This window comes from Apodemus sylvaticus, chromosome 3, assembly GCF_947179515.1.
Source record: "Apodemus sylvaticus chromosome 3, mApoSyl1.1, whole genome shotgun sequence".
NCBI classification, from domain to species: Eukaryota; Metazoa; Chordata; class Mammalia; order Rodentia; family Muridae; genus Apodemus; species Apodemus sylvaticus.
Genome location: NC_067474.1, coordinates 95,053,408 through 95,341,765, shown reverse-complemented (window position 1 = coordinate 95,341,765; position 288,358 = coordinate 95,053,408). Strand labels below are relative to the sequence as shown.

The 288,358-nt window shown below is 41.6% G+C and overlaps 1 protein-coding gene across 5 annotated transcripts; it reads left to right on the top strand.

Annotated features, from left to right (window-relative positions):
• Positions 1–46,051: 46,051 nt before the first annotated feature.
• Positions 46,052–258,348, top strand: Nfib (nuclear factor I B). 5 transcript variants are annotated; one of them, XM_052176682.1, is made up of 12 exons: positions 46,052–46,762; positions 52,557–53,088; positions 168,190–168,243; positions 191,596–191,664; positions 197,678–197,798; positions 200,831–200,949; positions 219,288–219,422; positions 221,773–221,957; positions 225,884–226,022; positions 229,062–229,144; positions 238,448–238,536; positions 251,750–258,348. In XM_052176682.1, the coding sequence occupies exons 1-12, from the start codon at positions 46,733–46,735 to the stop codon at positions 251,877–251,879; spliced, it is 1,686 nt and encodes a 561-aa protein (XP_052032642.1). In that variant the 5' UTR covers positions 46,052–46,732; the 3' UTR covers positions 251,880–258,348. The 5 variants fall into 5 exon arrangements, with proteins under 5 accessions (XP_052032642.1, XP_052032641.1, XP_052032643.1 ...); XM_052176681.1 differs by having other exon boundaries at positions 225,884–226,049; XM_052176683.1 differs by lacking the exon at positions 238,448–238,536 and having other exon boundaries at positions 46,054–46,762; positions 225,884–226,049; positions 251,750–251,856.
• Positions 258,349–288,358: the final 30,010 nt, after the last annotated feature.

Below are 288,358 nucleotides of genomic sequence, written 5' to 3'. Positions count from 1 at the left end.
TTCCAAGCAACTTAAGAGAACACAAATGTATTCTTTACTCTTTCTGGATACCATGGGTCTGAAATCAGTGTCTGTGGAGCCACATTGCCTCTAGGCACCAAAGGGAAGATTCTGTTTCTGCCAATGGCAGCTTCTGGTGACTCTGGGAATGTTTTCAGTTTGTGGCAACCCCATTCTCACTTCATTCAGCCTCTGTGGTCACACTGCCCCTCACCTCCTCTGTGGTCACACTGCCCCTCACCTCCTCTGTGGTCACACTGCCCCTCACCTCCTCTGTGGTCACACTGCCCCTCACCTCCTCTGTGGTCACACTGCCCCTCACCTCCTCTGTGGTCACACTGCCTTTCACCTCCTCTGTGGTCACACTGCCCCTCACCTCCTCTGCAGGTGTGTTTCACATTGCTTTCTCCTTATCTGATATCACAGGTTATCTCATCAAAATTATTAATGTAATTACAGCAACAAAGGGCTTTTTCTCAAATGAGGCTATAGTCACAAGTTCTAGGAAATGGGATATAGACATATCTTTAGGGGCCCTCCTGCCACAGCTGACCAATGCTGGGCAACGTCCTCCTTGGGAAAGAGGAAACCTGCTCAGTAGCACTAACCCCATTCTGTCAGTACTGCCCTATGATGAACGCCAGGCTACTGAGGGGAAGTCACTCGCTGATCATGGAATTGAGATGCCAACAGTGTGTCACTATACAGTCTTTCCACGAATAGATGCTCCGTGCCCTTAAGACTCCGGGTGATGATATAATGAACTGAAACGATGGGGAGGGGAGGAGGCAGGAGCATTGCTCCTTTTGAGGCCTTTAGGCTGGTTTCATTTTATGTGCTTTAAATTGTTCCAGAGATTGGATGTAACAAACAGGCTCAGGAGTTCTCTTTCTGTTTGGACCCAGTTGGTTCATACGGGTCAACATGAGCTGGCATCCGTTAGCATCCCATTTGACAGGATGTGCCAAGTGATGAAGCCCGAGTCGCCATGTCTAGGGTAGGCAGCCTGACAGCAGTAAGCCAGCATGTAAACTGAAAATGGAGTTATCGCTTCTTTCAGGGAAAGTTGGATTGTTAGTACCTGAAAAGGTGGGTAAGAGAACCCCAATATATCAATTTCAGAATCATTTAAATATAAGTGTATCTTAGGTATGTAAAGATTTGCTTATATTTAACTATGTGCATATGTGTATGTCTGTGTATGGGTATGTGCACATATATAAGTGCAGGTACCTGTGAAGGCCAGGAAAAGGTATGGGTCCCCTTGAGCTGGAGTTACAGGTGATGGTGAGCATTCAACCTGGAGGCTGAGAACTGAACTCAGACCCTGTGATGGCTAGTTTGTGTCACCTTGATGCAAGCTAGAGTTATCTGAAAGGAGGAAACTTCAATAGAGAAAAATGCCCCTATAAGATCAGCCTGTAAAACATTTTCTTATTTAGTGATTGATGGGGAGGGACCAGCCCATTGTGGGTGGTGCCATCCCTGGCTCCTTGTTTCTATAAGAAAGGAGGTGGAGCATGCCACGAGAAGCAAGCCAGTCAGCAGCACCCCTCTATGGCCTCTGCATCAGCTCCTGCCTCCAGGTTCCAGCCCTGCCTGAGATCCTGTCGTGAATTTCCTCAGTGATGGACTGTGATGTGGAAATATAAGCCAAGCAAACCCTTTCACTCCCAACTTGCTTTTGGTTATGGAGTTTCATCATAGCACTAGAAACCCTAAGACAAGTTGGTACCAGGATATCAAACTGGGCTATTGCTGTGACAAAACTGTGTTGTGTTAGGGAGGGTTGTGGAAAGACTTTAGGACTTTGGGCTAGAAAACCACTGAGTGTTGAGAACTCAATGAGCGGTTGTGCGGGTGCTTGGAAGATTGAGAACAGTGCAGACAATGGGGCCCTAGCTTGTGACATTTCAGAGGGGGTGCGAAGATTCTACAGAGCCTTGGGATTAAGAATCTGTGGTTCTTAACTGGAATACCCAAAACATAATCCACACATCAAATGAGGTACAAGAAGAAAGGAGGAGTGGCCCCTTGTTCTGGAAAGACTCAGTGAAGCAGTATTCGGCAAAACCAGAACAGGGAAGTGGGAAGGGGTGGGTGGGAGGACAGGGGGAGAGAAGGGGGCTTATGGGACTTTCGGGGAGTGGGGGGCTAGAAAAGGGGAAATCATTTGAAATGTAAATAAAAAATTATATCGAATAAAAAAAAAAAGAATCTGTGGTTCCGATTAGCGGAAGAATTGGCTGTGATTAACAAAAGACCAGAACCAATGAAGTAAAACCATTGCTTTACTGGGACAACAGAAGCTGATCAACTGGAGCTAAGAAATTAACCTTGATTAAGGTGATTAAGAAGAGACCAGGATCATTGAGGTGAATGAAATCTGGGAAGTATTTCCTCAGAGTCTACACAAAGAAGTGGTGTTCCAGAGTTGGCCAAATTTGTACTTTATGCTGATAGCTGAACTTGGTGGTGTAAGAGTTGCCCAGGTGGTACTGGTTTTTGAAGGCATGAGAAACAGCTGAGATTTGGCACTGTGAGAAGCCGGCATAGGCCGTTGGAGATGGTGCAGCCTAAGTAGCAGTTGAAACCCCACAATTGAAGGGGACATGGAGAAAAGCTGAGGTTTGGCACCATGAAGTGCAGCCCAGCTGAAGCAGAAGACTGCAAGGACCTTGGGACGAGCACCAAGAACAGCGGCAGCTGCAGAGGAATGGAGCCAGCAGGAGCCTAGAAGACAAGCTGTGTGTGCTGCAGAGGGCAGAGCCAGAGAAGTGGTACAAACCCTTGGGAGGAGCCCAGAAGACTGAGTGAATCCCAGACATTGGTCATTAAGTTATTTATACTGTTGGAGTTTGTTTGGCTTTGTTCCGATAGTGACTGCCCTGCTTCTTCCCTCTTGAAGGGAGAAACTATTTCATTTACTTTGGATTCCACAGGAGCCCACAGTTGAAAGACTTTGAATTTTGTGAGACTTTGGACTTTTAGAGACTGGCTATTTCAAAGAGATCGATTTTTTTTTTTAAAGACTGTGGAACTTTAAAATTTTGGAATGCTTGTATTGTAATGTTTATATTAACGCGTAAACTTGCGGAAGCACAAGAAAGGAAAGGTTATGTGTCAGTGGTGATGTGCTTAGGTGTCAAGCTGACAAAGGGTCAGTTGTGCTGGTGAGTTTTATTTCAACTTGAGGCAAGCTAGAGTTATCTGAAAAGAGAGAACCTCAATTGATAAAATGCCTTCATATGGTCAGGCTGTAGGGTATCTTCTTACTTGGTGATTGATGGGGGAGGGCCTGGTACCAATACTGGGCTGGTCCTGGGTTCTATAAGAAAGCAGGTTGGGTAAGCCAGTAAAGAACATTCCTCTGTGGTCTCTGCACCAGCTCCTGCCTCCAGGTTCCTGCCCTGCTTGAGATCCTGTCCTGATTTCCTTCAGTGATGCAGTACAATGTGGACGTATAAGCCACGTGAACCCTTTCTTCCTCAACCTGTCTTTGCTCATGATGTTAGATCAGAACAATTAAAAGCCCTAACCTTGAAAGGCCCATTGCAGTGCAATGCTCTTATCCACAATGGGATATCTCTCCAGATCCCATTTAAATATATTTTAATCATTTTGTAGCAATAAAAATCCTTTATGTTTAGAGGAGACATAAGTTTGGAGTATGTGCATTGCAGGAAGCCATTAATGTTCAGGTCGGAACCTCTCCAGGAAACCCACTGATTTTTTGTTTTTTGGTTGGTTTGTTGTTGTTGTTTACATTCTCATTTCTACTTGTAGGATCTGCTTTTAATTCTGGAAGCATTTTCAGAAGGCAATTAGATTCAAAGAAAGAAAGACAGGCCAGGTCTTTAAGTATCTCTTAGAAATACTCATGGCTTTATTGAGATATAATGAATGTACCATGTGATTCACCCATTCAAAAGTAAAATTCAGTGGTTTTTAAGTGCAGTTGTCAAATGGAACAAGCATCACTTCAGTTAATTCAAGAACATTTTTTATCACCACTCAAGTAAATTCTGTTCCACTCTGCTGTCTCCAAAAGTCCAGTTCATCTCTCCAATTCCAGGTAACCAGTATTGTGCTTTCTCTCTAAAATGGCATGCATTTTATATGAAGAAATATGGAGTATATGCCTTTCCTTGTGCATGGCTTCATTACGTAGGAAGATGTTTAAAGAATCATCCGTCATATCTATCATCTCAAACCTTTCTACCGATGACTAGTATCCAGTTATGTAGCTAAGCCACATTACACTTATCCATTCCTCAGTAAGCATTTGAACTCTTTCCCCTTCGTGTCTGTACTGAAAATGCTGCTGTGAATAGCTCCGCTCCTTCTGCATCTCTATGTCTGAGCTGGGGCTTGGACCTTGGACTATGCGAATTGCTATGCAAGCACTCCATGACTGAGCTATATCCCCAGCTCTGATCAAATCAGGAACACTTTTATACACACTTCAGGTGGGCATGATTTTCCATTTGTCTTAATGCAATGGTTTCTAAATGAAAAGCTGTAACTGCATTTCTTATTTTCCTTATGGTTAAGGGAAAGAATTTTAGAACTGAAATCAGAAATGCCAAGTATACAGTTTCAAGCCTCTTAAATGTGGAATCACCCATTTTCCTAAATTCTACTGTTTCCTAGGAATAGGGGAGAGGCTATCTCTTGGGGTAAAAACGGGAGCAGGATAACCTATGGATCAGGATCAAGTGCATGAAATTTTCTTTGCTGCACCAAGTGCAGGCCTTGCCTGCCACAGGATCACAACTCTTAGCCCATCACGATATTGCTTTAAGGGTGCTTTACACACAAACTAGAGTGAACCATGAACCAGTTACACAGTTTGGGAAATTCACAGGGAAGAAGCGGGGAAAGCAGCTTCTGAGACGCAGGCCAGTGAGAGCCTCGTGCTATCCCTGGAGTAACTTGGAAACATCTGTCCTGGGCCTGCAAAGAAAAAGAGAGCTCTATATTAATATATAGTGACCTTCTTCCAAGGAATGCAGAGAGTCTCAAACAAGTTTTCATTTATTCCCTGGAGGGAACAGGCATAAAACATGCATAAGAAATACCTCCTTTTGAAATTTACATTCTCCGGTTAGTGCTGGGCAGAAAGACTAGCAAAGCGGCCCTCCAGACCAAACATTCCACTGCATTATTGTCAGTGTGCTTTATAAATCAGTGCATATCCAGAAAAGCAGAGGCCTCCCCCATGGCCCCGTGACCCGCTCTCACTGATAACTGCATTTTTTTTCAATGGGATCTAAACCGTTTTCTTCCGGACTCTAACCTCCTGCTCTGACATGCTCCAGGAAACGGAAAGATATCGTACTGTTCATCTACAGTACGTGACTGAGGCTGCACGTTTCCACACACAGGTGGTCCTGGACATATCATGCCCTCCAGCTTACCCCTCCCAACTCATCCCAACTGAAAACCAGTGAGGAACCCAGGAACAGTTCAGCATAGAGGAGCAGAGGGGTTTTGTTGTTTGTTTTTTGTTTTTTTAAATCTCAGTTTTATTTCTGATATTGTGATAAAGAATCATATAGCATACGGGGAAAGGGATTTATTCAACCTGTAATTCAGGGTTACAGTCAATCGTTGTAGGGACATCAAGATAGGAACCTGAAACAGCTGGTTACAGCACAGCCACAGTCATGAATGCACACTTGTTTCTTGGCTTGCTTACACTCAGCTGGCTTTCCCAGCTTACAATTCAGAGCCTCTGCTGTGGCAATGGTTGGACCCACAGTGGGCTTGGTCTTCCCACATTGGTAAGCTTAATTAAGACAATCCTCTATAAATTTGTACTAACCCAGTGTACACTTCAATCCCCTATTGAAACTGTGTTCCTGTGTGATTGTAATTTATGCCAAATTGACAATTAGAGCTAATCATAACACTTAACCCTTTGTCAGCTTGACACACAAACATATCAGTTTTAAGCCACAATGTTCCACTCATACCCAAAGTCTCACTGAGGGTCTGAGGGAAAAGTTCAATTGGTAAAGTACCTGAAACCATGGGAACTTAATTCAGAATCCCGGTACTTATATAAAAGTCTCCTGTGCTGTGTTTGTAATCCTAGTGCCAGGGGTAGGGCAGAGACAGGAGGATCCCCAGAATTCACTGGGCAGTCATCATAGACCATTGAGGAGCTCCCTGTTCAGTATGAGACACTGTCTCAAGAAATAAAATGAAGAGAGATTGAGGAAGATGCCTGACCTCTGGCCTGCACATACACATGAGTGTGCACACAAGCGTGGATATGCATACCCTACACACAGAGATTAAAAATTAATTCAATTAAAAAAAATAAAAAGATACTAGTGACGTTCTTAGAGCTGAACTCTAAAACAAGCAAGCAAACAAACAAAAAAAACAAAACAACAACAACACCAACTCCAGCCTGAGCCACGTTAGTTCATCTAAGAGAATCGTATCTGTGGCTTTCCTTCCTTCTCTGGCAAAAGTCTGGGTTCTATAAATTCTTTCTCAGTGATTATCAGGGGTGGAAAATCTTAATGCAATTAGAACAGAAAATTCAATGCAATATCCCAAGGTCACTGGAGCCCCAGCCACACTTGATTGGGGCTCCCGTAGTTTCAATACACACATCACTTACACTTCACGTCACTGTTGTCACTAGACTTGTTCCATGATGTCCAGAGGCCTAGTCATATATGAAAAGCCTAGATCCCTGTTGGAAATTAAGAATTTGAGGATGGAGAAAACAGACTATTGGGACAAACACGGACCGCTTCTAAGTAATGGATCTTGTGTGGTTGCTTACATTGCATACCTATAAAGCCAGCCCTCCTGCCAACATTTAAAGGTAAAAGACTCTCACTGAAAAATCTGTTGACACGGGATCTGTGTCTCCTAGTGGCTGCACATAACTGGCTCCTGCCAAACATTCGTTTGATGGAACTGCCATAATCGATGGCCCAAATCCAGTGGTTTAAGCAAAGGCACTCGATCACCTCTCAGTCTGAATCTCAAATTGGAGACCAAGGTTATCAGCAGGGCTGATTCTGAGGACCTTCCCTTGGTTCGTATCTGGTCTCTTGCCCTTGCATCCCGTCTCCTTGTCCTTGTGTCTTTATATGGTCTAGCTCTATACAGGTTTCTGTCAACCTCTTATCTGGTCCACATCAGTCTCCCTAGATTAAGGCTCGCCTCACCGAGACATAATTATGTCTCTAAAGAACCTGTCTCGTGGGGCTGATGTCATGGCTCAGCAGGTAAAGGTGCTTGCTGCCAAGACTGACCATCGAAATGCAATCCCTGGAACCCAAAAACTCCTAAAAGTTGTCCTCTGACCTCTATCAAGTACACACACACAACAGATAAACAAGTAATAAATGAATGGTGTTTTTAAAAAATGAACCTATCTCCAAATACAACCACATTCTGAGGTACAGGGAATTAGAACTATAACCTGTGAATTTTGGAAGCATGCATTTCAAGCCCATAACATAGTTGTTTCCTTTATTGGGGTTCAAAATGCTCCTAGTCACTGCCATTAGCCATCTGGTAAACCCTTCTCACCCAGGGTCTTCCCTTTGAGAGGCAGGGGTCAGTTACCACAAACCCTCTCCTCTGCATCTGTGTGCTGTCCTTTCTCCTGGCTTAGCTCTCTCAGAGGGAGAGCAGCTCCTCCAGACACTATCTCATACAGGACAACAGCCGCCTGCTTTGTGGTCATAGCTCCAGAACTAAGGTTGCTGCTCAAGCATTCTTTACGGGCCAATCATGAGGTCCCTGGTAGTGACGATGATAACAAACTGTGCCCATTGCACAGAGATAACAGTTGAAAGGCAGGGCAGAAGGAAGAAGCCGCCTCGAGGCATAACTGACTGTTCACATCAGAGACGAGACATACAGGTTTGAGGAGTGGAAAACTCAGTGGCGCCATAATTCTTCCCTGGGGCTGATCACCTGACTAGATGAGGAATAGCTGTAAATTTTGATGGCAACTCAGTCTGGTCTTCATACCTATTTGCAGAAAAATGTTAGCCAGATTATAGCTGAAAACCCTGCTAATTCTGGGGAAGTTTTTGGTCTAGTGCCTAGAACAATTAAAGCATGTATTCACACCTACCGCATACGACACTGAGCAGAATTGCCAGCACCACACTTGGTACTTTATTTTTAAAAGAAATAGCAGCGACTGAGCTGTGCTCACTCTCCAGCTTCCTAGCTGGGTTTTTACTTGAGACTGGAGGGTGAGGGGCTTCTGAGCTGAAAAGAGATACATTTTTTTGTGCTTTTAAAAAAATCTTTGCTCAGAATCAGGAAACTTCGGATGCTGAAATGGGCCTGCACCTGCGAAGAATTTAGCAAATTCCATTTGCAAGGCTCTGAGCAAAGACGGCTCAGTGCATCACTTACACTGAGCTTAAGGGAGTCCTTAAAACATCTTATTCAAAACTATCTGCTTTTAAGAGAAGGAACAAGGGTTTCTGAAATTCCAAATGGCTCCCCTCAAACCAGAACATTACCCACAAGGCAGAGTTGTTGTTTGCAGACCAACCAAAAGGGATTGCTTTTAAGCAAGCTTTGTCCTGCTAGCCTAAATTTTATGCAAAGAAAACCAAATAAAACAAAGTAATTTTATGCAAAGAAAACCAAATAAAACAAAGTACCCCGAGTGCGGCACACAGCTGTCTCTAAAGCAGACTCTTTACTTAGACTACAGAATGAGAAAGTAAAGGCAAATTCTACTCCAACATTCTTAGCAAACAGAAGAAACTTTTCTGTGGTTGGTTTAGGAAGCTCCTGGCTGCAGGTCTCCACACAGCTCTCTGGAATCCGATATGAGTCTGACACCAGGGGGCGCAGTATCCTTTGTCCTGGTATCCTTCAGAGCCCAGAGACAGGCTCTGACGCCTTGCTGGGTTGAAGAAACTTGATTTTCCTCTATTTACACAGTTTCTTCTTGGAACCAGCTGACTCCCCAGGCTCCTTCACCTCTTCTCCTTCCTTCCTGGAGGCCACCAGATTCTCCAGACAGTCTTGTGTGTGTGCTGCAGGCTTTAGCAGGAAGAGCTAGCAGCCCTTTCCCATGGCTGTGCCTTGCTAAGCCCACCCAGTGGCTTATCATTTCTTCTCATCATGCGCCTAAAGAAAGCATCAAAAACAAAGTTTTTTTTTTTAAATCAAGACAGAATGAGCACCATGTGAGAAAAAGCACATATTCATTCTTTCCATTCACAAAGAAACGTAATAAATGGAAATAATTGTTTCTGGGAAGCTGTTACACACTTACAGGTATGTGTCCCCAACAGTCTGTGACTAGCTTTTGGTAGTATATACTTACCAAAGGGACAGGCCTAAGCATCTTTGGGCACACACCGTTGCTACACTCTCAGTCACCCACTCGATACAATGTACCTCTATATCTCTCTGTCCTAACCAACTTGTCTCTGGCAGAAAGAAGTCTACTTCACACTCTAAAGTCTTTCCGTATGAAAGACCCAGGACTCCTGTTCCCACAGATAAATGAGGCTCCCCTTTCACTTTGTAACCATCAATCACCAAAGCACACCCTTTTGTAAAGTCCCCAAATTTTGTTGTATGTGCTGGCTCAACCTTTAATCTCAGCACGCAGGAGGCAGAGACAAGCAGATCTCTGTGAATCTGAGACCAGTCTGCTCTAAATAGCCAGTTCTAAGAGAGAGAGAGACCACCCCCCTTCATCTCAAGGAAAAAAAATCCCCAATTCTCCATTGTTCTAACTGCATAAAGATATCTTAGAAAAGCAGCAATTACATTTATAGAAAGATGATTTAAATTTACACAGTTCTTTTTCTTGTCTCTTATTGAAGTCTCCCAACAACTCTAACGGACAGTCAGGGAAATCCATAGCTTACTAGGCATTCCCCAGCCCTGGCCTACCCCAGGATGGAAGCAACTTTAGGGTCTTAGTCATGAAACTTGGAGAATAGTTTGTACAATTACACAAAGGCCAGTCCTAGGAAGAATACAATCCTTACAGATAATTATTAATATGGTCTCAGTTTCTGAAGAAATGTAGCAATTTTGGCTCCTGTATAGGACAGAAAGAAAAAAAAAGAAAAAAAAGAAAAATTGATATCTACTCTAGTCTTGTAACTTTTTTGGAATCCATGTTTCACTTACTCACGTATTTTGCCTACATTCTTATTAGTTTACAGAGAGCAGTGGGAAGGGCTAGCCTGGAGACAGGTGGCCATGTTGCCTTAGCTTGAGAGCCTTCCTTTTCCCACTCATAAAAAGATGATAGCATTTGTCAGGTACATACTCAGCCACAGAAATGAAAACTATAAATAGAATTTTGAGAGAAAGGATGAAGTTGAAGGCTTTCACTTTCAGTTTATGTTCTTTTACATTACTTGAATTTTTATTTATGCCTGTCTTCCTATTATGTTTTTCACACTTTGCTGGGGCTAATGAGTCTTGTCAGAGCTGCTAAGAGGATGGCTTATTTGCTTGTCTGGATGGCATGTGCTCTGGTGCACAATTGACACTCCCTGAACAGTAGCCCATTGTCAGCTTTTGCACCTCCTTCAGACTGAGCAAGTGGACCCCAAACTCAAGATGTCCTGAGGCTGCTGCAGCCCCTGCTCTCAGCCCGCCCCCCCCCATCCTTAGGTCATCCTTCTCCTGTGCCTCAGTTTCTTCAAAATGACAATGCAGAGCCCAGTTGATTTGAAAAGCTGTGCAGGAAGCCAAGATGATCTGTTCAGTACCCAAAACTTCCTGAGATGCTGTCTACAGTTTAGTCACACTCTGCAGGAGGAGGTCTCTCAAGTTTGGGCTTAGCAGATAGAATGCTTCCTAGGAGAAAGTGCAGCTTAGGCTATCAGAGGGTCAATCAGAGACAAGTGAACAATGCAGGACAAGCCCAGAAAGCCAGGAAACAGAAAACTTTGGAGCCTTGTTTAGGGTCATCATCTCTGATGGCAGGTGGGAAAGGGCTTCAGATGTTTCATGGGTGCAACTGTCAACACAACCATCTCCAGAGAAGAGGATTGCCCTCAGTTGGAACAGAAGGGGTATAACTGACCGTTCCATCATCCAGAGAAAAGTGACAGCCAGCACCTCAATTCCCTAGGATGAATTCTGTCTTAGGGTCCAGGACTGAACCCAGACCTTCCCTAATCAAACGCCCGCCTCCTCCCCCAGCTTTGAACAAAACAAAAGAAACATATTGCTCACAAGGGTTGAGCTAAATGCCTCTCAGATTTCTTCCAATGGTTCCCTTTATCTGCACAAGCACAGAGGGGGGGGGATAGGTGGGACATAGGAGGGGAAGGGGAAACCAGACTCTTCCCTTGCTTCCCTTTAACAACTGGCCTTCAAGGACCCATCTGCATGCACACTCTACATGGTCTCTAAAATAAAACAGAGGTCTGCTGATATGTTCCCTGCCCTGCTCTAAAACGGAGAATTTCCAGGTCTCTGCCTTTGGGCTTTGGGGGGCTGGAGGCAGGTAGCCTGATTGCTGGGAAGGTTGTGACTTTCTTTTTGCCTGCCCAGGGTCGGCTGTCTTCCTCCTATTTAAAGCAGCACCGCCTGTCAGGGCAGCTTGGTGCCAATATTTGTGGGCAGATTTTCTGACACTGTGTGTGTGTGTGTGTGGGGGGGGGTGTTCACAGCAGATGGGATGCCCTTTCCCAAGGCCATTGGGCAGAGTAGAAATCAGTTTCACCTACACCCAAAAGGAAGCCTTAATCCCTAGTTGCAGTCTGCATCCCCAAAATACAATCTCTCTCTCTCTCTCTCTCTCTCTCTCTCTCTCTCTCTCTCTCTCTCTCTGTGTGTGTGTGTGTGTGAAGGAGAGAGAGTTCCCTGTCTTTAAATTATGTGGGCAACGCCTGTTAAAATTGCACCTCCCCCTAAAGTCCCCACTGCTTGCAATTGTTAGGGCATCTAGAGTAACGGTAGCACAGTATACTGACACCTGGAAGACCCTTTTAGCCACACCTCGAGATAGGGAGGCAATTCACACCAAGGAGTAGGCAGGTAGCAGCAGCTCCTGATGATCTCCAAAAGAAAAAGGCCAATAAATAAACACCGCTCCAACCAGCACATTCTGACAACGCCTGTTAAATGTAATTCTGTACTTTTACAGAACTGCCAGTGGTTTTACGTTACAAGTCTCTTTCAAAGGCATCCCGAACGAAAGTCTGACCACTTGTTAAAACGTCTCCGTGCTTGGTTTTCTACATGGTTCTTTTCTGCACCCACTTTGTATCTTTAGTAAACAGCATTGTTCATTATCCTTGGGTCTGTGAGCCACCACCACCCCACCCCCCATTGAACTGAAATAAAGCAGGGGCTTCGGAGCGAAGCGCTGAAAATTATTCCAGGCTTCTCGGCTGAAGAGGGTCTCCCGGCAGTCCAGAGACCCGCTTGGAAAGAGCCCACCCGCAAGTGTGCGCTGGGAAAGTTTGTAAGTTTTTGCAAACGCAGCCGAGAGGTCGGGGCAGCCCAAAGCTCTGGCGACCTGGCATAGAAAGATCTAAACAGAGAAGGGAAGTGTCAGGAAAAACGGGGAGACAAGCTACTTGCGGGAAGATCAAGCGAATATTGCCAGGATGATTAACTGCGGGTGGGAACCTGCGGCTCGCAAAAGAGATCGGAGACATCTTCTTGTTCCTTGTCTCAATCTCCTCCACCATTCCTGTGCGATGAAGTCTCACTAATAATTTCTCTCCGTTCCACGTAGCCCTATGGTCTTCACTGTAAAAAGGAGTGCTCTCAACAATTTAAGGCTTATCCACTTTCTTCCCCCCTGTTTCCTAATCTCTATTCCCATTTCGTTTGCAGCCAAATAAATGGTGACCGTGAGGAATAAAAACGCATAGCCTTAGAAAACTAAATGCGTGCGTTCCACAAGTTGCTTATCTCCTCTGATCCTCCGATGAGACCCTTGGTACGACTCTTCAAAATATTGGTGCTCCTCAAGCCCAGTGGGGTTCGCTGCCAGAGGGGAAAAAAAGACACACACACACACACACACACACACACACACACCAAAACCAAACAATTAGGAACCCGCCTCAGAAGCTCTCCATAGATAAGCCTGAGCCGATGCCTGCAGCAGCTTCGCTGCAATTTGACTGCCTCGGAAGCCTGAAAACTGTGCGCCAGAGCCGGGCTGCGCCCAGCACTTTCCAAGTGAAACTTCAGTCCCAATGGTCTTTCCCACAGGTTCTAGGACACATAAGCCTGCCCGTTCCCAGCTTCTAAAATTCCTCCCCCATGGCTCAGCAGATCCTGGTAAGCTGAGCGCTCTTCTGCGGCTGGATTAAGAATGAGTGTCGGTCTGCTCCTTGAGGCAGTGACTTTCTTCCAGCAAAGTGGCCTAGAAGCTGCGGGCAGCCCCCAGGCTGTGGCAGGAGAGCATCCGTCGCCTGCTCCTTGGAGAAGTCGAGAATCTCCGCGCAGGGACAAACATTAAAGGTTGGAGTGTACCGTGGGGGGCGGGAGCATAGAAAGCTGCCCCCAGCTCTTTGTTTTTGAGAGTCCCCGACGCGCTCTGGTCTCAAGAATCCTGCGCACTGCTTCATAGTGAATCATAGAGAATCGTGCCGAGATTCGGTTGCACGGGGCTGTCTTAAGTTTTTGCAGACCGAGGCCGAGGAGCTAGTGCAGTTTCCCGGGCATCGCCAGACTCTGCTGCTGCCGCCGCTCTTCTGCCCTTCGGCCTGATGTCCCTTCTCTGAACACCCCCCTGAACAGTTCCACCTCTCGCCCAAACTGGGTAAGGAGAGGAGGATCGGATTTATAGGCTGCAGTGTGCCCCAACAGGTAGTTTCACCTGGCCTTGTTTAAATATCAAAGTCTGGGCCTTGCGTGGGCAGTCGCGAAATTGGCCCACGACATAGACTTTTATTCGGGGAACAAAAAACGGCGATGTACGAGTCACTTAAAATAATCATGTTTTCTCTTCATTCTTCAACTTATCCCCAAACAACGAGAGCTGATCCGTTAGGAACGAGGCTCAGTGAGCCTAAATAACCGGCTTCCAACTGCAAGCCCACAGGCGATTCGATTTACCTCCCACCCCCAGAGTTACTAAAGAACCCTACTCAGCTTTAGAGAGATGGACTCCTTTGGGAAGATCCTTACTCAAAACGCCCTAGCCTTGAGCAAGGAGGGTGCGCGGCTCTCCCTTGGAACGTAATTGCATTCTGCCTTCTGGTTGTGCGCTGAGCAGTGAGGGAAAGCGATAAGCCAGAGCGAGCGTGGAACCCGCGAGCCTCGCGTGCACTGCGATTCACGACTCCTTCCGGAAACTCAGGGAGAAGTTGGTGGCCCGCTTGCACAATCTGAGGCCAGCGTAGCCCTCTTCCTCCTGGGAGTGCTAGCCGAAATCCTTCCCCTGGGGCCATGGGTGCACGTGGTGCGCAATGACCCAACGCAAAGTCAGGAAATCACTACCAGAGGCCCAAAGATTCCCGCGTGCGCCACCCTCGCGGAGTGGAGGAGACCGGGGTACTGGGCCCCTCAGAAGGAACAATCTAAACTGTCTTGGGAGACGAGACAGGCTTTCCCAGCTCCTTCTCTGAGTCCCTGCTTTGTCGTGCCTTTTGCCATCTGTGCCAGGAATCCAGGTCTTGCTCTACCTCTCTCTTAAGGAACCTGCTCAGGCTCCCCACTGTCCCCAGTTGTGAGCGAATGTGACCTTGGACTCTCTGATTTTTAAGGATTGCAAAGTCTGGTCCTGTTTCCAGTGTTCCAAAGATCTTTCCCTCTCTCCTTCCCAGCTTCGCATCTTACCTAAGGACTGTGGCTAATTCAAAGCCTCTGTCACTGGTCAAGTTACCCAAACTTGCAGTTTTCTGGTGCTTTGATCCCTTAAAGTTTGCCTCAGAGAGCTCTGACAGGGAGGGTAAAGTAGCCACCCTTTCTCCCTTCCCGTGATCTCCCACCCACTAGCCGCTGTCACCTTTCCCCAGTCCACACCTTACCAGCAGATGAGCAGGAGCCCCCAAAGGCACACACTCGCTGGCTCTGGCTGTCCAGAAAGTTCTTCACACTCCCCTCTGTGAGGCCCTCACAGGTCTGCCCTCTCCACCCCCATCTCACTTGTAGGGGGGGACCCTTGGATTTGCAGTTTGGGTTTCAGATTTATTTTGCCTTGCTTTAATTTTTGTTTAAGGTTCCACCCTGCTGAGCCTGGAGCAGGCTTTCCAGTTTTCCAGTTAGGAGCTTGGATGATAGATCCACCCTCTAGCAGGGCATGTTGTCCCTCTGTGAAGGCCTGGGGAATCACTGACTAGTTCCCTGGCCTAGCTTCACCTTTCTGGGGTACCCCACTTTTTTACACACACACACATACTGCGGAGCTGTGCACGAGGCAGATATGGGTGTTTGGGAGGCAGAAGTAGCATTGTAGAGCACACCATGTTATATCACTGTCTGGAGCCCTTGGCACAAGGGAGAACCTGAGGTGACCAGGTTCCCTTGGGGTTGCCCAACCCAGCTAGCTGAACCTACATAAGTGACTTTGAACACAGACAAGACCTCAACTCGCTTGATTGGTGCCTTAACGTGTTATTTTGTCTAGGATTGGTGAAGTTTGATATTTGAGGGGTCCATATTTACTACCCGGAGGCTTCAACTTCCAAGCCAAGAAGCCCAGGGGAAAGTACCAGAGAAACTAGATCTCTTGTGCGCTTCAGGGACGCCAGTGGGAAACGGAGTGAAATGCGCCCAAGTGCGCATGGCTGCCTGCTCCTGGGTCCGAGGGCCTGGGCCGGCTTTCTAAACACCAGGCCTTTATCGGGAGTGAAATGGATCTTGGTCACGGTCCCCACTTAGCCTTGATTCTCCCGCGTAGCAGGCAGACTCCTGTCCTCAGTCACAGAAGACGCCTGGCCAGACTGGGGACAAGGGGATTGCTGGGTGAACCAGTGTCTGGGGTATCAGAATCAGTTTTCTATTTTTGTTCAGGGGTAGATGGCTGCCTGTCAACTATGTGACAGTGAGTTTGAAACTGCAAGAGAACCAGTCGTCCCTATTCCTACCTCCACTTTGCAGGCTCTTTCTAACGCAGCACCCAGAGCTAAGGGCCTCCAGCTGGGTTCCAAACTGCGAACTCAGCACAAACCTGATTCAAAGGCAGACTGCCGGGAACTTATGTCACGCCCCTCCTTTAGCAGGCGAGAGCCCCATCACTGTAAGTCCAAGGGAGGACTGTTGGTCAACTTTGTAGCCAAAACCCTTTTAGAGAGAGCTCCATTCTAGGTCACACGGTGGAGTGGGTTTCTGGACCCACAAATAAATAAATAAATAAATAAATAAATAAATAAATAAATAAATAAATAAACAGGTAACTTCTACTCTAGCTTTAAAATAAGCCTTTCCCAGGGAGGGCATACAAAGGGAAAAATTAAGGTACCTGTGCTATCCTCAACTTTGAAGGGTCCATAGCCCTTGTCTTTTAAGTCCCTAACTCTTCCAGGATGGGATGAGGGAACCCCTGACGCCTGCAGAGCCAAGCTCTGCCTCCAGTGCCAGTCCACGAGTCAGAAGTCAGCCCTTCTAGGGAGATGTTAAGGCAGGTAAAGGAAAGAAAGATTGATTAGAATTTTTTTTTAAAAAACTGACTGGACCTCTCAAGGGAGAACCAGAGAGGAAGACCCAGAGAAGAGAGGGGCAGAGACTTCGTCATCTTTTGCAGGCCCTATCTCCTCTACACTCAAACCTGTTTGAATTATTGCCAGACAAGGCAGGGGACTGCAGTTCTTCCTAAGGGAGAGTCGGACATGAGGGACGTCTGCTTCTCCTGCGTCTCTATTAAGGGCGTCCCTCCACTGACTGGTTCCTTTGCCTTTCAGTGGGCTGCCTCTGGCCTGTGTGTTGATGGTTAGAACCACCAGGCCAGAGGGAGACTCAAGGCAGACTTTTAGGGTGAGTCTAGGCACCCCAGGGGTGGTCTGCTTAACATCTGGGGACAGGGAAGAGGAAGTTGGGCAGAGATGCCCAGCAACCTCTCCCTTCAAAGCCCCTGCTCTGCCCAGGGGGCCTCTAACCCTCAGGCCTGGATCAGGAGGGAAAGGGAGCAAGGGTTGGTCGCTGTGGTTTCTCCTTTTATGCTTGTGTGGAGGGCGCTCCTATTTTTGTCTCCCCTTCTCCTCCTGATGTCCTGGCAACCATAGAGGGGAAGGCTGAGTGGGGACCAAGAAATTAACCAGCTTATTCTTATTAATCAGGCATAAAACGGCACAAACACTGACTCTCCAGTAAAAATAGGATCAAAAAGAAAAATAAGAAGGAAGGAAGGAAGGAAGGAAGGAAGGAAGGAAGGAAGGAAGGTAGGAAGGAAGGAAGGAAGGAAGGCAGGCTAGAACAGTGATCTGGGTAGGAACTGGTTGGGACTGAGAAGAGAGTGACTCGGGTGCACTTGCTGATCCTGTCCCTTTAAGAAACATCCCTAAAGGTTTTCCAGCAGCCCAGTGTCTGGGAAAGAAGCAAACTAACTGCCTGGAACAAAAGAGACAAAAGGCCAAACAACAAAACAAACAAACAACCCCCTCCCCCCTCTGAGACAACAATGGCCTAGACACACAGCAAGTGCAGTTAAGGCCCAGCCGGCTGCTCCTGTCCACCTGCCAAGTCTCCCCATTCGGCTGGAAAGCGTCTCTCTTACCCCACTCCCACCCCGCCACCCGCTCCCAAATCCTTTTCTCTCTTTCTCTGTGTGACTCTGTGTCTCTCTTGGGGTCTGGCTGTGTGTGTGTGTGTGTGTGTGTGTGTGTGTGTGTGTGTGTGTGTGATATTTTTCTTTCACTCAGACACCTCTCCCCCCCTCTCTCTCACCCCCCCCCACACACCCTTGGCACTTATTTATCTATTTCCTAGAGCATCTCAGCAGCTCCATCTTAAGCGTCCAACTCCCCAGAACCTGTGCCTCGCCGGGCACCCTTTGTGCTGCCTCTGCCACGGTCTGCCGGGAGGACCAAGTCCATTTGCACTTGAATTTCACCCTTCCCTCCTGTTCGGCTCCTTGGCCCTTTCTGTAAGGCCCTGGCATGCTCCCTCCCAAGCAGCCCTTTCTTCGGTGCTTGGCACCGCTTGGGACTCTCACGCGCGCCCCGCCTACTTTCTCTCTCATCTCCGCTCTCTTCCCTTCTCCCCTGCAGCAGCCCCCTCCCCTGTGCCCCCAAATCCAGCCCTTTTCTTTTTCTTTCCTCCTCCCCTTCAGACTTTCATAAAATACTGTAAACAACGTTGCCTGGGGATTGCTTTTCTTTGTAGGGTGAATAGAAAGCTTTGGAGAGGGAGACACGGAAAGGGAGAGTGGACAGAGGCAAGTACGGTGGGCAGAGGCCGTGGTGTGGAACCAACTCCCAGCCAACAGCCTCGGCCCCTTTCAGACTTTCTTTCTAACAACCCCTTCTGCGCCAGCACCCCTCCTGAGGCATCTGGGTCTGCTCAGGAAGCCTGGCCCAGGCCTGAATCCCGTCTTCAATGGGGAGCAGGGGTGAATCCAGGCACCCACACCCACAGGAAGGGTTGCTATTGGTTGGTTAGTCACAGGCCTGCCACCCACAGCCCCTCACAGGCATGGGTGGTAAGGGATTCCCTGGCAATGGCAGCTTGGTTTTCAGTCCCTTTTTAGAGAGTACTTTAGAACAGAGACTGTCAAAAGAATGCCTCCCCAAAGAGAAGTACACGTCTGAGAGATTGCTGGTCTTATGGAGAGAGAGTGGATATGTGTATGGGTGGGGGGGCGACTTGACTGTGGGAAGATGTGCAAGGCAGAACTTAAGAGCTTCCACAGTCAGGAAGAACATGGCCAGGAAAGTGGAGGCTCTACCCCATACCACACATGCACTGTGAGGTCAGGGCACAGATCCAAGAACAACGGTTTCCCCTGGCCTCACTCCGCTCCTTTCCTTGTCTTTTTAGTGATACACAGACAAGAACATAGATGGGACCCTCCTAGAGGGAGAGAAATCATTGAGTCTTACATGAGTATTAAAAACAGAAGCAGCAGAACATACTCTTGCTGTTTGGTTGCTTGGTGACGAGGACAGTATGAAGAAACACTGATGCTATCAAGAAGGAAGGGCTGGGCTAGCCTAAGCTCAGTGGCAGGGCTCTGACAGAACCTGGGTAGAGCCCTGGCACTAACATGATTGTTTGAAAATGTATGCATGTGTGTGCAGATATATTTATGTAAATGTACGTGTATTTATTTGATGGGTTTTTTTTTTTTATTGTCAGAAGAGAAGGAAGGGGTAACTGGCAGCAACTGGGTCAGTTAAGTGTAGGAAGGCTGATGGCCCCCACCCCCACCCCAGGGTGATTTTCTAAAGATGAGCGGCTTTTCATACATGAAACCATCACACATAAGCCTGGCATGTGCTTTGGCCTCAGGAACAAGTCTTCCTTTCCTCCTTCTCTCCATTCCTTCCCCTCTCCTTTCTCCCTTTGCTGGCTCCCCCCGACCCCCCAGCTGTCTAATCAAAGGGGAAGTCTCCCAAATTGCCTGATTTTCATGTCCTAAGGGAAACCTCACTGCTGTCTGACTCAGTGTCTGAACCCTGTGGGCCGCACAGCAGACTACTCTGTCTGGGCCCAAATGCCATCTGAGGTCATGTGTTCCTACCCAGAATCATTAGACTGTGTTCTCTCCTCTCAAGCGTCTTTCTTTTCTAAAGTTAAGAGGAGACCCTTATCCAGTACTCTCCGTGTTTGCTTCTACCGTCTGCTCTTGGAAGCATGCAAAACAGAGCCCAGTGGTCAGAAAGCCAAGGGACAGAAGAGCAGAGAGGAGTGTGTTCTAATGAACTCTTGTGCTGGCCCAGAACAGTCCCAATTGGGAATACTGTTTTCTTGGTATTTTGACCTTGTGTCAAAATGACTGATTCCTCCCCCTCCCTCCCTGGAAGTCACTTCCTAGCCAGCAATGATTCTGGAGCTGCTCTGGGCTCCACACACCAGTGCATCTGGAAGCACTCACGGGCAGAGGCCTTCTGGCTGACTGTGGCAGGGAGTCCTCCTCAAACCTGGGAGCCACGGGGGGGGGGGGGGGGGGGGGGATGGGGGGGGGGGGGTGGGAGCCTCTCAGTTCCAGGCTGGAAGAAGAATCACACTGAAAAAGTTCCCACCTCCCACTTCCTTTCTCCTCGGTCTTATTGTGTGCTCTGCTGATCCTCCATGTCCACACTTCCTGGCTTCCTGTGTGGATTTCCTGTTTTATCCCAACCTCAGCAGTCATGAAGAGGCACGGGATGACAGAGATGCTGGCTGAGTGGACAGTCCTTTCCCAAAGCTCCCAGCCTCGTGCTCTCACTTCTCTGTCCTCAGATTCTCAGCGACTTAGGGTGCAGCTGGGAGAACTTGCCGCTGCTTTTCCCCGGTTGGGCATTCTGACATGCGTGTACTATCTATCTGTAAACTACAAGTACACCTGTCCATTCTTCCTGAAAGTCCTTCCACATGCAGACTTCAGCTGCCTCACGCCAAGTCTCTCTGAGCTGTCAGCAACCTGAACACTCAAGCAAGCATGGGCTTTTCAGCTCCTGAGTTCCTCAGATGTGACTGTGAGTAGTCGCTTAGTCCTCTAGGACTCTTTGTCTGAGAGAGATGGAAAAGACCACAGACTGTGACATTGGATGCTAAGAGCTTCTGAAGCCTCCTCAAACCCACCACTTACTCTTTTGGGCTTCTGTTTAAGAAGAAACCTGAGATTCTTCTTATTTTCTTGTTGACCTATGTTCTTTATCTACTATATGGTTTTGTGTTATATGGTGGCAGGAAGGCATTTGCCACTTCAGTGAGTCCAGTGGGTTAAGAACCTCCCCAAGCAATTAGTAAGCTTGTAACTATCTGTAACTCTTCCTAGGGAATACGACATCCTCTTCTGGTCTCCAAGAACACTGCTCACACACAGTATACATACACACATGCAGGCAAAATACTAATATATATAAAAATAATAAATAAATCTTACAAACAAAACAGAACAGTGCCTGGTCTTCTCTTCAATGCAATTACATCAGAATTTCTAGGAATGTGGTTATATATACATATATATTTCTCTAAACTTTTTGAGGGTTAGATGTACTGATTTATGGGCCAGGAAACCAATATGTTATAGTGCACAATGATCTTTCCTTTATGAAGTACGTGATGAGTTCATTCCTACCATAGAACATGGTTCTCTGGAGACAGAAAAATTCAGCTTGTAGATTCTGCACTGCTTGTGTGTGAGACCTAGAGGTCAACGTTAACCTGCAAATGTAAGAACGCAACCTCTGTGAAGTATGTGGGGTATGGGTCTGAAACCTGAGCCCAGAGTTCCAATTCAGGTGCCATATCTAACTTGAGTTGTGACCTTGGACAAATCACTTGACATTTTGGGTCTCAGATTTTTTTTCCCAGTGTAAAAAGAAATGTCTGTTGTGAGGCCTCTGTAATCTGTCCTGCTGCGCTTCAGTCTTAGCTCAATTTGCTAAATTCTTGGAAACTGAGAAGCTTAGCTAGGCAATTACCAAATATTTCTGGAGGCTGGCTCACTTATTCGTGCACAGTACTGACATCTACTCTTCGGCTGCTCTACCAAATCCCTTTCCCAGACCCTAAGTGATGATTTTTAAATAATGCTGGGCTCCCTTAGTTCTCTCTCCCAGTCCCTTGCAAATGAGCAGATGAAGAGAATGGAGGGGTGGTAATGTCTATGAGCAGTGGGTAATGACTAACAGAAGTTTATCCAGTTGGATAAGTGTCTAGTGGATTGCTGCTGGGGTCAGTGTTCGTTCTGGTCTTAATTAACATCTTCATTAATAGTGTGGGAGAGGGAATAAACAATAGCTAATGATATTTGCAGATGGTAGTAAATTCAGAGGTGTTGCATCTACCAGTGAGAGCGGCAAGAGCCATGGGGATATCAGAGATGTGAACAAGAAGCAATTATAATGATGTTTATTCTGGAAAAAGCAGAGTGAAATGTTTATAGGGGAAAATGACAGGGGACACTGGGAACCGCCAGAAGAAACAACCATCTCTACCATTTGTAACTTGGTGTGAATTTGGCAAATGAGGCCGTTAATAGTCTTAGAACTTCTGTTGCACAGGCTGGCATGGTCCTGAAAAACAGTAAGAGCCACAAGAACAATAGCAGTAACTGCATCCAACATTTTAATCTGGATGTGGTAACACAAGCCTATAATCTCAGCACCAGCGAGATGGAGGTAGGAGGATCAGGAGTTCAAGACCAGGCTTGGTAACATAGTGAGTTTAAGGCTAGCCGCTGGAACTATGGGAGGCTCTGGCTTCACAAACAACCCCTGGGACAGACAGACAAAGAGACACCCAATGTGTACAGACAGGATCGGAAATCCTGTACAGAAGTGAGCCTTAGGCCTATCCCACGTAGCTTGGGTCTCTGTAGGTTGGCCATTTTGGATTTCTAGATCTGAACACACTCATTCGTGAGGAAATGAGTTCCTTGTCTTGTGGACAAAATCCTCTCGCCAGTGAAGTTCTCCATCACCAACAGGCTTAATAACTTTTTCTCCCTTCAGGCAATTGCTCAGAATGAGGTGACCCATGAGGATAGAGAGAAATTGTTGCAGAAGTTCAGAAAGAATGAAAGCAGGTTGGGGAGGGAATGAAGGAAGGAGGAGGATGGAAAGGAAGAAAGGAAAGAGAAAAGCAAACTCCTGCTCACGTGTGCTTTCCACAGGTACAAGCAACAGGGTGCTTGGATGCTCTCCACAGCTTCCTTGTGCACACAGTTCTTGGTTACTGACAGTCGCTCCCACCTCTCTTAGGGAGCTCAGAGGAGCCAGAGAGCTTTGGCCACTGGCTGTGAACACAGGGAGGCCATGGGCTGGGTAGAAATTCAAATGCCCTTTGGTTCATTCTTCCATCCACATCCCTTTCAATCACAAATCTATGTTTCCGTTTCTCTCAACTCACCCCTGCCTAGAATAATGGCAGCACAGAACCACACAGAGAGAGCCAGAAGGTAAAAGTGTAAAGAAGAGAAAGGGCCCTGGAGAGTAGAGGACAAAGGGAAAGTGGCCAAAATAGACATCCTTCACCCCGTCCAAATGATTGAATTATTTATAATTACATTTTGAAATTAAGAAAAATAGACTTTCCAAACAAGAAAGGCTTCAACACAATGGAACCTAAAATAATGTGAATCTGACCTTGAGGGAATTTGGCAGAGAGTACTGGTGTCTGAGACAAAAGTAAAGTGAAAAGAAAAACAGTTCAATGTAGAAAAGCCAAGACCATTCTAGAGAAATGCGAAGCCCAGGGCCGATGAATGCTGAAGGTCTTCCCAGTCGGAACAGAGGAGTCTTAGAGCATCAGAGACATGTGCCTTGTCGTGGGCCGCCATACTCCAGTGAGGCTGCATAGGCCAATATAGATTTAGAAACTAGAAACTTATAAGGAATGAACATTTCTGGACACAAACATAAATTGAATAATTCAAAGAATCAATTCAGAGAAAACACCAAAGTCATTAAGAATCAACATTGCCTTGGCAGGAAGGCTTTCCCTGTCGCCTCCTTCTGGAGACCAGCACAAGGGATCCTCTTAGGGTCACCTCCTGGCTTTTCCTCTTTGTTTGTGGTTTCAAAGTTTCTGTCTCTTTTTTGACTGTAGACGAATAAAATCACGCTGCATGCTTCCTTTCATGGCTCGCGTCTCCCAGCCATATGTTGTGTGTAAGTAAACTCTGCCATATTTATCCATTGTACCATTGAGGGAATTTTGATTTTCTCTTATGGAACATTTATGAAAAATTCTGCTATAAACTTCTTGCACATGTTACCTGCTGCACATGGTGTCCCTGGGCCAGGGAACGTGAATTTGCATCTACAGTTTTAACAGAACCTACTGGTTAGATGGTTCAAGACCTTATAAAGCTTTGTAAATTTTATTTAGTGTTAAATGTTTGAGAATAAAACAAAAATAAAAGGTTAGCAATATTATGTGATATACTAACACTATATAAAATTCAGTTATCCATGTCCAGAAATAAAATTGTACTGAGACATAGCGACACTGTCCCTGGCTTCTTCTCTATAGCACTGGCAGAGTAGTAGACGTGCCTTAGACGTCGTGGCCAACAAAGCTTGCGCTATATACGTTTGTAAAGTACTTTAACATGAAAACTCAGGGCTCCTTTAAAAAAAAAGCTAAAACCTCTTAAGAATTTCAATACGATGCGAGTGGAAGAGTCAACCAACATGAGCCCCGTACACACATTCACCTAACAGACTGTCCAAGTGTGACTACACAGCCAAGCCACGTAGGACCGTTCAAACAAGGCTCTCTGCAGCTAATGTAGACCCAACATAGATGCGACCAGGGCTCTATGGATGAGCCTGCGCATGCCCACAAGGCTGGCTCTGCTTAAACCACTGGCCCTTCACAGCAAAGACTGATTGATCCCTGCTCATGAAATCTGAAGCATCTTAGTTTATCAGTGCGTAGTGGTACCTGCCACATACCAGGTACAGTGCTTAGTAACTTCTGTCACTGCTGTGAATACTCAGCTCCTTTCCCTCCACCTCTGCTTTCCTGACCCCCACAAGTCCAATTGACACTGTTTGGCTGACACTGCTTACTCTCAACATCGCCTTGGGGTATCAGGTATTTAAAAGCCATTGAGTAACAAAAACTATGCAGTCCTCTAGCCAAAGGAGCTAAAATATACAAGTGTTCTTTCTGGATCTGAGTTGTAGAGTATCTATCTGCCCAAGTGGATTCCAGATTTCTTGTAGAAAATTCATCAAAGTGGGGCTGGACAGATGGCTCAGTGGTTAAGAAAACTGACTGCTCTTCCAGAGGTTCTGGGTTCAAATCCCAACAACCACACAGTGGCTCACAACCATCTGTGATGGGATCTGATGCCCTCATCTGGTGTGTCTGAAGACAGCTACAGTGTGGACTCATATATATATGTTAAATAAATAATATTTTAAAAAGAGAAAAGAAAATTCATCAAAAACAAACAACAAAACCCATCAGAACAGTTCACTGAAAGACAGAAATATGGAGAGTAAATGTAGGGCAAGATAGCTCAGGAGGAAGGACGCGTGCCACCAGGCAGACAAGATAAGTTCCGTCTTCTGGAACCACATGAGTGGATAGGAAGAACCAAGTCCCCAAAGCCATCTCTTGCCAGTGGTTCAGATGAATACAAACACTGGGCCCATGTGCACACAGGCACCCGAACTTGGATGAATACATAAGGACTGTGAGTGGAGAAAAATGTCTTTTCAAAGATGGTGCCCAACTGGGAAGCCACATGAATACTTGCATATATCAAGTCAGATCTTGCACTGGATACAAAATTTTACCCGAAATCTAGATTTCAATGTAAAAATATTAAATTATAAAAATTCTAAAAGAAAATTTATGGAGAAAATTTGTGGTGTTGTTAGATTAGGCAAATTGCCTTAGATTGAAACCAAAAGCACAATCCATAATTTTGACTTCATCAAATTTCTTAAAAATCTGCTCTACAAAAGGCAATCTTAAGAGACTGAAAACAAAAGCCACAGACTCAGAAAATATTGAAAATCAGATATGTGGCAAAGGCTTTGCAGGCACAGGATAAAATAGTGAAATTCAGCAGTGAGAACACACACACAAAGAACATAGATGGATGGATGCCTCAGCCAGGATGTTATAGAGACACAAAGATGTACACAACACCATGTCCACACTGTTTGCCAAGAAGATAATGGGACACACTGCATACTCACTGTAATAGCTATCGGGGAGAGAGAGAGAGAGAGAGAGAGAGAGAGACAGAGACAGAGAGAGAGAGACAGAGACAGAGAGACAGAGAGAGACAGAGAGACAGAGACAGACAGAGAGAGACGGAGAGACAGAGAGACAGAGACAGAAGTGGAAGAAAAGGAGCAAGGGTTTTGAGCACAAGTGTTGGTGAGTATGTATAGAAACACAGGAACTTCACTCACAGCTGGCCAAAGTGCAGCGCAGCCATTCACAAAGAGAAAACACCATGACATTTCAGACAAAAAGAGACCAGTCCTATGCCCAGGTATTCCCAAAAGAACTGAGAGCATAAATTTGGATAGAGACACAGACTGCCATTTTATGATATTCAAAAAGTGGACACAATCTGGTGACCGTTCACCAGATGATCTATTTTTCATTACACAGTGCAAAGCCACAGAATAATAAATATTACTGATGCACACAATATGTTGATACATAAACAGGAAACAAGGAACAAAAACCAAACAATAAACAAATTAAAACTCAAGAGTACATGCTGTGTGATTCATTTATCCAAACTATTATAACTTAAAAAACAAAACAAACCAAAAACCAGGGGCTGGAGAGATGGCTCCATGGTTAAGAGCACTGGCTGATCTTCTAGAGGACGTGAGTTCAATTCCCAGCACCCACATGGTGGCTGACAGCCATCGGTAATGGGATCTGATTCTCTCATCTGCATGAAGCCAGAGCACTCATGCATTGCAGGGACAGAGGCTCCATGGGAGGAATGGTAGGTAACTGATGGAAAACTTACCAAACCATTTAGGTTCATGCAGCTTAGTGTGAGCTCCTCACACCATTGCAGTATACTTTTTCTAAGAAAATGCAAACTGTGACATTGAAAGTGTGAGATTCAACCTACCCGAGATTCAATTAGCTTGTGTCTTCACTACACAGAATAGCTACAAGTCAATAAGAAAGAGACAGAAGAACCAACTGACCAGGGCAAACTATTTAAGTGATATAATCAAGAGGTCATCTAAATGGGCAAAAAAGCAGATTAAATACTAACTGAACCTCTTTAGTCATCTGAAACTGAAAGTTCACAATGCACTGCCAGCTTATTCTATACCAGGTTTTTTGGTTTGTTTTTTTGTTTGTTTTTTGTTTTGTCTTGTCTTAATTTTTAAATGTGTTAGTGAAAAATGGAAAAAAATTCGAACTCGTAGGCTGCTGCTAGGAGTGTGAGACCAGGCATTTTGTAAATCTATTCAGCATTATCTCTAGCAAAGCTTACTGGCAAACTCCAAATCCAGAAATTCCGCACATAGGTTTATGCCCTAAGAGAACACACATGCTCGTACATTAGAACACATCCAGGACAAGGTTCACATCATTGTTATTGATATTGGCCCCATATTGGAAATGATCCAGAGGCTGTCGAGTATAAAACAAATTGTGTATACATACACAATAGAATTTCACATACAATGTTGCAGGGTGGGGAGGGGATTTGTTATCAGCAACAGCAGGAGGGAGTCTCACATAAAATGCTGAATGCAGTAATTCAGACATAAAGGGAGCCATTGCATGCTTTCCCTTATATGTAATTTTGAAAGCAGGGGATGTATGTTTGCATTATTAGAAATAAGGAAAAAGTTGAGTGTAGCAATTGTCAGAGAACAGGAAGTGGTTTCTGGATCACCAGTAATCTTCTATTTTGTTCGTTCCTTTTCTCCTTTTCTAGGATCCCTGATGAGGTCTGCTATGTAGCCCAGGCTAGCTTGTGCCACTTACTCAGTGTTTTCTTTCTTAGCGTGGATAATGAGAACTGGATAGGCCCTGTCCCCAGCAATGCTCTCACAGCTCACACTGTGCACATCAAACAGGACAGGACTCCTCCGAGCTATATACTGTTTTCTTGCACGACTGCTTAACAGTCTAGTATTTACCCCCTGACATATTCAGTCCATCCATCCATCCATCCATCCATCATGGTTTAGGCAATTGAACCTAGGGATCAGTACTTGCTAGGCAAGTACTCTAGTGCTTAATTATATTTCCAGCCCACTTTGAACTCTTTCTATAGAAATTGGATCTATGTTCTTCATGGTGGCTTTAATCTTATTCTGTAATGCAGACAAGCCTTGTGTTTGCAATTCTCCTGTCTCAGCCTCCTGAATTGGAATTGCTGGGATTGCAGGCCTGCTATAGTCCTAGTTCTCCCCGCCTCCACCTCCTGTGTGTGTGTGTGTGTGTGTTCATGTGTGTACATGTGCTCTTGAACACGTGTGTGTCCCAGAGGACAACTCTGGGTGGCACTCATTACCATTTACCTGCCCCACCCCTCTTTAGAAAGTATCTCTCATTGACTTGGAGCTTACCACATTGGAGAGAGTGGCCAACAGGCGGCTGTCTAACTCTACCTCTCCAGAATTGGAATTACAAGCAGCAGGCACAGGGCCTAGCTTGTTCATCTTAATGTGGGTTCTGGAGATTGAACTTACAAGGCAAGCACTTGATGGACTGAACTATCTTCCCAGCCCCACTGTCTTGATACTGAGTTACAGAATGAGAGACAAGGGTAGTCACCCAGGTCTTACTCTTTAGGGGTCCAAAGACTTTGACCAAGCCTGTCTCCTTGTTTCTCTGTCTCTCTCTGTCTGTCTCTTTCTTTGTCTGTCTCTGTCTGTTTCTGTCTCTGTCTCTGTCTCTCTCTCTCTCTCTCTGTGTGTGTGTGTGTGTGTGTGTCTAGTCCTGATCTGCTAACCATCTATTTGACCAGGTTATACAAGGCTGCTCACAACCCTCCTTCACAGTCAGGGACTTGTAAGTCCTAAAGGAAAAGGAGATTTCAAAGCTTACCAAAGCTGCTGTGGTGGATGGTTGGTGGGTGGAAGGGGGCAGGTTACATGGTGGTGAAGAAGGGTTTCACTGTGGTAAGAGCCGACATTCTAGGACTATACAGTGTTGGTTCATCTCTTGCAGACACACAAGCTGTTGGCTGAGGAGTCTACTTTTCTTTATCACAGTTTTCTCATAGGCGCAATGGAGCCAACACTGGTAACTGGATTTCCAGGAGAATTAGATGCAGAGGGCTCTGAGCTCTGAGGTGAGAGGGGCACTCTTCAAAGTGCCGCTGGAAGAGCTCTTCCAGTCCGCTGCTCTAGCTTCCCCATCCACATCCTTCCTTATGACCTTTGATCCACTCTGGTTTGGAAGACCTGCACAGTCCTATGTCCCTTCTTTTGCTAAACATCTTTTTGCCAGGTTTACTGAATTTTCAGGTCTTGTTCCTGTCCCAGAACAAGTGCACCCGCTCCATATTTCTATTGGCTATATCTGTATATCTGTATTCTCCTCCCCATCCCCCCCCATCCCAGGCCTCTTCATGCTATGCAAGGGTATCGTGTTTGTTTTATTTTTTTGTCCATAGAATGTCTTCCAGCTATAGCAAGTACTCCTTTGTTCCTTAGAAACATCTTTTGCAATCCATGTCCAGTATTGTGTCAGTACTTCTGAGATTGTCGCAGTTCTTATCATATGGCCCCACCATTTTATGTTGTCACTAGCCTCAGCATTTGGATATTGTTCTTGTTTGCAGTCCGCCATTTGGTCCGTGAACACAAAGCTTGATGTGGGGCAGACACACTAAACCGGTTTACAAAGGGTGCTTGCTCAAGACGCTGCTAACCATCTTACCTTCACAAAGGTGCCCTGGGAGTGATATGAAAAGTCTGCCCACTGATTGGCTTCTGACCACAGCACGGCCTCCTTCAGACCCAGGCCTGTGTGATCAGGGCACTAATGAGACCCCGTTTACTAGTACTGCAGATGAAAACTCTTTGATAGGCCCAGTGGACCTGCAGGCCCCTATCTTGCAGTCCATGGTCTGGTTATTTTCATAGTCTTCCAGCTCTTGTTTATCAACTCTCTCACAGTGGAAAGGTGGGGACAGGTGGGCTCAGAGAATATTTATTTCAATAATAAAATATAAAGATATTCTTCTAAAAGGATCTTACAAATTTTGACAAACGAAAAAAACTTAATGGGTTTGTGATGGCTTGGGGAAGCCACCACACTAATGAAAACATTCTTTTGTTGTGTTCTGTTTGAGGATCAGCAATTATGGCAAAGAACTATGACAAACCTTCCTCAGAATCACACAGCTTCGGTAGCTAAGACAGGATCTGAACCCCCAAATGCCAGGGCCTCTGGCCTCTGAGTCAAAGTTGAAAGCCTTATTCTCTTACTTCAAACCATACTAGAGAACGAAATAAAAACCTTGTTACATTGTATCATGTTGTTTTAGAGCCAAACAGGTTTACCCAGCCAGCTAAATTCCTTAAACATGCCTTTAATCCTAGCACTTGAGAGGCAGAGGCAGGCAGATTTCTGAGCTCGAGGCCAGCCTGGTCTACAGAGTTCCAGGACAGCCAGGACAATACAGAGAAATTCTGTCTCGAAAAACAAAACAAAAACAAAACAACAAAAAGAAAACAAAACAAAAAGTTCCATAAACACCACAGGCTAATGAACGAATCATGTCTATATCCAAAACCGGAATCCACATTCAAAGAAGGAAGATCTACCCCATTGATAATAATGTTTGGAAGAATGTGCCTGGGGTCCTAAAGACAATTTCAAAAGAAGAGTGATAAGTTCTCTTCAAGGCATGTGCCCAGCTTCTGAAGGCACCACAGATCCTGGCCACCTCCTCCTCCCCCGAGCCCCCACCCCCGTGGTGACCGCCTTGCAGGCTGCCCCTTCCATGGGGGGCTGTTTCATTTCATCAGACCAGGCTGATAAAAGTGACCTGCAGTGGGCTAGCTAACTTCTTCAAGCCTCAGGCTGCTCACCTTTGAAAGAGCTGAAATAATCAACACATACCCAGCACAGAGCGGGGGTGGGGTGAGACCTGAGAAGATGGTTATTACTATCAATTGCCATAATGCTCCTTTCAACTCAAGACTGCGGAAACCATTACCCTAGGGTGCCCTTGCTTGCTGAAGGTGCTGCTGCTGTTGGCTAAAGGGACCAGGGAGGAGGAAAAAAAATCAGTTTGTAAGTATTACTTAAAATGCTCCCATGGGCTGGAGAGATGGCTCAGTGGTTAAGAGCACTGACTGTACTTCTGACAGTCCTGAGTTCAAATCCCAGCAACCACATGGTGGCTCACAACCATCCATAATGAGATCCAACGTCCTCTTCTGGTGTGTCTGAAGACAGCTATAATGTACTTACATATAATAAATAAATAAATTAAAAAAATGCTCCCTAATGCCTGCAGTGGTGGCACACGCCTTTAATTCCAGCACTTTGGAGGCAGAGGCAGGTAGATATCTGAGTTCAAGGCCAACCTGGTTTACAGAGTGAGTTTCAGAAAAGCCAGGGCTATACAGAGAAACTCTGTCTTTAAAAAAAAAAAAATGCTCTCTAATAAGCCTGCCTATTCGGTCCACAGAGAGAGGGTGCAGAGGGTCTGATCTGGCTGTGGTATACAGTGTTCAGGCTGCAGATGCAAGGGCCACTGAGATGGCTCTGCCAAGAGCCTGATGGGCCATGGAGCTGCCTTGTACAGGCCAAGAAGGTAACCATAGCCCCAGGACATCCATAATATATGAGCTTCTCAATTATTGATAGTCGGCTCCTGCTGCTGCATGTGTACCCTCAGGTCTCCTGAAGGACACTGGAGACCAACACATAGAAAGCGGGCCTCCCTTCTGAACAACCCTACAAGCAAAAGCAGACCATAGGATGCTTTAATTGTGGTTGCAAGGTGGTGGTGACCGTCACCAATGCTGAGTTTTCTTTATACATTTACTAAACTATTGATGACCGATTTGAAAAAAAAAAACAAACTGTAAAATTCTTCAAATCTTAAGTCCATTTTAACAAATTCTTGATTGTACTATGTATCCTGGTTTAGAGCTCAGAAAACCCCTCTGTGGAGGGATAGGCTTTTTATATTTTCTTGGATAGGACTTGTCTATAAGAATGTTCTCCTATTAGTCTCTTTAAGACAGATGACAGAATTGTTATTAGGTATTTAATCCTTTCCTTAGGTGCTTCCTGGATCACTTAGAAGATGTAGATCATTCCTATTAAGTTCTTCAAGTGTTAGTAAAAGGCCCTACTGAATGCAGGCCACCTTCTTTGGGGACATGTGTCTATGAATATTTACTATTAAGTATGACTAGGAGCTAGTCATGACACCCTTGGGCACTTACTGTAAAGTAGCTTGTGGCCAGAATCATTCTGGTGGGGCTGCACATTAGTACTTAGGACCCACGTGCCACAACCTGGACTGCATCCTAAAAATGAGCAGCTGCTCAAGGTAAGCGGCTCTCTTCTGCACTGCCGGCACTGTTATTCACCAGCTTCGCAGCCACGAGCTAGGCAGGTAGCTCTTGGATTGTCATCTACAGGAGGAAAGGGAGACACTGTAATTGAACTAGGAGAACGGGAACTAAAGAGAACAAGTCTGGTCACTGAACCAGCAGACATTCTGACATGGACTTTTGGTTCGGGGCAGTACTAGTATTCATCACCCCCCTTTCAAGGGTATTAGTATGTTAAGAGTTTTATGTAAAATCTCCAGGCTTTATTTTAAAGCTCAACAATTAATTTCTAACAACAACACCCCCATACACACCCACCGTGGGGGAGTTAGTGGTTCTGTTTCTTTTTTCTTTTCTTTTTTCTTTTTTTTTTTTAAGATTTATTTATTTATTATATGTAAGTACACTGTAGCTTTCTTCAGACACACCAGAAGAGGGAGTCAGATCTTGTTACAGATGGTTGTGAGCCACCTTGTGGTTGCTAGGATTTGAACTCAGGACCTTCGGAAGAGCAGTTGGTGCTCTTAACTGCTGAGCCATCTCTCCAGCCCTGGTGATTCTGTTTCCTATTCTCTTATTCAGAAGTCTCAAAACTTCTTGCCAGCTTCTGTGTGTTATTTTTTTGTAAGCATTCACTAGTCTCAACAATGCAAACAGAGGCTGAATGGAAAAGTTACAAAATTCTGTCCATCTTAGGTTTGTAAATAGCAAATACTATCCATAAAAGTACCTGTTGGTAATATGCCCAAATGAAACAGTTTTTATGTTATAAGATTGTAATTGTATGCTTTTTTTTTTTAAATCTTGTTGATGAAAAGTGCCTCTATTCTTGTTTTTAAAATACTAATTTTTTTTTTAAACTATAGAATAGAGTTTATTCAGGGCATGGGGAGGGGAGTTAAGAGGGTAGTGGAGATAGAGAAAGGCAGAGAAAAAGAGAGGAGAGAGAGAGAGAGAGAGACAGAGAGACAGAGAGAGAGAGTAGAGGGCAACCATGAGCATGTGGATAGAGAGGGAGGGGGGATGGGAGAGAAGGGGGAGGGGCGAGAGGACAGAGGAGGAGCAGGAAGGGAAGAGTAAGAGCAAGAGGGAGAGGAGGGGGTAAGCAGTCCAAAATACTGTTGTTGTTGTTGTTGTTGTTGTTTAACACAATGGTAAAAGAAAAAGAAGGGTAATGCAGAGTGGGATTCGAAAGACTGAAGGAGAACAGGCAGGTGTTTTTATAGCTTGGATTTCTCCCTGACTGTATTTCTTGTGGATCATCATGAAACCCTTAGTCAGAGGAAGCAGTCACCCCTAGTCACACAGTTGAGCCTGTGTGCTGACGTTTACCACTTCCCACTGCTCCTCTCTGCCCGTTCTCTCCCACTGTAAAAAACAAACAAACAAATAACAAAACAAACCATTTTTCACAACATGTAGTCTAGTGGTATCAAAAACTTCCCAATGCTATCGGTTTGGCTTCTGAATATATTAGAAAAGGATTTGGTTTTGTTTCCCTGGGCCAGGGAAGGGGGTGGAGGTAGGAAGAGCAGCTGACTTATTGTCCCTAATTAAAATTGTCTTTGATTTTTATTAAGACTGCTTTCATTCTACAAGCCCACACCAACCGCCTGCAAAGGGAGCAGAAAACCATGGGTTATCCTTTAACAATTCCATGTGAAGGTTTTCAGAAGACCCCATGTGGACATGATTGTTTTCTAAACAAATTTGGAAGAGAATATTCACACAAAGTCCTTTGTATCACAAATGGAGAGACACTCCAAAGCATGCCTTTCCACTTGCACCAGTGCTTAGCAAGGACCAGGACCGGCGGGCTGACCGGCTGGCTCTAACAGGAAGGTCATGCCTGCAGAAAGATTGGCACTCCTTCCTGTGCTTACTGGTCTTCATCTACCCTTTCTGAACTATGGGATCAAGACACAAAGTGTGATTATTGATATAACTAAGCAATGGGCAATTTGAAAGACCAACATGCTCTAGAAATGACACTAGGAATCTGTGACATTGGGGATAACTGACTACAAGATTTAGATGAAAGGGACTTAAGCTGACTTAACTGTAAGTGGCTCACTGTGCAAAAAAAAAAAAAAAAAAAAAAAAAAAAAAAAAAAAAAAAAAAAAAAAAACCAAAACAAAACAAAACAAAAAACAAAAAACCAGGATAGTTCTTTGCTGGGCTCACACTGAAAGATAATGGAATGTCTAGTATTTCTTCTTGGTATCCTGATGCTTAACTCCATTTGGATTGCCAGACAATTCCTTTTTTTTTAATGAAAAAATCCGACCAAAAATACCTTAGTAATTTAGTTGTCTCAGAAACTTTACATATGGCATAAAATATCCTGAACAATTTTTATTTTGAGAAAGTGTTTGGTTTTTCTTTACTCAATTTGATCATTATTACAGTGAAACTGATTCAAATCTATTCCCTCTTCTTATGGGCATTTTGATGGTTAAAATTCTACTTATATAAAAGCATAAGCAAGAGATGAAGATTTAATTGCATATGCTTTGTGTTTAGAAGGAAACCTTAAAAACACAAATAGGCTAAGAAATTATTGATACTTTAGAGAATTCTTAACAATCACCATACTTTTTTTTTTGAAGCTAGAAGACATTGATTTTCCACTGTTGAATATGAAAACAGATTTTTCACATATTGAGTCATAATTTATAGGCCTTTTTTTTTTTTTAAGCTGCCTTAACCTGCTCTTGAAGTGTGTGGAACGAGTCCTAGTTGGTCTCTGTTTAGCCTGTGAAATTTAACAAGGCCATTGCCTGGGGTTGGTAAGGACGGCTGTGAACCATTCCACCATCTCAGTTTTTGATGACACCACAAACCACTTGAGATTTATTGTGTTAGCAGATGTCATGAGAGCTATGGGTGCACAGGTGCAGCATGCAGTTAGTGGAAGAAAGAATATTGCATGTAGATATTTATTTTTGTGCCCACACTCTCCGTGGCTACAAAATGACTGTGTGTCCCGGGTATTGTGGAATTTCAACTTCACTTCAAGTGCCTCCATGGAAATCTCTTGAAGATCTTTGCAGATATAATTCTAAATGTCGAGTAATTATTCTTGTGTGAAAGACACTGTTTTAAAACCAGTGCCTTTAGAAGAGGCATAGTGGGTTATAGCTAAAGGTTGCCATAAGCAATGAAAAATAAAATGTAAATAGGGATTTTGACTTAGGCATGCTTGGCTTTTTTCCTCTCACGGGGCAGTATGCGCCATAGGCATTCTTTTCTCCTTGATAAGACCTGGACAGACAGCTCCTGCATACTCCAGCTCCAACAAAATGCTCAAATCTGGTACTTTGTAAATGGCCAGGTCTAAGTCTCTCTAAATAATTTGAAATAACAAAGAATTAATTGAAACTATTGCCTATAGGCCATAACAAATACATTGTATATTTTTAGGATTTTTACATAAATTCCAAATAGTTATCCACTTATTTATAAAATTATGTTGTTCAATGTAAGCATTAAATATTGAACTAACTTTATTACATGCATTAAATTTCAATAATTTCTGGTGAAACAGAATACTAAATATAATATAATACATTAGTATGTTCCCTTCTCTAATATAAAGTAGTGAAAATATGCTTCCTATATTTTTGGGGAAATAGAGAAGACAAGATAAACACCTCTGGAGCAATGACTGAAAATTACTGGTTTAAATGGGGCAGAGGAATTACTTCAATTATGACATAAAGCTCTGTAATAATGCATGGCTTTGGGAAATAATTAGCAATTATTTTCAGGGATAAACACACAGATGTTGCTAGCACATTAAAAACTTCTTAGTTTGAAGAAAACATACAGAAACTGCATTACCAGTTATTTGACTTTAGGAAGAACCAGAAAAATCTAGAGTGAGAACTTGCTAGAAGAGTCCAATAAGTTCTATGGAATAATTGTCTGCAATTTTAGTGAGATGGTCCCTATGTCCAAAATGATCAAGAAGCATTGGCTACTGGACAGTGTTTTTTTTTTTTTAAAAGAAAAAAAACTAGTTATAATTTCTGCAGAAATGAATATAAGAAGATATAAAATCTTAATTGTATTCTTGGAAAGGTTTTCAGTCAAGATCATCAAAAGAACCATGTACATTAAAGCATTCCTAATTTTCTCTTCTGATATTTGTTGCCAAATATAAAATCCAGAAAATCAGCAATGTAGATCAAAAGATGGTTATCACTTGCCATTTGAAGGATCGACAATATATTGAGGTGAATAAAAATCCGTAAGACAGATTTCTGTAGACACACTTGAAAATTTATCTCCTGATTTTACAATCTTGGGGGTCATCTCACGATGCTGTGTGCATATTTGACAGGCAGAGGGGTGATCAGCGCAGAAACAAGTATTCTTATAATAGTCAAATGTGGAAAGAAAGGATGACATGCCGACAGAAGAAGATGATCTACAAAAGTCCGAACATGACATGCAAGGGTACATTTTATCACTAAAGAATACACTTAGGAAGAAATCTACTGACAGGTGACACCAGCTCTGGATCCTACTGTGTCATAATGAGAGCAACTCTCACCCTTCATTTGTTTCCTTTTTTTTTTTTTTTTTTTTTTGTTAAGGTATTTCCGAAACAAAACTGGATGCTACATTGTTTCTTCTTTGCCAGAGTTAGATGCTGAAATACCTCCTGTGACACACGTGGAAGAGGGATTGTAACACCTCCTGTCTAAAACACTGTCTTCCCTGCTTTCTATACTTTTGCATTTAGTTCTCTATATTTCACATTGTATATTTGATCTGCAATGCTTCATGGACCAGTCTGTGTTCCACGGACCAGACCTCTGACCATAAAACTACCATCAGTTAATCCTAGAATGCTCGCTTAAGTTGACTGCCTGTGTACAGTAAATTATGGCCAGGCTGCTAGGTGGTTACAATCACTTAGCACAGAGTAAGACCTTGAAAGGAAAAATTTCCCTCCGAAGTTTGAGCTGATTGTGTTGGTGATGATACACATGTATCCTGTCTGTCCTCTTTGCTACTTGTCCATCTCTCTTCCTAAAAACTATGTAGCTATAAAAACATTTACATCACTGTGTTGGTGTTTGAGGAGGGGACATTGGGAACTATTAAGCTTGCAGCTAACAGCCCATTTAATTGAGTAACATCCTTTTTTTGGATCAATAATCTTAGTATTGAAAATTGGTATGTGTATCATACATGAACAAACTCCATCCGTATATGCTTATATGTGTATGGGAAGGGGACTTTTTTTGTAATGAGGCCAAATGTCTTCTTAATTTACAGTTGTATATTGTAGGAACTGCAAACCTTAGCTGTTTAAGTTCATTAGAACTTTGAAGTGAACATAATTGGGATCGGAATACCGACATGTTCACATTTAGAGATAAAGAACAATTCATTGGGAGTGTTTTTAGTCTCACTAGTAATCATATAATTGAACAGGGTTTTCAGAGGCTATTTGACGCTTTTGTTGCCAGTTGAGCAATTACATAATTATGATCCCTGTAATAAAGTCTCCAAACACATGTGAGTGAGTAACTAAGTGCATTTAGGGCAAATGTTATATTTTTACCTTTTAAGTCATACATTTTTAAACAAAATTTTATACCAACTTTGCTTGATCATACAAGTACAGAAGCATACTTAAGATGAGAATTATTGGATTACTTTAAATCCAGGCATTCCTTGCTCCATATATTTAACTTTCAAAACTATGAATTAAAACAGGCTTATTTGTCAACGTTAACGCACTATCCGATGTCCTCTAGATACAGGGAGTGGGGGTGAAGTTGGCGTTCTCTGCTTTCTCTCCCACTTACTACTGCCCATGTCTGCCAATTTCTCACACTCTAAGCACACCCAAGTCCGAGCGCTTGAAAGCAAAGGCCATGGAGCGAGGGGCCTCTTGGTCCCTGTCTGCACTGAAACCAGCGAGGCCCGGGCAGCAGCAGCGCCAGCCACGTGGCGGGAAACCACAAGGAATCACAGCCAGTGCCGGCCGGGTACTGCCCTCCGCTCCACTAACCAGTGGCGCCACGCCCACCGCGGCACAGGCCCCGCCCCCGTGGCTCCACCCCTTGTGCGCCTTCCCGCCGACGGGCGGAAGAGAAGAGAGGCTTCCCGCGCCCTGGTCGGCAGGGCGGGGCTTGGCTGCGGGGCGGGAGGCCAGGCAGCGCGACCAGGCCAATCCCAGCACGGCGGGGCCCGCGCGAGGCTGTGCGCCCTGGAGCACGCACGCACGCACGTACGCGCTTGCGCGCGTACACATACACACACACACACACACACACACACACACACACACACACACACACACACACACACACACACACACACACACACACAGCACACACAGCACACACACACACCACACACACCACACACACACACCACACACACCACACACACCACACACACACACACACACACACACACTGCACTGCGTGGGAGTTGGCCGAGAGTCTTCCGCCCAGGCGAGCAACGGGAGCTGCGTTTCGCCTGCTTCCAGACTTTCCTCTACCTGCTTTTCTTCTTGGGCCAGGAAGTGTGGCTGTGCAGAATAATTTTAAACAATATCAGACTACGTTGGGATTGCTTAAAAAGAAACAAAAAAACCAAAAAACTACACCCCGCCCTCAAAACAAAAAGCCTCTAAACACAAAAAGAGACAAAAAAAAAAAAACAAAACCCACGCATTCCTATCTGAGACAAGCAAAGTCAGCGGCCCAGGGTTCTGCTTTTTTTTTTTTTTTTTTTTTTTTTTTTAGTGCAGTGCGATGGTATGCGGCTTTCAAATGATCGGTCTTGTTTGCATTTCAGGTTCAGGTTCGTCCTTTGCAACCTCCCGCCTAACCCCACGCACACAATTTTTTTCCTGTCCATGTGTGCGAATCGACTCTTACTAGTTTTCTCAAGGCCATATTTTTCTTTTAAAGACTGAACGATGGTGTTGAATTTTCAGAACATACAATTTTCCAAGCGTTGGCAACTTTAGCACACTTATGGCGGGAATCAGCAAATTATCCTAAATCCAAACGGTGTGTGGAATCCGGCAAACCAACCCCCTTCCCAGCCATCCAGTTCTGGCTCTACTTTCTCCTCTTCTCCCTTTACTGTTGGGGCGGAGGGGGGAGGGGGGGTGATAGATAGTACTTAGCTGCCCATATAGTCCATTTCTTTCTTATTTTAATTTTTTTTAAATGAAAGCACTTTACTTCACCCTGGGATACTGTTTGTTTTATATTCTTATTTAAAATGCAGTTTCAAATGCAAAAGTTTTACTTAGCTCCTATTGGTGTGTTAAGAGTTTTTTAAACTGGTGTCCTTCTAAAGTTTAGCTCACTTGCCCACACCCCATTCCAGTAAGGAATTAGTAGCCCTTCTCCCTCCAGCAACCCCAACTCTAAAAAAAAAAATAAATAAATAAAAATAAAAAGGATTATGATGGATTTCTTCCTGCTCCTGCTAATGCGTCTTTTTCCCACCGCACTGGTTTCTGCCCTAGCCTAAGATCCCCCTCTGCCTAAATCTGTGTGTGCCTGTCAGTGGGTCTGCCTTCTCTTGTCCTCTTCCACAGTGAGTCTGGGACACATTTTAATGCACAATATCCCATCCATTAAGTTGTGGTTGAATGCGGAGTGTGTGAAGACTTGGCAGCTTTCAGGTTGAAGGGGGCGGGGAACCAGTTTCGACTTTGACACAAGATGCCGAGGTGGCGTGATCTGAATTATTATTAGGGCTGTGAACGTGGCCATCTTCCCCTCCTGGTTGGAAGAACTGCTGTTGAACCTGAGACAGGACAGACAAGATCTCCAGGTTTTCCTTACCCCTCAAGTACGGTAGCTGGCAGGGAAAAGGCGCCAAAATACACAAGATTAACTGACTTTCTTTGAACGGGTCTTATAGCACCCTTTTGTAACTATAACTTCCAACGGGAGTGGGGGGGGGGCGTTAACTTTTGAACCCACATTCGAACAGACATTTAAATCAGCCCTAAAGTGGAAGAAGTCCAGAAAGTTATACACGCATGCTTCTGCGGTTAGAAAGAATGCACGTGTAAACGAGCAGGGTGCATGTGTGCACATGAGGAGGGGCTGCAGATTTAATCAAAATCAGAATGAGTGACTTCCCGGTGCATTCACTGTACTGGGGAGCCTGTTGTGAGGCTAAAAGGCTGACCTTTGGGCAGCTTAAGTAAAAACTGCAAAGGGTTGTGAAACGCAAAAACGTTGTGGTTTCTAGTTTTACATTTGAGGCTTAATGTTTTTATTTAATGGTATGAGGGATGGAGAGAGCGCCAGCGCTGAAAAGTCCCTATTAAATCATATGTGGTCAAAGGTCAGACACTCCAACTCACTGATACAATATACTGGAGATTCCTGTCTAGTGATGAGGAGCACAGGGGAAAAAAAAAAACACTTGGGCAATAAAAGTATTAGAATGGTAATTATCGTCCGTGGTCAGGGCTGCATTCTTCCGCACTGGGCAAAGGTTTTTACTGGCCCTGATGAATTTTAAAGCCGAGTATTGTTGAAAGCTATTTTAACAGGAAATTGATTAGCTGAGTGTTTCATACAATAAATGGTGACAGATTCATTGTTTGATGTGCAGAATAAATTCCTTTTATTTTTCAGACAGCACAGGCATCCGTTTAGTCTTAATATGGTTAGACTGAACACCAGCATCTGTAACTTTGTTGACTTGTGTGGCATCACAGAGCCTGACAAGTATTCATTGCTTTGAAATTTACTAGCTTGCTGTTTTCCTAAATGGTTCAGATATGTTCAGAGATTTGGTTGGTTTGTTTGTTTTGTTTCTGAATATATACTTTGTTTAGGGCCACTTGTTTATGTTCTCTTTTTACTTCTTGCATTTTCATATGAAAAGTTATGTGGAAAAATTCCCTTATTGAGCATTATTTTGATTTTGAAATAAAACAGCAGGTTTTCAAAGGAGAATTAGAGAAAGGGATACAGAGGTTTAAAATGCTCTGTGGCCACCTCTAATGCCACATAATGTATAAAGACTACTTGGGTGTTTTAGACAGACCTTTCTGAATGTCTGTGTCTTTACAGGTCACAGCATGTATGTAGACGAGATGCAAGTTTACTCATCCAGGCAAAAGGATGCACAGTCTTATTTTAAAGATAATCTATTTTGAAAAGGTCGAGATTGCAGCATCAGCAGAGAAGACACCACTGTGTATGTAACCTCTGTGCTCTGCCAGAGCCAGGAAACTGTGACAGAAAATTTTGAAACTTCAAAATAAATCAGACAAAAGTTTCAGGCCAGCTGCTGACTCTGTAGCCAGGGACCAAATGATTTCAAACTTGGGAATCTCTTGTTGTCCTGGATTCATCTCTGTCGGAGAAATTGTGACCAGTGACCCTTCGTGGAGGCCTTTGGACTGGTCCTTGTTCACATTCACAGTTGTAGCCTGCAACTGTGTCCCGGATGCAGACACGCTTAGTGGGATTTCTTTTTAATAGTTAAGTACAGGCGTTTCGGCAGAGGCTTTATTAACAGCGTCATTTTTTCTCGTTTAGTTTTGTCCTCGGGGGAGACCAAACAGCTCCCAAAGGAGGGGAGAAAAGTCCAAGGTTATTTATTCATTTCAGTTGAAAAGCGAAGGACTGGCGGTAGGTGGGGAAACAACTAGCCAGTTGTGAATTCTCCAGTGGGGAAAAATTGCTCCCCTAATTTGACAGTAGTAGTTTAAGGGCTTAGAGAGCTGGGCGTGACTCTGCGGTTCCTATCTTGCACAGGCAGTCTTAGCACTTGCTGGCTGTTTATATATGCATTTTTGGGGGGAAGGGTTTTGGTTTTGTGACTAGTGGATATAAATCTGTTTTACAGGCCATACCTGGAGGAAAGAAAGGTCCCTGGGTATGACACAGGGGACACCTGCAGTTCTGCAAGCTTGCTTCCTGGGGTCAGAAGGTCACCTGTCTCTTTTGTATTTAGTTTTTAAACATTGATACTGGCCATGCAGCTAAGGGATTGTTGAATCTCTCTGCAAATCACACGCAAGAGATAAAAAATAAAAGTGGTGTACATTGGAAGTGACAGCTTTGTTAAGCTGGAAGAAGCCTTACTTGAATTTGCGCAGGCTTTACAATCTGTTTCTGCAGTTTCTTTAAAAAGAAGAAAGATTAAAGAACATAACAAAACACAACAAGTCAGTATCAGGAGATACTTGAGATATCAAACTCCTCTCTAGAAATCAAAGACTCAGACTCAGTGGCAATGTGTATTTTAAAAAATATACGGTTAGGTTTTAAAACCCATTAGAAGACCTGACTTTTCTTTTAGGATTCAATAAACTTTCTGTCAGAAAAGACAATTTCCCCTAGTGTGGCAGCATAGTCCAAGGAGACCATTAGGAATATGGCAACAGCTCTCCCTGTGTTGAGAGAGCACTTCACACAGGTTTTGAGATTGATGTATAGGTGGCCTTTCATGGCCCCAATGCAAGAAAGGGAGAACAGAGGGTTTAGGGAGGTAAGGACCAAAATCTGTTCTTTTGGCCCATTTTGACAGCACCAGAAACTTTACTGCAGAAAGACTTGAAACCTACTTTTTAATACATAGATACTTTTTAAGCTATCCTTTCTATCCTTCTACTTGGATTTAAAAAAGATGGGTGTTTCTCAAAGCAAAGGTGACTGACAAGTGCTGAGGGAAGCCAGAGAAAGCAGAGGTCCCAGGAGGTCAGACTTCCCAGGGGCATTCTCTTAGGGTTCTTCCTGGGAAGGCCTACAGTGATCTGAACGCTGGGCAGCAGCAAAGCTTGAGGCCCACAGAGTGTCAGCCTTCCTGACTGACTCCAAGGTCTGAAAGTCAAAGCCTTGCACACCCTGCTCCCCCAAGCCCTTCTTTCCCGGATATCTATTGTTCAGTCTTAGCTCCTCTTTGGTTTTCCTCACCACACTGTTACTGCTTCTTCCGTTTCTTTCTTTCTTTCTTTTTTTTTCTTGGAAACAAATCAAAACCCCAAACTACAAAGCATCCCCTGTGGCCATCAGCATGTACCAGAGCCATCATCAGCACTGTACAAACACAGACAAGGGACACCTGAGAGGGAGGCAGGCCTCTCAGGGATGGGCCTGGGAGGCCTGCAATCTTGGGCTCTCTGGGTTCTTACCTGTGTCTGGCGCTGCTTCTCTGCCCTGGCGTTCTGCAGCTTTTGTGAATTCTTCTGTATAATGGTGTCATTTTTTTCTTTTTTTAAGCTTGTGAGAAACTTTTGGATGCAACCTAGTCTTAGTGGTAAAGGGAATAGGTTCTGTTGGGAAAGAAGACCTAATAAAGGGAGAAAAGGTAGCGATGTCTGGAGACACTTGCCCAGGGCTCGGCTCTGGGCCTCTTTTGCCAGGGGACAGCGGCTGTTTCTGGGCTCTGGCTGAAAAAGAGTGCTCTCTGGGTGCCAGGATTTCGCTGGGGGTGGTGTAGTGAGGAGGGAGGGAGGGAGGAAGGGAGGGAAGCAGAGACATGGGCGCTGGATTTTTAAAGAGACCCCGAAATAATGGCTTCTGTAAGAGTCCAGGCATTCAAAGAGGTGTGTTCAAGGACATGAGTGCATTCGTGCCAAGGGGAATGTCTTTTATGGTAAATTAACTCCAGTTAAATTGAATATTTGTTCAAAGGGAAACTCCAGTAGTTAAAGCGGGTATTATCTATCAGTGGAGCGTCCCCGCCCCCTCCCACAGATTCTGGTGAGGGCGAGAAAAGGGATGCAGCTCTGTACAAAGTGATGCTTTGGGATTGTTCGCCTTTTTTTTTTTTTCTTCTTTCCTTCCCGTCTCTCTTTTAAAAGTTAAGATGGGGTTGCCTAAAATTTATGAGAGAAGTGAGTATTTATTTGGATTAACCCCGACTGTCACCTCCTTTCATCTATAAAGACTGTCAACTTTATCCCAGCTTTTCAAGAAGAAGAAATGACCGGTACAAAGGAAATTAACGTTGTCAGAACGCTAACTAGAGGATTTGCCTAGCGGGGGCGCGGAGGCCGCTCCCCGTGGCGCGTGCCCTAAAGGGTTAACTCGCCCTGGTTCTCACAGTTTCCCCGACTTTACCTGTCCTCCTAGACCCGCCGCCCTCCCCGCCTCCCCACCCCCTGTGCCTTTCTTCGCCGGGCTCTTGGTTTACAGGGGCTGCAGCTGGTAGACTTGGCAAGCTCGCCTCATTAAGAGCGCTTTTTGAAAACGGACTGTGTTTGAGCATTTCCCTAATGAGGACAGGACGGGGTTAAAAAGTGACCATTTCACGGTTGACTTGAACCTGCCTACTTTTCTTGATGTGTCCTTGTGAAATGCTTGATGTGGGTAACTTCCACTTGGGGAAGGAAAAAAGTCACTGGTTCTTTCAGGTCCGCCGGGGGAGGGCACGGTGGTCAGGAGTGCGAGGACTGGAGAAAGTTGAGGGGGGAAAGTCCGGGGCGCAGGGTGCGAGCGGGAGGCCGCGGGGGGCCTGGAAACGCTCGGCAGCCCCAAGCTAGGGCGACAGGGAGCCCCGGGCGCTCACTTTTCTTTCTCCATTGTCTGGGCAGCCTTTGATTCCTCCATTTCCCCACCCACCCCTAGCGGAAACCCGGAATTTGGGGGGCGGTGTGTGTAGGAGAGAGTGCCCGCGCGAATGGGGGTGCGGGCCGGCCGCCCTCTCGGTCCCGGGAATCAAGTTCATTGACTCGGCGGGGGGCGGGGCGGGGCGCCGGCGGGCGGGAGCAGCCGGGGAGCCCCGCAGCCGCACACGCACCCCGCGCGCTCCCGCCCCGCAGCCTCGGGCGCGCCGCGGCCCCGCCCTGTCCGCACCCCCGCGGGAAGGGAGCCGCTTTCCGCCGGCGCCCCGGGCCCTAGGGGGTGGGGATTGGGACGCGGCCAGCGCGGCAGGAGGAGGAGGAGGAGGAGAGGAGGAGGAGGAGAGGAGGGGCGAGCGGTGGTGGTGGCGCGGCCTTCCCGCTCCGAGCGCGGCCACGTGCACCGGGCGCCAGGGGAGGGCGGGCGGCCGCGGCGAGGCTCGGGGGACCCCGGGGACCCAGCGCCCCTCTCCGCTCGCCAGTGCGAGCTCCGGGCTGGGCTGCCCGCCGCGCCCCCCCCCGGCTCCGCGCCGGTTCGCTCCAACTCCAGAAGGCCAAGTTCACTCTGGTCCCCGCCTCCGCCCTCTCTCTCCCTCCGGCCGCCTGGGGTGCTAGAGTCGGCGCCCTAGCCCCGGCTCCGGGCGGCCTGGGTGTGAGGGAATTTTCCATTCGTTTCTTTCTTGGGCCCAGGCCGGTTCAGGGCTTCCCCCCTTTAGGATGTTCTCGTGGCTTGAGCGTCTGTAGCTAGCAGTGAAATAACCTCTCCCTGGGCGGGTTTTCGGGGGGTGCACGAAGAGTGGCAGAGAGAAGAGCTATTTTTGAAAAAAAAAAAAAAAGTCCCAGTACGGTGGTGGCACCGGTCTGATACCTTTAACGAATGAGGGGGAGAGACGCGAGGGCTGGGGGAGGCGCGCGGGAGGAGGAGGAAGGTGGGGGGCGGGGGGTGTGGAGAGGCTGGTGCAAAAGGAACGCGCGTTTGCAGGAGGAGGAGGAGTAAAGCGGTGATTGTGTAATTAAATAATAAAACAATCCTTAAGTCTGATTTGGAGAGAGCTCGAGCGGGGTCCAGAGGGTGGAACCGGTGAATCTTTCAACTTGCAAGTTTTTCAAGGAAAGAAAGCGAGAGAGGGAGGGGGAAAGCGCCCAGAACAGAAAAGAGGAGTTTGCAGCCAAGCGGGATCTATCGTTTGGGATTTTTTCAGGAGGTCCTTCCGATCCCTTCCGTGGGCTGTGGGCAGCGGCACCGGCAGCGGAGTCCACGCTCGGCGGGTCAGACGCGGGGCGAGGCGGGCGGGCGGCGGTGCGGCGGTGCAGGAGCGCAGCAAAGGCTTTTCCGCCCGGGAGCTCCGCGCCTGCGTCCCCTCCCTCACCCCGGCCTCTCCCTGCTCCCCCCTCCCCACCCCCACCCGGCCCTCTCCGGCGCGCGCCCCGCCACCCGCGCGCACTCGCTTGCGCTCCCCCTCGCGCACACACATGGTCGGCTCGCGGCAAAGTTTCGCCTGCGATCGCCACTCCCGGATCCTGCTGCAGTGTTGGCGGCGGTAACCTTGAACTTTCCCAGCGCGGTGACACATTCTCCTCGCTTTCCCCACCGCCCGGCCTCCTGCGCCCCCCTCCCCGCCTTTTTTTTTTTAAAAAAGCATTTCACCACTCACTACCACCCCAATCCAACCCACACCGAACCCTCGCACCCCAAGCCCCCAACAACAACAACAACAACAACAACAACAACAACAGCAACTGCAAAACAGAAAACAAATCCCTTAAACCGGGCGACCAGCAGCCTGCACCGGCGGCGGCGGCCTCGGAGAGCTCGGCCGGCGCGCGCGAACCGCAAGAGGGTTAAAAGTGTAGATTGGATTTCACCCCGGGAAATCTAGCTCGCCGAGTGAACTTGAATCTTTGGCTATTTAAGGAGGACTGGGTTTGTTGCGAAGTTGCGGTGATCCGGCGCAGAGCCCCGTTCTGATTGATCGCATCGCTGGGCTCAGATGACTGTAAAATGAATAGATGAAATCCTTGCTTCTCGAAGATTTTCTTGGGCATCTCCGGGAAAGTGCGTTTTAAGGCGAAGTCATGATGTATTCTCCCATCTGTCTCACTCAGGTACTTATCTCGGTCGCTTTCTCGAGCTTTCTCTGGCCCCAGACGTCTTTGTTGTGTCTTCTTGCTCTAGTGCTGCAGACCCTCAAAGGCTTTGCCTAACCTTGGCACACCCTGGTCTTCCCCGACAAGTAGTGCTGGAGTTGCGGTAGGCTGTGCGGGCGGCGTGGGACCACGGCTGCCGTGTGCGCCCATCCCAGCGCCCAAGCGGGGAGAGCCGGCACCGGGCGGGAGAGGCTGCTAGGGTGGGCCGGGCCGAGACCTGTGGCCATGAGCCCCTGTCCGCCCCCCCAGAGCCTGCGGCGACGGCGGCGGCGGTGGTGGCCGCGGCGGCACCCTCACTCCCCGGCCGGTGTGTGTAGGGCGGACTCCGGCTTGGGAGCGGCTGTAGAGGGACTCTTGGGCAAGGGGCTGAGAACTAGGCTTGAGCGCCTTTGGACTCAGCTGCCCGCAGTGGGCGGGTGACGCCGCCGGTCTAGGTGGTGGTCCAAAGGACCTATTACTTTGCGTATTTGGGGACCCAAGGTCCTGTCCTACAGTGACCCACACTTTGGGTTTTTAGAGACCTCACTTCAGAGGCGATCTTTATCCTGACCGGAGTTGAGTTGTTTGTGGTGAATTATTAGGATTTTTAGGACACTTTTGTTTTAAAAGTGAGACTTGTTCAGTTGATGATATTTGAACATTGCTCGCAAGGCATAAAGTAGTGGCAGAAAAGTGAGGTCATTTTTTTTTAAACTTGGAAATTTGCCCTAAGGAACAATGAATGTTAGGAGGTAAAACGCTGTCTTTATACCTAGAAACCCAGACCAGTTTCTGTCCCTTCAATCAGATTGTAAAATGAAAAAGTGATCAGATCCCAGCGACTTACCTGGGCGCGCTTTCATCTTTCCATGGATGCCGGACGAACTCACCAACCTATGATAGCTTAAACAGCTTAGTCCAGAACTGTTAATTTACAGCAGTTAATTCAGCCTTGAAAGTTATGCGACAGTTTACTCCCAACTTTAAATAGTATGAATCTAGACTAGTCATTGAAAATTTTCATCGACATTGTCATAAAAGCGAAACAGAATTGTCTAGTTTTGGTTGTCTTAAAGTTTTTAAAAACTAATATTATGACGATGCATTTTTATAATGAACAAATAATTAAGATTTCGATTGTATGACAATTAGAAACCATTGTGATTCAAAAGGACTGCGGCATTCATAAATTGTGAATGAAGATGAAAACAACGATAAGGGGCATTCGGTGATTGGACACAGCCCTGTAGCTTTTTGGCTGACACATTTTTTATTGTTTATATTTTGTTTGGCATCTGAGTATGATTAACTTAGATATGGCTATTTTAAGCAAGTAGACGTGCACTTTAAATTTAACAAAACTGGAAAAATGGGTTGTTTGAGTTATTTGTATTTTAGAAGCTGGGAATGACAGTAACCCAGGGATAGGAAAGCCTGAGCTCAGGTACAACACAACACCCTAGTGGTAAAAGTTTCTTTTATTTATTCATCTGCAGGCTCTTCTTTTTTCTTTTTTTCTTTCTTTCCATCTCTTTCTGGAAAACCATGAGCATTTCTATTCTTCCTACATTGTGATTAAAGGAAGCAGACTGAAGTAAGCTATTCCTTCACCAGACATGGCCTAGCTTGTTCTTACCTGAGAAGGACTGGACAATCGGCGTGCAACTCCATATTTGTATTTCCAGCACTTGTTTTGGGGGGAACTGCTAACAATTGCATTGCATTTTTTGTCTCTCCTAAATAAGCATTAGAAAGTCACCAGCTCCATCTTAATTTGTGAATGTTGGAACTACTATTGCAGAATCCTGACACATGGGATGTTAGGGCCCTGCACAATCACCCAGCTATCACGTTGCTATTCACGGACACATACTTACCAACAGTAATTCAGAATGATGACTACATAGTCTTTGTTATTTTAGCAGTATAAATCTGGGTTGATGTATTAGCACTGTTTTGGAACTTAAGGCCTCTCAGAGAAGGAGCTTCAGTTTTAGAATTCTCAATTACAGTCACTTTATTACTTTGTAGGTAACTTAAAGAATTGCATAAGTGAACAAATATTAAAGTGTTACTTTTGTATCAGACGAGTAGTTTAGTTTTATGTCGCAGGAGCATGATAGCTGCCTCACAACCTGCTTTGAGACATATAGATACAAAGTAAACTTCATTGTTAATTTGTTAGAAACTTTAAGAAGTACCTCAGGTTTTACATGAACGCATTTAGGTTTTTTAAAATCCTAATTTAAATGATGCTACCATTAAACATATTTAGCAAAATGGCTTGATGTAGTATCATCATAAATCAGTATTTGTAGGTCAGTATGAATAAAATGAAAATTAAGGAACGTCTCTGTTTTGATATTTCATTTTCTCTGCACACAAGCATCTGGTGCAACCCTCAGTTTGCATGATGATGCTTTTCTTTCATTGCCATTCAACTTCTTTCAGCATTTTTTCAGGGTTTATTGTTACATAGCGATGAGGCTGCAGGAGCACACACTATTTACTCTCCCATCACTACGGTGGGCCAGTTTTCCAACCCTTTCATGGAAACTATTGTTTCCGTGAAGTAGAATGAATAAGTCTAGTTAAGCAATATATTTTTATGTTTATATCTGGAACTTTAACTTGTCTATTTATTCCATCAATTTACTTCAACACGGGAAAGTTTTATAAGAAAAAAGACTCTCACTGGACATCCATGTGTTTTAAGGAAAATTCTGAGTCAACTTGTCCATATATCTTAGTGTAGGGACTTTAAATGTTAAATCACCTCCATGATTTGATTTTAAAAGCAATTTTGATAATTTCTTGTGATTGTGATAGTCCATTAGTTAGGATATTCGAATGCCTTAATCCTGTTTGTTTTTTCCATGTGGGGACAGCCACTTTCCCGATACATGCCACTTAAAATTATTAAGAATATATTATGATGCAGCTCTAGAAAGCAGTCACACATAGGCAATGACATTTAGACATGAGATCCAAAAGTATATATGAACATTGCCTATCTGCACTCATTATCATTTTGGGATGGCATGTTTTCTTCTGAAGTAAATGTTCAACTTAAAGTTGAATCTACATGATAAGGAAGCTCCAAAAGATATTAAGGCAAATTGGTGGGCTGAGAAAGTTTGCCACTTCTGTTTATCAATAAAAGAAGTTAATATTTTAAAACAATACTTGCCGTCAGTAACAGCAAACCCAAGACAACAGTAAAACAGTATTATTTTTTTTCCAAGCCGGCTATGAGTTTCCAAATTCAACTTACAAATTGGCATCCTTGTGGTGTGATACAGTTGTTTAGAATTTAAAATTTGTTATATGTTAGATGATGTTGTTTATTGTCGAGCGTCAAATCTCAAAACTACTTAATCAGAAGTTACGTTTGATGTGCATATAAGAAAATGAAATGTCACTGAACATAGTATTTAGGCATCTAAGTACTTCAGTGTTCCTGGATTGCTTAATAGCCATTAAATAATGGTGCATTTTACGCAGCGTGGTGAGGGTAAAAGGGGCAGGGCAAAGTACTCTCCTCCACTTCTCATTTACAGAAGCGTAGATGCATGTTTTTAAATCGTATCAGTAAATCACAGTAAAAGTCAGATCATAGGAAGTGAGTCCAGAAAGCCCATTTCAGCCCACATTTCCTTGAGCAGACAGCCTTCCCTTTTGCATATATTTTGAAGGGAGGGGATGAACAAAGTTTTTACAGTTACAGTGGGAGCTCAGAGCATGGCATCAGAAAGTGTACGGGGCTGGGATGTCTTCTCATGGGCTGTGGTTGCTGCGAGCAGGGCTGCCTTCCCACACAAAGAGCAGATTGTGGTTTAACTCTTTCCACGGTCCCCTTTAATGTGCCCACATAGTAACTGAATTGTTCAAATCTCTGCTGGAAAGTACTGATCGGTTTAATTTCCTCCATGGCATTTGGCTATGCCTCATGCTGCGATGTCATCAGCTACATTCTGTATTATAAAAATTTGACTCATTCTTAGTCGGCAATATGTCAGAATACTCGATAACTGCATTATTGATTAGGGGAGAAATATACCTGTTCTGGGTCTGAACCGCAGACTGCTAATATGTTGTAGTCTTCTGCACTCAAACCTTGAATTTTATCTTACAAAGGCTTCCATGGAGATCAGAATTCTGGGGCGGCTTCTTTGTTGGGATGTCATTAGTTTACTTTGAACACCTTTATCTTATGAAATTAGCCACTTTGTGAGACTCTTCACTCCACATGCTTCAGAGTAACTAACCCAAGCAAGTAAATTCTGGCTTGGGATATGACCTATTAGAGAAACTTATTTTGTGGTTTGGATGACAGAACAGTCAACATGACCAGAAAAAATGGTTGTGATGGAGTTCTCCTGTGCCTCAGTGCATGGCTTGTTGCAGTCACATAGTGTACATGTGTGGGATGCTGTTCTTTCTCTCTGAACAGCAATAGGTCTGAGCTTAGATGGCCGGCTTTACCTAAGTCAGGAAGTAGTGAAACACTGACTCCATTTGGAAGTAACCTGAAATATTTGTAGGTAGAGATGATCTGCATACAATGCCTGACAGCCCCATCCCTTTAAAAGGCTCAGATAAAACAGACAGAAAAAAAAAATGCTGGGCCTCAAGGTAAATCACTTTCTTCACAGTCATATAGTTGGGAGCTTACGGTCTCCCAAGCACATGTATGTGTGAATCCATGGCCCTGCCCCGTGTTCCGTCTGTGCAGCACATGAACTGTAGGGATTCCACAAAAGCAGTGACCGGCTAGGGTGCATTCCTGGTGTCACTGTGCCACAGCATTCAGAGAAACAAAGAGTAGAAAGTTGGTGCCAAGTTGCGAATTTTCATTGTTCGCCTCAGATTGATTTTTAAGGGCTTTGAATAATTGCCATACTCGTGTGATCGGTTAACAAATTAACTGACTCCGTGGGGCTTCAGAGTGAGTCTGTTGGAGAAACCCGTCATGCTGGAAGCTAAGGTTGGAGGTGCAGGGAGAGAATGCACTGTTCGGAGTACGGAAACCTTGTGTTCAGAACACTGATAGCCAAGCTGTGTCCTTTGCCCACTTTCCCTCGCTGCATACTGGTTTCTCTCGTGACCACTCTTGGAATGGTGCTGTTTCAGTGTTGGAATGTTGGACGTTTGATAAGAAAATGGATCAAGTTTAATGGCGCATGCTCTTTGTGCCCCCAGCAGCCTCTTGCTGAGAGCATACTCTGAAGCGGGAACTGTGGCATTACAGTGGGCATCTGCTGCTTTGTGTTTCTGTACCACAGAGAAGAGAAATGAACTGTGCCATCGCTCCTGCCTTCTGAGAAGCTCTGCTCCGATTTAACAAAACAAAAACAAAAACAAACCACTGTGCTCCTTGTGAAATGGTACTACATAGCTATTTGGTCAATCAAATATTTAGATATTAAATTTGGTGCCATGCGCCTTATTTTAAAGGATGTAGATGCGAGGCAGTGAGATGGGAACAAGGGGCATAGGACCGGAGCAGAACTACAAAATAAAACCTTATTTTCTCTGCAGGAGAGAGAAGCAGTTTATGAATTTTGGTGGAGAGAGGGTATACTTTATTTTTTTCTTGATCTGCTCTTTTGTTCATTTTAAATGTGAAAATAATGTTATTTTTTTTTGAAAGTAAGTTTTTGTGCTGAGTTGGGAGATTGTGTCTTTTGTTTTTTGTTTTTGTTTTTTTTCTGTTTTTTTTATCACTGGAAATTAGACTGACTGTCCAGTTCTTCTTCCCCATCTTCTGCAGGATGAATTCCACCCATTCATCGAGGCGCTTCTTCCACACGTCCGTGCCATCGCCTACACTTGGTTCAACCTGCAGGCTCGAAAACGCAAGTACTTTAAAAAGCATGAGAAGCGAATGTCGAAGGATGAAGAAAGGGCAGTCAAAGATGAGTTGCTCAGTGAAAAGCCTGAGATCAAACAGAAGTGGGCATCCAGGCTTCTGGCCAAGCTGCGTAAAGATATCCGCCAGGAGTACCGGGAGGACTTTGTGCTTACCGTGACTGGCAAGAAGCACCCGTGCTGTGTCTTATCCAATCCAGACCAGAAGGGTAAGATTAGGAGGATCGACTGCCTGCGACAGGCAGACAAAGTCTGGCGTCTGGATCTAGTCATGGTGATCCTGTTCAAAGGCATCCCTTTGGAGAGTACCGATGGAGAGCGACTGATGAAGTCCCCGCACTGCACGAACCCAGCACTTTGTGTCCAGCCACACCATATCACAGTATCAGTTAAGGAGCTTGACTTGTTTTTGGCATACTACGTGCAGGAGCAAGGTAGGAGCAGATTGTTCTTTCTTCTAGCATGGTAAACACGGCACATACACCTCCAGATACGGGGATCTCTGGCTTGGACCAGAGCGTCCTGGAGGCCTCCAGATGTCCTCTGCCCCCTCTGGGAGCCTTGGTGTGCCCAGTTGTACTCTATGTCCATGGTCATGTGGGAGCTATGATGATGGACATGGAGCCTCCCTACCTGGAAGGGCTTCCTTCTGCGTTTGAAGGACGACCGAAAGGACAGTCAGACACGGGGTAGTCTAAGAAACACAGTTGACTACACCCTGCTTTCTGTGCTGGGTTGCTTTCCACCACCATCTGAAAACATCTGATGGCAGTCAAAGCACGGTTTAATAATCTCTGTACCAGTCTCTTACCTAACGAGGCAGATGAACTTTGTTCAGGAGTCTGGCGGTGGCTGTACCAAAAAAAAAAAAAAAAAAAAAATCAAATTAGCTTTTACTATTACAAAATATCTAAGCTGGTCATTATCGAAATACATATCTGGCAGAGAGGTCTAGATTCATGTAGTTTCCATATTTCTAGCAGCACGTCCTTTCGATTGTGCCGTGTGCACTGTAGATTTAAAGGGACACAGCTCTAGTTTGAATAATTTATAATACTTTCCCAGAGTGACCAGGGAACACTTTCTATTATTAGTTGGCTTGAATGCAAATTCATAAAGCTTCCCAAAGAAGAAGAAGTCACAGCTTTCTTCACAGAGCATCACAGAGCAAACCAGAAAGTGGACTGGTTACACTGGTTTAAAATAAATCTCAAAAGAATGTAGAGGCATCGTGCCGGCCCGTGTTTACAGTCCTCGATAAAGGGTGCTGTAAATGTCACCTGGATGGTGCGGGATAGGTGGGGTGGGGGTGGGGGGGTGCCAGGGAGCTTTGGGTTAATGAACTATGTGTCTTCGTTGTTGCTGTTTTTATTTAAGAAGGTGAGACTTTTGACTTTGTTTTCTTCAAATCAGCGTGTCAGGATACAGTCCACCACATAGGAAAGCCTCATACGGAAAGTGGCCTGGACTTTGGGCTGCCACAGATGGTGGGTCACTTCTGAACTTGGCCTGGTGGGAGGGGAGATGGCCTGTAGATAGCCAGGTGGCAGACAGTTATCCAATGCCCATTATATAAATATGGGGTTTAATAAATTGAGGTACGTTATTGTCATCCAGAAAAGTGAGATGAGGAAACTTATCTTATGACTCAGACCTCGGTGTAGAACTTACTGTGTGCCCTTGGCCTTGATTTTCTCTTGAATTAGTTCTGGAGAAATACTGAGTGTCATCTCCAGTTCCTTACTTTGATTTTAAATAACAATGTTGGATATCATCATTTGGAAGTGTTGTCTCTTAACAAACAGAAACACCACATCTGTTATTTCCCTGTGTTTAGGACTAAAATTCAAGTAATGATGAGTGGGAAAATATATATTTTCATCCTTAATGTCCTAAAATAAAAACTTATTAACACATTGACAATTTGATTGACAGCTGTCTCAGAGGCGGCATTTTAAGGTGGGCTACGTGCATGTGTTGGATTGACTACGTGTTGTAAGTGTTGTAAAAGTCTCTGGTTAGAAGGAAAAGTTTTGCAAAGTGGGTCAAACAACTCTTTAGTCGGGAAGGAAGATCTGTGCAATGTTCCCCCTTTAACTCTTGATGGTTAGGCACTAAGTGGACAGAGATGCCAATTTATCCCAGGGCAGGCAGCCAGATTTCTTAGTTTTGTTGGGCTGACAATAGACACTATCCTTTGGATTTAGGAAGATAGATTGAAAAAATAAAAAATAAAAAATATAACACACACACACACATATATATATATATTGCATGACACTAGTGGTCACGATAATCATGATGCTTTGAGTCAAATCTTAGTGACTGTGTTTTCAGATAAAATATTGATACAATATGAAAAAACGTTTTGGTATTCTCCCTGTACTCTGCCACCTGCCCTCCCATCATCTGGCCACTTCTTACAAGAGTCACAGCCCAGCGCTTTCCTGTTTTCTCTTTTTCAAGATTTATATCTTTTATTTGTGAACTGTGAGTTGACTGTCATTTTGCACAGTAGCTGAGTAAAGAGAGAAGATTCTCAAAGATAAGTCTACAAACACCCTGGGTGCTTCGTCTCACATTACAACTTTTTTATTTCTCCTCTAAGTACATGAAATCATACTTACTGTACTTTAGAAATTAGATAAAGAAAAGAGGAAAACATGAAGGAAGAATTAACACAGAAAAGAAAATTTATATCAGAATGAGCAACAAAATGACGTCCCCTTATCCTTCCTATCCCCTTATAAGGGACTGGGAGAAAAACAGGAGGAAGAACAGAGAGAATGCCAAAGATGGTTGCCACTGGCACCAGGATTGGCATCAGACCCTCTTTGTTTAGCTCAGGATGCCTGTGATTTGTTAGCTGGCATCCGCATTACAGTGTGGAGTGATGTTACAATATATTGACAATTTCCAGATCTAGAAATGTCAATAGTCCTCTTGGCTATTTGCAGGTCACATGCTTCGTCTCTAATGGAAGACGAAACAGAGACGGACTGATAATAAACTTCCATTGTCGACCAACTTCCCGTTGCTTCTCTTTCTCCCTCCTCTCTTGGTTCGACCCACACGTATCCTTTCTCCTTCCCCAGCAACATCATCTTTTCTGAAATGTGGAAAGAGTTACTGAGGCTTTGACACGAACTGTAATGCTACATCTGCATCTGATATAGTTTTTGGGAGAGATTTATATAATTTGAAATCATTTTTGATATGTAGTTTATCAGGTTTTTGTATAACAGGGCAACATTTTGTTCAAAGCTCAATGTCTTTGTTACTCAGCGTCTTCCCTTTCATATAGCCTGGTTGACCGCAATTCAGTCCATTTTATTCTTTTATTCACATTAGTGAAGGGTCATATGAAATATAGTTACTTATGAAATTATATGCCTTCGTTTTACCTAACATTTGTTGACTGATTTGGGGAGTAGCTGTGTTTAAGGCCATAAGAAATCATTTGATGCTATTGGCTCAGAGGGCTGCAAGTCGGCTGTTCCGTTGCTACAAGAACCGCCATTTTGTTTGTGAAGTGCCAGGCGAGGGGGAAAAAAAGGCAGACACTGTGTTTGATGCCAATAATGGTTGCCAGTGGCACCGAGGTTGGCATCAGACCCTCTTTGTCTAGCTGCTGAATGCCTTTGATTCGTTGGTTGGCATCCGCATTGCAGTGGGCACACTGGAAAGTTTTTGACAATCCCTGAATGAAAGCTTCGTGCTCCTCTGCTGCAGCAGAGCTTGGCTAATAGAAAACCCTTCCCTTTTCTCCCTCCAAAGGCTTAAAAAAAAGATTGTGACAAATTAAGGAAAAAATCATTCTAAAATGGGCTTCATATCCCCGAAGATATTAAAATGTCCAATGATGGTTGGGCAGGTGGTACCTAGTCCCCAGATTGTCTTTGTTATTGCATTCATCCAAACAAAGCAAAGAAAACAAAATGAAAACCAGCAAGCCTTGTGCAGTCCACCTTCCCAGGACGTATCGTCCTATAAAGTACAGGGGATGCTGTGTCAAGTGTGGGGACATGCTCAGTGTAGTGATGCAAAAGTACACCCATTATAACTGACTCTTGCTTTCAGTTACATGCCTATTTATTTCTTATTCAATTAATAATTCTCTCAGTTTTTAAACCTCCTCATTTTTTAGTAGTTTATTGGGAGGCCCTCACTTCCCCCTCTAGTTAACAATGTGTACAATGAACATGTGAAAAGCAGAAAACCTAATAAGGGAAGTACATGCTAAAGTCTGATATAAATAAATCACTCCTGACCTCTTCAATGCTGCAACAAGATATTGCAAACATTCTTCGTACACAATTCCACAAACTGGGGGAGTGTGAGGCTCGAGGTGGGCGGGGGAGGGGGGAACAGGCAACAACTGTAAAGCTAAAATAATTTCGGTTCAACTTTCCTAGATAGTTAACATTAATATTGCTTCCCTGTTAACCACTATTATCTCATTAATTAATAAGAAGGATTAGCGTTCTACCCAAAGGGCTACACATACACAGAAGGAAGTGTGGCTTATGGGAGGCCTTGAGTCGCCAGACTGTGTCCAGTCTGGAGCCAGAAGACGCAGGGTTGCTGGTGGGGTGGGGGGCGTGTAAAGGGCTGCTGGGAAAAACAAGGACTGGGTTTTTTCTGAGCCAGAGATGGTTTTTAAAGAAACGAGAGGTCACAACACAAAGCTTAAAGACCTCTAGAGATAGTGTCTGCTGTTATGAATTAGCAGATGGGAGTTTAAAGCAAGTCAGCTTCAGTGAGTTTTGGCCCCTACTTTCCACTCTTATTAGATATGTTTTTGGAGTATGGCTGGGTTCCACAGGGTAGCTCACTTCCATCCTGAACAAGGAGCTTCCTTCGGTCTTGGGGCTCCTTAGCGTTAATCGTGATCCATCGTCACAGGGCAGCTTTCTTTTTTTTCTTTTTCTTTCTTTCTTTTTTTTTTTTTTTAGCTTGATTGTTAAGCTATGTCATAGTTGAGGCGTATTCTGAAGTAGTGAAACATGGGACTTGCTCAGAAGGGAAGTTGTAATCATTATTGTCTTTGAAACAGAACCCTTCCTGCTTGTCACATGGTATTAGTGAGGACGAACATGTAGAGAGTGATTTTCCTCCTTCAGCTACTGCAGCTTAGAATCCTTCTGGGTAACAATTATTTCTTTATGAAAAGCTTAAATAGATAATTGTTTGCAAGTTGACAGCACATTTTAACATTTTAATAATTTTCACTTCATTTGCAGGTATTTCCCATTGTGGGAGAAAATAAGCTTTCATAACTTGTTTAAGTGAGGCAGCTCTGCGCGGTGATTTGGTGGGCTTGCATTGTGACACCAGAGAGCATGAATTTGTGTGTAGCATAAATACTTTGGATGTGTATTTGATTTAGGGAAATGCTGTTTTAAGTTTTCCCATCCTGGTACCCTGTCCTTGACTGAACTCCTGAACCCTGGTATGCATTTGTTTTCATTCTTTTTCATACACAATTCACAAGATAAAGGAGGGCTCTTGTTGGTATGTTTTGCCCCTAGGCTTAATGAGACCTTTGTTAGAACATATATTGTAAAATGAGATACTTAGCAATTTTCCCACTGATAAGGACAAAACAGAGTCCATGGGGCCAGAAGTTCACCCTCTGTGCCATGGTGCCCCTGCCCCAAGATAGCTTTGCTAGACAACTCAAGAGTTAAATCCTGAGGCCCTGGCTGCCAGCTGGAAAGGTTGGCATCTGTGTCCTGATATGGCGAGGCAAGCTTCTGCATTGCTGTTAATATGGTCTTGCTTTTCAACGGCAGAGGGAAGAGAACACAGGAGCGACAAGAGATGGTGATAGGAACATCATTTGTTACAATTAGTGTTTTCAAGTATTCAAATAAATGATGCAAGGCAGGATTTTCTGAAGGCAGGAAAGGGTGGTAAGGCATCCTATGGAGGCATAAGCTTTAGACTTGGTTTCCTACCCTGTCCTCTCTCCCTTTTAGAGAACAGAATGTTTTGAAGTGAAAAAAATATGTGTATAGATTTTTGAGTGTTTGGAGTCACACACTTTGTACTCTGTGTCTCCCTCGAGTGAGAATCAAAATTGTGTTCATTGCACAGGAATGATAGTAATCTGGGGGCACTGAAGCCCGTAGTGTCAGGGAGGGTGGTTGGGTATTATACAGGCTAGCACCCTGCTCAGCACAGTGACATATGGCCTGGAGACCTCCGGTGTGCATAAGCGCATCCAAATGCAGAAGTATAGGTTTATGAAGGATTCAGTAGGATTTTAAAGTGTAAGTGGCTTTTTCTACCCTAAATTTGGAATTTGAGTACAAATTGCCAAAAGGAAATAAAAGATTTAATATCCATCGACTTTCCTTCGTTTTAATATGGTATTCCAGTTTGAATAAACAATCTAAGATAGTCAACTTAGTAGGGTCTTTATTCTCATGAGCCTTGATTCTGCTAAGTTAACACGAAAAAGTCTGTTTGTTGTGTGGCATTTCTGCTGTCTCTGCTGAACAGTTAGAATGCAGCACCTCAAGATGAAGGTGTTCATGGCTGAGTCTGAATTCTCTGCAGTTGCTAGTAGCTGAGATGCCTTAGTTTTCGTTTTTTGTTATCACAGTGACCTCAGGACAACTAAACTTACCTTCAAAGTAGTAGTTCCTGCCATATCTGGAGGAGGCTTCTGAGGAGTGGAGGCGGCACGCACGCCTCCCACTGGAAGTGATCAGCACTAACTAGCTGCACATGATATGTCTCCCACTGGAAGTGATCAGCACTAACTAGCTGCACATGATATGTCTCCCACTGGAAGTGATCAGCACTAACTAGCTGCACATGATGCACAGAACAAGGCCGGGCTCCTTTCGGAAAGTAGCTTCGATAAAGTTTCTTCTAGTTTATGAAAGAATAGCATTTTATAGTGCAGCGGTAATGGGAATTGAACTCATGACCCTGTGGGAGTTTTGTCAGCACACACACTGTGGCAGAGTAGCTAGCAGAACTTTCAAAGTAAGCTGTTCAGTCTCTTCTCTTCCATCCTTCCAAGGGAGAACCCAAGGCCCCATGGTTATGTGGTTGAAAACTCACGTCGGCCCAGTGGCTTGTCTCACACCGAGCACGGTGAGGAGTGGTACTTCCTCTGCTGCTGGGCCCACTTTTCTGTGGCAGTGTGGTACATTGTCTCATTTCAAAGTAACTTCTTAGGTTCTTGAACTCTAATTAAGTGCTGTGGTTAATTTAACAGAATTTGGTCGTTAGGATTTGGCTTAGAGAACATCGAATCATCAAATTGTAGGGGAGCTTGTGAGAACTGAGTGTGTTCAGCAAGGAGTGAGTTTGTGGGATTAGCTTGTATTAACTGAAAGTTACAGGATGCGAGGCTAATAACACCTGAGTGGTTGGGCTTGTTGGCTGTTACATTATTCAGATAAATGGCTACCAATTAACCAGGGAGGTGGAGAGACCTTGAGGCTGAATTAAGGGCTACACATTAAAAAAATAAAATTCTTATAATTTAAGTAAAACAGTAGTCTATTGGGGGGGGGGAGTGCAGCCAGCCATTCCTGTGTACCAATACATTGTTTATAATAAAACACTTAGACACATAGTCTTTCTGTTGGTGATGATAGTTGAAGCAGGACACTGTTGATGAATCACAGACAAATTAAAGAACCTTGAATAAAGACTGTATAATTGGGAATATGAAGTGATGGATGAAGTAATTTTATGAGCTGAAAAGTTGCCTGGAGGTTGTGTATTTTCAGAATCCCATTTTAAGGCACTTCAGAGCATGCATTAAGTTACTGATACAGCACAATCAGAAAACAGAATTTGTTCGGACAAGTACAAAGTGAAATAGGAACTGCCTTTGAAAAAAATCCGTAAACGCTAAATTCATGCAGTTTTAAAGTTACAGTTACCTTCAAGTATTTCTCAAAGTACGGAATTGAATAAGTACTAAGCACTGTTTTTTTTTTTAATACACAGAAAAATTTGATATTATATAAATCAAATATATCTTCCATAAAACTGGAAAAAGTATTTAACAGGTATTAATTACTATTAAGCAATATATACTCTGATACAGAAGGAAAATAGTTTTTTTTTTGAAAAGCTTGATTTTGTACGTTTATATTGGAAAAATGCAGACAAACATGGAATAGTTTTAACAGTAATGGCTTGAGAGTAGGGAAAATAAAATCTGACCAGAAATAGAGATGTTACTGAAGTTACTTGAAATGTATTTGGTAATTCATGTAAGTTGTAGACTCTACTTGTGTTTGTGTGAATGCCGGTGTGAAGGCTGGACCCATCTATTAGTGAATTGTAAAGTGTGAACAATGTTCTTGCTTAGGACAACTTGTATTTTATTATTCTGACATCTGCAGTTTCTGGATGGATTAGCCTAAATTTGCTATGCTATGTTAAAAGCCTTGTTTTATGAGGTTGGTCTCAGCTTCTGGCCTCGGTGTCAGGAACCCTGCTACGGGATGCAACTTGCCTTGTTAGGTTTAATTGACCAAAGCTGATGTGTTAAAACAATTCATTTGGGCTGTAACTTATGCCCTGGCTAAGTTGCTACCTGAATCCCTTGACCTTGACTTGTCTGGGTCATGAAATGGCTGTGAGCTGTTTGACCTTTGCATTGTGCCGCCATGTCACTGTTTCCTCTTATTCTTTTATGGTAATAGCTGACAAACAGGCCCCAGCCCATACTTTACACACCAGTGGATTCAAGGCGTCCCTCCTCAGTAGCTACATCTTCTGTTTGACATGGTCTGGCTGCAAAAGTGACTTTCCTTTGTTTGCTGACAGTGATGGGGACAAATTTGCTGCTTTGCTGGCTATGGGAGGTGGGGGATTGTGCAGCCTTGCTGGTTATGGAGGTGGGGGATTGTGTTCTGGAATCTGGAGGGATTTGAATCAATTCTTTGTGGGTTTCCAACTTGTGTGTTTTGTGTTGAATTGTCACAGTGTCCTTCCCCCATTCCTCTGAGGCTTACTTCTTAGTCCATTCCATTTATGGTTTCCTTAATTATTATTTTTCAACACTTTTAGCTGTTACAATAAAAGCATTTTATTGTCATTGTATAGGTTAAAGTGACAGATCTAGTTATGCACGTGGTTACTCGGTCCCTAATCTCAGGACAACTAGCTTAAACTTGGCATTATCGTTATTGTCCACTCTGGAAAGATTAGAAATGAGCGCTTTAAACTGGGTATACTGTCTTCCGCAATAGGTTACAGTTTTAAGGGAAACCTTTTCTTATTGAGGTAAATGGTTAAATTTCATGACGTAGTAGTGATCCATAGAAGTAAATAGGATGTTTTATTTCAGTGGGGACTTTTGGCAGTATATAAGGTTAATTGTTTATCTTAATGAGTATAAAATTGTTTTGCTGTTCCTCATAAAAACCCCATGTTCAAAAATGGCCAATTTTACCTTGGTTCCCTTCAAGGCAGTGAAATAATTTTATTTTAAAAATATTGGAAATGTCTTCTGAAACGTTAAAACACAGATATTTTTATCCTACTAATCTTTTCGTTGCCAAATATGACATTATAGTTCGTGATTTTTCCTATATTTGCCAGATTAAATGTTTAAAATGCAAACTGTTACATTTTATTTTTAAATTATTAGAGGAAAGAAGGAAGTTTAAGTTAAGAGCGTGCAGTTTTCTCCTGTGCTGCACACTGTTTGAACCAACAGATGAGACCCAGTGTGGCACTGAGGCCCTGGGAAAAACACTAGCATTGAGGGTTCTTGTTCATTTTTTTTTTCAACAAATAGCAGGTGAGAAACTTTCTTTAAAAAAAATTCTTTGAGTGATTGTATTAAACTGTCTTCTTGTAGGGATGCTCAGACATCAAGGAATTTGAATGGTTTTAAACTTTAACCCTGTTGATAATACATCTTAGGGTTCAGAGGGCAAGGACCTCCTCACCTGATCAGCAGCCCCAGAGTTCTTCTCTTTATAGAAACCTGTCAGAGCAGGAATGAGCCCACAGGCCTTTCTGATCACTCATGGGCCTCCCACAGGTAATGCTAACCTGGAGTGGCTCACTGAGCCCGTGGGTCACATGCCAGTGGAGTTGAGGGGTGAAGGATTTCAAAAAAAACATCCGTGATGTTCTTCCACACATATTCCTCAGTTCTTTAAAGATTGCTAAAGTGACCTCAGCTGTTGAGTTGCAGAGATTCAGTTTCTGGTCCATGGATAATTAGTGGGTACTGGGGTATGCACATGAGTGCTTTTGGTTTCAAGAAGAGAAGTTAGAGGAAAAGAAAGAAAGGGCTGGCACAGATTGAGATGGTGGATGATTTGTGGATTAAGGAGGGAGTAATCTTTCAATTACTCATATTTGTGGATTAGTGATTAAGCTATAGATGAAAATATGTCATTCTTTGAATTTTGGATTTCTTTGCAGTTCATCAGATCTTCTCCCCTGTGCTTTCTTAGGATTTGTAAAGAAGGACTCCTGTAATGAAGTAGCAGACTGGCTGGCTTACAGACTATCAACTACTTCTTCCTTACAGTTCTGGAGGGGGTTAGTCCACGGTCAGAGTCCAGGGAGGGCTTCCCTGGGCATCTCACCTTCTGGGATCTGATCTTCTCCTCCAGAGTCTTGTTAGAAAACCCACTGGAATTTCTCTTCAAGCCACTAATTTTATTTGAGAGGGGTCTACCCTCCTGAATTAATTTGGTACCAAATGTGTTTCTTAATACCATCATCTTCAGAGTTAGGGTTTAAACAGGAATTTTGGTGGCACACAAACTGTTGTGGTTTGTTTTCTGTTGCTGTAGTAACGAAATCCCATGAATAAAACAACCTGGGGAGGAAAGGGTTTATCTCACCTTCTGCTTTCAGGTAACATTTCACCACTGAAGATAGTCAAGGCCTGTCAGGAACTAAAGCAGGTAGGAATGGAGGGACGCCACTGCTAACTGGCTGGCGTCTTTCCTGACCTCTGCTCAGTTAGCTTTCTTATATAGCCCAGTCCCGCGTGTGTAGGGATGGTGCTGCCCAGAGTGGACTGTGCACTGTAATCTCATAACAGTCAAGAAAATGCTTCACAGACATGCACGGACTGATGTGATAGAGATTGTCTCCGATTGAGGTTCCCTCTTCCCAGGTGACTCTGTCAAGGTGACACAAACTAAGCTGTATACAAACATTTAGTCTCTTAAACAAAGGAAATGCCCATGATTGACACAGTTCTTCTCTTGCCTTTATGAGCTTTGTAACTTTGGTCAAGTCCTTTACCCTACATGCACTTTGATTTTTCTCTTTTATAAAATAGGATTTCTAGTGACTACTTTAGGATTTGTGAAATCATGTAAGTAAAGTGCTCATTTAATAGTAGCCATTATTAGTATATATGAAGGAATATAGCATAGAATATAGCATAGTCTATAGACTACCTGAGTATAGAGGGAAGGAATGGGTGAATGTTTAAACAAGTACTCATCACTTGGAGATAGTAGCCATCTTCAGCAATAATTAAACATCCTAAGGGTGGGGGGAGCAATATTCCAGCAATACTAGCAAGATTCTTGCTAGTAAGAACTTTGAAGGTAGTCATATACAATTAGTTATTCCTTTATGGTTTTGAAGTACACTTAAATTACTGTATCATTCAGGAATTCTCAGATTTTCTAGAGTTTCCTTGATGCATCTAGGAATATTTTAGGGAAAGGAGTAAAATCATTTTCTTTGTGACTTTTGGAATCAAAAGCTTGACACTTGTTTGAGAAAGAGTGTCCTGGTCAATACTTGGAGTGAACTTGTTACCCTGCTGTGGAACATGGAAGTTTCCTGTGTATCAAGATGAAGTCACCCACATTTGGAAGAGCTTCGTTTACATTTTAGATTGGATTGGACTGAAGTGCGGATGTGACAAGGTTGGATGGCTGGTTAAAACCATAGAACTGCTGGTCTTGAGACTCTCAGTCTGAAAGGTCGCGTGACCCTTGGTTGGGTCAGAGCCTCAGAGAGAGTTTAATTGGTTACATTGTTTTGATTTCACTGCCATCTGACTCTTCAAGTCAGCCTGTCCTACCCCTCCTTTTTGTGGCTTTCCGAAAATTAAGTGACCTCTAGAGGGAAGAAGTTAGTATTTATTGCTTAGAGCGATTTCACTTTTACTAAGAACAACTGGAAGGAAGTCAAGGGAGAAATGGTTAAAACCTTGGCTTCTCCCTGCCATGAGGTAATTTGGGATCAGTGTTTGACTTCAGTGACTCTGGTTGGTTGGCTCCCCATGGGCCTAGAGCTAAGTTGGTGTGCCAGCTTCCTGGGCACCTGGGTGGCCCTGCTCTCTGGCCAGTGGACTGTTCCCCTCACTCACTTTGCACAGCAGTTTGGAAACTGTAGAGATTAAGAGGGCATCTTAAATTATATGTTACGCTGATGCTGTGTGCAGAAGAAATACATTCCTTTCATGAAGGGCTTGGTGATAGTATTTGTCATAGACCTAAAGGATCTAGTCAGGGGTCAGAAGGAGAAGTTGTTGCACATTTGTCTAGTAGTTAAAGGGTAACTAGGGTGTGCACATCAGAACATTGATCAGCTTGGTTAGATTCTGGTACAGAAGTGCTAACCATCTGAGGTGTGCCTTTTCTTCTTGAGAAGATACTGGCATTCAGTTGCTGTTCACAGGATACACAGAAATCTATAAAAGTGAGTTCCTAGAACACAGTGTATCCTCAAGTTTTCAGCACTCAAACTGGATTGCTGCTGATAACACTTGTAACATTTGTTACTGCATCTTCCCAGTGCTCTTGAAGAGCTTTGTGTACACTTCTGATGGAAGTTAATGTGATGCTACAATGAGAACATCCACATGGATCTTAAACACTGACTGTGTTTTGTAGTCTCAGGGATGCTGCAATGTCTCTTTTATTCCTGCTGCATCAAGCATTATATTTCAGGGTATGACCTGTAGTTATCATGTGCAATTTCGGTTCCATTTACAGTCTCCAAATAAGGGAAAAGCAGCTTATAGTAATATGAGGATCACTGGTCTTACAATAATTAAATAGACTTGTTATACGGCATTAATCCCGTTTGGAACAGTTGGGATGACTTCTCAGTACTAACAAACACAGCATTAGGGCTCACAGTTAATCTGCTTTTTGTATCCAACATTCGTATAATATAAAACATGTGTATGGAGAAACATATTTCAGATTTAAGATGAGTTCATGGGAGGACAAAATGAAATTGTATTAGACTCGAGCAATATAAACAGAGTTCCAAATACTGATAAAATCTGGAATTCATTTAGAATGAGAGTAGGTAGAAAAATATTTTTAGCAACTTGCAAGTTTTCCTCTTTGGTGAATACTGTGTTTGTATTTTTAGAATTGGATTTTTTTTTTCTTTTGCTAAGATCCATCTCTTGTAGATGTATGAGACATGCATGCAATATGAATAGAGACCTTTATGCATATTAACCCTTATAACTTGTGGTCATGGTATCTGTCATTGGTACAACCTCTGGTCAGTCCTAGGTAGCATGAAGCAGACTTAGTTTTAAAGTCTGGTCTGATCTGCTTCTGTAGTTCATGGGAATGGCCTATGCTGGTGAAAGACTCCTCTTTCATTCATTGTTCAGAAAGCATCATTATGGTTTTGTTGGAAGGGCTCCTGTGTTTGGATTATGTTTATGTCTCCTGTGGTACAAGCCCTATGAAGCAGGGCTTTCTCCTCAGCGGTGTAGGCGTCTTTACTGTTGTTGAGTGTTTCACACTTGGGATGTGAATTCATCTTTGGTGCTCCAGTTTCAGGAAACGTATCTCAGGAAGGATGAAGTATTGGTCCATTGTAGGACAGATTGCATCGCTTGTGCAGAGGAGTGTGGAAAGCCTGTGATTACTGAGTGGTGTGCAGCCATTTTCTGTCACGTGCCTGGGACCAGCTACCACATTGTCAGGGAAAAACACGATGCAGCAACAGTATTAGATCATGCAAATGAGACTACTGAATAGTAATAGTTATGGGCAATATTTTGGAAAACACTGATTAGTGACAGTTTTATTACAGCAAATGTATGTATCAAGTCCCCAGATTTCATTGTAACGCACTGAAAACAGATGTCAAAGTGTCCCAAACAGAATTTCATGGTTAATCTACATATTGCATGGAAAGTACAAACAGACCATTTAGAATTCTGTTATTTAATCCTTTTAGAAGGAACGAAAATATACAATTTAGATTTTTCTCCCTTCTTTCTTTTAATTTCAGTTTTTCCCAGGGACTGAGGATAAATTATTTTTCTGTTTGTTATTTTTAAAGATGCATACAGGAGGGGATATGTTTGCATATGGATGCAATTTTACTTAGTGGACTTTAAACTGTAACTTTCTGAGCATAAGGTCTTTGTACTATAGAAAGGAAAAATTAGGTGCTAAATTATTTAGTGACCTGGCAGTGGAATTACTTTCTTGTATTTCTGTTTACTGGCAGATTTCACTCTGGGCCGCACAATGATACAGCTGAAGTGACAGAGAAAGCAGTTAGGGACTCTACTTCTGTCATGTCTCTGGGGGAACTTTGTCTCTCAGTGACTCAGTTTCTAGAGGGCTTCTACAAGACCTCTTAGCTCTGGCATCTTAGGAATTTGGCCTCTGGTTAGCTTGGCCAAGGGGCAGGGCAGTCTCCACCATGATAACCACGAGCTCTTAAAGAGCTGATACCCTTGCTAAATTGGAGTTTTAATATGTTTTATTTATTATTGAGTATTGTGTGACATTTCCATGAGGTTAGTTCTAAGTCCAATAATCAGATGGTTTGTCAGTCTATACTTAAAGATGAAAAAGGTTACTCTTAAAGAAAGTAGCCTTTATTTGGTAGGATTTTCGTGCAGAGGGGCAGGGTGGGAGGGGGGTCTCAAGAGATTGCAGTTCAGATTATTGTGCCTAAGAGACCCAAGCCTCTTTGGTTGTTTATGTTAGTGTGACTACTACAGAGGCAGAATAAGCATATCTAATATGAAGTATGAGTTTATGAAAACACCAGCCACAGTTTTTAAAAGAAACAGACAAAAGTCACAACACATCTCGTGTTCTCATTTTCACTTTCTTGAAATCAATTGACTCAAGGGTCTTCTGTTTTCTCTCTGTCTCTTAGTAGGAAGTGCTGTAAGGAAGTCAGGTTGCGGTCCTGTTTTTCAGGAGAAGCTGCCTTTCCCTTCTCAGTAGTTGGCAAACCCTCCCTTAAAGTTACAGACACTAGCTAATATCATGGATATGCTAACAGTCGGGAAACAGAAAAGAATCTACTAAAAACATTGTTAAGGTTAAGCTTCTCAAGAAATGACTTGATGTATTTGCATAAATGTTTGAAATTGGTTTGAAAATGTTTGGAATTGAAAAATAAAATTAAATCGAGAGTTTCATATTTTAAGAAAAACTAGGAGCTGTCTTGAGGAAGCTGGTTTACAGGTCTGGACCCCTGTAGCTTTCAGATTAGCTTGATAATTACTATCTCCGTTTCCCTCTGGGCCATGTACATCTTTTATCTCAGTTATGTTTTTTAAAAAGTTTAGAACAAACACCATATAACTGCGCTTATCTAAGGGTTCGTCTAAGGCTTCTGTCTCTGTTCAGTTTTTAGAAAACAAAACACAAGGGTCAATGTTAAAGGACCCTTTGAAGGATATTTGAAGGTCAGAGTCTTTTTTAGTCTGGGGAAGGTGGATCTGGAGTTCACGTTCCATATGCATCCTGTCCCCTGGAGCGTGGTGAACACTGGATTGAAGAGGAGGCAGGCCTTGCTGAGAAAAGTTAGAGACATGTTAAATACACATTGTTTCAGAAAGCTCGTTTCTAGTTTGATGGCTGTGAAACAAGTTTTCAGGTATATTTCTCAGGCACAGTAATAGATGGAAGAACCGCATGAATAAACTTGGATAAAAGTGAAAGGCAAAGCCATGGCAGTGATGTGGGAGTGTCCCAGGAAGAAATGGCATTTACTTAATGAGCATTGCATGCACGTTTAGACTGTATATAGACTAACAGGAGAATTAGATGTGGTTACCGAGTTGGTACAAGGGAAAGCCTTCAAACTGGGTAAATTGTATATTGGGATTTGATTTCTTTATTTTCTTATATCTATTGATGGGTCAGTCTTTCAAAATGTGACTCTACCATATATATGCTTTAAGTTTCAAGGATGAGCAAAACAAAACCATATGGTGTGTCCATGTCAGTCACTGGGCATATTCTAGAGCGTGCCACAGGTTTGAATGATGGTTCTAATGTTCACCATGTGGTTGGGCCAATTAGTTTCATTTGCTAAGCTTTGGTTTCCTGAGCTCCGGAGCGGTATGCACGTCCACCCGGCAGTTCTGAGATCAAATCAGAAAATGCTTGTAAAGTGCTTAGCACCAGGCCTTTCACACTGCAGGTGCTTGGTAAAGCATTTCCCACCAGCTGGGTGCAGTGCATGGCCCTTCAGACCCAGCACTCAGGAGGCTGAGACAGGTTGAGCTCTGCCAGTTCTAGCCAGCTAGGGCTACGTAGTGAAACTACCTTAAAAGACAAGCGACTCATCCCAACTCTAAAATCATTATGAATATACTGTGATATTAACCAGCTCATGCAATGTTGACACATAGTAGATCTTCAGTATTTATTCTTTAGGAGAGTGCTCCCTACTCTGAAATTCTGGGGACCCTAGAAGATGAAGTGTCCCTTTCTTGGGGGAGGACTATTAATTTGAGGACAGTTAATAAGGTGAGAAGAAAGAAAAAAAACCCTCTGAAGTTTGCAGTTTTTCTAAGATTGTAATTATGGCGAGAATTCAGATATTATGGTTGCTATGTGATTTTGAAGACTTCTTCATCCCTACTGTGAGAAACTACAGAAGGTTACTGTCCTCACGCCAGCATTTGTAGGTAACTTAAAAGCATAGCCTTCCCTAGGTGCATATAGATATGCTGGATACCAGTAAAATTCCTTATTAGAATAGAATATACATTGCTATTGTTCATTATCTTTAAGCCCTTAAAATCACTGACATAAAGTAATTGTGTCACAAAAGTGAACACACTCATAACCATCAGTTAACAGTAAGTGCTCAGGACAGTGCAATTTATTTACATCAGAAACAAGACTTCATATGTTCATGGACTTTAATAATGATATGAACATATATGATACTTATATATCTATTTATAATATGTGCATTACCTTTCTATCTTATTAGTTTTCCTCATAATTCCCCAAATCAGCTGAGAAGAAATATTTCAATATTATGTATAAGGTTATTCTCTGGAGAAGAGTTTGATTGTTTTGTCTTTTTTAAAAAATGTTAAAAATTATTTCACTGATTATATAATTTTAAGTGCCTGAAATATTGTGGTACTAGAATCTTTTCCTTGATATTCACTTCATAGAACTCTTACCTTGAATACATTTAATGGTTGTTAGCTTTTCTAAAGTGTGTACTATGTGTTATACATAAGTATGCTTTATGCTGTTGAATATGATTTTTTTACATATAGAGTCAATGAGGTAAGCATTTATGAAATTATTATGATGCATCATTATATATATATATGTGTGTGTGTGTGTATACATATACACACACACACACACACACACACACATATAAAACATCTGGTGTAAATATACAAAGTGGTAGAGAGTGCACTCACAGAAGAGAAATATTGTACCTGTTGTAGTTTTAGTATTTTAAGGACGATGACTTTGCTAGTAGAAGAGAAACTATCACGGTCACTTGTACTGTTGATGAGCAGCAGAAAGCTAATGGCGGTGGAACAGGCACAGCTACCTAACCGTCTCCCCCTCTCCTAAATATAGCCGGCAGTGCTGAGCTTGCCGGGAGGAGACCCTGTGGGACTGTAATGGAAAGGTCATAGAGGAGGTGAGTCTTCAGCAGTGTTTTCTCAGGGGCTCTGTGACAAAAACAAAACAAAAGGGAAGATTGCTTGGAGTCTACCTGTGTGGACTGTATTTGCTAATGCTGTAGTCTGCATCGAGTACATATGCATTGGACTGATTGGATCTTTTGCTAAGGAATTGTTAAAAGAATTTAATATGATGTTTTAACTCAGAAGCTACAATGCACAGGAATACATGCCCTTGATTAATTAATTTCACTTTTTTGGTTGCCATAAAGTACCATTAAATTCTAATTCTGAAATCATTCTTAAACACCTTGCCTCTTAGAATTCAGTGAGTGTTTTTAAATATTTTTTTTAGTTTTTTAAAATTCATCATAATGTTTTAATTGCTTATAATCCTTAATGGAAAATGTCAGTCTGGAAAATATCAATAATTTATTTAAACAGATTTTACGATTGACAGCATAATTCTATAAGCAATATAGGCAGATTAGTCTGCAAACATGTTTCTAAAATTCACTTTTAAAGTTAGTTGAATTCAGTGTTTGGTCATCATTATACCTTAAAAGTCAAGTTTGGATCTCCAAATGAGTAGAGAAAGTAAGAGTTTTGGTCTGGTGAGCTGTGTCTTGTTGTCAGCTAAAGTGTGGTATGCTATAAATCCATACTTTGGTTGCTAGAGGCAGCAGTCTGTTATAGTGCCGTGCCCTAAACAAAATGAAGCACCTTCCTTTATTGAGTTTTTCTAATACAATTTGTTTCCTGCAAATGATCCTACTCCAGAATATAGTGTTTCTTCATAGGTAATTACACACACACACACACACACACACACACACACACAATAAAAAGGATGCAGGAAATCATGGCAGGCCTGTGACTATAGCCTGCTTTCAGTTCATATTCACAAAAGGTAAGACCTAAAGATAGAACAGGGGCAGGCCTGGCAGTCCATGCCTTTTAAATCTCAGCACTCAGGATGCACAGGCAGGCATGTCTCTGAGTTCAAGGCCAGCCTGGTGGTCATCGAAGTGAGTTCCAGGACAACAGTAGCTACATAGTGAGAGACCTCCCCCCCCCCCGCCCCCCCAAAAAAACCCATAAGGTGTCATTGCCCTGTTGGCCTGTGTTTCCTAGAGGGTGCTGCTCATGTTTTTTTTTTTTTTTATATAAATAATGTTTCTTATGAGTGTTTGCATGTGGTATGTGACAGTGTATGTGCTTAGTGCCTGAAGAAGCCAGAAGAGGGCGCTGGATGCTGAAGAACTGGAATTACAGCACATTGTAAGGCTCTGTGTGAGAGATGGGAACCCAACCCAGGGCCTCTGCAGGAGCAGCCAGGGCTTTCCAGGCCCCAGATGGCTCATTTTTGTATTTTTTTATTCTGTGTAAGAATGGCTCTCTCTCTCTCTCTCTCTCTCTCTCTCTCTCTCTCTCTCTCTTTGTGTGTGTGTGTGTGTGCACATAAACACATGTGCATAGACACATACATTTATGTATGTCATAGGTTTTGTTGATTATGTAGTTGGATGTTGACTCATACATATAACAGTATTATGAGCATTGCATTATGAAAGTCAGTCTAACTCAGTAACAACAAGCTACTTTGCCATTCCAGTTACTCACTGAGTAGCCCAGACTGTGTATCAGGCACTGTGTCAGGTGCTGGCATCACAAAGTGGGAAAGACAGATATTTACAGTAGTGAAAGACACCTTAAAAATTATCCATACTTTTCTTAAATGAAAAGCACTGCAGTTAAGTTGGTAGAAAATTCTTTTGTCATCGGAGTAATGATATCGATTATACAAATACAATCTCAAGGGAATTGATGGTTCCCTTGACAGTCCTCGAGGAAACGAGAATGGATTGTTAGGATGAGCAAGTGTGAATGTTTTGGCCTGATGACTAGACCTGTCCTTGTAGGGCACATGCAGTAATAAAACACCTGCTTCTGGCACCTGGCAGCAGGAAGCGCTTCTCACCTGGAATTGGCCGAGCTAGTCAGAATACTTGCTGTGCCCATCCCGGGAGCATGGTGGGCTTTAGGTGATATTAGCACTGCAATGCAGAAGTGTAGACCAAGAAGTGCCAGGAGGCCATGGTGGGGGGGGGGTGAGGTGGGGGGGGGCAGAGCATAGATGATGCTACTGACAATGGCCTTAAATGGATAGGCAGTAAAAATGAGTGTGAATTCAGGAGCCAGCCAGTCATTTCTCCGGCTGAATAGATAGCATCAGCCCCATGGTGGGCCACAGAGGAAGAAGGGACCCGGAATCCACTGAGCTGGAATTTGCCAGACACAGCCATGGGAATAAGCACCAAGTTGAGAATCCTCAATATTGGGCAGAAAATAATCCCATTCTTACGCGGTATGAGTCCTAGCAAGTGTTTTAAAGTCCCAGGAACTTCATTTGTTACGCAAAGTAGAAGTAATACTAACCTCAGAAGTTGTTGAAGTGCTGAGGACTTTAATGACCTTCTGACTGAACACCTAACTGACATACAATAGCATCCTTAAGGTGGTCAGAGTCCTGGGCTGAGGTGGCTTTCTGCATTTGGCCATTGCTGTATAGTGCATATGTGCAGACATTTAGTGTGCATGTAACATGTACTAATCATCATGAGTCACCTGGGGCGCTCACTAATTTTATTTTAAAATGACACAGGCAGTCCTCTCCCATGTTGGCTTCCCAACTACTGGGATTACAGGCATGAGCCACCAACCCAAGCAGTACTTAATACTCAAAAACTATATAAGGTAGCTACTTTTCTATCATGACAATTTCATTATGACAATTCCGCAGTTGATCTAGTTAAAAAAGAGGCTGGCTTCGAACCCATATAGTTTCTCTCCAGAGCTCCATTTTACCCATCCTCCTAGGCAGGGAGGATTCCTCTGACCATGTAGGGTACAGAGGACAAATACAAATGTTTGTGTATTAAGCAACACGCTCTATGTAAAAAGCCACACACTCACTTAGCTTATTCATGTATCTCAGAAAAGACTGACGTGCTCATTTGTCTTACGTTTGGCTTGTAAATGGTTCAGGTCGTATTTGCTGATTCTGGTATACGGTACTGCGGTCTCCCATCTGACACACAGCTCTGCAGTTTCTCGTCTTTTTCTCTCCTGCTGTTTTCCTTCATCATTTGTCGTTTTTCTCTGTCATGCTTCTTGTGTGAGATCCTGGATTTGTATATGTTCATTGTATAAGACACAAAGGATGCATTAGGAAAATGAAGCATCCTTAGAGGTAGGGTTAAGTACTACACAGTGATGCAAGGCCTGAAGCATGAGCCCCCCCCTCCCCCCCCCAGGTGCCTGTGCTTTAGGAGAAGGCCCTCCCTGGCCATCCAAGTGAAGCAGTTCAGTGTTTCCATCCCACTTGAGAACACTTGTTGGGCGTCCTTTTGTAATACTATGTAGTCCTATGAGGTCTTTTTATACAAAAGTTTCCTGAAGGAAAAAAGAGATACATTTGCTACAAAATCTCCCTGCTGGATTTTTCTTTTCTAAGCAGAATCAATACTTCATTATGGCTATTGATTGTTCTGAGTACTTGGTTTATAGAAGATTTAGACAAGACTTTATGAGGTTTGTGCATACCCTAAGATTTTATTTCTAAATGTTTTATTCTCTTGTTTTTGGCTTAAGGAATTATTATTAGAAAGCTAATGTGATAGAAGACTCCAGAAAAGGCCCTACCTCAAAAAGTTGGGGCTGTCTACTGAGTTTTATTATTATGGAAGTAAGATCAGTAATCACAAAACAGCTATAGCACTTGGGAAATGTCCCGTGTGCCTTGAATTAATTACTGTGACCTTTACAGTCCCTCAAAGACCCAGGTATTACTGTCATTAACAGGGAGAAGTTGAGGTTAACTGTTTATTACATGTCTGATCACACAGCTAGTGACAGAGCCAAGATCCATGTCTGTCCCATCCTAACTAATTTCAGGATCATGAACTGTTTCATTTAGAAGATGTAGTTCACTAGGCTGATGTTCAGTGATAAAGCAAATGCTTAGCGTGTCCAAGGCCCTGGGTTTGAGACCCACCACCAAACAGAAGGTGAGGATGAGGGTGAGGAAGATATTGATGATAGGTTGACTGGTACTTCAACCTTCCCCAACAAGCACTGGGTTTTTTTTTGTTGTTGTTGTTTGTTTTTTTTTCTGTATCACCAAGGGATGCAAGTTTTACTTTATAATTATATGTCTGTGAAGCAGTTAAATGATTGCCATCAAACCTCAGGGTGACTGTGCCTTCAGGGAGAAAAAATTGTAGGATTTTTTTTCCTTCACTGCCCACAGTAAATATTTCTTCCAGCTTCTTGCCTGTCTTACGTATATGTTCGTCTCCAGAAACTGCAGCTTTCTTTCTTGGTCAGCAGCAAAAACAAAGCCCTCTCTCGGTGTTTAAATGTGTTAGTGTTAAGTATTTGCAAACATGAGTATAGGTTTTTCTGTCTCTATTCAGCTTCCTGTCAGAGACGTCTGTGAGACCAGTGAGGGCTCAGGCTGGACATTGTTAGTGCTGCCCTCGGCTTGAATGAGGCGTCCATTGTCCCAAAGGACAGTGCAGCCCTTAGCTGGGAACACATGGACAGGAGGACAGGATGCTCTATTCCCGAGCTAGTTACACAGAAGCTGTCCTGCCCAGGCTGGAATGTGGCTGTTAAAACAGCGGGACTTTGATCCTGAAAATGGTGTAGGTACAGACTCTAGGGCACTGTTGTGTTGGGTCATAGCTGGAAAATTTTGAGGGTTTTTTTTTTTTTTTCCAATTTTTGTAAGTTCCTTAAGTCTCTTTCTAGTGAGTGATATTATTATTAAATATATGAGTATTTTGTCAAAAAAACCCAACAACCATAAAACAAACAACCAAAAAATATTTAAAGGGGGCTAATGACTGAGATCCCGGGCTAATGACTGAGATCCCTCAGTCAGAAATGACACGGAACCTAGCTATGCCATTTAGAGAATGTGAGGTGAACTCTAACGTGAGACTTGGTGTTTATATAGTTATTAACTTAGTCCTTTAGCCATGTAGGAGTTCTGTTGCCAGACTAGCTGTAAGATGACTGTAACTGTATCAACAGCTACAACCTCTCATGCACCAGAAGCAACAAGTGTCCTAGGGGTCCCTGTGAGAGCGTTTCTCTCGTAACCTTCTGAACACCTTCAGGTGGAAGCCACCCCGGTTACCATCACCTCTCGGTAGACAGTGCTTTGCTCCCACACAGACTTTGTCTTCCTCAGCTTTACTTAGGAGTGTGTGAGTAAGGGGCTGGGAACCCAGGCATTCAGGCAGTGTGTGCAAACAACTCACCTGGCTAGCTGAGGTTTGGGACAAGTCCGTGTGCTTTTAGGAAGCTGCTTCTTGATCTGTAAAAGGGTCAAATACTTCTTTCCTTCCTTGTCAAGGAAGAAAACCGGGTGGCTGGGGATGTATCACAGTGAGAGTGCTTGCTTAGCTTGCACAGGGCCCTGGGGTCCATTCTCAGCACAGGCATATAAACAGGATTATTTACTCAGCTCGATAACCCCACACTTGGGAGGTAGAGAGCAGAGGATCAGGAGTTCAAGTTCAACCTCCACTCCAGAACTAACTCCAGGCCAGCCTAGGATACATGAGACCCTGCCTTAAAATACGCACACAGACACCTCAGTGTATGCCTTTAAGAACTGCACACACAGGTGTCCCTTAGTGGCAATGCACATGCTTAAGGTCATGCTGGTAGACTTCTGTAAAAAAATCACATTAAGAAGAAAAATGTTGTGCCTTTTACATGTAAATTAAATGTAACATTAAAAAGTTACATTGTTTCTAGGTTTTTGTGTGTTGCCACATATGTATTTTGTGAAAATCACATATATACTGTTGCTGATTACACAAATCCTGTAGTACTTTAGAAAGTCATTGAATTCGGTGCCATACTTTCTGCCTTAAAGAATATTTATTGGCTCTTGAATTGCCTTTGCTTCCACTATTATGGAAAAAGTGGATGTAATACTTCTGTGCATGATTACTGTGAAGGTATGATTAAGGGACTACTGAAAAATTTTATCAGTGTAAATATGGTTTAAATATCTAGAACTTAATATTATAACTTTAAAAGGCACAATCTAACACCATACAGTAACAAGTTTTTGTACTGAAACCAATTTTCTCATTTTCCTTTTTCCTCTGTGTAAATCTACAAAACCAAATTTTTAAGAGCGAAGAGTTGCCACAAAGTTTTTCTTCAAAGATTTACATTTGTTTTTTAGAAAAAGCATATTGATTTTCTTGTTTAAAAAGAGAACAGATATTTGCCCCATCTGGTGTATATTTTACATTCCTTTAGGTGTTTGCAAGTGCGTGATGTAGTAGGTCTTTCATTCTGTAACCCCATTTTCCTAAAGAAGACAGGTGTACACGCACGTGCGCACGCATGTACCTACACACACACACACACACACACACACACATACACGCACGCACGCACGCACGCACGCACGCGTGCGCGCCTCTGCCTGGGAAGAAAGAAGCTCAAGGATTACAAGGGAATAGTCAAGGTCAGAAGTGACCTGACATGCCCTCCAGCACGCTGTTTATAATTGCTGTGGTTCGTTCTTCGTCTCACTGTTTTTACCTATAATGTCAAAACACAATTATATGGAGTTGGTATGTTCACTAATAGCAGTTTATCTCTGCATGGTTTATAGACAGAGTCAGAAGCCAACGACTATAATTACATCCATGTTTCTAACTTAGCAGTGAGCTAGAAAAGTGTGGTTGAAGAACACAGTGGCTGTAGCTCCGCCAGTAGGAATTACAGGGGAAACTCACTGCTCTGCATTCTTTTGGTTTTACAATAATTGTTACTTAAATTTTGTTTTCTGGATTTTACCACTGTCTGTTGTGTTTATATGACCACATAAAGGGTGGTTGAGTTCCGTGTCTCTGCGCTCTATTCTTCTTGCCTTCGTCCATGACTGACTGGCTATTCTCTGGCTTCCTTCTGACTCAGCAGACAGTCCATTACAGTTAATAGTCCTCAGAAGCAGTCTGATATTCATGCTCTATGGAACCCATAAGACTTCTACTATTTGCATTATATGTTTAATTGGATAATTATGGGAACCATGTTGAACTGTTAACAACTGTCAAGCCTTTGATTAATCTTTTCAGTGTTCATTGGCATGGTTCAAGTTAGCAACCACAACACAGATTGTGTGTGTGTGTGTGTGTGTGTGTGTGTGTGTGTGTGAGATGCTCTTGTTTCTGTTTTCATGATTATTCTAGAGAGTTAAAAATATGATTTTTTTAAAAGAAAAATATAAATTCCCATTTTGAGTTATGTTATAAAAAAGTGACATAATTAGTGCGTTGTCACGCTTTGTTTGCTTATGAAGTATTACTACAGCTTAACAGTTCTAGAGGAAAATGTAAGAAAGCTTTATTTTTAATGATCCCGGTGATAATAATGTGTGAACAGAGCCCAATCCCTCTCTGAAGATGTTCAGTGTCAGGTGGTTTTTAGCCTTCCTGGACCTTGTACACATCTTCAGCTTTCCGTTGAGAAGCTCTTTCTCTACAAGAGAAGTGCGCCCTGTGTTCCCTGAAGCCTACCCGGCTGCTGCCTGGGCCCCCTCTCCTAGTGTTGTCCTGCGAAGGGTTAGGCTTCTGTGTGCTGATGCAACATGACACCAGCTAGTGATTTGCTCCACCCTTCTAAGTCATGTCATAAATTCGGTACTTATGACAGAATCCAACCGTATGGGAAACTGCTGCATCTAGCTTGGAAAGAAACAATGTGTGAGTTGGGAATACAGGGGGGCGAGTAGTGATGCGGGTAGTTACTGTTTTGCTGATAGTATTTCAATAGAGTTCAAGGAAGCAGTGGGTATAGATGCAGTAGAGAGAGAGAGAGAGAAAGAGAGAGAGAGAGAGAGAGAGAGAGAGAGAGAGAGAGAGAAAGAGAGAGCGTATAACTGTATTGGTCTTACACCATTTCTGTGAAAGACAGTTTCAGTGTTGCCAATATTTAATATGTGAGGACACCAACGTACAAAAAAAGATGGTGTTCACAATCCCACACCAGCACGTGGTCAGAGCCATGCTTTGGACACACACTTTGTGAGGCTGTTATGTCCGGGCAGCTCCTGAGCTGGCTTGGTGAGACAATCCAGGCTAGACTAACAGCCTCAGTAGACTTTATGCTAGGCAGGCTCCTGGCCTAGATTCTTTCTTCTCCCTAGAAAATAGCGTCTACCTGTCAGTTCCAGGGTTTGTCATCCTGAAGTGCCATCTTGCATTATGCTTGTAGGCCTGGAGGCTTGGAATAAGTGTTTCAGATGCTCCCAGAGCAAATGTCTACTTGTGTTGAAAGCATACTTTGATGATTTGATCGAATGTACAAAGGATGAGGGGGAAAGGGGTTGTTTTCGATGAAAAACAAAACACAATACAACAACAAGCCCAGAAGCTGTCTAAGTCCTACTCGTCTTCTCTTGAGTTTGCCATTATGAAGCTGTTTGTTCCAGTTGGAGCTTTGGGGATACTGGACCTCCCAGTGAGGTTCAGGATGGCCTCTTCAGCCAGCTCATAGTAGGGCAGCAAACTGAGAGTGTAAAAGGTGTGTGTGTAAGAATCAAATTCAGACCAGTAGTGCATGCTGTGGACAAACATACCCACCCTGGGAATTTTAGTACATGCAACGAGAAGCTAATTTCCTTTTCTTTTCCTTCTTTCCTTCCTTCCTTCCTTCTTTCCCTCCTTCCTTCTTTCCTTCTTTCCTTCTTTCCTTCCTTCCTTCCTTCCCTCCTTCCCTCCTTCCTTCCTTCCCTCTCCTCTTCCTCCCCCTTTTTCTTTTTTATTTATTCATTTATTTATTTTTGGCTAAAGGAACTCTACCTTCCGAACTACTTCTATGCAAAGCATTCTTATCAGTATTGCCTTGATTTGAGGCAAGATTTCATAAACTCTTGGTCTTAGGCAGTTAAGCAATGTGTTTATGTGATAGGAGGGTAATGCGGCTTCAAGAATGTGTAGTTAACTGAAAGTGGGATTTCTAGGTTTCAGGATGACACAGTTTAAAAGTGATGATGAGAAGTAGACATGTTATTATTGAAGAGGTAAGGTTTATGAGATCTGGCACCCAGTGTTTCCCATTATCTGCTTCTAGCTCACCCCATGTAAAATGGAAGTAGTAGAGATTTTCCTGAAGAAATATCTCTATGATATGTATAAATGGTTTCTGTGGACTAGAAAAGTTCATGTTTTTTCCTCTCTCCCTCCTTCCTTACTTCCCCTTCTCCCTCATCAGCTCTGTCCCTTCTTCTGTATGTGTGCATATATGCTTATAGTTATATTTTTCTTCACCCTCACACACCAAACTGAAAAAAATTACTGAGGATAGGAAATATGCTTTATTCTTAACACTTGTTTAAAGCATAGTTCTACTAAGATATTGATCCATTTTGGATGATTTTGCTCATCTTCAGTGTTTTAGCGAAGACCTTCTGAACTGAGGTAACACGTTTCCAGCAGTGTGCTTGTGGTTTATAAGCAGAGCGGTTGCTGCTCCTGGAGCCCGTGAGCTGCAGGCAAGATGGCTGCCCCACATTCTGACTGGAGCATTGCCTCTCACCGGCAGCTCTTCACTCTCCGGAGAGTCACAGAGGAAATCAAGTTCCAAATGCCTCCCCTTAGCAGCTGGCGAAACTGCATATTAATAATGTTCCTTGTGAGTGTCTGATCTAGGCCCCCACGTGCCTTTTCCCATGCTTTGCGCACTAACCCGGAAAGCAAACGTTCTAGATTGAACCCACCCGGGACTCAGCCCTTTCTCCTGGGCCTTGAGATGGCCTGAGGACACGCCCTGACCTTCCTCTTGTAGAGTGTTGCTTGTTGATTCATACTTACATTTCAGGCCACTGGACTAGCCAACTTTGGGGATTTGAAGTTAGACTCTGATTGGATGTTTGCATCTTGTTAACGGGGCTGTGACACAAGAATCTGTGTGAACTCATTTTTCTATAGCTTCACATAGGGGATTCTTAACAACAGACCACCATCAGAGTCCTTTTTATCTCCTGGATCCCCTGAACCTTTGTGTTGAGTACCAGGAATAATATTACCAACCACATAAGGAAATGTCAAAAAGCACAAGCCAATTGACCTTCTCTTGGCTTTCTCTGGGTGACCAAGAGAGGGACTGGCTATTGTGATCAATGTATTGATTATGATTGATTCACTCCTCTTTAGCATTGCTTTTAGCAGCAAAATTCCTGGCCACGAGGAATTGCCCCTCATGGAGTAAAGCGAGAGTAGAGTGCAGGCACAGGAATTCCTCTGTGGTCACTTTGTCACACAGAAGTGCGCTTTTGTGCATAACAGTTTAAAAACAGAACTCTCAAGTGACATTTTTTACCTCTCGAGGTAATTTTTACCATTGTTTTTAGTCAGAAGAGGGAGGGCACACTGGATGTACCAGCTCTGGGAAGGTCAGAGAAGCAGGCTTACAGCTTTAGAACGGCAGAGCACAAAAGTTCATGCTCTAGTTGAAGTGCACTTGACATCTGAACTCCTGGTCTAAACCTTGTGCTCCCCATCTATCTGCAGAGGACATCTGAGATTTCTTTGGTTTCTAATATATGGCAAGTGAACAAGAATGGATGACAAAGGGATATAAAGACAGAGCTCAAACAAGGTGTTGTTAATTCTTTCTTTCACCTATGATAACTAATGGAAAGCTTAAATTACTAAATTCAGAGGAGTCCGTTGTTGCTACTTGCCAAATTGTACATGCTTGTGCGTCTGTCTAATCCATATTGGAAAGCCACAAACAGAAGCACATAATTTGGCAAAACACCAAAAGCATGCCTCAGCACACGTCTGAAGATTCTTCCAAATGACTTAATGATTCAAGAATGTGTGTGTGTGTTTGTGTGGTACACGCTGTATGTTCTGAATATTATAGAGATGCCTAGAATAAATTATTCTAGCAAACTATGTGTATTATACATATCTTGGGGGTTGGAGAACTTCCCTCTAAAATTCTGAATTGTAAAAAGCAAAAGAAAGCAGAATGGCAGGTTTGTTTTTTTTTAACACACACACACACAGAGACACATACACATAGACACACACACATAGTCACACACACACACACACACTTTTCTTAAATAGCAACTCAGAGTAAGCAAAACTTCATAACACCATGAAGAAAACACTTAAGCTGACAAATTGCTCCCTTCTACAGTTTGCAAAACCTTTTGCTTTTGCTTGCTTGTAGGCTTAAGGCTGAAATGAGTGGGCCATGCCTATAATGTCAGCATAGGAGGAGACTAGGGCAGGAGGATGTTAGCCTAGGCTACCTGGTGAGACCCTGTCTCAAACCTGAATAAGTACCCCCAATGTTCTTTTTTGCCCATGTAAAGATTGTGGTTTAATATTCATTTCCCACTTTACAACTGGGAAAGAGGGCTGCGTCAATGATTAAATACCTCACCCAGTAGAGTCTGGAGATGAAGGTTGGTAATATCTTCTTTTTGGTCTGGAGAGGTGGCTTAGTGGTTGACAGCACTGGCTGCACTTCCAGAGGACTGCGTTTAGTTCTCAGTACCCACAGGGTATCTCACAACCACCTCTAATTCCAGTTCCAGGAATCTGACTTCCTTTTCTGGGCCTCTGGGGCCATCAGACATACATGTGGTACACAGACATATGAGCAGGGAAAACATGTACATAATAAAATTAAACAATAGCGTGTCCTTTTGTCTGTGGTCTTGTTTTTCAGGACATTCGCAAATTCAGAGAAAATGCTTGGCTGTCTTGCTGCTGCCTCCTAATCTGACACTGAGTATAGCTGTCATAGAACATTTTTGCTGGATTAGAAAAATGAGAGCTGCACTGTCGGAGCCTTTGCTATTAGCATCTCCCATAGAGAACACTTTAGTAGGGCGTGTCTTGAGCCACGTTTAACAGACTCTTCATTTTTAGTGATGAGTAAAATATTTTTGTTCTTTTTTATATTAATTAATTAATTAATTAATGTTATTTTGAGTTTTTGAGACAGCGTTTCTCTGTGTCACCCTGACTGTCCTGGTCACTCCATAGACCAGCCTGGAATCCAGAGATTAATCTGCCTCTGCCTCCTGAGTGTTGTAATTTAAGGCATGCACCACCATTGCTTTCCCCCTCCATAGTTTTAAGAGAGATTGTGTGTGTGTGTGTGTGTGTGTCTGTATGTGTCTGTGTGTGTCTGTGTGTGTCTGTGTATGTACTGGCAAGATTTTGAACATCACCTGCTTTTAGGTTTTTGGCATATGAGGATTAGAGAAATGAAGTTTACTGAATTTACAAAAGTAAAACAAAAATAGAGACAGGTAAGGGTAGGCGATAAGAAAGTGGTTGCCTGATTTATTTGCTTTTAACAGTTCTTCAAAGCTGCCTGGGAATGTGGCATTTCCCTCTTCTGCTGCAGCAGATGTTCAGTCCTTGGTCTGCAATGGAGGATTGAGTCGCCCTGTCTCTTAGGTCAATACACATAACTGAAATTTAGAGACTGAGGACTTCACAGACATTATTCTTCAACGTCATGCTGGTGAATGGGATGGCTCAGGAGGTGCTAATGAGCCTTCCTGCCCCTGCAGATCTTCCCAGTCATGCAGCACAAACTTCTTCATTGTTTTTCTGCAACTCCAAAGACACATCCTTATCATTTCTCTTATTACAACTTTGAGATTGACAGTTGCAAAACCTCCAGAACCATTATGAATTCAAGTGTGTTCTCTTATTAGAGTAAGTGAACGTTGGCTGAAGAAGTTGATGTCAGATAAACGGAAAGTAGTGAGCTCTGGAGTACTCGGTTAAGTCTGAGACATAGGCAGAGCTGCTGGTCTGGTAACTGAGGGGCCCTGCTGAACGCTTAGGCCCCGGGAAATGGTTCTTCTTGGAAGGATCAACAACAGGGCCACACCATCCAATCCTAGGCCACTGAACCAGTCTTCGATGACATTTTACTCAAGGTTTTTTTTTTTTCCTTAAATCAAAGGTCCTGTCAGACTTACTCTCCAGGAAGAGTTGATTTCCTCATGAGACAATGATCGAGAAAACAATACTCTATTTATCTCTTACCTGAATAATGTTTTCAAAAAGTTCACTGCATTCATTTGACTTTCTCATAAAATCAGTTCCTTGAGGTAGGAAGCAGGCATGGCTTCCTCCTTGTGTGTTTGCAAGGTTGTTTATTATCCCTGTAGATGCTGTCAGACCTGTGTAGACCCACCTTTACTAACAGGTAGGACTTCCCTCTTTAATCTATGAATTTAGAGTTAATTCCTATGTCTCCTGGTATATATTTCTCAAGAGTTGTGTGATCCTCTCAGCATGCTGGAGATGCGTTTCTTTTTTAAGCTCAGGCCTAAATTTTTAGTAGAGCCAGCAACAGTGGTGGATAATCCAGGAGAGAGAGTGAAGGGCGCTCCTACCTTCCCTCTGAAGAACAGTTCTTCCTTGAACTGCAGCTGTTAGGAAAACAAAAGTGCTCAGACCAGCACAGAAGTAAATTTACTTATTTAGGGCTAAGGAGCTAGGGCTGGCTCCCAGAAGGTACCCTTTCTGGCAGTAGGTGAGCTTGGATGTTGACCTCTTAAGCCACTGAGAGATTCTGAAAAATTACAGAAGACTGTTCTTAATATAACATGGTATCTTTGTGTGTGTGCATGTGCGCGGGCACACATATATGTGCATGTATATTCATGTGCATATTTGTGTGTGTGTGTAAATGATGCCAGAGAGAGAAGGAGAGAATGAGATTGCATAGGAAGAACTATCAGTAAAAATAAGTTTTGAAAAAGAATGTTTGTAATTGCCATTCCTATCCTTCCTGTAAATGAAGAGATATGCAGGAGTGTCGGACATTTGGACATACCAAGTCAGCCTTGCAGACTTGTGACCGTGCACACGAGATCCTTCCTAATATACTTTGTAGATATTGTTGCCCACTGACTGCATCTTGCACCAGGGCTTTATCTGTCTCTGGGCTTCAGAGGAGAGAACAGAGGCTGCTTCCAGAGTTTGGTGCTGGTGCAAGCCATTCTGCTGTGCTGTGGTGAATTGGGTCAGGCACCAAGTCCTGGCGCTCTGCCTCCGGGGAGGGGACTTTTCCTTTGCAGCTCAGATTCAGGAAACATGACCATTTGTATTTTCAAGACCACATACCGCTGTGCAGGGAGTGGTGGAGATGGGTGCTGTGACCGAGGGAGAACCCCTGGGAGCTGCTGGGTCTCAGCTACCTGTTCTGGCATGCTTTTAGAATTTCAGCCTGACACTAACATTGATACGGGCTTAGGGGCATTTGCACAGAATTCTTTCTTTCCCTTTTAGGATTGGACAGACCTCTTGTTCATTATACTTAATCAGCACAGCCATGTTCTGTGTGTGAATGTGTCTGAGGAAACACACAAGAGTCTGTTGCCAGATACTTCGGTTGTGTTTCCTAGGGATACCCAGTATAGTAAGAGAATTTAATAATTGTACAAACCAATTGTTAAAAGGCAGCTCGAAAGTTATTTTCAGACGGAGAATATTTTCAGTCCTTAACTCTTCAAGGCTGCTAGGCACCCTGGACCGGCCTTCCTGTCTTACAGAATTCAGGCCCATTCAGGTTTCACTCTGTGCGGTTCCTACAGGAACAGTGTTGCTAAGGGGGAAATTACAAGGTTTATGTTTGAGAAGAGTACCCTGCCATGCAGCACAGTTGGAAGTGGAGCCTGTTTTCTCAGACAGGGTGAGGCCTCTGAACGCTGACTGCTGGCTGCTTCCTGATCTCGTCCCTGGCCAGGGCTGGCACCCCTGCTTTTCTTGATTTAGAACTGACACTCTCAGTGTAACCGTAATTCATTTTTCGTCCAGGCTGACTAAATCTTCCAGGTTGGCAAAGTGGAGTGTCAGGATTCCCATTGTTATGTTTATTCTGGATTTATATCTTCTGTTGTGGTTTATTTACATAAATCAACTCTCAGAGCTGGACTCTAACACAAGTCTTTTGCTGAAAGGAAATACTAACTGTTTTGTTTCCTGAGATTTGCTTTCATTTTATATAAAAAGCTCAAAGGAGGTAGAAACATTGCATGTTGTTGAACATTAAACTGAACTATTCTGGATTTTGTTTTTTATAACAGGTTTAATATCTGTCTGTCTCTGTCTGCCTCTCTGTCTCTCTCTGTCTCTGTGTCTCTGTCTCTCTCTCCCTCTCTCTCCCTCCCTCTCTCTCTCTCTCTCTCTCTCTCTCAAGAGCTGGCTGCTGCTGCCGCTGCAGCCTATGGATGTTGGGAGGTAAAGTGGAGAGGGCAGAGGGTAATGCTATTAGCACAGTGGCCACATGCTTTTCCAGAATGGTTCCTGTTTTCTGTGACAAAGGAACCAGAAGAGCTGTCTCTGTTATAAAGATGTTGGACAAGGAGGCCGAGGCCTTCAGAGTAGAGGCGCAAACACTTTCAACAGGATCGTGTTAAAATTAAAACTGCTTGTGATTCATGCTAATATTTTGCAGATGGGATTTCCTTTAAAATTGACAGCCCAGAAAAATTTTTAGTAGTCATCCTTCTATTGATTAATTCATGTTTAGTTTTCGTCAACATATTAGAGTGACACACGTGTTTCTAAATCATGGCATGAAGCAGATCTAGTGGGGGCTACCCTATCTAGAGATAATGTGCTCTAGGTGTAGGTTTCTTCAGCACGAGGAGGAGAATGAGATGTTAGAAGCTATTGTAGGTTCAGAGTTTACATTGACAGCCTGCTGGCTCCTAGTACGTTATCTGAACAGTGCTGATCCTGAGCTGCACTGGGAGATAACAGACTTTCATATGCTTATTTTTTATGGCCACTGATTGGTATTTGCCTTTCAGCTCTTTTTGTTTACTCAGGTTTAAGAAATGCAAGAACTTAATTGCTAGTTTTTATTTTTATATTTAATGTGTTCTCTTACTGTGTTAGTATCGCACCTAAACTGTATATTTATTGTAAGTGTCCCTAAAGGGTACACTTTGACCCTGGGTGACATTAGAGAATGACATGGGCCACATTCATTATGAACAGTATATTTTTCTCTGCAGCTTGGCTCTGGAGAACATTTTGGTTTGTCTAACAAAATTCTTACTGAGTTTTAAAGTGTACCCCTGAGGTTCCCTGTGCCCTGATTTATCTCATTTTGTTCCATGGAACAGCGGTGTGGCCGTGAGGCCAGGCATGAGTCCCCTTTCATTGGCATCCCTCTGAACGGCACAAGAGCCTTATTCCAGGCTCTGAGAGGTGGAAGTAGATCTTGTCCAGCTGAATCTTTTGGTCTGATTTTTTTTCCTGGTCCTAATACATGTTTATTCCTACATGTGACAGATCCGCAGTCGTGTTTTCTTTCTGAGTTATAATGACTCAGATGTCATAATTAATGTGATGAGCAGGTGGGGGTTATTAGCCCTGTGCTTCACTTGCTAATAGCTCCACAGTTTTTCTAAAGTACTCTTTCAACTAAGGAGGCATTTCTTCACATAGAATAAACAGTACAGCACAAAAGCCTCAGTTAGATAACTATCCGTGGGCTTGAAAAGCTGCCAAGCAGATGTTGTTATTGGAGCTGGCCCAGGCGAGATTGGGCCAGGCAGATGCTCATGGGGAGGGGAGTGGGGGGAGCAAAGGGGGAGGAGAAACAAGGGAGTGGAGGTTGCAGGGAGGAGTGGGGTGGTTCTCTAGGACCCTGACATGCCCTTGCCAGGTTGACAGATGCGAGGTGTCTTTGTGTCATATGTGTCACCTCCATACTTGTGACCTTTTGGAATACACAAATGAGGGTGGGATGGACAAGGGGACCCTCTGCAACTATACACATGGGAGCATTCATCCAGCAGTCGGAGACTCCTGGTTTGCATTAGGGCGGCTGCGTGCAATTTCTGAAGGGCCTATGGAGACTTTGCTTCATACCTATCCACGTATGTAATGGATGTGACATTTACCAGAGCACACAGGTTTCTCCTTTATTGCTCTAAATTAGGTTGTGCAAACTTAAGACAAAATGCTGTTCTGTTCCCCATCACCCCTTTCTATAATTTTTCTTTGCACATTCCCCACGCTGTATTAAAATGTTGCAAAGTAACCACTTACTTTTCAGAGTTAAAATGAGTCTCGAGGTCTGTCAGATTTGTAGAAGGTAAATGTGTGGAAAATTTGTATCTATGTTGATCTTGTTTTGGTTCTCTGCTGTGTGTGTGTGTGTGTGTGTGTGTGTGTTCAAAAGCTTTTTAAAACTCATCCCTCACTCCCCTTCACTAGATTAAATTCTGTAATCTCATTTTTCTTTGAGCTGATCTCAAGCCAATGGTCTGGGGATTTTATAGCCAAGGGATAATTTTTGATAATGGGCTATTAAAACACTTGCATGCCTACCCTGTCTTTCAAATTAGTGTGTGCAGATCGTCTTTCTGGTGCGGGGGGGAAGTCCTTCCCTTGGCAATAAGGGACTGATTATGCTGTAAGCGGCGTAAAAGCTTCCTGGAAGGTTTGTCCCAAGTGCACAGGTACATTCGAAATGACAAAGAGCTGCTCAGGGTTTCTCTTCTTCTCATTGGTGGGAAAGCCGTGTTTTCTCTTATCCAGATGGCTGTCTAGTAGTGTGCTTACTGACGAAAGTGCAGTGTCTTAAGACAGCGATGTGAGGTCATGTGGTTTTTTTTTTTTGTTTGTTTGTTTTGTTTTTTGTTTTTGCTGTTGTTGATGGTGTGCATATTAATGGGTTAAAATGAATTAATCACAGGATAGAGGTCAGGCAGCACCTGTATAAATAATGAGCTTGCCCTTCAAAATATGTAAAGTAAAGTTAATCAAATATGTGTAGCTCACCACATATTTTTGTTCTGTTCACTTAAGCTTCCTTTTCCTTCTCTAAGTTGTTTTTGTTGTTGTGCTTTATATCTATAATTAAAGAATTAAAGGAAAACCTACAGGTCCTTGTCTGTATTTGGTTTGAGTGTGACTAGGATTTTGCTAGCATAACAGTAAGGCCAATATCTTTTAGTTAAAGAATGTATCTGGTTCTATGTATTATTTTAACATTACATTTTTGTGTTTGAGTTGTTTTTTTAAAGGGGGAATACACCATGGTATGTATGTGTGTGTGTGGGGGGTGGGGTCGGAGGACAACTTGTGGTTGACTCTTTCCTTCTACCACATGGGATCAAATTCAGATCATTAGGCATGGGGTAGGATACCTTTACCTGTTGAGAGAGACAGTCTACTGGCCCTGATTCTGTGTCTTAGTATTTTTTTTTTTTACACAAAGGTTTTACTTACAAGCATATTTAAAGTAGCATGACAACACTGATCACGAAACTCATGTTATGTCAGGAGAGTTGGCACGAGAGCTTTTCTTTTTGAATTGTAAAGTTAGGTTTCAGACATGTCGTTAGTTCTCAGAACACTGCTATCATGCGTGCAGATGGTAAGAACATGCATGTCTCAATGCATGTTTTCTCTCAGTCTGTGTATTTGTTGCTCCATAGCCTGACAGATATATCTGCTGAATGCCCTCTTTATTCTTGGTAGTACTTTAGGAAAGGTTTCTAATCCAGCAACTGAATCTTGCAGAGGAGCAGTTCTGAAAGCAGTAAGGGGTGGGTCCGATGAGAGCCCAGATCCTCAGGCTTAAGGATGCCTCCAGGTAGGACAATTCACTACAATACCCAATGTTTCATATTACAAGCAGCCTCCAGAAAATTCCTGTTGTTTTTTGTCATCTAATGCTGATTAAAATTGTTTTGAAGTATCCATGGACTGAGTGTAGTATGCGGGACATCAGCTCTGAGAGTGCACATTCTGTCAGTAGACAGCACATGCCAACACTTTTCAGAGCAAACATCTTTCTACGTGAGTCATCATTTGAAAATACTGGATCACAGGTTTTTAAATAACAGCTGTAGGTAGCAATCACTAATATATTAAGGTACAGACTATTAATAATCTGTATAGTATATGATTTTACTCTACCTTGGTTTTTATTTTTAATGATTTATTTTTGTCTTCTGCTCATTGGCGGTTTACCTGCATGTGTGTCTGTAGGAGGATGTAGAGACCTTGGAACTGGAAGGAACTGAACTTGAGTTCTCAGGAAGAGCAGCCAGTGCTCTTCATGCCTGAGCCCTCTCTCCAGCCTCTAGCTTGGTCTTCAACCTTAGTGCCTCTTTATTATTTATAGTTTATCAATTCTCAGCTTTTTAATTCAGCATTTGCTTAGCACCCTCCGCACACCTAGGACTGCACTAAAGGTTGGAGAAGTGTAAAGAAGGATAAAGTGTTGGGCCCTGTCCTCAAGTAGTTTATAATCTAATTTAGCAATAAAAACATGGGTATAAAACTAGCCATCTAACTCCGACCGAGCAGGTGGCAGACGGGATCACTCAAGTGGAGAGCAGGCTCTACCGGAACGTGGAGGAAGCAGTTCAGTTGGCCACAAGAATCTAACAGAGGTTCTTAACTAGAGGATAGGGCGTGTAAGAGGTGACGAACCTGTGAGGCCCCAAGATTTTACAGGCTAAGGCAAACAAGGAGGTAAGTCACTAGGAGGAGTGTCCCGCACCAAGGCATGAGTCCTGAGTGGTTGTAGAGTTCTTTTTTGGAGGAAAGTTGTCCAAGGCCATGCTGAAAGATTGGGGTTGCTGAGGGCTTCAACCTCTATCGAGTAGTTTTTAGAAGGTGGCTTATATATTCTCTAGTAGACAAGGCTGAGTGCAAATTGAGGATAGATTAAAGAAGGAGAAATTTGAGTCCCTAAGATTTTTTTTATTGTTATTTTTTTTATTCGATATAATTTATTTACATTTCAAATGATTTCCCCTTTTCTAGCCCCCCCACTCCCCGAAAGTCCCGTAAGCCCCCTTCTCTTCCCCTGACCTCCCTCCCACCCCTTCCCAGTTCCCCGTTCTGGTTTTGCCAAATACTGTTTCACTGAGTCTTTCCAGAACCAGAGTCCCTAAGATTTTAAACCAGGCTCTCTCATTTTCATACAAATTCTGTCATAGCTTTATCTTCTCTTTTTATAAGTATAGGATACGTGTTTATTCATTCCTTTCTTAAGGACATTTTAATGAGTAGCTCTTACATGCTAATGATGTTTCCAAATGTGTTCTCAGTACTGTACATGACAGATACCTTGTCTGCTTTAGGGGCACTTAGCTGTCTACTGGGGCAGGAAAATGAACCAAATCAGCCATTTCCAAAAAAAGAGCAATTTTAATTTGGTGCCTGCAGCAAGTGAACAGTGATGTGGATTGAGTTGGAGCTGAAGTTGGGGAACTTTCATGAGCCAGGGTCCCGGGCAAAGGCTCTGGAGAAGTGACGGTGTCACCGTGAGAAGTAACCAAGTATCATAATGCTCTGGACATTTGTGACACAGTGTGAATATTGCTTTCCCTGATGGTCCTGTAAAGCATTTGCATGTAAGAGGACCATGCAGGACAAGTTCCCCCTTGCTTACCTATGCATAGCTATGGAGGAGAAGCCCTTCCCATGACCCCTGGAGGCTGCCCTTGGTGAGTTGTTCTGTTCCTGTGGGCAGGCTTAACTTTAGAGGGCCTATCTAAGAGACATGCTACTTGTAAAAGATTCATACTAGAAGACCTTGCTTATGTTTACAGAATCCCCTACTTGCCATTGCGTTCTTTTAGTATCCCTATTCAACTCCCTGCAATCAATTTCTCTGAAGCAAAGCTTCCAGGAAACAGATTTGCCATTTCTGATAAGTTGGCATGCTTCTCTTCTACCATTGATTCCCATAATGAGAACAGTGCAATCAATGTTGTTTTCTTCTTTTGCCTATGTGCTAGGAAGCTCAGAGCTGAAAATTTATGTTCAGTTATCTGCATTCCTGTCTATTCCATCAACAGAGTTTTCTCTGTCTCTCTGCCTTTATTACTCATAATTTTATTTCATTTTATATTAGTGGATACTTGCAGTCTTTGGTTAGATGCAACATCAAGTTGCTACTTTGCGGAATCACCAACCAATCTGGTTTGATTCTCAGGGTCTGCCTGAGAGCCAAAGTCCCAGGAATGAACAGATTCTGGTGATACTTAGGAAACAGGACTTGGTGATGAGTGGACAGGAGGTCAGAAGACAAAAGTGACAGTAGCCACAGCATTGGATGGACACTGATGAGGAAATGCCAGGGGAGGAGTAGATGTGAGGGAAAGATTATGACTAGTTTTAGGAGGATCATAGACCACCCTACTGCAGTAGCTAAAGAGTCACCTAACAAAACAAAACCGAACAGAAGAGAACAGATCAGAACAGAGGTCAAGGGAGATATTATGACTATGACTGCAGAGCTAGATGTTATGGAAGACTTGGAGGTGGACCTGAGGGGAGAGTGTGGGCCCTCATCAGAAGGTATGCTTAGTGACTGTGGGAGACCGACCCACTCCTTACCCACTGGACGATGGCTCTGATTCGTCCTCAGGGTCCAGCGGAGACATTTGTGTCTCAGTAAGCTATTTCTCCCACTCTGGCTAGGCTGGTTGCTCCTCCTTCAGGCTCTGGCAGAACGCTGTGTTCTCTCCATCATTGACTTCTCACAGAATGGTAAGAATGACCATTCCTAACTGAGCCTCCTTTTTGTCCTGAGCAAGGCCTTGTAGCAGAATGAAGTGTCTGCAGCTTCTAGATCAGTGCTGAGCACTGAGCTCGGTTCATGCTTGTTACATGAGTAAATAAACTATGACCCAGGCCAGAAGCAAGAGGAGTCTATACCAGAGATGTCAGATGCATGTTTACCTTTATAAAAAGAGGTGTTTAACCCACAGATGTCCATGGTCTTCAACTTGAGGTTGGTGACTTAAATGTTAACAAAGATTTCCTCACAGCTTGAGAGAATTGAAGCCTTCGAGATGTCTACCTTGTTCTTGGCTTATTATAGGAGGCACACTCCTCCCAGTATCTCCAAGCGGTGAGGAGGTGGATGTGGCAAGGAAGCTCTTAGGTATCCCTAGGGAAACACTAGACCTGAGGTATGGCTTTACTCTTGTGACCCACATCACCTCCAGAAAGGCCGTGTTTCGGAATACAAAAGCCTTTGTTCTCCCTGCACTGGGGCTGGCTTCAACATGTCAATTTGAAGAGGACACAAATGTTTACTGCATGATAGAGATCTTCATAGATCACCATGATCCACAGTCTGTAGTGGGAGGTATCCACCTTTGTCCTGAATCTCAGTGCTGGGGTCATTGTATGGCGCAGGCACACCTCACCTGAATCGACAGCCTCTATCTAATCTGAGGACTCATTGAGTTGTTTTCTCCACAAACTTGCAGGGACTCTCATGTTGCCTGGCTGCCTACTTTTAAGGTGTTATTGATCATAACTGGATATGCTCAGGCTGTGGCCTTGAAAGGAATTTCCTAAATAGAAGGATTCCATGCCCAGAAACTTGTCATGTTAGGGACAAGAATGGTGGAACCTGGCTTTTTAAAAAGTTGATGAGCACTGTCTCTTGTTTGGCCTTTCGAGGAGCAGTCTGGCCCCGGCCAGTCCCTACAGGAGGGGGTTTGCCTTTCCTTCCAGCTTTCTAAGAGTCTGAACATTCTCTAGTTGGAATTTTAAAAAGTCATATCTTTCAGAATGTTTGAAATCGTTTTCTATTCTACATCGTAGAATTATGGTCCGTTGAAAATAAGAACAGATCCAAGAAAACGCATGTGGTTCACAGGAGTAGGAGGAGCCCAGCAGAGCCCTACAGGAGGGGGAGGGGCCCAGCAGGCCCTACAGAAGGGGGAGGAGCCCAGCAGAGCCCTACAGAAGGGGGAGGAGCCCAGTAGAACCCTACAGGAGGGGGAGGGGCCCAGCAGGCCCTACAGGAGGGAGAGGGGCCCAGCAGAGCCCTACAGAAGGGGGAGGAGCCCAGCAGAGCCCTACAGGAGGGGGAGGGGCCCAGCAGAGCCCTGAAGAATTAGTGCAAATGGCTCTTGTCCTGTGTCCCAGGCATACCTCAGGGACGTGTACACTCATCTCCGATGGATGCTTCTCAGTGTCCTCAAGAAACCACAGAAATGTTCTTTTTACCCTCCATGCGCTCAGTACGCAGGTAGCGTGTGTTCCTCCGGGGTGTATTCTTCTGCCCTGTCTTCCTTTAGTCTCTTTCTGCCTAGAACACTGTTTATTGATGTATCCTTGTGAGTTAAAACCACAAATGGCCCTAATGGAGAAATTGCCTTCCTTAGATCTAAGAATCGCTGTCGGTTAGGCTGGAAAAATAAGCCAGGGAGGTACAGGGCCACCTATCCTAGGAGCAGAGAAGAGAGAAAAACAACGTTGGACTTTCTGAAACTTAACGTATATCTGGTGTTCGTAAGAATATGAATTTGCTGCTTTTTGTTGTTGTTGTTGTTGTTAATTTTAAGTGGCCATTTCTTTATTTCTAGAATGTTCAGTGGAAATTGGTTTCCCTAAGGCCGGAAGTCTAGGCTAGAAGCAAAACCTTTGAAGTTTGTCTCCTTTCTTCCTTTGTACATCAGAATAAATCAAAACAAAACTCTAATCCCATTATTACATTTGACAACCATGGAAGGTTTCTACACCGTGTCAGTAAAATCAGTTTTTCTCACTCGAGCTGGGAGTTTTTAAGGCCGCTTTAAATTTGGGAGTTTTTAAGGCCGCTTTAAATTTTTCCTGCCTGTTTTAAGATGCACACACTGGCTAGTAGCAGGTTGTGCAGCAGGCCTGACAAAAGTTAAGTCACTGCCCAAACCCCGAGGGCCAACTTGTAGAAGACACCACACACCTGTAGATGGTACCTGCAGACACCACACACCTTGAACAGCGCGCACTGCAGAAAGACTGCAGACACCGCTCGCGCCCCACCGACTTGGCACAGGGTGGACACCTCACACCGCAGACACTGCAGGCCCCACAGACACCCCACATGGTGGATACTGTACACCATGGATAGCACTCACACCTCACACCGTGGATACCGCACACCACGGACAGACACCGCACACTACAGCGCCTCATCTATCTGGGGTTCACTTTTCCTTCTGTTCGGGAACTTTCCTGTTATGAACGTGACTTTTGGTGTTCGCGGTTGTCTTCTGTAATGGGGCGTTTACAGTTGCTTTCCTTTAGGGAGTAGTATTCTATTTCCCCGGCTCATAGTTTTGAATCAATTTATGTTAGAATATTTTTAGCATAGTCTCTTTTCCATAGACAGATACGTAGAGAGGCACTGGTTCTGAAAAATAAAAGTAAATTTTATTTTGTTAGACAAAGGAAAGAGAAGGCTGGACGTGGAAAACTTTGGAGGACTTCTCTGCTTCCTCGGCCTTTTCTTCATGGAATGGAGACAGCCACTCTTCAGTCTGCATCGAAACAACACCCTGTTCAACAGAGTTTGCTTTAGAGGCTGTTCAAATAACAAAATCGTGTTACAGGTTACAACAAAAGTCTACAAGAGCCTTCTCACTACTAGCCCTTTCCTTCTGAGGGGACGTGAGCCAGATGTTTAAACAATATGGCAGGATATGTGAATACCGCAGGACTTGGAGACCTTGGGAAAGAAATCATGTCTGCACCCCTAGTGTTTCACAGTTTCAGACCCCTGACCTAGAAACAGTTTAAACAGATGTTTAGTTCAAGGGATTTATGTCATTGGTGAGTTCTTTTATTTTATTTTTTTTATTTTATTTTTGTCTTTGGAAATGGCTGGCTTGAAAAAACGACACCCGTCTTTTTTCTTTTCTCTAACTAGAAAGTGAACATTTAATATTTCAAAGCATCTAGTTTCGTGCTAAAACTCTTACGGCGTGCTGCAGGATCGAAACAGTGGAGCGGCCTCCTCTCATTACTGTTAAGGCATATGATGCCCGTCGCCTCTGTCTCTCCTCTCAGGTGGTTAAACTCAGACTGGCAACATTAACAGGGTTCCCTAAAGAAGACAAGACTGTATAATCCCCGGAGAGCAGGAGCCAGCCGACGCTGTGCAGTGCTCTTCTTCTTCGCGTCTGAGTCCAGTCCTGTTTCCTCCCCTCTGGTTACGTTTCTTCCTCTAGGTCATTTCCTCCAACCCGAACCCTGGGGTGAGGAGTCTAGTCCACCGTGTGGATCGTCTCAGCAAAACTGCCCTTATGGAAGTGTCTGCTTCATATCTGAGATGTTTTTGTGTGCGATTGCTGTGCTTTGACTTGCACAAGGAGAAAGAAAGCAGTTTTTTACTGGAGGCAAAACAGCCACCTGTGAAAACTAATTGCGTAGGTAGAGGCTTGATGGTATCTCTGGGAGCGATCCAGCAGGAAGAAAGTAAATGTTCTCAATCTACGAGGAAATCACCTGTATGCCAAACTGACCCTCTTCATCAAAGCCACGACTGAAATATCCCATCAAGCATGTGGCTCATATTTAGGTGGTGACACGGGGTGGGGAGCCAGGGGGCGGAGCCATGGAGAAGTCAGGTGCAGTCTGTTTTCCTGAACAGCGCTGGCTGATCAGTTTTTAAAAAAGTCAATATGGCGGACTCTTCACTGCCCCTACAATATGGCGGACTCTTCACTGCCCCTACAATATGGCGGACTCTTCACTGCCTCGTTAGGGGCTGAATATCGTGCCGTAGGGTGAGATGGCACCATTTTGAGTTCCTTGTTTCTCTCCTCTTCCCCACTGAAGATTTCTTTTTCCTTCTCTAGTGCTGCTGGTCTTCGGTCCCCTAATTTATTCCTTGATCCCACCATTCTCTTATACCAGTTGTTTGCAACAAAAAGGACAGAACTAGCTTCAGTGCTGAGGCAGGCACATAGTGCCGCCATCTGTGGAGCCCTGTGTCTGGATGATTGTCACATAGTTAGAAAGCAGATCCATCAATGGCAGGCAGGCACGCCGCCCCATCCAGTAGACTGATCTGACTGTTCACTTGGCAGGATCTGATCTGTCTTGAAAGGTTCTACATTCTGTTGTCCTAAGTGTGTGATGGCTGTGGTCTTGGCATGAGGCATGCTGGACAAACATGCCAGCATGTTTTCTTCGTTTTTCAGCCACAGAGGGCTGACAGCACGGATCTGATCGCGACTTCTATATGGCCTCCCTCTATGGGAAACCAACAGTAGAAAGAACAGATAATTTTCTATTATATACAGCACTACAAAGCTTAGAGAGGTTTTAAGGAAGAGTTAGATGATCCTTAGAGGAGCCCAATTAAAAAAAAAATCTTTAGAAGGAGACAAAGAGGTTTTCCAAAAGCTATGTAAACTAAATAAAGACATGAATTAAAATGATATTAACATGATTTTTAAAAAAATAAACAATTTTACTTGGAAGGCTTAGGGCTTATTTTTTACAGTTCTTGGTGATAGTTTGCTCAAGTGGGGTCTCCGTGCATTTGTTTAAATGCTGAGCTGTCCCTGGGAACACAGGCTAAGGGAACCAGAGGGCTTTCAGGAACCTCAGTGACTAGAAAGAGGCTGCATCTCAAGTCCTAGGGACTCCTTCCTCAGTGCCTCTGGCTCCTCCTAACCCATTCTTCCACGTAGTATCTTGTTGGTTCTGGCCAGAGCCAGTACTTCCCTCCTGCATCTGTTACCTAGAAAGTCTTCTTCCAGCCACCACCAACCAGAGCGTCTTCAGAAGTCAGTCCCCTAGTAATGAAACCCATCTGCAGGCTGTATTAGAAACCCACTTTTAAACACAGCCCCAGTCAAACAGGATATCTGATTCTTACCAATGCCTTTCTTGAGAGAAGGTCCCTCCACCTTTTCTGAACCCATTGGTTCCTTGCTTATAAGGACAGTTTTAATCCTACAGAACCCTCGGTCACGGTCAAGTGTACTTCACTTTCACTATGCCTAGGAATTCAGGGCATTTGATATGTAATAGATCCTGAACGTTCATCAGATTGCCAAGGGAGCAGCATGCATTTCTAAATTTACAGGTAGCCCTTGAGAATGTGATGTCCTTCTCATAGTCTTATCATTTACTTAGTCCTTTTCAGGGAGAGAGGGGGAGGGAAAAGGACAGAGGGAGAGAGAGATGGACAGACATGCAGAGAGAGAGAGAGAGAGAGAGAGAGAGAGAGAGAGAGAGAGAGAGAGAGAGAAGAGAATGTGTGTATCTGTGAATGTGGAGGCCAGAGGTAAGTGCTGGGCCTCTCCACCTTATTATTTTGAGCCAGGACCTTTTCACCTTCCTGGAGTTCACCAACTGCGGTAGACTGGTGGTCTCCCAAACTCTTTCTTCAGAGCTCCCGAACTCTACAGAGCTGCCTATCTGTGCATCTACCTCCCTCCTGCCTGTCCACGGTGCCTGGATCAGAGTTCAAGGAGTCACGTATATAAAAATACTTTGTTGACTGATACATCTCTGCAGCCTTCCCTCCTCATTTTTTATTAAAACAAAGAATAATGTGCAATGAAATAAAACATGGAGGCTGTCGTTGTTTCTGGCTTTCTGTGTGGCAGTGAGTGGGGAGGGAACCAAATGCTCTCTGAGACTGAGGTGTTGCCAGGGTTCCTATGCCTACATAGTCTAGTCATGTGTGCTGAGTCAAAGCTATTGCAAATTCTATGTATTTTGATGGATAGCCCCTTTCTCTCTTACCTGACTCTAGGGAGATACTGATCTCCTACGTAGACCTCCAAAAGAAGGCAGTCTTCAAAGAAGAGGTAGTGACTAGAGCAGTGGACTATGGGTATTAGGTGGAGATCTCAGTTTCTAATCCACTGTGTGTGTGTGTGTGTGTATGCACTCGTGCACATGTGTACATGTGTGTGACAATGTGTGTGTTCACTTTATTTTTATAATGTTTTTAAGTAACAAGGTTTCAAAGGGAAGGGCATCCTCACTATCCTGATCCATGAAGCAGCAGTAGAGAACGTGCCTCATAGTTCACAAATAAGAACACAGTAGAAAAGCCAAGGGTTGAAATTGTGTGACCTTCCCCCCAGTAGTTTTCCCAGTTCGTATTGAACCTCCAGCAAAGTCCTGTTTGTGTTTGTTTCTGTTGTAAGATGTCCAGGAGACACTGAAAAGGCAGGCTGCTGGCAACAACAGCATGGGCTACGAATCTGAGGGTTGCAAGACACATCCTCAATGCCTCTGTCCAGGAAGTTTATGAGCTCCTTCGTGCCTTTGTGCTCTTCGTGCCTTTGTGCTCTGTGACAGTAGTCCTGGCCATGTGCAGAAGGGCTCTCAGATACTTAGACCACACAGGCCTGCCTACCTGCAACAATCCATAACTGGAAGGGTTGAGTTTTCATTCTAACCCTGAGAGCATTGCTTCTTCACTTTTAAGCACCGTGTCCAACAGCCTGTTGGTTAAATTGTATGGTAGAATAGGTTTCCCTGTTAGAGCAGTAGGAGATTGCTGTAGATCCAAATGGACGGATGCTCACAGTCATGGTACCCTTGCTCCCTCAGAACTCACATCTTAAATGAGTCATCTAAGAGTTCTCTTACATTTACTGTGTCCATAAAAGAGCACTCAGGATGCTTGACAACAACAATAGCTACAGCCTCTGGAAACATAAATGATGTGTGTGGGTGGGGAGAAAGTCTCCTCTGTTCAGACAGTTTAGTAAATTGCATTATTTAAGCAAAACCTAATTATGGGAGAGGCTGATATAATGGTCTAAGAAAACTGTGGTTTTCTTAGAATGACATCTTTATCACCGGAATGAGGCACTCTTCCCATTTGTGTTCAATTCAAAGACAAACTATAGTAGGTTTGTTGTTTACCTTTTCCCTGGAATTAGCTGTTGTTAGAGGATTCCTGAGGTTTTTCCTCCTTGTCCATTCTACACTGTTGAACTCGGCACTAGGGATGCTGGTGGCAGACGCTGGGAATTCCGTCTGATTCCTAGCTTGTGTGCTATCCCTCTGCAGCTGTGCAGCAGCTGGAACAAGGCCCAGCTGTACCGTGTTCTAGAATGCCACTCATTTTTGTATGTGCTTTCTGTTATTTAATGTTTGTAGTAACTTCGTACCTGTCCCCATTTTAAAAGTGATGGGCCCATGTTAAACACTTTCCAAGGGCCAAACAATTTGCAGGTGTCAAATTTGGACTTGGAACGGAAGTGGTCTGACACTAGAGCTGTTGGTTCCAAATCACTAGTCAATACTGCTTGATCTCTAAAGTCATGTGGGTCCTTCCTTCGGGATCTCCTTCCACATCAAGGCAGCTTGACTTTCAGCTACACCCTGTCCCAGGGAGGGTAGAGTATAGTCTCATTAGAAGTGCACAGCAGAGCCAATCCAGATAAAGTCATGGACCTGAGTAGTTCCTGAAGACAGGGTTTGGGAGATAGATGGCTTGAGGATGTTGCAGTGGGCAGGTTTTACAGACTGCCTCCGGAAGTGGTGCCGTGTTGGAGCACTCCTGGCTCCCTCCTCCTCTCTCCTGCTTGGTCTCGTCTCTTAGGTCCATCTTAAGAACTTAAGGTGATTAAGTATCTGTACTTCTTATCATTCTCTAACTGCCCAACAAGCTAGTTTTTCTGAAACACCCTCACCATATGATATATTCACTTTCCTTCTGGTAGTTAGTGGTTTAGAGGCAGAAATAGGAGTAGTGTATTTTAGCTTTTCTTCTTTCTATATGTCAGTTCTTGCCACTGAGTTTTCTGCTGTCGCTTTCACATATATGCGACAAGGAAAATGATTGTATAGACTGAAGGTAACAGATTTTACATTTTTAAAGGGAAAAAAACCTTATCTAGTGAAAATGTCTTGGGAAACAGTATACGTCTAAATGTTCAGAGTGAGTGAGAAATGATTAATACATTTTTTCTTTTGATCACACTTTTCCACCTTGAAACTACAGTTCAAGATGGAATGAAAGCCCCAAATTGAGATTTTTTTAAATAAAAAAATAAAATTAAGAAGTACTTTGCTTCCAAATCCAGCTATGCTGGAGTTTCAATGAGTGCTTGTGCTGATTTTGTACATGAATATTGTAAGGGCATGACCTGTGGGGAAAGGAGTCGAGAGTGAATTGTTTCGGGAAAATGTTTTTGCACGAAGTGTTTGATTTTTATCTTTACAGCAGCCTGCACAGGCAGGGACTGTTGTTGCCTTCAGCTTACGGAAGAAATAACGGGTCTCCTGGTCACAGAAGTTATGTGTACCACACATAAGCTAGGCACTTGGAATCTAGAATGTAAGTATTTTTCTATAACACCTTAGCATAACTAGGCAGGAAAAAGTAAGTTGTCCCTGGAATCTGATGCTAGTTTCCGGGATAGAGTTGAGTTAACTATTTTATAAAGTCATTCTGAATGTACTTGGACCATCATTTATATGTAAGATTCCCAGAACCAGGTAGGAGTTCCTCAGCACATAGTAGGACTGCTCAGTGAGCTAGACTGTTCACAAGAAATTAATAACAACTGTAAAAGTCTAAAACTTTCAACATCCCAGCTGTCCTAGTGAGAAAAGCTAACCTTGATTTTTGTTGTTTTTTAAAAGGCTATGTAAGGGGGCTAAGCTGTCACCACTTAGTAAGCACTCTGTATAAACGGAACCATGTGTAACTGTAAATATTAGTGACGTCACATCTGAGGCTGAGCAGACTGCCTGGCTATCAGCATGCCCAGGACCTTTATTTTATACTTAGTTAATATGTCACCGATCACACTTCTTTTTAATGAGGACGGCAAAACAAGGTGACATCAGATGCTCAATGTTCCTAGAATGTGTTACAATAGAGAATTGGAGTCTATTGAGATGGGTCTGTCTTTATTAAAGAAATACCATCAATTTGCGGGAGGCAACATGCTCAGCAAAGTTCACATTTCCTCTAGTTTCTCAACAAAAAGTTTTCAAGTTTTGGCTCCCCAGATTCTGCTAAGTTTAGTTTGGAATTTGGAGGCATTGGAAATACTTTCTTTTATAAACTAATGCTTTGAGGCCCCTCACTTAAATACGTTTTGTCTAAAGTACACTAAAGAGTAAAAAAGAAAAAGAAAAAAGATTGTTATTGTTTGTCCCTCTAGCTCCTGTTTGCTAGCATGCAAATATATTCTATGTATTTGTAGAATGCATATATATAACTATATTCCACACTTATAAATACATATACATATACAGACACGTACACATATACATTTATTTGTACATACAGAATCCTAAGCAAACTGTATTAAAACAAAACTTTGTTCAAATGAAGGAGGCCAGTTATTCTTTGGTGAGACATTGCTAAGCATCTTGTAATAACATAATTTATCTCAGGATGCTATATATTCTTGCAAATGCTAATATAGCAGATAAGGCTTTGCATTGGTGGAGGGGCTTTTGAGTGCCTGTAGAGAAACCGTGCATGGGGGGAGGCACGACAAAATAAATTGGCCTCATCAGTTCACGTCAAATCAGCAAAGGATCACAGAGTGGGAACACTCCAAGAGGCTTGCTGGATAAACTCAGTGAGTCATGCAGGGCCCTTTAAGAAGAGGGCAAGCATTACATTTTGAGGTACTGTGGAGGGTACTGTAGGGGCTTATGCCTGGTTTGGGGGAGAAGTGTCTTAAACTGACCTTAAGAGATGTGCCATTTATGAGAGATGTATTAGCCCAGGGAAATAGCATAAGCAAGCATCAAAGGGCAAGAAAGTCCACGCTCCCCAGTGGGGCTGGAAGAAAGCATAGATGTGGAGGTGAACACTTAATGAAAGAACTTAGAAAAATAAACTAATGTTACCTTGCAGAGGGCCTTGCATGCTGCTGTGAGCAATCTTTATTCCTTCATGAATTCTGTGAGGATACTGAGGGGAGTTCCCTGGCTCTTGGATTATCTCTCAACTTAGCTTCTGTGTTATTCCTCGCCATCGGTGCATCAACATTTCCTGTCTGCTCTGTTGTTGAGCTTCTTACCCTAGTCAGAAATGAACCTCCACATTTTCCCTCTGCATGTTTCCAGCATTTCTTGAAACAATCATGTTGAGAACTGTCAAATTATCCAGCTATTATCTAATTGGTGACAGTGGTTTAGTCCCTTTGCACCAAAGGACTGGCATCCTGCAAGCTTCTTTCAGACATTTGGTAGAGCATCACAGATGTTACGCTAGAGGTAAGATGCGGTGTATCTACAATGGAAAGAAGAGGCCGGGACAAAAGATAAGTTGAATAGTCAAAGATGAGTTATCACCATCAGGAAGAGCAAACTATAGCACCTGATTAGACTGAATAACGGTGATGACATTGGCTTTGTAGTTGTTGTGAATCTGTTTAAACTTTTTCATAAGTGTAATGAATGAAAATTATGAAGCATTGATTAAAAAAAAATACAGCTTTCTCTCGATGTGCTTTTCTGGAAACTCACCTTACTTTCCTGTCTACTTTGTGCTTGGTTGGTTCTCTCCTCCTTCCAGAACCACCCCTCCCCCTCTCTGGCCCCTTCTTCCTCTCCAGTGTTTTTTCACTTTACAAATTTCTTGACTGATTGACTTCTTATACCAGTTTGCCTGAATTTAATGCAGGGGACAGTCACTCAGAAGTGCAATCCGTTTTGGCAAGCAGGTAAACAGGCAGGACCTTTGTGGTAGGAGAGAACCGACTCCCCAAATTGTCTCCTGACCTCCACTTCTCCACAGCTCACATAATAATTTAAAAAACACACACACAAAAAACAAAAACAAAAACAAAAAACAACCCCAACAACATGTAACTAAAAATTAGAAAAAAATTGGAAACAGTTGAGAGCAATGCTGAGGCCTTCTAGATCATTGAGCGTGAGCTCAGGATGTGTACGGTGTGGAGCTCCAGCGATGTCAGCCTCGTGCAGTCTCCAGTGTTTTATGTTTCTCCTAGGAGAAGAAAGATTACAAAGTAGGTCATATTTTTAATTCTCTGTATTGTGTGTTAGGGAGTGAAATAGTTTCACTCACTAAGAGATAAGGATTACTAGTTTTAAAAACCACAGTTTTAAAAACAAGAGTGTATACACCCTTGTAAATCATGTAGCAACTGAAAAAACATACTGATAAATGTAAAAATGAACTGATATCTTACTACCATGCAAAGAATGTGGGCCTATGTTGATGAAGGTGACTGAATCTCACAGAATTCATGTAGGTTTCTGTTAATTCTCCAGTAATGCAACAGAAAGTCCAGGCCTGCTTCTATTTGGTTTCTTACCTAGCTGGGTATTTGCAAAGGTTGGACCTGTGTGTTTTGCTCTCTAGCTATGTTTTTTATACCCTGCCCAGTGTAGCCCCTTGTCTTCTGGACAGACTTTGTGTGCTGGATGCATGGGCAGGATTTGGGTCTGTGGAACAGACACACAGGCATTAGCTGAGCTCTCCCTGGAGTCCGTGGACCCTTGGGTCCTGGAAAGAGTGGTGCCCTGGTGTGTCTGTGATCTCTACTAGTGAAGTGCTGCACAGCTCACTGGTAGCACTCCCAGCAGCCTGACTGACTGGTTATTCTGGTCAGGAGAAAATAGCACTGACATCACGTGATCCTGGCAAAGTAAACCACATTGGAACTTAGCCTTTGAATACCCAAGGGGCTGGCAGCAATCTCAGGGGTTGGCTGGGAGCCCCATTGAGTTCACTAGTAATCAGTTGACTGCTGAGCTGGACAAGCTGCCCCAGTTTTTCTGACAAGCTCTGTCTAAAAGAATGATGGGCAGTCTGCCATTAGGATTTTTTAGCAGAGTTGCTAATGATTAACTCTTTAGCTACGATACATACATCATGTCTTTCGTTATGTGTTGGCATGCAATTAGATAAAACTTTGGAGGCAAGATTCTAATTCCTCATGCAACTGCTATAGCAGGAATTCCTCTCTTGCACAACATACACCCAACGGCGAGGAAAAACACTGTAGAGCCCTTTATATGCATATTTCAAAGGAATGCCAGTAGACTGGTTTTCCTTGAAGTTTCTAATTTGTTGCTTTTAAACAAAATGCTATAATCTTTAATCATCTTCAACGTCAGGTGCTATACATCAGGCATACCTAGGGAATGAATATCACCTACAAGAAAACTTTGAAAAACTGGGCATTTAGTATTTATTCATGATTTTATAAACACATTCATATTCTCTCCTCCAAATCCTGTGATAAGTATTATATCTCAGCAAAGAAGTATTTATAATTAGTTACCATAAGTCCAGAGAAGCAGATTCTTCTTGATCATACAGAATTCCCAGTGGATTAATCAGCTTTTTACTAGAGAAAAGATGATTTCTTTGTAACCATTATTCTGGTCTCTACATGCTTCAGATAAAGTCCTCTTCCCATTGCACATTTTACATGTTGTAATTCCGTGAGCATGGCAGGTTCACTCTTGTTTTTTGTAGGAAGTGTTTTCTAAGGCATACTTTCTTTTCAACAGAAGCTCTTGCAGGTGACTGGTACCACTTTCCTAGGAGCAGGTAGATCACAGGAGACACGCTGCCTCACTAGTGGATTTCAGAGTCAGTTTACCAGAACATTGCAAAGCCAAACAGTGCCTTAATAATGTCGGGTACTAACACAGACTGACACCTGCAGAGTTTCTTCACTGAGCTAACATTTTTGAAGCATATAACAATTCCCTGGAAAAATGCTGCCTTTGGCTTATTCTAACTCCCCTCATTTCCCTCTGCATATTTCAGGGGCTGCTTAGCAATTGAAAGCTATGTTTTTTGCTGGCGTTGGGTTATTTGTTAATTCTACGTGTCAGAGATTGAAGAATAGCAGAGAGAACTGAGAAGGGAAGTTTCCCTTGGATGTGATTTAATGGCTGGCTGATCCTTGGGCACTGAACACTGTAAGGCTAGTGCTTCTTAGGTTCTCATTTTATGCTCGCCCTGTGGTTACCTTCCCCGTGAGCAGACCCACTCTTTGTACTGTGGGTCAAGCTTCATGGTTATAAATTATCAGCTGAACAACCTGAGAGGTTACATGTTCTCTTTCCCAGTAGTTCTAGTCAAGTTTTCTAGGGTGCCTGACATTGGCTATCTCTGAACCAGTCTCTAAATGATGGGTTTTTCATTGGCAGCAGCTTGTCTCCTGTTCTTAGCATAGAAGACAAACCCAGGGCATGTAAACTAGGTGCTTGAAGTGAGTCAACAAATATAGCTCCCTAGAGGGAAATTATTACTTTTTATTGCAACAAAGTAGTGGACGTTATCCAAACAACACCTTGACAGACAAACCAACTAACCAGATCCACTAAGATAAAAAGATTACAGTTTATCAAGATTCTGCTTTTAACTTTGGCAGCAGTGAAATTGTTAACGAGATGACATTCAGGCACACAGAGTACCTACTAATTACTGAGTTTTGACAGTATGACAAGCCGTGGGACACGTATGTCCCTATTTTATTTTGGACCTTCACAGTAGTCCTATGAGATAAGCATTTAAATCCTACTTTTATGGAATAGGAGGCTGGCGTCTGGTGAGATGGAATCACTTCTTTGCAGTCACTAAGGAGTGGAGACAGTCACTATATACTTTTGGCCACCTTGTCTTAGAGTTGATACCTGTGCCATGGCAGTCAGCCCTCTGGGCCCAAGGCATGGCAGAGATGCCTAGATGTCTGGCATGCTTTTCTGGGGACAGTGGTTTAGGCTCTCCTCTCCTCTCCTCTCCTCTCCTCTCCTCTCCTCTCCTCTCCTCTCCTCTCCTCTCCTCTCCTCTCCTCTCCTCTTCCTTCTCTTTCCCCTCTCCTCTCCTGTCCTCTCCTCTCCTCTTCCTTCTCTTTCCCCTCTTCTCTCTCTCCCTCTCTCCTCTCCCTCTCTCTCACCCTCTTTCTTTTTTTTCTTTTCAATTTCCCTAGAAGTCTGTGAAAAGCTAGGACTTCAACATCATGTTCTATTAGTAAGTTGTTGGTGATACTATTTCCAGGAAGACATTAACAAATTGCTGCATATCTCAAATAGAAAACCAAGAGCAGACCAACGTGAATACCACCAAAGTTCCATTTGGTGATCCACTGAGTTTTATTGGGTGTGCTTACAGGAGTGTGTGTGAGGTATTACTTGGGGGAGCAGAAATGACTCAAAGACACTGACAATCACCAAAGCTAGCACCACCTTGGGTGCTTTCTTACAAAAACTGAAACCAAGTAGTTTGGCAGGTTGGAAAATGTCTTTCAGGCAGTCTAGGTAGTCTGAGCCTCTGCTAGACAGCTAGGCTGGACTCTGCCTTTCTAGGCAGTTTGGCTTGACTGAGCATTGTGGTCATTGTATTGTCTCATTCTTCTTCTCTTCCTTCTCCCTCTCCTTCCTTCAAGAGTGAAAGTACATTCTGAGAGTCTCTTTCATCAGTACTTATGACTTATGAGCCCAATGAATTTGATATGTTTTAGGGCTTTCCTGAAACTACAGAGTTGTTTGTTTTCTATGTCCTAATGATGCAGAATAGAGTATTTCACCTTTCTGTAGAACACCCTGTGTTTTAATGAGCTGCCCTCTAAGATGGAAGTTTTATCTTAGAGGAAATTGCAACACAACAGTGGTGTCACCAACGTTACCCACCTTATTGGATGGCTGATGGTAAGACTCTGAACTTTAGCCAGATCAGTCTGAAAAAATGGTGGCCATTCTGTTAGGAATCTGGGAGATTTGTGCCGTATGTGGATAAAGTTACATGTATTTAGCATTGTACCATAGATTTTATTGAGTAGCTTACCAGTTAATCCTATATTATTAAAATACTTTTGACAAGGCTATAAGATCTAGTTTACTGGGCTGCCATGCCATAGTCACATACCATAGGCTGCTGCGTGACTTAAGCAACAGAAATTTATATTCTTTAACTTTTGAGGGTTGCAAGTCTAAGAGCAGGATGTCGCCATAGCTGGGCTCTTATGAAAGCATTCTTCTGGGTTGCGGATGGCCATCTTTTTTCTGTGTGTTTCTATAGAGAGAATTGTCCATCAATTCTTGTAAGGACACTGATATTCGCAGCCTGGGCATTTTACTAAATGCTTTCCAGCATGCCTCATTTGTTTCAAGCACTAAGCCACTAGCATTGTTTAGACACTACACATTCAAACTAGAGCAGTTTTTGTTTGTTTTGTCTGGTTTTTCTTTTTCCAAGAAATGGTTTCTCTATGTAGCCCTCACTGTTCTGGATCTTACTCTATAGCCAAGACAGGTCCTGAACTTAGAGATCCTGTCTCTGCCCTCTCCCAAGTGTTAGAATTAAAGGCATGTATTGTCACCACCAGGCAAAACCCAGAGGAATTACGTAATGTGATCAAGACCAAAGAGCCGCCATGTATCAGAAGTAGACATGATTTTGAATACCACATGCATATGCTACACATGACATGGCAGATATGAGCACTGATTGTATTATTCAGGTGAGGAAAGTGCAGATAGAGGTTAGAAGCTCAAGTGAGGAGCCGTGCAGGTCTCTTGGGGAAAATTTCAGTAAGGTTGAACATTGATGTCACAGAGTAAATGATTTCCCAGATGAGAGGCAGAAGAGCACTCTGATGGCTGGAAGACTGTTTCATATGAAGGTGTGGTGGCCTGTGGACCTGCTGTAGGGGTGTGGAGAACAGTAAGAGTGGACTCCAAGCTCACGGAGCCAGAGTTCAAAATCCAAGCGCCTGGCCAATGCCCAGTATTCAGATTTTATTCTAGAGCTGAAGGCCTTCAGGAGAAGGACAAGTGTCATAATTAGGTCTAGGTTTTGGACAAACAAATTTTAAAAATTCACATGCTGATTAGCAAGCTTGAGTTGGAAGTCCAGGAAATGTTGCCACGCTCCTTAGGATGCCTTGCCCCCTTTTTGCAACCCCAAACTCCTCCCCCCTCAGCTGAAGTGATATCCGCAGCACAGTCATTCCTGGCCTATCCAGATGGAATGATGACTCCCTCCTCTGTCCTGCTCTGTGATTTATGTGTGGCTCTTATAGCTTATATCACAGCGCAGGGTAATGATGTGTTTACATGCCTCTCCCACAGCTTGACTTGAAGGACCTTGTGAGAAGGGAGTATGTTTTTGCTGGTTTGTTTCACTGCTGTTTTGCTTGCACAGTGTATGGTCTTTGGCACATCACAGGGGTTCCTGTTGGTTGGATATAACACATTGAACTAAGGCTACTACAAACACGAGTAGAAAAACAAGAACACAGACTAGAAATAAGTGGGTGTGGTATGGGGGTAGAGATGAGGAATCAGGGGTGTTTCTGAGGTTTTTAACATAATCATCTGCGGGAATTGTTAATTTCCCAGAGAGTGAAGGAGAACCACTGAATCGGGAGCTACAGTTTCTAATTTTGTTGGGTAGGGACATTTTGGTGCGATCTAGCACACAAATAAAAGTACACATCTGAATTTAGCTTTGTTGGGTCCCAAGCCTTTGAAGAAAAAGTCTGATGCAGATTTGAGTGGCTGGGAATATCAAGGACACAGCTTTTGGGGGATGCTGTCCTCTAAGGAACTGGTAGAAAAACTGGACTCAAAAGAGAATAATTCAAAGCCTCTGGTAAGTAGGAATGGAAGCAGGAGTGGGCCGAGCAGGTAGGCATATCTTGGCGTCCTAGGCAGCAACTTTTATCATGGGGATGGAGAGAGAGAGAGAGAGAGAGAGAGAGAGAGAGAGAGAGAGAGAGAGAGAGAGAGAGAGAGAGAGAGCGCTCCTGGATCTGTAGTCACAGGCAGTTGTGACCATCAGGTGCTGTGACCTGAACTTAGTTCCTCTATAAGAGCACCCTGTGCGCTTACCCACCCAGCCACCTCTCTGGCCCCACAACAGTACTTTGTAATAACAAATCAGTAGCAGTGAGAATAGCCGCATGGAGTGTTTTCTCCGTCCACATTACCCGTGAGGCAGTTTGCTAAGCGTTTTTCCAGCATGTGTCACTTGTTTCAGACTTTCAGCCTTCTTTAAGCACTCTGTAAATTCAAACTCAGAGAAGTAAAGTAATTTGTCTAAGACCAAACAGCCAACAGGCATTAGAGGTGGACATGCTTTGTGAATGTCGCATGAATAAGCTGCAAGAATACTGAATAGATAGAAATTTTGTGGTTTATTAATTGATGGAGACAGTGAGTTTTCAAATCACCTGAAATATAGTTCGTTTTTTTCACATGGAGGAAAGAATATGTGGTTGAATTACAGTCTTTTGAGTTTCTCTCATGTAAATGACCTAATTCAATATATATATTGGTGGCTGTAATATATCTGATTAGTCTAATATATATTTTAACTGTATTTTATATAGTAAGGCCAATTTTTGCTGGTATTTTCTTTACAAACTTCTTATATATATATTGTACAACCTGAAATTTTGTGCAATGGAATTATTTAACAAGATCCTGAGTACTTTAAGGAATTATTTTGGTTAGTGCTTTCACACAGCGTTGTGTACTTAAGAGATACACAAAAGCAATTTTTTGGAAATATTTGCTCATAATCGCTGCACCAGTATGTATGTACTTTCACATATAATTCAGGAAAGACAAATTATGGCATATGATAGGATAGGGTTACGGCATAGAAGTACTGGTCTGTGTACTCTACTTCAGTGTACTGTGGAGTCTCTAGAGACCACTGTACAGTAATTTCCACAGAATCAGACAGTTTAATTTTGCCAAGAGAGTTCTTCCAAAGCACCGCCCTGTGCTTTTTAGGGGCGGTGTCATTTCACCGAGTCCTCTGTAGAGAGCCCCCTCTGCAGTGAGCACTGCCTGCAGCCTTTACTCACCCTCCCCATCTCCCTCCTCCCCCAGGCTTCCCTAGTCCTCCCATGGATAGACCGCTCTGTCTTTTAAAATACTGAGGGGAAGCCAAGACTGGAAATGGACCGGCCCTCTTTGGTATTGTTCTTAAGCCTGATTTGGTAAATCTAAGTATAGATGATTTTCTGGCGGGATATACATATTCAGTTCTCAAGTTTATCTTTCTGCATTTAAAAACAACAGTGACAAAAACCTAAACAACCACAAATCCCAAGCACTCCCAAATATGCCCTTATTAGATTCTAGGGTCTGGAGAGTGGGACATTGGGTAGAGGAGGGTGACTGGGCAGCCATGACTGACTACAGCGTTCTTCCCACCTGATGGTTCCCTCCCATTGCTTCTGCATAAATACTACTTTTTGAAAATATAAGTTCCACATCCTCAAATAACTGAATGTTTTCTTCCATTTATATGTTAAAGTGAAAATTTAAAAGTTTTTTGTTTGTTTGGTTTTTTTTTTTGTTGTTGTTGTTGTTGTTGTTGTTGTTTTATTTTTTGAGACAGGGTTTCTCCTTGTAGCCCTGGTGTCCTGGAACTCTCTGTAGACCAGGATGGGCCTAGAACTAACAGATATCCACCCGCCTCTGTCTCTGATGTGTTGGGGTTAAAGGCATGTGCTACCAGAGCCTGGCTAAATAACAGTGTTTTAACAGGTATTTCCATCAAGTGATTTGTTCTCACAGGGTCTGTGTCTGTAAGGAGGAAAAGAATGAGGTCTAAGTTTTTATACTATAGTCTGATGACTAAAATATCCACAGTCGTGGATAAATCAGCTCTGTCTTTACATAACCATTGGATTCCTTTCAAGGTACTGTCTCCTAACCAACATACTGTACAAATAACTTCAGTTTAATATAGCCTATATCTTGATGTGTTTAGATTTGGTAAACGCTCCTATCTTTCAAACATGCATCATTTATTTAAAATGCATAGGCATATGTTCGGAACAAAGTTATTTTCGGTGCATATATATTCATTAGCCTCTGTGTGAAAGTGCACTTCAAGTAACAACCATTTCAATGTTTATTTTTCCTTTAAAACTTTCCTTCTCCTCCATCTTGCTTTAATTGGACTCTGGGCTTGAATGAACTCTAAAGTCATTCCCATGGAGTGAGAGCGCATGTAAAAGTGCTTGACTGATATAAAATAATTTCTTTGTTGGTCATATACCCATGCATGATAAGATATGCATAAGAAGAAATCTGGTAGAGAAGTATAAATAATACTTATCTTTAAGCCAGCATCTGTCATCTGCTTCAGCAGACAGTACTTGCTTTCTTCCTAGCACAAAAAGGGATGGGAGATTGATGAAGCAGCTTTGTTTGTGCTCTGCGATGCTTAATCAATTTTTATTAAATTCTAAATTAAAACTTGGCTTTTGCTCCAGTGACATCTCTGATGTATACGACAAGGAGAAGGATCATGAGGCCCCAGAAAGGTTAAGCAGGGTGGTCCAAAGCCCTAGTCTGCTGCGTCTTCCCGGACCTCATGCGTAACTCTGGCCAAGTTCTTGGAGGGATATAGGAAAATCAGGAGTGCAGCTTCTGCTTTGGACTCCTCAATTGCCTTCAGCTTGTGGGTATTTGTAGTATGTTTTTAATACTCTCATGCATGTCTCCGTATCTAGGAAGAGGATATATCAGTTCTGGCAATATACAGATAATGTGCTCATTTTGCATTCCAAACACTCTGATAAATTAGGACTCGCCTGTTATAATTGCAGAGAATTTGAATTTTTTAATCTTCATAGAGTTTTTCCATATTCAAGGCCTGATACTGATATGAACATTATAGCTTTTTTTTTTTTTCCTGCCTGGATTTCCTGATAAGCTCTGTATTTGGAACTTTCTAGTTTTTTTTCCTAAAAATTCTCCTTTAAGTTCCAGCATGCGGTAGGAAGTCCAGTCAAAGAAGTCAGTTTTAAAGTGACCATCTTATTTGGTCAAAGTATGAACCAAGTTCGCAACCAAGTTTGACCTTGCTTAGCTTCTGAGATCAGAGGAGATTGGGTACCTTCAGGATTCTAATGTATATGAAGAACGGAGTCATGGACGCCAAGAACAGGATTTTTTTTTTCCTTCAGGAAACAAGTTTAAAAATTCCAGTTGTGATTTTTTTTTCCCTTTCAGATTCTGCATCCATAAGGAGAGGAAGAATGGGATTTAATTTAAATTTTATTTCTCTGCTGAATACTGATATTTTTGTTTTTGAATTTGGTTTCTCTTACATCTGGTACACAGCAGACTAACCTGTACATATTATTCCTTTGGAAGCATATGTTTATGGGCTCTGTTCCAAGAGGAGCTTCTGTATCGAAGTGGAAGGTTTCTTGAAGAGTCAAGAGAAAGAGAGGGGGAACTATGAAATTTGTTGTTAATTATTGTTTATGTTCTGGGAAATATGGCAAGCTGTAAACTTACGATGAAAAGATCTGTGTTTTTGAATTCTGTAATATGCTCCTTAGGAGGCACGTGATTGCAGGAGAACCTGGAAGCCAATCTTCCCAGGCCCAGTGAGAATCAATAATTCATGCATCTGGTCCCTGCCCATCGCTCATGTCCTTCACCACATTTATAATTCCGGTTGCACGCCATCATATCTTAGATACCAGTGCCACATGGACACAGAAACGCTGATATTTAGAAACCGTATTTATCTACCTATTACCCAAGGCTCAAGATGCATTCCTCACTTGTCTCATTTTTAGTACCAGCCTGGTACTGTACACACATGTAGACAGAAGTGCAGGCACAGTGTTCATAGATCATCAGCTCAGCTCTGAAAACAGAACGGGCAGGAAGCGGCCATTGTATCTGGCCCTCATGTGCTAGAAGTGTGAGTTGGTCTCTGTGTGTACCACCCACATGTGCTTCTTTCTCTGCCGTTGAAAGCCTTTGGACTGGTCCCCAGCCTTGAGCATCCCTAGTGGAAGGCGTCCCTGCTCAACTTGATGCATAGAGAGACTTTGAGGATAAAGTAGAGTTTGTCCTTTACTTCAGAACTGTATCTCACTCTGCCCTGACTACTTGCATGCAGACTGTGGAGTGAGGGGAACGCTCTGTCTGCCTTCTGTGTTTTTGAGGGGTAATTTTGAGTAGATGAACTGAGGCTTGGGAGGGATTGCCAAATGAGGTGGTGATGATGGCTAAAGAGCCTGGGATGTAGGGAGTGCTTTCTGGCAGAAGGACAACACAGACGGTATCATGGTTTTGACCAGGGTACTTTAGACAGGCTGCCAAGTGTTTGTGACTTTGAGATAGGACTGTTACTATACTTTGCTTTTAACTTTCCTTTTGCATACAGTGTATCGTTCTTGTTTTATAAACTGTGTTGCATACTTTTGTCTCTCTATAAACAAGTGAAGCTGTTGAGTTTTTGGACAAAGTTTGAGGCAGTCTTGTGTTGCTTCTTTGCTTTATGCTCCGAGTGGAGAGCGGAACAGTGAGATCTTTTTTCGCACCATTTATAATGCGATGCACATTTTGAAGGCAATTTAAATTCTTTTGGCTCCCCGGCCATATGCTTCAAAATGGAAGCATTCTACATGTCTGAATAGAGAACTAGGTAGGAGAGTGTCTCACACGCATGAACAGCAAAGTCTGCAGCGGGTTATTGTCCTTAGTGGGAGGGGGTTTCGGTCTCTTAGAAATCTCCAAGTGTTAGCCCCAGCTTTGTTGAAGGAAATTTAAAATATTTCCAAGGCTACATGCAATCATTTATATCCGGAATTTGTGAGTGTGATGAGGCTTTATAACTTGTCCAGCATATCTGTCAATATGGAGAGTCATAAACTTGTAAGTCTAGTTTGTGATGGAAAGACAAAAGCTAATAGTAGTGAGAACTGCATTCCTGTTCTATAGTTGCTGCGTTCCTCTGTCCCCTTTAAAGATCATATTCTTCTTCATTCCTGCCACCGAGCAGTGTCTCACAGTTTATTTCTAGACTGGAGAAGTGAAATATAATACTCTCGCGGCACATAAACTTCTTTACTCTGTCTCTCTAGAGAATATTTTTCATTGTTTTCACAATCCATTCTGCCCCGGTAGAAAACACCAGATTTCTCCAATATTTGGAAGAGTTTATACTTTCTTAAATAGAAATGTCCATTTGTTAAACTTCTTTTCTCATAACCACATGGATGTGTCGTGGCCTGCATCACTGACCACATGGATGCCATCATAGAAGTAACTTAGCAGATGCATGGACGGACAAGCGTATGCACCTTTTTGGGGGTTTGGGGAACCGGTGGGCTGGTTTCTTATTATATATCTTAGGGTGACTGCAAACTTAGGATACTCCTGCCTGATCCTCCCCAGGGCTGGGATTGCAGGTGTGGAGCTCACGCTTAGCATTTCTATGTCTGACGTTAGGACACAGGATCCTTCCTTGACTTTCCTTCGGTTTCTATCCTAGTTAACCTTAGGCTTCTAATGTTAGATCACATAGAAAAGGCGATTGTCTCTTTAACTTTCACCAGAAATGGGGAGAGGCTACACTGACCACCTACGAGTTGTACCTTTTTCTGATAACAGTCGTTTATAGGTCCATCGACCTGTAGCTGTTGATTTAGAATGGCAGCACTCTTGATGTGTGCGTAGTTGCTTGCGCGTGTGTGTGTGTGTGCGCGCGCGCGCACACACACACACACACACACAGACACACAGACATTGGTTTCTCCTCTTGCTCACTGTACTCCGTAGATATGGGAACCTTTTGTAAAAAGATATTTCTGTCCATTCTGTAAATAAAGTTTTTTTAAAGATAAATTAGTGTTCTTCTCTGTAGCACTCTGACAACAACTCGTTAAATGATTGTTCTCAATATTTTGCATTTTAGGGAGATTTCTTATGATGCCTGTTAATGGGGTGTGTTCTTTAGTGTCCCTGAACAATCAGTGCTAACATCCTTTCTTATTAAAAGCTGTGCTGTTTAACTCGACAACTTCACAGTACTTATCCCTTCATGTACTTTCACCGCTGACTGACCTTAGGTTGTTTGGGAAACAAGGGCATTAGGGACTGAGGATTATGATCCAATAGTGTGAGGGAAAGAAAAGAAACCAGGAACTGAATTTCGTTTACTTTTGAGAAGTTCATGGGTTGCTATTTCAGTTGGGTGAAACTGTGTTACTGTTTATCTATGCTTTCTTCCCCCTGTGGCAAGAGACGTGGTGAATAGACACTCACTCCCAAAGACACCAAGTTCCAAAGCACTGACTCATGAGTCCACAATGAAATACGAGGATGCAGCCATTTCCTACCTTTGTTTGAGAGCAAATGGATTGGACCAGGCGGATGTGGGCCTAGGCTGCAGGGCTCTGCAGAAGGAAGTGCGTTGGGAGGTCCTTTGGTACTAGAAGCTCTGTAACAACCCCTTGTATTGCCCTGCATCATGGAGCAGTGCAGTGTGAAAGTGTCCTATCGAGCGTACGGATCTAGTTCCCGGGCCCCTTCTTGTGCACTTAGGGCTCCTGTGAGGCAGTGGAAGCAGACGGAAGCTTTCATTGCTTCTAAGGCAGAGGATTTTGAGTGCTTGTTAGATAATGTAGTAAGCACACTCACTCCCCATTTCTTGCTGGCAAACTCCTCTGTGTGGTTGCAGCTTCTTCACAGAACCGTGCCTTGAAGGCGCCATGCAGCTCCCTCCCTTCTTCCCTCTTGCCACAGTTTGCCTAAGCTCTGCATTACAGCGTGGCCTACTTTCTTACGTCATACTGACACTGGCCATGCCACCACCCTCCAGTGTAGGTGAGCCTCTGGCATTTGTGTTCTGGGAGCTCTCTTTCCTTGGAGAGTTGCAGATTCTGCTTGCTTCAAGTCGCCTGTGCCTACAGAGACCTTCTCTTACCTCTTGGTCATTCCCCTCCCACCTCCTAAACTGGTTGTCCTGGAACTGCCTGTCATGTTATACAAACTTCTTTCTTCATTTACTCTTCCTTAGGCTTGCTAGACTGTTAGCTTTATGAGGGTCTAGGACTTGAATCATTTCATGTTCTTTTTGCCCTGGGGCCTCAAATATAGTAGAATTCATATCTGCCTGCTTAGCCCTTGAGGAAACCAGGAGATATGAATAAGTGAGGAAGAGCCCTGGGGGCCATCAGCAGAGGTGCTCGCTTCTTCTGTTGGCTCTTCCAGACCTTGCTGAACTTCTGGATAACTTAGTTTTCCCATCTTATGTGTGGAAACAATGATTTACACATTCAGAAGCATTCTGGGGGGTCTAGTTATGAGGAGTAATTCTGTATGGTGAAAACACAAAATAGTAATTTAATGTCCTGAGAAACAGTACTGGGGTAATGGAAAGATGGTGTATGCGGTGGATGGTGTATCTCTCTGGGCCCATGGCTTTTCTTGTGTGCTCTGTTCCCGGGCATATTTTCAGTGACAATGCTTGGAAGGGTTTAACAAGAGAGGAGTACAAGACAGCTAAGCATGTGTAGCACTGAGAATAGAACTTGGAGGTTGGGGTATGCACAGTAAGTCAGAAAACAGACAAATGAGAGATGGCTTTGAACAGAGTGTTGGAAGCTGTATGTTGTCACAATAATCACTGTCTTTTCTCAGACATGATAGTCTGGAAAGAATTTGCTTCTGTCTATGTGGTTCATAGCTTACAGAGTGGTTGTATGAGTTAGTGGCCCTACTCTTGGTCTGCCTAGTAAGTCTGTGCCAAGAGGATAACATAGGCGAAAGTGTATTCTTAACTAATGCTGGTGTTTGCCAGTATGAAGGTATATAGGATAGGATATAAGGGGAGAGAGAGAGAGAGAGACGAGACAGAGACAGAGAGACAGAGAGACACACAGAGAGAGAGACAGAGAGAGACAGAGACAGAGACAGAGATGGGGGAAGAAGGAGAAGGAGAAGAGAAGAGGAGAAAAGAGAGAAGAGAAATTCTGGATCTTCTCCAGGAAGGGGCTAGGAGAGAACTCGAGGACAAACGTTCCTACTTGGAACACACACCAAATACTGGATATATTTTTTTTTAAGAGAAGCCAAAATTAAACACAGTAGAGCTTACTGTTTGCTAATCAGCATGTGTTTACTTTCTCTTCCAAAATTGAAGTTGCCAACCAATACATTTCCTACCCAGTGCTATGAATCTGTCCAAATAAACATGGGAAGTAGCGAAACAATGACACCGTACGGAAAAACGTCTCCTCGTTCATTAAATAGGATGCAAAATGCCCTGGGATTTAATCCTAGCAGCAAAGTGAAGCAGGCTTGGTTCCTGTGGGGCTGTGGGTGGCTCCCCTCTCCAGTCAGCATGGATGGACGGGATGGTAAGGGAACACACAATTCTACCTGCTGTCCTAAGCCTAAATGAAAATGGCTTGTTTCAGACCAGCGGCACTCATGTTTCCACTGCTTCAGAATGTTTGGTTGTAGTGTAATCTTCTGATAACAAACCTTAAGCAACAGTCAGTTTTAATTTCTGTCCTAGAGATCACTGACAGAGGTTTCAGGATGACATGAAGAGCGGATTTCTCTGGAGGACAGAAAGAAGCTGTGAGAGGAAGCTTCTGTGTTGTGGTCAGTTTTGAAGAGTACAGTAGGAAACAAAATCCATGATCACCATTATAGAAAATCAATCATTATAGTAAACCATCAATTCATAAGACCGACAGTTTGCTTAGGCTGTTAGGAGATCGCTCTATATAGAAAGATCATGTCTAGTCCACACATGTGAGTTTCTACCAGAAACATTGTTACAGGAATACAGATGGAGGCATAGTTATTACTGGGTTTTCATTATCATTATAATAGAATCGTGTTTTCAAGTGTTTATCAAAGTCTTAGGATTGCAGTTCAGGTTCCCATTTTCTGTGAATTATTCTCCCTTTAGGAAATACGCTATCAATCAGTTATTCTTTATTATGAACTTAAATAAAATGCACTTAGCTTTTGTCTGGATAAAGCAGACTCCAGTGGCTAGAAACTATCATCACAGTGCATCACAAAAACAAACAACACCCACAGACTTGGGGAAGGGGCCTTTGGGCTTCAGAGGCTTGGGAGTTTGGGGGAGGGAGCAGGACAGGGTATTGAGAGTGGACTGAGGGAGCAAAGGGGAGGGTTGAGAGTACCCAGGATAACTTATCTACATGTCTGACATTTTCAAAGAACAAATTTAATAGAAGTTATTTTAGAAAAAAAATCCAAACCAACACACAGACAAATACTCTAAAATAAGACAACAGCATCAGTAGAAATGTCTGAGTTCTGCTCCAGCCCTGGAGATTGAGTGGTGGTATGCACTAAGGCCAGGCCCCCTTCTGGTCCTGCCTGTACGCTTCCTCTTCATAGTAAAGCCCCTGTCCCTTGTCCTTTCCTTTCAGGCCCAAGTGATACTTCTGAGTACCATCACAACAAAAGGTGGCTGGAGCATCATCAACCAGCCACTAAAGTTAGAGCCTTCCCGCCTGCACAAGTACTGGTATATCATGTATTTTAAAACAAAATAAAAGTTAATGATCTGAATAAATGTACATCTTATATTAATTAGGTAATTGGTGTATAATAAGAAGAAAAGCTTCTATAAAGCCAACATTAGAGTAAGTAGGAGCCCAACATAGTGTATTTTAGGATGAGACAGCCATGGACAAAAGCTATATGAACTTGCTTGTTGTCTTTGCAATCTAGTCAGATTATTTATTGAAAAGGAGTCCTAACCCTTCAGCACTAAGGTCTGAATTAGGTCCTTCAGGAGAAGGACCAGTGTAGCCGTAGGAGAAACCCTAAGCGTCGTGCACGGTCTACGATGAGCTGCCTCTCCAGCTGTGAATAGCATCCTTCCAACTGCAGGGAATAAAATACAGAGTTGATGGTTTCTTAAAAAACAGTGTTTTAGCTTCTTTCACCAGTCAACATGAATCTCAACCAACTAGTCAGTATAAGGAAGGCACCTGTTCTGGGTAACTCTTCCCTCTAACAGTCACATATATTAGGAAGCACATCTAGATTTATAGACCTGTACATTTCCTGGTATTAGGGAATACATAGGATGAGGATTATCTGTGTGTCCTTTAGATTGAAGGAGAAACTGAGAGATTCCAGGAAGGTGCTGGAGTTTAGCCAGGAACCTCGCTCTATAGGAAGTGGGAAAGCAGTGGAGGCTGCCGCAGACCCCAGCTCCCTGAACTTGTATTTCAAGCAGATGCAGTTAGGAGCAGTCCACGGCATCTGGGGAAAGCAGCAGAGGGAGAATGTAGTGATTTATTGGCCAAGAGGAAGAAGCCCTGTATGGAACTATGAAATCTCAAAAATGGAAGCTAGGCACAGGAAGGGCAGAGCTGTGTTCCAGGAAAGCATCTAGCATGTCTCTGAGAGAACACAGGAACTAAAAACTTACCGTAGGTAAAGGCAGAGTCCCACTGGGAAAGAAGCTTCCGGAGTTCCTCGGGAGCAATGGGGCAGTTAACGTCATGTGCTCCTGTTGCCAACTCGTAAACTATGTTTGATTAAAAACCCTATTAGCTTATTTTTTTACTTTTTATATAGGGTGTTTTACTTGCATGTATGTCTACACCACATGTCCCTGGTCCTGTGGTCAGAAGAGGATCCCCTGGGACTGTGGTTGTGAGCTGGCACTTGGGAACTAGGAATAGAACCCAGGTCTTCTAAGCACCTGAACCATTTCTCCAGTTTCTATGTGATTTCTTTTTAATATTGTTTCTAGTTGTATGACAGTCTCTGTGATGTCCCACTGGAGCCAAATGGTCATTTTCTGCAGCACACATATTTTATTAAGTCCTTGCCATCTATAAGTCCCTAGCTTCTGAATTCATAAATATAAAGACGGATGTATTTGAACTCTGAGAATAGTGAAAGATTTAAGGACTAGAAATTAAATTGCTGAAATTAAGTTAAGACATCCAAGTGTTCATTATCCAATTTTTTTTAAACTCACATTGTTTGATCCAGTGATTTATTATTTATTATTTTTAATTTTAATTTTTTGAGACAGGGTTTCCCTTTGTACTCTCTCTGTAGCCCAGGCTAACCCTGAACTCTGGCATGTGACATCACAATATCATTTTCAAATGTATTTAAAAATATTTAATGTACACTTAAATGCAAATATTTTAGTTAATATCTCATGAATTGATGTGGTCAAGAAATGTTATTTTAGCTCAGTTTGCTTAAATTAAAATAGTAATTTCAGATGCGGAAATACATTTTTAAGAAATTTAAGCAAATTAACTGTGGGTCTTCTTTCCCCAGTCCTTTTCTTCCTTGGGCCATTACCCCAGGAGGATGCCCCTCTGTAGCCCTTCTGTTACACTCTGCCTCCAGCCTTCTTGCATGTATTTGTGGTCTGAGTTTGATGCAGAGGATGCTAATTTCTGCCATTCACCCTGAGCGTGGTCCGTTGTCACTTCAACCCCAGGATCACTTCTCCTGAGTATGACCGTTCACTCCCCAAAGACTTCTCTGGTGGACTTTCCAAGTCACAAGAGGTGTCCTAAGCATCTTTCCCTTGGTACCTCACACAGCCTTAGAGCACCAACTCACAGATGCTGTATGTCAGATGATGTCACAGAGAAGGCTTCAGGCGTAATATGCAAATAAGTGTGGTGATGACCCAAGTGCCCCAGGCACATTCCTTCATATGGAATCTATAGACTAGAAGTGGCTGCAGCCCCTAAGCGCTCGATATTATACACACACACACACACACACACACACACACACACACACACATACACAATAGACCATGGGCTGTGAGGATGGCTTAGTGGGTAGGAGCACTTACTGTGAAACGGAGAGGACAGAGTCAACTTCCTCCCGCTCACATAAAACATCAGGCACTGCCATATGCCCAGTGCAGGGAAGCGGAGACAGGTGGACCCCAGGAGCTGGCTGCTCAGCCAGGCTGGCTGGACTAAGAAAACTTCAGGTTTAGAGAGCGACTGTCTCAAAAATCAAGGGATAGAAGGAGACGCCTGTCTGCTTCCCGTAGCCTACGCATGCGTGTGCGTGGGTGCATGTATCCACACACTATGTGCATGCCTCCCACCCCACCCCCATACAACAACAGCAGCAGCTAGGCAGTGATCCGCAGACTCTACCATAGCTTTCCGTTATAAATTGCCAAATTTTTTTTCCCCTTGAAAATATTTTGGTTTACTTCTGAGAAATTCCTCCTTACCTGAAAATGTTAGTTCCCAGTTACTCCAGAAAGGGTAAAGATGATGGTTTGCTTTTGTTTTCATTTGGAAATAGATTAGTTTAAGTTGCTTTTGTGTGAATTTCACATATTTGGTGGGATTTCTGCCTTTGCATATAAAATTCACATCAATGAAATGGGCTGAAGAACAGTAGCATACCCTGCTCTTGAGCAATGCCCTGACCTGCACTTCTCTTCTTTACCCTGGTTTTCTTTCCAAGTGATGACGGTTTCCGAGGCAGAGTTCCCTCCTAACCTGTTCTACTGAGATGCCTGCTCAGTGGGGAGAGAGCAGGAGGCCTTGGTCTCTGCGTCAGGAAGTCCTACAAAGAGGCCAGGGGCACCTCACTTCTATGATCATAGGTCTCAGTAGTTGCAGGTGAGACCATGGAAGCAAACAAATTGAACTAATGTTTGAGTAAAGTGAAATAAATAGTTCAACTCATTTTAGGACTTTGTCACAATTTAGGAGTCTCTGTCACTTTAAGATGCAGAGACCCATTTTTGTTTATTTGTTTAGTTACAGCTTACAAGGCAGTGCCCATCTTAGAAAGCAATTGGTTCCTGGAGCTTGATCCTTTGTTCTCTAAATCATTCTTTTAAAGCATGTGTATGTGTATGTGGCAGTGTGTAGGTTTACGTATGTGAGTGCAGGTGTCTGTAGAGGACAGGCATGTCAGATCCCCCTAGAGCTCCCTGATGTGGGTGGTAGGCTCAGGTGCTCTGTCTGTACATGCTCCCTGCTATATCCAGACATGCTAAGCCATTTCTCCAGCCCCTACATCTTTTACTTTGTTTTTTTTTTTTATTTGTTTTGGTGTTGGAGTTTGAACCAAGGATCTCACAAATACCCAAGGTATGCCCTGCCACCAAAGCTACACTGGCAGAGACAAAACTTTTAAATGGGCCTCCAGATGTTTTTCTTCACATCTGCCAATCTTTCCTATCTGGGCAAAGTCTGCGATGTCGAGTAAGTGCAGTGGCTTTTATGTAGTGTTAGCTTGTTTGCAGTTTCTTGAGCATAGGTAAAACACTGGTGTCACCTGCCATCTTTGCTGGTGGCAAATGATTCTGTGTATTCTGGAGCAAAAAGACAGCAGCCCATGCTGCTTTGTGTTAAGTGAAAATTCCCAGAGTGACAGGGTCGTAATCCCAAAGTAGGTATTTTCTGGAGTCTCATTATTGTCCACAAGTGGCTTTTGGATAAGCGAATGCAGCCGGGCAGAAACAGCACAAACACAATTGACTTGCCCGCCTTGGCTTGGGGCTTTTCCTTCTTATCATCCCCGAGGCCACTCCATCCTCATCTTGCCAGAGATCCTTGCCCCTTCCGGCTCTGCACCCATAGCTAATTAGAAATGAAAAGAGAAGAGCAAATGGCTGGAATCAACCCCTAGCGCTGCATCCTGACCAGAGGCTGGCTCTGCCTCCGGACCTTTCCGCTCTGTTGTTGTTGGCGAAGACCTTGTTTCTTCCTCAGGTCTTTCAGCCACAGCGTGGCCTTTCACAACCTATAAGTCCTGTAATACTATATTTCGTGAAGAAAGGAAAAATGAGATTTTCTCCCCTCCTAGCCTTTGTTAACCCATTCTTGTTTTGGGCTCCAACAAAAAGGGTTTTTGTTAACTGGAGCTTAAAATCGGCCAGCTCGCAAAGTATTCTCCCTTTTTATGCAAGGAGGATTAGCTTGGCATGTTATGCAGTTCCCTTGTATGAGCCATTCCCGTGTCCTGTCATGAGGTATATAATTACTACACTTCACCATCAGCGATCATTCTTCAGTTAAGACCTGTTTTAAACCTCCCATTAATATAAATCATACCGGGAAGGTAGAAAATACACCTTCAAAAGGGACTAAGTGTTAGGGAGTTCATCTGTTCTTTTCACAATAGACCCAGAGTAAACAATTTTTACTTAGTGCTTTTCTTCTCTAAGCCATCAAAATAGCTTATGATAAAAGATCAGGTACCTGGATTGCACAAATGCACAGTGGTTGATTCACAGGGTCAGACTTCCTGCCCGACTCGACTCAGTCTGTGTCCCTTGAACAGTGAAGTGTATGTATAACCCTCTACTCTTTCCAAGTTGGCCTTCTGACAACCCTCTCTGTCTCTCTCTCAGGTTTATATACATAAATTCAGTAGCAAATTGTTTCTATTGGTGGGCTTTCATTGAAGCACCTCATCCTGATCAGCTAATAGTCTCAACTCAAACTTACTGTTGGCTTTTCAAATTCAGGGGATTTTCAGACAGACTACACTGTTGCTCCTGGGACCTGTGAGAGCCCATAGGAAAGACATCTTCTGGACGCTCCGTTTCTGTTGCCTCCTTATTTTGCATGTCTACCATACTCTTTGAATTTTAGTAGCACTTATTCATTTCATTGAGCAATTATTTATTAATGCCATTTGGAAAGACTCAGCAAGGTTAGACCAACCTGTCTTCCCTGATGCACTTAAACTCTGAAGACACAATACACGTCTTCTCTCTCATGCATCATCTCAGGATATAGTTGACATACAGTTGGTGATGCGTGAATGAAGGCGTGTCCACCAGTTTCTTCCAGTTGTGAATTCTTTTATGTTACCTTCTTAAACTGTCTTAGAAATAACTGAGATTCATTCAGTCCCATCAGCCTTTCCTCCAAAAAGAAGTGAGTTACTAAACGTGGTTGATTTTATTTATATTTATCTTCCTCCAGGTGTAGTGAATGCAGGAGCGGACTGGTGGTGGCTTAGGGAGGGGTCGGTGGTGTAAGGGAGTCCTGGGCTGAGGTCTGGAGCTGGGAGGGTGGAGACTCAGGACATGGAGAGGAATGCAGATGAAGAGAGGAGAAATTCAAAGTGAGGCCTGCCTCACTTCAATAGTTTAGGAAAGCTGGGAACATCCTTTCTTCTTGCCCAACTTGAGAAAAAATGTTTCATATGCCGCTTTTAAGAAAACATGCAATTTTAAGTTTATTTGTTGAGAATGTCATACATGTATGCAGTGTATTTTGAATATCTATATCTTCTGCTCCTGCAGTTTATCCCCCAAAACATCTCCCTCCCAATCAACCTTACCCCTCCCATCACCATCTCCTCCTCTTCTGCTCTGTTCATTGAATCCAATTAGCGCTGCCTTTATCAGGTGGACATAGACCACTCACTGATCAAAAATTAGATCACCTAATTTTTCTTTTAGGATAGGAGCAACCTAGTACTCCTATCCTAAAAGAAAAATTACTCTCCTTCTCCACCATCAACTTCCTAGCTAAGGGTAGGATCTTGTCAGATCCCCCCACCCCCATCATGCTAGAATTTGGAGTAGCTTGGTCTTGCTCAGATGTCATTGAAGTAATAAGCTGCTGCGACATCATGGTTGCAACCAGCCATGTCATGCCCAAAGGTCCTAGCACTCTCTGTCTTCGGGCTCTGGCAGTCTTTAGTTCCCTCTTCTGGGATGTTCCCTCGGTTGGTGGGGAAAGGGTTCTATAGATAGATGATTTGTGGCTGAGCACCCAGGGTAACATATTTTGAACATTTCAACCAGTTATGAATCTCTGCTTTCACTGACGCCCACTGGAAAAGTGGAGAGCAGCTAATTCTATGGGAGAAATCACAAGTATTTCCAAGGCAGTTTGGCAACATGACCATCTAGTGCGACAACAGCAGTAGATTCCAGGAGCTTGTGTATGTGATCTCAATGAAGGTCCCACTGCAGCTTCCCTTCATGCTGTAGAACCAGGTGTGATGATCTCAGAACTACAGCCTTTGGCGCTCCGTTGGAGGCTGAAGAGTGCATGAACGTACCCTGTAAATGCTTGGTCTCACGTTTGCTCCAGTTCTTCTTAAGCCTCACTTTTTTAGAGTCAGAATTCCTGTTCTCACTACTCATATGATAGATGAGTTGCAGTCAGGGTTGAATTGTGCCTTGGTGGGATGATATGAAAACCAGACTACTCTGTCTGCTGTTGTTTCAGGAGGAGAATTTGTTGTGGTTTGGGCTGTTGACTGACCTATAGTTTGAAGCACTGTTGATTAGTGCATTGAGGATTCCTTATATAAGAATACAGAAATGATAACAAAATTAATTTTATATATTCCCATATGGCACTAAATGGTATCTTTTTTTTTTAAATCTTTCTCTGTGTTCTGTTCCCCAAAGTTCTCCAAGGCATTTTTATGAGTAGGTGGTACATACAATAATAATCGTTATAAAGTTATCACTGAAAGAAACTTTTAAAAGGAAAGAGTAAAAGAATTTCTAACATTTGAAAAATCTTCATTTTATCTACCAAGAAGATACATTATCCTGGCTTACATTTCAGTTTATGTGGAAGAGAAATTACATTCTTAATGAAATCCAATAAAATTAAATGTCGATATAGAGAGGCAAGATGGGCTGAAAGAGCGGAACTGTAAGATCCTTTTGTTATATGGTGGTAAAGTTTGCCTGGAAAGCAAACTTCCATGAGAGTAGTTTCCAAAACAAACATACTCTAATTTGAAAGCAATTTGAATTAATATATCTCAAAGAAATTGAAGGAGGAATGAAACGCTTACCCTTGGCCACAAAACCTGAGTGTGGCTCTTGCGTGTGGGTTCAAGTAGGACATTGGATGGTTAAGATGTGGAAACAGAATCATAAAGTTCATCTTGATCATTTGAAGGCTTTGATGGAGGTGTTCTCTTCTTACATGATTGCTGTTAAAGTCAGCTTCAACACAGCACATTTAGAGTGTCTCTGATACTATGTGTTTATAAATAAGATAGGGAAAATAAAGGTGGATGGGTTACCTGGTGAAATGGAGAGTAAATTAATCATTCTCACCGAAATAAAGAAGCATTTTACATATTCAAAAAGTATTGTGTCAAGGATGGAGAGCACATAATGGTAATAGGTCTACTTACTACATGCAAAGCTCTGGGTTCAGTTGTTAGCACACTGCCCTGAAAACCCCAAAGTTTCATGAGAAAGAAGATTTGTGGGAAAATGCATATGGTCAATTTAAATTCCTTCCATGGGAGCATCCTGATGATGTGAAAACTCAAGAATCTGAGTGAGTGGGGCCTTGGGCTCACGCTCCTGTCCTTCAGTTTCAGCACTGAGTTGGCCAAGTTCTTGGTCAGCCTCTTTCCTCATCGCTTCCATGGTTTGCAGCAAGAATTAAAGCCAACTTTTGTGAAACTTTTTGTAAAATGCTTACTTATAATTAAGATCTTCAGATGGTGCTCTTGACCAACCATTACATGCCACCGGAGGAGCAGTTATCAAAGCACAGATGCAGAACTCTGGTTAATTTCCCTTCACCCATCATATATTTTGGTTCAGGGAAAATAGTTCATAAAATATTCCAAATCAGCTCTTTTTTTAATAGTACATTAACATTATATTTCCAAATTTATAAAAGTATTCTCTTTTTTTTATTTAGACGTTAAAGTAGAAGTTTCCAATTCTTTGCTAAATTTTAAAATTCAAAAAATTTCCTAACTCCTTCAGAAATTGGTTGATATTAGCTAAAAACTCGCCGTGAGAACACAAACTCAGGCTCTGGCTTCAAGGATGTCACAGTCCTATAAAATTCACACCGGAGAGACGAGAATCCACCTAGACCATGGTAGGTGGCAGAAATCTTTGAAGGGGTGAGCTAACCTTGAAAATGGTAAGTTTCTGGGCACATTTGGGAAAGATTCCGCTCTTCTAACCGTGTCCTGAATCTATGACAATACTATTTGAAATCTGAACAAAAGAATCAGTTATAATTTCTAATGTTTGATAATATTTTAAAATTATTTGAATAGCCCTATTGCTCGTTTCTAAGTCTTTTTGGATATATTGTCTAATATTCATCTAAAAATATAATAAGCAATTATCTGATCCATTCTAAGTATTTGCTCATAGAAATGAAGGTCATCTTACATGTGTTGTAAGGACTGGTAGGTTTATATATTCATTGTTTTTTTTTTTTTTTTACAATGGTTCTATTTTATACATATTAGCTAAAATTGTTCTTCAGATATCATTTATTAGCTTATTAAAAGAAAGATGATTCATCTCTTAGTGAATTAATATTTTAGCTTTTTAAAAACAAAGCCAAATTATCATTAAATGATTATAGAAAAGTAATAGGCCCTTTAAAATGTATTATATGTACCTCTTCAATTAATTATTTTGTTGATGCTATAATAAACAACAATAGGTAATTTAAGTCAAGTAATGGAGTCTTTAAAGTCTAAAGTCTAATTTTAAAAGTGTTTTAAATCATATTTTAATGATTTTATTGAACTTTAATTACACTGAATATAATGTGTATTTCCAGAGAATGACCAAATATTTTATTTTATTAGTATAAGAGAAAAAATAAATAAATAGTAAGACTCGTATGGTGTTACATGCCTTTAATCCTGTCACTCTGGAGTCAGAGGCAGGTTTATCTCTGTGGGTTCCAGGCCAGTCTGTACTACACCTTAAACTTCAGGCCAGCCAGCATAACACAGGAAGGTCCTGTCTCTTCTCCCTCCTCCCTCCATCTCCACCACCACCACCACCACCACCAACAACAACAAACACCATCACCACACATCAATAAAGCATTAGTAAATAGTAAGCATTCACGTTAGACCCCCTAAAGACTTTGTTTGACATTTCTGAATATATTTTTTGGTTCTATATATGTAGAATTCCAGCAAAGTCCAGAGTGAGTATTTGGCAGAGCATTTAAGTCACAGACCAACTTAGCATGGCTGTTAACCTTTTGTTATTTTCATTCCAGACTATACTGTTACAGGCAGTGAAGGTCTTTCAATGTTGTTTCCACAAAATGGGATTTTTCTCATAAATCTAAACCTATGAGCCCACAGATACCCCAGCAACCACCCATCACTCTGTTTCTGCCCATGCTCAGTTGTTCCTCTCAAATATCTCATAAAGTCTCCTGTTCTTTTGGAGTGGGAATACAGTGGCTGTAAGGGTGAACTTAGTGACAATCACTGGACTCTTAAGAGTGTCTTGCTTATTTAATTAATTACTTATTTATCTGTCTACTTAAGAGGGCTTTTTTTTTAAAAGATAAAAGAGCTCCATATAGATATAAATCAAATGTACTCCAGAGCAAGGTTGTCCTTCATCTTTAAAAAAATGTTTCCAATTCTCATTTACATATGTAATCTAAAAGCGTTAAACATATTGATAACAGGGTAGAATTTTATTGTGGGGGTGGTGGTCATTGGGAAGGGCTAGAAACTCAAAAGGCTGGGCATGTGGGTTAGTGGTAGAATACTTGCCTAATGTGTGAGTCCCTGGGTTTAATCCCAGCTAATACACACACACACACACACACACACACACACACACACACACACGCACGCACACGCACACGCGCACACGCACACGCACACACATAGAGACATACTGCTGCTGAAGAATTAAAATTACATAAGACAAACTTAAGCCCAGAGGATAGATATGTAGCATAGGGAGCAAGAGAGTAAATTTGTTTTCATAAATAAAAACAGTGCTTTAAAAGCAAACCTTATGCAATTGAATAATTGTTTAATGTTCTTCAAGACGTTGCCTACCTGTTTTAGAGGTAAGAGTAATGTGGCAGCGGTCAATACCAATCATTGAGGACTAGAACATCGAGAGTATTGAATTGTGATCATTTATATACTTTTGGGGGGGGGGTGTAGACAATTTCAATTCAGATACCCTCTTTGCTTCTTAGCTATCTGCTTAGAGATAAAATTACATTGTCTATAATTAGAGAACTAAAGCTTCTTCCTGCAGCTATGAAGTAAGGACTAAACATTAACAATGACAACAATGAGCAGGGGTCTTCAACAGACGAAGCTGTGGTTTCCTGGTAGTCTACTGGTTATTTTCTACCTTATTTATGCCTCTGTGGAAGGCTTTCTGTGTAGACCATATTTCAAGAACTATTAATTGTTCCAGGAAATTTAATAGTGAATGAGATTAGAGGGAATGTGTTGAGGAAGAACATTTTTCTTTTTTTCTGTTTCTCTGAGTTCATTTCATTCAATATTATTTAGGTTATTTGTAGGCAAGTGGAGATAAGTAGACACCCCTTTTGCAGAGAGACACATTTTTAGAACACACCTGTCCGAGGCCTTCCAGACTGAGTGTGCTGAGGAGGCTTCAGAGATGCAGGCTTAGGAAGATCCAGAGGATCTGGACCTGGTGGAGTCTTAGTACCATTTTGCATTTCTTTGTGAGGTTGAGATTTGGTGGGCTCAGAGGAACAGAGCTAGGGCTGTTCCTCTCTTCTTCCTCTTTTCCCCCTCCTTTCTTTCAACTCGATGTGTCAGAGTTTTATCTCTTGATGTACCAGTCCTATTGAAATATGCAATAAAGAAAGTAATTAAGAAATAAAGGAAGTCACATGGTCATTAAATAATTAGTGGTTGTCACACGTGTATACTGTAAAAAATTTTAAACATTCAGGACTCATAACTTTTTAAGCACTGTTCTATTTAAATGTTGTATATGGGGAATATGGATGGGAACCAGACTTGCTGAAGTTGTTACAAACAGGTACAATTCAGCAAAACAGCACACCAAAGGAGTTGATTAGCACCGGTCATCGAAATTGGAGTCTTACAGTCATTTGCCAGAGGAAGAGTGCTATCAAAGAGTGGACCCTCTTGGTGAATGAGGGCAGTAAGTAGTCCCCAGCCACTCATTCTGCTTCAGAAGACAGACTGGATTTCCTCATGATGGACTAAGACTTTTTTATCCTGTTGTCTCTGCTCTCTGCGGTTCTCTTAGCTTTGTAATTCAATGTTTAGAGTGGTGACATTGTAGAGAGACCACAGAAAGGAGGAGTGGAACTTTGCAATGTACAAAGATAGAGAAAAAGTGGGATTTGAGCTGGTCCACAGAAAAAGTTTCTGTATTCCATGTGTGGGGAAGGCAGGCCTGGTAGGGACAGTAGTGGGGCCAAGACGCAGGGCACCAGCTCATATTTAGCTAGAGTTGCTGGGGTTGGTATTAGAATGGTTGAGGACATGGATATCACGTGATGCATCAACATATTCTGTACGTCAAGACATTTCAGGCTATATCATCAAATGCCCGCAAGTTTATTATTGCCTTAACAAAGTCCCTGTTCTCTGCCCTCTTTATTCCAAGATTAAAATCAGTGTTTGACCTGGGGTGAGTTCTCATCAGGAGACTGGGGCAAGGGTGGAAGGAGACTGTTTTAAAGGTCCTTGGTGTTGTTGGTTGAGTGTAACATTTGTGCTAGCTGTTTTAGGCTGCACCCAGTCTTTACGTGTTACCTGAATTCCTTACCATCCTTTAGCCAGTGAGGGCCCTCTTCATGCTTTAAAACTTTCTAGCTTGTGTTCTGAAATTAGCTGGAGAAGAGTTTCCTTTTAAAGAGTTCATTTGATTAGGTCAGGACCACACCCTCAAGTATGTCATCAAATCTAATCAAGGGCTTACATTCTACGGAGTTTATCTTCCTGTGGGGATTCTGTAGGATTGTCGCCCAGAGCAGGAAGTTGCTGTGATCCCCTTAGAGACCTGCCTTCGATAGCAGGCAGTGGGCTATCATGGGTGTCTAAACAAGGGCATCTCATGCTCCAAGTAGTGTCTTAGAATATGGAATGTAGGAAGCTCTTTGGAAAAATAGGGATTGGACATAGATAACAAAGAAGGAAGTCTTTGAAATATCAAACTTTCTGAAAGAATTAGTGGGCTGGTAATGGTGCTTCAGGGATCAACCGGACATGACGGCAGCTGCATTCCCAAACCAGGAGTTAATTTCTCTGTGGGTTTTTAGAGGGAGAGGTAATTGTCAGGATACTAAGCAGGTAGCTTTCTTAAACAGGGAACTTTTATCTATATGTGCTTCCATTTCTTTTTCTTTTCTTTTTTTTTTTTTTGATTTAGTTTTTAAAAGGAAATTCATAGCTTTTATAACATTTATTCTAAAAAGAAACCAAAGGACCACTGGAATTTTCTGATAAGTTCATTTCAGAAGTGAGAAAATTCTGAGCTTAAAGGAGGAGAGGGACCTGATCACTGAGCACCTTTACCAATTGCATGTAGGGCAGTGGCTGGTCTAGTACGAGAGGAGGGCATTAGAGCTGTACCAGAGGGAGCTTGTTCAGCAACATCATGGATCCTAGCAGCTTATTGGGATTTACCAGGAATTGCCAAGGAGGAGGCTGTTCTTAAGCCTGACTGACTGTTAAGGGAAGTCATGGAGAGTGAGACCCACCGACTCCAGGCCAGCTCTGCAGGGTTGGGGCAGGCAGTGCATTTGGAGGCTTATGTAATTGAGATGTATGACTTTGGGGAACGTATTTTGTCTTTTTAGCCCTGACTTCAAAATGAGGCTATTATGCCCATATAAACACATGATAACAGACTTATACATCGAAACGGTACTGGCGATCGTATATGATTCCACCTAGTCCAGAGAATGGTCTTGGACTCTGGGTGTGAGAAAACATGCTTAGCCTAGTAGCTGCCGTGAGATCAGTACCTGCCGTGTTACTGATACTGCAGGTTAGTAACTGTGATGTTGTGACTATTATTCTGAGTCTGGAATTTAGGAAGCTCAAGTTTTCAAACGATTAGAATCCTTTCATGTGGAGATACAGGACCGTCACCATGGTAAAAGAAGGGGATTGGATTTTAAATGAAATGTGAGAATGTCTAACAGAAGCTGGGGTCCAGAGGGAAGGAACTCCTGGTATGTCAACATTTGGCTTGATCTGGAAATATGCTGCTTAATAAGTCTAGATTGAAGTCCTAGAGAAGCTCACAGACTTGAAGGTAGGAAGGAGATGGTCAGGCAGACAGAGTAACAGCAGTTCAATTAGGAGAGGCAGGGGGATAGGCTTCTTTCTGTGTGTATAGTTTTCACCACAAGAAGAGTAGGACCCTTGAGTCGCAGAAACTCTTTGTATTGTGTTCATTTCTACTGATGAGAAGATCAAGAAGAGAGGAAGGAAGTTTCACTGTAACTTCATTGGAAGAATGATGAGATGTTTTTAGGAAAGAGTGAAAAGCTGGGGAAGGGCATGAAGAGGAGGAGGAGGAGGACGCCTAGGAAGTGGTATTGTTGGTGAGGTAGAGGGGTTTGGGTGTTAGAAGCACTGACCAGGAGCTGGCAGGGGGCCACCATTGACTACAGAGCCATTGTTGTTCTGAGAGACAATAGAAAGAGCTTGGTTCCCAAGCAAAGCTCTTGGTTTCCCTTGGGGGTCTGGTCCCCTGTGGTGTAGGGAGGTCTTGCTTAATGCTGTTTGAGGGATGCCATATCTTTCATCTGGTGAAATAGCATTATAGATGGTGTTCAAAGCATCTCTAGAAGCCAGGGAACCTCAGTGTTTTAAGACACTGTAGAGATGTTTTTGTCTTGCTTCTGGTGCACATTCTAACTAAAAACCAGTGCTCTCTTTCTTGTGGCTCACTTTGTGCTGGATCTGCATCACAGTTGTTATTCGTAAAAATAAACTCTACAAGTGTCTAGTGATCCTTGCTGAAGAGAAGGTGCTTCATTTTTGCCTTTGTTCTACCTGTAAGGAAGGCAAGCCCTCCAGTCATAGCTAGGAGACAGTGCTTTAGCTATTCAGTAAAGAGAATATGGAGGGAGCCAAGTGGTCCTTGCAGGACACAGGTCTGCTGCTTGGATGCTCTCCTGAGCTTGAGGATGGAGAAGAGTCCTTGGTGTAGTTCTTCCTCTCACAGAGAAGGACTCCATTTCTCAGGTGCCTAGGCACTGCCTCCAGAGTCATTGCGTGGCTTCTGATGGAAGAGGACTAGTGATAGGTTTTTGAACACCGTGCTCATTCCACTGTGTAAAAAAGAACTTGCAGTATTTTGAACTCCTTTCTCAGTTTTCTACTTTCTTTCTTCTTTCCTCCATCCCCTTTTCCTCCCTTCTGCCATTAAGCAAGACCTCCTGCATGTTGAGGAAACATACAAGCTACTGCTACTTACTCTGTAACATCCCTAGACCCTTATTTCTTTACTCATAAACTAGAGTGTCATATTCTCAGTGTTTTCCCCTGACTCCCTCCCTGGAGTGCTGGTAGACAGTTAGAGTCCCCTCTAGCTTCACGTCCTATTTAGTAAAACGTCTAGGAAAAATACCTCTTTATAATATGTATAAACCAAAAATAACATGAATGAGCAAACTCATGCCTTGAATAAGTTCTATGGCAACAAGTAGAGAGTTGTTTGTGATTTTGAGTGGATGTGTCTGTAAACTAAAATAGTAAGTGTGATCTTTAGGCTTGCAGTTTTGATACCATAGCCTAAATTATATCTTATCTGGAAGAGTGTTTTTAAGTCAAAAAATTAAATATCTTGTCACAAGATGAATGGCTATATTAATATTCTTCTGAAGACCATACAGCAATGCTGGTTTTAGCTATGTGCCTTGTCTTAGAGATTTACTGCTGTGAACAGACACCATAAAGCAACTCTTATAAGAACAGCATTTAGTTGGGACTAGCTTGCAGATTCAGAGGTCATCAAGGCAGGAACATGGAAGCATTGAGATAGGCATCGTGTGAAACTGAGAGTTCTACAAAAAGACTGACTTCCAGGTAGCTAGAATGAGGGTCTTAAAGCCAAGCCCATAGTGACACACCTACTCCAACAAGGCCACACCTCCACATAGTGCCACTCCCTGGGCCAAGCATATTCAAACCATGACATGCCTGCATAATAAACACAATTTACTATCTAGAAATTGTTACTTAGTTGGGTCTTAGGTTGGTTGGTTTTGTTGGAAATGTTGATAGTCTTAAGTATACAGAATCAAAACAACAAATCAGTCCTTAGGCATGGTAGAAAGCAATAGTCAGAAATTGTGTCATGTTCTACAGGATTCAACATTTAGGAGAGGGAAGGGGGTAACACCTCCAAAGTTTCTACCAACTTGAGCAGTGAGAGTGTGTGTGTGTGTGTGTGTGTGTGAGAGAGAGAGAGAGAGAGAGAGAGAGAGAGAGAGAGAGAGAGAGAAGAGAAGCCATCCCTTCATGAAGAAGGAGCACTTAACAAATGTTTTTGTGGTAGGAGAGTAAAGTCAATGCTTTTCAGTTGAAGCCACTGGGAAAGTGAGAAGATGGCTTAGGTCCTTAGAGGGCAGGGTATGCTACTTCACTAACACTCTACAGTGCCTCCATGAGCAAATGAGGGTGGCTTATTGTCACATTGAGTTCCTGTGGAAAAGAAGCAGTGTATTTCACATGCTAAAGACCCAACTAAACCTGGGCAGTATGTATAGCCTCTTTTGGTCCTCAGTAAGGTTTCCAGTAAAGCAGACCAATCACATATCAGAAATGAAGGGGAACTATGGACTAGCCTTATGGTGCCCATGGTCATCGCCCATGGTCATCGGTATCCCAGCTGGCCAGGACCTCAGCTAAGCGTTCCCTAAGAGTCCCTTACAGTTTTCCCAGGTCCTTCAGAGTCCCATTCTTATGTCTGGAAAATCTTCACAAGCTGCACTGAAACCTTGCTGGCTTGGACACAGTGGCAGATGGTGGCATCTGGGTTTCATCAGCTGCTGCTTGAGGAGCCTGAGCAGAGCTCTGAAGACAGGCTAGCTTTGAGGTTATTCAAAGTCAGATTCTTGAAAGGATCCTGGACATAAAGCAACCAAGCTTTTATAGAATGTTATCATTTCTATTTCTTATCTGACCTGCATAGCATACTGTGAAGAGGTCTGCCCCCATTTGGACAAATGCCCTTTTCCTTTGGGAACATGTCTGCCTTTTCAGGGCAGCTCAGATGCTCACACCTCATTATTCTTATTGACTTCCTGAGTAGGGAGATCCTTGCCTCTTTCTGAAAGTGCCCCTAGATCTTGGCGATGCACAGACTGTCAGCAAACATGGAAGAAAGGGACCCTGAGGTATTAGAGCATCTCTCTAACCAAGTACTTAGATGTAAAAGCTGGATCTGCATACACACTTGCTTACTTTAATTTTTCTCTTCACCTAGAGGGACGCGTGTCTTTTTTTGTCTCAGTGGCATGTATGTTTTAGTAAATGTTCTCTAATATTTCAGAGACAGAAGCAGGATAAACTGATAAATAATAAATATTGATACAGTTATATACTATTTCAAGTGATCAAATCAGCAGATGACATTTCAGACCAAGATTTTATGGCCCTTTCAGAATAGCGTGAGCTTAGAGCATAGGTAGCATGTATTTTGCAGCAGTATTTACTAATTTGTGAATCTTGTATCTTATTTTGGTTGTTCATGTCCATATCAAAAATAATTTGCACAGCATCTAATTTAGATCCTATGTATTTTAAATAGAAAACAGTTTGAGTTGAACTTAATAATATGTAAAATGCGTAACCTAAGATAAGTTTGTTGCCTGGAAACTCTGTAAATTAATACTAATGTTTCTTCAAGCATCAGTTGGAGATTAAACAAAACAGCCAATTTATTGCAAATAATATACTTTGTACTTACCATAGTTATGTATTCTAATATTACTGAAATCACAGACATACTTCCCCATCCGGGAAGCTTCCTCCCTTTCTTGTTGACTTTTATGCTTTGCAAATGACTACTAATTTGAAGTTATTTATGTATTTTACCATTCATTTAAACTTGCTAAATGGAAAAAGCAAAGTTGTTGACCCCCAGCTATGACTTTCCCAGGTAAAGTTTAATGCCTCATCTTTATAAGACAAAATCTCAATGCTAAGCATTATTTTTTTTTAACTAACTTTGAATTCTACTGCATTCACTACAACGTAAATGCACCAGCTTTATCACCATTGCTAAGGATGATGGCAGCATTCATAGTTACTACGTGGCTCCCGCACGCAGAGTACTGACTGTGCTATGAACAGGAGGGTAGGGGGGACTTGAAACATCTCAGTTCTAGGACAGAATCCTTGAAAGAAATTATGAGGTCTTGGGTTATTGATTTAAGTTATAAAGCAAGCAAATGGACAAGTCTGTTGAAAATTCTTTTTTAAATTATACTTTTCTAAGGGTCTTGAGAGATGGCTTGGTGGTTAAAAGCTTTTATCATGCTTCCAGAGAACTGAATTTGATTCCCAGTACCCACATCCATGGCACACAACTCCAGCTCCAGGGAATCTGATGCCCCTGGCCACTTTGCATCTGCGTTCACATGCACAGACCCACACTTGTCATATATACACATGTAATTTAAAAAAAGAGAAAGATATTTAAGCAACTATGCTTTGATAATAAGAGTAATTCTTGCTTTTTAAAACACATATGCAGCAGCACATGGGAAATCATAGATGACACTGGCATGTGAACTCATTCTCATTCTTTTCATTGCTCAGAAAAAAAAAACTACTTGATGCTAACAAATGGTGCATCTTTGCCTAGCTTCTTGAGAACGAGCTTTGTAGGTAATCTATCAATTCATGAAGTAACAGGTTTATTGTTCCTTAGGATTCTTTACCCCACCTTGTGTTGAGGATCTGACTGAGGCCCTTCTGCCTTGGACCACTGAGGTACATCTTCAGAATGGGACAATAAAATCTTTCATACATCTGATCTGTTTAGTGAATATTTCACCACTGAATAGGCAAACCGTTCCTTATTTAGTTAACCTTAGTCAATCATATATTTTTAAAATGACTTTCAGCTAGTATATGTACAAGTTCACCCAGTCAGATATCAAAGCTATCATTTTTCATGATTCATTTAAACTAGTAAGAAGATAAAAGAAATTATACTTATTATATATTTCAACCTCCTCATTCCATTTACGCTCACAGCTTTTACTCAGTTTTCGTTGTTTTTACAAATGTACTACCTAGTCTACTGGAAACTGGCGTGAAGCTTGGTGTCTGTGGAGATTAAGTGAAAACTGTGGTGGCCATTTCTCTTTTCTCTTGCTCTGCTTATTGCCTTGTTAATGACCTTGGCACAAGATCACATTTATCCAACTATGTACCTTGAGAAATTAACAGTAATTCATTAACTGAAAACAATTGCTACATACACAGAGAAATGTCCTTCCCACCCTTCCTTCTTATGTGTGCCCTTTTTATTCTTATGTTTAATCTATTTTTATCTTCCTGTTTCTGTCTCATTGCTGGAATTGAACCCAGGTCCTTAAGCATGCCAGGCAGGCATTCCACCCTGAGCCCTTGTGTTCACACTATCTTAATGAACATACACTCATACATGTGGATGCATGCAAACATATTATATGTCAGTAGGATCTGTTTAAGTTGGTTGTGTAGGGTGACTCTCTTAGTTTGTTCCTCATCCCTGTGTGTGCTGCACTAGGATAAGCAACTTCTATTCTGCTTCTTATGTAGAGGGATTGGTGAGGAGCAAGGCTGTGGTCTGCTTGAGGCAGGGAGGGTGTGGCCTGAGAGAGGAGGGTGGAGGCTCTGTTGGAATCATCTGAGAGCTGGTGCATAGTCTGATGGTGGCACCGGGCTATTAAAGGATAGGAGAAAAGACCTGAGTTGATCCTGCCGTGCTGAAGTGCATTTACCACTTCAAGTTCTGAGAACAGACGGAAGTAAGAACAGCTACAACTCCTAGAAATGTTAGGACAAAGGGAACCATGTTTTCTCACCAGAGAGTACCGTGTGTGTGTGTGTGTGTGTGTGTGTGTGTGTGTGTGTGTGTGTGTATGTGTGTGTGTGTGTGTGTGTGTGGTGTCTGCTGAGTGAAGGCTTCCTGCAGATGGTCCTTGAAGTGAATTTGGGCAGAGACCTGGATGCCCATGTGCTGTTGTTATACATTAAGTGCTTTGAATCTCATATTAAGGTTTGAAGACCTTAACTTTCAGGAAATTGGTGTAGTCACACTTGCCCCGTCTGATGTGTTTCCCACATTACCATGTAGCTGTGCTCTCTGAGCGTGGTCTTTGGGCTGGTAGCATTGGCATCATGTGAACTCCTTTGAAATACAGAGACAAGGGCCCTGCTCTGACTCCATCAGACCCTGACAATGGTCCAGAAACTGCTGGAATAAGTTCTGAACACGATTCTTTGGTATGTTAAAGCTGAGGAACCTCTGATGTGGATGATAGACCAACATGACTATTGTAACTTCCCTATTTGACCTAAGATGGAGGACCTTGGTAAGCAAGCCATCATTTCCTGAGGCTTACCTTAAAGAACAGACTCCCCACTGTGACTTTCTGCTATGGAGATTCCCAGGTAGTGAGAGGTCTGCTGTGGTATTTTAAAAAGACAGGGCAATATGTTCTGTCTCCCTTCAAAAGCAACGCTTAAAAAGCACAAAGGGTCTTAGGCGACTCTCACGGAGGTGGCTGGTGGAATTTTCAGTTCTTTCTCACACTTCTCCAAGTGCTTTTGTGTTTATGTGTCTGGAGCTGGAATGGGGAAGAAGGAAGTAGACTTTATCTAACTTGAGCTAATTATTCTCTAGGCATGAGGTCACCAGACCATGACCTTGGGTAAAACATTGCATCTCTTTGTGCCTCTATTTCTTATCTAAGAAATGGGGATAATGATGCCTCCCTCACAGGGTGACGAGAATAAGGTGGCTCATATAAAAGGGTTTTGGGACTGTGAAGTGTACTGGGCATAGTGGAATTATTTTATTATAATTTTTAAAGCATGTATTATATGAAGTTATACCAGTCTTTTTTAACAATATGTTTTCCCCCCCAGAGGAGTTACCAACTATTTGATGTGGTACAACTAAATTATTTACATTATTGCTAAATTGGAAATGTATTTGAATTACATGGAAAAGTTTGAAATACTCAATCTTGTATTTGGGCTGAATCTAGTTAGTTAATTGGCTTTTGAACTTGTCAAGTCATTTTAAGAATAAACCCATTATGAGGCAGAGCATTGTATTTTAATTTTTTTCCTTTTTATCCATTGAGATATGATTCAATTTAATAATGAATATGTATATATATAATCATATCTACCTTTCACACCAGGAACAAAGTATATGAATAATTTCTAACCAACATTAATTAAGTTGCTGAATGGGCTATGGTAGCTCATCAAGCCTTGAAGTGAATTAGAGTATTTTTGTTTTTATTGTTCAGAGAGAAATATATTGGTTCTTAGCATCAGTCTTTCAGTTTGCCCCTTCAAGCAGTTCATGGACAGTCCTCAGAGCTGTAGGCCCAGGTCTCTTGGCATTCGTTCATTTGGACTTGTTTGTGTTCATTATGAAGGAATGCCTGGTCACCTCTTGTGCTTGGCCTCACTCTGCAATAACAGTGCTTTATTCGAATTAACCCTAAAGCCATACACACTGAGTACCCGTTAGACTGAAGTCACCATTAAACCTAGGGATACTTAGAGTAGCTGGGAGATCATTTAGATGCTCTCATTCTTTTCTTAAGGCCTCACAGCAGTTTCTGAAGTATCTCTGTTAGGATCTTATCTGTCTCGTTGTTGTTCTTTTAATAACTGTGGCCACAAGTTCTTCTCTAGTCTCACTGGGAAATGAGGCAGGACAGGGCTGACCTGAGAGGCTCCTGTCAGCTGGGCTTGTCTGGGGGGTGAAGCTGCCCGTTACCACCCTGTTTCAGGGGCTCCCCGGACTCTCAGCACCAGCTTGTGTGACTTGCGTTACCTTGACTCTGGATTCTCTTCTCTGCATCCAGGTTGACCTTTGTGCAGTTGCTTGCCTCGAGTTCCCTAGGAACACAATGCTCTTCCTTTTTCTTTTTTCTAAGATGGATAGTAGGGTGGCCACAGCCCCCTCTCCACGATTTTCACTGTTTTTCATAGTTGTGACTATCCTCTTAAGCCACTGCAATTATTTTACTACTTTGCTTTTTAGTGTAGAAAGAGCCTACACAACTGTCATATCCCATCTGTTTCTGTATGTGTCAACTACTGATATCCGAAAGGAAGTATATTTAAGAAATTTCTCAGATTCACCAAATTCTGAATCCAGGTTGTTTTGTGGATGCAACTTTTTAAAATGAAATTCAAATTTTAGCTTTAAAAAAAATAAACAGTGTTCAGGTAGTATTACTGTTACACACACATATAACACCACCACTACCCCCAAACACCAAAACCTGCTCTGCCCAAATAGCTAGGGTAGCAGGGCTAAGAGTAGTCTTGTCTCTGTGTGCAGGACCTGGTGTGACAGTCAGAGGACCCCTTGCTGGAGACCACCTCCTCCGTCTGCCATGTGGGCTCTGCTCAGCCAAGGCATGTCCTTATCTGCTAAGCTATCTCACTGTCCTCAATCTTGTTTTTAAATTAAAAAAAAAAGTTAGCAATTTTATACCATCTCTTTTCCTAATTTACAGTTCTTTCTAATATGTCAGAGTATATATACACATAGCATGCAAGTATAGAGTAATGTATGTACATAATATATGAACATGGATATAACTTCACAGCTGCAATATATTAAAGTTAACTTATTTTGAATTATTTGGGGGACAGTTATTAAATACCATTTCTGGCTTTAAGTCCAAACAGAAACGAAGTGATTGGGTCCTATGGATGAGAATTCCAGCTCTTAGCCAGACTTTCCTATATTTTTACTTAGTCAAAGGTATCAAATTCATAGAATACCTGCAGTGTACAAGAGACCCGGCTAAAATAATACACATCTGGATGGATGTAGCAAAACCTGCAATAAGAAGGAAGGACACTTCAGGACCCAGCCAAGAACATTTACGTTTGAAGGTTAAAAATATTCTTCCTGTTTTTTTTCCTAGTAAAAGACTTTAAACAAAGGTAAAGAGTGAGCGATGTTTCCGTCCCACTTATTATTCTTGCCTCTTCTTGAAATGTTACTTTTTGGCCTCATACGAATTGCCAGATCATTATAGTCAATTTGTGGTTTTAACAACCAGAACCAGCTGATGATGCTATTCACGTTTGGTTGGAGATGAATGGAGTCTGTAGCTGTGGTTGAGTTGTATACATGCACATGTATGTATGCATGTATGTGTGCCTACACTTAAGATAGATTTTTGCACAACGAAAGAACTGACAAAAAACAATGAGGATATCCAGACTTTCCAGGTCTGGAACCCAGGGTTCTAATCTTTAAAGTTATCACAAAAGATATTTACGAGAACGTTCTAATTATCATGCTGAAGAACCTTTAAAGCAAACAAACAACTCTTGTATTGCTCTTGAAAGATCTGGACCAGAAGGTGTCTGTAGCACACTGAGTATTTGGAGTTACCCCATAGCTTGGATGCCCCTAGTATTTCGGGCTTTGCTTGGTAACTTGGATGCTTCCAGACATGTTTAATTTCATTGAAGTTTTCATTCTGGAAACGAAGTGAAATATTGTATCCTTTTTCCAAAGGAAAATGTTTGTGGTGTTGCAAAAATGCGAACAGATGGCGTTGTAAAGCTTTGGGGAGAAGTGCAGCCCTTCAATTCAAATTGTGAGGCAAAGTCGGAGACAAACACGTGGCCACCAATTGTTGTAGATATTTATATGACTTAACTCAAGCATGTTAAACAAAACACTGGAAAGGGAGAGTTCCCCCCCCATTTTTACAGTTCAGACTTCATGAAGTATATTCTGAAGCAGCTAGGTTTTATATTGAAACGAAACAAAACAAACAAACAACAACAACAGAAAACCCCAAACAAACAACAAACCCAGAGTGATCAGAGACCAGCTTAGTGGCATAAGATGTATTCTATAATTTTGGGTTTCACAGTGGCTAAGTTTGCCCAGATGTAGTGTGACAGCCTATTAGCAAGATCAACAGATCTGAACATGGACGCCTCTGCTCTTTCCCCTGCTCACAGCGATTAGGCTTTGCAGCAAGGCCTTGCAGCCTGGCTGCGGTGGGATGCATTAACTTCTCCCCAGTTCTCCGCAACTGATCAGCAGCGCGTTCATTACCACCACCATATCCAAAGTGACGTCTCCATGCAGGCCGCCCGCTGTTTCATTCATGACCACAAAACAGACCGAAATGACTTTCCTTCTTTTTACAACTTGCAAAGAGTTAATGGACTGTGCTGGCCCCCTGCCAGAGCCCTTAAGAAACTTTATTAATGTGTTATGAGGCCAGGACACCATAGTGTGGGATTTGGTTGGTTATTCATCTTAATGAATAAAAATATGTATGCACAATTAAAGCTGCATTGCGCACAGTTGCTTGCTAATAAATGTTGAGTCTTTGTCAGGATTCCTCCTCGCTTTTACTGCCTGCCGCGGTCGGTCGTCTTACCTCTATGTCCCATAGTCAGCAGTAGTGCCAGAAAAGACTTCATTTAAGAAACGCCTGTGCAGTGTTTGAAATGAGTGGGGGTGATGCTGTGAAGCAGGCAGAAACATATTTTAAAAAAAAAATCTCCATTAAAAAAAAGTCTAGTTATCTACTCTGTGCTCTTATTTTGTTTAAATGATTTGACATATATAAAAGATGAGTTTATTTATATCAGTAGTCACACAACAGAGGTGTAGCATCGTTTTTCCAGTCTTATGTTTCCCCATAAATGATTTTCTTAGCGTAGTCATTAGAATGGAGGACCTTTATGCCCTTCCATTAATAGAAATACTGAAGGGCTCTCTGAAAAAACAAGAAAAAAAACAACCTTTTGGTAAATAACAAATACCAAGAGGCACAAATAATAAAATCCGAACTGGCTTTTACAGATCTGACCTTAATTTCTGACACCAGTTCTGAGGCATAAGATTACTCACGTGACTTGGGGTGCTGGGAGTGAAGACTCTTTCCACTTAGACTTCCACCATTGTTTTTGCCATCTTTTCAAAGTGAAGCCTTTGGCCTTGTGAATTTCACAGTACTGTGTGATCATGCCCACTGAAGCAAGGCAGTCAGTCTTTCTTGTCGGAGGACTTGATGTTTGAGGAAGTGCTGAGGATGGTGTTGGAGGTCCATGGAACAGTGGGAACTGGCTGTTCCCCATACTTTAGGGAAATGATCAGCCTGGTAGCCCCAGGAAAGTACCACAAAGACAACATTAGCAGTCATGTAAAAAGGAAAATGGAAGCCATCAGACTGTCCTTGGGAGATGTGACTTAGCAGGAAATCACTCCACCCTGTGCAAGTTTCCGTGACTATGGTGGGAGATTAAGAGGTTTGTGGGTGTAAGCAGGGTGGCAGCTAATGAGGCTGTTATGGATGCGGGGCTACTTGTACTTACTGGCCCTTGGCCTGTACTACATGGGCAGCAAGGTTTTCTGGTCTCTGCTTGTGCACATTACAAATCCCACCTTCAGCTTACCACACTCAGCAGCCTGTACTAAAGGGTGGTCTCTGTCAGGAAAATTGGAAAGTTGTATGTCAAAAATTAAGAGAATTGACCAAGACTTCTTGTAACTTGTTTACCTATCGTGCAGGTTTTTTGTTTGTTTTTGGTGTGTGTGTGTGTATCTAGTGATTAACACTCAAACTAGAAAAAGCAATCATTGAAATTGGATTCTAGAGTCAGATTGCCTTCGGTTCAATTCCTTGCTTTTTCATGTTTTTAGCTGAACATGCTCAGTCCAGTGTTTTTATTTTAAGGTGACAGTGACAGAGCTCACTTTCCTTGTTCCTGTGAGAACAAAATCTATGTGTGGCCTGGTGAAAGGTGATGAGCAGGTACCAGCTGGTCAGTGGCTCTCAGCCTGACTTTAGCTGCACTATCATTGGGGAGGAGACATGAGTATTTTAAGTCAGAATGTGTAGAATATTCATTATGCCTTTACACATCTGTCATTTATCCACACTGGTATCCTTTCAGGCATAGGTATTAACTTTATATGTGCTGCACTGTCCTGTGCACTCGATTCATGAAGTGTACAACTTGTAGAACCTCAGGTTCTCTTTGAGGTTAGAAAATACAGCCATTTTTTCACTAAGTTTGTAAAAAACGGCCACAAGAAAGAACAAGTAGGTCCCAAAACTCGAATGTTTTTGTAAAGCAGTGTCTTCTTTGCCTAATTCTTCCTTCCAGAACAGAATCCTCGGGCAGGAGGTGGGCAGCCATCATTTGGTGAATGATTGATGAATAGATTATTGTTTTGGAATTTGGAAACTCTCTAGGAAGAAAATGACAAGTTAGCAGAATCTCACCATAAAACCTCATGAAAGTAAATCAGATTGGCTCAACGCAGGAGTGAGGATTGAAAAGAAAGAGACAATTAGACAAAGCTGCAGCATGACCCCAGTCAATTCTGAGACTGAAGACGGGTTTATTTTCTCCCAATCTGCTCTTATACCACTTAAATTACATGCAAGTGTAAAGGGCGAGAAGTCCAAGGAGGAACAAGCTGGACCATAACCCAGAGTCTAGGAACTAGCAAGGCAATAAAGTCCTGCAACCACTCCTGTGATCACTGTTTCTTAGGGCTTATCAGGTTGACCAAGATATCTGAGCCTACTTCCCTATCCTAGCCCAAAGTCATATTCATGGCTGAAGCCTACTTCTTTGTTCTAGCCTAAAATTAGATTCCTGCCTGAACTTACTTCTTTGTCATGGCCTAATGTCAGATTCCTGCCTGAAGTCCATTTCCTTGTCCTTGACCAAAGTCAGATTCCTGCCTAGCGGCTCCCAAAAAGCTCTCCACAAAGAGTGTTAGTCAGCAGGGAAACTAGAGATGTCTTTTGAACAAACATACTGACTTTATGTCTGTTCGTAGTGGTTGGGATAGTGGCCCGTCAGTACATGGCTGTGATAGTTACCATTCCGGCTACTAATTTAGAGAAGACTAAGAGTGCCTAAATGTCTTGTGTGGAGGTCATTCATAGTAAAGATGAGAAATTGTCCTGCTGTATAAATTTTCATAGAAGGGCTGGAGACATAGATCAGTGATTAAGAGTACAGGGTAGTTCTATTAGAGCACTCAGGTTCAATTCCTGGCACCCACATGCCAGCCCACAACTGTCTGTAACCCCAGGCTCACGGGTTTTATTGCAGCTTTTCTGGCCTCCCTAGGGTAGCAGGCATGCATACGGCACACAGACATTCATGTAGGCAAAATACATAAACAGATCTTAAGAAATTTCCAAGGAAAGCAGCCACGCTTAGGTGGTTTTTAGGTGGCTACTAGAGAACAGAGAGTATGCATAATACATCCTTGGAAAGGACTGGGGGAGACTCAGAGAGTAAAGTGCTTATTGCTTTGTGACCGTGGTTTGGATGCTAAGCACCCATACCAAAGCTGGGCATGGCTTGCACCGGACTTTACAGTGCCGGAAGGCAGAGACAAGAAGGATCTTAAAGGCTTGTAGGATAGCCAGTGTAGATGTAGAGGAAGTTCCTGGTTCAGTGAGAGATCCTGCCTCCAAAGACTGAGATGGAGAGCTATAGAGGAAGACACCTGATGGCTATTTCTGGCCTTCACACATTGGTGCACAGGTGAACACACATGCACAGTCACGTGTACACACACAATTGAGATGCTAGGCCTCTCTCAATTACGATGGGGATGGAAAGGAAAGCAAAAATTATTAGCGTGGCTGTGCTGAGTGTGGGGACGTATAATTAAAGATAGAAACACAGGACATTTAGTGACAAATCACAATAAATGTAACGAGTGCCACCAGTCTGTCAGGTCCGTGGAATTCATCTTTCCCTCTGAATTCTCGCAGCACTGGCAGATGCTGGATTCGACCGAAGCTTACTAATCGCTGCCAATGATCGCAGGATAGCACATCGGGCCTGATGTGTCTAAAAGCCTGAGCTTAAACTTGTGGGACTCTCTAAAAGAAAAGCCCCAATAGTCTCATTATTATAACATTTGGCATCTGGGGACACAGCATTTTAGCTGGATTTCACTTTTGAGAGGGGAGGGGTGGTGGGCAGAGACAGAGATAGAGAAGGTATACATTTTTCGGGGTTAGTTCCTTTATTTGTCCCTTAAGGTTTTGTTTTTTATATTCCCACCATGAAGAAATCAGTGCATCTTAGTTTCACACAGCACCCTTCTATTTCCTGCTTCTTCCTTCATTTCCTCATTCCTTTCCTTCTTGCCCTTCACCCTCCCTCTCTCCCTCCCCCCTCCTTTCTCACTGCCCCTTTAGCCCCTGTGTCTTGCAGAGATTCAAGGATTCTGGGTTTTATTTTACTTTTCTCAATTAGGTGGGTTTTGTGCTATAGACAGTTCCTCAAATTCAAGGTGCTTGTTGGAGAAAAGCAAAAAAGGGCTTGCTTTCTAATGCTCTTTGAATGATATAAAAGGGCCGCAGTCTTAAAGAGAGGCCGATTGGTCCTGCCTGCCTTTTCTACACACCCACACTGTGCTGGAGCTCACAGTGCAGGAGCATTTCACCACTGCAAATGGCAACTGGCCCGTGCGTGTGCTTCCACAGTAAATTTAAGTGTGATCAAGAGGATTTAATTTTACCTTTTCACATAGATTTAAATGAGCTGCTTTAATTAGCGGGCGGCACTGAGGGTTCACCTGTGACAGAGATGGAATTTGGAACCAGATCCCCGTGTGTTCGCTTTTCTAACTTGGAGCCTTCAAATAATGCTTTGTGGTTTGTCAAGCAGCTTTAGGGAACAAAACAAAACAGTACGTTGTGGTACCATCTCTTATCCGTGTGGGAATGCCCCCTGGGCTTGGTGACAGCCTGCAGCCCTGCCCAGCCGCAGTGGCCTTTGCCCTGGCCAAGCGCGGGCCGGCGACATTTCAGGAGGCCGCTTGGCAGCCATTTTAGATCTGCCCGCGCAAAGCCCTGACTGCCAAGAGCTGCAGCCACTCTGTGCCAAGACACTCTTGGCAGTGGAGATAAACTTTGTAGAGATACACAGTCCAGAAATATCTTATAATTACAAAGCACAGGGGGCAGAATGTTTTTACAATACAGCTGTGCTAATGTAAACATTTAATTTGGCAACCTTCTCCACCCACTTTTCAATTAACCGGGTTTATGCAGATACTTTAGCTCTGTAATAAACTTTATTGCTACTTCTCTTGGAGTACAGTTTATGAAACACAGATTTGAGGGGCTTTGGGGGGGGGCTGTCCATCCATTTAGGGAAGCACACTGCGAATGTTAGGTTGCCATGAAGGGGAGGCCTAGCTTTCCGTCTTGAAACTGCCACAGCCCTGGCTTGACTCAAAGAATTGCTTTGGGGGAAAAATGTGGGGGCTGTCTCCATTGGCTCCTGACGCATGCAAGAAGATATTAATAGAAAGAGGTAAAATCGCTTATGTAGCTGCATAAAGACACTTGTGTTGGTGATCATTAAAAAGGATAAATGTCCCCTGCAATGCATGAGACGGCTTCAGAGATAAATTCCCAATAACAGTTCTTACAGATATAATTATAATAATTGTGTGATCGCCGTGATAATTATTCTTATAGACTGAAAGAAATAATTTTCTATCTAGAGTAGCATTCAACTGTTCTGTTCACAAAGCCAGTCAATAGATCTTTTTTAGCTAACCTAAAAAATTGTAGAGGTCATGGGGTTTTGCAGCTAAATTTGTTATTAATTAACTTTGTAAAAAGGAGCCTGCCCATAAGGAATATGACATCATAGTCAACAAGGTGTCTTTGCAGTGATTTGCTTATACAGTTCTCATAAATTAGGGAACTAATGCATAATATATCATGCATATATGCCATACATTTCAAATCATTTTCTTAAAAACAGATTTTAAAATGTATGATTTCCTTTATTACTACTTGGAAACTGTCTTGGTTATGATTTTTTTCTTTTTAATTTTTTCTGTATATATTCTGTGTATATATGTATCAGTGTTTTTTACATGTATGCATGTAGTCTCTCTCTCTCTCTGTATATGTGAGTGTGTGTTTGTGCGTGTGTTTATGTATATGAACTACAGGTATTCGTGGTACCTGTGGAGGTCAGAATATTGGCTCCCCTAGAATTGGAGTTGTGCATGGTTGTGAGTCATCATGTATGTTTGGGGGACCAAACCTGGATCTTTTGCAAGAGATCCAGTGCCCTTGGCCATTTCTCCAGCCCTGGGTATGATTTTTTTTAAGGTAGTTTTTTTTTTTGTTGTTGTTGTTTTTTGTTGTTGTTGTTGTTGTTGTTTTAATGGTGGGCATAGTAATAGAAAACCAGATTTTAATGGTGTTTTCTCTTAGGACTTTTTAAGAGTCCTTCATTTAGTCTTTTTCCAGGTCCTACACCACTTGATGGTTTTTAAACTTGAGATAATTACTAATTTGATTCTCCAGCTTCCCAGCTAGCCCAGATTCCTCTCCGCTGAAGAGGTAGAGGGCAGAGAACGTTATGCCACTCTTCCCACAGCCACGTCTCACTAGTGCAGCTTCGGTGCAGCCCTCTCGTTGCATTGGCCGTCTCATTGTTGCAGGCACCTTTACCCATGATGCTTTGCACTTGTGGTCTGTCGCTTGTGGTTCCAAAGATGTATTAGTAGCTGAAAACAGTGAACAAGTGGGAAGTTCAGATGTGCTTTGAAAGATCTCTTTAAGGGCAATGTCAAAATGTTAAATGTTAAAATGTTAAAATACATGAAGTCTACTTTTCTTTAAACTTTTAATTTGTTTTTTGGAGACAGGGTCGTAACTATCTCAACAAACAATATGTAACTGGCCCAACAAACTATGTAGACCAGCTGGCCTCATACAGGAATCTATCTGCTTTGCGCTTCTGGAGTGCTAGGGCTAAAGGTGTATGCTATCACACCCAGCCTTATTTATAAGTTTTAAGCTGAACCATTTATTTTTCCTAAGTGAATCGTTTTAATAACTATGGGAGGGAATGATATATGGAAAGAACATTGTTGGTTTTCAGTCCTCTAAAAATAAACAAATGGCCAAATGCACTTAAGAATTAGATGTATTTCAGTCTGTTGCTGACTGAGGCTTGAACCCACGGCTTCATGCATGCTACCCAGTCAGTGTACCCCTGAGCTCTTCTCTAGCTCCAACATCTCACTATTGGGTGTTGATTGTTTGTGTGAGCTGGTCGTTCATTATTATCTTTCTTTTAAATTGTTTTGACTTTCCTAAGGGAATGGATGCTTTTCATCCCATTTCTCCGAGGATAGGATATTTAAGATAACACCCTTTCTGCAATGTAAACAGATGCCTCCGATTGTAAAAGATTCGTTAGGATGCAGTCAGTCATAACTATGGAGGGAAACAACACATGTACAACCATCCCCGACACAGTGTTAAAGCCTTGTATTAGAGATGGGAGCCAAGTTGTGTGGGCCCTGCAGGGTGGTCTCATTAGGTGGATGCTAAAAGAGAGGCAGGAAGAATATACCAGAAGAAGATGGAGTTTGTCTGATGTCAGAGGAGGGACATTTCAGTAAGGAAAGCCACGTGGGTAAGGATCATGGAGATCTGCAATTAACAAAACAAGGGGGAGGAGCCTAGATCTGGGTGACCACCTGGAGGTGTGGCCTTGAGGTGAGGAGTTTCCAGTTCACTGAAATGGGAGAAAGTGGGCAAAGGTCCTGTGGGGGAAAAACAATAAAAAGGACTTTGTTATTCAAATGAGAGCAGGGTTAGCTACAGAGGATTGGGAGTCCCAGACAAGGAGTAGAATTTAGCTAAGTGGAGCTGGTTGAATTTGCCCAGGAACCAGGAGGTGGGCCAGTGGAAGGATTTTTCTTAGGTAGAGATAGTGCCAAAGGGTCCCACAGTAGAGAAAGAGCTAGCCATCCACTGTAGAAAGAAGCTCCCACAAATAGAGGCTTACATATCTGGAGCTCACCCCCAAAGGCAAAGGGATGGACCTTTGAAGGCTCCAGATACATGGAGTCTGAAGTCAGTTAGGACACCCCGTGGTTGATGGGACTAGCCGTGGTGGTGGTCAGCCCCCCTGGGCGCTGATGCTGGTTGGAAGATTACTTTTAATCTTTATTAGGTGGAGATCAGGTAGTGTTTGAATATTCCCTAATTTTGCGTCTCAGTGTTACGCTAGAACAGAGTCAAGCATACTAGGTCCTCATTTATTTTTCTATGTTAACTTTTGTTTTTTGAAGGAGAATATTCAAGGATGAAAGTTCTGTGACTTTAAGACATTTCTCAGTAGAAAACAGTAGATTGTGTTCCTCTGTGGGATGTTTCTTCCTCCAGTTTGAGAGAAGGTGTTTGCAATATCTTTTCCATTTAATTTTATTATTTGCTGCTGTGTTTAAAGAAGCAGAAGCCACTCTGAAATTTTGGTGTGAGTTTTGGAGAAGGCATGAACAGTTTCATAAAAAAATGAAAGGAAATGTGTCCAGTCATTGAGTCCACCCCAGGGAGCAAACCATGCACTCTGGTTCCCTAGAGTCACCCTGTTAGCAGCAGCCAATGAGGCTCAGTTTCCTGGCACAATTCCTCTGCCCTTCCCCCCTCTGTGAGTCCTGACTTTAGCAGGCAAAGACCCAGAAGCCATGAGGTGATTCTACATCATTCCTTAGTTGAGCCAGCTAATGCCTAAGTAAAAACAGTAGCCAGTAGTAAATGGGTGTGACCCACTAGCTTCCTTGGGTGTCTTACAGGGGTTTGTCGTTGTTTGCAAATGTCCGGGTCCTGCAGATGGACTAGAGTTTTTGTTCAGTATGCAGCATTGACTCTACATTTTCATTGAGTGAAGAAGAAGAAAAAAAAAAAAAAACAGTGGAAGGCTTGCTAGTTAAAATCTCTCTCTCTCTCTCTCTCTCTCTCTCTCTCTCTCTCACACACACACACACACACACACACACACACACACCTTTCAGAAGCAAGATGTCTATGGGCATAGCCAGACTCCAGAACATTTTTTTCTTTAAACTCTCCTCAGCCCTTACCATCTTAAGATATGCCTTACCACTTCCCTGGGAACCATGCACAGGAACAAATTGCGTTTCTGAGAGAGTAGAGGAGGATCCTAGTTAAGCAGATTAGGGTCTGGCATTCCATTTAGCTTCATCAGTCATTTAAAGCAGAGGATGGACACTGTAGCCGGCTGCGACTTGCCAATTAGCTGGGCTTTCCCCACTGTTTCTGGTTTGGCAGGGATGAGGTGGTTCACCCTGCTGCACTGCTGCCTGCCAAGGACACATGGCCAGCTCCCTGCTTCCTGTCTTCCTCTTTGTGTCCTGGCCTTGCCTTCCAGACAGCTGCCAGGTTAGGGTTGCCAAAAATCTTCCTTCCTTCAGAAAGGTCAAGTAACCTCAAGTCACCTTTGCCAATATTTGTGTTTTCTTTTTAATCCTTCTGTGCTCAAGTTGGAGAAAACCATAGCTCTGAATGCTCAGAGTGGGACCTAGGGTCACTTCAGATCTCTTGGATCTGAACCTGAAGCTCCCCTGAGCCAGTCCGGATGGTGCTTCTAGGACAGTTCTGTTCCCAGCTCTGTGAAGTGTGATAAAGTTCAGGAGGGCTCAGTGTGGATCTGAGTGCAGTTGCTTTTTAGGATTCTCAGTTCACTTGTGATCTTTGGCCAAAGCCTGACGCATTGCATGGCAGGATAGGAGAATGTGGAGATAGGTTTTGGCTAAAGGCTTACATTTTTTTAAAAGGTCTTGATGTTTGCAAACCTGTTTTTGCTTTCTTGTTTGGTGTCTGCGAATAAGAGTTAGCAGCCTGTTCATGGCCTGGGGACAGCGGGTGAATTAGCCAGAGCTTGCAGAATGGAAGTACCACTTCCCTGGCCCTGGCATTGGTGTAGGAAACACAACTATGGCACCGAGGTTCAGGGACCAGTACTGTTAACCAGCCTTTTGAATGACTCTTACACTCACCAAATGTGTGCACTGAACAGGTCATTGGTGACAGAATAGGACAAGCGAGATTTCTTGGTCTCACCTGTCCTTTCCAGTCAGTCTCTTTGGATTACCTCAAGCTCAGCTTCCATCAATGGATACAGCCATCAGGCCATCAGTAGATAATGCTTTTCAGAAGACTAAGAAATTTCCTTTAAGTAATTTTCTGATTTAAGGTCTATATTTTTATGAAGTGTTTTTCATGACACATGGGACCACCACAACCTGTGTCTACATTCTGATGTCCATTTTGGAAGGGAAATTTTACATCTCTTTCTTGGTTTCATTTTTTGTTTCTTTGTTTCTTACTTTGTTTCTTTGCTTCTTTGTTTCTTAAGTACTGGAGATTGAATTTGGGGCTTATTGCATGCTAGGTGAGTGCTCTACCACTGAGCTGCCTAGCACATCTAATACTTTATAAGGCAAAGAAATTTTATTCCTTGCCTAGAAGAAAAGCTCCATTTGAGGACCATAGAACTCTGACTAAAATAGAGCTACCTACTGATTCTCGTGGTGTTTGCTGATTGACAGGGGGGGGGGGGGAGGCTGCATCCTGCCCAAAGACTCAGAGAGAGTTCAGCATGATCCTGAGATTTTGTTCTGTTTTGCTGACATTTCTTGTAAAATTGAACATGTGATCTTTCTCCTAAGCGCAAGCCTAAAGTTCTTGTATGTGTTTTGGACTTTGCAGTGAGAATAGCTCAGCACAAGCCACCTCTTTGTCATTGTACTGCAGTAGCCTTTGCAGAGTTGGGCCCAGGTCACCCTTGCAGTTTTACCCTTTCTTTTCTTGACTTCTGAATTCTGCTGAAAAGTCGCAGCCTTGGGGACACCTGACTTTCTGACATAGGTAACAATCGCTGCTAACTTGGAGCACTTGCCCTTCAGGGTTCACCTATGGCCTTGGCTCCCACAGTTGCAAGCTCAGCATCTTTCACTGAAGACAGCCTAATTTTTTCCTTAAACTCCCTATTTTGCCTCTCCTTGAACTATTGTCTTTTGTAACAGTAATAAGGAAATGTGTTTTAATTGCCACGAGAGGCAATTGTCCCCTAGAGGACTTAGTAGAATTTTCCTGCTCTATATCTGAGGGCTGGGCTCCATCAAGATGATCATTCATAAATAACTCAATTAGAGTAATAACAACAATGCATTTATTTTTATGACAACTTTGCATCAGAGAGGTCCTATCAAGTCACTGTTCTAATACCCCAGTGGAATGGAATGCATATACATTTCAAAAGTTCTCCTATAGCTCCTTTGAGGTAGAGGAGTGAGACAGAAAGTGTCCTTGATATCCCTGAGGTCACAAAGTCTCTAGGGCAAGGGCAAGGAAGAATAGAGGTGAGGTCTCATGTCACTTCAGGGTCTCAAGCAAGAAAGGAAAGGAGCAAAGCAAGGCATCCTCTTAGAATTGCAGATGATGTTGGAAAGTGCTTGCAAAGCTCTGAAGGCCTTGTTGCTGTCTTATCTCCTACAAGTGTAAACAAAGAAAGAGCTCTGAGTTGTTGTCTACCTGGCCCCCAATCTGGAGAATGGGTTCTGCACATTTTCTGATTGAGTGGATCCTTGCTACCAGTTGTATTCTTCAGTAATTAATATAAGACTAATGGAAAGTTTACATTTGCAATTCTCAATTTTAAAACCTCCCATGAGATTGACAACAAAGTTTGAGCAGGTTAGGAAGTCAAAGATCCAACGTCAATGGTCTGCTTAAACTGCAAGCCAAAAACTTGCCCAGCTAGTCTCGGTGGGTTGCCGGCTTGTTTGTGTTTTCCTTCTTTGTGGCTATAGACTCTATAGTTGCAGAATGAATATAATGAATTTTGGGCTGATTTATTTTTATATTTTAGTGGAACTAGGAAAATCAGGAGTAAAATTACTTCTAAGCTCCCCATTGGATTTGAAGCAGCTCTAGAGACTGCCCTCCTTGGGGAGTAGACACAATTAACTACAGCATCTTAACACTATTGTTTGTTTATTATGGTTAAAGATAACATATCTTTGTGCTCTTGGTTTAAGTATCCAGTGTCCATGGAGTCTTGGGTATGATATTGGTCCCCAGCAAAGGAAATCTCTTCCAAATATAGAAAAGTCCATAGGAGCTCTGCTTTTGACTTCTAATGGGAAACAATATGAAGTTAGTTAAAGTATGCACGCATGTTTTAAAAAAAATATTTAATGGTAGTTTCAAAATTCTTGGGTGAGTTTCTACTTTTCATTTTATCCTAAGCAAACGAGTGACTTTGCACTTAGATATGTCCCTGGAAGCCTCCTTGGAGGAATAATGACCTTGAGAGAATCTCATCACTTCTGTGCCTTTTAACCCTAATGAATGTTCAGCCAAAAACTAATCCAGGTAAACAGAAAAGAAAAAGTCAATCAATGCAAGCCTGTTTGTGAAAAGGCAGAGGGGAAACGCCCATCCTTTAACCCAGCTGTTAGCCTTCCCCCTGGGCCAAGGGAATACTGCTCTGTACCCACATGCATAAACAGGGGAATGGGAGACACAAAAAGTAGATGCTGTTGCCAAAGGTTCTCCATGGCCACTGTCTGTCTGCTTAGACTCTACTCCCATTTTCTTTTTTTCAATAAATATATTTTCCTTAAATTTATAAGTTTTGCCATGCTGCAGAGATTGATTAAAATAGATCTCAGAATCAAATTTAAAATAGCTTGATAAGCTTAGTGTTTCTTTAAAAATATTTATTTCCTTTTTGCTTACTTGTTCATGTGCATGTGGTGCTGGTGAGGGTCTGTGCACAACTGAGTGCAGGTTCTGACAGTTTCCAAGAGAGAGAATTAGTTTCCCTGGAGCTAACCAGGGGTTGTGGGCCACCTGCTGTGGGTGCTAAGATACTAACTTGGGTCCTGCGGAAGAGAACCCAATGCTTTTAACTGCTGAGCCCTATCTCCTAACTCATAAACATGAGTTTTCAATGGATTAAATCTCCTCATGCTGTTCAGTGATAAATGACAAAAACATCGAAAACTTGCATGGCAGTGGACAAATGAGACATTGTCTTAGGTTTCTGCTGTGATAAAACACCATGAGTGAAAGCAGTTTGGAGAGGAAAAGGGTTTATTTCCTCTCACTTCCAAACAACACTCCATCTCTAAGAGAATTCAGGTCTGGAACCCAAGGAGGGTAGGAACCCAGAGACAGGAGCTGGGGCAGAATCCACAGAGGAGTGTTGCTTACTAGTTTTCTTCTCATGGATTTCTCAGCCTGCTTTCTTAATAGTACACAGGACTGTCAGTCCAAGAGTGGCACCACCCACTATGGGCTGGCCCCTCCCCAATCATCATAAATCAAAAAAACCCACCATGGGCTTGCCTACAGGCTAGTCTAGTTGAGACATTTTAGGTTCCCTCTTCCCAAAGCTATGTCGTTTGTCAAGTTGACCAAACCAAATCAAACCAAACAAAAAAACAAAACAAAAAGCCCCACCTAATCCAGACAGACATAAAAAGAAAACTTGGTTATGGTGGGAGTGTTAAATGACTCATTGAAGTATAAGGACATGAAAATTCAGCTGCATAACATTATATAAAAATCCATCATGCTCCTAAATTTTCCAGCTCAAAGACTTACAGCCTTGTGTGTGGTAACAGCATTCAAGAAGGAAGACTTTGTTAATCATTGGAGAGAAAGCTTGTGTCCTGGTAAAGAGAAGAAAGAATAAGTAGAAATGGATGGTTGGAATTATCAAAAGATGTCCCAGAAAACTGTATTTTGAGCTTGGTTTTGAAAACTTATGTTATTATCTTTATATATCAATATCATGTGGCACAAAAGGCCTTGATGTATTAAGAATCATGCTAAGGGTAAAATAGGGGAGTCCTTCCTTTCTTCCTTCCTTCCATTCCTATTTCATAATAATAATTATTATTTGAATATTGCAAGTGACATTATATTTAATCTGACTTACATTGACTAACTTCATTGCCTGGCATTCATTCTAGAGTGTTAAACATATCAGGCTTCTGAAATTATTTGTTCCATTAGCTATGAAATAATAGAACTCCTCCCAGAGATCCCAATAGAAGGAATTTCTTGGAAGGGATCAATTCCAAAAATGTTAGAATTGCTGAAAAGCCAAATGTGCAAGGCATCTCAGACACCAGCCCACTGCCACCAGCAAGCAGAGGGCTCAAGAGAAGAGGTCCTGATTCTAGAGTCCCTGAGTATTGCTGCATGGAGGTACAGATGTAGAAGGTAGGAACCTGTTCAGGGGTAGCTCAAACCAGCCAACAGAGAGCAAACTACTTCCTGTGGAGGTATACATAGACACATACAGGAGGCAAGAAGGGCTCCCCTGTTCTTTGGTCTTGCCATTGCTCCCACCTAGAGAACTCATCTAAAGTCAACCAATAGAACTGGTCAAGGCAATACTCAGAAACTGAGGCCATAACCAGTTGCCATTTCTTGGTGATTCTCTTTTGTAATGGGTGGGAGATGCTCTCCAGGAAAAGGAATTTGCAGAAGCATGAAGCCTCTGTGAGATCATCCAGAGTTTTCTCGCACCTGTCTGTCTGTCTGTCTATCTATTTTTTGCTAGAATTGAATCACTGAGTGATTTTATTCTACCTGGTACAGGATTGAATAGTCCCGTTAAATCCATAGGTGATGTCCTTGAATAATATTCAAATTTTAATAATCTTTTAAAAATAAATTTGTTCTTCTCTAATTAGGACCAGAACCTAAATCTCTTTGAAGCAAGAACCAACCCATGATGGGCTACATTTATTGTTGTTGTTGTTGTTGCTGCGAGGGCTAAAAAAAAGAATTTCAGATCATTAGGAGGAAGAACCAAAAATTTGCAGAGACCTTGTTTGTTCCCCTTGTAATCAAGTGCTATCTGTACCTTGATATCTTTAGTGTTAAGACACACGGATAGAAAATTTGCAGATACTTGTTTGCTTTCCATATTTTTGAATTTAGCTTCTAAAGTTGAATTATGAGGAGGTAATTTGAGTCTCAACCAAACATGAACTGGAAAGCACTCTGAGAAGTTTCAGAGTCCTCACATTAATCTGGGTTCTTTTTGTCTCTTTCTTTAGACTAGCCATGACAGTGGACATTTCTTTCCTTATATATATATTTTTTCCTTATCTCTCAAGAAACGATGCATACATTCCATAATGGACTTATAAAAAGGCAATTTACTATCATTAAAATTATCTATATTTGAAACTGTTTACTTAAAGTTATCATTTGAAACACTATTTCATAATTATAATGAATTTTCATGTTTCATTTCATGAAGGTAGAAGATTGTAAACTTATGTTATAAACCTTTTATAGTTCTTTTAAACATTCATTTTAGTAGAATATTGATCTTCCTTTAAAAATGAAGAAAATCTTAGGTAAGTGTTTTTCTAATTATTTTATCAATATAACTGAGTGTCTCTTCTTTCGTGCAGCCTTGATTTACAAGAAGTCACTATCTCTCTCTCTTTTCTATGTTTTTTTTTTACTGTTCCATGGTACACTGTAAGAGGCGCTTTCCTGGTAAATTAGGTTCTGCCCCGAAAACCCGGGGACAGAAGTTCTTTGAACCACTTATCAAGGAACTGTGGGAACATTTAAGCCATTATCTGCCACAATCAGCAAATTTCCTGTTCCCCAGTTGACTTCTTTGGTTCTTTCGTCTATTACTATGATAAGGATGTATCAGAAACAGCAACTGCTGCTGGACAGTTGACAGGATGCCTTTACCTTTTGTAGGAATCTGTTCTTCCTCATCCTATTCCACTGTTAAAATCACTTTTGGGACCTTCATATTATATAGAGATATTCCATAACATCAATGATTTAAGTTCTATGATGTAATAAAAAGCAAAGATAGATTATATAATTAGTCATACCAATATATGATATATGGTATGTATCACAACCAATATATGATATAAAAATCTATGATTTTTCTATAAGCTTGTATAATGATTTAAACATAAACAATTAAATGATTTGGCCAAACTTTGTTTTGAAAGATAGGGTCTCAGAGTACAGTCCTGATTGGCTTCCTGCTTAGAGATCTGCCTGTATCTGCCTCTGTGCTGGGATTAATGGTTGGGCCTCCAGGCCCTTCTGAATTTTAGGCTCAACATAAAGGAGACATTTTTATTCAAGTAAAGACTATTTTAGAGAACATTTCTAAGCTAAGCACTGGAAAAGGTAAAAATAGGACTTTGGAATCAGTGACTGAACTAACTGCTATATCTTACTTGTCAAGAAGTTGCAGACACTTAAAAATGAAAATATATGTGGGTAACAGAAAGAACCCAAATTTATGATTGTTATTGCTTACTCTGTAATTAGGATTCAAAACTGTTCAAGTGTTACTAGCTACCATGTTGCTTCCAAGAGAATTGTAGTTGTTCTTTCAGACTTAAGTGAGTACCTACTGTATGCTGAGAGTTGTGATTAGCTGCAAATAAAACTCAGATGGGTCTTGATCCCACTAGTTTAAAATATAGCAGGGCTGATTGACAATGATCCAGTCCTTTGTTAATATTGTCAGGACTCTGAAGGGAAAACAGGAATGCGTATCATGGAGGATTTTATTGGGTCAGGGAATAGTAATTAAAATGCACTGTCCATGTTCAGACAGTTGTGGCCTTTCTCACTGTCAGTGTTCAGGGCCATGAAGTGCCATTCCAGCCCTCTCCACATTTGGAACCCCTTAACGGTCAGTTTAGACTAAGCCTCTATCTCTTTCTTATCTGGTATTGTTTTCTTTAGTCTGATTTTTTTTATTCTTGAGGTAATATCTCATTTTGCATCTCAGGTTGGCTACAAACTCACTATGAAAAGCCCAAGCTGGCTTCACACTCTCAATAATCCTCCTGCCTCAGTCTTCCAAGTTCCTGGGTTTACTAGTGTGAACCATTGCTGACCATTCATGCAGCTGTAAATGAGTGGGAGGGATGAAAGTTGATTCTGGACTGCAGAGGTTTGCTGAGGGTCAGAGTACAAATGGCTGAGGGAGGCAGGCGTTCAGGCTCAGGTCAGTGTGGGGGAACATGTCCTGCCTGGGGAACAAAGATCACGGGTAAAACAGTAGAGAACAGTGTGTTGGTTTGGCTTTAACCTAGATAAAAAATTTTGAGTTTGGTGAAAATACATAAAATGGCATAGCACGGAAGGGCCTATTGCAGGCAAAGTATGATGTTTTAGAATAATGGAGGCAAAACTGGGGACACACTGGGGTGGACATGAAGGTCTCTGCCAGGCAGAGAACTAATACTGAAGGATTCCAGGGAAGGTAGGTCTTCTCTTCCCACAAGCTCCTTTTAACAGAATATCAGACCAAGAACGTAAGCATTGATTTGCTTTCTATTGAAAGTCAGCATCGAGTTTTAAATTCCCATCCATGATTTTGCTTTTGAGTCCCAGGGCCTTCTGCTTTTCATTTCCAGCTCACTCCACGTACTTTTCTCAAAGTGCAAGCTTCTGGGCTACCAAGTGGGGGAGAATATGTTATGTAGCATCTCTGAAAGCCAGAATACCCCCAGATGGAAGCGACTATGCACCATCTCATCCTGGAGGCTCCTGGGTCTGGCCAGGCTTCTGGAAGGGACTTCATTGTTTTTCCATGACAAGCTGCACTGGTGAATTGTTCCTTGAAATACACAGTGGCGTGTTCATGGAATATTGTGAGATATGGGCAGCATTTATGAAAGATTATAAATTGTACAGCTCTCTTCAGAAACTTAAAATGCAGCTGGAAATGTTTTGCTCCCAACAAACATGCAATCTTCATAAAATTGGGAAAGAAATGTTTTGAATAAATAATGTTTTAGTTTATTTCTCTCCAGTGTGAGAACTATTTTTTTTTCAGTCAACATCATGCCACAGAGCTCCTCCCCCTCGGTGCTAACACTCTTACCCTCATGTTTACAATATGCTGGTGAGTTCCACTTGAGTTTTAAGCATGCCAGATTGCTCTGCCTTGTTTTTAAAGATAGAAAACTGGATTTGCTCCCGGGGACTCTTTCCATAACTAGGCCAGTTTAAAAACTAAACAAGGATTGAGTCAGTTAATTAATTTAAATGAGATTACAAATCAAAAACATATTATGCAATCTTGATTTAATTACCACATTTTATTTACTTAATTGAAAACACACTGTAGAAAGTTAGCAATGTTGACAATGACCGGAATGGCGTCTTCAAATTCTGTACATTAAAGGCCTTAAAGACAGAAGCCCAGGTGATCCTGTTGGCACCCTGGCTTATTCAGTCTCCCTCTGTATCAGCAGACGACATTGGACTTGGACATAGTGCAGAGATGTGGATTTATTGTCCTGGTCCCTTTGGAGTCTGGTGATGGCTATGCAGTGCTACAACTAGGTCCCTGTGCCCTGGCTCCTGTGGTAGGCACGCCCACTTTGCTCTCCAATGTTCCTCTGATGTTTCTCTCTTAAGTTTTAGCACTCTGAGATTTTTGCTAATTCCATGTAGACAAATTTCAGTCTAGGGCTCAACCAAATCCTTATTCTAATCCTTGGGATGTGAGGCTTTGAACCTAATCTCCCTGTTAAGCAAAAAAGTAGTTCTTTATACGAAAGTTGAAGAACAGAATTAGCACAGTGTGTGAGGGAACAGAAATAGAGTGTATTACCAGTCTACTCTGTGGTTTTCTTTTGTTAACCAAGTTATTTTGCCCATAAGGATCCTTTGCACGGTAACTTCTTAAACTATACATTTTGCTGAATTATATCCTCTGGGTCGGTATTATACCAGAGCAAGGGGATGCCAAAAGTACAGGCCTTCAGCAGTGCAGCAATGCTGGTTGAAAAGCCTGGTTTAATGCGTGGCGGAAGCCATCTTCCACAAATACTATCTCAATTCTGCCAGAAGTATTTAGAGTTGTTTGATGTCCCATTTGCTCAAAATTGGTTGGGGGGAAGAGGTACAGATTCAGCAAAAGCATGTCCAGGATTCTATCACAAAGTAGCAGAATATATAGCAGCGTAGTATAGATTGTGCAATGATGGGACCCAAATAGATGATGTGTTATGGAAAAGAAACAGAGAGGGAGACCTGGGGATAGAGGGGTGTGAACTTCAAATGGAATGTGCCTTTGGGAAGAGACAGGGAGGGGGTTTCCTGGTGTCAGGATATGCGATAGAAACCTAAAAAGAGACCTGAAAGGGGGAGGGGAGGAAAAAAAAGGATTTCCCCTATATCCATGAGGTTTGTAGAAGCAAGAAAGCAATTCTGTTTGTCCATGTATCTTTGCATTGATTTAATAAAGATTTAATAAGAGGGAAAGAAAATATTGTAAAGTCATAGTTTTGTACCACCTCTCCTAACAAAACAGCCAAAACAGCCTCTAAAACTGAACACTGTTTCAACTGTGCTAGAGGGCAAATGATTCCTGGCCCATGTTATAGAATGGAGACTGTGATTGTGTAAAGCCAGTTTACTGTCAGCCTTCCTGGGAGCCAGTCTTCTGGGGTCACCGTAGATCTGGGGGTCGGGAAGATGGCCAGGGGCTTTGTTCTCAGGACAGCTCTCTTCTTGTCCTGAAAAACAGGCATAAAATATGTTTCATATATGAGTGTGATTATAATGAGTGATATTTTAAAGAGAAGAGAACTGATCTCAGCCCCTTATGAAATTCCCTGGTATTTTATGGCTGACAATGGACTTCTTTTTTTTTTTTTTCACCTGCTTAAAGCAAAGGACTATGACAAAGGGGCCTTTATCATGTAGTGACTAATTTTAGTTCTAGCTGGAAGCTCTCTGTAAGTTAACAGGTTAAAGTTTGGGTTTCATTTACTCTTCTGATATCGCTCAATATAAAAGCTATATTGTTGTAGAATCATATAATTTTAGAGCCGGAAGAGTACCTATAATTTGCCTCGGTCTGATCTGTCTCTCTTTGTGCCAAAATGACCTTAAGTTGAAGTTGTCCTTCTCAAATTCAGCTTCTCCGTTCTTCGTTTTCATTCTTTTTAATTTTTTAAAAAGATGACTTACGCGTTGTATTTTACGCACATGAGCATTATTGGCCTGCTTGCATGTTTGTGTGCCTCTTTCAGTGTTCATCCCAGGCTGGCCTTGAACTTGTTTTGTAGTATAGGCAGGCTGTGTGTCTTAGCTTCTTCTGAGATGGGGATTTAGAAACACATGACACCATACCCAGGGATGGGTTGTTTGTTTGTTTGTTTTTTCTTAGTGATGCTCTATTCTGAGAGGAACAGGAGTTCCTGGAAAATCTTTTGGGCGTGTTCAGGTCCAGGCTTTCCTCGGTCCCCATCTTGCCTCCTGACCCCAACCCTAAGATTTACGGATGCAAGTGCCCAGGGGACTCCTCCTGCTCCTAGACTCAACTGTCCCATCTAGACGTGAGCAAACAAGGCCAATCCGTACCTTCACCTGATCTTGAGTTGTGGGAATGACTCCTGTGTCTCCCTTCATGCCTGTCTGCATGGTGTGGCCTGCTCTACACATCTGTATTTCATGTGTTCTCTGAGCATTGGATTTAACTAAGCATTATCTACCAGTATTAGCCCAAACATTGAGATATCAGGTAATAAATAAACCACAGATTGAACAGACACTCTAAAAGGGTGACTGATCATGAGGATGACAGAATTAGCAAAGGGGCGGCGTCATAGGTGCAGGCTCACCATCAAATGTAGGTAGACATGAACTAAGGCACATGGCTAGGTATCAGCAGAGGTCAAGTCAAGGTGCCATGATGCATATTACAATATCTGGAATTCTTTTGTGGCTACATGGAAAGTTTTAGGATAGCCAGTTTTGAGTTTTATAAAGATCATCTTGGAAGCAGAATATAGTATTTACTCTATGTGTAACAGCACACTCTGGTCCTGTCACACTATATCTATTTATTTTTGCAACAGGTTTCTCGGTACATCTCTGGCTATCCTGGAACTCACGCCATACACTAGGCTGACCTTGAACACAGAGATCCACCTTCCTCTTCCTCCTGAGTGCAGAGATTACTGTGGTCTGCCACCCCCTGTGCTCTTATGAGAATCTTAGCTTCTTTGATGTGACCTTAGTCTCTTTCCTTAAGAAGAATCAAGCTGTTAATTTTTTTTATGTATGCTTACTTTTTTTAAAAAGTGAATTAACTTTTTAGTTGAAATTATTGTGGAAGCTAATATACCCAAATGTAAGAGTTTTACGTATTTGTGGGGGTGCACCATGAATATGTCACCACATGTATCCATTTTGTAACATTTAGTTCAGTTTTGACATGTCTCTTTCCTAGTTTGCATTTCTTTATGGTGAAAACATTCACAGTCTCCCCTTACTGCTTTCTGAGTGGTCTGTCACCATCTCTCTAGTAGCCCTGCCTTCTTGTGTGACTGTGACTTGATGCCCCCATCTGCCTTTCCCATTCCTCCATCCTCAGGCTCTTAAATCTCTACATCCCTACCATATTGGGTCACTTCTGAGCTTTAAGAAGAAATACGATACATATTTTCTTCAAACAACACAATATTGAGGGCTGGCAAGATGGCTCAGTGGATAAAAGTACTTGTGGCACAAACCTGGCAACCTGAGTTCAATGCCCAGAATTCATATAAAAGGAGAAATCCTAACTGTACAAAAGATAGCCTCTGACCTGCACGCATGTGCGTGTCATTTGACCTCATGCACACATACTAAATAAGTAGATAAATAGATGACTGTTTATAGGTCATTATGAACTGAATAGAAATATACCAGGCATTACTGTGTGTTAAACACTACTGAGCTTCTGATTTGAAGGTGCTACAGGTTTCTTACTTTTGTCATTTAATAGCCATGGTCCTTCATGATCTGCCCACCATGGAGAGTAGCAGTTAGTCATGCCAGAAGGTTACTTACTGCTTGATGAGAACCATTTCACCGGTCATTATTGACTCCCACCGGATCTATATTGGCCTAACTTTTATCGGACGTTTACCAGGTTATCTAAAAGACATTTTTGTAGTTTAGTGGTGGGGGTGGACCATAAGTTTGACTCAGAACCACTTCTCTTTAGCACACCCAGAAGTAAACAAGCTTCAGATGATAGTAAACATTTCAACAGATATTGAAAACATGTTAGGTTCCCAGAAACATTTAATCTGCCACGGGATCACTTGGCTTTGTGCAACTTCAGGATTGCATCAGATTGTAAGAAGCGAGGTGTCTGAATAGGGCACACAGGAGCCACTTTGCACAAGCGCTGTAGAGCAGTATTCTCAGGTCTTCTGTCAGAGCGGATTACCTCCTTAGGTGAACTTGTATTAGAAGAGCAAGACAAGTCAGGTTGCCTTCTACAGGGGGGCAAAAGCTCTGGGTCATGGCTGTGTAGGTCACGAAGGAGTTCCAGTCTTAACCTAAGGGACAGGAATGGCCACAGTAAAAATCACAATTTAGAGCTCTCCTCATTTCAGTTTTCTTCTTCTCCAAAGGAAGAGCAGCATGTTTAGATTCGTACCCATGAGCAGAGAGAGCTGGGTGGTGTGTACACACTTGGAATCCCGGCCACCAGGGAGGCCAAGGTGGAAGGGTCCTTGAAACTGGACTGTGAGATCCCTCTTGAAGAGTCCTAGAGAATTTCAGAAGAAAGTCATACTAAGTCTATTTTGCCTCAAAATTATGTTGAGTCAAGCTCGAAGGAGAAGAAATATAGAAAATATAGATTCATATTAAGAACTAGAGAATAAAAGTGGGGAGACGGTGGGAAGACTGCTTTGCCATCTTCTAGGTTCTTTCTTTCCTCGCGGCATCAGAGGCTTCTTGGACTCAGTGTGCTGGGCAGCTCCTAACTCTACTCCTCCCAGCCTTGTCCCTTAAAGGCCTAAGCCTCCGGGAAGGCAATTGCATCAGCTTCTTGTCTGTCCATCTAGGGCATGTTCTCTCCCAAGAGCTCAGGACAGGGCTCTGACACCACCTGCCTCAGGGCCCTGGGACAAAGGCACTGACTAGGACACTGTGGCGTGGGTGCACAGACCCGGCGTAGGTATTTCTAGGTGCTGCATCACTGTGTGGAGAACTTAGCTTCCTCCTTTTCTCTTTTTCTTCCTAAGGGTTAGTCCACTTAAAATCTTACATACACATTTTAATGTGCCCATTTTGTTAATAATATCACTCGTGTATTGATGGTTTAGGATGTAGGCGAGCCAGGCCTCCATGCTTGCTATGACACAGTCTTTGCAGAGATTTTGGGATAGATCATATTATTGCAGTTTTAATGATTAAGGGGCAAGGTTCTACAGGCTAACTGATTTATGTACAGGATCACGTGATTCAAGAGGGACAGAGCCAGTATTCAGTATAACAACCCTCCACACATACATACACACACACACACACACACAGAGAGAGAGAGAGAGAGAGAGAGAGAGAGAGAGAGAGAGAGAGAGAGAGAGGTGGGGAGGGAGGAGATGGAAGTGGTTAATGAAACCTTTGAGTCTGGAGTAATTTGACCTGGGTGGTGATTTGCGGGGGTTTTAGATGTGGTCTGAAAAATTCCTTCTCTGAAGTCAACCACAATAACAGTTCATTCTTGGGTTTTCTGCCAACTATGGCTCCCTGGTTCCCTCCCTCTCCTGCAGGTGGAATTAAGTGACTGATCTAAGGTGGCTGCAGTGTCAGTGCAAGGCATGAAAAGGAAGAGTGCCGCTTGGCCTCTTTGGGGTGTTTTTTGGGACACAGTATTTGCTGTTTGGCTTCATGAAATGGTACATATATTTTGTGGTGTGAAAGAAAACTTGTTCCTGAGGGTGAGCGACAGTAAACACCAGTTCATTGTAGAAAGCAAGCTTGTGACAAAATTATTCAGCTTTCTCCCAAATCTTATGGTGTCCATAGTGACATGTTCTATGCAAACAGTGTTTTTTTCTAGAGTGAATAGTGGTGTGTGTGTGTGTGTGTGTGTGTGTTTCCCTCTTGAAGACACTGATGTGCAGCTTTGGGAAATGAGAGAATGTAACTTTTAACACACATAAGAAGGGAAGGGGTAGGGTGAGAAAGACTGCCCCAGTGCGCTGTTTGACACCATGGACATGAAGGATGTTCCGTGACAAGTGGGCAGATTCTCAGGGAGAGACACTGTTCTTTATTCTTCTGGACACAAGTTTAGCAGTAGAGGCAAAGGAGGTGAGGGGTGACATTTTGCAGACATTGTAGCCGAATATGATAAGGCTCTGGTTTAAAGCCATGGCATCTAGAGCGAGGCTGCCAACGGCTTGCCTGCTTAGGACAGTTGAGGTCTTTTCCCTTCTTGCTGTTTCTAGAGGTGCTTCTGGGACAGGTTGTACGAGTAAAGTAGCTCGAGAGAGGAAAGAGAAAGAAAAACTGTGGAGGGTCTGGCCTCTGAGTCTGACCATGTTAAGTGGAATCTCAACAGGCTAGCCTCCCTAGGAAAGGTACGTACTAGACAAGAAGTGAACTCAAAGCTGAAACAGCAGGGGCAGAAACAAAATGAAACAGTTCTAACACTTTATTGCAACTGTTACACTCTTAGTTTGAAAAGTGGCCAGTGTTGCCTTCTCTTTGAGAAGAAGAACTCTTAATTCTTAAAGAACAAAAATTCTTCTCTTAAGTTATAAATCACCCAATCTTGCCCGATTCCCACAAAAAAAGTAAGAGAAAAGATCTTGGAGAAGAAGACCCAGCCTTTGGCTGCATTCAGATCATCTTTCTAGTTTCTTTTCCTCCATTTTGTGAAGTCAGAATCACGGTTAAGGTTACTGTGAGAAGCACAAAAATAAGTTTGCTATCTTTCATGAAATTTACTGTAGAACAAAGGGAAAAGGGGGAAATGGGATAGAGGGATTATATTCTTCTTCCCTGTTAACTGTGACCTAGTAAGCCGGAGACAAAGGCGGAAGTGAATAGCCAAGCTTTCCACAGGCAGAGACTAGCAGGGGGTTCCTACCTTTAAGACTGAAGAGTGGTTGCAGTGTGGTCAAATAACCTCGATAAACAACCAAAGGAGTCTGCTTTTCTGCGTAATTTAGTTCCTTCCTTGCTTTGAGTCTAAGGGCAGGGTTTTGAGGACGAGACTTGTGAGTTTGTGGCAGTTGGTCACACCTCCAGTACCACATTTTGTTGAAATTCACTATTGTGCTCCAAATTGCCTTTTTGTAGGCAAGCAATGAAAGCTGTTGAACCCGAGCCATCCCTTTCTCTGGCATATACCGCAAGCCTAGTGTGTTCACACCATGAACAACGGCCCCAGGAAGACAAAGAGGGAGACAGACTCTCTGCCCCGTCCTTCCTAGGGTGGTGTAGCTGTGGAGACAAAACCTATGTGCTAGAGCCCATAAAAGACTTCATAGCAACTCCCTGCCAGTAAGTGTGTAAGAACCCAGGCCAGATGACGCAGATAAATGCAGAGGGTGCATGGAGGCAGAGGATGAAGCCAAACACAGCATCGTGGATGGGTTAGGGCAGGCACGCTGGCTGACAGTGCCTGTCCTCTGAGCCCATTCTGTGGGGTTGGGAAGGAATGACACAGAGCTGCTCTGAGTGGCGATGACGGCCCCTTCTACCTTATCTAAGAGCCTGCCTGTATCTCGCAGATGGAGATTAAATTGATCCAACAATTTGCTCTCCGCAAAGCCATGTTGGTTTTCTACCTAGTAATTTATGCTTTTCCTGGTGTTTGCAAATCGATTGCTATTATGGGATACAGGCAGAACTGGGCCGGGATCCAGTAGGCTGGGGGATTACTGGAGTGGATATCTGAACCAGTCTGTGAAAATCCAGAAGAGAAGGCTCTTGTTTCTCTGTCTCTTACTTTCTGAAGAAATGCATATTCTTGGGTTTTTAAAAGCATTCTTAATTATTTTTAGATTTTATCTTTTAAGGGACAGTATCTGCTTTCTTTCAAATTTCTTCTATCTGGCCTTGATATTTGCCTAACCTTCAAACGGTTTTAGTGGCTTTGTAGTCAGACCTCTCATTGCAGGAAAACCTTCTTTCACCCCCCAAAGCATAATAGGGCAGTAATTGTTTCCTTTGAGAAGAAATATGTATAGACATTTATCTAGGCTGATAAATAAAATGTTGCTATAGAACAGCTTGGGAAAGTATACTTTATTTAAACACTTCACCTCATTGTTATACCTTAATTTTTTTTTTTAAAGTTCTTCTTAGTATTGTGAAATTCTTTCATAACAAATTAAAAAGAAAACATATTCTGTGATTTCTTTACAGATTCTGGACAATCAGGAAGTCCAAGCCACAATGATCCTGCCAAGAATCCTCCAGGTAAATATGTGTCCCCGGACGTGTGCACCCTGACATTGTTGGAGAACAAAGGGGCCCTGTATAGATCAACACCCATAATTGGTCAGCTGCCCGCCTCCTTCTGGCGGACAGTCGGACTGGGACAAGGTGTGATTGTGTGTGGGCCTCTGTAACGGCTTTCCCACCGAAGCCATCTTTGTTCACCTGAGCGGCGACATTTTATTTTATTTTTTTGGTATCCTTAGAAGCCGATTCAAACATTCAAACACAGGCTTAGTTTTATGTTTTAGGCATTTGAAAAGCTAAAAACCTCTTAGTCATTTTTAAAATAAACAAACATTCCCTCCCACCAAAACAAAAATCTGGTAATTCTGTTCTTTTATAGTTTATTCACTGTGTGTTAAGGAAGGCACCGCTGAGTGGTTATGTTTTTATAAAGTGGGTTTTGCAGGACTTTTGATTCCCTGCCTTCACTGTAAGGTATGTCTGGTCTTTAGTTTCAGACCTGAGCCTGGCTACATGCATTTTGGCTATACTGGGGGCTTGTTCTACACACTCTCAATGTGTAGCATCTACTTTGGATTTGTAAGAAATATTATTTTCATGAGAAAAATCATAAAATTAACATAAAGAAGAATTAAAATTTCCATTATCATAGAATCTTAATTATATCTGTGATTCTGTCAAAAGAATGTTATAAAGATATTCTTAACAAAAAACCAAAAAGCAAAATACAATAAACCCCAAATAGCCATACCTCCCCTCAGTCTCTCAAAAAACAAAAATCTCACCCGCCGTTTCACTGGAAATAACCACACAGTGCAAAAAGTCAGAACTGAGGTGGCCCTCAATTGCTCTGACATCCTGATGGCTAGCTAATAAGAAATTGAAACACCTCAAGTATCCCCAATTTACAGGAAAATAGACTCTTTCGCTCATAAAATTATTGTAGAGAGATATGGCAATTATGGCAATCCATATATTATGTAAAATACAAAATACAAAAAAAATCCCTCTTCTTTTTGAAACTTACAACCATGTTTTTCTTAGAAAATGTACTTTTCTACAAACACATTATGTTTTTATTCTTCTTAAAATTATATTGTTTAAAAAATATTGTATACTCTGATGATGAAAATACAAATTCAATACATGTTATATACTCCAAAAATAAAAGTATTAACTTAATACATATATTCTCTGACAATAAAATGTACTAATTTAATGTATATTTTACATTTACACTGAATTGGTTTTACTTGATAAGTTTGTTAATGCTACAAACTATGAGCAGAGCATAAAATATTTAGATTAAAAAAATAAACCTTTAAAAGCCTCTACACATTAAAAAAAATGAAAAGAAGGAAAATATCTTCAGGAGAAAAGGGTTGGTAAGCCTTAAAAGCCAGACTAAACAAAGGCTGTGCTGTTTGCATCTGAACAACTTGATTGGAATTAATGAAGTGGTGAATATGAAGTACATTTTGAGCATGTGCAGAGACTCACCCAAATGTTGTCTGCTCTGAGCATGTGCAGAGGCTCACCCAAATGTTGTCTGCTCTGAGCATGTGCAGAGGCTCTCCCAAATTGTTTGCTGGAGCTGGTCAGAGCCAGGCAGGTGACCTTTGGGTGCTTATGTAATGGCAGGATTGCATTTTTAGTATTTGTCTAGAAGGTTGGTTAAATTTTACTTTTGCTGCATACCACGTAGTCTTCTAACTTTTCTGCTTTTGTAAAGCAAACAGAAACTATCTAGAATATATTATTTTCTCCCACTTTTAAGTTTCCTTGGGGGAAAATTTTATTTTGATAACTGTCAAAAATTAAGATGTTAGAATAAGCTGGGCGGTGGTGGCGCACGCCTGTAATCCCAGCACTCTGGGAGGCAGAGGCAGGCGAATTTCTGAGTTTGAGGCCAGCCTGGTCTACAGAGTGAGTTCCAGGACAGCCAGGGCTACACAGAGAAACCCTGTCTCCACAAAAACAAAACAAAACAAAACAAAAACACCAAAAAAAAAAAAAAGATGTTAGAATAAAATTGAATTAGTTTAAATTAAAATTGAAAAATTTTTTTGACCATTCAGGAACATCCATCATTCAACATGCTTTTTGCACATTATTATAGATCTTATTAAGGAATTTTCATTTTCTTTGGAGATAGTATTTCTTAGCATATTAAAAGTTTTTGATAAGAGCAGAAATACATTCTGCAATATTTTGAAATAAATCAGGCGTTTGGAAGTAGGTAATAGTTTTCAATTTTAAATATAAAGAGACCTGAATTTATGAAAGTTCTTGTTTTGTAGTTAACCAGGATAAACCTTAACAGCAACCTAGACACTGGGGGCTCAGGAGAACTGTCCTAGGACACTGTTTTCATCTCTTAGTTCTGTCCGACCTTGGCTGAACTATGAGATCTTCACTCAGAGATTTAGCATCTCAGGAGGTGCACGACGACCGTTTATTGGAAAAGTCAGACTAGCGCCACAGTCATGGAGACTGATGTTCCCATGTTTCTGTGGGAAGCTGGCCTTTTGTGAACGGTGGCTTCTACTTGCAGAAGCCATTGCCTGTGTGGTGCTGCAGGGTTCCCACTAAGGGATGTGGAAATCATAGGGATTGCCACTGTCTACGACAGTGCGCAGTTCCCGATGACTTAGGGAGAGGTGCCGTGGCAGCTCACGGAATCTGTTCCCCACCTCTGGCCCGCTGACGTGAAGGTGTCTCCCACCCAGTGCTCCGACGTGTGTGTTGCCTGTCAGCCAGCTGCTCCACTTTGCTTGGCCGTCTGACAGATTCTACTACCTTACTGATTCTAACTTCTGTTTTGTAATATACAGTATTTTTTTTTTAAGTATTTACTTTTTTAAAAAGTTAATGTGCAACTAATTGGTTTTATTAGGGCAGTTTCATACGTGCCTCATTCCCACCTTTTTGCCCTCCCCCGTTCCCCTCTTGCTAACCCTGGTACCCTTTACACTGGACTATGCACTTTGACAGATAAATGAGGCTTTATTTCAGAATTGATGCTTTTCACTTGGGTTTAGTATTTAAGCACAAGCAAGGAAAGGGAAGGGGTATTTAGTATTTGTCATTTTAAAAGTATTTAAAGAATTTCTTGGTGCTTGTAATTTAGAAAAGCATTCAAATAGTCTTTATGGAAGTTCCTCAATCTGTTTGTAACTTTAGGTTTTGCTCTGATTTGCAGTGCATCTTCAGATCAGAGTCTTGAATTTAGCCTAGTTTTGCTATGTTACTTTGTAACTATGTTCCTTACACTGTGGTCTTTTAGCTTTCCCCACTGAATCACCTGCTTACTTCTGGATGGGAGGAAATCAGAGGAAACAGTAGTCTGGAATCTTAATCTGGCCTTTGTTCCAAGCTGATGTGTCAGTTTGGAGTTTGAAGGCTGCAGTTTGGTGGGATGTTCCCTTGGTTGGTAGAACAATAAAGAAATGTTGAATCCTAGACCAAGTCCTATAAATTTTCAGATGTAACTTTTTGAAATGTTTAACATTTCATTAGCCAGAATTTTCTAGATTGAAATGAATGGGTGCACAGTTTAATATCCTACCTTTCTTTTTTTTGTTGTATGTGTTTATGTGCATGTGTGTATGTGTGTGTTGATATTTGCATGTGACTTGACATTATATGAGCCTTGGAGCCATATTTTGTGTGACCTTAAGTCAGCCACCTTGAATCTCTTCTCCATAGCACACATAGAAATGAATAATTAAATCACATGAAGAATCTCTGTCAGCTGCAGTACTGCAGTTGTGACCGCTTTCGAAAGAAATTGTTTGAGTTGTACAAATTTGCAAGTTGATCACTCCCCAAACATATTTGGTTAACCCCCCCCCCCCCCATTGAAGCCATCACAGGGGAGCCATAAAGTAGTAAGAACCAGTTAGAACTGCCTGAGAAGACAGCTCAGCATCTGCATTGGTATTTGGCAACTGCTGGGATCACTGGGACCCATGTTCCCCTAACCTTTCACTCTATGTTTTAAACCTTGGATTTTGGAGTGTGTGCAACACTCTCTAACAGCTGTTGAAATCCTAAAGCACTCCCCTTTGCTATTCTCACGAACAGATCAATGTTTTTAGACTCCCACTACCAAAGAAAAAAGAGCCTTCCTTTGATATTTAAAATTAGAACCTACTGTTTAAAAGTTCACTCTTACTCCTTCTCATATCCTCATTTAATTCTGTCAGTCAAGATTTTTTTTTAAACAGGTGAAAAATATATTGTTTAATAATACTGATGAATAGCATCAAACTGTGGTATAGTATAATATTCAACAAACTGTAAATGAGCTTTCTATTCACAAAAGAGTAACTAAAAAGTCCCTGAAATGAAAAGTTAAACAGTAGTTAATACCAGAAGATAGGAAAGCTTTTAAGTAATTTAAAAATTAGATCTGTGCCAGTCAAAAATCAAAGGATCTTTCTCCCCCCTTGGATTTGCTTCAGAAACATATTTCTTTTTCTTCTCACTTATTTGGAAACATTACACTTAATAAAGTCTTTACATGTTCAAAATTAGGACGAGATCGAGGATAAAGGAGAAGTAGATGAGGGAAGTGTTTGTTCACAGAATATTCTGGAAAAACCAAAAGGAGGTGTAGCCCTCAACTGCTAATTTTTATAGGCTACGTTCTGGGTTCTCAGACGTAACCCACTCATCAAAAGCTGATGTGCATAGCACCAAGCCAGGCCTATACTATGAAATTGGTCTAGTTGCTCATAATAGTTAATTTTCTAAAAGAAAGATAATTTAGATCTATCCTAGGAGATCCCCAAGAGAAGGAGAGCTCTCTCTGGTTCTACAGTCACTTAATCACTTATTTTATCAGACACAAAATAATATCAGTTACCACCAGCTATCGAGTTCAGGATTAAATATTACACTCTTGACAATGAGGTTCTCAGTGTGAGGGAGCTAAAACGAGGAGTGGACGCCTCCTTCTCCCCTTGGGAACTTCGCAATATCTATCATTCCACACTAGTATCCTTATTTCTGAGCTGGCCATAAGCAACATTTTTCTCTGGTAGAGACTTCATCAGCATCTATGTTGTGCCCAACACTAGGCTACATGTCATAGACCTGTATGTCTGACGAATTTCACTTGATCCTCATTCTTCCCAAGTTTTGACTGTTAAGTACATACAGTATTTTATATATGCTGAGCATTAAATTTTCTTAACTGCCTCCACTGAACGGTTTTAGTTCAAAGTTGTGGAGCAGCATTTCTGACCATTGCCGGGAGCATGAAGGGTGGGAAGAACATAAGGTACAGATTGACATTTCTCTCCTGGATCAAGCTCTGTCCTTTTCAATCATCTCGAGGTCATGAGGAGACTGCAGAGTTCAGCCAACTCCTTAGTAACTCAGTTATCTGCACACCATTTGCAAGGAACACACGGAACACTGGATCATTGCATGTGTTTCATAAAAATGGGTGTAGTTCAGTTTTGTTTTAAATTATGCTTTCTCCAGCTTGACTGGTCAAGAAAGCTTCACACGGGAAGCTTCACACGGAAAGCCTGTTCGATCTGGAATCAAGTATACATTTTGTTGTTGTTGTTCCATACTTCCTAGATATAGAAAGTGGAGATACAGGAACGAAGATGTGAAGCAGAGTGGGGGAGTGGCCTAGGCAAAGCCAAGATGGGTTTTATAGTGGAGGCAGAAGAAGCTGATGTTTCCAGGTTCATGGGTAGAATTGGAGGTTTTAGAGGTGAGTCTGTGCTCGCCTCTTGGCATTGAAAGTCTGGGACATTGACTTTATTGCATAGCTTTTGCTATTGTCATGAAAATAGGTCCCATCATCTCTCTTGGGGGATTGGGCAACTTTTCCCTTGGCAAGACTTTATCTGTTAGACCATCCCATTGACAATGTATAAACATTTTTGCCCCCAGGTTGCCTCCCCATGATGTTCCTACCTCCGAAGCCACCGATTTTCCCATTCCTCTTAAACCTTGTCTGTCTGTATTCTTCCTTTCCTTTCTTATCTCCTTTTTGTCCCTGTTGGCGCTTACTAAAGACCTGTCCTTGTCCTTCAGACAAGCCTCTCCAATCAGAGACTCCTCTCTTCCTTGTTCTGGTTGGACAAGAAAGGCCATCAACTTTGAACTCGTGACTTTTTAGGATCTGGCCCCATGTGGTTCCTTTCCATTCTGTGCCAGCTTACGTATGCTCTGTCTTGTTTTCTCTGTTGCAGGCTCTAACCTTGTACCCCTCATTGCTTTGAAGTGGTGACTAGCTTCCTGTGTCAGCCACCAAGTGCAGGGATTACAGGTGTGAACCACCATGTTTGGATGATATTCTGCAGTATTGTTGATTTGAGTGTGCTCTGTTTAAAACTTGCCTCTTCATTCTGAAAGTAACACCTCTGTTAGAAGTCCAGGAATTGGTGTTTTCTTAAGTTTTTATAACATTTTTTTTTTAGTGAAATCCTTTGCTTTAGGTTTCTGTGTTTTCAGTATCTCCTATGCATTTTCAGACTGCATTCTCCTTTGGTTTGGCCAAAGGTATGCTATTGGAGCAGATTCCTCTTCTAATGTCTCAGACCTTTGTTTCCAACAATAGGTAGAACTTGCTTTCCCAGATGTCTCACGGGTAACTCAGATGTAACATTTTTAAAATTAAATTCATCAGACTTACTAGGTTTGCTTTCCTTTGTTAGTATCTTAGTTTTATTGGAATCTCCCCAGTCACTTTTGTTGGGGGAAACTTGTAACTCTTTCAGGGATTCCCCTCTTTTACCTATATATTCTTCCTTGGGTACTGAGTTCTCAACTCTGTTATTCTAGTTTGAGTTCTGTCTTACTTTCCTACCGCTGTGAAAAGACACTATGACCCAGGGAACTTACAAAAGAAAGCATTTAATTCAGGGCTCACGGTTCTGAGGGTTATAGAGTCTGAGGTCATCATGGCAGGGAGCGCAGTAGCAGGCAGGCCAGCCTGGTGCTGGAGCAGGAGTTGAGAGCTTTCATCTGAACCCCCAGCGTGGGGCAGAGAATGGCTTGACTTACTGGGAATGCCATAGCCCTCTTAAACCTCAGAGCTCACCTGTAGTGACATACCTTCCCCTTCCTAAACAGTTCTACCGGTGGCAAAGCAAGCATTCAAACTATGAGCCTCTGAGAGCCATTCCCACTAAACCACCATAATCTCTCAGCATGATTTCTTGCCTGAATCCTTGTGATTGCCTCTTCTTTCCTGTGCTTCTTCTTTCTAACCCTGTGCATGAATCTGTCATGAAGCATAATCGTGGTTTTAAAAGCCTAGGATGGCTCACTGCATAAAAACCTGAGTTCCCCACATAGTTTTAGATCAACAAGTTCTCAACCTCTGGGTCATGACCCCTTTGGGGGTTGCAGATATCCTGCATATCATATTTTTACATCATGATTCATAACAGTAGCAAAATTACAGTTATAAAATAGTAATGAAATAATTTTGTGGTTGGGATAGCCACAACATGAAGAACTGAATAAAAGGGTCCTAGTATTAGGAAGGTTGAGGACCACTCTGTTAGATGCTACTCACTACCCAGTTCCTCCATCTCTTGCCTTTATCCCCATGTCATCAGCTGCTGAACTCTGTCCAATGCTACAACTTCTGGAGCCTTAGCCTTTCATGCATCCCGTTGGATTTTCCCAGACAGGACTGGGTACCTCTGTATCTACTACATTCACAGCTTTATTCTCCCAGCCTGTTTACATGTCACTTCTAATACATATTTTTTTCATGATGACTGTACTATTATAGTCTAGTATATCTCCTATAAAATAATCATAGAAGTATTATTCACCAATTTGTGTGTGAGATTGTTGTCTGACTTCTTTCCCTTATCAAACCTGGATGAGAGCTGAAAGGACATCTATGAAATCCCAAGTAGTTATTAGCAAATGTAGCTTTAATCAGTTTTTGCCCATGGGTCAAAATTTTATTCAGGTGTAAGTTTAATACAGGACCAATACTTTCCCACATTCTTCACCATGCACCACCTGCAGGCTATACTGTGGGAGGTGCGGAGGGTGGTAGCCGATGGAGGATGGTGAGAGTGAAGCTTGGCCAGCAAGGAGGTAGTAATTAGGGTGAGCGCAGGGGAGGACGTGATTATAATTAGGGTGAGCTTAGGAACATAATCAGATGAGTTTAGAGGGATGATATAAGAGGTCCCCAGGAAGTGGGATCAGGTCACCAGGAAAGCAGGCTACTACTGCATCATTTCCCGTTGCCCAGAATCGCCTGTCTCTTCCTCACTCTGTATTATCTTACATGTCAATTCATCATTGAACATGTCACCTAGCCCCAGTATATCTCAAGTAAATGAGAAAATACTGTCTTTCTACCATACAGTGAGAGAGGACAGGTTGGCTCAGGGGCTAGTCTTAGTTATTCAAGTTTTTGGTTTGTTTGTTTTAATTTTAACCATGTTAAAGGTCTTGGAGTGTCTGAAATTAAGTAGCCAAACAACATGGATTCTGAATAAAAATATGTCATATACTGATGTAGGCACTTAGCTTACACTGTACCTAGTTCAGGGAGAAAACTTCCCAGAAGACTTGATGTCAATACATTGTGGTTTGTTAAATTTTAAGAGCTGTTGCTGGAATGTGTTCTTCTTTCATTGCTGGATGTCTTAGTTCCCACAGAGAACCAGAATTCCCATGCTAAAGTCCAAAGTACTCTGAGGTTAGGTTTTGCCTGGACCCACTCCTCTGGGCACTATTGTAATGATTGTTCCTTCAGCCAAGTATTTTGTATTCCTCTCACAATGACTGCCTGTGTCTAAAATCTCCTCTCAGTTTAACTTTCTTTTTCTCTCTTTGTTTCTAAGCACTACCTTTCCAGTATGCAGCTCCTAATTAATAATGCAAATCATTTTCCTCCTTGCCACTGGAATGTGAGGATAGCTCTACAGCACTGAGCGGGTTCGGTGTGGGGGTGGGGGTGGGGTGGGGGAGCCTCTGAGGTCAGCAGAGGTTCAGCCTCCTCCTGTTCCCTCTAGCCTACCAAGGCGCCTTAGCCGTGGTGTGGAAAGGGGGAAGAGCCCTGGAGTGCGGCTCAGGCACTTGCGCCTTCGCACATGCGCACCTCTCCCTACTCAAGCTTTCAGTTCTCTCTGCCTTACAGGCTTAAAGCGAGCATTGTAAGATGCCAGGCAGCTCTACCAGCGTCTTCCTTTTCTTTCCTTTTTTCCCCAGGACATCAAATAAAATAATATAAGTAAGGACTTGTACATGACCATTGGAGTCTTGCTTTCTTTTAGCTAACAATGCCAAAGAACCTTGAATAATTTAGAAGGTTTTGTTTTTTAAAGTTGTTAAGAATTTTGGGGTGTGTTTGACATAAGCTAAGTTTCAGAGACCTTGTCCTTTTTAATGATCGTTTAATAAAGCAGCAGTAGGGCCAGATTCTTGTTTTGTTGCTGCAACGTTTTTGATTATTAGCCCACTAAAGGTATCCCCCATATACTTTGGACATGGATTGTTTCATGTCTCCACAATCTCCTCCCCCTCCCCAGACGCTCCCCCGTGACACACTCATGTATCCATATACTCGGGAGAGAGAAGAAAGCACTATCATCTGACTTTTGGGCTTCACCTTTGGGTTATCAATTAACTCGAATGCAGGGCTGAAGAGACAGGGCAGTCCCTGCCACTGTGCAAGCATGAGACATGAGGTGGCATCCCTAGCACCCGGGTGAAAACAGAATGTGCTGGTGTGCGCGTGCACTGAGAGCCTTAGTCCTGCAGGAGTAGAGACAGGGCATTCCCAGAGCTCCCGGAGCCTGCAAGCCAAGTTCCATGAGAAACCTTGTCTCAAAATGTGCAGTAGAGAGGTAATAGAGGAAGACATCTTAGGCTGACCTATGGCCTCTATTCCCATGCTCATACTCATGAACACACACATGCAGGAACACATACCGACAAATTTACACACACACACACACATAACACATGTACACACACAAACACATACACACAAACACGCACATACAGATAAACCAACACATATACATGCACAAACACATACACACAGACCCATACATATGCACAAACACACACACACACATACACACACACACACACACACACACATACTCATACCCCTCCCCCAAATATACTTGTTAGTGCCATGATATTTTGTCAATTGCTGCTGCTCCTGGTTATTTTGTAGATTGTGTTTAATGCAGTGGATTTTAACTTTAATTTTTGGCATTTGGACTGTTGTCACATTCCTAACTGAACTACTCTCTAGCCAGAGCAGGATTTTTCTTGTGTGACACAATGAAGCATTCTGCTGTTTTTGTCTCAGCAGTCCTAGATGATATCCAGGAGTAGCAGCCCCCCTCCTCCAAAGACACACTGTTACCCTTCACTTAGAGGGAGAAGTAGCTAGGAATGCTTAAGACCTAGCATGTAGAGGAAAAGAGAGAGGAATGAATGAATGGGTGTATGACTGAATGCAGAGGCTCCAGACCCTCGGGGCATTACTCTTAATTAAAAGAAAATAAGCAAAGTCTTTTCAAAAGAAGATAATTGGTGCTAAATTATAATGTGTGTTTATTAGCAAATATTTTCACTTTAATTAGTTCATCTAAGTCATTATAATAAGTTCCTGACCTCAATAGCTGATAGTTTTGCCTGGGGTCTCATCCTCTGACGTGTGTGTTGCAGGTCCATGTTCTCTTGGTAATGTATAAAATGCTCTATTCCGTTTTCTCCCTCTGCTGCCAAGGCCCCACACTAGGCTCAACAGAACTTCTTGACCATCATACAACAGCTCAGGCTTTCCATGAGCTGTTGATGTTCAGGCTTTCCATGTCTCCCGTTTGTGCCCTTCCACCCATGGTTAGTATCTCGAAGGGCTGCACCCAATGACTCCCTTCTTGATAGACTTCTTCAGACTCTCCTGTATTCATTTTACAGTGATAGTGCTCAGCACATTGCTCTCAACAATCTGTTCCCGTCAGTGAGTTCTGAACAACTTAGGATTATTATTACATCCTTTCGTAAGCTTCTCTTTACTAAGGTATCTGAGCCCAGCCTGAGATAGTACTTAGCCGTGCTCAAGACCCGTGGCATGGAGGATCAGACCATATATGTTCAAGAGTATAAGCCCAGACACAGTGCCAGTCCTCAGCCAGAAAACTCAGCCATTTTCATGCCGATATATGGAGCAATCCTTTGCCTTGGAGGGAAACTGCACCCCAGTCAGGATCGTGCAGAAGGAAGCTGATTGAGAGATGTAGGGCTAATAAAATCCTTGATTCTGAATCTAGGCTTTGAGACTTTCTTTTCTCCCAGTCAAATGAATTGTCAAGAGGTCTTCTTCACTCTTTGGTGTGTTTACTTAGTAACCCAGAGAGAAAATACCACAATCTTGCCATACATTGCATGATCACAAAAGAAAGATCATTCTGGTAAAACAACATTGGAGGAGCAAAACAAACAAATGATATCCTGTAATGGTTGGTATCTTCAGAAACCTTTCAGATTCTTCTGAGTGTATCTAATTCTCTGATGATGATTTTCATGGGGGTAGAAAGAGTACCACATTCTGAAAATCTGGCTACTTTTTGTACAAGATTAATTGGATTTGGAGTTACACATGATTGTGAGCCAATGTATAAATGCTAGCAATTGACCCCAAGTCCTCTAGACCAGTGCTCATAGTTGCTGAGCCATTTCCCCAGCCCTTGTATGTTCATTCTTGTATAGCTTCATTATCAGAACAGTCATCTGTAGTGTCAACCAGGTAGGTGGTGGGAAGGGAGGGAGAGCGCGGAATCCAACTACTTCTCTTAGAACCTTGGGAGCTGTTACTGGAAACTGATGAATACTACTAATATATCATTGCTTCTCTCAGTAATTATTCACCAACTTGGAGTACTTTAACACATTTTTCTTACTCAGTCTTCTTAACTCTTTGAGGTTAGTGCTTTGCTGGAGCTGAGAATTTTAAGTATTTGAAGTCATCAGCATCATGGTCATTGTTGTTAAAACAGCAATAATTGGGCAGTGATGGCACACACCTGTAATCCCAGCACTTGGGAGGCAGAGGCAGGCAGATTTCTGAGTTCAAGGCCAGCCTGGTCTATAGAGTGAGTTCCAGGACAGCCAGGGCTACACAGAGAAAGTGTGTCTCGAAAAAAAAACAAAATAAAACAAAGCAAAATGAACAAGCAAACAACAGCAATAATTACAACAACAAATGGCCAGCCTGCTTTTTTAGGATGAGGTAGAACCTGAAGTGTTTAGCCGGAAGCCTGGTATATAATTAACACTCAATAAATGTGAGCTATTATTTGTATCATGATCATCATCGTCATCATCGTCGTCAGCATTGTTACTATTTTGTAAAAGTGAGTAATCTTGATTGAGTCTGACTGACGAGAGAAGATTACAGATCTGCTTCTGCTCATTCTACAGCCTTACACTCAGCCCAGATTAAGCACTTTGCTTATGTAACCAACAGAAAGCCACAAACTGCACCAAGTCCAAACCCAAAGTCTGGATAAGGTTAAATGAAAACAACCACACTAATAGGCCTTTGATTAAAAAAAAAAAAAAAAAAAAAAAAAAAAAAAAAAAAAAAAAAAACCAAAGAAAGAATGTGTTAGTACCATCAGAAAAGTGTGTCTTTGAATATGAGAAACTAGGGGAAAAGGAAAAGCAGTGTATTCAGAAGGAGGGACTAGAGTGATAAATGAACCAAAAGAAATATATACAGTTTGAATATACACGGAACCATGTCAGATGGAAAAAATAGTAAAAGAAGTTTTATTTATCATGCTATTAAAGTCTATAACTGACAGGCAGTCACCCAGCCTGGGGGAAGTGATCACCGACACAGAAAACTAAATCAAGTGATTGGCTCTTAAAAGCAAAGGATTAAAACCTTTAAATAATGGATGGTAGAAGATGAGAAAACTTCAAACTCATTTATGCCACCTTTATAGAAAAATCACATTATAGAAACAAAATAGAATTGAAGACCAATGAAGAAAATTTGTATGAGCTAAGGATGACCTAAATACATAGATCAGAAAAGCGATCTTTCTCTATGACTGTGCACCAGATAGAGTTCGCTATTCAGTGGGAATGTTTGTCGTTCAAAGTGGAAGCAGAACATCTTTTGATCATCCTAGATGAATACACAGCTATCTGCATATTTCTGTTTTTCCAAATGAAATGCTAGAAGATAGTCAGGGGATATTTAAGATTATGAGAAGAAAACTTTTGTATTGAGGTTTTGTATTCAAAGGCAACAGAAACAAATTCATATTTATTTGTGGCCTCCTAAAATTATCTATGTTTTGTGATAATTTTCCCCCTGAAAACCCATTCCAATGGATAATAATTCAGTTTTTAAAAATGTCAGAGAAGCAATAGAGATAACTCAAAAATATTGAGTTCCTGTGTATACAAGTATAAAGATTAGCCCTCAGATTGGTTGTGAGATGTACTTGATAATTACTGTAAACAATATTATAAACTTTAATGCCAATGTGAAGATTACTTATTTCTGAACATAGTTATATTGTGGTCACAGATTCCAAGTTACATATTTAGAATATTACATATTTGTGGCAAAAATATACAGAATATAAAATATGCACTCCTAATAATTTTTCATTATACAATTTAGTAGTGATAAATGTGTTTACATCATCATAGATGCATTCTTGTGAACTTTGTCATTTCGCAAGGCTCAACTCTACCCATTAAACAGATCCTATTGCTTCCCCAGCGCCTCACAGTGGTTCTACTTTACCACCCTAACTGTTCTATATCACACATATATTCAGTTGAGGATGTTTTACACAGGGCCCATGAGGTTGCACTCGTGTGTGCTGGAACTCTTTTATTAGTTACTTACTTGGGATTCATGAAGGAGGTGAGGTATCTAAGAATCTAAGTCTGCTTGTCTCAGAAAAGAATAAGAGACATTAATCTTCAGAATTGTCACCATTTCCTAAGGCCTGGCATAGTGTGACATCAAGCTCTCTCCAGCTGTGTATGCATCTGGACCTGATGTTATTTCAATCACCTGTCTGTTCTGTCTGGAGTGGCCATACCATGAAGTGCACTCAAGTCGCCCACAGATTCCCAGGGCAGGGTAGAGCCTGCCACCCTGCAGTTGTGTGGGACCTGCTACCCTGCAGTTGTGTGGGACCTGCCACCCTGCAGCTGTGTGGGACCTGCCACCCTGCAGCTGTGTGGGACCTGCCACCCTGCAGCTGTGTGGGACCTGCCACCCTGCAGCTGTGTGGGACCTGCCACCCTGCAGCTGTGTGGGACCTGCCACCCTGCAGCTGTGTGGGACCTGCCACCCTGCAGCTGTGTGGGACCTGCCACCCTGCAGCTGTGTGGGACCTGCCACCCTGCAGCTGTGTGTGTGGGACCTGCCACCCTGCAGCTGTGTGTGTGGGACCTGCCACCCTGCAGCTGTGTGGGACCTGCCACCCTGCAGCTGTGTGGGACCTGCCACCCTGCAGCTGTGTGGGACCTGCCACCCTGCAGCTGTGTGGGACCTGCCACCCTGCAGCTGTGTGGGACCTGCCACCCTGCAGCTGTGTGGGACCTGCCACCCTGCAGCTGTGTGGGACCTGCCACCCTGCAGTTGTGTGTGTGTGGGACGTGCACCAGGGCATTGCTTTCTGCTCTTTGTTTCATGGCTAACAGAGTGATTCCCAAACTGCTACATATCTGAATTTCTTGTGGGGAATGTAGCACTCTCTCCTGTCCAGGTCTCACCCCAAAGGAATCAAGTCAGAATAATTGAGGTTGGAATCCAAGCTTTCGTTGGTTTTTAAGATCCCCAGGTGGTTACAGGGCTGAGCAAATGTTGGGAAACTCTGCACTGCGATAATTGGTCTGTTTCAGGGTTTCCAGTTCTTTGCAATTTTGGTTACTTTTATTTTACCAAGTAATTGCTCATTTGAGCTTTCAAAGCTGTGGTCAGTTTTATGTGCGATCCTCTCCCAAGTCAGTTTCCCATGTCTCTGTCTCCTTGCCGATCCGGTGCGTTTTCTTGCTTTTTCTTAGCCAGTCTTACAAATAAGATTTTTACTTTGTTCTTTTCAAGAAATTCTTTCTTTCTTTCTTCTCTCTCTCTCTCTCTCTCTCTCTCTCTCTCTCTCTCTCTCTCTCTCTCTCCCTTCCTCCCTCCCTCCCTCCCTCCCTCCCTCCCTTCCTTCCTTCCTTCCTTCCTTCCTTCCTTCCTTCCTTCCTTCCTTCTCTCTCCTTCCCTTCCTCCCTCCCTTGTTCCATCCCTCCCTTCCTTTCTCACCATAATATTTTTCTTTCCTTAAAAATATTACCCTATGAGTATGAATATTTTGCCTGTTTGCATGTCTGTGTACCACAGCATGTCTGGTTCCTGAGGACAGTGTTGGATTCCCTGGCACTGGGGTCACAGACAGCTGTGAGGCACCACATAGTACTGGGAATAGAATATGCGTAGAACAGTAAGTTCTTCTCACCACTGAGCCATCTCCCCCTCCCCCCTTTTAAATGGGGTTTTCTATGCAATTTGGATTTTGGCTTTAATTTCACTGTTTTAAAATCATCCGCTCTTTACTCTTAGCAGCCTCACCACCGAAGCAGGCAAATGGTGAAGTGTCTGTAGACACTCGTGTGCAGCAGAGCTAGTGCTGAGCTCTGCGTTGCAAAAGCAGATTTGTCTTCCCACTTGCCGGTGTGTCTTTCCCCACAAGTTCAGTAAGAACATCCAGAAACAACGGGACTTAATTGCATGACAGTTTAGTTTTTCCCCTCAGATGGATTTGATGTTCGGATGGTAAAGAGTATTTCTTTTTGTTGCTTTCTGTGTAGTTTGTAAATTCTCTTGGGGTTTTCTCTGTATTTCATTGTTTATTAATTCCAAAGTATTTCACAAGAATTACTCATTTCTATTATCAAGTTTTGTTTCCCAAAGATGAAACAGTATGACCTAAAGAAGCCTCCACTTTTAAGATTTACTAAGGTTACCTCCTTAGTAGAGGAGGTGGTCCACTTGTTTTAAAGCTGCCTGGGTGTGGCAGTACAGAACAGTTTGCATACATTTGCATGATATAGTCTGATTAATAGATATGCTAGTTTCTGGAAGAGCTGTGCTAACTCTTCTAGAATTATTATGTTTCTGTGGAGTTTGAATTACTTATACTTTTCTACTTATTAACATATTTTATGCCTTCTGTTTTGCTTTGTACTTATTACAAGTTTTTGCATTCCATTTCTTTTCTTTTAATACCTGGATCACATTCCTCTTCTGTTTTTTGTTAAGTTTATATTAAATATTTATTCTCTCTCTCTCTCTGTGTGTGTGTGTGTGTATGTGTGTTGTGTGTGTATATCTGTCTTTCATAGTACACACATGTTTCTCAGGTTGACTTGGGAGCCAGTCCTCTTCTTTCTTGCGGGTTCTGGGAATAGGCGTAGGCTGCCTCGTGTGCCTGGGACATGCCTTTGCACAGATTTCCTCTGCTCAGAGAAGAGGGATGTGGAGTATAGAGGACCTGCTTTATTGTGTCGCATAAGTGACCGGAGCCACCACTACTGAACTAAGTTTTTGTGCTTTAGAGGTAGCTACAGCTTCCACTTCCACAGATAAGGGAAAAGGTACACACACAGTGCTACACTATACCAAGCAAGTGCACATTTGTTACTATAAAATACCTCTTTTCAAAAAGTGAAGATTTTCTTGGAGTGAGTGTAAAATTGTATATTTGTGTTCTGACTTCTTAACTCAGTCATTGCTCAGAATTGATATTTAAGGATAAATGTAATTATAAATTAATCTTAGCAGGGTAGGGACATAGCTTCGTTTGGACTTTTGCACCATGTGTGCAGCCTTATTCTCTGATACCCACAAAACATTAATATCAGATTATTAGGATATGAATCTTGACTATAGGTTGAGACAGAATTTTAATTCGAAAAAGCATCTTTGTAAAGATTCATGATTCCATTTACTAAACACTGTTTCCAACATTTGCCATGGGATTTTCAAGTCAGCTGAGAAGATAGGGTGCTATCATATATAATTTTGGATATAGAAATTATCTCAGAAGTAGAAAACAAGTCAGTTTTCCACACTGTATTGTCTGAGAAATAGACACAGGCTAGAAGATGATTTCATCAGGGATTTTCCCCTAAACCTTTCTGCACTTCCATCAAGCCACACTTTGTTTTGTCTTCGGGTCCATTTTGTGATGCGTCCCCATCACTCTGGTATGATAATTTCACAGGAACAAAGTTACTATAGCACCCCTCCAAGCACACACAGAAAACTCAGAGGGAACTATGTTCCATGCTGAACATGGATCATGATTCTAGTACTGTAGAGCATCAGCGAGTGGCTGGCGTAAGGGGCCATTGTTGTCTTAGAACAGTTTGATAAGCCAAAGGCCATTGTATTCAGAGGAAAAATTCAAGTTGGGAAATAAAGATTAGTGAGGCTTTATTCAAATGACAAGGAAAATATTCACAAAAATGTCTTTAAATGCAACAATTTAGAAGTAATATTTGGCATGTTAGAACACTTCTGTTTTACACACCTTTAGTGTTTGGCTTTTGTCTGGGTTATATTCCTTTTTTTTCCCCAAAAGCTCTATTTTCAAGTTCTTGACAAAGAAATAATACATATGTATCTGCCAAAAAAAATCTTATTGATGTAAATGGAAATTACAGTATTCCTGCTGTGATGTCTTGCTCAGATCAACTTGCTACAGTAAAGGACAAGCCTTTTCTAGGGCGCCTCACGGGGTGCTGGGGTGGCATGCTTGCTCTTCACCCCAGAGATCTAACTGGGCAGAAACCTTCATGGAAAGCAGTGCATAGTTTCGAGCGAGAGCTTTGGGAGAGTGTATTCTTTGACCTGGTAAGCCTGCTTCTGAGAACTCCAGCCAAAGGGAACCATGGGAGTTGCTGACAGAGATTTGTGCATGAGGATCTTAATGGTGGTGCTGTTTATAGTATTTGTTAAAAATGGGAAATAACCTAAAATGCCAAACAGTAAGAGAATCACCAAGACAATGCTCATATCAAGCATGCAGCATAGTCATAGAAACCATGCTTCTGGAACAGGAAAAGACAGGACATTGAAAGGAAAAATTTAGCGTATGGATTTGTTTAAATAAATTTTGTTTTAATTTTTATAAAACCACATAATTATATGTATTAGACACACAGGAGAAAGTTTTATGAACTGGAAGGAAATACTAAAAATATATAAAACTATACCCAGCACTGTCCAAGTCTGTAAATACTGGAGATTTTTTTTTTAACACTCGATTATTAATTCTTACTTCGGGGACTTGCATTTTACATAGAAAGACACACTATTCTAGATGTTAGAATGTTTCCATGACTATCAGTTGAGACTCAGATACATTTCAGGATTCAACCAGAGATGTTTCTGATCGTTTCGGTGAGGCAGAGAGTGGAGCTGTGTACATAACACCTCTACCAGAAAAGCAGCAGTGCCTTAGTTGTGGTCTGTGGTGCTGAGAGAGCTCCTGTGACGCAATTTCCCCACATCCCGTTGGCTCCCATAAATGGGGAGTTATGTCATCTTGTTCTGTTGATGGAAACAAACTATTGGAATTAAAGGCTAGAGGTCACCTATCCTTTGAACACCCAGTGCGAGAAAAGTAACATGGGGGGGGGGTAAACATGAAGAAAGGGGAATCTGAGTGAGGCCTTCAGGGGGCTTTTTAGTAAGATGTTGTTTTTATTGTTGTGGTTGCTTTTAATTTTAACCCAATATGAGAATTCTCATGTCTAGTGGTGGCATTTGGACACAACAGGGATCTTTCTCCCTCTGAAGACAGAGAGTTCCTCATCTCTAAAATGGCGACATTGCTGTCTACCATGACACTTGCCAAGCAAGCTGTGGCCTTGAAGGTTTTAGCATAGTCCCTGGGCATGTGCTGGTTAAGATTGACATTACAGCCTCACATTGCTTTTTAGGACTTTTCTCATTGGATAGTAAATCTGTTTATGACGCCTGGGAACAGTTCCTGGAATTACGCAGCATAAGTTCAATCTACCATCTACATTAACAGCCTTCAAATACTTGAAGACGGCTCTCATGAATTTAATAACTGCTTTCCCTGTGGCTTGTTTTTTTTTTTTTTTAATTTCAAGAATAGAACACAGTAGACCATAAAAATGAGTGTTATCATTCTTCCCTTGGATTTTCTATGTAAATGTTGCTTAACATTTAAATGGTGCTGATTATAATTTGAGATATTAACAGATATGCCATTGTGTCCCTTCTGTTATTGTCTGTAAAGGAGGTTAAACACTATATTAACTTCTGAGTAGTGATTTACTGTTGTTTTGTTAGAGAAAAATAAAAAAGAAGTAAAATAATATAATTTGATATTGCCTTTGAGACTTTTATGTTTGTGGAGCTCTTTATTTCCCGAATCAATTTTTTTCTTAAAGAGCATAGATGTATGTAAATACAGCATCACACAAATGCAGAGTTGTTCTTTCTTCCTGGCTTAGGCTGTTGTGTAATATTGCTCTATAACCATTAAGCAGCTGCTCTGTCTCAAAGATGGGCACAGTTCCTGTGGTACATGAAGGGAATTTACTCGGAATCTCTCCAAATTATCTGAAGATATCTGGCCTTCGCATGAGCTGTTGAGATTCACGATAGACTATGTTCCATGTGAAACTGTGTTTCTCTAAGTCTCCACAGCCTGGAGGCTACCTAGGTTTTACGGCCTCAGCGGTACCCTGATGTTTTGCTGAATCTCTGACTATATTATTGCAGGGTTCTAGGCCCACAGTGAGAAAGATCCTTCCCAGTTGTTTGCCCAAGTATTTGTTTTCTGACTACTGGAGCAAGCTTCATATTCAAGTGCTACACCATCTTTTCCTTTCTGTGTCTGACGTAGATGACTCGTGTACATTGTGTTGTGTATAAAGAGACATGAAATGCTACCACAAAACCCAGCTACCAGTGGCCTGCTTCCCACCTACCACCAGCCTTTGGGCTCAGGGACAGTAGGCAATATTGCTATTGCTTGCCGATGCTCTGTTTGCTCAGGTCTCTTGATGTGCTGTGCAGGAGCAGAGCTCAGTGGATCCTAAGCGAGATGCATTTTATCATCTGGGTTCTGATATATTTCCATTACTTTTCATAGTTTGAATATATATATTTCACTTTTCCTTGTAGATTTCAAGTCCTTATCACTGAGGAATTCTCATCATTTTGTGTTTGACTGCCCAACTTGCTGTGTACAATTAGTTTTGAGATGATTCCTCCCTCCCTTATGATTTAGGCTCAGGGTATCCCCATGTCACCTCTCTTAATCTATGTGACTTAGGAGTATTACTCATCGTTATAGTGAAAAAAATCAACTTAGGGTGATCCCTACAATCTGAGATGTGTATCACATGATATAACTCATGTAAATATCCTGAAATGTTAAATATTTATTCTCTTATTCATTTGTTTTTAAGTGAGTGTGTGTGTATGCGTGTACACACACACACACACACACACACACTGGATGAGACTCAGGTTGTCAGGCTTGGTGACAAGTGACTTTATCTACTTAGCCATTTAAGTGGCCCTCTTTCACACACCTATTTTGCAAGCATTTTTATGCTCCTGTTTGAGTCCTTTGGTTATTGATATGAGCTATATGCTAAAGTTTACACATTAAAATACAATAGAGCCAGAACGATAAATCTGTCCTTAAGTGTTACTTTTCCTATTATACCCAAAAGTCCAGTCTTTTAACACTGTAACATGTCATCTGCAAATGTATTGGGCCACATTCATAGCTATTTTGGGAACCATGTGCTGCAGAATAGACAGACATGCCTGCAACAATCCCCTCAGCAAACAAGTCCACGGGAGGGATGGAGCCAGTAGAGTTAACCATCGATTTTGTGCCAAGTATAGCTATCTTGTAATAAGATCACTAAGCTGTAAATTTATGATCTTGCTTTTAAAAGCTGAATTTTAAAATACTGTCCTGGGTTCTTTTAGTAGTTATATATAGGGCAATGAGTCAGTTGCCCAGGGAGATATGCTGAAAAACAAAACCTAGTCACTCCCCTAAATAAAGGAACTGATAATCCAGCAAAGAATTTAATACTTGAAAACAAATATCTTGGAAAATCTGAATGTGTAAAGTGTAAAATCAGGACTAAGTAGGTGTGATGTGAGCAGAGAGGATCAATGTTGTGTTTGCCAGTCAGCGTCAGAGGAGGCAGAGGATGGGGGGGGGTGAGCTTGTCAGAGTGTGTTGTCATTCAGCAGGACATAGAGAGTTGAAAATAGCACATACAGAGGGCGAGCTATAGAGTAGAACAGTGATTGGCTGCAGAGATGCTAAATAACTGGTACATTTCCGCTTGATGTATTAAATGTGTTTAAAGTAATCTTTAATAAGCTAGTCAACCAAACTACACAATCCACAGTGGCCTAGAGCATTAAAGCATCTTTGTTCCCATCCAGGAAGATGGAATCAATGCTATCCCTTTCCTTTTTTTACATTTATGACTTCTAACACCTTATAGAGTTCTGATTTAACAGACATTTCTCAGTAATCTCTGAAACAAATTGAACATAGTAAAGAATTCATTGCTTAAGCAGTTTCTTAAAATAGAAGTACATCAGCTAGGGACATTCTGTTATTCATATATATATATATGCATATATATATGCATATATATATATATGTCAAGGTAGTTTGTCCCTTGATGAACCATATATAAATATGTATTTCCAGAGTAGGTACCAAGTTTGGGACTTCGGACTTTATCATCAAATGCGACATTGTACTTCCGTTTTGCTTTCTCTGGCTTTTCTAAAAGGACAAAGAGGTTGCGTGCGAAGCCATGCTGCCCCACATGCTTGGCTCTACACATCCCTGATGCCTGGGCAGCAACCACTACTTAGGCAGTCGGGATGGCTGAATTTTTTTAAGTAAAATTTTATAACTCTTAAGAGGCTGTTTAGAGTTTAGCATGCATGGTTCAGGGTGTGGCTCTGCTGGAAGTTGTTTCTGGTGCGCTCACATCTGACTACTTATTGTTTATCTCTGTTTTGAGACAGGATCTCACTTTGTCACAACTTGAAGAGTCTTCTACCTCTTCCTCCTGTGCACTGGGATTACTGGTTTATTACACTGTGCTTTCTTCTACCCTGGATTTAATGCTTTATTTTACTTTGTATTGATAATACCTTTAGGAGGGTGGTGATTTTTTTTTTTAATCTCTCCTTTATAGACAAGGAACCAGAAACAAACATCTCTTAGCTAGCAAACTCAGGCCAGGGTTTGCCTCCCAGACCTTTCCCTTGGTGGTTCCATTTGATTTTCCACCCATGCACCATCTCCTGGAATTGAATCTGATTCTTGGTCAGTTATGAACCTGGGTGTGAAATCCAACCTAGTGACAGATTCTGACGTATTCTGGGTATTCTCTAGAAAGATTTCCGTTGTGAACTTTCAGACTTTTATGCTTTCCTTGGGGTAGTTTAAAGTCAGCTAGTCACGATCTTCCCACTCTCATCTTGTACTCTTGATAGAAATGAGAGTTGTGAAACTTCTGGACATCATGCAGTGAGCTACCAAGCAGGCTAGGGTTTCCTCAAGGCCCTGTGTCTGTGCCCTCTGTGGGCTGTGTGCCTAGATTCACTGCATTTGCAACAGCTAGTTTTTGGAAGAAAAAAAAAACAAAACAAAAACATGGAAGGGAATCCAGTAGTAGGATGAGTAAGGAAAACATTGAAAATTTGCAAAGGAAACTTAAGGTTCACAGATTTAGCTTGGTTCAAGGAGGCATTCACCGTGTCCCAAGTTTTGATCCTCTGTGAATGGCCCTGGAACAAGGCTGGGAATTCTGGTAGTAGAGGCAGCTCACTGTTCTTTAATCAGGGAAGGATTTGTGAAAGAATAGTGCTTTTGAGAGATCTTTGAAACATTTCCAACAAGGTGCTAATTGTGATGTGGTTGTGGTTTTCCCTTTCTTTCTATCTCCTTCGCCCCTCCCCCGCTTTATTAGGTCAGCTGGCTTTCCAGGTGTTGTAGAATGAGATGCGCTCAGACTGTGCCCCAGCCTCCCTTCTCCAGGTCTTCCATGGCAAACAGGATCCTACCAGTTACAAATTTAGAAAGCTAATGGGAAATTCCATGTATTTTCTATGTTATTTATATTTCTTATTTTTGAAAAACAGATTAAGTTTGGGTTCCAATCTTACTTGTCTTTAGAATAAGCACTCCTAGCTTTTGTTCTAATCTAAAGAACAAACTCTAGAACTTAATTGGTACCTTTACCCTCTGCGCGTGCTGATCTTTTTCCTTTGACATTTGTTTTCAGGGTACCTCGAGGACAGTTTTGTAAAATCCGGAGTCTTCAATGTATCAGAGCTTGTGAGGGTATCCAGAAGTAAGTAAACCCTTTCCTTACTACACAACTACACAGAATCATTAAAATCCTGCATATTGTGAATCTTAAATATGGTGTGAAAACTAACTCCTTAAAAGTATCTGAATTTTAAAATTCATGATTTAAAAAAAATGTTAAATTTTCTAATAAAATAGCAGACTGTATTTCTTATTTTGTAAAAATATTTCCATTCAGCTCATCAAAGCTTTGCGTTTTGTAACACTAATGTTTAGGCTGTTCTCAGTGGTCATCATATCGGTATCCATTCAGTTCAGTTCTCTCTGTGACCATAGATGGGCATTTATATCAAAGGAAGTGTGGTTAATTAAATGTACCCTGTGTTGTTATGATAACCCACATAAGTTTCCTGCAGATAAGTGCTTTTTCAGTTATAGTGATTTGGTGGGGGTTGGAGATGTACAGGATATACACACTCACATGCAATGTGTAAAGGGATGCAGAAATTAACTTTGCAGATTGTACTCGGATATAGATAGAAAGCATTGTTAGTCCAAACAATGTCCAGTTGTTTACAGCAGCCACCTCACCTGAGGTACCATTCTGGGCCAGCTGGATTGGATTTTTCTAGGGTAAACTCACCTGTCTGGCTACTTAAGCCAAGGGGAAGCTCTGTTGATTAACTAGCTCTTGGTTTTGCTAGTGTGAGCAGACGCAACCAAGGTGCCAGTATTAATGCATTGGTGACATAAAGGAGGTGACTGTTTTCTCCCCAGTCCCGTCTTTGATTTAGATTGTTCAGGCCACCTTGAGGGCTGTGTTTCAACTTCATGCTTTGAGAGAAAGCATCATGGTCTCGAACTGATGTCACTTAGATGACCCAGTGGGAAGTCCAGAGAGCCCTGTTTGTCTTGATTTCCAGTCCTCCTGTGCATGCTTCTGTAATCTCAGAGTCAGAGGCAGAGGGATTGCAACAAACTTGCAGGCAACTGGGCTACATTGCTAATTCCAGGCCAGCTGGGGTGGGGGTGGGGTGGGGTGGGGGTGGGGTGGGGGTGGAGTGGGGGTGGAGGGATATATAACAAGCCCCTTTCTCAAAAGAGAACTCAAACAAACAACAACAAAAACTGGTTTTTCATTTGTGTCAACTCCAGAATTTATGAATGAGGGCCACAAGCAATTCTAAAGAGCACACAGAGTGAGCTAAGAATGAAAGGCTAACATTACAAGCAGCTGGAGAGTCCTCCTGTTTGGGCTCTCTTGTCTCCCAGCTCCCAGGTGACTGCTTTGAACTATAGTTTCTCAAGTAACTCAGATTTGTGAACTTTCCAGAAAAAAAAAAAACCAAACAAACAAAAACAGAAAACAAAGACCAACCAACCAACAAACCCCCCATGTTTATCAGAGAATGACTCACGGCCACTCCAGACTTTATATACCTTGTCTCTTCTGCCAGGGTTCAGAGTAGATATAGATGCCATGGGTTCATCTACTTGGGAGGAACAGTGGCGATGACAGTTAAATGTGTGTATCCCAGAAGCTCTAGTGTACGTATGTATTTCACAAGAGGCTTCTGATGGTCTAGCCCATTGTTCAAGGCCACACATGTCATTTTCCAGAAATCACCTAAGGTAGCAGGTATTCAAAGTTGTTCTTTAGCAGAGATGTTGAACTGTGAAACTGTAGAGCATAGGAAACCATTTCCTTCTCTTAGACCATCTTACAAACTCCATAATGGATTTTGTCCCTTCTTATAAGAAGGGCAGTAGAGCCATCAGAAAGGATTCACGTAATACCCCATTACAGATAACACTATCCCAAGTATGTATATCAAGAGAAAGCCACTTTGGATTCTTTAAGAGCCCAGAATGATATTTTGAAAAATGGGAATTTCAAACATAAAGTATAAATTAAAAATAACTTCTCATAACATTTCAGAAACAAGGTAAATTTTAACATGCTTCACTCATTTATTCCTAATTTATACTGCCATTTCTTAGGGGTTTTTAAGCTGTGTGTCATAACAAACATTACTGATTTGTAATTAGTACATTAATTATCCATATTCATTCCTTAGTTAATTTATTCAGCAAACATTTACTTTCTCCTCCATATGTAAATAGATGTCTGAGATTCTTGAAAGTTCTATTCTCCTAAGTGTGTTAATATATTCACACTATAATCTTGTTTACACAGTTGAACTTCGTTGTTTGCGAATTTGGGGCCTGTTAAGTCAAACTTTAGCACATAATTTAATCTTATGCTGTGTGTTATAGGTTGTGGCTTCTTGATTCATGGCCTGCCCTTGGTACTACCCTCTAGCAGTTTACTGTCATGTGACCTACTAATGTGCATGCTGACATTAGCTAATGAAGCCATTCCATTTCAGGAATCACTCTGTTGAAGGATATTATCTCCATTCTAAAAGTTGGTTAAGGACAGCTTCTGGCCTCTTAACCTTTAGAGACCCAGGTTCTAATGGGTATGGCTTCTAGAAAAACATTGGCATGCCGTAGTCAAGATTTGTAGCTTTTGGCTTCTTAAAGCTCTGTCCAGAAGAGGTGCTAAGAGTCATGTTTCTATCTGATTTGGGTTCTTCCAGAGGATTAAAAGCAGGAAGACCTGGCACGCTTGCTCTTCTCAAATTAAATGCTCTGGGGTTGCTCAGGAATCTGTGTGTTGTTTGAAGTTTTTAGTTATGTTTTTTATTATTATTATTATTACTTTCTTTTCAATAGCCTCACATTACTGCCAGAATGCATTTAAGTTTTTCAGTTTTAGGTCTGGGCTTCACCATGTAGCAATGACTGGCCTGGATTCAATATGTAGACCAAGCTGTTTCTGAGTTTGTAGAGATCCATCTGCCTCTGCCTCCTGAGTGCAAAGATGAAAGGCATCTGTCACCACACCTGACCCTGAGCCTGAAGGGTTTTTGTTTTTGTTTTTGTTTTTTAAATTACCATTTTACTGCAAACTAGACCCAGCATGCTTCTGGCCAAGTGACCTGTAGTAACTATTAAACTGTAATGACTAGTAAGCCATGTATATCCATTAGAAAGAAACTTGCCTAACTACCGTGCAGTCCTAATGCCACTACAAAAAAAAAATGTATACAACCTGTAAAGTTCCTGTCAATTTCATCAATACACTGTCAAATAACTCAGATTTCTGAGGTGGCCAGAACAAAAAAAGTGTTCAGTAGAGAGTGACGCACATGCAAGTTGGGGACTTCAGACAACTTGTCTCTGCTGGCATTGTCTCCTGGATTAGGAAAGGGTAGAACCCAAAGATTGCTGTCACAGGCCATATGCCTGCACTGCACAGGAGGGTCTAACTCTGGTCTGAAACAGATGCATTTCTGTTGTACGAGGGCAGGGCATTGTTCACATTCTATGAGACAATCAGCTTCCTGCTTCTAACACGTACCCTGCTTCTCATATCACATAGGTCACCATCATACAAATACATTTTAAGGCACGTGGTTACTGGGACATAAGAAATTCTACATCTTTTAAACTTCTGGCATACTTCAGGCCACGAAATACATCAGTACTGTAACCATCTAAATACTTCAAATAGTCTTCACACTTAGGATAAAAAACATTTTCTCTAAAAAGAAGGTTCAAGTATATCAAATAATTTACATACAGCGATTAAAATCTGAACAACTTAACAAAAGACAGGGACTCCAGTTCTAGAGCTGAGACTCTTTCTGGGTATGTAGATGCTGTGTTTTAGTAGAGAGATTCTGGCCACATAGTCCTTAATTAGTTCTCTTCAGTAAAACATGTACCTTTTATTTCTACTTTCCTAAGAACATCTAAAGTTAATCTTGGACCAACAGATATTAAAATCCAATCAAATTGATAGAAAATACACCTTAATGATACTAAAAGTTCTGGAAGAGAAAATTTTTTTTGAAAATTAGCAGTTCTTAGGAGAGGCTGTGGTAAGTAGATTGTAATGCTCAAAGAGTGGATTTCAAGAGCTCTAAAAATCTGATGCCACGTCTCCTGGACACTCTCAATAGAGCTGCTGAAGGCTTGAGGGTTCAGCTGGCCCAACACATCACCCCTTGACACCAGCTGTCTAGTTCTCCACATTGTATGTTGTTTCCATCCTGACTTTACTATTACAGTCACACCAGTTTGGAAAATCTTCCTTCAGTGGCTTGATCCTTCAAAGTCTACTACCAGATAGGGCTTTTCCATAGTCAGTCAGTCAGTCAGTCAGTCAGTCAGTCAGTCTCTAGCTTTGTCTCTCTCTGTCTCTGTTGTCTCTGTCTCTGTCCCTCTCCCTTTCCCTCTGTCTCTGTCTCTTTCTCTCCATTCATTTCATACTGTCCTTTCTCTCTGCAAAATCTATAGAATCTATTGGTTATGTTATTCATCGGGGAAGTTTTATTGTTATCTAAATTTCCCAGGTATTTTTAAGTTTACTCAAGTGTTTTGTTTGCTCAACAAACTGCACTGTTTGTTTGAAGGCAGATGTATCTGAGAATATTTAGTATCCATTGCAATGCCTGCTTGCAATAGACCCAGGCACTAGCCTGTCTGAGTCTCAGCATGTTCACCTGTCTGCCTTCCCTTCCTTTTCCTTCCTTTCCTCCCTCCCTCCTTTCTTGCTTCTTTCCTTCCCTTCTATATATATATATATATATATATATATATATATATATATATATATATATATACACACACACACACAATATGTATATGTATCTTTTATATGTATATATATATGTGCATGCATGTGTGTACACATACATACACATGTATGTGGAGGCCATATGCCAACGTGGATCTTCTGTCATCCTTCACCCTGTGTTCTGAGGTAGTGTCTGTTACTGAACTTCGCTGGTCAGGGAGTGCTCCCAGCTGGGAGTTACAGGTGCACAGCCTTGGTTCCTGTGGACACTGGGGATCCAAACTCAGATCCTCTTTCTTGCACAGCAAGGACTTAACCAATGGAACTGTCTCTTTAGTCTCTAAACAATAGCTTTTTCAGGAGTACACTTCCAGCAGGCAGGTTCATTCGTCTGTGTCTGCTTTTTTGCACACTTTTGAACAGTTCCATCTTTACCAACTACTCCATTTTACCAGAGAAGGATTGGAGAGAAAATGAAGGGAGCTCACCTCTGATTAACATGTGTGCCAAAGACATGCTTCTGGACTACCTCTGCTCCCACTGCTTTATCCCCTAATAATTATATGTGCTAGCTTTTTATTTTGTTGTTTGGAAAGTGAGGCACATTCTGTATAAGCGACAGGGGGCTTGGACTGAGAGTCTGTTTTTATCCTGACACTCTAACATATGGAGTGCCGATGCGGTGGACGTTCATTTATAAAACCTGCCTGCATGTGTATTTGCAAAACACCTTGGCTTTTATTTCATACTCATAAACTTTTCAAGATTTACTTAAATCAAATTTTATACACTGTGGTCTTACGTTTGTTTATTTTCTCTTGTTTGAGACATGGTCTCATTCTGTACATCAGACTGGCCTCAGACTTCTATAGAGTCTAGTCTGGCCTTGACTTCACTCTTCCTCTGCTTCAAATTCCCTAGAGCTGGCATTACAAGTGTGTGACACCAGACATTGCTAACCATCATGTTTTTAAGTTCATTTTAGTGTCGATGTTAAAACTCACATAGGATAATAAGCTTTATTTGTGAAAGTCTTACGTATTTATTTAGTTAACAATGATTTAGTTCAGTGCAAGGCACTCATTTGGTGCTAAGTAATAAGGATCATTATTTGTTCTGTTCTGCCTATATCTACAGACTGAGGAGTAACAGATATATGGGGGAGTGAATGAAGATTGGGTATTGTGACCAGGGAAAGCAGTATCCAGGGACCTAGTGTGAGTGTCTGGAATGCCCAGACTTGACTTGAGGTTTCTGGGTCTTATCTGCAACATTCAGGGGATATCAGATCTTAAGGTCAAGAGAGCTCTTGCCTGGAGCCAAGAAAAAATATAGGGATTTTTATATTTGAACAGAGGTAACAATGAGTATCACGTTCATAATTTCTTTAAATCTAATTATTCCTCAGCACCCATAACCCAGGGAACTGGAGTCAACTTTCCAATTGGAGAAATTCCCAGCCAACCATACTATCATGACATGAACTCTGGTGTGAACCTGCAGAGGTCGCTGTCTTCTCCACCGAGCAGGTAATGACAAAGATTTTGTGCATGCTGTCCCCCTAAAAAGAAGGCAAATATGTATTCTGCTGGCAACACACATGCTTCAAAATTTTGCTAGAATCACTTGTTTTGATATTCTCACATTGGGCGTAATTTTTGTTGTCACCTTTAAAATCTTTTTTGAGGGGAAAATGAAGTACAAAATACATTTTTTTTCGTCTTATGGCATGAAATATGACCCTGGAGTTAATCTTTTGGCAACTTTAAAAGTGATATTGGGAATTGTAAAGATGGCCCCAGGTTAAGTTCACTGGTTGCTCTTACAGAAGACCTGGGTTCTGTTCTTAGCACCCATATGGTGGCTCACAACCTTACGGGAACTCTAGTTCCAGGGAATGTAGTGGCATTTTCTGATGGACACCTGGCATGCGCATGGAACACATAGGGGCAAAGCATACATACACACAAATTTAAAAAAGAAAAACCCTTAAAAAAGTGTAAGTGATATCTTCATAGAGGCCCAGGGGAGGGGGAGGCCAGGGGAGGGAGAGGCCAAGGGGAGGGAGAGGCCAAGGGGAGGGAGAGGCCAAGGGGGAGGGGGAGGCCAAGGGGAGGGGGAGGCCAAGGGGAGGGAGAGGCAAAGGGGAGGGAGGATTTGCAGAGGGGAAATCGGGAAGGAGGACAACATTTGAAATGTAAATAAATAAAATAACCAACTAAAAAACATGCGAGTGATATTGCTGCAGTGGCCCTTATCAATTGCCGATGCATCCTGGTGACTTTTACTGTAATTACACGTTTGCACTTGGGATCATGAACATGGAAAACAATGTCATTCCCCTAGCCTTAAAATTAAAGCCTGATTTGAGACTGCAACATTCAGTTAATAAAGATTCCCTGACTAAATCAGTTAACTGTTCTGGGACCAAGGAAAGCATCAGACGCTCTGAAGCTGAGTTAGCCGGCCCGGGCTGGAGACAAGAACAAGGCTCCCTGCCTTTTAGTTCTCTGCTCATGTGTTTACTTTCTCTGGCGCTCTTGTAACTCTGATTCAAGATAAATATAGAGATATAGAGGTCTTTTTATTTTGCCTGTTTTGAGTTTTGTCTTTCACGTCCATTCCTGGAGCATGCAGTATATCCACAGACTAGCATAAGGATGGACACCAAAAAAAAATCATGTATTATGCTAATTTTTAAAATAAAAGACAATCTGGAAAAGTATTTTTCTAGACTTTTTCGGTAATGAAAGTTAATTGCCTCTGTGGAAATATCCATATTTATGTGTTTATAAAGTAAGGTCGATTTTATAACATTTATAACCCAACTATATTTTCATGTAATTAGATTGTATATCAAGATAATTAGGTTTATTATCACTAAAATTATCTCTGATATGTTGAAGTCCTAAAAGTGCTTTGATCTTTTTAAATTTAAATTGTGAGTTAGGATTTTTTAATTTCCTCCTGTGGGTCCATATGTTGTCAGCACGGGGCTTGCCCACTCGGTATCAGATCCTGTGTTCTTCCAAATAAGCCAGAGCCTAAAGATGTTTCTTTGTTGCTCCTTGTGGAAATAATTCCTCCTCCTTTCTTTGTATACTTCTGCAGACTCATGGTGGAAGAGAATTACATTAAAAGGAGAATTTAAAAAGCATACACAGTCTCTAAATTTGGATAGTTTGATAGAGACTAAAGAAATATTATCATTTCCAGTAAGCTTCGTCATGGGGAGAAATTGTCCTGTTCAGTCGTGTCAGTCCTCCGGGGATTCTTAGCCAACAATTAACCCAGTGTATGCACAAAGAAACTGTGATGTGAACAGGCTTCAAAGGCTTAGGCATGTAGTGCCCTGACTGGGAGACCTTTTCCCTGGCGTGACTACTTCTGTTCACTTTTCCTGGGAAAATTCACTGAATTTCTTCATATTTGTCCCCCTGTTTGTTTAAAAATGGGGGCTTAGTATGCATGTAGTTTTTAAGATAGTCTACAGTTCCAAACTTTGGTGACATTGCAATTATTAACAGTGCATATAAAGTCAATCCAGGAAGTATTTTGTGGTTGTTGCATATGAACACAGGTACCAGTAAGAATTCTTTCAAGAAAGAGAAAGTATTCATTTATGAGTCAATCATTATCTGTTTACTGGGGTGTTGGTTGGAACATACCAAAGTAGAGTGTCCCAAAATATTACTATAGCTTTTAATCTTCGTAGTAGATACCCACTTTCCTTCGTAATAAGTCGTGTTATTCTATTCAAAGTATTTTCTTAAAGTACACCACTTGATTTGTCAGTCATCATTGTTCATGGCTGATCTTAAGAGTAAATGACCAGTAGCCCAATCTCTTTAAGGAAGATCATGGTATACTTACTTACAACTAGTAAAGTTCTAAAAATGGCTGTCATGTTATTAATTACAAGGTCAGCACTAATAATTAATATTTAATAAGTATCTTCAAACTGCGAACCATTTCGCTGAGAGCTTTATAAGTGTTGGCTCACTTCATCGTCTCAACCAAACTCTTTAACCCAGGTTTTATTATTTCCACCTCACAGGTGATTAACTGAGCTTAGGCAGGTTGAGGAAGCAGCTACCGGAGCTGTTAAATTGCAGTCCAAACGTAGGCTTCCTGAAGCTTTTCACTGTCCAGCTCCAGTGCCTGATCTCCAAACTAACAACAAAGTGTTGCACCGTCTGTGGCTGTGCTGTGCAGTGAACAGTATTAATAAAAAAACATAAGATAAATCAGTGCATCTTAGCAAAATTTGCACATTAGCAGAAAAGACCTACTGAGAGTTCACTTTTACTAAGTTTCTCTGAAAAAAAAATTTGAAAAGATAACTATAGCAAACAGTTTTTGTTAGTTAGGCAGAGGGATAGGTGACACACAAAAGACACAGAATACATACTGTTGCAAATATTCACCTCTATGGATTATACCCACCATTCTTTCAAATTAATTCTTTAACTTGGATTTATAGAAGTTATTTTTCATTTTAAAAATAAATGCCACAATCTTCCTAGAAATACAATTAATCATCATTATTATATTTTAACAGCAAAAGACCCAAAACTATATCCATAGATGAAAATATGGAGCCAAGTCCTACTGGAGACTTTTACCCCTCTCCAAATTCACCAGCTGCTGGAAGTCGAACATGGCATGAACGAGATCAAGGTGGGTAGGAAGGCACCTCCAAGGGCATTGGAGTATGTAACATTGCTTATTTTGTGTTGTACTTACTCACTGTTCCTGGGAACCGGTATGGACTAAACGTGAAATCATTTCAGTAATTATTTTAAAGATAGTTTTACAAGAGTGGTCACATGTTGTCAGTTACAAAATCCCATTTTATTATATCTTTATGTTCAGATAAAATGGTCTCTTAGGGTCCACAATTGTGTATGACACTGCCTTGGGTCCATTCACACTAGACAGTAGAATCTTGATAGAGTGGCAAGTTCTGGCTCCTGGCGTTCCTATCATTTTCTCTGTGAGTCTGTTGGGAGGAGCAAATTTTAGGCAGTTAGCAGGTACAATTTTCACTTACAGGAGGCTGTAGTTTTCTCTGGAAGCAGGTGGCACACAGATAACAGATCGAAGTATAATTAAAGAGACTGAGTCTAAGTTAATCTACTTGCTTCCTAGGTAGGCCTATGACTCAGTTCTAGGATCGTTGAAGAACGGCATAATTTTATATAAGTATGATTTAGCTTTCTGGGATCTGACTTGGTCTTTATTCTTGAAATGCGTCGGGTCTCCTGTGTTATTTAATAACACATATTCATGCCTTTCTGTACCATAAGGAGATATTAAAGGTGTGCAAATAGACAAATCAGCTAATTACAACTTTTGTTGGTTTGTCTGTACATGTGTGCAAATAAATTTTTATAGAGGCATCATAAAATGCATTTGTACATTTTTAAATCAAATTCTGTGTTTAAAAATGTAAAAGGGATGTGTTTTGCCCTAATGGTTTTCAGCCCCGAATGTAGAAATTTATTTATTTATTTTTAATTTTTTTTGTCTGTGAGCTTGAGAAGCTACATGCAGAGAAATGTTAGTGGGCAGCTGACCCTGGAGCACACCGTTTATAGCCAACGCCACATCCTTACCGGAATTTCCTTCTTGCTATTCAGAATTTTATATTGAGTGACACATGACTTTTACAAGGATGAAGGCTTCATGGAGATCTAGACTAACAGTTATATTACCTTTCACATGTTGATATTTTACAAAGATTTGCTTATCTTTATATTATATGCATGTATGTGTGTGTGCAGTCTGGGTACAGTTTGAGCGCCTGTGGGGACCAGAGAGGCCATCATTAGAGTTACAGACAGTGCTGAGATGCTTGGTGAGTGCAAGTGCCCGTAATTGCTGACATGTCTTTCCAGAGCCACATTTAAAGAAGTTAACTAGTAAGGATGGAAGGGACAGGGAGCAGTAATGCTGGTTAAATGGCCCGTTGGTGCCTCAAGGTTGCTAGTGATGATGGGAAAGAAAGTGAGTGGTGTGTCAGGCTCCTTTACAGAAGGGTTGGAAAATCAGCTGGCCTGTTTGGGCTTTGAAAACCTCCTGCGATCCATTCTTCAAGCAGTAGGCACACTTGATCATGAGCATTATTTGACCCTTCTGCTTCCTCTCCCTTAGTCAACCCCCCAGTGTTCTCAGGAGAAAAATCACCAGTCTCCCATTTGACCATAGATTCACTGCATTGCTTTTCGTTCCCACTGGCATCTGGGCTATGGCTTTGTTTGGGTTTGGGAATGCAGTGCCCAAGAAGTGGTCTTTCACACCTTCTGAAGTGGTCTTTCCTACCTCTTCATCTGGCAAATCTTTGATACACTGAATGGCCCCTGATCCATGGAAGAATTTCATCCTAAATTAATCCTTCCCGCTTTTGTGCCTTGACAGCTGGTATTGCTCCTTCATTGTGTTCATAATAAGCAATTATTTATTTATTTATTGGAGGAATTATTTAGATATATCCATGTTATTAAGGTAACTGTTTTAATTCTGACTGCCATTAGCACCAAAGACAACAGTGATTCATGTGGTAGGGCCACAGTCATTATTGGTCAGGTAACAGTCACTGGATAATGCATCCGGTTTCATGAGTGAAGGCAAGAAATAACAGAACTATAGAAGTGAAAATAATAATAAAATCGACACATCTGTATGCCTTGTTCCTTGTTTTACTAACATTGTCATTTTACTGTAAACAAAGATATATTTCTTCTGTCAGAAAATTATTCTGGGACAGATCCTGTTGGTAGTAATAACAACACTGAATACTTAAGAGTGTGTTGCTCAAATGTAGGTATTCTTTATTGTAGAGTGTCACTCTGTAAGAACTGATTTCCACTTTGTAAGAACTGATTTCCCTTGCAGCTATTCAGGAAAGTCAATCTCCCATCATATTATAAAACAGTTTTGAGAAGTAAAAGGGAGTCTGTCAATTCTTTCTCCTTTTTAAAATCGTTGCATTGTCTTGATGATTTCCTTTTGTCAAGATGACTAACACTATCTGAGAAGGCTGTAAAAGCAAATTATAGTAAGAGGAAGGAGGAAGGTTCCATTCCCCATGTGTTGCTTAAAACACCTGTCACTTGAAATTTGAAGACCCCAAGGACTTTGTAATGTGCACAATAAACCATTATGGGAAGAAGACTTCAACTACAATGAAAAGCCAAGGGAGGTGCAGCCCCATCTTCACAGAGTCTAAGACCAAGGAAGTGATCTTTTTCTTAGAAACAAATCCATTTTTAAAAATTGCAGAATAAAATGCCCGAGATTGTTGTCTGCCTTCATACCATTCTTGAGGCATTCTTGTCAGGTGGGAAGGTGTGCTCTAAGGGCACTCCTGAGTACCACTTTCAGCGCTGTCTGCTGCCAGGACCTTACAGTTGTTTTCCACACAAAGCCCTGTGTGGTACACAGTAACACTCACTGGTTGTCATCACAGGTTTCTATTTTTAATTGGCAGAAATGCTAAAAATTCATTACTATTCCCTGGATATCTGCCTTAATAGATGATTATTAACTGTCAATTCTTCTCTCTGGCCAGCTCTAGTAAGGCTGAATTTTGATATAGAAGAATAAAAATGATGAAATTATGGGCAATATGTTATAACATTTTTTTTATTCTGAGGTTGAAATAAATGATTCCATGTGACCAGGTTTTTATTTCTTTTTTTTTTTTTTAAAGACTTTATATAAAGTCCAGACCAAATCTAGCTTTCATGTGATGGCATATACCTGTGTAGCTTTTACTAATTTATTATACAACTTTTTCTATTTTTGCAGTTTAAATACACTCTTATATTGAAATCATAGTGTATAACTTTGCAAAGGTAGACAAGATTATTTTTAAACTAAATAGTATTCAGTAATGTTAAATATTTGATAGAGGACTATATAATTTGGTTAAGTTTCTTCTCATTGCTAGTAGTAGAAATTGAATTTGTCAGTGTCAATGCTGAGTGGTGTTGGCACATGCCTTTAATCCCAGCACTTGGTGGGCAGAGGCAGGACGATCTCTGTGAATTCCAGTACAGCCTGGTCTACAGAGTGAGCTCTAGGACAGCCAAGGGATACACAGGTAAACCCTGTCTTGAATCTTCCTCCCACTCCCGAAATGGAATTGTCAATGAAAGTAATAATGGGCATGAGGAACATAGAGTAACCACTGTATTCCTTTCTTAAGGTCTAGATTATTCTCTTTGCTAAGTCTCCACTATGAATACTTAGGTCTGAAATTTCCTTTTTCTTTGTTGGGTGGAGTAGGGGGAGGGAGCAAGCTGAGGACACTGCCCAAGTCCTAGTGCCTTGTTCCCAAGCAGTCTACCCCTGAGCTATGGCCTCAGACTTACGTATTTCTTGTGGATACTCTTTTTATCCTTCAGATCTTAATGATTCCGCTCATAAAACATGGAGGTTGGACATGTCTTTGAGTCCAACATTTAGCCACAAAAAAAATCTCTTAATAACTTGTTTACATTTAGTTCTACCTCCCTGAGTCTACTGAGGAACTTGATTACTAGCTGACTTCTTTGGAAAGGACTAGAGCAGTCCTTTTAACACAAGATGCAGAGTGATGCATCTCATGGTTTATCCTCTACTTTCGCTTCATGACACTAAATCTGGTTGTGTTCTAATGCCCGGTAATTTAACAGACTGATTGATTATTTACTTGGACATTTGAATTTTTTTTCCTTGAGACACTGTCTCTTTCTCCCAAGTATTAGGATTCATGCTTGGTTACTTGATACCTTCAAATCATAACCCATCAGGATCGTTTGCTACTCCTATTCAACTAGTCATGGCTTTATCTAAGTCTGAATGTGAAATGATACAATAATACACTTGTAATACAGAGTTGAAAATTTCTGAATGCAAAATGTAATGGCTTCTCAAGCTGATAAATAATAAGGCAAATTGTAATTTTAGATAAAATATAAACTTAAAAAGACTTTTTGTGCAGTTAAATTTTCCTAATTTCTATATATCCAGGGTTGAGATAATTTGACTTATTTAACATTTATCAAATTCTTATCATATGACAAGAATTTTTATAGGCATTGGGCATGCAAATATGATTAAGTTGCTAGCTCTGGACCTGCTAAACAGAAAAATAATTGTTATTTTTTATCAATTACAGGGCTTTATCAAAAACAAATAAGTAAAGCAGGTGACAAGGGATTATCATGCTTTGGAACTTACTTTTGAAGCACTATGTGCTATAAATCTTCACATAAAATCAATAAGGTTACACCTTAGAACAATTGGCCCAAGTTATATACTGATATGTAATTAGTTAAAATTTTAAATTTAACCCTTAAGACCACATAGACATCATGTTCTGATTACAGCAAATTCTTGAAAACGCAATTACTAATTTTTTAAACATATTCAACAGCAGACAACACAAAAGTCTTGGGGTTCCATTCCCAGCAACACACACACACACACACACACACACAAGTCCTGTTATACAAATAACTCTCTGCAGCAAGTCATTCTGAAGTTTTGAATATTTTTAAGTTCGTGTCATTAACTTTGTGATTATTTTCTTCAGTGAAATAGTCTCCTGCATGCTAACCTTCAGTTTGTACTGTCTAACACTCTTTGAAAGAAAGTGGTAGCTTTCAACAAATGAATTCAAGCAAAGGGCCTGCAGGAAAAGTGGGAGCTTTTCTCTTGAATGAACATTGTCTCTTGAGTTAATGAAGAAATAAGTAAGGGTACCTGGAGTGAGGCACCCTGTCTGAGAAACAGATTCAAGACCACTTAATGTGAGCTCAAGAAGTGTTCATAGACTAGATACGAGTGGTCTACTCAGTCTGGAAAGTTCTGGTTTAACTCAATTTAGACCTTTCTTTGCGGAATGAATATGTAGAATATTAAATATACTGTTGTGTGCCGGTTACTTTCCTGGAGAGGCTGCTGGCTCCATTAGCATGCTTCTTATGTGTGTGAATTCAGAAGCCTCCCTCCCCCACAGTGGGAGGAGTTAGAGGGAGCATTAAGTCCAAACTTTGGGCAAGTGCCAGGGCCCAGACTTCTGTTTGATGAAGGCTGGAATCTCAAGGTTTCTGTGGGCTTGGGAGCTGAGGGAACCCACGGCTTTCATGCTTGGCTGGGTAGCTGTTCTCTGAGAGTCATTAATGTTAAAAGCAGTCCTGGAGAAAGCAGGGAGTGACCTGGCAGGCAAAACTTTCCAGCTGCCTTTGGGGACCCAGTGACCACCAATTCTGTATGTTGGCATCACCGCAATCAAGTAGCAAATCTTCTAATATCAATTTCTTGTAATGTGAGAAATAAAAATAGAGGTAACATCCTTTGATGGGGTAATTGTGCGTAGGAGCTGGTTGGAATTTAAGGTATAAGCCTAGTTTTAAACCTTCCTTCAGTTTCCTGAGAAAGTATCAGAAGTAAGGATTTGCAGCTGAGTGCTTCCCTCTACCCCAGTCTGTGCCACTTTGGTATCAGAAAGCCAATCTCAGAGACTCCCACCATGTCTGGATTATTCCCACCAGCTACACTGCTGAGGGTGGAAAAAAAGAAAAGAAAGGAAAATCACATGACCATCTTCAAAACAGAAAGGAGAACAGTAAATTGTTCCTGAAGGCTCTCGTTAGAATTCCTCTTGTTGCCTGCTAATTAACAGATATCTGTCTGCCTTTCATGTGCTTGAATGGAGACACGCATGTTGGGTGGGGCAAACTTGTGTGCACGTTCCAAGGGCCCCTACTGGTTAATATGGAAAAGTTGAGCTCTGGTTTCGTGCTCTGGAAACTTAATGATTTAAAAGCACCAATTTTGCAGAAAAAAAAAACCCTAATACATAATTAGTTCCAAATAATAACAGCTGTTTGATAACTCGATGAAACAGATGGAAATTGGCAAGTAGGAGCCCCCAAAGATGCCGAGTCCTGGGGTGCCTCGCAGAGTTCTATGGCATATTCAGACTGTGTGCTGTAACTTTGTTTACATGTTGGTTTACAGTTCAAGCGTGGTTTGGAGATGTTTGTGAAGTCGGACTAGCAATAGCCCACAAAGTAAGGACTTGATTTTCTAGACAGATCACAAGGTGCTGCATTATTCAAGAGAAATGGACAGGACGAGTTTCCCTCTAGGTAATAGGCCATATTCAGGGGGAAGAGACCCAGCCTTTCCCTCACAAGTTTCCTCAGGCAAATGGTTTTCCTGGAGAGCGTCATTGCTGATCCTGAGAGGCGTTACAGAATAAAACAAGAGAATGGAAATGAATTTGTGCATTTCTCAGGGTTCTGAAAGAATTCTCAAAAACACAATTATGTTATGTAAAATATGTAAATACATGTGTCTAAAATCAACTTATGAATGCTGGGATTAGATTCTTTTGACTGAAAGAGTTACTAGTGAAGTGGTTTTGAGGGGTCAGTGTGAGGAGGTGCTGGGGTGCAGCGGATGACTGGCTGCAGACTTTAAGGGCCCGTTAGCCTGTGTAAACTGACAATGCTCTGCCAGTCTTGAATTACATATTTTCTAGCAATTAAAAAATATGTTAAATAAATCATACTATTCATTTATACATACTTCTAAGAGCTTTTAAGACAGGTTTTAAAAACACATAATACCATTATTAGTTTAACCTGCGATACACTCTGAGGTCAAGATACCATAATTTATTAGAGGTTCTCTTTTTGAGTAAAAATTTCAACTGTGCTCTAAATGTTTTATCTTCAAGTATTTGTTTATCCTTTACCAGATACCCCCTTCCTTCTCTCAGTAATTAAAGAAAACATGTCAATTTAAAGTATACATACCTGAGAAAGTCAAGCTTCTATCATTTATTGAGTACTTAATACCTGTTAGATGCTGAGTTTAAAATAGCTTTAAATTCCTTTAGAAAATTCCTACCTCTAGTTCAGCAAGATGGTTCATCAGGTAAAGGCACAGGCTACCTAGATGGAAGGCCTGATTTTATCCAAAGGTTCCATAGAGTAGAAGGAGACAACCAGCTCCTGCAAGTTGTCTACCTGCTTCTGCAGGCTCACATACAGTCTCTAAAGAAATAAGTAAATAATGAAACATCTAATAAAAATTTCCACCCTGTGGCTTAAACATTTATTATTAACTATGGTGGCAATGGTTGGAGTTTTTCCTACTTATAGAAGAAGAAACTTTGAAAAGAGTGTTTCTTTGTGTCCAGTGTTTCAGATTTTAAATTAGTTGCAGTTTGAGAGTTTGACAGTGTCAGTGATCTGGTATTTGAAAATCTGAAATGCTTCTAGAAATACTTCATGATGTCATACTGGAAACTTCCACACCTGACTTCATGTTTTGAGTTCTAGTCTAAACACAAACACACACACGAAAAATATTATATAAAGCTGCCTTCAGGGTATGCGTATAAGGTGTATATGCATAAATGAATTATGCTTAGACTTGTATTGCATTCTCAGATGTTCTATTATATGTATGCCAATATCCCAAACTCTGAAATTCCAGACATCTGACTTCAAAACATCTCACAGAAAGGACATTTGACCTGTTTTTGAGTTTTGAAACTTTCGTTAACAGAGATATTTTAAAGACCCAAAGTCTTCCATTTCTTAAGTTAGCTTTTAAATGTTTACTTTAAATGTGCTCACTATAATAACATAATAATTGTATTGCTTATGCACTTGGAGGTACTGAATGTTTTGCCTTATACTTCAGGAATGCCCAGATCCCACAAATACATGCCCTGTCCTGTTCCATTCTGCTACAACCAGTGATTGATAGAGATTGAGTTATCATACAGAACCTTGTTATGGGATCAGTGTCTCCTACTTTGAAAACAAGTGACTCAGCCAGACAGCAACATTTATTTTCTCTAAGTGACTGGAGACCTAGCAATAGGAGACCATTATCCTGTGACAATATTCTGTTTCATTGACATTATCTCGAAAATGTAATTGGTCCATTACTAAATAGAGGTTTTGTTACTGATCAATTTCACGTGATTTCTAAAACCATTAGGATAATAAATATGCCATCCCAGTAATTTCATTCACAGAATGGTTTTATTTTCTTCATTTATATTTACTGGAGGGGGGTGGAAATATATATTTAAACATCACTACCTTTGTTAGCTTTGACTACTTTTTCACTCTAAGAAGCAGAATTTATGTACGACAATCATGTTTGCATTGAGCTCCGAACAGACCACTTTAGAATTTTCATGATTTTTTTTTCTACTTGCTAAGCCATATCAAATCATAATTGTTCCCAAGCAACTAGTTTGCTTTCTCCGATTTCATTTGAAAATAAAGGTCCAGGTCATTTCTAGGACTTGGAGGCTTTCCTGTAAGTCTACTAACTTAGCAGTTAGTCAGTCAAACTGCCCTAGGAAGACAGCACACTACAACAAGCTACGGGATCCTAGGCGTCTTGCAATGTAAGTGTTCCTAAGTGCGGGGCTGTTTCCCAAATGTCCACCTCCAAAAAGTCATCTGTAATCTTGTTAAATTAGAACACTTCCAGTATCTTTCTGACTTTTACAGTTAAGGTTACAGTATTGATTTTATTTTATAGCCCATGGCTCTCAGATGCTTAACACTAACAAGACCCCATGGCTAGGATGTCCCCCAGGGGCTGCTGAGTCACAGCCGTTTATTTAGCTATGCTGATGCTTCCCCAGGGAAGAGAATGGGTTCAGCATCCGCCACACTTGTTTGATGATTCCCCCCCCCCCACCCCACCCCTGCTTCCAAATTTTGTTTACCGGCATTACTCGAGATTCTTTATAATTGTCTGTTAAATTGGCAATAGACAAAAGCAGTTTGAAGTGTTTTTAAAAAGCAATTTCATTTTTCTGGTATTCATCCTCGTGGCACTGTTCTTTATTATTCAAGAACGTGTTGTTGCTGTTTTTTAAAGCAGTGTCAGAAAGGTATTTTTGAGTTTGAATGCAATTTCAGTCTTAGCTTTGCATTTGGGTATAGGTGTAAGCTAGATACCTTTTTTAAATGGAGACTTGGTAAAGTACAGACTTGTAGTGACATGCTGCTGCACTGTGCTTGGCTTCAAATATACAAGAGTCTTCAGCCTTGCAAACGGTTTCAAGTTGCTGAAGCATACAGTAAGTACCGTGCTCAAGTGTGATTAGGATTGAATGGCTCAGTACTTAAAGCAGGAATTCCTTTATTTAGCACAGAGCATCTTAAGGCTTTTTCCCTTAAGAAAGACTGATTTCATTTTTACAAAGTTGAAAATGCAGATTTCAGTTGACATCTTACCCTCATGATGCAAGGCTGCAGAGCAGACTAGATTCTGAGCATGGTAGGTCTCTGAATCACCTGGTATCCTCATCAAACAACTGCAATGGGATTCAATGCATACGTCTCCTCATAGCGTCCAGAGCATGCTCACCTGGAGTGTGTGGTTGGATGGAACTTACCCTACACATACCACACGACTGTGAACTCTTACACCTACAAGAATCCTCAGACTCACTTTCACACATGCCCTTTACTGTGTTTTCGAGACGTTTTGTCTTTAACTGAATTTTCAGTGTTCTGTTTAGTGCCCTACTCTAGAACTTGACCGAAGATGGCCTTTCCTTCCCTGCTGTGATGTTAGACACACAAGACCCACTGTTGTTAACTCAGTGTTATTTACGACACGGTGGAGCTGCAACAATATTTCTATTTTTTTTGTAAAATATTTTTCTAAAAGTTGTTTTTCTAATATATTTGTATGAATATATTCCCAGTACTTGTAGTGGAAGTAATACCCTTTTAAAAGAAATTCGGGAAGGCAAACTATAAAATACAAATAATAAAAATAATTGCCTCTAATTGTATCACACAGGAGTAAAATCTGGATTGATTCTTGTTAGTATTTGACTGAACAGTCCAAGTGTAGTTTCCATGTAGTTTTAACTGTCTTTTCTATATGTATTAACGATTCATGGTTTTGCACTGACTGGCCTGTATGAAATGCAATTTTATTCTGTTAAGTTCTGTTCCATGTTTTCACTTGTAATATATTGGCAGATTACCGTGTTCTTCAGTGTCTGTTCTCTCTCTCTCTCTCTCTCTCTCTCTCTCTCTCTCTCTCACACACACACACACACACACACACACACACACGTATAATATTGGTTTGTTGCCTTTGTTCTTTTCATTTTGAGATAGGGTTTCTAGGAACCTGAGCTGTCCTGGGACTCACAATGTAACTGAGGATGAACTTGGACTCCAAACCTGCCTCCTAAGTGATAGCATTAGCAGTGTGCATCCTTACACCCAGGCGATATCATGTTTGAGTTTCTGCTGGCTGCTGAATTTGCAGGTGATTTCTGAGTTCTCATTGCCAGCTTAATGAACCTCACTGCACACACATCCTTGTAGCTCCTTTAAGCCCACTCTTTTCTGTTTCTTTTCACTGACCCTGAGCCTTAACAAACTGTAGCAAGTCACCAAGTAGAAGCTTAATAAAAATCTTAAAGGAATAGGTACATCTTATTGTAAAATAGATACACATTACTGAAAATTACTGGGTTTAGTTTTATGTCCATTTCTAACCCTCTTTGGCAGAGTGACAGAGAATCCAAAAAGGTCTCAATTAGTTCCCACCTATATACCTCCAGTTTGTAACTATCTTTCCCATCACAGGAGAAATACTGAAAATTGCTCTGTCAACAGTTTTGACATCTGACCTGTGAAATATATTTCTGAAACAGTTTCTCTGGTGTTTGTACCCCTGCACCTTTTAAAATAATCATCTAAGCTATCGGGGATTACAACACATCTTCCCTTCCTATGACCTTGCATAGCTCCATTTCCCTGCCAAGGAAATAGAAACCGTGGAAAAGAAGATCTGGATTGTGCCAAGCTTTTAAGTAAAGAAATAGCCTACTGTGTTCACGCATTCCTCTTTCCCTCCCCCTCTCTCCGGAGCTGCTCTCTCTCCCTCTCTTCCTCTCTCCCCTTTCCTTTCTTTATCCTGCAGGGCAGCACTATTTGATCAATAGTGAAGTCTGTGAAAGAAAATATCTGTCAGTCATCACAGGGAAAGCAACTGAAATAAATACATCTGAGCTCTGGAACAAGTCTGAAATAATCATCAGGCGCTTTCAGCCTAGCTTTGCTGACTGTGAGGTTTTACATAACGTTTATGGCACTGTAAATAACAGGTAGACATTTCTCTCCTCAACCTCGTCTTCCCCAAGGCAAAATCACAGGAGGAGAAACTGTGGTCTGTCTCAGCATTTAGTTGGCAAACCATGTTCCCTGCCTTCACCTTTCCTCTGGGCACAGAGCCCAAGCCATTTCCTTGTCTCAAAGTTGACTGTGGATTTGTGGCCTGAAGTAAGAATACCAGATTCCAGCTCCAGAAACCATCCCACACACTCGACTTGGGGGCCTCTCATTTATTATCTCATCTATTCTAAATAACATTATTATTTTATGCACATAGTTCATCTTTTTTATATTGTCTTTCAGCTTCCACTCAGCATTTTAATGGAAAGCAGAAGTGCCCCATTGTCGCTGATAGCTCATGTTTCACTTTTAGTGTTGTGTGTTACTTGACAGCTTCAGTGAAGTAATGGATGTGTTGACCACCTATGCCTTCGTCCAAAAATGAGTTTTGTCTCTGAAGAGATTTTCAGTGTTCACTGGAGTTGTGTAAACCTATAAAATTTTTTAAAAAATATATAAAAGTCTAAAACCTATAAAAGTCCAAGATATAAGGAAAAGTGGAGACCTTTGAGAAACTTAACAACTTAGTAAGATGTTGCCATAATATAATCTTGTCAAACTCCTGTCAGCAAATGGCCTTTGAGCTAAATGTTCCCACATAGGAGCTTTGTTTCTCTGGCTTGCATCATACACAGGGTCAAAGTTCATACCCATTTCCAAGCTGTTTTTGTACTGTACCTTGGTTTTCTTATGGGGGAAATATGTATGCATGTATATATATATGTATGTATATATGGGACATGTATGTGTGTGTGTGAGAGAGAGAGAGGGATAGGGAAGAAGATGTCTTAAAATGCTCAACAACATAATGTAAAGCACAAAGGAGATATTATAAGCCATGATTATAGGCTTTTAAGCACAGAAATAAAACATACATTAGCATTCAATACCAGCAAACGAGAAGACAGCCAATGTTGACTGATATGCATAAAGTTCATATGTATAAAGTTAAACTTGTTTATGAGTCTGACAAGTAAGTAAGGAGGCTGAGAAATATGTAAAATAATCAAACTTTTAAAACACTTTGATGCAATTACTTCTTGTTAGTTACATAGAAATATGTTTTTCTAAGCCATAGAACTGGCACAGCTATTATTATGTTACAATTTAGTGTCATGTTAGGCTAAAAATAACAGCTACCAGAAATGTAGGGTCTCTCATGTGCTTTTACATAATTAATTTGGAACAGCCACAAATCTGAAGTGTTATATCTAGGGAAGAAGGCGTTTTCTGAGAAAAAAAAAAAAACCGATTTGTTTCCTAGGTGGGATATAGCAATTGGATCGGAAACCTTAGTGTCCTTGACCAGACTGGAGAGGCTACCATACTGTTCCAGAATGCGAGAGAAGTGCAGGTGTCCCTGGCAGGCAGGTGTTAAAGGTGGCTGTCCAAGCTTGCCCAAGATCACTAGTTGACTTTACTGAAGTTCTGCTAACAGGTGGCTAAGTGCTTGGAGTGCCATGTGACATTTATCCCGGGAGCAACTTAGATGACAGGCTGCTACAGACTGAGGAAGGGGGTCTTTGCTTTGATGAAGAAATTGCCAAAACTCACGTCTCATTAGTGTTTCCTAGGGTTCTTTGGAAGTGAACAACAGTTTAATTAAGGGCTGACGTAAACACATTTCTGCACACTTTCCCTGCAGCATTTTATCACATTAGAATCGATCAAAATCGTTGCCTTGGGCTGACTTGAACAGATCTACATCTGGAGCACCATTTGTGCAAGCTGCTGCCGAGCCGGGTCCATCCGCCGCGCCCGCTGCAGCTAGCTCCTTCTGTAGCTGAAATTACCTTGTTGGGAGATGGGTTGACCTAACTCCTTATTTGCTTAAGCCTTTATCTCTTTGAAGTGATGCTGTGAAATGAATGGCACATCAGAGCTTAGGATGTGTGCAGGCTGCAGTGCCAAGAACTCACAGTAGAGCTAGTAAAAATTATAACTTGGTTTGCGAAATACTTGTTTAAAGATAGGCTTACGTCCATGTGAACTTCTGTCAGTGGCTTACTCAAACTTTATTTTTTTGCTTTGGAGGCATTTTTATTTTATAATTCACTATATAATTAGTTCTAAAGCCATAGCTAATTGTCCAATTTGAATCAAAGCGCAGGTGTGGACAGCAAGAGCAGCGCCTTCAGCATGCATCTTTCTTTTTGAAGACTTAGCTTTCCTAGACTTTTGTCATTAAGACGAATCCTTGGTACAACCTAATATTATCAGGGTTATAATTATTTAATGAGATTTGTCTTTTACATCTGCCCCTCTAGCTGGACTGTGAGCCTCACCAGAACATAGGCAGCAGGTCTTGCTTCCCATCTTGAACTCTGTGCAGATGAACCCCCTCACACTTAGGGGGTGCTCAGGGGTTGCCTTTGATGTCTCTCTTTGGTTTCTTTAACCACTCTTTTGTTGTTGGTAAATAATTTTTGCACTATAAACTTTATTTTTCCCTTTTATTGAAAAAATATTTTTCCTCACATAATACATTCTTATACTGGTTAATGAAATGTGTATTTAAAGCTAACCATCTTGGGTTAGTTTTGCTCACTGTGCTGCTAGTGAAATCCCATCACAAAGCTTCTCTCACAAATAAGAGATTTGAAAGCAAACTACTGAGACATGATACCTGCTTTACTTCTTCCAGGTTTTCTTCAAATTCTGTATTTTTAGTACATTCATTCCTAAGTAATATGACCTTCCATAACATTCACACACACATGTAAAATATGTGAATATTATATATATATTTATATCCACAAATATACATCATATATACATATAATCTACATATATATGATGGAACAGGTAAAAACTTAATCAAGTGATATAAGATTTAGGTGTAAGATGGCTAATGAAATCTAGGCCTCAGAACTTCTTACAATGGTTTATTGTTGGACTTGCGTGTATGTGTGCAAACCTTGGCCTGCATGTGATAGCCAGAGGAAAATTTACAGTAGCCAGCTCTCTCCTATTATGTGAGTTCTGGGGATGAGATTCAGATAATCAGACTTGTTATGAATGCCTGTGCCTGTTGAGCCATTGTGCTGACTGTAAACCTCACGTTTTTCCCAAGGGGGATTATGGTTTGCCTAAGTATGTTAAGGTGGACAAGGTGTTGTTGTGTGTGAGTACAATGAGAGAATAGGAACATAATTAGTGGCAAAAGTGTCACACACTGGGAGTGAGAGAAGGCTGGAAGCACATTCCTTCCACCCCCAAGTACACTGTTAACATTCCTAATGCAGACGGAGGCAAGTGCAAAGTCTGGTGGCAAATATACTTGTGTATGTATGGAGTCCAAGCTCTTGAATGGTTGAGGAAGGATTCTGAGTTCAAGATCAACCATGGCCATATAAGAAGACCCTGTCTATATGTACATATATACATAATACATATACTCACATATATGTATGTAAAAATACATATATGTATGTAAAAATATATAATCTTGAAAAGAAAGAAGAAAGATGGTCAAATTTTGGGACAGTTTTCCAATGTAAAGTCATTTCATTTATAAATGAGTCTCACACCTTGTCAGGCCCTTCCTAGGTTTTTTTTTTTTTTTGCTTCTCTCTCACCAATTCTGAGCTCCTTCTGCTCCCTTCTTCCAGAAGCACCAGCTACCTCTTGTCTTACGGTCTTTCTTTCTCTTCAGTGGCATTATCTTATGTATTATTCAACTTACCCTTTATTATGTATGTATTATCATTCAACTTATTATATATTTATACATTACCCAGCTTTGTTATTCAACTAATTTTCAATTTAATCTTTTTATGTATTATTCTTCCTTCTTGGGGAACAGTAGGTTGCAAAAAGCACAGCATTTGTTTTTCTCGACCGAAAGGCCACTGAAGCCATCTCTCCCATATTTTCAGTCCTGGAACACTCTTTATATTATATATGAGTGCATTAAAAATAGAAATGATATCATTCTTGGGTTGAACGCCTATTAGACCACAGAATTTTAAAACAAAATAAAATCAAAACAATACAAATTTGATACATAGTTAAAATGCATTGTCTAGAGACCCAGGCCTGAGGTCCCAGCATAATTGCCCTTACACTGCCTCCCGGTTTATTGATGTGTTGTCCTTTGAGAGAGATTCGCTTTTGGCTTCTGAGTGCTCTGCATAGTGCTCTTCCCATCCCACATAGCAGTAGTTCTTTATTGATTAATGGGCCCAGAATTAATTTAACTTAATGGGAAGACAAAGAAATGAAACTAAATTCTAGCACTCTCCTGCTTTGTCTAATATCAACCCTTCTGCTTTGGCCAGTGCTCCTTCTCAATCTTGTTCTTACTCTGAGTTATTTTTGTTGTTAAACGGGAGATAGCTTGTAGTCCTTTTCACCTTGTGGATAGCCACTGTCAATCCGCTTCTGCTATGTCTCCTCTGTAATCCTCTGTGCTCTGCACATGGAAATACTGCTATTATTAGGCCCATGTCTACAAGAGGACTCCCTTAAAAAGTAGACTTGTAACAACTGCTTACAAAATCTAAGGATACAGTTTGTGTATCTAACTTCAACTTCCAGTAGGTCAAACCTAATATTGAATCATTCCTTATAAGGTCGCATAGTTCTTGGGGGAATCTCAGTATTGTCTTTACTGTTTTGAAGATAACTTAGCCAAAATGAACTTCCTGTCTCTCTATATTTTATAAACCTCGCTTTTACACCCCTTGGTAGCTGCCTTAATTGTTGTGGTATCATGAGCAACTTTCGTTTCTTTTGTTCTTCTGAGAACTATATTAAAAACCTGAGGTCTAGTAGATTAGTGGCGACCCGTTAGGCAGGAGCCCTTCTGTGGACTGTGCTGCCTTCAGGAGCATGTCCGTTCCTTAAGTGCCAGCACACCAAGAACACATACTCAGTTTTATTGGAATCTTCTTCCAGAACTCAGGCAAGTTTTCCAATGGTAAAATACGCATGGCACTCATGTCTACAACACTGGGAGGTCTTTTTCTTATTTCAGAACATTGTGAATAAATAATTCAAGTCATTTCTTTTTTTTTTTTAAATGTAGTGCTGTGGTTTTCTTTTAACAGAGTCTTCTTCTAAATCTGTACACAGAAATATTTAGAGGTGAAATAATATGATAATGCATTTACTTCCAAAGTAACTCAGGGTGCAGATGAGTAGGGGAGACTGTCAATGGCTGAAGTTGTCTGCTGAGGACAAGGACCTCATTGTTATTATGGCTACTGTGCACACATTTAAAATTTTGGATGATAAAATACAAATTTTATAGGTAGGTCGTGTCATTGTTAGAGCACCTTAATATAAATTTATAAGCCTCTATAAAATTCAGCATTAGTTAAGATGTTAACTTGTGAGTCATCTCCCTTACGTTAGTGCCTGCTGAATAGCCTGGTCAGACATGCTGTGCATGTGCGATGCAATCCCAGAGTTGCCCGAGATGAGTCGGGCTTTCTCAGCAGTCTACTTTGATATACCTGTATTAATTCTGCTTGCTTATCTGATGCGTTGGTGCTCGCCCCACTTTTGTTTCAGCCTTGAAACATCTTCTATATTTTGGAAGTGTTAAGTTATGGAATGGGTGAATGGAACCATGCATACTTATGGCACGGTCGACACTATCTTATAATTTTTTGCTATTTTTTTACTTCTTTATATTCCCCCACTGGATGTGTAGCTTCATAGAAGCAGAGAGGCAATCCAGTTCACAGTTGTATCCCCAGAAACTGGTGGTGTTTCAGGCATGCATTAGGCCTCTAATCTATATTTGTCTAATGAATATATTAATCACAAATCATTTGCTTTTTTTTTTAAATGGGCCTCCATACTGAATCTGTTATAGATATTCCAGCTCCTCGTAGTTTCTGGAGGATGTGTTCCATCTAAACTCTCTGTTCATCATATGTTGCCCCTCTATAGCATCCAGAGATGAGTGCTTGTAATCCAGACTTTGCTTGCCTGTCTCTTTCCCGATGATTTATTCCCCTTAGATCATGTGGACTACTTAAGCAAGTTGTCCCACCACGTTTGAACACCTTTTTGTAGACCTGTTATCCCTAAGTACATTTTGGAATTGGCACAACACGGAGGCTGCCATACTTAACGTGAGGTAGAGGAGAACAATACTCGGCACCAGAGGCTGGGAATAGAGCAGCCAATGCCACAGCGCCTCTGCCCTCAGCCCACACACTTCCTCCTCACTGGTGACAACTATTTCCACTCCATTTTCCGCTTTACTAACAGCAAATGTCCCTAATCAGAACTGCCTTTTATTTGTCCTAACATCCATATTTATCTGGAAAATAGAGGAACCTGATAAATATTTGTAGAAGGAGCAAGTTGAGAATGTATTTCCCTTTGTTTCTGCTAAACAAGAAAAATGTTCTTCATAAAAGATGATAGGCTTGGTATTGTTTCTCACACATCAGCACCTGGTTACCCCTTGTCATTGTCACAATAGAGTCATCAGCTCAAATGATAACCCCCACAAATCCTTAAAGCCAAAGTTGCCCACACTGGGCCACAGAAGACCTTCAAGCCTGCAGCATGTAGATTCTCAAATCTTCAGGGTTTCTTTGATAGCACTTTAGGTTAGCTTGATCAAAGAATGTTTCGAAAAGATGTGTTCCAGCTTTAGCCTGCCTGGGTCTTTGACCTTGTGTGTAGATTTCTCTAAATGGTTGAGGGCAAAAGAATCCAAGAGTATTGGGAAATGAGATGTGTTATGTTGACATAACCCCTCCCCCCCTCCTGCTTAAGAAGGCCGGGCAGATTGAATGTGTCCCTTTCTCTTTGCAGACATGTCTTCTCCGACGACCATGAAGAAGCCTGAGAAGCCACTGTTTAGCTCTACATCTCCACAGGATTCTTCCCCAAGACTGAGCACTTTTCCCCAGCATCATCATCCCGGAATACCTGGAGTCGCGCACAGTGGTGAGGAGTTTGAAGCAGAGAGGAAAGGCCTTCCTCTTGTCCACACACCCAACACTTAAGGGTGGGAGGGGAAGTTTATTGTCGTTGCTATAGTGACTGTCTCCTCTCCACCCAAAAGAGAGGATTGCTAATGGACAAAATATTTTTCTTACCAGTTTATGAGAAAATATTTAGGATTATATAATTTAACAATGTGGCCAAGGGCTGATAAATTCTAGTATGGTCAGTGATCCAGGAATGATGCCTAAAACACAGGAGGACCCACATGTATATGTGAAATTGTTGGGATATTATTCTGGAAACCTTAGGAAATAAATTATAAATATTTTAGCAAAAATATTACACCATTAGAATGGTATTTAAAAAGAAGTCATTGGTCTAGGACTAAAAACGTATAACTGGAAGGAACCAGACTGGAGGAAAAAAAAGACAATTAAGAAGAATTTGCCATAATGGAAACAAAAGATGCGCATATATGTTTTCTTCCAAAATGAAGGGAAACACTTCTGTTCTATAATTTAGCTTTCTGTCCTTTTCAAAAGATCAGGATAACTTTTATTAATAAGATAGCCATTTTTACTTTCATTTTTAAATATAAGATCCTATCTGCTTGTATCAGGACCACTGCAGTTCCTGAACTATCCAATGATTTGAATTCAAACTTGAATTGTGCCAGTCTTTGAAAAGAGATATTTTTTTTAGACTTGCTTGGACTAATTATTTCTTAATCACAGAGGCCAAAATGGAGCCACCTGTGTAGGTCACGGGGGGGGGGGGGGGGGGGGTCTATGTACACAGGTGAACAAAATCTACAATTAAACTGAGCTGAGATTAAGATTACTTATGACTTTGGGTGTAGTTTGTTGATAGAAAGCATGCTTGAGGTCCTAGCATTGGGTTCAAGAAGAAAAAAACAAAATAAAACATGAGACATTAAGTAAAAAAGATGCCCAACTTTTCGATATACATTTCCATTTTCTTAAATTGATGACACAGGGAAAACGTTTAACCCATGCGTTCTGCAACCATACTTCTGCAAGTCCTAAGGACCAGCCAGCTAGATCTGACAAACTAAATTTGGTTCTATACTGTGCACGCCTAAATTTTTATATCCTGAGTGTTTTCTTTGAGGGACATTATCAGTGTCCCTTAAAGCTCTCTCCCTTTCGCTCGTCGTTTTCACATAATCATGCAGTTGAAGATGATTATTATAGACACTCTTCATTTGTATACACATTCTTCACTAAAAGAACTTAGTTTTCACATTGTTGGAATGTGAAATTCCCTAAAATACTGAACACATTGTATTTTCAAATGACTTGGATCAAAATAGTAAAGCAATAGTGATTTAATCTTTACCTCTAGATGTTTGTTGTCTGAAGTACTAATTATATCATTATTTCCAGCAACCCTATAGAAATAATAGCTAAAGTACTCTTTCTCCATATTTGATTTAAAACTTAATTTTCAAAACTATACATTCTGATCATACTATTGATGGAAAGCTACCATTGAACATTACACACAATACGTGCTTTCTGTAGTACTTTGTTCTGCAAGTAGAACATACTATTGTTAAATATGTGGGTAAATTCATATGTTTGCCCATAGAAAAATTTTTAGTTAACATTTTTGTGGCTTCCATTCTTGATGTTACCTCAGCAACGCTGTTGAGTTACAGTATAGTAACAACTGGAGTCGGAGTAAGATGACCATGGGATAAATACATTTTGCTTTAGAAAGGAATCATCTTCCTTTGGAGGAGTGCAGTCCCATGCGCCTATGTTCAAGAGTATTTACATAGCAAGCAGATCATTATTCACGATCTGACAGTTTGGTCTGTTAACTGTTGTCTTCTATTTTAAACAACTGTCAACTAGGTTGTATAGGGAGATGATTTATTTATTTGAAATTGAATTGCATTTCTATTTTGAGTTGTAGTTGAAAACAAAGTGGGTCTCTTTCTCTCTAATTAATGCTGTAACTTGGTTCAGATTTAGGGAGACAAAGACTTTATTATTGATGCGTATACCTTGCAAGGAAAGTAACTATATATATATATATATATATATATATATATATATATATATCCTAATCTGTACAAGAGCTTTTCTTTTTTTAAAGTTTTATTTGTGGATCTGGAACAAGAGATGGGTTTGTTATGTAGGGTGGAGTTAATGTCTTTATGTCCTTAGCAGGACCAGAATTGAGGGGGAAAAAAACCCATGAAAGGTAGTTTGCATTATTATGGGAACAAGTGAATGAACGCTCTCCAGTGTTATAGCGTTGGATGTGAGTGACTGGAAGGCCATGTACTGATTAGCCAGTCTGTGTTTTCTGTGTTCTGCAGTCATCTCAACTCGAACTCCACCTCCACCCTCACCGTTGCCATTTCCAACGCAAGCTATCCTTCCTCCAGCGCCATCAAGCTACTTTTCTCATCCAACAATCAGATATCCTCCTCACCTGAATCCTCAGGATACTCTGAAGAACTATGTACCTTCTTATGACCCATCCAGTCCTCAGACGAGCCAGGTAAAAATGCAAGAAAACAAGATCAATAGAATCTAAGGGCATGTGGGGCAGGTCTACTTGCAGGGGTGAGGCCAGACAGTGTGCTTCATGGAACATCAAGGCTCGCTATCTGTCGTAAGAAAGCTTCTTGTCGACTCAATAAGCTTTCTTTCTTTCTTTATTTTTTTTTAATTTAAAGGTGGCTGAATGACAGGTAGGAAGGGCATTGCCCCAAAGGGATACATTCGTGAAGACTTTTTGGGTTTAATGTTATTAAATTTTCATTGATTGAAAGAAAGTTTACACAGCATGTTCATTGCCAAAAAATGCTCTGAGCTAGAGTTCGCACCTCTGAAATACCTGGTTTGACATAGAGACAAAGTGCTTATTTCAGGCGGGAGCAAGGTATGTGCTAAAATAAACACCCACAAAAGAGCTTACAGCTGTATTTATAGGCCAGTTACTCGGCATTAAAATCAACTTTGGTAATGTAAACGTCTTCAGCAGCCTTTGATGCCTCCTTGACTCTTTGCAGAGACATGACTTACATTTAATAAAATAGCATTTTTAGCTCTGTCTATCTGTCTGTCTGTCTGTCTCTCTGTCTCTCGGTCTCAACACCATATAGTGGTTTTAGGAATTTATAGTGTAAGTATAGTAACTCACTATGCACTTCTCAGTCTAGATGCATGGTTTCTTCTGTGATAGGACATTGCATAGGGTTTTGCATAGGAGGGTTTTTCAGTCAGCTACAAGATCTTTGTGCCAGCAATGAGTCTATTAATAGTTACAGTATCCAGGTCCCTCATGTAATTTTGCTCTTATGTCTAGTATTGGGGTTTTTTTTGTTTGTTTTATCTATAAAAAATAAACAAAACAAAACAAAAAACCTTGCTCATTTCCAACAACTTTTAAGACTTTGGGAAATCTATACAACATTTACCTTACCACTGTTAAGCTGTACTAAAATTAGAGTATATGAGTATATGTGTATTAATTATAAGGCTCAGGGAAAAATGTTTTGTATTAGTTTGTTAAATTAAGCAGAATGGTCCTTTCTGGATGCTTTAATTTTAATCATAAAATACTGTACCCCCTTGTGCGGCTTAGAGAGTTACCTTTGCTTTTAGATTCACTAATTAATATATAAAACCAAATATTAACATTTAACCACATGTATTTGTGCCTTAAAACAACAACAACAACAACAACAACAAAAAACAGTCCATATGACATACTGATGATGAGACTGAAGACACTTAAGGAAGTGGGTGAGTTGTTGGGATGCCAGTGTAGAAATGAAATTTGCTCTCAGAGTATGGATTCAAAAGTCTGTTCCATAGAGTATTTTGCTAGACTCAGCTGGGAACAGTGCACACAAGGTCTGATTTTAATTTGTGTAGAATTTCCATGAATAACAAAGTCTAATTAAGACATCCATTAAAAGTCCTTAACGTTAATTCAGTGTGGAAAATCTTAGAGTTCCATTGGATTTTTTTTTTTTAAACTGATGTCTTAATTAGGCACTGTTAGGGGGAAAATTATGCAAATTAAAATCAGGCCCTTAGTGTTACGCATTTCTTTAATTATTCAGTACTTGTTTTACATATATTTCGATTTCTTTATAAGTTAAGAGTGCATATTAGGTGATAATCTGCCTCTTTTGTCTCAGTTTTTCCTGTATGTTTTCAAAGTAAAGGCCCAGCTTCTAGAGGAGCATCCTGCTCCCATCTCTGTTGGAAGCCAAAAGTTAAAAGAAAATCCTTCAGAGTTTTATATACTGGGAGAAACTGTAAATAGGATAGGCCAGTGTTGGTGCTGCTCATCTTCAGATGAGATCCCTCTTCACATCCAACAGCAGCTAGGAGGGAGGTGCTGCAGAGCGGAGCTTCACAGGTTTAAACTGTGCGAACCTGAGGAGCGGAGGGTCCTCTGACCCTGGTGCTGTAGGGAAGTCTACAGGGCTCAGGCACTCTTCTTTGTCCCCTTTCTTGCTTTTGAATGGGAGAGCGCCTGTCTGTTCCTATAGTCAGAGTAAGCCCTGCACACGTTTATCAGCAGTGACCGAATGCATGCATTGAGATTCTGGCTGTTTGACTTCTCTCCCAGGTAGGTATGGACAGTTTTGGTGAACTACAGGCAGAAACACTTTTGATGTTGATTTTATCACTGGTACAAATAAAAAAAAAATTAGAGCCTTCTTCTTTCCATGGACATATACAAAGCAAGTCGTTTATAATGTTCCCATAGCTAGAAGCTGATAATATCTAGTCTATAAGAAAAATGGATCTTTATAGTGAATGGCAAATCTTTTTTAAGAAATGTTATATCCACTTTGATGTTTAATTCCAAACTCAAAGCCAGTTGTGTTTGTAAGACTGTCACTCTGCCCCTTTGCTGAGTGAGCGAGGGTCCTCAAGCCCTGTAGTCAGATGCTGCTTTCCAGGGCCACACTGATCTGGACTCTTATGCAAGGAGATGCCCTCTCTTCCCAACAGCGACTTGGAGCCTAATTCCATTAGTGCTGCACCAATTATAGTGAGACAGTCATGCTAGTCATTGGAATATTTTGAACAAAACTGGCTTAAAAATATAATTCTACCATACGTTTCCATAGGAAAAAACTCCAGTTTATTTTTCCTGACATAAAGTTAAATACTTAACAGTGTCCGTGATGAATTGTCAGGATATTAAAAGTCAATTTTTAAAAATAAAAAGGAGGAAGTAACCCCTCTGTAACCTGCCCAAACTCAATCCATGCCTCTAGGTCAAAATATTTAAGTGCTATTAACTGTCTTTCTCTAAAGAAATAGTCAGTTATAATGTTTACGTTGATATTTAGACATGTAGTGTTTCATTGATTTCTTTGTTTTGCCAAGTTTGGATTATAGAGAACATATATTTGGGGAGAATACTTGCCAGGAAATTGTTAGAAAGGCCATGCAGTGAAGTATGAGTATAAATAAAAAATGGCCCTCTATATGTGGAATAATATATTTAATATATTCCAGGCTTTCTAGTGTACCCCAAAACTGTTTTTGTCTCCTACCACAGCAAATATATATATAATATTATTGAGTGGTTAAAACTCAAGTAATCATGTATTTTCTGAAACTGGAGAGAGGATTTTCTTCACTAATTCTCACAGTATTTATATAACTCTTCATGCCCAGCAAGGGGAGTGATGCATGGTGGTGTGCGGTCGATGGCCCTCACGTCCACTTTGGCGCTTCGCAGTCATTCCTTTGAGGATATTTTATTCCAAAGCATGCCTGACTTACTTTCACATTTTATAATTGGGTTTGCATCTGAAATCTTAGATGCTTTAAATCTCATTCTATTTGCTTGTGTTAACAAATCATTGAACGTAGACTGGATACCTTGGAGTCTAAATTACCTGAGATGTGTGTCTTGTAATGCCTGTGTGCAAGAGAGAGGAAGCTGGAGTTTCACATGCATAGGAATGACTGTAAGTGATGGAAACTATGTAGTGTTGGACATGTTTCCCATTTCTTGACATTCTTGTGTCCCTGACTGTCAGTGATACCATTGTTCAGTAGGAGAACATTGTACTGAGAGGGAAACCTAGGAGAAGGAGGAGCAGAACATGGCGGATTGCTGAGTTCTTACTGTAGAGAATTGGGTAAGGAATTCCACTGTAGCTTTAGCTCAGCGCTAGGCTCCGCGTGTGTTTTCCAGCCTACTACATGAGAGGGTTAGGCCAATTGGACTCTTAGGGGTGTGGTAAAGAGGAAGACACCTGTGCGAAGCGCATCGATGCTCAGACCCTTCCTTCAGGTACTGTCTGTGCTGCTGCTTACTACTAAGCATGGATCAGCTCCCAGCGCAGGCCTGAGCGGGCCTTTGCAGAATCCCCGTGCGTGCACTGAGAGGAGTTGATGACTGTTTTGGATTGCTTCACCCGGCGTTCTGTTTTTGTTTTGTAGCCTAACAGCAGTGGTCAAGTAGTAGGGAAAGTGCCTGGCCATTTCACGCCTGTCTTGGCACCCTCTCCCCATCCCAGTGCAGTGCGACCTGTGACCCTGACCATGACAGATACTAAACCCATCACTACATCCACTGAAGGTGAGGCAGCTTCACCTACAGCAACCAGTAAGTATTTCTGTAGGAAATGAGAAATGTCCATCGGAGACACCGTTGGATGTATGATCCAAGGTGGCAAACACAGGAACTTTCTGGCTACCCGACCAGATGGAGATTTCTCATTTAAGTGGAGCTAGCAGGCATGTATGTGGCCCAGCTGTCACATGCTCTCTCTTATCAAATTTCTGTTAACGGATCCTATTTGACAGGAGAGAAGCATGGTTGTTTTTGAGTTAACAGCTATAACGAAAGTAATAACCCATGCCTGCTCGTTCAAGATAGACATTGAAATGACACCAATAGCACAGCACGATATACAAAGGTTTTACATCACCAAAAGAGAGATTAGATAATTATTACTTATTGGAGCATTTCTAGAAACCCTCCCCCCCCCAAGAGAATGGAATGAGTGTCTCCGGATGTTTACCTCAGTGTCGGCTATGTCACTGTGAGAAGTAGTTAAACATTGTGCTGTACAGGCAGGGACACCATGCAGCTTAGGATTAGGTTTGTGTAAGGTGCCCACACTTACATTACCTCCAATGTTTTCTTTCAATCTTTTGGTTATTTTGGCTATCACATTACAATCGGATGCTAAGCTTGTTGGCGTGGCCATAGCACTATAAATGTCAGATTTAGGCAGTATCCTTACAGAGCACACATCAGTAAGCCAAGTGACTCCTCCACTTCATCATGTAGAATATTTGGAATTATATAAAGAATAGATTTTCAAATGGCTTCACCTAAACTACCAGCTTCTTAGAGGGAGCTGGTATGCGCAGATTGGCAAATGGTGAGATTCCATCTAAAAGACACTCGCATGCACCGTCCCTGTGATGTGTGTCTTCTAGCCCAGTAATTTTTCTTGCATAGAGCAAGGGCATCCTTTGTGCCCTGGGAACTCCCTTATGGAGTTATACATCAGAGACACCACTGGCACTGGTCTCTCTCCCTTCTCTCTCAGCCATCAGAGAAACATTAATTTTTATTTTTTTAAATGACTTCTAAAAACAGACAAAGAAACTTTCCAAGAAAAAAAATGTATAACATTTTTTCACCTTAGGTGTTATTTAGCAGAATTCATGAGCCCTTTCAAACTAGGAAGTCAAGATAGGCTTGGAATGTCCATCGCTAATCAGTGGTGCTTGGGAATTATCTCATTGGCAAAGAGTCCAACCCCAGTAAGCACTTCTCTGAATGCTAAGATGGATGAGAGACTTTTCTTTTAAGACTTACTGTGCATATTACAATCATGAAGACACTATTGTATGTTTTAAAAGTGAGCATCAAAGCTTCTTTGAGCCAAGGCAACAGTTTAAACAAAAGCATATAAAAATGATTTTTAAAAAGTAGTAAAAAGTAAAATCCTATCTCAGGATAAGTGATGAAAACCAAATTTCTAGAAACTTCTGGTGCCTATTTTTATGCTGACAACCACACATGAAGGTCAGCGGAGGCTCAGTCCAGGAGCCCACAGCCCTTTGACCGGTGCCTTCAGCTTGGTTGATAATGAATTGCTTGTACACTCTTGTAGATGTTGTTCAAAAAGAGATTTTTGCCTAGTAAAATTTCTAAAACATCCAAAAGAAATGTTGAGATTATATAAACATGGCTTCTTCATTCCTACATAAAATAGCTACAGATAAGAAGCTTAATGTTGAATTTATACATCAGTTAAGTTAAATAGAGAGACCAAGGAAGCCTGTTTATAATGCTTGGGGAAAACAAACAACAACAAAACAAAATACCCCCCCCCAAACAAAAAATGAGCCCAGACATGGGGTTCCCACTGTAAGAGCAAAAGGCTTCTCTCCCTATTCTCCAGCCTGTGCACTGGAACCTCTGGGTGTGCTGATGAGCGGGGAACCCTGGGCACGGATGGGTACCTTTGCCAGCACCCCTTATTTAGCAGTAATTCGAATATCATCTGTGAGCATCCTCAGTGTTTTAAAAAACTTGACCTAAATGTGTCAATTGATGCATTTTTAAGAGAACATGAAGAATTAATACTTTGATCTTTAAAAGCTAGCCTTTTTAAAGTCCGTGTTTGAATTCCTAATTAATATAATGGTTTTAAACCTTTCAGACCTTGTAGTGTAGCATAGGTTACAAAATCAGTTTTTCTGTTCAATCTGAGATGGAACAGTAGGCTTAATTCTTCTTTTCCATGTAATAGATTTAGAAATGAGAGTTTTTTGTGGGAAGTTCATTCCATCAGGAAAGCACTTGTTAAAAAAAAAAAGTAACTATAAAGAAAGTTACAGTAATGTAAAGAGCAGTCACCTGTGTCTGCTCTACCTAGTGACCAAATACTTCAAAGGCCATCAGCTACTCACTGGCCAATTACTAGCAGTTTGTAGGAGCTTTTTGCTTTTGTTTTTTACAGATACAGAAAATGAAGGATTTTCTTTTTTTTTTTTTTTGTCAGAAATTTTCTACCACACTTGAGGACATTTCTCATATTAAATAAAAGATGGAGCTAAGTCATTCTGTGTGCTACAATCTAACGGTGCTCCTCTTTTAGAAAAGTAATACTGGATTTTTTTTTTAATTTTTAGTTACACATTAAGCATATCTGCTTAACCCTGTCTCTAAAAGTGGTTACGCTCCCTGACAATCTTTGCCTCCTTTTGCATTTAGAATCACAGGGAGCCATCAGCCATCACTGATGAATTCATTAGACATAGGAGAAAAGTGTATCTATAGGAAAAGACTCCAGAGTAGCCAGGCCTCAGCATCTAGACTATAATAAAGTCACAGCATACACTGAGGAGATGCCCACACCAAAGGATAGGTTGTGATGTATTGCATAGACTTTTTTTTTTAAAGGGGGGAATAGTTGATTTGAATTCAATTACCATGTCTTTTCCATTACTTGCTATTCCCTGAGATGAAAGAGAAGAGAAATGGAGAAACCCTTTTGGTAGTAAATCCCACTTCTCTGGGTTTCTTATACATGGACAGGGTGTTCATTCTGACAGTTCACAATTTTTATCTTTGTTTTTGTTCTTCCTTAATCAGCCTATACAGCTTCAGGCACATCTCAAGCCAATCGATATGTGGGACTAAGCCCAAGAGACCCATCCTTCCTGCATCAGCAACAGGTGGGCACGTGTCACCCAGGTGGAATGGGGTAGCCACGCTTTGCTTCGGCGCTTTTCTCCATGTCGCCTCTAAGATCTGGACTCAGGATGGGGCTCACGGGGCTTCTGAGACCAAAACTGATCATTTTGTTTCCCAATTTTTTTTTCTCTCATTTATCCTCTGCTTCTCACCTATCTGGAGTTTCTGAAACTAGCTCACAGCCTCTTCTGTCTTCCTAGCACACCATGACAGCATCCACAGAACTGTTGCATCTCAGCCAGACAGTACTGTTCTGCCTTACTGGATACTGAGGACTTACCAGCCTGTGTGGCTTTCAAGGGGTGATATGGGAAACCAGTGGGAGAGCCAGCTAGACTCAGTACATTACTCGTGTTTGAAGCAATTTTGTTTTCTCCAGATGTTTCACTCCTCCTCTGTACCTTAGTCCAGGAGGATGTGTCGTGAAGCTGAGCTCACGGGCGACACATTATCCCTACTCTAATAGTTTAAACTGCTTCGTTGATTTCAGAAGAGATAAAACCCTTTTTTGGGGGAGGGGTGATTCTGCCTTCTTACATCATTTATGTTTCAAGTAGCATTTTAAATTTCACATCTCATTAATGCTGTAAATTTAATGCAAATGAAGTGTTTACCCAAACTGCGGAAAAAGTACAGCCAGGATTAATGGTGGCTTATAAACAGATTAGCCACAGTCAAAAGCATGCACCACACCAACATAGAAATCCCATGATTCTAGTTATAGGGTCACAGAAATACTTGTACACAGTTCCGAATTGGAGCCTATTAAGTGAGGTCTGTGTTCGTTACTCTTAACTCTGGATAGCAGAGCAGTTTGAAATGAACAGTGTGTAAAACCTTACATAAGAAAAAGTAGACTGTAGTGCATAGGACGGAGCTGGGAATGGACTCTGTGGCTCTTCATCTGTAAGCCGTCTGTGTTTACATGAGGTTTATGTGTATCAAGCATGTGCAGTTACATGTGTCCACTTCCTCAGTTCCAGAACAGCCTCTCTGGATTCTGCTTACTATCCTCCAGGCCTTCCCTTTCACAGGCCCAGGTGATCGGCTGTGGATGGTAAAGGTCACCACATGTGGAGAGAAAACCGAGAAAACCATATAGCTGATAGCTCCTTCAAGACTTGACATTTCGCAAGGTTAAAATAACAAAACCGAACACAAGAGAACTGACTGAAGGCATCTGTATATAGTTATGGAAATACCAAATAATAATTAGTGCCTTTGCCAGCCAATGGCTTTTCAACAGAGTTCTCTGGAATGTTGCTTTTTTGACCTCTAAAAGTGCTGTAATATGAATGTATTATAATTACTATAGTTCTACTTAACAAATGTATGTGATCATTATGTTTTTTTAAACATATGCAGGATTTATAGGTTTTAGAAACATGTTCTTTTTTTAAATTATTATACTTTTTTCAGAAATATTTTTGTCATGGGACTTGCTATTATTCTTTATGACACATCTCTAATTTCCAGTTAATTTTTAATTCAAAAAACATGCCTCCATTATTTAACCTTTAGCCCCAAACACATTTAGAATATTATACCCAATCCCATGCATTCAGAAGCAATTGTCCTCTTTCTTTGAGGACAAAGCCCAGGGCATTAGTTTGTATCAATTAAAATTAATGTCAGGGTCTCCTACAATGACAATTACAAAAGTATATTTGTGCCAAAATTTTCTCAACATTATCTAAAGATGCACCAAGAAAGCTGAGCACAATATGGAGCTTAATATAGGCAGAAATCTGGGAATCTTTTAATGTGAGTAATTTCTAGGACAGACATTCCTATAAAGACGGGCAGTTGTTATTTAAGTGGTCAGTGCTGAGTAAAGACCACTTATAATGTGCCTATATTATCTGAGCTCTAACGTGTTTGCTAGTTATGAATATATGGTATATATTAACCCTTGGAAGCGAACGGCCATATATTATTCCACAGTTACAATTTGTAAAGACTGAACAGATAGATAACTTCTCTATCTCTTATGTAATGGAATTTTGACGTGAAGGAACCAGATCCATAGTGAGCTATGATTCTGAGGCATGCAGAAAACAACATAAATGTCTTTCACATGATGTAAGCATGCCGCCTAATTGAAGCGCGAAGCAAAATCTATTCTTGTTATCCCTTCACGTTAAGAACTGTAGAGATGAAGCTGTATATTCACTGTATAGGAATGGAGAGAGAGCGAAATAGTTTAAATGACTTCAGTAAAGGTTATTCTTCCTACAGCAGAAATGAGATTGATTTACTGTGTCCTCTCATTACTTTACGAAGATTTAGAAGAGAGCACTCTTCTAAGGGCAGCTCCTAAATGCATTTGGTTTAAAGCTCTCAGTGATGAATGCAAAGGAAAATGAAGGGGTATATGAAATAAAAGTGATCAATCATTTTATATTAGCTAGGAGAAATTCAAAATTAGAAAGGCAGTGGCTTTAGGCCGAGGGAGCTCTTTTAAACATTCCCCATAACCTTTAATGTATATGACCCTTTAAAAATAAATATTGTCACCAGGTACATTCTTCAGTTCATGTGGATTACTTTATAAAGATTTATCCTTTCAGCTTATGAAATGTATTAGTGTGCATTGTTGCATGGTATTTTCCCCTTAGAAAAGAACTTTAATATAGCTTACATAAATTAAAGTTAACAATAAATTTAAGATTATTGAATAGTTTTGACTGTCTTCAAACAACCCTCCCACAAAATGACACTGCAGAAGCGCTTTCACTGTAGCTATTTCTAATGCATACTCACACTGGCGTTTGAGTTGAAATGTAAAATATTAAAGTAATCCATATTGGCAAATGAAGCCCGTGCTTTTATGCTTAGTTGCTTGTTACACAGTTATTAGTCATTACACATTTGCAATCTCCTTTTAATAATGATTATTTCTGATTAATGCCAGTTCCTAACTGCCTTGAAATATTAGTTTTTGTGATTTTTTTTCCTTCTGATGTTGGAATTTCACCTATCATCTAAATACAATATCTCATTTGAATTTAAAAAATAAAGTCACTTAATTGTGGACAGTGTTGCAAGAAGGTTCCTGTAAAGCAGTTGCTAGCTTATCATTAACAACAACCCACCCTGTGGAGAATAACCTTCAGCTCCTGTGACCGATCAGGACTCGCCTTTACGGCATATCACTGCCTTGGGCATTGTTTGAGGCCTGGCACTGGCCTGTGTTTGTAGTGGTGTAGGAGAAATTTCCAAACCAGAACTGTTTCATCTAGAGCTTCTTTCTGCTTTAACTTTTCTGTTGGAAGATGGTGCTGCGTCTTGAAGAACTCTGAGGTACTGCTTTAGCAAACTGGGCCTTGCTCTCTGCTGCCAAATACTTAGTCTTGGTTTGGAACCCCTTCAGAAAGTTGAAGCTGCCTTCTCTGACTTCCCTATGTAGAAGTCCTGCTTCCGGCCTCGCAGGCACACTGTGCACACTCCTTCCTGTTGACAGTGACTGAACCCTAGCTCTTTGAGGAAACGGGAACCCTCTAGCAGAATGTTAGGTTTTTCTTAGAAGGAATACACATTATTTTTTAATTCATGTTAACAATGTTAATATAAATGGGTATTATGAGAAAAACTCAGTTAAATTAATATCAGTTCTTTATAAGCTAAGCTTTATAATTTGTTTGCTGTGATAGGAACTTTAATAATTTAAAATAATCTAGCTTATTTATCATTAATTATAGCTCAGTAGAAGGTTGCTTTCACAGTAGAAATCTTAGTAATACACATCAATACCATATCAGTTTGACAAAATTTATTATACATTGAAACTAAAAGTTTTTCCTGTGTAAAAAGAGACCCCACCATATAGGTATAAGAGACCACACCAATCTAGCCAGCCATTGAATTATACACCGACCCTTAATACACATTGGAGATTGTAGGGAGACTGGATAGAGAGCTGCTTTTGCCTTCCTTAAATAAGACAGTTAAGTCAAGTAAGCTCCTAATTGCAAGAAATAGGGCTTGCTCTCAGTCTCAAAAGGATGCCCTGGCTGTCTGTGCCGTCTGTGATTGGGGCACTGGCTGAGTGCCTAGGCACTGTGGGTTGTGTTGGTGTTTGAGCTTCAGCAGTTGCATCTCCTGTTTGACCACGTAACACTGTTATTTCAAGTTATCAACTAGTGATGCTGAAGCTAAAATATTTTCAGCACTTTTCTGGGTGGAATTTGGAAGTACTTCTCATTACACTAAAGATTTCTGTTACACAAAATAGCTTTTAAATAAATTGCCTCTGTAGGATTTCTTTTTAAACTAAGACATGAAGTGAAATCCTCTTATAATATTTGTCCTGGCAAATGACAAAGCCAAAGCTTGGAACATTAGGGGAAAAAAAAAAAACCTACTGAAAAGTCAGTCATTAGAAGCAATCAATTGAAAAAGGTTGCAAGTGGACTCTCAAGCATCTCTGTAGAGCCAGGAAACAGGCTATCAACACTCGCTCAGGCCATTCTTATTGTGGCCGTTATCATAATTGACAGCATGACGCAAAAGCCTATCACGTGACTTCTGGGTAGGTATGTAAATGGTAAGAGGTCACTTTTCACATATGCCTGCTGAAAAGGAAACATATTTAAAGGAAGTTTTAGTCAAACTAATGACTATGCAAATATTTAGCTTTGCAGCTAGTTTTGAAATCGAAAAAAAGAAAATCTTCCATCATCTGGCTGTCTTTTATTATTAATTTCTTTATTTACTTTTCCTAGTTACCAAAGACAAGGCTCTATATATAGTATTTGAATTAATGTCAAAATAAAATTATGTTTAACACAGCCTTAAATTTCAATCAACAAAACCACAAGGAGGAATTATCTTCTTTCCTGAAACAAAAGCTCTCAATGGGAAAATTCTAAAGATGATATTTACAAACAATTTGAGCTGTACATAAAGCTCAGGATAGGCAAGAAACAATGACAGACATAGTGGGCTGGGACATGACAGGCATGGTGGGGTGGGACAGTGACAGGCTTTGTGGGGTGGGACAGTGACAGGCATGGTGGGCTGGGATAGTGACAGGCATGATGGGGTGGGACAGTGACAGGCATGGTGGGGTGGGTCAGTGTCAGGCTTTGTGGGGTGGGACAGTGACAGGCATGGTGGGTTGGGACATAACAGGCATGGTGGGGTGGGTCAGTGTCAGGCTTTGTGGGGTGGGACAGTGACAGGCATGATGGGATGGGACAGTGACAGGCATGGTGGGGTGGGACAGTGACAGGCTTTGTGGGTTGGGACAGTGATAGGCATGATGGGGTGGGACAGTGACAGGCATGGTGAGATGGGGACATTACAGGCATGATGGGGTGGGACAGTGACAGGCTTTGTGGGGTGGGGACATTACAGGCACGGTGGGATGAGGACATTACAGGTATGATGGAGTGGGACAGTGGCAGGTAAGGTAGAGTGTGGTAAGAACCCAGGCTTAGGAGTCAGGACTTTGGCCTTTGCCCTGTGATGGGAACAGGTGTGTCTGACTTTGGACAAGTCTTCAGAGGGAAAAGGATCACATGCCTCTAGCATTCCTCAACACTTTAAATTTTATAGGCCTGAGTAGCTTCCATTGAAAGAAAGAATCCCTTATTTTCTAGCTCTTTAACATATGTCAGTGATTTTAATTCATTCGTGGACTATTTATACCCATTTAACTTTATTCTGTGAAGTATCAAGAAACATGGCTTTAGATACTGACACAGTGACTTTCAGGTACCAGGGTGGTCTTGATTTTTCTTCTTGACCTTGTCCTTGTGATCATTTTCCTTGTTCATTAAAGGTCCACAGCATCCGCCCACAGTTCCCTCCAGGTGCTCCACAGCAGCAGTTCATGGTAGCAGAGGAAAACGTACCCATCCAGTCAGTGAGTGGGAAGCACGGTCACTCAAATGACGATCCTTTTCGGACTCTTCCGTTGCTCCCCTCCTCCAACCTGTTATCCTGAGCCATCTGGAGAAATGGGGAAACTCAAGAGAACACAAAACACACACTTCAGGGTATCCCCTTGAGGGTTTTGTAGACCTAAAATAAAAGTGGGGAGGTGAACTTGCTTGTCTTGGTCATTCAGTTTCACATGTAATGGTTTATTAGGTCAGCTGAGAACTGTTGCCATCGTGGGCAACTATTAGCACCCTGAAGGGCCTTCATCTGAGTATACAGTCTTGGATTTAAGGCCATACTGATCCTCTGTGGCTATCAGCAACTTAGCATACTTGGAGTGTAGTATCCACTCAGGTGTTTCTACTTATGTACATTTTTCATATTAATTACTTAATATATGAGATTCCTACCTGGCTCTGGACTCACTGTGTGATAGCAGATGACCTAGAACTTCTGATTGTCTTGCTTCTACCTCCCAAGTGCCGGAAGTGTAAGCAGGCACCACCATCCTTGGTTAGTGTGAGCATGCACCACCATCCTTGGTTTTATATGGTGCTGAGGACCAGGGACCAAGCCCAGGGCTTTGTGTATCCTGGGCAAGTCTTCTCCTGACAGCTACATCCCAGCCTCCTTGTGCAGATATTTGAAAGAAACCAAATGGTTTCCTTCCTATCATTTTTTTTTCTTTTTTTTGACACAATCACATCCAAATTGTGGCAGGCACAAAGTTTCGCTTCAAAGGAGGAACTCCAGTCTGAGAACATATGTAGAGATATCTTCATCTTCACCTCTCTCTTAGTAGTTTGCAATACTTTTTATTTGACCCTTGTGCCCATCACTTTATGGGGGTGGCCCTGTTTCTTTCATTTACTTCTTTTTGGAGTATTGGGCACGATGGATTTAACATCTTGGCTTTATAGACAGTCTCCTTTTATTTTGGTAGGTACACATAAATTAAATAAGTAAAACAGCATGTGGCTATGTATTCTGTACAGATGTGCATATTATTAAGTTTGACCTTTCAAGTGTAAGAAGAATTGGATCCAGCCACTCCTCTGCACAGACCATGGCACTAATAGACTAAGGTTCTAAGCTCGGTAGCTCATAGCCTTTTAAGCTTGATTGCTATGGGATCATATATATAGGATATGTATGTGTGTATATATATGCATGCATATACATAAATAATAAATGGAAATAATGAGTTTGTTTTAGCCTCTTTGAAAGTGTATGTTGGAAAGGAAAGAAAAGAAAATAAATACATGAAAATGTTGATTTTAAATGTTCAGGAAGAGGCCAGAGATTGCCCACTTCAAATTTTTAGAAGTGGTAATAGAAAAAAGTAATTTGCTTGTAACTAGCCAATTTACTTAAGTATCCTTTCAGAAAGATGCTAGTCTCTTACTCAGCCTTTTCTGAGATAGCCTGTGAGTGGCACTCAGAATCTTAAGGTTTTGTGTGGAATTATCAGCTTTCAGAGAAAGCAGGGTTCCCTAGACATTAGCCGTAGGTAGTCATTAGCAGCACTGGGTGTCGTGTGCCTGAGCACACATCCTCAGCACAGGCCTTCACTGATGAATGGATCCGAGAGGCTCCTGACGCGAACTCATACCGGCCATGCTCTTCTCTTTCAAAGCTCTTATTTTGAAATGTGCCTCACTTATTTCTGAAGATAAACAGCACAGCCTAGCACATTGAATTTCTCTTTAGAAGGCCCACTTGGAGAAGTCAAAAAGCAAACAAACAAACCAGGAAACAACCCAAACCCTGCACTACAGGATAGGCCTGTAATCCTAGTCCTCAGAAGACTGGAGACACGTTCAAGGCCCGTCTGAGCTACATAGTGAGGTTCTATATGTCCACCTCTCCCAGAAGTGTCCCCTCAAAAACAAGTTTCACAAAGTTGCTTCTCATACACTATAGACTAAACACATTTTCTTCTTTGCAACAGCAGAGATATGTCATCTGTTTAAAAGTGACTGTGCATTTTCTTCTTTGTACAAATTATGGCTTGCTTCCAGAATACCCACTTTTCGTTGTATTCATTTTCCGTTGTGACTTTATGGCCTTGAGCTGAGCAGACCCCACCCACCGAGCACTCTGTGCATCGCCCCCTCTCTCTGTCTGCCCAAGCGTACTTTTTCCAATTCTTTATACAACTATTTTTACTTTAAGTTTCAGAGTAGTTTCAAGGCCCTTCAGAATTGTAGCTTTTCAGAACAAGAGCTATCATCCTGAAACCTCGGTATCTGTGTTAGGCTGTGTAGAAACTGGAGCCTGACGGGGAGTAATCCACTTTTTAAAGCGCCGTGTTTTCAGGCCAGAGTTAAAGCAGTTTGTCCCAGGTTTCAAGGCTTTTGTCTGCAGTCACCATCTAGAAATGATCACAGAAGAGGGGAAGAGGGGCGCGCCAGGTTAGTGCTTTCAGCAAGGCAGCTCTTTTCTATGGGAGGGGCAGTTATTTACAACCTGCCTCTCCAAAGGTTAAAAACCATGATCTTCTAGTCTGTCCGCTCCCCACCCTCCCTACTCCCTCCCCCTTCAGCGCCAGATAAGTTTACTTTCTTAAGCATAAAAAATAAGCAATATATCTTTTCAATAAATCTGCTAGCACTGTAGGGCAGCTGTTAACCAAACAGAACTGGATAGGGTTACTGGGAAGCATCCCAGAGAGGAGAGGAGATCTAGAGAGAATCTGTCAGGTTCTGTTCAGTGCCTTCTCCACCTTCTTCAAGTGCAGGGAGGTATTGACAATGCCATGACTCTGAATTTTACATAAAACTCAAGCTCATTTTTTACTCTTTCTCAACAATGCCACTTTAGGACAATGCAGTTATTAACATGGAAAATGGGAAGCCATGCAGCTTCTCTACCTGTCAGGGTGAACGCGGGGCGGGGCTTTTCTCCTCTAAACTGCATGTCTCCTGTTTTGCAAACTGCATGCTTTACAGATATTGATTATTTCACTCTGCACAGACGATTTGGTATGTCGCATAGAAAAAAAAAGAGCATTTTTATTTCCTTTCTAAAATAATCTCTCTATTGAACATTATTAATGTTTTCTTTTATTTCAGCTCCATTTATATTCTAATACTGGCTAATTGTTATGTCCTAAGCACTTGTTTCTCTGTATGCTTTAATTAATAGAGAAGCATATTGCAATAACTTTTTTTTTCCCTAAGGAAAAGTCTGGAAATTTTGCTTTATAGAGTATTATTTTTTTTGTTTTGTTTGTTTTTTGTTTGTTTTGTTTTTTAATTCTGTTTGTTTTCTTTTAAGTTGCCTCTTGGGAAAGTAAGAGTAATGCCATGTTCAGTACTAGTTTGCATGTGTTCATTTAAATACTAAAAACTGTAGTACTGCTCCATCATATCTGACTGCTAGGTTTCAATTGACAGCTGAGGATTTGTGACTGGACCATGAATCAAAACGGCAGGCATTTATACCCCAGTACCAGTGAGGATACATTGGGAATTACTTGGCAAAGGTAACATTTTAATTATTTCCAACCCTACACTTACACTTAAAAATTACATGGCCTAGAGTGTTTGTTTTTAATTAGTTGTGCAGAAAATATGTTAAAAGTTTAGATGTTTGGCTTCACCGTCCCTTTCTCCCTACCCCTCTGTCTAATTCCTATTTAGATACAGCATCAAATGAATCTGGGAAGATGGCATATGTTAACGATCATTGGATTTTCTCAATACTGTCAAATGTTTGGGACAATTTATAACATTTTTGGTGGGAGTTGGAGGAGTGGAATTTGACATTTAGATTTAAGGGCCTAGAAATGAAGTCATAGTTTTCGGGGAGATTTTTCTGCTACCTGAGGATAAGACATTGGTTTTCCATATTATATGCATTTTCTCATTTTAACTCTTTCCTCTCCTGCTAACTGTAAGTCCTTCTTATGTCAGGTGTTCATCTTTCAGTGGGGGAAAGACTAGAACAGAAATTTCAAGTTAGTCAATTTAGCCACTAGTAAACTTTAGAGTAGAAAGATTATTCAACTATGTAGTTAAAGAAGAAAATTTAAATAGTTTTCATTTCTGTTTGTGTACTGATATAATTGACTTTATTAGACTGGCTAAGAAAATTATTTGAAAATAGTTTTGATATCATCATATGTTTTGGTTTGAAGGAATACTTGTAAGGTAGTTGTCATCTGTTTAGAGCAACTTGTGTCAAATAAATAATTTATGGCATAATGTATATTAAGCATCGAGATGGGAGTACAGTAATCCTTGAGTTTCCTGATGGTAGAGCCAACATAGTTTTGATCCTCACGCTGATTGTAAATCGACTGTTTTTAGTGTTTGTATGAAACCAGTTGCTGAGATGTTATAAAAGAGATGCTCAATTCCATAGTGGACAATAGAACCTGCTGTCAGCTTATGGGTCAAATATTTACTCAGATTAAACCTAAGAAGCCTATCTGGATTTTGTTTGGTTTGGTTTGTTTTAATTAAAAAAGTTATGTTTATTCCTTTTGTATGTGACTGTTTTGCCTGCATGTGTATATGTGTGCATGCATGGTGCCTACAGAGTCAAAAGAGGGCATTGATTCTTTGGAACTAGAGCTAAGGATGGCTGTGAGCCACCAGGTGGGTGCTGGGAACTGAACCACAGTCCCCAGCAGGGGCAACACGTGCTTTTAACTGCTCAGCCATCTCCAGCCCTGCACTCATTAGCTAATTTAACATTAACATTTAGTTAATTTAACAATTAAATATTACAATATGACTTTCCTTTCTCCATTTATATATAGGTAGGAATATCATCTTTTAAATAAATCTATTGTTCTTCCTCAAGAAGCATGTTAGTATAGAAAAACGTATATAATATATACTTACAAATATATACTTCTATCAAGATAAACTTGATAGAAATGTCTTATATAAATAGTCTCAATGATTAATGATGCTTAATTAAAATGAATGAAAATGGATTGAGTCTGAAATAGTAAGCTATTTAAGGATAACTTAATAAGATTTGATAACACGATGTTTAGATTAGTTTATTAAGTAACGATCCTATACTCCCTGCTCTGCCTATCAGCAGAATGGCCCAGGTTCATAAGGACAACAAATTAAATGGAAGATACTCATGTTTCTAAATGGTATTATGACCGTCAGAACTTTGTAATAGGTAGATTAATAATAAGTCTTTACTTAATTTAGAATAGGATAGTGTCTTTGAAGCACATTGAAACCAAAGTGATGTGAAATTTTGGTGATTTGGTCTGAGTAGTTCTGGAATCAGAACTTGGTATTCCCCAAAGAAAAGATGGCCCACATACATACGGGAAAGAATGACCACAGTCAGTAACAGTCCTTGCAGAAACATTGTTCATCTTGAAGCTTTCATTCTTATCAAGAAAGCTGATGTGGGCAACCGCTTCAGATCATAGTGAGTCGGTGAAGGGGACTACCAGAATGTATTAATTTCATTCATTCCCTTTCTCTGAGGATACTCATCTTTCTTTGGACTAGTGTATAACCTTAGAGATGGCCTGACTGACCAGCGAAGCCTGGGAGTTCTCCTTGGGTTGCATCTGACCCTTTCTGCCATGGTTCAAGAAGGCGCATGGTTGGTGTTTCAGGTGTATCTATACATTCTGTAGGGATTCCCTGAGTCAGGGGCAGGGGTGGGAACGCTGTCCTGAGTGCTGTCAGGGTCACATTCACTTTGAATCTGTGTATCACAGTTCAGAATAAGTACCTGCAGATGAGACAGCAGTCTGCTTTGCTTTGCTACCATTTTCAAAGACAGACATGACTGCAGGGTGTGGTGGAGCACGCCTTTAGTCGAAGCAAGGGGGGTGGGGGTGCGGAGGGGACACTGAGGCAGGTGAGTCTCTTGAGGCAAGGTGGCCTACCCATGATTTATAAATGGTGCCCTGAAGTTTTTAAAACTTGGTGGATTTTTATTTCTAGATAGAATACTGAGATCTATCTAAAAATCCTAACTGCCTGTACCACTGTCACGTTCAAGAGTGATCAGGACAAGAAAGGCCCAGAGTCATCTCAATAGTGGGACAATATTAGGGAAAGATAGGTTTGCTCAGGCAGAGACTTGAATAGCTGAGCTTTGGTTTGGTGGATAAAGAACAGTTTGTGCTTGTCGTGGCAACTGCTCAATGTTTTTATCGTGGTTGTTGTTGATTATGTTTTGAATTAAAATAGAACAAGATCACTCTCCCCCTTCCTTTCCACCCTCCAGCCTCTCCCAGCTTCCCACTCCAATCCCCCATGGTCCCTACTTTCAAGTTGATAGCCTCTTTTTCTTTGATTTTTGTTGTTTTACACACACACACACACACACACACACACTCGTGCACACACATATGCACAAATATTTATTATACATAAAGGTAATCATGGAGTCTCTAGATCACAACCTACAAAAGAGGTTGTAACCCCTTTGGGCAATGGGTATCAAATATCCTATATATCAGATATTTACATTATAATTCACTACAGTAGCAAAATTACAGTTAGGAAGTAGCAATGAAAGTAGTCTTATGGTTGGAGTCACCACAACATGAGGAATTGCATAAAAGGGGTAACAGCATTAGGAAGGTTGAAAACCGCTGCTGTAGGTAGGAAGGCCAGAGCCAAGCATGGATTTGGATTTGCTTTCTTTTGTTGGAATTGTGTGTGTTGCCGCCTGGTTTGTCCTCTCTGCTTTCTTTCCTGCCTGGACCACTTGCCCTCTGGACAGGCTTCCTTGTCAGGTGCAGCTTCTTTGGAAGGCTGAAAATGGCCGGGAGCTGAGTGCACCCCGTGTGAGTTAGGACCTGCTCACCACATCCGACCCCAGCTTAGAAGTTCCCTCTGGCACCAAGGCTGACTCTTAGGCTGAGTCTCCACGAACCTTCTAGGTTACAATCTATCTGCAGGAGTTTCCTTGCTTCAACCTTAGCATCTGTAAATCTCTCCCCCCCCCCTCTCTCTGTGTGTGTGTGTGTGTCGTGTTGCATGTGTATACACTCGCAAAGCTAAGTAAGGGCTTACTCAAATCTAGAGAAAGTGAAATTTCCTGCCTAAGCAAATGCTTCATTGCTAGGATTGATACAGAACAAAATGCTGAAGGTCTCCCTTCCAGGTCTGTGGGTGCATTAACCTTCTAGGGGGATGATAGGTGATGGATTGCTCCAGCTAGGCACTGCAGTGTTTGTTCTTTGACCCCTTCCATGCACAAGTTCTGTTGTTTTGCACACGTGAGTTGTATGGGTGCAAACACATTGCTCTTTTTAGACCCCAGCCTGACTCTTGCTTGCACTTTCAGACACGAAGGAACAGTGTAACTGAATGAAAGAGAAACCTGGAGAGCAATCTAAGAATAATATAAACATAAGTTATTTTAAAACACTGGATGGGTGATGTATGCAAAAGAGAAGCTGGATTTACCGTTTCGTTTTCCCTTCTCACCCTTCACCCCTTTAAGAAAACGCAAAGCCACAAGTGTGGTTCTATGTGTCTGATGGCTTATATAAACAGAAGAAGCCTTCAGATGGCTAAAATAAACATGAGCGTGTTACTGAAGGATATGTTTACACAAACCATTTGCTCGGCCCCTGAAATAATGAATAAATGAAGATTTTACTGAAATAATTGGAAGGATTTTTTTTTTCTGCTTATGCCATAATTGAATGGCACCGAAGAGACTTTTATCTGTGGTTTTCTATGTTACATGTGTTCCTGGTTCCTCCCTATGAGTCGAATGCTTCATCCTGTCATTACTTTACACGTGTTTTTGTAAGAAATTGTCGTTTATTACTGCAATTCCAGAGAGTTGCTTGATTTCCCAAGAGAAGTTTAGCAGCCAGTAAAGGTTATTTGGATCTGGCTGGTCAGGAGGGTAAAGCGAAGGGGCAGTTGTGTGCACAGTTATTGTGAAACACTGCTTTCTTTATAAAATATATGTTCTCTATCAAATGACTGAAAACCAAAAACTTAAGGATAATCTTCAGTAGGTTGCAAACTGTGTTCACATATGTACATTTACATAGACAGATGAGTGTCACGTGTGATGCACGTGTGTGTACAGCCCTGTCCCTATAGACTCAAGTTACCTTTTACTTTAGGATTACTTAAACTATCCCTGCACGTCTTTAGTGTTTCCTGCTCAGGATTTCTTATCTTGACACAAAACTGCAGTCCGGCAGATGGGTTGTTTCTGCAGTTCCTGGGGGGAGCCGGATTCCCAGCTCTGATTTCTTTTCGGCAGTTAGCTCCAAAGTGTTCAAATTTTTAGACAGCATTCTGGGGCCCAAACACCACTCGGAGGAATAGAAATGCTGACAAGCTAGGCTGCATAGGTGAATCCTTGGTTCAAAGCTGAGAATTACAAAGTCCGAAGTTGCGCATGAGCAAGCAGTGTTCGGTAACAGGGCAGCTAGCTGCTGTCGCCCTTTGCTTTGGACGTCTCTTGAAAGCAGTGACTTTCTGTTTTCATCAGCATCACTTGCACCTGTCAGGAGGGCAAAGCTAAAGTTGTTCGCATTTTATTAAAATTCTCCAAAATGGTTTTTCACAAACACGCAGTATCTCTGATCTGGCTCTCGAGCTGTGTTGAGACGTAATTTTTGCCTACCTTTCTCTGTTTATAAAGAGAGGTTTGTCCAACTCCCCTTTTTTATCTAGACAAACTCTTCAGAACACTTCCTAAGAAATTAATTGTATTTCAGCCAGACTCGCATGCTGCCATCCCACAGGAAATGGGTCAGCAATCCATTAAGATGCCATTAGATAATCTAATTTGGAACTTAATCTCTAAATTAGCCATGCTCCATACTTGAAGCACACTTGAGAGAAAGAAGAAAAGTTTACGTTTGAATCGATAGGGGAGCCGAAGCGTGAAGCAGGCCGTTTGTTTTCTCTGTAGCTGTGGTCACGTCTCAAGCCGTCTGGTAACCAGGAGAAACCAGACATGATGTAATTCCAGATTGAACTTGAACTTCGGGGACTTAGCATGGGAGAACAATGGGCCATAGGAATCAATAATGTCCATTTTCCACATGATTATGTCTGGAGCTTTCCCGTCAACCTTTCTGGATGGACAGTGTGACCAAAACGAGATGATCCAGGGACAAGATGTTAGAGGAAAGAGAACAACTTTCTCCGTGGTGTTTTCAGAGCTGCGCGGCAGATTCCAGCGGGATTAGAAAAGTTCCCGCTCTGCAGTAAAGCGGTAGCCTGTTCAGAGCACTCTTTGTCCGCCTAGGTAGGACAAACTTAATCTTCCGTTTCCTGTCAGATGGTTTTTGGCAGCAGAGCCGGAGAGGGAGGAGCGGGATTCAGAACATTCTGAAATGCAAACCTTACTGGTTAACCCTTTGTGGCTAAAGGAAGTGTGCTAAATGCTGACCTTGTTTGAAGCCGTCTATACAAAGCACCGTGTAAGCACGCACATTCTCTGCGGAGGAAGTCGGCTCCATTGCGGCCCACACACCACACCGCTACTTCATTGTTGTGATCGAGGAGCTGGAACTAGGTGTACTGTGAATTGGGTCATATTTAAATAATAGAGCCTAGACATGAATGTATTTTATAGGAAATGTTATAGAAGTAAAGACAAACGCCTGTTGAATTCCCACACGGTGAATAATAATAATAATTATGGTGCATATTAGAAAGTGTAGAAAGAGAGGTTTCTCTCCTCATTTACTTCGTTTTGGGAACTGTCTGCATATGTGAACACAGTCATAAATACAATTCTTAACTCCTTGACATCTTACTCTTCCGAATTTTGATATAAAGAAGTCCTCTCCTTTAGAAACAAAACTGTACAAATACTAGTATTTGCTTTTGAGAAAAAAAATAATTTGTTAAAGAGTCTCCTGGCTTTTATATACAAACTCACATTTCTCTTTCATTTAGTATGCCTTTGGTGATCCCCTCTGTGAAAGGCACTACTTTGGAGAACCGGTTTTTTTTGTAGGGAAATGTCTGTAGTTGAAGAATCACTTATGCAAATAAGAGGAGCAGTAACCCTGTAACAATAGCATTGAAAAGAAGCCCAGGGGTGGAGAGGGATACAGACTAGAGAAAGGCTGGAAATCTACATGTGGGCTTCCCTGGGGTATGGTCTGGGAGGACAGAAATGACTACAGTTGGCCTGTATGTCTTTATATTTTTAATTGGCAATAAAATCCCATAGCTTCATAAGTTTATATATACATCTATATATGCATGGGTATTCTGTAATTAATTTGTAATTAATAATCTTCATTAGTTTCTATCATAGATATTTTAGCTCTAAAATATGAGCAAAATCAAATCAAGTTGCTTTTAAAAATATGCTTAATTTGCCGATTGAGGGGAAGAATTGCTCTTTAAAGCCTATTTACATTTAACTGTTGTAAGCAAACAAGTTTCTGTGACTTTTTAAGTGCCTGGGTTCCCTTCTAGCATCATGTGTGGGAGCCTCTATAGTAAAAGACCCAAGGGTGGCAATGACCTAGGTCCCTGTACAGCTGCACTGTCCTCATATGAAGTCACTGTTGCGTGTAGTCTTTTTCAGATTAAGTACTTCACTAGTATATGACACCATATTTTTTTTTTAACTTGGAAAATGCTTTCACTTATGCATGCTTAAGGAACCCTCAGTCCAACAAAGCCATCTGAAACAATTGAATATAAACCAATGAGGTTTGATGTTATTTTCAAAAGTGTGGCTCCCCAAGGCTTAACAATAAAGAAGGCTATTTACCTACTTAGTTAAGAAATAAATACATTTCTCTTTCATTACTATGAAGTGCTATTGCTTGCAGTTAGATTCGTTCTCTGAGCCACCTGCAGTTTATGATGTTTGGTGTTTCCCAGAGAGCCCACTGGGGTCCTTTGCAGAGCAGGTAAGAGCTAGCGAGGGAGCTTTCTGACGCAGACTATTACAAATAGTTATAATCATTAGAAATCATCTTGCATGCAAATAGGATCATTCAGATGGCAATAATGATCATTAAAAATGGGAAAAATAAATCAAAGAAATCCAGGACCTGTATAAAGCATGGAGTATATTTCACTTTGACTCCAGCCCCTTGTAAAAGGGGCTCAAAAGCAAATGACTGTCCTACATCCACATCTGCACACACAGAACACAGAGGCACGTGTTATTTTCAGCTGGAAAGCAGCTAGCATCGGATAAATAGCTTACAGTTACTAATATGGAAGTTGGGCTCAAGAATTATTCTTGTTCAGGAGTTCTTGTGCTTCTAAGTGTCGGCCATATGCCATTGGATATCATCTATAATTCATCTGCAGTAGAAATATAGGAACATGAAATTGAAATGTTTTTCACAGAGCTCTGAAGAGTGTTGGTAAGAATACAGATTCCAGGACTGCAATCCTGTGGCTAAGACCTGGGCTTCTGCTGCTTGATACTAGTGCACAGTTGGGCAAGACTTCAGGCGTCAATCTCCCCATCTGTAAACTAAGCATGAATGTTTGTTGTTAGGATGAAAAATCTTATAGTAGGTCAACCGCATAGACCATGTATAGCAAATTACTCATGCTATGTAAGTGCTATTGATCAGATGCTATCTTCATTGTTCTAATATATTAATAGATCCAAGCATGTTCTTTTATTCTGTCCACTGATGTGAATGAGTTGTTTTCTGCAAGAAAGCAAGCAGCTAGTTGAGATGCAATATAATATATTTAGACTTAATTAATATACTTGAGCCAATTCTTTCAGATTTTCTTTCTTTTCTTTTTTTTTAACAGAGGAAATACCTTGCTGCATGTTTTCTGGAAAAGATATTAAAAACAACATGTTAGTAATTTATCAATAAAAAAATGTCCTTTAGCCAAAAGAATAACAGGTAACACCTGAAACTGGTGCAAAGTAATTGAAAGCAAATTTTTCTAAATTACCATTTTCTGTGGTCTTCATGTTCTTGTCACTGTCCGTTAACAATGTGGCTACTTTAATTATACAACACACATTGTATAAACCTACAAAATATTTGTTCTCTATTGCCTAGTATTGCTCAAGTTTCTTAAAAGAGTATCTATAATCCTTGAAGGAAAATCAGTCTGTCAATCTAAATGGCCAATAGTATGATTCCCCTGGAAAGTATTAGTATAATTAGAATGTTGACAATCTATGCACTAATATTGGAATGCTTACTTCATTATTAAATGAGCACCGATTAGTAGTTGCATGGATAGAACCATTCTTGCAATACCTCTCACTGTTTTAGTGACCTAAGACTGATAGGTGAAGTATTTTACTTTGGTTCCTGCCTCAACTTAATGACTTCATCTGTGTTTACTTGACACCCTGTGGTTCTGGTTGATAATTGTGCTAAAAGCCAAAGAACCAATCACTTTTGGCCTTGAAGCCACTGTCACAGGATGAATTTATTTATTTATTTTTGTAATGGCCAACAGATGTTTTTTTCGGCATCCACTGTAGTTTTGTTCTCTTTCATTGAGATATAAAGAATCTATTCACTCTGTTAGTGGAACGAGTATGGTTTATCCAGATTAAGTTGTATACATAGAGTGAGTTTTAAAGGCATGGTTGGACTATGTATAAAATCTACCAAACCCTTGTGATATATTATTAAGTGCATCTCAAGTTTCTTGGGAGTTTCAAATCACTTTCCCTCATAGTGTTCGCTACAGTGTTACTGGGGAACTACTTTTTGCTCCCCAAGAAGATAGATCTAGAAAATTTGAGGTTTGTTGCCTCTGACAATCCACTTATTTACTCAGTACATGAGTCCCCATGTCAACATTGTCTGGGCTTTGATATAGTTTGTGTGGCATATGGCGAATTCATTGTCTCCTGACGCAAACACCTTAAAGTTGTGTCCCAAAAGTTCTTTCCAAGGTTGGGCTGACATGTCACTTTGTCAGAAAACATTGTTGCATAGAGAAATGACCATGGGACACAGACAGCATAGTTAATATCCAGGAGCTACATGTGAGAGATTGGCCTTTCTTTTCACATGACAGGGGATGGCCATTTTGGGAGTTCATAGATAGTTCATCACCAAAAGATGGCACCTTATGTTCACTAGAGTGCTTGTCATCTACAATTTCTCCCTTTGTGCTTATTCTGTGAATTGAATCATCCATAGCTCTGCATCATTTCTTCAGTGTCTTCCATGTTATCTTGAAACTCTTCCATAAATAATTTGATAAGTTACTTCATCAAATGTGAGACTACAGTGTAAAATGAATCAGGGCTGTCACCTTCTCAACTATATCCTAAGTCAAAGGAAATGGTTTATGTGTCTTCCCTGTTGGGGAAAGTCAGTTTACAGAGTTGATCACAGTAAACTGAATATGTTTTCCAAGATATCCAACATTTTGTTTCTGGAATTTTGATTTAGCTCCCGTGTGTTTTGCATGTAATATCTCACAATAAATGCCATCAGGGTGAGCTGTGTTTTGTTTTCCGATGCTGCCAAAAATACTTTGAACTTTTAATTCTGATTTTTCATTAGATGTATCCTTTTCTTACTTTTTTTTTAGTGGTTATGGGTAGCAAAAAAAATCTAGATATATTATAAGATTTGAGTAAAAGTCATCTTTATCTATAGGTAGGTGATTTGACAAAAATCTAATGACAACAAAATAAACATAACTTGGAGATCCATATTACTCTCTTGGAAAGTTTTAGAAATTCTTTTAGTTATATTGTGAAACTCTTACCAGTCAAAGTATAGACTTTTAAAAAAAATTGAACATACAAAAATTCATACAATTTTCATTCCACCATGAATGAAGACCAAGTTATATTTTATATGTACCAGATTTACATGTGTAAATGTTAGATGTTGGTATTCATTTGTATTAGGGAATCACAGAGTAAATGGTCCTTATGCATTTCCAGTGAAGAACTATGAGAATTTAGGTGTGTTTTTAAATTAAGCGATCTAATTTGGTTTAACTTTTCACATTGTTATGTAGTTACTTTTACCATGATCCCTTCCCCCACCCTCAAGGGAACTGCTGTCAAAGCTCTAAAGAATGTTCCTTATAATTCTGAACTTAACCTATGAATTGGTGATAAGAGGCTTGTAAAACTCATATATGAGGTCTGCATAGTGTTCATGTTTGAGATTTATCCTGCCCTAAAGATTTGTAAAAAGTATCGACAAAAGTACTACCCTGCAGTATCTGTATGGCCATAATGTAGGCCAGGAGATTTAGAAGGTTTAACTAAACATTTACATTAAATTTGGTGCACATTCTGTAGCACAAATCATCTGTGTGATGAGCTGCCATTTATCCTGGATTCCATCCTTTCTCTAAGTAGTTGGTAGATTTTTCCTTTTTTGGAGCCACCTCTCTTTCAATCATTAATATAATCTCTCCAAAGCATGCGATCTCTAGATGACTCTGAAGCCCCTGTAGTCGGGGAGTCTTGATTTTACAAGATAGCTTGCTTGTTGTTGATGCTGTGTTTGACTGCCAAGGTTTATCTGTTGAGCTAGACTTTTTGCTTTTCACGGATATGTCTTACTTTACATTAAAAAAAATAGATAGCTATTTTGTAATTTCCCTTGTTGTTAAGAAATAGTATCATCTATAGCCATGTCTATAAGAATAGATAAGACTGGGCCATTTTTGCTCCTGTAGCATTTACCTTTCAGTCAGTAAGATGATTGCAGATAACAGATGATTATGATCTGAAGTAATAAACGCTGTACTAGGACTCTGTACAGAGTGCCATGAAGCACAGTTGAGGTGAAAATAAGTTTCTTGGTACATTATGTAACTTTGTTCCCAGTCAATGCTACAAACTACAGAAATAATTCTGAAGATGTGTGTAGGAAGAGAGAAATATGTGAAAAACAGTCAAGTCTCTCAGAAAAGACTTCAGTAAAAATATGCACTCTTTAGAATTGGGGTAATTCAACAACTAAGGAAGACTTGTAAATTGGTGTGTGTTATTTTTCTGCATAAATTTGGTACAGAGCATCTCAAATTTAAATTCAAAGATACTTGGATGACAATATATTCATAAATAAAAGGTAATCAAGGTCAACACCTTTTAAAAATATCTCTGTGACTGAAGCCAGTGATTTGTTGTCCAAACCTCTTTAACTCATTTGCAATGTGCTAAACCATGTACTAAATTAAACGATTAGCAAAGTGAGAATCGGGTTTTGCTGCTGTTGGTCTGGTCATCTAATCACAAAATCCATTGAGAAAAAGAAGCCACTGGTTTCTGTTGGTGAATTGTGGAGCAATATATACCTCGATGTGTAGAAATAAGCCATGTTATGTATTGATGTGTCTTCAGAGTAAAATAATGTTGTGTGTCTGGTTTTTGAAATCTAAAGGTGCTTCTCTGTATTAACTGCCATCTTGCTTTCTATGCCTTTAAGGGCCAAACCTCAACAGATAGGCAGGTCTAGTAGATTCCTAATTACAACAGAATCCACCTCACCTATGGCTTCAACAGCAGAGGATACTAAATCATGGCACATGTGCCAGACCTTTGCTAAACTGGGGACAGAACTGTCTGTGTGATGTTTCCTTGGTACAGTGATGCAGCTGCTCTGTAGCTGACTTTGGCTCCAAGTTGAATATCAATATAAACAATGCCACAGATTAGGTGTAGCCCAAAATGCATGGGGTGAGGTGCTTTTGGTTTTGTGGAGCCGTAAATCTGGATTCCTTTTCTTCGTATGATGCTTTTATGAAAAATTATGCCAGGGGTGACTAGAGAATTCTTTTTTTCAAACATGTTTTTAAATCCCAAGGCCAATCAATATAGGCTGACACACAGCTGACTGTAAGACACAGCACTGCGACTCAGGCCACTCCCCCTCTTTCTTGTCTTCCTGACTGCATCCCAAATGTGCCATCCTAGCCTGGTGGTAAAATCTGGGAATGCCTAGGCCCCAGTTGCCAGCCAGTGGAGGAAAAGTGAATTGAAAGGAAATGTTCCCTCTGTAAGGAGATTACAGAGGAGAGCAGGAGAGCACCAGCGAGCCCAGAACCCGGGCTGCACCTTCCTGGGCTTTTGCACAGAAGGCATCCAAGTGGGCTCTGAGTGCTCCAGGACAGATGTCCATTCAGTTGTCTAAACTCCTCAGTTATGGATGATAATTAGGTATTTCACTATATATGCACATGCCTAAAAATGTATTGTTTTCTCACGTGAGAGAAAAGAATAGGTTATGTTTTCAAATGTATGTTACCCAAGAGGCAGATAAACCCATCTTACCCAGAATGTCTTGTGAGTTAAAGATTAAACACAGCTAATGTATCCTGCAAACTATAATAGTCTAGTATTGCTACACATTTCTGCTTTTCGTCTTTTTTCTTTGAACAGTAAAATCATATTGCATATAATGCATCGAAATGGGTCAGATATTTAAAAAAGAATAACTAGAGTTCAAGAGTTGTGAATGTAGTTTATTTTGTGTTTTTCTGCATCTTAGTTAGGTCTTCAGGAAAGCAAGAGATCATATATAGATTACATCTGTATGATGTGTATAATATAGAAGTTATCACATGTGTATATATGTATAATATATATAATTTAGCAAAGTCAATGCATGCTATTATTAAATTTTATTGAAATTTCAGTTTAAAAAGTTAAAAGTATAATAGTTTTAATTTAATGCATTTTGAATTTATATTTATGATATGGCTAAAGATTTTAACATTGTCTTCTTTTTTCTTTCTTTCTTTTTTTTTTTTCTTCTTCCCTTCTCCTCTCAACAGTCCTGGTACCTGGGCTAGCTTGGTTCCTTTTCAAGTGTCAAATAGGACACCCATCTTACCGGCAAATGTCCAAAATTATGGTTTGAACATAATTGGAGAGCCTTTCCTTCAAGCGGAGACAAGCAACTGAGGGGAAAGAAACACAACCATAGTATAAGAAAATTAGGGGAAAAACACTCAACAGAGGAAAAGAGGACGACTGGACAACAGGGAGAAAGGAGAGAAAATGAAGCAAGAAGACGGTAGACCAGCAGTGCAGCACTTGCAGTCACTAATTCCCTTAGGGTTGAGACCATAGTGACAGGAAAGGGTCAATGACATCTCACTGATGTAGACTGCAGCCCCTGCACCGTAGCCTTTGTTACATGAAGTCCGCTGGGAAATAGATGTTCTGTCTCTATGACAATATATTTTAACTGACTTTCTAGATGCCTTAATATTTGCATGATAAGCTAGTTTTCTTGGTTAGTATTCTTGTTGTTTACGCATGGAGTCACTATTCCTGGTTATCTCAACAACGAAGGCTAGGAGGCGGCATCAGAGGTGCTGGGGACAGAGCCATGAGCCAGCCATTTTATAAGCACTCTGATTTCTAAAAGTTAAAAATATATATATATATAAATATAAAATCTCTGTAGCCTTTAGTTATCCGTACAGATTTATTAAATTTTGGCCCTTAACCCAGCCTTTTCCAGTGTGTAACCCAGTTTGAAATCTTAAAAAGGAAAAAAAAAAAAGAAAAGAAAAGAAAAATAGGGGAAAAAAACGGTTTGAACTCAAAGGCTCTATGGAAGAAATGCCTCTATGTGGGTAAAGGGTTACCTCTGCATGCAACAGTAAAAATTAATATAATATTTTCCCCACAAAAGAAACACTTAACAGAGGCAAGTGCAATTTATAAATTTATATCTAAAGGGGAATCATGATTATAAGTCCTTCAGCCCTTGGACTCTAAATTGAGGGGATTAAAAAGAATTTAAAAATAATTTTGAGCGAATTTATTTTCCCCTCAGTTTTTGAGGGCATTTAAAAAGGCATTAAATCAAGACAAATCATGTGCTTGAACAGAAAAAAAAACAAAAAAATTAAAAAAAAAACAAAAATATTGAAAACACAGCACTTAGGTTGGCCCAGCTGCAGCCTCCTCAGAGGTCGGATTATTTATTTAAAATTACTGGTTGCATCAAGAGCCCATAGGGTGTACAAACAGTTCTATACAATCTGCATCGTAGAGACAGAGAGGCAGGTACATCCATGTCACAGGGGTAGAGCTTCCCGTGTCCAGGCTGGGAACGCCAGGGCGCAGGATAGGGAAACCCGCTCTTCAGAGACGTGCCATCGGGGTGCTGGGAACATGCATGGTGCTTTTGGCCATCAGCCTTGTTCAACACATTTCTCGTATTGACAGATCTATAGTGTGCATGGGCAGACACATGTTGCCTCTATGTCTCTTAAAATTTTAATTAAAAGTACTCTTTCCAGTAATCCTAATTTGCACGAAGATATAATGTCCACATTACGTGCCTTGCCTTGAAATCTAAAAAACAAAAGACAAAAAAAAAAAAAACCACAAAAGTGACATCACTACACTTGTTTTGCTGCATTTATTATCGTTTTAAATCTTTACCATTTTTATGACAAAATATTTTGTACTCCAGACGAAGAAAAATGTGTGACATCATGGATTTTTTAGACAGTTACACCTTTATCTCACATTTATAAAGCATATCATGGCTGTGTATAGTTGCCGCTTAAAAATTGTAATCGACCAGCAATATTTTCAGTATTTTGGTGTTTTTTCTATTAACCTTTCATGTTTTTCATCTTCCAATTAATATTTGGGGGGGGAGGGGTTTCAAATTTATACGAATTATGCAATACCAAGTTTTGCCTATGTAGGTAGTGCTTTTAGCTGTATTGGTTATTATAGGTAAGTACACAGATTTAAAAAAAGAAATAATGTATGCTTTTTTGTTTGTTTGTTTATTTGTTTGTTTGTTTTAATTGACCAAAGTGGGTACTGCTATTTTTGCAGTGTGATGAGGTCCTTTTGTGTACTGAGAGATGGACAGGGGATTTTTTTTAATATACATATATAAATATATATATATTCAGGGGTGGGTGGGAGGATTTTTAACCCTTTACAGTGTAGCAGTGAAGCACTGCACCTGGGATGGGCCTGGGCTGCAAAGCAACTCTTCTGTCTACTGTGACAAACTTTGACTTAAACAGGTCCCCCCCGCCCCCCACCCCCGCTTTCCCCCCTGGGGTGCAAGCTGAACTCATTTCTGGTTTTCAAGCTAAGGACCCAGGAAGAAAAAGCAAGCACAGCGAAGCCTCCTAGAGGCAGACTTAGAAGAACTGCCCTGTCTTATTTTAGTTGTTATTGATAGGTTTTTTTTTTTTTTTTTCCTGAAAGTTCCGAAGCCACAGTGGAAAGTGAGCCTGTCTCATATTTGGCAAAGACATTTCTTGAAGTGCCCACATAGCAGATGTTGGCTGTTTCACACTTTTGAGTTTAACACAGGAATAAGCTTTCTTCTACCGAACGCATCCACCCATCTGGAGGGAGAGCGCCCTGATCCCGTCCTAGCCCTGTTTCATGTCGTTAATGACAGGATATGATGTTCCTGTGACTTACTACTTCAGAATGGATGGAGTTGCACTTAGCATTTTGTTCTTTGACATCCAGAAGGTTGACTAGAGAGAGGATTGCTCTTCGTGAATGTATTTGGACTGATAGATTAAAATCAAAGTTCAGTTTTTAAGGAACAAAAATAAATCAATCCTCTTATTTTACCTGCCCTTGTAAACTGGAAAGTAGAACAGAGGGAATATAGAGTTTTAAGCAACTGATTTTCCTGTGGATGAATTAAGTGTGTTTGATAATGATGGGGGGGGGGCTTCTTTTGAAGGAGTGGTACTTCAAGTATATATTTGAGTTAATTTCCCCCGAGGACTAGAGGTGAATGGAGACCAATTTTATTTTGTCTTTCCCTCACCCCCACCTGGTCCTATTGAGTGTATCCATTACTCTAAGGAAATCTTTCAGAATTAGTGACTTACACAGTCGGCTGTCAAGAAGCTCTCTTGACCCCACCCCCACCCCCACTCCAGGCCCTGCCCTAGTAAATAAACTGTCAAGTGTGTGCATAGCAGATCATTTAATAGTGAGTACTTGAGAACCGTGCTCAGAGGCCTGAGAATTGAATCTGACTAGTCCATTCAGTTTCATGTCCACATGCTGGATAGCACAGTGGGATTCTAGGATGCAGGCTTCAAGAAAGGCCAGCTATGTCCATGATACTTGCTCTGAAGATGACAGATCCTCTCAGCCAAGCTCTTAGTGTATTTATGACCTATTTGCTGAAGAGTGCAACCCTACAGGACACAGTATTCTTTCTAGGCAGTCCTCTCTTCTTGGCACCAGTGAATGAACAATTCTTCCTAAAGTTCATGGCGCACTGTGGGCATCCCTGCCTGCCTCTTGGGTACAGAGGCTTAGGGCAAGTGTTCCTTTTTTTTTTTTTTTTCTTTTTTAACCTACTTCAATGTTTCTTCTTTTCTCTGAGATAAACTTATTAAAAAAAAAAGCACTACTATAGAAAAATCTCAAATCCACATTTAGCCTTCTATTTTTTTTTAAACCAGGAAGTATATTCTGACGAAGGGCCCCACTTTTGCAGGTCTTGCACTCCCCTTCCTTACCCTGAACTGCAGAGCTTCAGGATGGTGAAGGTCACCCCGGGGCATCTGTAGGGGGTGACATCTCCAGCCACCAGCTCATGGCACTGTCCGGCCTTTGTTGTATTGCTTTGTAGCCTACCACTCACAGTGCCTCTGAAGTGTGTTTTCCCAGAGTGACATGAGCAGTCGAGACTTGCCTAAGGCGGAGAAAAAACGTGAGAGGCAGTGAAGGAGACTGTACATAAAGACATGGCAAAACCTTAAGTATAGCAATATAGTTATCGGGTAATGTCCGGGTGGGCAGCTCCATTATAAAGTATGTGAATGAATCTGTGAAGCTGCGAGTAGAGAGAAGAATGGGGTCTTCTTAGTGAACCGCCTACCTTGTAGACAGTAATTTGTACACTGTATAGTTTTGTTAAGAATTTTTTTTAAATTAAAATTCCCATGTTTGTAAAGCTAACTTTTAACAATTATAATGGAACTGTATGTTGTTTCCATTTTTAAAGTAAACAAGAATATTCCTTGTTTAGAGACTGGACTCGAGTTAAAACTCTCCAGGCTCTTAAGTTATGTATTAAAAAAAAAAAAATCTGTCCATGTTAGGAGATATTTCACAGATTCCTGTGCTTGAAAAGCATAGGACGCTAATCCTTTTTAAAAAAAAGTGTAAATGGAGAAAAGTTATATTTTATGAAGGTTATTTTGTTGTATTTAGTATTGGAAAAGTTGGTTTTCAGAGCATTTCAGAATGTTGGAAGCACCGCTGTCCTTTTATTAGTATATAAGGCCTTGAGCAAACGTTTTCTCCTTTTTTTGTGTGATTATTCCATGATGGTATTTAAGGTTAAGTTTCACAGAGCATTCAGAATAGGCAGAAAACAAAATAGTGCTATGTCTCACATAATGTGTCCTCAGGGAGCAGAATCTTGGATTTGTGACTTGTAGCTTCAAAAGGACTCAACGGCAGAGACTGCACGGGGACATCTTGAGCAGCGAAGCAGGGCATGTTCTCTACCTAGACGCAGATTCTATATACTGTGTGAAACGATGAAGGCTGCAGAAAGTTACCCCATATCAGTGGACAGTATTCATTCTCCATGAAACAACTCTACAATCTCGCTGGCAGATAGGCCCCAGGCATGACATTCAATATAGTTTACATGTTCCTGCCAAGGTCTTTTGTTAACATGAACCAGCTGCATGCTTCCTGGACTTTAAAAATTGGGGTTTCTATATTTTAAAAAAAATGATGTGCAGGCTATTCAAGTTCAATAGTAAAAACTCAAAATTGAATGTTCTACTCCATGCTGAAGGAGCTGAAAACTGCCTTCTTCATATTTTGCACTTTCTAGTAGTTGCCCTGTTTTTTCTAATTCCTTAAAATTGTGTGGGTGGAGTGGATCCCTGCACTGGGGGAATAACAAGGACCACTGATTTTGCCCTTTGACCCTGCACAATGACCTTTGCATCAGCCAAACTCATTGCCATGACAACTCTTTGTACTGTGTCGTGCCACAGATCTGTTGGTCACATTGTTAATAGTAAAGGGGACAAGTTGGAGACGGTCAATTTTTACATTTTTTTTGTTGCAATTTTTCTTCAATGGTTGTAAGTAGTTTTTTTTTTTAAATGATAAAAGGGTTCAGTAGTTAATACTCTTTAGAAATATCTGTGTGTTGCAATTCAAATGTATGTTGAGATTGTGAAAGCGCTTCAGTGGCACTAGCCTACGGGGACCCTAGATTAAGCCTTTGATAACTTTTATTGCATGATTCAATACCAGTAACAAAAGGTGGCCTAAACATGAGAAGCAGTGTAAGCTAGTGGCACTAAAGCCAGTCTTGTATTACTGTATTTTTGACAGAATGGTTTTGAAAACTGTGCTACAGGGACTGATGTGGCAAATATATCTCTTTATGCAGAAGGAAGTCTTTTTTTTTTAAGAAAAAAAAAGAAGTATGGCTTATTATGCATTCTTCATCGAGGGCATTGAAGTTGCATGGACTGATAAAAGTTGATGCAAAATGAGAAAGAAACAAAAAACAAAAACAAAAAAAAAACAAAAAACAAAAAAACCAGCAAAATGTTTACCAAAAAACTCAAACAAATGAGCAGTGCCTGTTCAATTTCACAGTCTCTGTTGAGTTCAGTTGTAAATATGTTTCAAATGACATTTTCTTGGAAAAAAAAAATCTCTACAACGTTGTGGAATGTGAGGGGCAACTGTCTCCCAGGCATAGGCGGCTCAAAGCTGCATTCGGTTGCGTCGTCTTCATCGGGCGGTTAATTTGTGCTTCTATCACTGAGAACTTTGAGCATCCTGGGAAGAGGCGCCCCCACCTCAATGATATTTCTCTGAGAACAACTTTTGTAGGACTGTGTGTTTCTTTAGATACATTTAGTACAACTGTAGGTGACGAGTAGTCAGTGATTGCTTGCTAGCTACACACCAGGGTTGATCCATTTTAAAACTTTTGGCATTTTTGTCCTCATGGGCCATAAATACAGAACCTTGTGTTTTAATTAGATTTTTTGAAAAAAAAAAAAAAAGGAGGCACATGCATAATCTCCATGTAACGAACCTTTAGCAGTGGGATGTATTATATGACAGTTACTTAATTTCTAGAGTTCGGGCCTCTGGGATAAGGCCCCAGACTGGGCCGGAATGTTAGTGAAGGTTTTATTGTGCCCGGTTGGAGGATAATGTTCTTTGTGTACTTTTTGTGGGTCGCAAATGAACTCAATTGCCACAAGTTTTAAACTGGTGTAAATCAAGCTTGACTTAATGTGATTGTTACTGTTATATCCAGCCTATACTGCTAGCAGCTGCTCATACTGCAGTCAATTACTGGAAGCGGATATATTTCCTATGCAAAAACTGTTTAAACAATAAAATGAGCTATGCTACAGACTCTGGCCTCATGTTTTATTTTTCTCGATGTCTTGATGCTCTTTCAACATTAACGTTGGGTCAGTAGGATCTTGAAAATTGATCCTGGCCCTTACATTTGGACATTGGGTGACACTGGCTTAATTTCCCAGCAGCTGGGAGGGTTAATATTTCAGTTCAGTGCTGAACTGTTTATCTGTATAGTTCTTCCTCCCAAGATCTTTTAACAGTGATGATGAAAATACACGTGCAGGTACAGAATTTCAGGCCCAGTACACCCTTTGAGCTGTGACTTGAAGACAGCATGCGCCACAGAGACCAGGCTGTGGTCTGGTAGACAGAAAACCAGAAGGATACACACACACACACACACACACACACACACACACACACACAGACAGACAGACACACACACACGTACTGTAAAGGGAAGGGAAACCCTTGCCCCTCCCTTTGACTGTGGGTTTAGTCATTATATGAACACTGTAAAATTTTGTTCTGCAAATATCTGAGAAAGGGTATCATCTTAGGTTTCAAAGAGAGCGCAGAACTGTAGGGCAGGCAGAACCGATATACTTTCTGAGCCTTCTGAGCCTAAACCAAGGACTAGGTTAGAATCCATTCTCAATGAATGCAGCATCCAAGAGTGGAGTCAGCTGGAGTTCAATAATAGCTTATTGAAAAGGAATGAGTTTAAATGGTTCCCTCATCTGTTTGAGTGATGTGCATAAATAAGTTTAAAAAGTAATGTGAGCTTCTTTGAAAAGAGAGAGAGAAAATGCCTGGAATTTCCCCATCATAACAAAGACTTGCTGAGACATATCTGAGGTCCTTGATAGCTCCCTTTTGCAACCCCAGATCAGTTTTGTATGGTGTGTTCAAACTGTTATGTCTAGAGTTCTGTGGAAATTATTTGGCTATACTGACAGGAAATGTAACATCTTGGATGGACTCTGTCTGAGAGGCTGTTTTGCTTAGAAGAATAATAGCTTTTTTTTTTTTCAAATTTTGAAAATATCACTGAAATTAAAAAAAAAACATTATCTATAAAAAATGTTTTGCCTCTATAAAATGTTGGTTTTTCTTGGCACCAATAAAGATTTAGAGGTAGAAAAAGATGATAGTTACAGAGGAGGTGGCAAAAATAGCCGAGTCTCATTTCAAGTCCTAAAAACAGTCATCAACTGTACAACGGCTTATAACCTTTCTTTTCTTCAGTTACCTTATTCATAAAGGTAATTATTGATGAGATTGCCTTTGTTCTTCTGAGGCTGAAACAAGAAATGATATTTTGCATGTAAAGCACTTTGCAAAATACCTTGTAGGTGTTGTAATACAATATGATATACACAGTCAAAAATATATGGGTTAATTTTCTTTTTTTGAGTGAAGACAATTATTTTTATCAGGCAGTTTTTCTCTTAGTGAGATAGAAAAAATAATAATAGAGTTTCTTCTAGTTTGGAGTCATTACTTCCTTTCACTGTTGGCTTTAATTCTCTGGTAGCCAGCAAATCTCTCCTGGCAGACATACCTGCAGACTCCTTCCAAACGATGTCTTACGTAGAAGACTGTAGATGATCTTATCATATTTTCTGAGTTCTCTTCAGGTAATGTCAATATTTTCCTTTCTCTGGGATGAGAGAAAAACATGGATTTCATAAATATGTTAATTCACTAAGTGGTGTTCATTCAAGGAGACAGAACTCAAAAGGAATAAAATTTATCTAGGAAAAGCCCCAAGTCATGAACAGATGAGGGGAAGAGTTGAGGGGAGGAACAGAAGGCAAAGATGGAGTGACTAAGCTCTTTCCTCCAGCCAGCTGGTGGGCGCCATTTGTATTTCTCCCATGGGACATGCCACTCTTTCCTCCTAAAAGGGAAGGGGGGGGGTGTTAGACAGAGATATGACATCTGGAAAACACTGGGAAATCCTGGTGGACACAGAGCTCCAGGCTTGCCAGTTTTATCCCACTGAACTCCCACGGATTCCTTACACAATGGATGCAACAACTACAGGAAGTTGGGACATGTCCTTTGATGGAATCCCCTTTTCTGTGCGGTCCCTTTCCTCCCAGCTCACCAGGTCCCACGTGCCCCCATGTTATTCCATGGTTATTCCACTCAGGGTCAGCACATCTCAGGCTTATTGTCTCTTGGTCAAAGTGGCCCATCCCCCCACATCTACAGTATACTCTTAAACAGCCCAGTCTGATGGATTCTGGTTTTTGTGGGTTTTTTTTGGGGGGGGGGGTTTAAGACAGGGTTTCTCTGTGTAGCCCTGACTGTCCTGGAACTCACTCTGTAGACCAGGCTGGCCTCCAACTCAGAAATCCACCTGCCTCTGCCTCCCAGAGTGCTGGGATTACAGGCGTGCGCCACCACCACCCGGCGGATGGATTCTGATACAATCAGAGTAACTCACATGAAGGCCTGAATGGTAGTCTTAAAAGCATAGTGGAGGCAGGCCAGTTACTTTTGCCAAGAGGCAATTATTTGCTGTCTTTAGTACATACGATGTAACTGTGGGTCAATTTGTGTCTACCAGTCTCTGACACCTCTTTACCTCCACAGTAAAGGTTAGAAATGCAAATGGATACAGGCAGAGAGCACAGTTGGTAAGCAGGCAGAATTCACAAATAGGAAGCATGGACTTCCACTGTCCTGGAAGGGACAGTCTTGTCAACAGTAGCAGCTGAGAGCTATATACAGTTCATGAGTACAGCTTTTATGAGGCTTCATGCTTCCTGGAGACATCCACCACAATAGTGTGGCCTTTGAGGAAAACGTGTAGAGCATGTATCATTTATAGCTCAGGGTACCACTGCACCCCAGCACCTGTGCCCGCAGCCCTTTGCCCCACAAGTGTAGAAGACAAGAGAATCTTTGCAGAAAGAGACCAGAATCCTCCGCCAAACCCACCTTGAACTGTTTTATTTTTCATGTTTATTTTTCACAATCATTCTTTCTCACATTGCCAAATTCTCTGTTTATATAAAATCAATGTGCTTTTTAAATATTACTTGCCCAGAGAAGGAAATAAGAGAAATTACAATAATGGAATCATAGCATCATAAGAACCCAGGTAAAACTTTTAAAAATATTCACTTAAGCTATTTCCTGCTCTGTTCTATAATAATAACAAAAAATTAAAATTTAAGTTAATCGGCATTTCGAAATTTCCCTGTTTTGAAGACGTATTAAGTAGAGGGAAGTGCTGGAGTTAAGAAGAAAGACTGGGGCTGGAGAGATGCCTCAGCAGTTAAGCAGTTGTTGCACTCGCAGAGTATTTGTGTTGCGTTCCCAGGACCCACAAGGTGGCTGGCCACTGTATCTCCATTTCCAAAGGATCCAACACCCTCTTCTGGCCCAGTAGGCACAGATGTGGAACCCAGACATAATACAGGCAAAGCACCCAATGAACATAGTGTATGCAAATATAGAATAGAAGTACATTTTAAAGTAGAATTGATTATTTCTATACCATAAGGTGTTGGTTTCTGTTTTATGAAGAATTTCATGTAAATTGGAATTTTAAGAATAGGCAAAAATGGCACTACCATGTGAGCATATATTTGGTCATCCCATTAGCTGTGAACTTTTGTGTAACCATGCTGAGAAAGTTTTATCACTTACCAGCTACTTGGTCAGATTATAGAGGGAAGACACTGCTAAGGACGTCTTGCCTTATTTGTAAACAAAGATTCTTCTGTAGAAACTTGTTAGGGAGGCAAGTTTTCAAAGGGAAATAAATAATAAACTCCTTCGCTGTCTTTATTTGGGGAAAACCACAGAAACAAATCAGAATGTGATCGATGACCTTTCATGAACTCAGACATTTTGGGTGCTACATGGCCTGGAAAAAAGGCAAGAATCATATTAATTAAGGAAAAAAAATACATAAAAACAAAGATTGTAAATGTTCAGAAATAAATACACAAAATAGGGAAGAATTAAAATATACTTTTATTATAAGCCTCTTAATTTTATTTATTATAAGCCTCTTAATTTTGTTTTCTAGCTGTTGTTTCACTGGAGTCAGAGAAAATAGTTGAAGAACTCACCAGATATAACTACATAAAACTTACCAAAGAAGTAAAGGTGTTGGGCAATAAAGGTCTCTGATCTATTTTGAGGTTTGGCATAAAACTTGAACCAGGACCAGAAAGTACAGGAATGCTTTTGACTGAGAACAGAGACCTGCTGGGTGTAGTAGGGTCCCGCTCAAGCTCCAGAAAGTTCCTTAAGTAGATGGTGTTCTGTCTCAGCTTGTGCCCTAGCGGACAGCATCGTACCTGGTGGCGTTGGAGCCCACATGAGTCTCCATGACTTCCTTACCGTTTCTCTAATGCTTCCGGAACATTAGAGAGGCTCTGGGCAGCCCCTCAGGTGAGAAGTTGCCAGGCACGTTCCCTATCTAGCTTAAAAGAATTTGGTGAGAAGAAGTTAGTCAAATTCATGTTAGACATCACCACCAAGCTACCAACCTCCTAACCACCATTAAGAGGAAGAAAGTTGAATTTGAAGAGATATCTTGGTGGTTAAGAACACAGGCTGCTCTCACAGAGAACCCAGGTTTGGTTCTCAGCACCCACAAATGTGGTGTCTTACAACCATCTCTAACTTCACTGTCAGGAGATATAGTACCCTCTCCTGGCCTCCTCCATCAACAGGCATATTGCATACATGCAAGCCCTCACATTTTTTTTTTAAAGGGTAATTCGGTTACCAAAATGCAGATAGCACTGCCAAAAAAGGATGGTGGTGGTAGGAATGTTTCATATACCAGTGAGATGGTCGTGCTGGCAGCTAGGTACCTAGATGTATACTTGAAAGGAAGGCACAAAGGAAGGCAGGTGTTAAGTCTGGTACACACAGCATCTTATGCAGGCCCCGTGAGTCTCATGAAAGGTAAGTACTGGCAGAGGAAGCCCTGGACTTCAATAATGAACAGTACGAAATAGGTTAGGGAATAGGAGAAAGGGGATGGGGCTATGAAGGGAAATAACTACAGAGGAAGGTACAATAACAGGATGCCTGAAAATGTCACACAGAATTATATTATTGGCTACCTAAGAAATCCTGATATACACATAAGTCTTCTATAAATATACATATATAGTTTAGAGGGGATATTCATATTTGGGCTGACAATGCCACTCCAATAACCAAAGACAACCTAACAAAAACCCCAACACCAGGCACGAGAAGCTCTCTTTTGAGTTGTTGGGCAGGGCTGTCTAAGAGACTCCTATAACAGGAGTTTCTATTACTGTCGATTTCCCCCAAGAGGTGGAGAATAAGTCCCTATTGCTAAAAATACACACACTTCAGATACAGAGGCCATGTGGCCCTGAGCTGGAACTGACTTGAATGCCTAGCTTTCATAGAACCAGAAAGTTCTATTAAAGCTTCCAAAGGAGGGAAGCAACCAACAGTCCTACCCAGCTATGGCACCTATGAACCACAATTACCAGCATGGCACAGTAACCCTGAGGATATGTAATGGCACACATACCTTCATGGTAACCAACAACTCTCTAATTGGATGTAAGACCTGCTCAACAAGAAGTAGTTCATTCCTAGTACTGGAAATCTAGCCAACCACCAAGGGCTAGTGAAGTCATGGATCTTGGAGGAGAGCTTACAACAGCAACTTTATAAAACAGCATAATCCATAACTACATTCTAAATAGTCTTTCTTATACCCACAGATAGGTGTAGTCTTCACTATTCTTCAAAGAAACTTCTCTTTGCAACATACAGAGACCATCATGAAAAACCACGAGCAATCAAAATGCAGAGTTGTGGAGCCCAGTTTTGATGGACACATCTGTAAAAACAACTCCTGAACCTAAGGCCCAGGGAACAGTGAGGAAGAGGAAGAGAAAGATGATCAAAGAGTTTGCTGTGAGACTGTGTCTCCTAAGAATGTCATATTTTACACCCATAAAGTCTCACAAACATGACTGCCTAAACATGAGTGGAACCAGGAAAACATTAGACATGCCAAAGAGAACAGGGAAAAGAGGTCTCAGCCATACAAGACCAATGGACAACTAAACTACTGATAGTGGGAAGAACACACAAATTGGTTGTCTGATGCCATATGGTCAGCCCTGAAAACACACATACGAGTAACATTATATACACTGAAAAGGTTATATTTATGAATATATGTTTATACATATACAAATATACTTGAAACAACAGTTACTGAAAAACAGAGGCCATGAATTTGAAAGAAAGCAAGGAGGATTTAGAGGGAGCAAAGGGAAGGAAGAAATTCTGTAATTATAACCTCAAAAGTAAAAGTTTGTTGTTTTATTTTTAAATAAAAATGGAATCAGTTGACTAGTCCTAACAGTATTAATACCTTGGCAGAGAATTGGCAGAGAAGACTTCTTGCATAGAGTTCTGTCCTTGCCAGTCCATAAGGACCTGGTGCAGGGAAATAATCAGGTGTCATTATAAATGATTTTAAAGTTCTGAAGAAGGCACAGAAGTATTTTATGCCCCGATATATACTAAAGAATGCAGATGTATAGGAGCAGAATTTTAGTATTGGGCAGTCCTCTACAGCAAGGGGATCGGGAGCGTCAACACTAACTCCAACTCTGCCTGGAATGGCGTTAGGTACCCAAGATTTGGGAATAGCTTCACGTGTTCACTCAGAGATGTTGGCGGTTAAATATTGGCCAAGCAGTCTAATTATGATGAAAGTGGGATTCCAGGCCTCAACAAGTTTCCTTTCTCAGTGAGTGCCCAGAGCAGAAAGGCGGGGTGCTTGGTATGGCTTCATTGTTTGAGCCTGTGTGCAGGTGCCTTATATGAAACAATGAACTTCATTGTGGTGGTAACTTGCCCTGTGCATGCCAAAGCCAACGCATATTGCTGAGGGCAGGTACGGAAGTTGGTGGTAATGCATAGCCAGGTGGATTCAGGTCAAAATGGCCACTGTATGCTGACAAAATTCATCATGGCAGACCAGAAAGCAAACGATTTGCAATGCTTCTGCAGCAGGACTGTGAGTTCAGCCAGGATCACAGCAGATGCATCTGTTTTCTACATATTCCACAATGGAGAACTGTTGTAGAATGGAAAACCATATATGTGTCTTAAAGCAGGTACACATTAAGAATTGCAAAATACAAGAAGGAATCTTAGGAACTTGCTTGGTTCAATTTGATATTTATTCTCTGAATGAAGTTCAGCTAAGATAGTAAAATATATTGTGTGATTAAAAAGAAATCATTGTTCCTTGTCCTTTCTCAATAAGGAAGTTTTTAAATGCCTGCTTTCATAGGAGTAGGCATCCTTGTTTGTTAAGCCCAATTTTCTCAACCAAAATTGTGAAAACAGTGGCCGGAGAGATGGAAACTCATACACACAAAACATCAAAACCAAGTATGAAGGGGTATGTTAGGGTAGCCCAGTAGTTTTGAACCATTTTGCAGAAAAGATATTCATTTATGAAATACTGACCAACCTTGTGTCATCTGGCACCACACAAGCTTTCAGTTCTTACACATCAGATTTTTCTCAGACTTCTTGGGGGCCAACTTGTGGAAGATAATAAGATAACTCACCTTTGCTGTGAAGGCACTGGGGTAGGCATAGATGATCAACTTTGTTTTCTCAAAGAAGCTTCCTGGCAACAAAGAGTGCCAGTGCCACAGTCTACCCCCGGGATAAAGAGTAAGTCCCACTTGCCCAGGGTTCTCCTTCCTGGTCACGGCATGTGACTTCTGATGCCCTTTCTCTGAGGCCTGGTTGACCTGAGTCTGACAGAAACTCTGTACCCAAAGGAAGGAAGCAGAGTATGGTTAATGGCCAGCAGAGAAGCAAGCTTTGTGTATGAGTACCAAAAGACTTTAGACTGCAGAACCTTCACAGGTAAAGTAGGGACAATCTTACCTCCATCAAATGTTTGGTGTAAGGCATGAAATGAGATGGTATTGTGTGCTCTGTTAGACCACAGTTCCTGATACATAATAGACCAGAAGTATATGTCTTGTATTTCTAACATATATCTTCCCTCTCAACCTTTTCACCACTGAAGTTATAGAGAGGCCTAGGAGCCAAAGCTCTATTTACTGTCCCCAAAGAATCTACTGTGTACAACTTCAAAGTGCACACTAGTACATAGTTACTTCATAAAGCTCTCCAGCCCTTGTTTGGGTAGTACTGCATTCTGGCCTTTTCTCCTCCAGGCTGCCCCTCTATTACCTCGTGGTGGGTTATATTTCTGTCTCTTTACCCAAGAGGGGATAAGAAAGTGTAGGTAGGTACTAAGATCTCCCGACTGCTAAGATCACCCTCACTCTCAAGTCTCTGCTGCTGAGGGTATAGGTTTGTAATTACCTCCAGGTGATTCCAAAATCAATCCCAGGGCTTAGTTCACTAGCATGGATGTGTACAGTTACCAAGAGGAGAATCACTCCAGACATCCCATTGGTCATGAAAAGGGGCATTCTCTGGAAACATGTGACTGTCCCTGTTTGGGCTGGCTTCCAGAGAACTCCTTTGACCTGACATAGAGATAAGTGGGTACTGTGGGAAAGGCATCTGGCCATTTACTTCCTGTAGCTGCCATTGATTGTACCCAAGACGGGGGCCTGGGAGTCAGTGGGAACCCCTGATCTCCTGTGACATCATCTCTCAATAGGAGAATGGCTTCCACTTGTTTGGCTCAGAGAAGAAGGAAGCAGAGAAGGACTTGAACCCAATCTCAGGAATGCTGCATGCCCAGAAAATAAAAGTAGGCTATTTCTTGATGTAACTTGAGCAGCACATCTGGACTAGGCTGCTACAGGCCATGAGCATATGTTCTCATTATGGTCACAATGAGTGAAATCCAGGTCAGCACAGAACAAAGTCTAACTTCTGTTTATCTTTTATGTTTTCTCCCCCTGTTATACCTTTGTTTTCAATGCATACCCTTCCACTTCCTGTCCCTCCCTCCATTGTCCTTACCAAATTCCAAGTTCTTGACGTGGGTGCTATGAAATGAAAGTAGAAGTCAATCCACTGCCTTTGGCTCTCCAGACTTACATGGTCTTGTAAGAGTTAGAAGAGTTTGACTTGGCAAGAGCAAAGGCCAGAGCAGGTCCTAAGGAGGGAAAATCCAAGTTTTATATAAACATGTTAACTTATATATAACTTACACATTACAGACCTTAGCTGACCCCTTGGACAGCTCCTCTCCTCTTCCTTCTCTTTGCTTCTTCTCAAGGATTAGTACATTGGGGTCTCAAATTCTCCAAGTTTATTCATCCTATTCTTGGTTCCTTGACCCTCAGTGAATAGAAGTCAACAATCCTGTCCACATTAAGCCATGGATGAATGCTTTGCCCCATCACATTCCCAGTGGTGTTTTCTCCAAAGATGGACTTCATTTAATTTCAAGATGAGGGAAGAAAATTCTGTAGAATATAAGACTTAGAGGTTAGCAGTATGCCATAGAGGGACATGGACAAGAACCAAGCTGATGAGGTGTGAGCCTTGAATGTTTTGGACAAGTTAAGACTTTAGAGTTTCAATGTCTCCAACTACAGAGAAGAGATAGTGGATGTTCTAAACAGGATATAAAGCATCCAGCCTGATGCTACAAGTGCTGTCAGTGCTGTTATAGGCCTGAACTCTCTACACTTAAGATCAATTCCAAGATGGGCATGGTGATTAAGGAGGCCTAAAAAAATAGTAGCTATGGCCACCATAACCTCCCTCAGCTCCCCACCAGTTGTATGTTCCAAGGCTGCTTCTGAGCAAACAATGAGGAAGAAAAGAGCAAAGATCCCTTGTCTTCAGTCAAGGTGTGACTGGCTTGGTCACCAGGACCCATAACATTTTTTCTATATAAGGACATCAGAGGTCCAGTGGAAAGGCTCTTGGAGAATAAGCAGTATTGACTACTCTCTGCTAATGATGGTAGTGACTCCCTTGTTGAGGAGTTCCTGAGTTGCCTGGATGTTATGTTGTCCACAGCTCACCATTTTCTTTCTGCTTAGTGATTCTCAGCCAGGGGAGTGCATTCCCTTCACCTAGGGGCGTGGCCTGGTGAAGATAGCAGTGGTTGGGTGAGGGAGGCCAGGTTGTAGTCAAGAGTTGAGAATCCCTGTCATTCAATGGCTGAGACTTAGGGTTTATTTATCCTGCTCCTAAGCTTGAGTTTAGAGACCACTATTTTTCTCATGAATTTCCAATGATTTTGGAGCTTGATAGAATCATCTGTTTCTTAATTGTGCTGTACCTTAAAACTTTTGAATTTATTATAAAATTGAGTCCAATAAGTATATTCAACTGTATTATATTACCCAAGCAATAACTGCCTAGCTTTCCAATTAAAAAAAAATAAAGAAATTAGCATCATTATTTGAGTTCCTTTCTGGAACAACATCAGAAACTAATCTCATTGATGATAACTTGCCTAGCTTGCATTTTAATATGCCACACCAACTTTAGCATAAGTATCTTGTTGAGTTTTAATTAAATTCCTCACAGGGATACTGTGGCCAATGTGTGTCATGTGCTCAGTCACATTGTGGTGCTCTAAGTCATTTCCAAACATGGCTCTGATACTTCCCATCTAGAAACCTAGAGTTCCATATGTGTGAGTCTCTCACATGGAACCAACTTCCTCATAGCATGGCTGGAATTCAAGGAGATAATACAAGTCAACAGAATGAACTTTACTCTCTTTTGCCTCTATTTAGAAATAAAGTTCATTAACAGACAGACAAATACTAAGTGCACAAAGAAACCTGTGAGTTGTGACAGAAGGCACAGGCTAGGGTCCTAATCTTTGAGATTGGGGTCAGGGTTGCTATTGGCTGTAGTTCTTTGGTTTCAGAGGCCCTTTTCCTTTTTAAAATATCATAGTGTTTTATAAGGAAATACTTTCAATGATGCAGATGAAAGATTGATTTTTATACCATCACTCACCAAGTTTTACTACGTGGTTCTTCTATTCCCACATCTTCCTGTGGGCAGCAGACATCTCACACACCGTTTCATCAGTGATCAGTATTTTAGTGTTTATTCAGAAGTTGTAAACATACTAAGCAAATGATCTGGATAAGTTTGACCATTGCAGGTGGATTTGGGGCATTTAAACTGAAACTCAACATGATAGATTGTTTTCTGTGCTCAAAGACATCACTACAGTAGTCCCAGTGCACAATACCTATCAGTAGGCATGGAGCTGGCCTTCAACAATGTGGACACCAGTGAGTTCATGGGTAGTGCTCAGCAGCTGGTCCTGAATGGGCACTGAACACTGATCATGAAAGTTGTGAAAAATGTACCAGAAATCTTAAATTGTGCTCCAAATTTCTGCTCAGAAGCATCCCAAGTTAGATATGCTAAATTTATTAATATTTAATGGCCTAAATAACAGATAATGAGGAGACCGAAAACTCCACAGAAATGAATACACTTAGAGAAAATTGAAGGGAACAGAATTTGGTAGGAAGTAGAATGCAAGTTTGTTTGATTAGTAGTTTCCTCCTCCTCTTCCTCCTTCTCCTCCTCCTCCCTCTTCTCTTCCGCCTACATGCGATATTGACTTCTGAATCCTATCATTAGAATTTTTATTTTAATTTCTATATGTGCATGGGTAATTTGCCTACACCACAGATATGCCTGGTTCCTGCAGATGCCAGATGAAGATGTCAGGTCCCCCGGAACTAGAGTTACAGATGTCTGTGGGCCACCCACCATGTGGGTGCTGAGAATCAAACCTGGGTCTTCTGAAAGTGCAGCCAGTGCCCTTAACCACGAGTCATTTCTTCAGTCTCTTACTCATAAACACAAGAGAACATCCATCACTGTGAACTAAAACCTGGTTTTATTAATCAGATTCCTCTTGAGACCACTATAACAACTTGCATCCCATCTTCAGTGGATGGTCCTCTGGAACTACATAGTTCTGAACATTCATATTCGAATAAGCCATAGAGCTTAACTCACAGACACACTAAAGCAAATAATTAAGCAACTCGACAGTTTAACACTACAATGTTAGGTAAGATGATAAGGCAAAGTCCTCTTAGGACAACTATGTTCAGACAATGCAGAGAGGAAGTAAAGTTATCTGGCATGAGGGACCTCAAGTGAGAGTCAGTGTCTGACCCTTAAGAATGTGCAATATTTTACTGTGCATGGGAGAAGGCAAGGGCCTTGCCAGCAGTGGTAGGAAGTAGTGCATAGCTGTAAGGGATGAAAGTGGCCTTCTGCTCTGGGAAGAGTACACATTAAAGTATTGACTTTGGAAAGCAGCAAAAATAATAATTTCAGTAAGTACTGGAGTTGCTTGGCATAGCGTATCTTCAAAGCCTGACTATCAGTATGAAAGCAATTTCTTCCCATTCCCTCTCCTCTGTGATTCCCGAGGCCCACTGTTTTCCAAGCTGTCTTTTAATTCTTAGTAGGTTCATAAAAGTGGAAAGAGGGATGCCAGGAACTATTGCCATAAGCTCAAATGAATTACACATTGTCTGTGAGGCTAGAACTGACTTCCCGTCAGAGTCCCTTGCTTGAGGTATGGCTCTTGAGGAAAAACTCCTGGCTGCAGGTACTGGAGGGAAGTCCTACTCTCAGAGAACAAAGGAGCCAAGGTATGACTTTGAAGGAGATTGCTTCAGATTTGAGCACTGACTGTCACTTAGGAGGTACAAGTGAAACTGCTTTCCTTGCTTTAACTACTAGGGTGGTCTGTGCATTGGTATCTTAGTGTGAAGTAGCTTACAAGGAAAACAGAAATATTTTCAGATAAACTATAATTTGCCTGTCCATCATTATTACTACAGGTCAGTCATGTTCCTTTCTAGTGGACGTTAAGGGTTTCTAAATGCTTCTGGCAAGTTATGGAAACACAGGCTTGCCAGTCTGTCTACTGATGGCTCTCATTTGGGATTTCTGAGATCCATTGATCGCCTCTATTTGCCGGTACCGTACTGAGAAGATTTTACAGGACTAGCTTTGGCTCCAAGGTTTGGAGCCCATAGGGAAGACCTGTCAGTGTTGTTCCCCACCCTGCTCATCAGTCAACTTCAGAACTTCAGAACTAACCACACTCTGTTCAGGTTTGCTGTTTTCTGTAACTGACACGTACTCCAATGTGTCCAATGTGCATTTCCACTATTTTCTCATGGCTTTGGGAATCCCTAATGGAGACCCAGTGGTTTTATGCCTTTTAGTCTGGACTGCCTAAGGGAACTGATACAAAAGCTAAGAGGTGGTAGGTATGCATGTCAGCTAATGTTACAATTGTATGACAGGCCCCAAACTGATCTCACACTTAGCTGTGAGCCCTGAATGGACTTTTCATATACAATAATTCCTTCTTGGAAATGGTTTGAATTTGAACGTTCTCTAACTTAGTGGGCTCAGGAATATAGACTCCATGACAACACATACCCAGCACTGTTTCTTGTACAGTGTGGGGCAAACATAAATGATTCTCTTTGGATAACTGCCCATGTACTTTACTGTTCATGTGCACTTTCCAAACGTCCAGGGCTGGAAAAACATTAAAAAAGTCAGGAAATCTCTCCTGAGCAAGCTTTCTTGGGCAGATTTCTGGCAGATAATGTTTCCTGTTACATAGGAAATGCTTTTAAGCTTAGCTTCATTTATAGTACTTTGGCTTGCTGAGAGTCTAAGCTATGAATTTTGCTTGGTTGCTGGTAAAGGACATTAAAAAACAAACCAAGCATCCATCTCAGTAACAAATACAACGATGCATTAGGTGGTTGCTTGTCCATTTTATAAAACACATTTGGAGAGGAGCTCTGAGGCTGGGTGGAAGAGCCTTAATGTTAAGATCAAAGACTTGAGGCTTTTCTGGTTTCGTTCTTCATTCACAGAAGGTAACTCATCCCAGTGTTCTCAGGATGAGATATGGTGCTGCTGTATCGTTACTCAGATAGAACAATCTGGGATGCCCTACTCTTGTTTAAGGCATCTTTATGAGTCCTTCTCTGCAGTTTGTGTTCATAGCCCTTCAGACATACCACCACCATGCAGCATCTCTGATCTGTAAGAAAGACGGATGCCCATCTAAACGGGACCATCTTCTTCTTAGATAAAATTGCTCTCTGTAAAGAGAAAATGTTTCTGGGTAGTCAAGTAGCAACACAGATGCATCTGGTTCTTAGTTGTTGTAGTAACTATAAACAATTATATGGGGGAAACACAAATGTTAGTCAGCCAGCTAGGTGTGATGGCACACTCTTTAATCCCAGCACTTAGGAGGCAGAGGCAGGCAAGCCCTGTGAGTTCAAGGCTAGGCTATTCAACTTAGAAAGTTCTAGGCTAGCTAGGCCTGCATATGAGATGCTGTCTCACAAACACAACAACAAGAAAGCCCAACCAAAAGAGTAAACCTTCTAACTACAAGTACATTTAAAATATTTGTAGTAATTAAATGTTCAATACTCATTCTCAAAGCTTTAACCATATCTGGAAATGCTTGCATTGGTCTTTAGTTTCACAATCTAAATCCTTAAAATCACAAATCAAGGTGGTGCCTGTGTGCACAGTTGTACATATGCTGTCCACTGAGAGTGTCATGGTGCTTTTATATTAACTCAAGAAAAAAGATGCTTTGATTAAAAAAACAAACAAGCAAGCAAGCAAGCAAACAAACAAAAAAAAACCCTACCATGGCAAAGTCTAGGCTCCAATGGAAAGATGAAATTTGTTGCATTGCTTTCCAACAAATGGCCACTGTCAACAGTGGCCTGGGAGGTCATTGCTGGCTTTTTACTTATTCGTAGTCCCTTGAAGTGAAGTTACATTGAGGATGATGTAGAGGAGACTTTGCACAAGTTGCTTGCCTTCTCTCAGTGCAAAGCTTCTGAGGTAGAGCCCCGGAGGGTTGGACCAGATCCTGAGTCTTCTGTTCAGCTCTCTTATGTGATGCCCCGCTTGCCAGTGTAAGCCCGCTGAGCCTCTAGCAATGAGTTCTTTCTCTCACCATCCACATGGCTACAAACCAACAACAAAACAAAGCACCAACCTATAACAAATGAAAACAAAACAAATTCCAGTCACTAAATGTAGATTAAGAAAAAATAAACAACTGGAAAACACGGTATAGTTTTTTCTTAAATATGTTCCTACTCGAAGGAAACTGTGTTAAAGGGAAGCCAATGGGCTGCTTAGTGCTTTGTGGCCTTTATCACTGCAGACTTTGTAGAGAGAGGCTGGTGACAACTATTTCAGAGCATCAGTTATCTACAAAGCAATCCGAGTGCAGCTCTGTCACATTTTATTTCATTTAAAGTGCCCAGCACTCACCAGGAGAAGTATGATTCCCTCCATTAAGCAGGAACATGGGTCAGGGTACCATATGAAAAGCTCAAGATTCAAAGCCCAGTAAAACTTGGGCCTACTGTGAAGTCCAATATTCCTCTTTCAGTACCAATACTGCACAGGTATTGTGTTTCTCAGTGCAAGCGATCTGAGGAGAGCATTAAAGTTGATCTCACTCTCCTACTCCAAAGGCCTTTAGCTGGCAGATACAGAGTGGATTCAAAGCACCTATAATTTTAGGATATGGCTCAGATGGCTTGGCCACCTAGCATAGGTAAGAAAGCACAGCTTTATCCTGAGTGGAGTTATGTGCACATCTGCCTTGTTACCCAGATTGTAGGCTTTGGTGGATGGGTATTGTGCGTTTTATTCTATTTTATTTCTTTTGGTATAATGGTTTTTGAAAAGTGTTTTTGCAGATTCAAAGTCAAGAAGAGGAGGAAGAGGAGGAAGAGGAGGAAGAAGAGGGAGAGAGAGAGATGCTAAACACAACACAACAAAACAAAAACCAAAAAAAACCAAACAGAAACCAAACCATAATAACGCCCACAAAAGGAGAAGGGTGTCCGTTCCAAGGGAGACACTTCAGGATTTTGAGAGAATGGAGCAAGGAAGAAGCCCACCTCTCTGTACTGCTGGTCATTCTTTTGCCAATCATGGTTTGCCGAGAAAAAAACCATGTGTTCTTGTCCCATCCTACATCACTGGTACAGGTCTGTGGCGCCTGGGCCCAGTCAGCTGTTTCCTTCTACACTCTAGAGGACAACGGTCTCTGGCACACAGTGAAGGGAACAAACAAAGCAATGATGTGATGGGCTGAACCAGAGCAGGAGTGAGCAAGAGCGAAGGGGATACAGGCTAGCCGTGAGGACTGTGCCGCATGCTTGAGACAAAATGTTACTCCAACACTCAATTAGCTATTTTTATTAAGTGTCCAAGCCTCCTTCATTTAATGGGTGTTTTACTTCTTTTATCTCAAGAAAGATGGCAGAAGTTTGTGTCTTTTGGCTTTGATCACATTATTTCTGGGTTTTGTTACTTAATAAGGCAGAAGTTTAAATTAACGTCATTCTCCGTTGCCTGTTTCAGGGTTAGTTGTGCTGTATGGAGTGGATTTTGGCAATTTTTCAATGGAAAGAAAGAAAGGGAAACCCTGTTTGGGATCCATTGGGGGAAAGAGAGGAAACCATTTACCTGGGCCCCTGGGCTATAACTGCTTTCCAGAAAAGATCCCATAGTCAAATCAAGTCACCAGCTCTGGTAAGGTAGACAGGTAGAAGAAGGCCTGTGCCTGTGCCAGCCTCTGAGTCCTCAAGGGGGCGAGGAGGAAGGCTGGGAGCTGAACTCAGTCATTTATTTCTGTGTTCAGGGCACTCTCACACTTCACAGCTGGGGTCAAACTTGTTAGACTGAATCAGTGCCACCTCTGCACGTCTCATTTAAAACATGTAACTACCTGGACTCTGAGCGGGAGCTTGTGCCCACAGGACACACATTTCCTTCTTCTCTCTAGTCACTCCTTGCAGGGAAAGCCTCATGGCTTACAGGACGTGGCCATCTTTCCATGAGCTTGTTCAGATGATTACAGCAAAGGTATGTCTCTGTGTTAATTGGCTTCAGAAAAAAAAATTGCTCTCACTTAAACACTTTGAATATCTTTTGGTGAATCATAAGCTTGAGTCAAGTGTTGTTAACTTAGGAATCAAAATGCCTTTTGTCCAGAGTATATAAATGTCGCCATAGCAAGTATAATGTAAACAGATCAGTTCAAGCCACAATAACATAAAGAAACTCACACACAAAGGGAGTGCAGTTACCTTTGTGCAAAGCGCCAATTTTGAATTAAATGCTACCCAGTTGGCCTGGAGGACAGATACCCGGGCTTTGTACTAATGAAGGGAACCTTGGGTCTATAGACACCAGGGAGAAGGAAGCCTTTATCATCATTTTTTTTTTTTTTTTATCAAATGTGTACAGTCAGTGAAACATCTGGCTTTAATCCTGATAGAAACTGGAGGATTTTGGCTCTTCTCTGGCCTTGCATATTTTCCATCGTCTGTATCAGTACTGGTTGTCAGTGATTTGATGAAGTTAAATTGGCTGCATTTGATTCTTTGAGCACCAGAAAAAAAATTGCAGAATGCCCAGTCCCCTCTTCTTGGCCCCATCCTTTTTTGGAGCATGCAGAGTAACTTTGCAGTAAGTACATTTAAGTCATGAGCCTCAGCACCTAAGAAGAGAAGGAGACAACAGAGAAGGCCGCCAGACCAGCAGCCATTGCATTCACTAATGAAAGGCCGCAGAGCTAAGCCTCATCAGTGATACCCTGGACCAGTACCTACCGGTATTCACTGGTTTCACTGCAACCAAAAAACCAAACACTGTCCAGAGAAAGCACGTGCCTCAAATGAATTATAAGGCCCTTTGATGACCGCTCTCCCCAGAGGGCCTTGTCAATCTCATCAGTCCTCCGCTGGTCCAGTGGATGTCATCTGGCACAACTGGCAATCATGGCACAGAAAATGACAAGACTCACGTGAGGATGGAGATTGAATTCACACCTCATCACATCCCATAAAGAGTAATTTTTCAAGGTCAGCATTTAGGTGAATTAAAGGAACAGTGTTTGGCAGAGGGCCCTTTGCTTAGCCCTCTGCAGACCATCCATCCAGCTGCCTTCCTTTGTATGCCTGAGTTCACGTGACAGAGAGTGCAGACACACACAAACCCAGACTCTAATGAGCACATCTGAGCAAGCGCTTCCAAGCAGGCTGGCTGGTTCAGGAGCTGCATCTTGTATTTGTTAAAAGATGCCCCGTGACGTCCAAGAGGAGAAAATTGAAATTGTTCTTGTAAATATCTCAGTAACAGGAAAATAGCCATAGAAAGAACCAAATTATTTTCCTCTGTATGAGAGAGTTTCTTCTGTAATTTGCCTAAATGTCAATGTGGCACTTGTGCGCCAAGATTCCCTCAAGTACTGTGGCAGGTCTCTGCTGAAGAATAACAGAGAGGCAGGCCTGAGTGTCCCATGGCCTTCTGAGATTGGAATGGTTATGCATTTTGGTTATCAGAGTTTCCTGTCATATTACAACCCAAGAGCACCCTATCCCTCTCACCTCAAAGATGAGACCATAAAGATACAGAAGAGTAAAGAGACTGTCTCAGTCAGGTAGGAGGGTGCCCACTCGCTCTCCAAAGTGAGGATGAACAGCGTTCCTGACATTCTCAATTGGGTCCCTCTGGCCATTTAAATTCCTGATTATATCGCATTAGATACAGGCAAAACTTTGCTAAATATATAGCATGGTGCTTGATACCATTCTATATTTTAAAGAGTCAAGAGGCTGGCAAAGGAGACTTCTGGGTAAACTCAGAACTATATCTGTTTCTCTTGTGGAAAGGTAAATGAAATGGACCAGCTAAGGGGATGGATGGCTCAGTAGATAAAGAGCTTGCCCCACAAACATGGGGACTTGAGCTTGGATTCCCAGTGTCCATATAAAAGCCTGGTATAGCCCTTGACATCTGAAATCCCAGAGTTTAGGGGACAGGGAGGTGTGGACTCTGGTGTTCATTGGTCAGATGGCCTAGCCAATCATTGAGCTCCAGGTAGGGCTAAGTTAAAGAAGACACCCAACATCTCTGCCTTACGCGCGCGCGCGTGCGCGCGCGCGCGCGCACACACACACACACACACACACACACGCACACGCACACGCACACACACACACACACACACACACATGCACACGCACGCACACAGATACATTCTGAAGTGACTTGATACAGTACCCTGGCTCTGAAGTACAATGCTTTACAAATTTGTCCATTGCCTTCCTTTCAGCTACATCTGAGTTCGCTTTTTACCCCCTCTGTAATTTTTCAAGCATGGTTAGTATGTCCCACAAAAATGAGACTGAAAAGAAGACTGACCAGATTCATTTACAAGATATTTAAGTCTTTCTCTGTGGTCCGTGATGTGGCATCGCTGGGAAGTTCATACTGCATCAGCCTTTAAGAGTCTCCAACAGTTTAGCATTTCTCTCACATAACTCTGCTGTCGCGACGCTACGGGACTGAACGCATGTGTCTTCACAAGACGAATATGTTGAAGCCTGGACTCCAATGTGCTAGTGTTAGGAGGTGGGGGCGTGAGGGAGTGTTAGAGGCTGACTCTCACCAGAACATGGCTCATTTAAATAAAAGTGCTCCCCTGATCTGGGGCTCCCAGCCTGTACTGTGGCACAGAGGAGCAAGATCTGAGATCTATGACACACTCCCACTGCTCATTTAAATAAAAATGCTCATAATTTACTTAAAATAGGCTCCAAGCCCCACTGAGACCTACCCCATTTTAAAAATCAAGCACACCCAAACTTGTTTGTTAGGTTCTTTTATTTCACGGGACTCTGATTTCTACAGAATGCACGAGATGGCTGTTCACCGTGTGAAAACTCAGTAATCAAAAGCTTGCTGTCTAGAACAGAGGCCCACCCGGACCCTGAGCACCACACCCAGCCTTGGACCTGGAACTATCCTAGTGACCTCCAGTCATTGCATTGCTTTCTCACTATTTTCTTCTGAAAACTGAGACTTGGCTTGAGCCCATCCTTCTTAAGGGCGTTAGGAAATAGCCTACCTTATTCATCTGTGGCAGACTTACTCAGTCATCCTTACTGCATCTCGTTTTCCTAAATTAGGTAGGGGGAGGCAGAAACTAGCCGAGGCTTGCTGCTCTGTGGATAGCACAATGTATAGGGAATGGCTTCCCCCAGCACCCCCCCCTCCCCAACACAGTGTGAATTAAGAAGGGAGAGGCAAGAGCTGTGAGAACTCGCTCAGGTATTGGAATTCCCAAGTAGATTGTCAGTAGCAGAATCACCTCAGAATGTTCCAGTTTGACTTGGCACAAAAGCAAGTCCATCAGACCCTTTTGCAAACATTTCGTCAAGATATTGGGTTAGACAACCCAAAAAATAAACTTCCTCATGAGAACTCAAAGGTGGAAAAACATAGCAGAGGTGATCCTTGTGGGACCCCAATCCAAGTGTTTCCTACAGGAGCCAAGATAGTTTAAAAAACAAACAACCAAAACCCCAAACTAGAATTTAGCAAGTTTTGGCAAAAGAAAAAAAAAAGTTCAGTTTTTATAAAATTAAACAAGAAGTTTTGCTTAAAAAGTTCTTCTATTGTCCCAGGCTTTATCAAATGCTGGAAGTTGAGATCTTTCTGATGCCTGTGCCTCCGTAGGGTACCATAATTTAATCTAGTTAGTGGCACCAGACGCTGGTAACCACAGCCAGCCGTTATGGGCAGGGGTTTTAAACATATGGCCTGTGTATTGCACCCCCATTCCCTTCACTCCATGAATTATTTTTATATCAGATGCCAACCTAGGCAATGCATGAATCCTGATGCAGGCTGCCAGCCTCCTGCCAGCCAGCCCTCGCCCATCCCCTTCCTGCCACCCATCCTTCCATTCTCCTGGACCAGAATCTCACACAGAGCTCCTGCCAAGAACCGAGCAAGGTGGCACATGAAATGGGGTGGGGGCGGGGGCGGGGGCGGGGGCTTCCATCTCCCTCTGTAACCCTAGTCCGCAACCCGGGCACCACGGCCTGGGCCTGGCTAGCCACTCTGCTCAGTTTTTCCACAGCAACTCTCTTGCTGGGGCTGCTGCTAGAGTCTCCCAGTGACCTGCAGATCTGAGGAAAAAAACAGATGTCCCAATAAATTTTTGTCAAAACGTAATTACCTCGGGATTAGAAAAGCGCGTGGGGGTGGGGAGGGAGAGGAACAGATGCATTACCTTCAAATATGCAACCATTATTCTGCAGAAGTTTAAATAATCAAGAGGTCTAAATGATGGGGGCCAAGTGCCTTCCCTCCCTCCCACCCACACCCCCTCCCCCACACCCCTCTCCCCCACACCCACCCCATTCTGACCCTTCCTTCCTTCCTATCAGTTCTGGATGGTTCCGGGCCGGCGCCCTACAAGCTCCTGCAGTACCAATGGAGTGCCGAGCAGGATTGGGGCACGTTCCACCATTGTTCCATCATGAGTGCTTTTTCATAAATAAATCTCAGCAAATGTGACAGGCTATCTTTCCCTCAGGAACCTGGCCAAGTCTTTTCTCCTCTGCAGCCGACAAAATATGATAAACTATGAATTTTCCCGGTAACCATAAAAGATTCTTATTTTCATGATTCGAACTGTTAGGCGCAGGTCAAGGCCATATATCAGACAGGAACCCTTGGAGAATCCTTTCTTACTTTCTGCTTTTACATTGGGGGAGGGGGGTGTGGGGAGCTGACTGAAGACTCTTTGTGCTACCTGCTAACTAGATTCAGGGGATTCTGAAGGTAAAATACTGACCTCTTTTAAGTATTTGCCCATGAGGCCAAGCAAGGAACTTGATTGGCTAGGAAGGATGAGTCTTTGAGAAGTTCAAGCTCAAAGGAGCTGCTGGAGCTTGTTGGAAGATTCCCCTTAGGTTGGTTGTCTTACTTAAGTAACTGCTCCTCAGTCTAACCTCAAAACAACTGTACCTGGACTGAGAAACATCACAGGGGATTAGTAAGATACAAACAACATAAGAGAGACCCCCATCTCACACAGAGGGGAGGCAAGGGTTGACACCCAAAGCTGTCTCTGACCTTTATACATATCTTCCATGCCATATGCCTGCATATACACACTTGAATGCAGTAACTGAATGAATGAATGACTTAATAAAATAGCTGTCATTCATTGTGTTTTTGAGACAAGATCTCCGTATGTTACTCAGGCTGGCTTTAAACTCATTCTTCATCTTCAAAAGTGCTGGGATTACAGGTGCTACCATGCTCTGGCTTTAGTTCCCAGTTGTCAGGAATCTACTAATTGTGAGTATCTCTACTAAGTGATGCCTTTGTGTACATATATACATAGATACACATATACATTACATATATATGCATGCACTTCATACACATACACAAATGTATCTCTGATCTTCCTGCAGGGCCTGGACAGGAGGCCTTGCTTTTTCACTTTAGAAACATGGCGATTAAGACTCACAACATTAACCAGCCCTTCTCAAGGGTTGGTTTTATGATTCAAATTTAAATCCATGTGTAAACCATTTTCAAAGATTTCACCTATCCAGTGATCTGTTATGTCTTGGGAATCTTTTCCTTTACATTAAACATAACTGGATTTTCCCTGGAAATGATAACCCCCCAAATAATAAGAACCCCATGCTGTGACATCTTAGACACAGTACATTTTTTTCTTCATAAAGAAACCATTTGCAATGAACATTTATAATCCTCTTTTGCTGACAGTAAAGGCACGTTAGGCGAGTTTGTACTGATTTTAGTCTGCTGCACTTCATTTAGAGTTAAACATGACCATTGGCATGAAAGAGTTAAAAAGGAAATCTTCTGTCTAGGCAATGAGCGGAAGGTTGACTCTGGCTGCTGCAGGGGCATATCTGATGGAGGGAGCCAGGCAGGAAACAGTCCTGGGAAAGGAATCCTGAATAATGGGGGTGGCTTCCTGATCTTACTTGTAGGCCTCTTCCTCCACCAGGCTTCAGGGAACTTTATAAAACACCATTTTCCAGCGGCCTGTGTGGGACCTTTGCAGAGAGAATTCACAGACAACTTCATTCCAGGAGAAGAAACTTCTCCCAAGAATACTGGATCATGTCGATTTACAAATCAACAAACAGAAATTGTGGGAGGAAGCCTCAGGAATTGAGGGCACAAAGGCCAAGGATCCTGCAGTTGGTTGGCACCCCCAGTTTTAAGGAAGGATGAGGCCAGTCTGCAACTCCCACAACGCCAAGGTCATTTCAAGGGCAATGCCACTTAATCAAGAATTAAAGAGAGGCAGCTGAGGCCAGAAACAGCACTGCCTGCTCTAGACTTAGCTGTTTGCTAGCAAGGTGTTTTCTTCAGATGTGTTTGTTTGTGTATGTGGGTAAAATCCTAGCACCAAGAATTCAAGAATCTAATCACTGGAATTAGAACTGTTCTGGAAAGGGGAAAATCCAAACAGTCAAAACATCCCGCGGGTGTGGGTGTGGTCTTACCTGCCTCCTGCCTTTGTCTGACTCTAGTATATTCCAGGTGGCTATGTTGATTTGTTGATCACGAATGTAAACTGACTGCAAAGGTAAATGGGAAGAATAAAGATGTTGATGGTATACAGTTTCCCGAATGTGATCTCAAGAACCTCTCTGATTGCAGGTAAGCACCGTGGCTGTCTCTTCCGTTTAGATCTACAGTTAAGATCTCATGGTGTGAAGAATTCAGTGTTTATTTACAGATCTCCTCCCCACTTAGATTTTAAAGCCCTGCATCTCAGTGTGATGAGATCAGACACACCACCTTTTTGGAGGTAGTCAGGTTTAGATGAAGGCATAAGGAAGACACCCTCAGGATGGTATTCATGCCCCATAGGAAGAGAGAAGAGAGCAGATCTCACTTTTCTGTCACTTAAGGACATAGATAAAAGATGATATGTCTCTTTCAAGGAAAGACTGTTCATCAGACATGGATCCTGCTGACTTCTTGACCTCAGCCTTGTAGTCTGCAGAAAGACAAGAAATACATTCCTGTGGTTTAAGCCACCCAGTCTGAAGTATTTTGTTATAGTAGCCCAAGTAACACATATTCAATGGTCTGAAGTTCCTTTGATTTTTATTTCCTATGTATATTTGGAAAAAACGTTAACACACACTCTAAATCCTTTTATTCGGGACACTATTTAGGGCACTGAGACATTAAATCATATTCTAGGCCTCTGTTTCAGAACAGGAACATTAGAGATCAGATCTGAACCCACCTGGACTTTATATTAACTAGCCGCCTCAAACAGTTAAGGAGGGCTCCGCGTCTGCTGCTTCGCCTTCCGATTCTTTATTGCCATTTCAGGAAGGCAGATTCGAGTCTGAGGATGCAAACAAAATATAGTTTGAATCCAGAATGGGCTCCACTGGTTTGTGCTCTGGGCCCTCCTTTGTGGCAGCAGTTGGAGTGGAGTCTTTAGGAAGCAGGCCTGCAGAAGCAAGGCTCTAAGGTTGGGCTTTTGACATTTTTACCAGCCTCAGGTCCTGGTCTGCAGTCTCAGCTTCCTGATCCACAATCATGTTTCAGCCATACTTCAGTGCCACGATGGATACAACCCCTGAAAGCAGGAGCTCAAATACACTTCCTCCCTATGTTGGTTCTATTGTGTATGTGGTCACAAGTAAGTAATGCATAAGGGAAAATTAACCTCTCAGTATACTGACTTGTAGTTATCTGGAGACTTCTCAAAAAAAAAAAAAAAAAAAAAAAAAAGCTCTTAATGCTTTCCCAAACAAATACCAATATTTTGTTTTAAAAGTATCAAGTTAAATATGAAAGATTCATATTCACTGTAAGTACCTTTTTTAGATTGCTAGAGAAGTTTACAATTTGGAGCATTAAAGCTAGTGCTCATTAAAATAATATGCTGTGTTCAATTTTCCTTTTAAAATATTTTCCCTAAATCATGCTTTCGTGACTATCAAAAAAAAATCACCTTGGTTTCATTAGTCCAGGTTTGGTGAGGTCCCATGAAGAGTGTCCCATACACTCAAGTTCACACACACACACACACACACACACACACATTCATACACTCCCCCTTGGGAAGACCCTCTTTGCTACAATGAACAAAAACCCTGATAACCAGTGTGTTTGATCAAAATTCAGTTACTTTTGGGGATTTTTTTTTTGATTACTCTGAAGAGCAGTAAGAGAATACCACCATAGCATTGTTTATTCTTGAAATGGCTGCCTGTGGAAATGCCTAGGCGAGAGCTGACAGCTGGGCATTGTCTGTCTCCATGGTTTCCTCCCATGAATCCATCCATCTGCCCTTTGCTCATTCCCAGAGAACAGGAATATCAACACTGTGGACCTGCCTTAAGCTCAGGATGGATTGCTGGCTCTGGAGGGAAAAATATTATCAGGGCATCCAGAAAGCAAATGACTTTGCCACCTATCTGGGTAAGTTCAAGGAGAAAGAAAACACATTAGACAAAGATTCCTTTGGGCAGTGCTTTCAAAAACCTTCTGGCACATTCATATCAATGTTGAATTCATATTGGGATTTTTAAGAATAGATCTGATGGCATAAAATAGAGACCATCCTTAAGGGCTGCCATGTGTTTGCTGTTTCTGGTACTAACATCTTGAATGTGATCTTAGTCCAGATATCTATTTATGCCAACATCCAGATAGGCTTTTAAATGTGGACTTTATGAAGCCAATAAAGGAGATATTTAGAAAATGACAGAAACTGTACCCTGCAATGTTCCTTAGCTATAATTTATTGAACAAATAAAGAACCACACAATGAATAAGATGTTCAGCAGATCCTACTAATGATTTCCAGGGCTTCCTGTCCGCTGGATGACAACCTTTCATTTCTCTATGAAGCTTGCTTTCCACGTCATCTCTGTGCTGCAATGTGGACTCATGGCGTGGTTCTTACTAGACACATTTAGTTTTGTTTATGCAGTTTCTCAAAGCTTACACTTTATGTAGAATCTTTGTTATGTACAGAAGATGACTGTATTTGGAGAAAGCATAATAACACTGGTAGTAAAGAGAAGGTGATAATTATTTCCCTACACAGCCCTGCAGCTTCAAGGGACAATGTGACTAATTCAAACCAAGTCAAGGTGAAGGGAGAAGAGCAACTAAGTGGTATGTAAGTCTCCAGGTAACGAATCACCATTGGGAGCCCTTCTATTTGCTTGTCTTTTGCTACTGGGATCATAGGAATGTGTGTTCATATGGAGACAAAGACTGAAGCCCAATAGAAGGTGAAGTCAGCACAAGGTGATAAGTACTCCCAAGAACATTCCCAGATCTACTGTATGCTCTCTACAAAGAAGAAATGCATGCTTGTTCTAGAGAATTGATATTCTGGGGGCAGTTTGTGATCCCAGAATAACCTGGCCTCACTTGACTCATATGACTTCTCTCAAATATGTCCTACAAAGAAAGCCATGACCCTCTGGCCTTTCAGCTACAGTTGTTCTTTGTCTTTTCAGCTTGCAGATTTCAATTGTTCCTGACATGGATTTCTTTCATTTGCTTTTGCTTTCACATTAGATGTCAAGGTGCAATGTAAGTTAAGATTCTTGGTCAGAAAGAGTAACTGCTTCTCCTGATTCTACTTCTCATGTAGGTTTTCCTTTGCTCACACCATGATGCTTCCCAGGTGACAAGGGCCATTTGATAGATGTGTACTAGTTTGAAAAGTATCACGAAGCCCCTTATGCTTGATGTCATATGAAGCATGTGGTTTGGTTTAAGACTAAGAGTGAGAAGGTTGATTCCCTATCAGATTTCTGCTTTGCTCTCCCTGAAAGAATGGCATGGGCAGACAACAAAGGGAAAACAAGGAGAATGTGTATTTGTCACCTGGGAATTAAGCAAGAGAGGGGAAACTTACCTGGCGAAGTAGGATGCCACATAATCAAGAGGGAGGGGTAGTGTTAGAGATCTACAATCTCTGGCATCATTATGATGCCCAGAGAAGAGTTGGCAAGTGCCACAGGTCCTGCTGAGGCAGGCCTCTGTAAAACAAATTTGAAGATCTCTGGAGGCAATGTCAGGGTTCCTCCTGTATTGAAGTCTGGATCAAGTCTTTAGTCTTGTACTAAAGTGACTGGTCTTGGAGCCACTCTAGGATCTATTGCTGGTAAGTCTCTGACACTCTTGAATCTTGCCCATCAGAAGACTGTCTGGGAGCCAGTTGAATAGGACTCAGGTTAGGAGTCAGACTAACGAAACTCCCATGTGCATCCTGTAACGGAGAGCCAAGTGGGTTCTGATTGGCTGAATGTATATGCAAGTAAGGTGTAGAATGGACCAATCAACAGAGAGTTGTCCAACTTGGAAGGGAAAGGGTAGACACAACCAACTAGGTCTGTGGCTCTTTTCCCCATTCTGTCAAGGGGATGTTCCCAACTAGGTCTGTGGTTCTTTTCCCCATTCTGTCAAGGGGATGATAAGAAAGCTTGTGGCAACATCTTCCGCCATCAGAAAGACCCCACAAGATAGTTAATGCCTGGAGTTTGAAACCCTTCCTGGTTGCTTGGATGTTCTGATTGCCTTTGTATCATAGTTACTGCCTTGCTCTCTCCAGGAATCTGTCCCATTGTGTTTTGCAAGCTCTTATTGCTCTTAGGGCTTTGGGGGTGTCTTTTCTAATATTTCAGGTGCTACTTAGATGATAGCCCATCTATCAGCAGAATCATTACAGATTACTACTGATTTATAAACTACTAAAGCCTCCCTCTTTAATAAAGACTAAGGCATAGGCATCCTGGATAGTAAAATGGTCATCATGGCAATTGCCTTATGCTGTTATTTCTGCCATCCTATATTCATAAATAAATATTTGAAAAATCCTGGCAACATTACTAAGGGAATATTAATAAGCATCACTTTTAGGGCTGGTAATTTATAATTTCATGATAAGAGGCTACTTCTACCCATTGTGTTATAGCTCTTATACATCATTGTCTTGAATACACTTCTAAACATCTATGCTTTTGTTACCATTTGATTTGATTTAATTTGACTGGTAAAATCAAAGGCTTGCAGTTCAGTAGTTTACTATGTAGGAAATAGAAGATGTGCATTAGTTTGTGTCTTTCTTGTGCTTGATTTTCATATTACTTTAGTAAGTCGCAATGAAATTACAAAAAAATTATTTTTAATCTTCCTTTTAGAACTTCTATATTAAGATCAGTTGGCAGTTTGAAACCCTTCCTGGTTTCCTGGTGGTATACTTAGTTGTATAGTCCTACAAATTGAGATTCTGCCTCTGCATCTCTCTAGTCCACTGTAAGGCAGAGTGCAAGCATTGACTTCCATGGAATGCATACTTAGAAACCATGAGAAGAAAGTTTGGCTAAACTCTAGTCTGTGTGGGCAGGAGATGGTCATTTGTAAAGTAACTCTTTCTAAATAAGTCAGACAAAAGAAGTTTATCTGGGGTTCATAATAAGTAGCAATTCCACATGTCAAATTAATAGTCAAGAGATGAGGCAAAATATGTAAGTTTTCTATAGTGAGATAAGGAAATTACTTTGGTTGAATTGGTATGCTAGCAAGCAACCAATCTATGAAATCTGTAGGATTCACACATGTTTTTTTCCTGCAAAAATTATTTTGAAGGACCCCTTAATCTGTGCATACCCATGGCACAATTTCAGGTGTTTCTAAGTCAACAAAAGTCTTGAAGTGTGCTCAACAAGAACTGTTCTTAGAATATTATAAAGAATGTGTTGTGGCCCAAAATCCCATCAAAATTCTCAAAGACAGTGCTTCTTTGGTAGTTTTAAAAGACATTTAGCATTTTTTACATTTTAAGGCTGGAGTGATGGCTCATTGGCTAAGAGTGCTTGCTGTTCTGACAGAGGACAGAATCTGTTTATCAGAATCCACACTATAACGCCAGCTCCCTGGGGTTGGGTACCTTCTCGCCTCCTTAGGCATCAGTGTGCACCTGTGCATATGCACACATACATGCACACCTGCTCACTAAGTCTTTAAAACTTAAATTTAGGAATACATATATTCTGGTTAGAAACTGACAAAGATGTCTAGGAAGATACAGCTTTCTGGTCGGGCTCCCATTCTCTGTCCTTTTATTGGTCTCAATCAATAAGTAGGCATAAATACATTAAAATAAAACCCAAAAGTAAAATATGCTACTTAGAAACCATAAAAACCTGGAGCAAATGACTGAATTAAGAAAAAGAGGGGAATCAATGATACAAGATTCAATCCCCCTAGACAGGAGGCAGGAAAAAGGTGGGAAATATGCTGATTCTAAAACAAGGGTTGTGCTTCTATTTTGGAAACAACAGTTTGGGCTGTAAAGAAGGCTCAGCACTGCGACCTCTGCTCCTCTTGTAGATGATCTGGCTTCAGTTCCAGGATCTACATAGAAGCTTACAACTGTCTGTAGCTTCCTTGGGCACCAGGCAGACCTGTTTTATACACACACACACATACACACACACACATACACACACACACACCACACACACACACCACACACACACCACACACACACACACTACACACACACCACACACACCACACACCACACTACACCACACACACCACACTACACCACACACACCACACACCACACTACACCACACACACACACCACACACACACCACACACACACCACACACACACACCAGCATCCACACTCACACAAAGAAGCATGAAGTAAGTCTTTAAGAGTAAATCAGCAATTCCAGCACATCAATTCTAAAGTTTTATATCAATCCAAGTTTTTATTTTCTTCTGAACTTTTCAAAAGACATCTTCTTATCACTTTTTTTCTGGATTTTTTTTAATGATTGGTGGTATCTTTAATCTTTGAGACAGGAGTGGGAAATAGAGAGAAGACAGAAGTTTACAGTCACGGATGAAGCGTCCCGAGGGAACTTGGGGAATTGGTCTCACTTGGGAAGGCTGCTTCCTTCATCTAAAATTTAAACCCATTTCAATTGATTTTCCCCAAATTATTTTAAACATTAGATTCCCTTTAACCAGGGCCTGTGTGATGAGGTTTGGACTGTTCTAAATTGACTTTTTATTTTAAAAATGTAGTTGAGAGGAAGTGGCGGGGCACTTCAACCTTTCTATATCA

Bases quoted from the DNA above. Each gene is read 5' to 3' on its own strand.
- Nfib (XM_052176681.1), top strand. From the start codon at position 46,733: ATGATGTATTCTCCCATCTGTCTCACTCAG. The intron at 53,089-168,189 runs GTAGGAGCAGAT...ATTTCTTTACAG, and splicing joins ATACTACGTGCAGGAGCAAG to ATTCTGGACAATCAGGAAGT. The intron at 200,950-219,287 runs GTGGGTAGGAAG...TTCTCTTTGCAG, and splicing joins ATGGCATGAACGAGATCAAG to ACATGTCTTCTCCGACGACC.